A 268,140-nucleotide genomic window follows, 5' to 3' on the forward strand; every position below is an offset into this window, starting at 1 on the left:
TTTGATATGCAAATCACATAGTGTTTCACCTATATTTCCTTCTATGTATTTTATGGTTTCAGGTCTTATGTCTAGTTCTTTAATCCATTTTGAGTTGATTTTTGTGTATGGTGTGAGGTAGTGGTCAAGCTTCATTCTTTTGCATGTAGCAACCCAGTTTTCCCAGCACCATTTATTGAACAAACTTTCTTTGCTCCAATGCATAGTCTTTGCTCCTTTGTCAAAGATTAGTTGACCATAAATCTGTGGGTTTATTTCTGGATTTTCTATTCGATTCCATTGGTCTGTATGTCTGTTCTTGTTCCAATACCATGCAGTTTCATCAGTAACATTTTTAAAGACTCATCAACCAAAGCAAAGAAAGTGAAGGAAAAGATAAACAACTGGGATTACATCAAACTGAAAACCTTCTGTACAGCAAAAGAGACATTAACCAAAACCATAAAGCCTAAAGTTCATTCCCACTGATTGGGAAAAAATCTTGCACTCCATTCAACTGATTAGGGACTCATCACAAAGAATACAAAGAACTCACAAGACTCAACAAAAACAAAGTAAACAATCCAGTCAAGAAATGGGCAGAAGAACCTAAAAGACACTTCTCCAGGGCCTCCCCTGGTGGTGCAGTGGTTGAGCGCTGGGCTGTGAAGCTGCCCGCAGCTTCTGCAGCGCTGGTTCGATCCCCGGCCGCAGGGCAAGGGTCCCACATGGCGCGCAGACCTCTCCTGCTGCCCGCTGCTCCCCTCAGCAGTGTACTTTGTTAGTCTGCCTGTTCTGCTTCCTTCTCTAGCTCTGGTGAATTCTCTCACCCTCCCGTGCTTCTGACTGTACCCAGTGCTTGTATTAAAAAAAAAAAAAAAAAAAAAGACACTTCTCCAAAGAGGAAATGCAAATGGGCAACAGGTATATGAAAAAATGTTCGGCCTCTCCTTTAAATGGTTGACAGAAAGGATCTCCTTAACTCACACAGCCCACCTCCGAAATCAACCACTTCCCAAGTGTTGGCAGCAGAGTCCACATGTTTTTGGACCTTGTGGCACCTAACCTTTCTTCCCTCCCTGCTTCTACTCTGTTACCCAGGCCTGGGGATTTCTTTTCTCTTAAGTTCATGCAGCCCTGAGCCCACCCACCTCCAACAGTTCCTTCACCAACCTCCTCATTTCTGATTCCTTCTATTTTACCTTATACCTAGAAATAAAAATCCCATTTCCTCAGTATGTTTTCACTGTGCTACTCCCTGCCCCACCATCCACAAAATGAAATAAAACCAATGGTGTGTTATAGAGCTTTTTATTATGCACTCCTTTTCCCCATCATCAAACAACTTTCATCTCCAATTACAAAGGGCAGCTCCCACCTTCCTTCCCATCCTTATTAATCACCATCCTGCCAGCAGGCCGTTAAGTGCACAGTGAATGAAAGGCAACAATGCCTCTGGCTGTTTCTGAGCCGCAGGGAGTGTTGTGGTGGCACAGAGGAAAGTCTACTTTCAACTCAGACTCCATACAAAGTTGGTTAAAACAACTGTACAGAGTAAATGAATTGGTCAAAAAGATTCTCATTGCCTAAAGAGAATCAAGCCTACAAAGAGAACCCAAACCCAATTTAACCTACATAAAAAGACAGAGCAATGCAACATCAAGGTCAAAAGAGCCTCTCCAGCATTTGTAGAACACATTGGGAAAAGCAAAATCTTCCCTAAAAAAATCGATAAAGATTCATCACTTAGAGACTGTCCTGGGAATAGCGACATCAGCAAAGACTAGTTACTTTCTGTGCTAAGTTACTGGACTTTGAAGAAAAGAAGTCACAGCACATCTGGTGCAGAAACAAAGCCCAGGGCCTGGAAAAAGATTCAGATAAGAATCTGGTTAATGCTATCATAGGTTCATGAGTGAAGAAGAACTGAAGATTGTTATCACAACTGACTCCATGTTTCTTCTAGTTTGGGGAGAGGCCGTAACAGTCTGTAGTTGATTGCATATAGCACCCACATCAGAGAATGAGGTCAGTCATTCTCAATAAATCCTCTCATTGCACTTGTAAGATGTCTGTGCCCCTCCTAAAAGGGCTGGGGTGATCCTCCCTATTATCAGTGACTCCTTCTAGAGGGTCTGGTTATTCAACTAGCACAGTAAGATCACAGAAATCCCTCTGAGTCCACCTTAGTTATTTTTATCTTTGTATATAGAAAGAGCGCTTGTTATGTATGTCTGCATATTTCTTATGTTTAAGATTATTGTTTATTTGCCCCCCCCCATTCAGGTAAAAGACTATACCAGAGACTGTGGGGACACAAAACAAAGGGGTGTGTGTGTATACATATACATGAATATATACATGTATATGTATGTGTCTCTATATATAACATTCTTGTGCTCAAAGAGTTAGTAATACAACAAGAAAAAAGCAAGCAGTCATGAATTAAATAATAACCAAGTAATTAATTGCTTGGTACTGATAACTGCTAGGGGAAACAGAGTAAGAAACTTCAGAGGAACTAGGTATTTATCTGCAGTTTCTTCCCTACATGCAGGAAGTGGTATTGACTTTTCTTTTCTTTTTTTTTGGCATTGATTTTTCTTACTCATCTTGCTGGATGTTTTGGGCCTAGCCTCTTCACCTTCCCAAAAAAGTAGAAGGGATGCTGGGTCTTAGTCGTGATGTTCTATCCCAGCAACCTGGGAAGGGTGTTGTGAAAAGAGCCACTTGACTTTAGAAGCCCAAGAAGAGGCATCTGTGACAGAATTTAAATGAGAGACAGTTGAAAATCCAATCCGGAATTCAATCCAAAGAGGCTAGGAATAAAGAAAGAAGTGGGAGAGAAAATATAAAGGTGCCAAGGAAGCTCGAGAAGCCAAGGAAACCAGGGTAAGTAAAAAGATTGAACCAGGGAGTAAGCTCAGTCTGGGAACATTCCTCAAGTCAAAGGAAATGTTTGCAATTGCTCTTATTAAAGGAACACTAAAAATGGACCTACCATATGACCCAGCGGTTCTACTCCTAGGAACCTATCCAAAGGATACAAAAACTGTAAGTTGAAAGGAAATCTGCACTCCTATGTTTATTGGAAGACTATTGACAATAGCCAAGCTATGGAAACAGCCTACATGCCCCCAAATACAGATGAATGATCCAAGAAGGTGTGGTATACCTACACAATGGAATACTACTCAGGGATCAGAAAAGATAAACTCATGTCATTTGTGGCAACACAGAGCTGAAAGTGATAGGGGTGAAGGATGTCCTGAGCAAACTCCATACAGGCTTTGTGTTCTCCACCCCCACAACACTGCGAACTACAAATCCCATGATCACCAAAGGGAAGGTTGCAAGGACCTGAGGGTGGAGTTAAGCAACGAGGCTCTCGGTTTGGGTATTTAACTGGCCATGTGGCCAGGGGTTGCTGGCTTGGCCATGAGGCGTGCTAGGTTTTTGCCAGCTTGGCAGGTCATTGGGATTCCAGGTCAGCAGAATGGGTAGGATGCATTTACGAACTTATCTCCCTCTTTTTCTCCCTGAGTTACTCATTTCTCATTTCCCCTTCCCTTGCAAATAAACCTTTTATCAACCTCTTGTGTATGTCTGCAGTTTAGCATTAATAAGTCCCCTTTAAACGTGCAGGTGAGGACCCACAGAAAGGCAACCCCATTTTATATTGGGGTTTGCCCTGTAACAAAAGGATTATGCTAACTCAGAAAGAAAAAGACATTGAATGTTTTCATTTCTAAGTGGAGTATAAATATATATTGAACAAAGGCTCAGGAAAATTTCAAGCTGACCCTATGTAGATCTGAGGCATCCAGCAGGGGAGGGGAAAGAGCACAAAGGTGGGGTTGGGAGGGAATATGGATCGTAGGTACTACAGAGGTGGGAGAATGACAGGAACTACACCTGAGGGCAGAAATACTGCCCCAAAATTAACAATGTAAGAAAACAACTTTAAAAATAAATTTGACATTGAGTATAAAAAAGAATTGCACCCTTGGGTTTTAGTGGAATGAATTTAGACACCACCTCCCATCTGGTTGGACTCGTTCACACAAAAGAGGAAAGGGTGACATCTCCCCAAGTCTAACCAGAGTAGACCCCAATGTCTCAAGAACATGTCTGAGGTTGGAGAATAGTTTCCTTACTTAGCTCTCTGACCCTGACCCTTCCCAGTACTAACAAATGCCATTGGACACCCAGAGCCTCTTCTAACACATACTTAGGGGTTTGAGGTGGGGTAGGAAATCATGAGTCCTGGTGATCTAGAAGAGCACTGATCGAATGCATGAATTTAAAGACCTTGGCAACAGCATCTCTTGTTACTTGCTTCCTGATATCATGTACCTTCAGCCCAAGTTACCTGCTGCAAGATCACAACTTCTGTGATCTTACAGTTGTGATCGCCATGATCACAACTTCTGTGATCTTACAGCAGGTAACTTGGGCTGAAGGTACTTGATGTCAGGAAGCAAGTCCAGACTCACAAATATCTTCTCACCTCCTCCACCCTGGGCCCAGCACTAGTTATTGAACTCCTTATATGTATATGGAGACAGTTTTCTTAACGCTGACCAGCTGTTAGGGTAACAGTGGTGCCAGGGATGGCAGGGGACCAGCAGGCAAGGAAAAAATGTTATGAACGGGAATGTGCCGGCCAGTGAGCTATGGTGAGTCATTACAACTGAATCCTGTTGTGAAGATACAGAGCACGTGTCTTTTTAAGCAAGTGGGGTACTCTGGCATTCTCACTTGAGTGTCAATTGATACAATTCATATGGCTGAGAGACGGTATACCCGAGGGTAATGGGCCAATGAAACCAGCCTTGGGATTTCTAGAACAGTCAGGTTGGCACGACAACACAATTCTCTGTAAAGTTAAAGCTGAAGATCATTGGGTCTCATCCTAGATCTACTGATTGAGGATATTCAGGAGTATAACTCTGGCCCGTGTGCATTTTTATAACTCAGAATAAAGATTCTGAAGCCTGGTCAAGGTGGTTAATTACTATTCTCGAACAAAGACCTACAAAACTGGGATACAAAATGAGGACTGTATTCTGATAGTATGTGGTCAGTTAAACTATGGAGCTATATGGAGTTAGGTAATCTGTGGAGTCAGAAGACCTTTTTAACAATCAACGGCACTAAATTTAGTGGGAAATACATGTACTTTTATGGGCTAATTAGTGATTACTTCAATCTATTTGAGATTATTTTACATTAGGAAGTACAAAGGAAAAGAACACATTTTAGTCTGTGCTCAAGTAATTCCCAAAGAATATTTTGATTTTCTTTCTTGGAAAGAGATGTGGAAGTCACAGTGGCCATGTTTACAGTTATGGATTGATAATGTCTTACACGTTTTCTAACATATAATCAGCCAGCAATAACCTTGTTCTGGGCAACTTGATCTACCCAGATACATCACTTATGCCTACGTAATTAATTCACTAAAGTAAATAAGGTTGCAGCAATAGGATGAATCACTGTTCTTCTGACTGATAAACAGGTCTCTATCAGAACAAGAAGAGTAACCAGTGAACAAGACTCAATTCTGACAGAAAGAGAAGAGAACACAAAAATGTGGTAGCTTCTACAAGGAAACAGAGCCCTTTGAGAAGTGGGGCCACTGCAGGAAACATGTTGATTAGGAAAGTTAACTTCTGGAGGACATCCCAGAAGAGAAACATGGAAAAAAATGTTACCGCACTAGCAGTCAAACCAGTTAACATCAGCCATCCCCTTTGCCAGCCACACACATTTCCACCTATGAACATATCATTCTTGGCAGCTTGAGTAAAAGAATAGCTGGTAGAAATTTATTATTGCCACCACTTCTTTCTTTGATAAGTAGGTTACATTTCATTTTGAAGTTCCTGGTTATTTAGTGCTGAATTAATCAGGAGGAAAATGGGTTCCAATGGTAAAAATTCTAACTAAATCTATCGATCAGACCTCAGGAATACCCACTAGCTGGCAACACAGTGTAATGTCAGGGTAAGGAAGAGATCACAAAAGCCCTGTTAGAAAACATTTCATGTTTTGGATGGATTCAGACTCCCTTGGTTGCTACTTAGAGCCCCCCTCGCTGCTATCCTCTCTTCTGCACCTTTCAATCGCCATGACTCTTTACCCCAGAGTTTTGGGACCAAAGGACTTTGCAAGTGTATGTGTGTGGGCCGATATCTGCTGATTGAGAATATTAGTTTTCCAGAGAGAAACAGAATCTAGGGTGTGTGTCTCCATCTGTCTCTGTGTCTGTCTCTCCCTCCCTTTCTGTGTCTGGTGTGTGTGCCTGTGTGTAAATATGATAGAGATTTTAAAGAACAGACTCACTACATGCATGCTGACAAGATTGAAATCTTCAGAATGGCTTGGCAGGCTGAAAACCCAGGGAAGAGCCAGTGTGGCCATTCAAGTCCAAAGGCAGTCAGAAAGATGGAGAAAGACCAGCAGTGTCATTTGAAGAAAGTCCTTTTTCACAGTGTATGTTAGCACAGGGTCCTGAGTGATAGACAGGTGTGTTATGGACCAAAATATAGGCTGCATTATGAAGGGAAGTCTATACAATTCAAACCACAATCTGCTTGGATATTTGCTTTTAGATGCTTCAAAGTCTGTGTCCCAGTCTTTTGCTTACAATTTGTTTTCCCAGATATCTACTCTATCTCTGGAAAAATCCTTAGTAATAACATGGATCACATCTACCTTTATGAGTTTCACAGGCGTACACACAAATGGGAACTGACCACCTTGTAGGAGAATTTGGCAAGAGAACACTCTGACTCAACTCAGACTAGTAAGGTCACCATTCTGTTGAAAAGCAAACCACACGTAGCCAGTAAAACCACAGTGGCCAAGGAGCCTTGTCACAGCCACTGGCCTGTACCCTGGTTCTTGAGTGAGCCACTGTGAGAGTCCTGGTTGCCCCTGGGTGGCTCTGAAGTTAGGAGTTCCGAGTGGGTTCCGCCTGAACAAACCAAATCAGCTGTTCATGGGACTTGTACGTGGAAGGAAATTAGAGCAGGCCTTAGAGAAATGAGGTAAGAAATAATGTGATACAACCCCTTCTGCTCTCTCTCCAAAAGATTACAGACTCCTGAGGGCAGGGGCTTTGTCTTGCACCCAAACATGTTCTCGGCTGTTTCCCTGGAATCTGGCCTACATCAATCCATGCTCGGTGAACACTTGTTCACTCACTGACTGGTTGCTTAACAAAGTCCAAAGCAATCTATGTCAAAGTCTTGGCACATCATCATACTGGTCATAAAGGAATGGGGAATTTTGGATAGGAAGACAGAAATGTCCTCAGATTAATTTTTGAAACAGATTCACTTATAAAATAGCCCTCCTCACTGCATGTCTGTTTAGGCCTCTGTAACATGAGACTGGCAATGACTGATTTACTTACCCTCTTATTATAGAGGGTGACATATTCGATAGGTAAATATGCAGAGTGCTTAGCACCCGAACTTCATTCACATCTCTTTCCTTCTGGTGAAGGACAGAAGATCTGGAAGTTTCCACCATGCTGCTTCATCTGACTGGATTTTAACTGCTTGAGAGCAGAATCTGTAAATTATCCCCTAGTATCCAGAGTATTGCAGGACTTGCATAAAATGTACTCAGGTAATGGTTACCTGAGGCTTATGTTCTTGGCTTTCTTGCCAGCAAGGAGACTGAGGTGTGGGGGGACTTAAGGAGAAGTATAACAGAAAACTGGTAAATTGAACAATTATTACAAGGAGGGCCTCCCTGGAGGTGCAGGCGGTGAGTGCTGCACTGTGAGGCTGTTTGCAGCCTCTGCAGCTGGGTTCAATTCCTGCCGGCCTGTGAGAATCCCACATGACGAAGCTGCTCCTGTCTCTCCCGCTGCTCCCCTCAACAGCGTATTTCGTCAGTTTGCCTGTTCTGTTCCCTACTCTGTCTCCAGTGAATCCTCTCACCCTCCTGTGCATCTGGCTTGTACCCCAATTCTTGCATAAAAATAAATAAATCTTTTAAAAAAATGATTATTATAAGGGAATGTCAAATTTAGAGTAGCAGTGGAAATAGACAAAAAGAACAATACCTGAAGAAATTAGCATATCAAGTAGGTGGAAGCAGTAAGAAGACAAAGAGGAGAAGGGATAACTAGACCACCAGTGAGAACTTACCTTCCTAGGAGGTAGAACAGATTATGATACATAGAAAATGGAGAGCAAGAAATGGGTTCATTAGGGGGGTTGATTAGGGAGGTTCAGCAAACATGAAAATCAGATTAAATGTCATAGATTAAAACCCCCACAATTATATTTAAATTTCTTGTCATCTTAAAACAGGAATTGAAGTAATTAGTACTTTCAAAAGAGTATGCCTAATGTTACTGTTTTGGAGATTGCTGAAAAATCCCCAGTCCTTCTCAAGAGCTGTGCAATTCATTGTAAGTGAATGGACCCCACAATTAAGGTCTATATTCTCATTCTTTATTGGGCAGCTGATTTGGGGGACACAATCCTTTGAGGAGCTGCTATGGTTCTGTCCCAAGAAAAAAGTTTATATAATTTACTTTATTTCATTATCAGTGAGATTTGCCCACATGGACAAAATATACTAAAGACATGGTACTCATATATTTCATGGAGAAAGTAATGTGTGCTTTCTGAAGTAAAATGGAACTAAATTAAAAACTACAAATAATGAAAAATAAAATTTTAACTTGGCCTACATGTTAATAAGGTCAAATTGCATTTGCCTTGAATAGGAAGATGAAATTCTTATTCAAATTCTTTGTATTAATGAGGTCTATGTCAGGGTCATGTTTGACATCTGTTTAATTTTGGGTTTATCATCTTTCTTATTAACACAGTGCTGAAAATTCCAATACCCAAAACATGGAGGTAGTCAATAAAATAAGTTCTAGAGGTCATTATCTCAGAAAAGCCCAGTCTTGTGCCAAGATTCACTGGAACCCCCCAATGCTTTGAACTGAACTAGAATATTGAGTTTTGTCTATGTCTTCGTCACTTTGTCTACAAAGTGACCTCACGCAAACTCTGCATCCTCAATATTGTCCTTGAACATGAGAATTCTTTGAAAGGAGATGACTCACAAGCAGAGACTTACACTTATGCTATTAGAAGCCACCAACTTTTTCTTTCTTTTCCTTTTATTAATTTTTAAACTTTTTTACACAGTTGTTCATATTTTTACAGTATTTGATTTATGGTGTAGTCCCCATAAATCTCCCACCATCACATCACCTATGAACCATCACCTTGTGCTTTTCCCACCCCTGTTTTGATCCCTTTTCTTTCCTCTCTCCTGCTTTAAGCCTCCGATCTATAGTTGCCTCCAAGTTTTGTCTTTTTTTTTCCAAAATTGTGTTTGGTTTTCCTATATTCCTCCTATAAATGATTTCATCCTATATTTTTTTTTCTTTTGACTTATTTCATTGAGCATAATCCCTTCCAGTTCTACCCATGTTTCTGTGAATAGAAGCCAAATTTCTTTTTCACATTTTAATAGGACAGGTTTATTAGAAAAGGGAGGGGGGAAAAAAAAGAGGCACCTGCATAGTCACAGGTGGGCAGGATAGCAGCGTCTTACCAGTGAAGAAATTGTACTGATCCCCCACAAACTTTCTCATCCCTTGGCTCAAGAATGCTCTCCTCCCCTCTCTCATATCTTCTCTGTCCTATTCCCTTACATCCTGGGTATCTATTAGCCATCAACAACAGTCTCCATATGATTCTTCTGTCCCTGAGAAAGGACCAAGGAGGACCCCAATCCCATTGCAGCCAGGGAAGAAAGCAACCCAAGTGCAAAGAAATCTAAGCCTTATGTCCATTGAAGCATCATTAACATTGAGGTTGGGTTTTGTGGCACATGGTTCTATTATGAGGCCATCATGAGCAAACCAGGTGGCTTGGCCTTTTGACAATCACATTTGTTCCCATCAAAAAGCATGTTCCAAGTCCCATACAACCTGTGAAAACTGGCTTTTGGAGCACAGTCTGTTCAGAATCCAGACACTGCTTGGACTAGACATGAGTTTTACCCTCATTAGTTTTAATAGAATTGAACTGAGATCCAGATACACTTTATTCTTATGAGAATAAATATGACTTACACTTATCCACATCCCAATTGTCAGATAGAGTAGTTATATTAAATTTAAGAAATAAAAACATAAGGTAAAAACTTCTAGCCACTTCTGTTTTTTACTACTGCCAGACAGACCTCTATTTTCCTAATATTTTTATCTAAAAACAGTGGGAAGTTGCCATTTTCACTATTTTCCTCTATAGAACCATCCTGGGGTAATAAAGCTAATAGGAAAATGGAAGAGCGAACGGGTTGTCTCAGCTTAGAGAGCTAACCTCTCCCTGGACTGTATCTTCCCAATTTGGGAAAAGTTGAGTCTTACTGTGCTGTACCTCAACAGATTCTTGATTAGCTTTGGCCTTGGGTCTTCAGAGGTTAAGATCTCCATGGAACATTAAATTGGACATGCAAGAAATGTCCTTGGAGAGAAAGCAACTTCCCATGCATTTTAAAGTCCTGCTCACATCACTATTACCTCCATCCCTAGTTACTAGTTATTGAAAATAAAGCTGTGTTTTTTAAAATAATGGGTAATGCCTGATAAATTGAGCACATACAGGCTAATGTCTTGCCTCTCACATTATTATAACCTAGTGGTGTCTTATGATCCCATTAAAATTTAGCACACATCTTCACTTACAGCAAATTCTCTGTGTTTGCGATGGCAAGCCTCCAAAACAGTGTTGTTTGGCAAAAACCGGAGTGTTTTTAGCAACAAAATCCAAGACAATTGAACTCTACAATTGGAAACCAGCATATCATGGCCCTATTAACTAAGCATCTGTTACATCTGGCCCTAAGCTATTAACTTACAACTTATTATCTTCATGTGTGAAACAAAGGCATCAACTGAGCTGGGTAAATTTATTTTACTTTACCTTATTTTTTTCCCCAAACAAATCAGAGAGCTAAATTTGTTTGTAAATTTCCTCTGGATGTTTAAAGCCCTCTGGAAAGTTTAGGTTTTTTGGTGTTTTTTTCAAAGTTTTTTTGTGAAATTTATTTTGGACAAACATACTTCGTTAAGATTTAAATGCCTATAATATAAAAAATTATTTGTATCAGGTGGCATGATTTGGGATGCAAGGAGAAGGAAGTCCAACTCAAAGCGACTTAAACAATAAAGAATATGTATGACTCACGTCATTAAAGAGTCCAGACACAAGGCAGACGTCAGGCGTGGTTGGCTTCATTTCCCTGCTTCAATCAGTAGTTCCTCCATCAGAGTCGCCATCAGAAACTAGAGTTTTAGAGTTCGGTACCTTCTCTTTTCTACTTGTGAGGAAAGCGCACCTCGCTGCTAAACCTCCTGTATGTGGACTTGAACCAATCATGATCACTATTAGAATGCCAGGTACTGATTGGTTTATACCTGGTGGCACTAACCTCATCTATGCCAATCAGGTGGCCAGAAAGATGGCACAGGTTCTTTGAATTATGGCAGTAAAGCCTACCCAGAGGTGAGTAAGTGGAGTAAGCCTATTCATCCCAGCTGAACCACCTGGATACTCTGCAACCGCAGGAGGAAATAGGGGGAGGGGAAGTTTACCGTAGGAAAAAAAGGTGCGATGGACACTACAAAAGCAACTATTGAATGCCAACTGCACCATTTTTTTCCTTCCCAAATGAACAATTCTATCAATATTATAATGGTTATGATGGAGAAGAGAATAGAAACCCTAAAGGAGGCCTCTGAGACTAAAAGCTGACACACAAGGAGGCTGAGGTTAGGGTAGAAGGGATTAATGTGTCCATTAACCCAGCTGTGGAAATCAAGATCCTTAGAGCCAGTGCCTTATCACAAGGCAGAAGACCCAAGCCGAATCAGACTGCTATAGGGGGTGTCCTGAGCACAGACCTGAGGGTAAAGATAAGGAGATTGGGACCATCCTGAAATCTCCTGTCCCTTTCTAGTTTTGCCAAGTTATCCAACATCAGCAACAAACAGAAGGCTCACAAGGAGTGAGCCCCTCCCAAAGAGAAAAGGACTATTCTCTGCACTGGCCCAGGGCAGCACTCCCACTGCCCACCTGTGCCTATGCTGGTGCCTCTTTTTACCAACTCTCTCCCTCTGCGGGGCAGCAGCTTTCTGGCTGCCCATGATCTGAACCATGCTGGGACTTTGCCTCACGGACCACCCTCAGTGGAGGCCACTCTCCACAAAGCTGCCCGCCTGCAAACATGCTGGCGTCTCTTAGCAAACATGTCCCTTCTGGGGCAGCTCTCCCTGCCCGCTTGTGTCTATGCAAGTGTCCTTTACTCTTCTGTCCTTTCACTAATAAACCTGCTCTTTAAATATAACTAAAATCTCTGTCTTGTGGAGAAATTCGCCTGGGAAACTCACTGCGTGTTGCTGAAAGGGCAGCTCTGGTGAAACCTTTCCCAGAGTGAACCCAAGGACCCTGCATTAACACCAAAATCCTCATGAGTTAGAATCCAAGTGTTCTAGAATATGAGTCATTGGATTTTTCTTTAAGATTTATTTATTTTTATAGAAGAATTGGGGTAAAGGCCAGAGATGCGGGGGATGAGAGGATTCACCAGAGACAGAGTGGGGAACAGAACAGGCAGACGAACGGACTGAAGTACACTGCTGAGGGGAGCAGCGGGCGAGACAGGAGAGGTCTTTCCCGCCATGTGGGTTTCTCCCTGGCCGGCCGGGAGAACCGAACTCGTGCTGCAGTGGCTGCAGACTGCTTCATAGGTTACGTCTCAACCCCTGTACCACCAGGTAGGTCCAAGTAATTGAATTTAAATTATATGTAAATTATAGCTCCATTACTAGCTGCATGACCATGGGTCAGCCAGTTAGCATCTCTGGATCTCAGTAAATGAGAACAATCGTGCCAACATCATCAGGACTAAATGAAATCACACTTGCAAATAATCTTGTAACAATAATGAGTGCAGCATAGTTGTTACCCTTGCATTAGAAAGTGGCTGCTATGGGACCTCCCTGGTGGCTCAGTGGGTTGAGCACAGGGAACTTGTCTGCCTTTTCCACTGCTGTAAACTCAGTGCCTTGCATATAGCAGATGCTTGACAAACACTTGTGAGCAGAACTCTCAAAATGGGAGTAAAGAGGAGGAAAGGGTTAAATAAGAAAGTTAGAGGCCAGCACAGCTGAAGCAAGTTCTTGGTTGAAGGCCAGCACTAAAATCCGGGAGGAATGGGCTTTGGAGCCACAGGGCTACTCGAGTGCTATTGGAACAGTGCAGCTGACAGGGCTTGGAAGAGGTAGAAGTGTTTGTTCAATCCCACACCATGCGCAGTTTTTTTTTTTCTTTTTGAGCAAAGGATGTAGCTGGATCATCTGGTTCAGTAGCAAATCTTAAAATAAAATGAAAAAATCTGGGAGTTTCTCTGTGGGAAAAGAACCAGAGGATTCAAAGGAAAAAGACAATAGAGGATTTAATTCAAAACATCTAAAAAAAATTATTGTTTTCTTATATTTTCAGAGATTCTCCACAAAAGGAGAAAGAAATTGATGACTAAAGGAGACAGGGATAAAATTGTGGAGATGCTTTAAATATACCTCTGAAAAGAAAACCTACAGGAGTTCCTCATACAAACAATTAATGGGCTCAACTTAGAGCTGGCCCTCCCTGCACCCAAGCCTGCCTTACCTCTGGTCATGTAAGAAAATTGCCCAGGGGCCTCCCTGGTGGTGCAGGCGGTTGACCGTGCACTGTGAAGCTGCAGCTCAGGTTTGATCCTGGCCAGCGAGAATCCCACATGGTGAGCAGACCTCTCCTGTCTCTCCCGCTGCTCCTCTCAGCAGTGTATTTCGTCAGTCTGCCTGTTCTGTTTCCCGCTCTGTCTCTGGTGAATCCTCTCACCCTCCTGCGCATCTGGCCTGTACCCCAGTTCTTATATAAATAAATAAATCTTAAAAAAATTGCCCAGTAGTAAATACCTTAAATTTAGGGCTGAAATGCCAACATGTATGTTTTAAGGATGAATTAGAAATAAATTTGCCCTTCTTGGGACTGAAGCTCAGGTTCAAGTCATCTCAAACACTGAAAATTTATTAAAGTGAATTAGTAATATTATTGATAGTGATGGGGTTTTGTGAAGTTTCAGGGTCCTTGGGTTCACTCTGGGAAAGGTTTCACCAGAGCTCCTATTTCAGTGGCATGCGGCAAGATTCCCTGGGGAGTTTCTCCATGAGAGGGACGTTAGTCATATTTAAAGAGCAGGTTTGTTAGGGAAAGGGAAAGGGACAGGTTTTGCTAAGAGAGGCGGGCATGGTTGCAGGCGGGCAGCCTTGAGGAGAACGGCCTCCGTTGAGGAAGTTCAGTGAAGAGAAGTCCCGGCATGGGACAGATCACGGGCAGGCAGGATGGCTGCTGCCCTGCAGGGGGAAGAGAGTTGGTGAGAAGAGGCACCTGCATAGTCACAGGTGGGCAGTGGCAGTGCTGCCCCAGCCTGTGCAGAGACTGCATTGATATAGTCCCCTTCTGCTTGGGAGGGGTCACTCCTCCGTGGAGTGGTCTGTTAGTTGCTGATTTGGGATAACTAGGCAAAACCAGGACCAGAGATTCCAGGGTGGGCCCAATCTCCTTATTTTTACCCTCAGATCTGTGCTCCACTCCCTATAGCAGTCTGATCCTGCTTGGGCCTTATGCCTTGTAATAAGGCACTGGTGCCTAAGGGTCACGACCTCTACAGCTGGGTTAATGGTCATGTTATTCCCCTCGACCCCACCTCCTTATATGAGTCAGGTTTTAGTCTTGTGAGGTCTCCATTCCAGTTTTTCTATTCTTATCCTCCATCAGTAGTAGAAATCTGTCAGAAACAAGTATAAACTTGATCTGAATAAAGATAGCATTACTCTCGGTCTTAAATTTCTTGTGCAATTTTTCATACGTGAGATCTAACATTTAAATTTTTATATGTTCTTATATAAAAGACAAGATGATAAGATCAAAACACAAGACAAACAACAGATAATATAAACAGGCTCATTTCCCACAATTTATATAATAGAGTTAATAGTCACAAAGTTAAAAATCACTCTGAAAACATTCAGTGATGTAAAAAACATGAAGAAAAAATTTGACAATGAACTGAAAACTATAAAAATAAAAAAAAAACCTGTAGCAATTCTGTAACTTAAAGGTATACTAACCAAAATTTAAAACTCGATTGATTGATTTAGCAGCAGATTAATCACAATTATAGATACTCAATGAACTGAAAGATAAATTGGAAGAAAATATCAACATAAAACATGTAGAGCTACTACTGAAAAAAAAAGAAGGAAATGGAGGCATCACACTCCCAGACTTCAAACTATACTACAAAGCCATAATCATCAAAACTGCATGGTATTGGAACAAGAACAGACATACAGACCAATGGAATCGAATAGAAAATCCAGAAATAAACCCACAGATTTATGGTCAACTAATCTTTGACAAAGGAGCAAAGACTATGCATTGGAGCAAAGAAAGTTTGTTCAATAAATGGTGCTGGGAAAACTGGGTCGCTACATGCAAAAGAATGAAGCTTGACCACTACCTCACACCATACACAAAAATCAACTCAAAATAGATTAAAGAACTAGACATAAGACCTGAAACCATAAAATACATAGAAGGAAATATAGGCGAAACACTACGGGATTTGCACATCAAAGACATCTTTACAGACACATCACCCAAAGCAGTGATAGTGAAGACAAAGATAAACAGCTGGGACTACATCAAATTAAAGAGCTTCTGCACAGCAAAAGAGACAATAACAAAAACAAAGAGAAACCCCACCAACTGGGAGAACATTTTTGCACCCAACACTAATGATAAAGGACTGATCACAAAAATCTGCAAAGAGCTGATGAGACTCAGCAACAACAAAGAAAATAATCCAGTCAAAAAATGGGCAGAAGAGCTAAAAAGAAACTTCTCTGAAGAAGAAATGCAAATGGCCAACAGGCATATGAAAAAATGTTCAACATCACTTGTCATCAGGGAAATGCAAATCAAAACTACCATGAGATACCATCTCACACCAGTGAGAATGGCACATATTAAAAAAACTAGCAACAACAAATGTTGGCGAGGGTGTGGAGAAAAAGGAACTCTTCTGCACTGTTGGTGGGAGTGCAAACTGGTCCAACCACTATGGAGAGCTGTGTGGAGATTTCTGGACCTACTAAACATAGAGTTTCCATATGATCCAGCAATTCCACTCCTAGGTATTTACCCAAAGGACACAGAAACATCAATTCCAAAGAGCACCTGCACCCCTATGTTTATAGCAGCACTGTTTACAATAGCTAAGCTTTGGAAACAACCCAAATGCCCAAAAATAGATGACTGGATCAAGAAGATGTGGTACATATATACCATGGAATGTTACTCAGCATTCAAAAAAGATAAACACATGCAATTTGCAGCAACATGGATGGCGCTGGAAGGGATCATGCTCAGCGAAATAAGCCAAAAAGAAAAAGAAAAATACCGGATGGTCTCACTCATAGCAGGAATCTAGAGAACTTAAATAAGGGACCAGGAAAATGAATATAAGTAAGTGAAAATCAAAATCAACAGAAAACTATGAACCAGAGACACTTTTTGGGGGGTGGGGGGGCGGGAGGGGAAGGATTGGGGTCAGAATGGGGCGTTTGCAATTGTATGGGGGAATATAAAAATAAAATTTATTATTTAAAAAAGAATAAATAAAACATGTAGAGCTAAACCAATAAAAAATGCAAAACCAATAAAAAATGAAATAAGTTATACTGTGAGCTCATATACATATTTATTAGTGTCTTAAAAGGAGATAAGAGACACATGGGAGCTAAAAAATACTTGAAGAGATAGTAGCTGAAATATTTTTTGAACATGAAAGATATTAACCCACAGATTCAAGAAATTCTGTAACTCAAGAATAAATAAAATGACAATCACAATTATACACATCATGTTAAAAGTACTAAAAACAACTTTTAGTTGTCTATCCCCCACTGCATTGCCCCATCCTAATTTTGACCTTAATTTTTGCAAATGTGGATTAATAAATTATATATGAAGTATTCTTCTATTTCTTCCTTAGTTGTATTATTTAGATTAATATTCATAGATTCATTAATATTCATAAATTAATATTCCTAATGAATGATGATTCATTATCCCAAAATACTCAAAATTATTTTGAAACTTCTCTATAACCTGCTATAGTCCAAAGGACTATTACGATAATTCAAGCAAGATAGCAGTGCTGAAAAGGCTAATTTTCAGGCTAGGTTCTGGTACATAGTGAGTACCTGAGGTCCCTGGTAAAGAATAAGCACATGTGTGTGGTGAAAGGAAAAAATAGTGTTATTTCATTAGTAATCTGTAACATATTAGAAGTGTTAGTAATAATACATATCACCTTTCATATAGATTCATAAGTTTATGGATTTTAACTCATTTAGTCCTTTAACTAATTTAACTCATTTAGTCCTTTCTCCTTACGGAGAAACTGAGGCATACAGGTGGTAACTACCCCAGTATCATACAGGTAAGTGGCAAAGCAGGCTCCAGAATCCACGATCTGAACCTCTACTCTATACTGCCTCTCCACCTTTGTAAGCAACACTGGTTTCCAGACAGAAAGATAGCAGATGTGTTCAGAACTATCTGGTCAGAACAGATCATTCTTATAAGAACTACGACTGAACTGATAGCAGGGATTATAGTTCAAAAGAGAAATGTTACCTATATTTGGGACTAATCCTACACCCCCCAAGAATGAGATGCAAGTAAGTGAGTTCATGGTAACTTGGGGCTAGACAACAATCCCAAAATTACTATGAAAAGAATTATAACTTTAGACCCCTTTTCGCCCTGGGATTGTTTTCCTGATTTGATGTTAAGAAGTGGTGGCAAGAGTTTTTCAGGGATTTCATAGGAAGTTACTCTAACATCTACTTTGAACAAGCCCTCCTTGCAATCAAGTTGAAAGACGAACAAAGCTTAATTGATTTGGTTTAGTTTCCTCCTTCCAGTAATGCTACGCTGAGTCTTTTTCCTTTATGAGAGCATTTTAACTTTCATGTTCTGGTTTTAATTTAACTTGTCATATTTCCTTTTTTTTTATGTGCCTAGAGGCCTTTGGGAAAAGGACACATTTTTTAATAAGTCAAAACAATAAAAACCAGAGAGGTGAACTTAAGCCAATTAGTCACGTTTTAAGTACAATTCACTTCCAACCTTTAAGTTGTTCTCTCCAAGACTGCTATCCCTGGAAAAAGGTGAGGTCATTCCTGTACAAAGAGACTCAAAGTGGCCACGGTCATGGGCACAGACAACATAGGCAGACATTGTCACGAGATACTATCATGATAACTAGGAGGACTTTTCATGTAAGTTACACAGATGACAAAATACACTCATACTATAGAAGGCACACCGCATTTTATGGGGGCACTACTGTCTTCACTTCATTCATTGTGCACACATGAATCCTGCAAAGATTGAACTTTTCCAAGTCAGTGGACACAGGCAACCCATAGAATCCACATTTGCCAGATCTGGGTGAGCATGGTTTTTATTTTTAAAGTTGGGCATGAATAATCCATTTCATTCTTTGTCTTATCAAGTAACAGTATTGCTGCCTGAGGAAAACTAACTCATAAAAACTTCCCTCACTCCTGACGCCCCCATATTCCTGAACACACCCTGTTAGTTATGCCCCTGGCACTTGGTTGTTTTATTGTATTCTAGTCAGTTTGCTGGCATGTCTGTCACCTCCTCCTCACTAGATCACAAGCTTCATGAAGGGAGGAACTCTATCTCTTCAGCTCACAACAGCATCTCTTGTGCTGACACAGAACCTAAGAAATACTTGGTGGTCATATTTGTTGACTGGAAAAGAAAGAAGGAATGGATCAATGAATCCCAAAATCAGGTAGGCAGATGAGGTTGAGTCCTTTCATGGATGAATGGAGATCTGACTTGAATTTTGCTGTTAGTTGGGAAAATGACTTACTTTTATGGGCAAATTTCTCCTTTTTATCTCTTCCTTTCTCCCTTTCTCTTTATTTCTCTCTCTTTTTTATCTGACTTGCAAAACTATAACAAGGAAGTAAATATGATAATAAATATGGGAGAGATCAATTCAATAGTTGGAAATTTCTTAATGAAAAAGATATTTAAATTGTTGTGAATTCTTGTTTTCATAAGAAAATCCCACACACTTTAGTGAGCTCACACACCCTAGACAGAAGTCCTGGACACCCTCTAGTGTCTAACACTGATGTTCTTATCTTTACCGCCTCCTGTAACTGAAGGACCCCCCCCCATTTGAAGGATATTTGGGGTATCCCACTTGAGTCCCTCAGTCTCCCCTAAGTCTTCAATGAAGGTGTGTTTGTCACTTCAGATGGCCCCAACTGCCAGCTCCTACAGGAAACCACAGCCAAGGCTGTTCCCCTTGTCCTGGCTCATCAGAGGTGCTGGCCACTCTGTTCACAGAAACCTCTGCTTCTTAATCCCAGTGCGATGGACTGAAAGTCTGTGTCCTCCAAAATGTTTATGCTGAAATTAACCCTCTAATATGATAGTATTAAGAGGAGGGCTTTTAGGGAGGTAACTAAGTCTTGAAAGTGGAGATCTTATGAATGGGATTAGAACCCTTGTAAATGGGTCCCAGAGAACTTCCTCACCTCGAAGCCTGCAGTCTGGAAGAGGCCCTTGTAGGAGCCCAAATATGCTGGCATCTTGCTTTTGGACTTCTAGCCTCTGGAATGGTGAGAAATAAATGTTTTTTATAAAACACCCTGTGTCTGGTATTTTGAATGGCAGCTTGAATGGACTAAGATACCTGGTATGTGGGAGATACCTGGACACTTCTCCTAGAGACCAGAGTGGTGCTGTCCTGAATGTTAACATCTTACTGAAAATAACAATAATTTAAATCTCCTCAAATATATTCCCAGAGCCTTCTTTGGCAATGAACTCAAACATAAATTCTTGAGAAACTGGACTCACCAATTGCCAGACTCCAAATTTAAGATGAAAGTTGTTACCCACCCCCCGACCCCGAAATTTACTATAGTCATTGGTCAACAGTGACCTAAAGGCCCATCCCACCAACCCGTCAGATCTATGTAGCATTTTTAGGATTCCGGAGTGAACTGACCTTAATTGAAATCTGTAATTCATTCAGGATTTTAGGTTTAAGTTCAACTGCTCAAGGGCCTTTATCTCTCAAAAAAATTTAACCCCTAATGTCAAAGTTTTGGAAGAACATCATATTGTACTTTTTGGTTACCTTCCCTTTAGAGGAAGAATTGTTTCATTTATTTTTATTTTTGTGTTTAAAGCAGAACTGTACTTAAAAGGCTCATTCTAAAAAGAGATCGCCTCAGAGTCTGGTTTTGACTAGTGGGAATTTTCCTTCAGCTAAACCAACTGTTAGCTGGGCTTGAACGTCTGCCAATACGGGGGCCACCGCTGCAGCACTTTTAACTTAAAAGTGGCTAATAAAGTCATGAAGGGAAACCATAAAAGAGAATTACAAACCAAATCATCAAAAAGGAAAAAAAATTATTTTACTATGATGAGCTTCACCCTCCAGGGACCAGAATAGAAAATTTGCAGACGTAAGCTTAAATTAGCACTTAAGGAATTTAAAAGTTGTTTCCCTTTAGTAAGCGTAACTGACAAGTCTCTCCTAATCAGTTGTTTCTAATATTGCAGAAAAACTAAGTAGAGTTGGGTAAAAGAAAAATCCAAGATCACCTCAATTACTTAAAATACAAGAAGAATTTGAAAAATTACCTTCCATTTCTGGTGTATTAATTTTGAAAGCTGTTGGGACTTCTTTTTTTTTTAATGTATTTTTTATTTTATTTTATTTTTAGATTTATTTATTTATTTATACAAGCACTGGGTACAGTTAGAAGCCCGGGAGGGTGAGAGAATTCACCAGAGCAGGGAGCAGAGCAGGCAGAAGGACCGAAGCACACTGATGAGGGGAGCAGCGGGCAGCAGGAGAGGTCTGCGCGCCATGTGAGACCCTCCTCCGGTGGCCGGGGAGGAGCTGGGGATCGAACTGGCACTGCAGAGGCTGCGGGCAGCTTCGCAACACAGTGCTCAACCGCTGCGCCACGGGGGAGGCCCTGTTGGGACTTTTGAGGTCACATTGCTTTCACATTGCTTTATTTTGTAAATGGACTAATTAACATATTGAAAATGTGGTTGTGTGGGTGTGTAATCTTAGCAGGTGTGTAAATCTCTTGATTTGAAGGCAAGAATCACTTTATCTCACAAAGAAAGAGATTTTAAAACAGAACTAAAATTGGTTATGAAATTATGAATGTATTTGGTCTTCTGTTGAAAAGTATGTACTAATGGTTAAATGTTACAGCATCTCTATTTTTAAATACTTTGTACATGGCTACAATCCAGAGATCATTTTTTTTCCCCTGTGGTACTCTTTACTTATTTATTTTTGGAAAGTTTGGTCAAATCTGTTCCATCTTTGACCTTTTGATTCTTTTCTTTTCTTTTTAGGGAAATAACTATGTATACCTTTCCCAGTATTAAACATATACAAGTACTCACATGCGTGATAAACAATTTCCAGACTTGCTTTTCCGACAAATAAATCAGTGCTAGTAGATCTTTAAAATGTCAAACTTCTCACTCAGCATGAGATCTGTCATTGTCCATGTGTTTCTTGACGGTAGCACAGATCTTACTGATTGGCATGGTTCCCAAGTGTCAGAATAGTGAAATATACAAGATACCTATTTAGACCTATCCTGTCCCTGCAATTATTGCAGCTTTTTTTTTTTTTTTTCATCCTTTGACTTCTTGGAAGATTTACTCCCAGGCTTTTGGCCTCCCAGGGAGGTCAAAGAACCTAGTATGAGTTTTCTTTTCCTCCACACTTTGAATATCAAGGTACCACCAAACCCATTTGCAAGAGCTCTTGGAAAAAAGCAGGCAGCTGCTTTATGCTATCACTACTCATGGGCAAGTTCAAAGGGTCAATCCAGAATAATTTTTTTAAAGATTTATTTATTTATGCATACAAGAACTGGGGTATAGGCCAGAGATGCGGGGGGGTGAGAAGATTCACCAGAGACAGAGTGGGGAACAGAGCAGGCATACTGACTGAAAATACACTGCTGAGGGGAGCAGCGGGCAACACAGGAGAGGCCTGCTGCACCATGTGGGTCACCTCTGGGATCGAACTGGGATGGATCTTGTATTGCAGAGGCTGCAGATACCTTCACAGTGCTGTGCTTAACACCTTGCGCCACCAGGGAGCCCCCCAGAATAGATTATTACTTCTAAAAACGTGACTTCTTATTACAATGATAACTTTTCAAAATATTCCTTACAGACTAATAGCATGAGGAACTAGTTTTAACATCTGAAGTACTGGGATTCAAATCACTCCACTCACTTGTTCTATAAATGTGGCATAAGTGTGTACCTCTTCAAACCTTAATGTTTTCATCTATAAAGTAGGCAGTGATATTCTATAGACTCATGTAACTCATAGAACAAATGTGTTTTAGAAGAAAGGATCAAGTATAAGTAATCAATTTTGTGGCAATAAGTAGTTTTCTCCTACTACTCTATTATGAATAAAAAGGTAAGGAATATGCTGGCAATTTCATAAAGCATTGGAACACCAACAGCGATGTGTTGCCTGGCAATGTGCTGTCTGTCCTACACAAATCACTCAAAACACTGTATAAATAGCCCTGCCCAGTGAGTGGGTCCATGGGCCAAGGACACATCTAGCATTTCTATTTGGCAGTTCCATTTCAATCTAAGTCTTGCCTACAATTAATGAATTTCCAAACTTCAGCATGCCAGTGTCAGGAAGTGATCTAGTTGTTTAGTCCTTAGCCTCCATGAATTTGACAGTTCTGTATATGCCCGTGTATATGTTGCATGTGAATTACTCATTGACATTTACCATGTGGAACATCATGCTTATTAAGAATAGTAACTTGGCCAGAGCAGCAGACACCACATCCAACACACATGGACTCTGAAACTGAGAGGAAAAAACCCTCTTCTACCATCAACTCTTAAGTCCTTATCTGGAACAGGAGGGCCCAGGTAGGAAATTATTCAGATGTGATGACCACCCAGGTAGTTTTCTGGTAGCCTATTTATTTATAGAATTTTTACAGCAACAGAGATAAAGAAATAAAATTTTAAGCAATCTGCCAAGTAGGTTCTCACGGAAGAGATGAGATAGTCCAGCTTTTCAGCAGGCTCAGAGATTCCCTGCGGGTAGACTCCCATCTCTCCACTGCCAGCCTGACCACTGGTCCACACTGCAGCTCACGCTTCCAGCATCTCTGAGGCTCACCGGCTAGAACTCAGATTCAACCAGTCCAGCAACTGGCTCACTGTTTACCTTCCATCCTGCTCTCCTAGCCCCATTTCTGCTGCTTGTCATTGTCTTCTAAAGTGATTACCTTCAGATTCACCTTGGCCTCTTCACTTCCTTTCTGCCATCAATCCACGGACGTGTTTCCTTGTCATTAGCATTTGCTGTGCCTTCCATTCGCTTCCTTTCTGTTCATCAGCCCAGGTCCCCACATCCAATACATTCGGACAATAGTTGCTTTGCACTTTTCTCCAACAAGAGCCCCCTCTCCCTCCCAAACATCCTTGCCACTAAACTTTTTGACTCCCTGAGGGCATGGGATGACTTTCTTCTCCAGAACTGGCTCTTTTAATCTTAAAAAATGTTCTCATTAAGATCCCCTGTCTCGGAAGATCCATCAAGCCCCATTTTCCACCCTTCCCAAGCCCACTCTTTCATTCAAGTCTCTTGAGAAACCATTTTATCTCAGCCTTTGTGTCTTCAATAATTTCCCTCAACTTCCCGGTCTCAAATGCCCAGATCTAAGCCTCTTACTCAAATTCCTGCCGATCTCATTAAGATATTTTGGAAACGACTTACCTCTTCTGTCTCTACCATTCATTTCTACTTAACCCCAGCGCCACCCAGTTTAATGCTTAATTTCTCTGCTTCAGTCAGTCACCCGTTTCCCTGATCCACCGAGTATTATGAAAGGGCATTTGGTTCTCTGCGGCTCCCTTTTCTACGCATTCTCTCCTCCCTCCTACGAACAGAGGACATAGAAAAGATAATACCCATGAATTGGAACTGAAATTTGAATTCCTGCAGATTTCAATCTTCACCATCTACTGCTGCTGAAAGCAAACGATAAATGCCAACATTCCTAATTTTGCCAGTCTTCATCACAATTACACAAACTCACGATGATTTAGTACCAGGTCATTTATCGTGCCCAAAGTCCCTTTGAGAAAGACTTAAATAAAATTTCGAGTTGCTCTTTGCAGGTGGGTTGGAGTTGGGAGAGGGGAGGATTTTTGGATTTGAACTTTAACGCTCCATCACTTCAAAATGCATAGAACCTGAGGGGGTTTTCGGGGTGCAGAGGTGATGCTCAATGACTTTATCTCGCCAGGTGGTGGGGTACTCTTTCACATTCTTGCCTTTGGGAGAAACTGGAGCAAACTGGTCGACCCCTGCGCGGGCGGGGGTAGGGTTGGGCATGGCTTCTGAAAGCCCTGGCTTGAATTGGCATGGCGAAACCCAGATCGTCCTTGAGATTCGACTGCAACTGCAAGCCCTGGAGTTCCTTAGGCGCCTGGCGCCGACGGCCTGCGGGGGCGCGGACGCGAGAGGGGTGCAGCCTCCCGCTCGCAGCCCGCGGTCCCGCCGCTAGGAGGCATCGCGAGCGCGCCAGGTCCCCGCCCGCTGCCAGAAGAGGATCCCCTCGGCCAGCCCCTGAGCTGGCCGGGGGTGCAAGCCGGGAGAAGACCGCAGGAGACGCGCGGCGGAGCGCCCAGGGCTGTCACCGCGCACTCGCCGAGCGCACCGACCCGGGACGCGGCATCTGGGGACCGCCAGCGCTCACCCGCAATTTCCCCTGTCGGGGTCCTCAGCTCGCGCTGCCCAGTGAGCACCCGCCGGGGAGGTAGGCGATGTCCGCCGCGGTCCGTCGCGGTCCTCCGAGCGGCCGGGCTCAGCGGCTCGCGGGGCCCCTCTGGTGCTTGGCGGCGCTGGGGATGCTGTGGTCCCCCGCTTCTCGGGCTTTCAACTTGGACGTGGACAAGCTCACGGTGTACAGCGGCCCAGAGGGCAGCTACTTCGGCTACGCAGTGGACTTCCACATACCTGCAGCTCGCACGTAAGTCGCCCAAATCGCGTGCGCGGGCGAACCCCGCCGCAAGTGGGGTCCCTGCCTCTCTGCAGGGAGACCCACGCCTGTCCAGGCAGCCTGAGGAAGGCGATTCCTGAGAATCCCGCCCGCCTTCCACTTGGGGTTCCATCTCGCCCCAGCTCCCCACCAGCAACCTCTTCTCTCCCTTTCCATGGTAGATGTGGATGTGCCTTATGAACTCTGAGCTGGAGAACTTGCGCAGAACTCAACAAGTCCTGGGGAGAGCCCAGCGCGAAGACTCCAGCATCATACAAAAGGGGGGGACAGGACCCGGACAGACCCACACCAGTTAAAGCAACGGGCACAACACTCTCTGTTTAGACATAGCCTGTAACAATTAAGTGTCTGGCGCAAGGGCTGGCTGCTACAAGCAGCTGGGCTCTGTCCTTTACTATTTTCACCCCCCTCTCTGCCCATGTCACACTGTCTACATAGCTCCACCTAGAGAAAACTCAGGAGTATTTGCTTCCAGGTTTCAGACACCCGTAGGTCTCCAAGAGGAAATCAGGTTTGACAGTCGGTCTCCATCATAAAGACGTTTCTGCAGGGATCCCCACTCTATAGTCTCAGTTGGGTACACTGCAGAGGCTGCATCGCGTGCGCACACTTGTAGAATTTCCAGGGAGTGATTTTGTCCAACCCTTTTGCAGAGCGAGTGTCTTGGTGGGGGCGCCCAAAGCCAATACCAGCCAGCCAGACATCGTGGAAGGGGGAGCCGTGTATTACTGTCCTTGGCCCGCCGAGGGGTCTGCGCAGTGCAAGCAGATACCGTTTGACACCACCAGTAAGTGATATTTGTCATTGTGAACTGTGGGCCTTGGTTTCAAAGAGCCACAGCCATCCCGGAGTCAACATCACACTTTCCTTGTAGTCAGTTGGCCTGTCTGATGGGTCTGTGTTGTGGGCTGTGTAGCTCCTTAGAGAAATCAGTCTGTTTTAAGCCTGAGTGAAGGCGAGGAAAATGCTGCGTAAATCCCAATAGAGGGAATATTTGACCTTGAATATTTGGATGCATCCTGGTAACTTCTGTTTCCTTATTGTTCCAAGATGAGCATTTTCAGGGTGAAAGGATATTTCGGAGAGATACAAATGGAGAGAAGTTGGTGGCTTCCCAAGGCCAGATCTGGGGAAAGACAAATCCTTAGCTTTTCCAGTGCCCAGACTCAGGAGGCAAGACTGAGCTGCCAGAGACCCCGAAATGGCTCCATGTTGCTCTTTAATTCCTTACAGAAAGAAAGAATTTTCTTTCAAAATATTGGACATTGGATGCAAACTAGTGCAGGCAGAGTGTGGATGGATTACATTCATTTCCAAAATCCCTAGACAGATGTTTCTTATTTAATTAAAGGGAAAATACATTTTAAACAATTCAGGCTGGTTATGTTTCCTCTGGTGTTTTCTCTTCAGGCCTCAGAAAATAATTTAAACGTAATGCTTTGAAAACATTAACACTGGAAGTTTTAATTTGTACCGCCAAAATTTTATGGATTCAAAAGGTATATAATATCAGAAAGCAACTATCTCTTTTAAGAAATTGTGAACATGTCTAATCAGATGATGTTCTTTGATGAACAATCATTCAAAACACCTTTTGCACTATGCAACTATTTTATGACATTCTCCATTATGTTACAATAGTATGCATTCAGAATTTATATAGAAAATCCATTTTCACAGAAATTTGATGAAATTGAATGGGTGATATTTCCTGTTATTTGTACTGAATTGTATTTTTTTTTTAATTTTAAAGGAGAGAAAAAAAGAACATTATGTGTATGGAAATCATTTCAAAGAAAAAAAAATCCCATGCAAGCATTACCTTGAATTATGATCAAATTAGGAAGCATTTTATAAAAACATTTTAAAATTATGTTTTTCACATTTTAAAATTATGTTTATCATACAGTCACAATAACTTACCAATATATTAAATAAATCAATTATTTCATGCAAATTTTATCAGCTTTTACTTTTAACAACTAGAAACTGGAAAAAATATACCTCTTAATGTTAAGTTGTAAAATAAACCTCTCAATTAGTTGTTTAATCAGAACTTTTTAAAATCAAATTTTATTCATTTGCCATTTGTTTGCATAACCATATAATTTGAGGAGTCCAACTTCACACCTCAAAATTGGGCACATGCTTCCCTCCCTCTCCCCCAAAACCCCAGTGCCAGCACACACCACGTGACCCCCCAGTCCCGCCTTCCCTTGGTAACTACTGTATCTTTCACAGACTCTCAGTTAGTTTTAAGTGTTGCCAATGTGTTTTCTCTGGTTATTAATATTCCACAAATAAGTGAAAGTAGCCTGTGATTGTCTTTAACTTTCTGACTTACTTAGCATAACCATCTAAAGAGCCATCCATTTTGTCCCAAAAGGCACTTGTAATCTTTCTTGATAGCTCAATAGTCATTCCATTGAGTATATTTCTACAGTTTCTTTATTGAGTCGTCTGTCAATGGGCATTTAGGTTGATTCCCTGTTTTGGCTATTGAGAATAGTGCTGCTATGAACACAGGGGTACATAAATCTTTCTGTATTAGTGTTTTCATATTCTTTGGGTAAATACCTAGTGGTATTGCTGGTTACTTTTTCCCATTTTTAGTTTCTTAAGGAATCTCTAAATCCTTTTCACCAATTTACATTCCCATCAACAGTGAACGAGTGTTCCCTCTCTACATCCTCACCAGCCAACATTTGTTGTTTTCATTTTTTGATATGGGCCATTCTCACAGGGGTGAGAGTTAGTATCTCATTGTGATTTCTATTTGCATTTCTTTTTTAAAAAGATTTGTTTATTTATACATACAAGAACTGGGGTACAGGTCAGAGGCATGGGGGGTGTGAGGGGATCCACCAGAGAGATTTGGGAGCACAACAGGCAGATCTACTGGAATACACTGCTGAGGGGAGCAGTGGGCAAGACTGGAGAGGTCTGCTGTGCTATGTGGGCTGCTTCCTGGCCAGTGGCTGGCAGCAGCCCAAAAGCACTGTCTTTAACCCCTGCACCACCAGGGAGGCCCTATTTGCATTTCTTTTACAATAAGTTAATCAAGATGTTAGATGCCTTCTTATTACTGACCTTTAGTAGAGAATAAACTTCCTAAACTGGAATAATTATGAATTCAAGCATAAAGTTAATGACATTTTAGCAAATGTATTTTTAAAAGCATGTTAAACTTAAATATTAATACATATAGACATAAATCACTGGTATTTGAATTTAAGATAAGGGAATAAGCATTCATATGTTGAGGCATATTTGATGTATTTTTACCAAGGAGCAATCCATAGTCATGAAAATGAATTTAATAACCGTCTAGAACATTCTTATAGCCTATCAAAGCAGGGTCTAGTTAGTGTGTTTTTCCTTGATGAAGAAAGCATCAAAGTCTGTCCAGATAAATCTGAATACTCTTCTGAGGACTAATCCCAGTAGTAATTGTGATTCAGTAGAACCAGAAAATCCAGACATCAATATGAATTTTTAAAAACTGACCACCCTTCCACCAAAAATTCCCAACATTTAATTATAATAGGTAATATTTTCCAAAAGCTCATTTAGAGCAACTGTTTGGATTCACTTTCCCATGGAGGACTAATGCTTTAGCTTCCAGAATAGCCCACAGGAATGCATTTAACCCTTACTGTAGCTATATTATATTGCAATGAAACAGTAGGGGACAAACTAGTTCAATTTGGGTAATTAAATAAAAATTAAGCAAATAAGAAAATAAGACTGTTGACAAAAGATCAATATTACCAGGAAAAGGGGGGGGCAGGAGGGAGATGGCATCTTCTGTGTAGGTTCTAAGGACAGCAGCCGGCTATCTCAAAAGTATTAGATTAATACTACTGGTTTTACACTCTTTCTTATTTACCTCTAAATGAATGGGACTTTTTCTTGATAGACAGAGGTACTCATCCTGCTATTCTACTTAGCAGCCATAATCACAGTAATTTGAAGATTCATAAATAGAAAAACTGAGGGAAGGGAGCACAGAGGGAGGTACATAATCCTAAAACAATTGAACAAAAAATGAAAAAAAAAAAAAAAAGCAAGCAAGGTAGAGGGCCACACAAAGCTTGTTCGGAATGATCAGAAATGGGATGAACAAAGAAAGCAGTGACCTGGGAACGCCCTGGAGAGTTTCAGAGACAGAAGAATGGTTGAAAAAAGTAAGTTCCCATGTTTGCCATCAGGGGGTACTGTGGGCCCAGGAACCTTGGTCTCCTCTGGGAATGGTCCTAGAAAGGGGGCGCGGGATTAGAGAAGAAGGAAATGAGAGGTTCGAGGCTCAGGTGTTTGCTCTGAGTGGAGGCCAGCGCTCTGCGTCTCATCCCCACTAATGCCCTCCTCCAGGACGATGGGACTGCTGGTGGCTGCCTCTGGATGCAAAGCTGTAAAAGAGAAGCAGGTCACGGGAACAGGTGTGGCTGTCTGAGCACTGGGTCTGTGGCCCAGTGTGGCTCCCGGTGTTGTCAGAGTTGCCAGAGACCTCACCTACCATGTGCAAAGTCACTTCTAAACATTTTTTCTAATCCGTAAAACAGTCACATAAAACTGATTTTATGACTAGGGAAACTGACATCAAAGGTGTTAAGAACAATACACCTAAGACCACACAATGGTAAGCAGTAGAGAGGCAGGGTTGGGAAGGAAGGAGGGCTACCTCTTGCACATCTTTGCCCTGCCTTCCTTCCAGGAATGGGGAGAAGTCTGGTCCTAAAGGGGAGCAAAATCAGAGCCAGAGCTTATGAAACCTAACTCCCTCCCTTCCCACGCCATTCCATGCTAGCTCTCAAATCCCAGCTAAAAGAAGCCTCCAGAGAAGATCTGAAAGGGAAAAGCAGTTTTGAGAGAAAGGTTGTGGAAATCCTAGAAGCAGCCTTTGACAGTGAGGGAATGATTGGGAGTGAGGGGGTATGCCCCCCGAGGCTGCTGCTCCTCACGGAACCCCCTCAGGGTCCCCAGTCAGTGTCTCCTGTCTTACTCTCTGTAGGGTTCCCCCATAAACGGGTAGAAAATTTTTCTGCTTAACAAAGGTAGTGATGCTGAGTGCTGGATGCCCACAAACTGATGTTCGTAAAATAGAGTGATGTGGAAGGTATAAATTTATGTTATATTACAAATATTCCTCTGCAAAGATAACCCTGACTTTGCCTGTCTTTCTCTGTGCCTGCTTTTACTATTACATCCAAATTTAAGACATTCTAAGTAAATTTGACGTTTTAATGACGTCGTTTCAACTTGTTCAAGCCCCTGGGGTGAACAATTTAATGTTCTCGCCAACAACCTCCTAAACTCTCAGCCTGGACATGGAAGGAGACCCGCCTGTAATTTAGTCACTGAATGTGGTTGTGATCTTGAACCTCAGTTTATTTGAGGTCAACTGGTTTTTTTAAAAAAACTGCCTCTTTGTGTGATTTTTTTTTCATTAAATCATCATTTATTTTATATTCTCCTTATCATACAACTTGGAAATTTTATTACTTCTCATCATAAATGCAAAAACAGAGGAAGCTGGGACTGATGCAGCACATCAAATGCATGAATGCTGTTAAAATCGGTGGGCCTTTCAAGTGTGGAGAAAGGAAATTTTAGGGAAGCATGTGGAAGTGGGGGAGGGGCAAAGTGCAAAGAGTAGATAATTTCCCTGCTCTGCACAAAATCAAACAGTTCCAAAGCACTTCCACCCCTCCCTTCAGCTCTTCCCCTTACTTCACTAGAGTAAAATGCTCATCACAAAATTGATTTCCTTTACTTCTGTCTCAGCAGCCCCTAACCTAGACCCCATGTCTTAGACAACTACAAACAGCCTATCTGCCCAATTCATACCTCTAATGTGTAAATCAAATCTCATTCCAAGGCTCATTTTTTCCCCCTACATTTCCCAAACCGATGTGTAGAATTAGTAAGAATTGCTAGATGATGGCCCTTTGGCTGAAAGCAGGCTGAGTGGAACAGAATGAACCAGACACCTCATCACTGGAATAATGAAGGGACAAATTGCAACAATACTAGCAAAAGCATCTATTTGATTCTACACAAATATTTGGTTGTTTCAAATGCTAAAATGAAACATTTTGGGGAGGAAGATAATGTCATGTGCTAATTAATGATGATAATTATCATAGCATAATAATAACTGAGAGGCAGCACAGTTGGCATCCATGCACTAGGATCCTAGTGAGCAGGAAGAGGTGGGAGGTGCGGTGGAGAACAGGATGTCATCTGAGAAAGACTACTAGGACTTGCCTGGCCTTAATTTAGTATTTTTGTGTTTAAAAATAAAATCTCAAAATGGAAGACAATTTGGTTAGGCTATTTCAAAGCTCTGGAATGGCAAGATTTTCGTCAGAATCATGTTTTAACCGGAGCCCAGAAGCCTTTGTTTTTGGGGGGTCTGTTTTATTTTGTGTTGAGAGAGCCCACAATAAGCAGCAGCTCCAAGCATCTGGCACTGTGATTGGTACAGGGTTGTTTTTTGATAGCATTGGGTGTGCCCTTTTTTTCATGTGAGGGTTGAGAAACATATTGGTCGCATAAGTCTTGCTTTTCTAACTTCCTCAAAAAGAAATCAGTTTTTGTTCAGGAACAAAGAAAAGAATATAGGTCAGAGTTACTCATGTACATGACAGAAGAATAACACAGATGTGACAGAATCTGGGGAGAGCAAAAATCTGGATTTCAGGAAGTTCAATGGAAAGAGAGCGAGGACAGCCCAACATTAACCTGCTGCTCCTTTTAAGAATTAAAAATGCCAGGGCTTCCCTGGTGGCACAGAGGGTTAAGACGCAATCTATGAAGCTATCCGCAGCCACTGCAGCACGAGTTCGATCCCTGGCCAGGGAGGTGACCCACATGGTACAGCAGACCTCTCCTCGCCTGCTGCTCCCCTCAGCAGTGTATTTCGTCAGTCTGCCTGTTCTGTTCCTCGCTCTGTCTCTGGTGAATCCTCTCACCCCCACACCTCTGGCCTGTACCCCAATTCTTATATGCATAAATAAATCTTTAGAAAGAAGAATTAAAAATGCCAAGATCAGAGCAAGTTTTGCTACTTAGAAAAAAAAATGTATGTACATATATTAGGAAAGAACACTTACTCTGCTGAGTGCTGAATTACTGAGTCCTGGGGTGGCTTAGCTGGATGGCTTGCCTATTCTAGCAGTGACACTGAGGGCTACCATGCCTGATGTGCTAGCATGACAGATGCAACCGTCACCCCTTATCTTCTCCTGATTGGCTCAGACTTCAGCGACAGAATGCAACCGAGTCCTGATATGAAAAGGGAGGAGGTGGTGGTCCTGATAACATAGAGCAACCGAGGAAGCAATTAGAAAAAGGAAGTCCTTGAAACTCCAGCTAGAAATGGGAACCAGATCTGCTCTTCAACTAGTTGAGTAGTGTGAGCCTTAGACGCCTGTTGCTTAATCTGCAAATTTCTTTTAAGAAGCTGGACATCTGTGTGATGGAACATGCTTCCAGGCTCCTGGCAGGAACAATACATGCAGCCGTTGCAGCAGTCTGGAAGAAATGTAGGAAATTGTCTTGAAATTTTTCTGAAAGTAGGAAAACACATTTTCCTACTTTGAAATTCTGTCACATCTGTGTTATTCCTCTGTCATGTACATGAGTAACTTTGACATTCCAGCTGACTGGTTGAGGTATGCATATTCAAATTTTACCTGCCGTGTATAAAGGCTCCTGTATCTGTGAACTGTGTGAATGAAGAGTTGCCAACCTATGTAGTGAAATCCTAAAATAAAAATAATTTCAATTCTGGGTTATGTCCTATGTTACTTAAGGCAGATAAGCAAATATTATCTGCATCCAAGCAATGCATCCATAAATTCTCAATCTCTAGGGACTTCAGCCAGGTAAATCCCAAGCCAATTTGGAAGGACCAGGATTCCACCTCAGCTGACTGACTCCTGGATCTCTGATAGAGCCAGATAGTGGTTTAAGAAACTTTTCTAGATCTACAAACATTGATGAAAATGTTCATTTGTCCTTTAAATCGTTTTAGCAAAAAGAGGACAGAGATTTAAAAAACAGGTTGTTGTAGAAATGGTTGTCAGGTCTTAGGAAAGACCTGATAAATGGTTGTCAGTGGGAAAGAAGGGTTGATTCTAAAGGGAAAAACAAGAGAGTTTTGGGTTTGGGGCATCTGTGTCTTGATTATGATGGTGGATACATGCCTGTGTGTTCTGGTTAAAATCCACTGAACTGTGCATCACCAAAAATGAATTTTACTGCATGTCAATGGGGGAAAAAATTGTAACAGCGTGGTCCCCAGGAAAGGGGGAGGTTCCCCTCTCCCTGTCCTATAACAAAATGAGAAAAGACATAATGGAGAATATTGGAGAGTTATATATTTGATAAGATGATTAAATTTGGTTTTGTGACCACTGCTATCTGCATGTGGGCGTTAAATTCCTAAATTGTAGAAAGTTCTAATATAATAACAAAAACTGGAAGTACATTCAGGGTCACATAATATCCCTGAAGACTTAGGTTATTACCCCTAACTAAGGGTGAACAATTAGTTAGATCATGTGGGAACTTCTTTATCATTCTTTGAATAATATGTTCAGAATGTGTTTGGCAAGAGAGTTGTGAATGAAAACATGTTGAGTAAAAATAAATCTTTGCAACCAAGTCTCATACTTTGTAATTCTCGTATCGTTACTGAAATTCAGATATGGGAACCTTCATTGATAGTCACTAAACTACCAATCATTAAGGAGACCTCACTTCCAACACATTATTGTAGTATCAAAATTAGTATAAATGCACCACTTAACTATCACCAGGTCAGTTTTATCCTTTAGCTCTATAATTCCACATTTGGACACAGATTTGTGCAAGATATTACAAGCACCTCTGTTTTAATCTGTCTTATTCCTAGGACATGTAGAGATTAGAGGGAATCATTACTGCTAAGAATCAGCATTGCTAAGGAATACACTTAAGAAAGGGCCTACATAGCCCACATTATGTCAACAATCTCAACCCAAGTGCAATGAGTAAAAGGCCAGCTCCGCCTAGCCAGGTTGTGCCTCCATTTCAGATTCATCTCAGTTGTCCTATCCAGATGCTTCCAGCCTACGCCACCCACCTTCCCACATCCTTTACACAGTTTATCTCTTTGTCACCATACAGTGTGGCACAGTTATCTTTCCAACCTCATACACATGTATCCACTCACCCTGGACCCACGTTCTGGTGCCTCTCTCTTAACTACTTAGAACATCTTACCTTCCAGTAATGATTTTCTGGAACTTTTGGCTTTACTTTTCCTACAAGTCCAGTAGAAAATATGTCTTAGAAATTAATTCTAATGTTGCTGCAAATCCTTTTTTAGAAGAAAGGGGGCATAACACTAAAAGAAAATGTTTTCCAAATCTAAAATATGGATAGTCATGTACATCATATTACAAATCACACAATTAAGTATCAGAAAAATGACAAAAAAATAAAGCCTACCGGGCCTCTTATGGTGGCACAGCGGTTGAGTGCTGGGCTGTGAGGCTGCTCGCAGCCTCTGCAGCACGGTTCGATCCCCGGCCACCGGCAAGAGTCCCACCAAAAAATAAATAAATAAATAAATAAATAAATAAAGCCTGCCAAGAATCAGTGTTAATATGGGAAAATACTTTTGTTTTAATGTTGTTAAAAATATAAAATTCTAAATTATATCTACAACCTGCAGAAGAATACAATACAGGATATGCAATGAGAGGCTATGAGAAATGCAATCAAAACTGGATTTTTTTCATTTTCTAAGGCATTTTTCTCTTATTTTCAAAATCACAAACAGGTATTTATCTGTGATCAAGCATAAATAATGGGAAAAAAAAACTTGCACACATTTTTAAATGACACATTGTGAGGATTAGGAATAGAAGACCATGGTTTAGACTACATTAGTTGATGTCAATCTCAATTGCTCCCTCCAAAGTCTTGAATGTAAATGGTAGAGCAGTTTAGAAATATATTTATTTACATAAAAGTGTGTATGTTTCAAGATACTGAAGAACATAACAATTAGATGTGCAAAAGTATGGAGATGTAGTTATCACCTGTTTTCATTCTAGATTATTTCTAAATCAGCAGAACTACAGACTTAATGGTTGACATTCAGTTTCTAGGGCCTTTTAGAATAAGAGAGCTATTTTGAGCATGCCTGGAGAGCAGGCCAGAAGAAATGAATTCAGTCTGTTTTTACTATAGTTATTTAAGAGGTCACTTCTTAAAAGAGGCCACTGGCAAAAGTTAAGAGTGACCACAGGTGTATATAACCCCCTGAACCTTAGAATACCAAAGGCATTTGGTAGAGTCAAAACACCCAGGAAATCTCATGAAGCCATATAAAATTTCACAACATAAATGCTTAGTCCTTGATCTGTAATGAGCAATAATTAGATTTTCCCCTCCCTTAAAATAGTACACGTGTGCCAGAGATGAGCTATAATTTCTATGCAGCATATTTCTTCTGGAGTATGTTGTTGTAGGCATTGCCAAGTAAGTTTGTAAATACTGTGCAGAGCAAAGATATATGTGTTTACACAATTAAGAGTCGGGCAATATACTTGTCAGAAATATTGGTTGAGCAGGAAAGAGTGAGATGTTGCTAGGGGAATATGAAAGGACTGAGAAAGTGAAGATTATAGCAACATTTCCCAAATTCTCGTTAATAATAAGCATGAAGAAAACATTTACCTGTCAAATACGCTTTGAAATGACTGAATTCACTTTTCTTTTGTATTAGTCCAGTTTCTCTAGAGAAACAGAACCTATAGGATATATTTAGAGAGATTTATTGTAGGGATTGGTTCTTGTTATTATGCAGGCTAAGAAGTCCCAGGATCTGCAATTTGCTTGCGGGAAATTGCAGGAAAGCTATGCTGTCATTGAGTCTGAGTTTGAAGGCCTGGGAATAGGACAAGAGCAGGAAAAGATCAATGTCCCAGCTCAAGTAACCAAAAGGAAGGGCCAAATCCTTCTTTCTACTAATGGTTTGCTCTATTCAGGCACTCAACAGATTGGGTGATGCCATTCAGATTGGATGAGCAGGGAAGAGGACATTACTGAATCCATCAATTCAAATGCTAATTTCATCTGCAAACATCCTCACAGACATATAGAGAAATAATGATTACTCAGATATCTGCACACTCCTTGATTTAGTAAAGTTGACACATAAAATTGATCATCACATCTTCTACTAGAATGCATATTCTCCCAGAAAAGGCACTGAGAATTAATGAACTATAAAATCCCATAGGGTTCACAGGATAGGACATTTATTCACAGCTGTTTGTTCTCACATTTCTTAGATGAAAACTTGTCTAGGTACATATACACAATGGAATATTACTCAGCAATCAAAAAAGATAAACACATGCAGTTTGCAGTAACATGGGTAGAGCTAGAAGGGATCGTGCTCAGCGAAATAAGTCAGAAAGAAAAAGAAAAATACCGGATGGTCTCACTCATAGCAGGAATTTAGAAAACTTAAATAAGAGACTAGGAAAAAGACTAATCAATACAAAGTAAAAATCAAAATCAACAAGCAACTATAAACCAGAGACACACTATGGGGGGGGCAGGAAGAGGAAGGACTAGAGTCAAAATAAGGGGGGGGGATGGAATTGTATGGGGAATGTAACCATAATGAAAATGCATACATTGTGCAAAGATGAAAAATGATGTAAGAATTATATAAAATAAAATATTAAAAAATAAATAAAAATAAAGCTAGCATACACTCTCAAATTAACACAGAAAAAAAAAACTTGTCTAGGTATTGCTATAGGAACAAATTACCTCAATATCTGGCTTAAAACAATCACATTTGATTACTTGTGCACACTCTTTGTTTAATAGGAGTTGGTGGGGAGTCTTTGCAAATTTAAGAATCCCAAGGACCCAGGCTAACAGTTTTAGGAAACCTGGAAGAACATAGATCTTTGGGGGGGCTAGAGTCTCAGTCCTCACACTATAATAGGGAGCAGACTTGGGGCAAGAAATTGAATGTGTTTCTATCAACAGTTGTGAAGATGAGTGAGACTGTTATGCCAACAATCAGTCCTCAACCTCCACCACAAGTCTCCATTCTTTACCACAAGTATTATCTGGGAAGACAGAATGCCTTTCAGTCCTTTAGTCTGGCAGTCAGACTGCTGGCAACATGTTATTAAGTCATGTCTTTTCACCCTCAAGACAGGATCTAGTTAATTTTAACTCATTTTTACCTATAAGATTGTTATCTAAAGAGAATAATGGAGCTGAAAATAAAGCTTAGTAAAATTAAATTTCAGTGACTAGATGAGTAATAGTGACTTTCTGCAGAAAAACACTGTTCAAGACACTAGAAAAATGGCATGAACAAAGCCCAGGGGCTTACCCTTGTGGGGTTTGCAGTGAATAACCAATGATATGTTGAAAAAGAAAAGGTAATGTCAAGGGGACAGTGTGTGTGTGTGTGTGTGTGTGTGTACATGCGCACATACAGTACATACAAGGATTTATTTTGGACTGAGTAGGGTACTAGTTTCCTGTTGCTGTTGTAACAAGTTACCACACATGGTGACTTTAAACAACACAAATTGATTATCTCACAGTTCTGGCAGTCAGAAGCCAATGTCAAAAAAGGCCTTACTGGGCTCAAATCAAGGTGTTGGCAGGGTTGTGTTCCCTTTGGAGCCTTCTTCCCTTGCTTTTTCCAGCTGATAGAGGCTGCCCACAATCCTTGATTCGTGGCCCGCTTCCATGTCAGACTGAGCCCTCATATTGCCGTGTCTCTTGTTCTCCTGTTCTGCCTCCAGCTTCCACTTTAAAGTATCCTTGTTACTACACTGTGCCTGCCTGGATCATCCAGGATAATCTCCCTAATTTAAGGGCAGTTGATTAGGAACCTTAATTTAATTTGCAACCTTGACACCCCCTTGCTAAGTAACCTAACATGTTCGCAAATTTTTTTTAAAGATTTATTTATTTATTTATACAAGCACTGAGTACATTCAGAAGCATGGGAGGGTGAGAGAATTCGCCAGAGCAAGAGCGGGGAACAGGACAGACTGATGAAGTACACTGCTGAGGGGAGCAGCAGGCACGGCAGGAGGGGTCTGCACCCCATGTGGGGCCCTCGCTGGCAGCCGCGGATCGAACCGGCACTGCAGAGGCTGCGGGCAGCTTCACAGCCCAGCGCTCAACTGCTGTGCCACCGGGGAGGCCCCATGTTCGCAAATTTTGAGGATCTTGTAAGATGTAAACATCTTGGGCACTACTAATTTTGTCAAAGAAGGTTTTATCAAGGAGGTGATACCAGAGCAAGAGTCTAAATTGAGGGAAAGAGGCATGCAATATGGGGGAGTGGGTGTCCTAAGGAAAGTCACTATTGAAATCTGGAGATGACCATGTTCTTGGAGAATGAAAAAGGCCACTGGGTTTGGGAGAAGTAGAGAAGGAGTGATTTAAATGAGGCCAAAGAGTCAGGTATATATAGTACCTTAAAGGCCCGATTAGGGCTTTGGATTTTATTCTAAGAGTGATGGGAAACCAATGGTATTATAAGTGGACAAGTAATATAATTTCAACTATATTTTTAGTTTAATCATCTGTAGGCAAGCAAAAGCAGAATCAAGGATACTCCTTCCATTTTCCAGTGAAAGAGAAGTATGTTTTGGGTTGGATGAGAGCAGTAAGGGTTGAGAAGTGGTTGGATTTGGGGTTTATTTGAAAATGCGGTTGGGTTTTATTATACATCAGATAAGGATTCACAAGAAAAGGAACATTTTGACCTGAGGCACTCAAGGAATGGGACTGTGGCAAGGAGCAGTGAGGAAGGAGTGACTTTGGAGAAAGAATCAAGAGTTGAATCAAGTCATGTGAAATTTGAGATGTTTGCTAGTGATGTCAGTTAGGCAGTTGGATAAATAAACTCAGAGCTCAGGCAAGTGGTTTGTAGATTTAACTTTGGAAGTCATAAGTATGTAGCTGATATTTAAGACCATGAATTAGGGAGTGAGTATGAATGAAGAGAAGTGATACAAAGAGAAAAGAGAAGGGGCTGGGAGGCTGTGTCAGGGTGGGAGGAGATTAAGTTGAGATTAAGTCCTGAAACACACTGACATTTAGGGAAATATTGGAGAACAGAAGAAGGTGTATCATAACACTAAGGAGGAGTGGCCGGGTAGGAAAAAGAAGTCATGTAGCCAGTGAAGAAAGTCTCGTGGATTGTAGTGAAATGAGGACCTCAACTACAATATTGGTTTGGCAATGGAAAGTTACTTACCAATGGCTAAAAAAGTAGTTGCAATATGTCCAGAGAGAATGGGAGAAGACCAACAGAGACAGAGAGCAAATCTGGGTAGTAAATTTTTTTCACATCTTGTTCTAAATAGGACCACAGAAATGTAATAATCAAGGAGAAATGATAGCATGCTTCCAGTCTAATTCTTGAGCAGCCAACAATGGTGACTGAAAAAGCAGGGGTTTATGCAGGGCCAACTCCCTGTGAAGGCAAGATGGGATGGAGAGGTTGAACTCAGAGGCACACAAAGGAAGTTCATCCTTAAAACCCAGAGGAGGTAGCGTCACAGTACAACTGAGAGTGAGTCGGTGGGTTTGACGATAGGAGAAAGAAAATGATCTTTTTTTCATTTCTTGGCATTTTTTCAATAAAATAAGAAGCATGGTTATCAGCTAAGAGTGAGGGGAGACAAGGGGAGTCTTGGCAGGGGGACATGTAAATAATAACAGTGGCAGAATGAATTGACTAGTGAATAATTGTGCACAGGTAGCGCACAGAGATCATGTACATTTATAAATGTGAATTTATTTGTGGAAGGTAATACACTTTGCCTCTGCTCAATGTATTTGTTTGGGGTGGGATTTAAGATGTCCTGAAGAACAATTCCATCTTGGGTGTTCATCTTCCATAAGGATGCAATTGCAGAGGCAGAAGGTTTAATTCTGAAGTGCCTATTTTGTGTAACACTGGGAGCAGTGATTCTTTTTCTTCTTTTGTAACAACAAATGAACCATTGTGTTAGATGACAGTTGGGATCGTTTTTGCCACATCTTCTAGGATCAGGGATGAGATCCTGAGGAAAATACAACCATATATCAGGAGCAGTAGAAATACATTTTCAACAGCCATTAGGAGACAAGTTTATATAATCTTCATCCTGAAACCCAATCATATCCTGTATTTGAAAGCACTGCTTTGAGGTCATATTGAAGAGATTTATGTCTCTTAGTTTGCTTCCTGAGATTTCCATGCTGAGAGGTTTTCATTACTTCTTCTAACAAATTACTGGGCTCTAAACAGAAGCAAGCTTATCACCTGACAGTCAGAAGGTGATACATAAGCCACATTGAGAGCTCTCATTTCCCCAACTGTATCTCTGACCAAACTACTTGATCCCAGGTGATTATTCCAAGTGTCATGAAATCTAGAGAAGAGAGGAAGTATGAATTAAAAATCACTATGCTTGGGAACGATGAAATGATACTGGCAAATTAAGAGTGGCAGAAGACGGGTTTAAGAATCTTTACATTTTAGAAAGAATTCTGGTTTCGGGGTAGAGAATGAAGATGATAAACCTGGAGGAAGAGAGACCAGTTACGAGGCATGTGAGTGTCTTTCTCAGGAGTGGGAGAGATGAAAGAAAACACTATTTCCAGCCAGTGTAGATGAGGTAAAGTGAGTTGTAACAGATGAGCTTAGAGCTGATATCTCACTCTACATGATCCCCCTTTAACCTGCTCTATCCTTCAGATTTGTGTGTTATACTAACGGCGCAGAGTGTTTTGCTCTGTTTTTAATCTAATCAGCTAAGAATGGCTCATCCTTTCCCTTTGGAGAGCGAATTCTTTCATTTTTTAATATTTCCTCCTCTAGCAAATGGTGGTTAGCTCTGGAGGAAGAGTGGAGGGTTAATGCAACTGGGCACAGGAATGCTAATGTAAAAAAATGTAGCAATTATCAGTTCTATTTGGTGGGAAGACAAGTATTATATGAAGCCCTTAAACATACTTTTTGGTATTTTTTTAAAGCCTCAGAAAAACAAAAAAAAAATATTTTGTAGACATTATTTATCAATACTTACAAATTTATTCTAAATTTTCAACAGTTGAATAGTAGTCTATTTTATAGATAACAGAAATTTCTTTTTGAATCCTCATTTATGAATAGTTAAGCTTCTGGGCTTTGCTATCACAAATGGTACAGTAGATATCTTCGTATTATAACTTAAAGCATTTGTGCAACTATTTTCATTGGACAAAATCCTAGAATTTCTTAGTCAAAAATATGTACATTTAAAATGTTGATATATGTTGCCAAATGACTTTTCCAGAACGCTATATTGAGTTATTCTCAAAACAGAGTGAATATTGTAATTTTTGGCCAAGCTAGCAGGTGGCAAGTGTTAAGTCATTATTAATTTGAGGCTCAGGAGTTCTCCATGAATTTACAAGCTATTTGATTTCTTCTTTCCAAAAAACCTGTTTAGGTCCTTTGGATTTTTTCTATTGCATTTTAGTCTTCAAAAAAATTGATCTTGGAGCTCTTTTATATACTAAATATACTGAAGCTTTTCTTGAAAAAAATTTTCACTTAGATTTTCATTTGTTTATTAACTTTGTTAATAGTCTGATAGATTTCAGTCATTTAGAAAACTTTAAATCACACACTGTTGCTATTAAACCTTTTCTTAACTTATGGCTTTGCCTCCCTATTGTTTCTTACATGCCTGGGAGAGACTTGCTTCGGTAACTAGTGATCTCACCATCTCCCAGAACCCCTGGCCCTTTCAAGAGTTTTTTGGTTTAATGACATATTTGGGGGGTAACCAGTACCTCCCTTTTGCTCCAGAAGGGCATGTGATCCCACACTAGGTGCATTGCTTCATGTCATCAGTGCATTAGTGGCAGCTTGATCAGGAAAACTGAATCTACTTTGAGTATTACAGCTAGGAAGAATTTCATACAACAGCAAGAGGTTTACATGGCCATTGGAAATACTAGGCGTGCAAAGATCAGGAAAGTCACTGCCTGCAGATCAAGAAATCTGGAAGTTCAAAACTTGCTCTCAGCTGCCCAAAGCCCCAAAGGTGTAACTGTTCAGATGATATGAGAGAGATGCAGGAAGGATACCACATCTGTCACCACCGGTGCCTACATGCATGCTGGTAGCTACCACAAAAAACGTGGCCTCCCCATCTTCTTTCCAAATCTCTCAAGAGCCTCTTTGGCCAAAATCCTGCTTGTTAAAGGGCTTGGGAAATGCATATTCAGGTTTCTAGACCTTTGCCATACACAGGAGAATTTAGAGGAATTTAGCAGAAATTGTGTTGATCATTACAGATATTACCTGAAAGTTGATTCAAGATCAGATCAAATCAAATCAAAAATGTTCTCCAGGCATCAAAAGTATATTGAGCACAAGTGTGAGGAAGATAGTACTATTTTCTGCATTGGGTTATTTGGCATGAAAAACCCTTGTTTCGAAAAGGAAGGGGGGAAATTGAGAAAAATCACTTTCACAATCAATGGAAAAATAATAACTCATTTGGAATTTTATGAAATCACAATATTAGATTTCAAGCCAGAGAACTTATAAAAGTAATACAGCAGAATATCAAAAAGGTTATTTGGCTACCTCAAAGATCAATGAAAAGATGACACACCTGGATCAAACTCAGTAAAAAGAGACCTGGGACAGTGGAATTCTTCTCTATTGTAATCCTGGGATTGGGTATGGAATTAGTGAAGTTCATTCACTTGTATTCTTGGACTGCAAGAAATGTGTTACTAGATAATGACCCACAGCTTACATTTTTAATCAATTAAACACTTTTAACTTTATAATACCAGAAAAGATGCCTTGGAAATCATAAAAGTAAACTAACATAAATTTCCCCAGCAAAGCCAAGCCAAGTTGGTTACCAGCTTCTGTCTTTCCCCATAATCCATTTCCTTCCTCACTGCAGCCTGCTTTTCTCAAGTACTTTTGGGATCTCCTTTAAGTATATTTGACTTTCTGAGGTTCTGATCTTCTTTTATGGCTCTTTAGCAGTTTAGAAATTTCAAAGCCACTATAGAACTTTCTCCCTTTACTTAATCAAAGCCACATTGACGATCTTGTGAGGTGTCACTAATTTTATTGCTGAGTGCCACAAATCACTAATAATAACATGTAATCCGTGTGTGTCTGTGAGGTCCTTCCCAATTCTTGGACTTAGGTTGAATTCCCAGATTTCTAATTCAGAGATTCTTTTTAGAGTTATAGACTTTCAGTGGGACTGCTGTGAGATTTCTGTAGTATGCAACTTAGCTTCAAAACCACTTTCCCATTTATTTGTCTAAGGTGATCTTTATGAGCTGAAGTGTTATCAGCTTCATTTTACAGAAGAAATCAAAACTTCTAAAGAGTAAATGAATTGCCCAAAATCACCTACTAATGGCACTAAGATCCTTTGTCTGTAAGTTCTACAATCTTCCAAAGTGCAAATAGAAATGTTTATATTTTCAATTTTAAACTGTAATTTGTAAGACACTAATTTTTTGCAAGCTCTGTGTCTTTGGATAGGGGCTTACAGCACTTTTTTTTCTTTTTAAGTGCAGAAACATCAAAAGTGTTTTTTATTATTATTGAGGTAACATTGATTTACAACACTGCATATGATTCAGAGGTATAAGATAACACGTTTTAGGTGTATGTTACCACACCACACCAACAAGGCCCCCAGAGTCTCCACCACAGTCCATTGTGCCCCCTCCATACCCTGCTTTCTTCCCTCTTCCCTTCTGGTAGCCTCAATTCTACAGTCAGATTTTTAGGATTTGCTATTGATTTGGGTTTCTGACCATTTGTTTTGAGTCTCTATATTCCATATTTAAGTGAAACCATCCAGTATTTGTCTTTCTCCTTCTGACTTATTTTGCAAAAGCATAAGAGTTTTAAGAAGGAAACTTATTATTTTTTTACTAATATGTCAAAATGTAAATTTTAAGTTAAGATTGAATATACATAATTTATCCTTTTTTAAAAAAAGTCTGTAATCATATGCAAACTCAATTTAAAGTTAATTACATATATATTTTGGCCACACTTAATAGGATTTATAAGGTCATTTTGTAATGCATCTATTACAGTCAAGGAGGAAAAATAAAATGCATACCAAAGGAAACATACAAATAAGATGCCCTAGTACAAATGTCTTTCAAAATTCATTGACTATTACTGATGAAGCTCCAGTTAGAACCATGTGGTTAGAACCACATGGGAAATATGTTGACTGGGAATCCAGAGTGAAAGAAAAAAAAATCTGCTTTTTATTAAGACCTAAAGTGTGTTATAATTGGGTTGAGTTTCAACCCAGATGGCCCCCCTCATACTGACATCTGCAAAGTGTATATAAAACTGTGTTGAGGTGTTATTTTCTATGGCTGCGTGGACACATGTTACTCAGTTAAAACCAAGGCCGTAGAGTCCTTCATGCTGTTTCCTGTAACCCATGCTGAGAAAGTTGTTCTTCCCTGACCAGGGAGATTTCCTTGGGTTTCTCTTCTAGAAAACATTCAGAATTCTTTAGACAGTTGCAAATGATTGGTCTTCAGTCTGCTACAGATCAATGACAAAAGTATGGTTTTGAGATGATCAGAATCCACATCAAATTTATAGTACAGTTGGCTCTGAAAATGTAAAATATAAAATTTGCTTCTTTTAAGTTAAGCTGTGAAATATCATGCTAAAATACATATTTTCACTTAATTGGCATTTTTCTAAATGAAAATTTGAACTCGATCTAGCTTAGACTGAAGCAGAGAGAAATTTCCCCGTGTGTCAAAATTGGTTTTCAAGTCTTTTTAATGGGCGCATTCATTAGTACATATTTTAATTGACTGCCACGTTTTACAAATTACTAACAATTCATTTCCTCCTATCAGACAACCGAAAAATCAGAGTTAATGGAACCAAGGAACCTATAGAATTTAAATCAAATCAGTGGTTTGGAGCAACGGTGAAAGCTCACAAGGGGAAAGTCGTGGTGAGTAGGAATTGTGTGCTTGGGAATAATGCGTACTCTGAAGTGTTTCAAAACTCACATTTACTAAAAACCTTTCCATGAAAGAACATGTCAGACATTCAAAGAAAATCTTAACAGCATCCTAAAAAAAAAACAAAACTCAGTGATAAATTGAAAGCATCTATTTGATGTTGAAAGTTATAGGGAAATGACCTATTTCTGGATCAGTTAGCTATTTTCAAATATTTCAAAAACAACTAAAGAAGAGAGAAAACTAAAATCTACACATTAAGTAGGTGAACATTTTCTTGCTTAGTATCGACTTAAAGCACTAATTAAAATTTGACCTGAAAAAAAATGGCACTATTACTGTTAGTAAACTTAAAATGTTACTCTGTTGTGGTATCATTTATCCTTTTTAAAACTAAAGGAAAAATTTTCTTTTAAAATATATGTATTTATTAATTTCATGGTTCTCTGAAAACATTAAAGCTTTTTAAAGTGGAAAAAAACTTACTCCCAAATATCAATAGAACTTTAAAGTATTATGACTTTATCATTCTCTTCTCTTGTTCTGAGCAATGATATGAGTTTAAGTTATTGAGAAATAAATGACTGTGCTAGCTCATCTGGAAATTTATTTTGTTGGGGGAATTTTTTAAACTGTTGCTTTTAATTTCCTTACAACAATAAAGAAATAGCTTTGGCTTTTAGGATTTGTTTAAAGCTATTTGAATTATGATTTAATAAGAATAAGTATCTAGAGGAAATACCTAGCTTTATTTGGTCTGTGGCAAACGCCCCCAAAGAGATTTTGACATAAAACAGGTGATCTATAAAGTATAGATAGGCTCTCTAGTTATAAATCCAACATTTACAATATACTCTCTGTAGAATTATATTGCATTAATATAGTTCCACATTTCAGGATTGGGTTAAAACTTTTTTTATCTTGTAGTGGTGTATGAATTATGTGAATTTCTATTGAAAAGCTAATCCCACCTAATAACTTGTGTTAAAAAAAATCTTTTTGGTATTATATTAATTTTTTAACTTGAACATTTATCTGTGACATAATTATTGTGGATTTAGTTCATATTTGCAGAAACCCTTAAACCTATTGAAAATAAAATAATATAGTAGTTTCATAATAAAAATATTTACTTTGGAGGCATGCTTATATTTTCAAAATTATGTGATACGAAATGGGATAATATAAACTATACTTTCTTTGAGCACTGAAACATAGTAGAAGAAAGAGCTAAATACTGTCTTATCTGACATAATTCTTATAACTACAGAGTGATGCAAACAGAAATATCATTTTGAATATCCAGTGTATATATATTCAGTTTGGACCCAAGCTCCCCGAAATCACATCATTATGAAACTAGCAGATGTTAAGAGGATAACTTTTTAGAGTTGACAGTAGGTAACCACTGGAAAGAATTTTTGTGCACTTAATTGCTCTATGGCGAGACAGAAGGTCAAGCCAATTGGCATGTTAAGTCATACAGGTAAATGTGTTCACCTCCCTAACTCCTCCTACTTTCCACCATTCACATATCACAATGAATGCATTAATCCCATAAATTGTCAGTTCACTAAGAGGGCTTTAAGACAAGGGAAATTCAGGGAGTTAGAGTGAGTTTAGTTACTGGCCACGATCCTACAGTATAGAGAGAGGTAAAACCGAGAAGCTCAAATTGTTGAAGGTGATTTAACTTGAGAATATGAGTTATCTTTACTGGAAGTAGTTGCATATGGAGGTGATTACCAAAAACACACTTGAAATTATGATAAGACATTAAAATCTGGATCTGTCTTCACTGCTCTGGCACTGGTTTAAGTGTGATGCCATCAAATAAAAATATATACCAGTGGTTTCATTTTCTAGGATTCTGTAATTTTGTGTCCTTAGAAAATGAGTGCTTAAAGAATCAGCTGAAACATACTTATGGAAGATTGAGCTATCAAAACAGAAGTCAAGAAGGTGCCTATGTAGCACCTGTAATGAATCCAATGATATCTTTGCCTTCTGATGTAAGGTACAGAATAGGATTAGGATTGCTTTAGAGGTATTTGTGTCAAAAACATACAAACTGAGGGCCTCCCCGGTGGCACAGCGGCTGAGCGCTGGGCTGTGAAGCTGCCCGCAGCCTCTGCAGCGCTGGTTCGATCCCCGGCTGCCGGCCAGGGTCCCACATGGTGCGCAGACCTCTCCTGCTGCACCTGCTGTTCCCCTCAGCAGTGTACTTCGTTCCTTCTGCCTGTTCTGCTCCCTGCTCTGGCTCTGGTGAATTCTCACCCTCCCGCGCTTCTGACTGTACCCAGTGCTTGTATAAATAAATAAACAAATCTTTAAAAAAACAAAACAAAATATACAAACTGAGTTCAATCACAAGGAAAATAACAGTAAAATCGGAGGGCATCCTATAAAATCCTAGCCTGACATCTTCAAAACTGACATTGTTAGGAAAGACAAAGACACTAAGAAAGACTTAGACAAGAACGACAAAGATTAGAAGCAAGAAGATTCTACATTAAAGATAAAAGAAACATGAAGCTAACTAAATGCAGTGAGTGATCATAATTGGCACCACTTCAGTCATAAAAAAAAAAAAAGACCATAAATAGAGACAATTAGAGAAATTTGAATAGGGTCCTTTGGATTAGATAAAAATTACATTGACTCAATATAATTTCTTGGTTGTGATCTTTGTGCTATGAATGTGTAAGTGAAATCTCTTCCTCTTTGAAGTATACTCTGAGGTGTTAAGGGATGTGTATGCAGCCTGCTCCCCAGTGGTTCTTAAAACACATGCAGGTGTCTAAAATACACAGAGGAAAGGAACATGAGGGGGCACACGTGAATCCTGTAAACAATTAATGAATCTAGGTGAGCAGCATACAGGAGCTTTTTATATTATTCTGGTAACTTTTCTGAAGTTATATCAAAATAACCAATTTCTTAAAATAAAATTATACTCCCAACTAATAAAAAAGATGAGTCCATTTTTAAAATACCAGTATTTTCTACATATTTGTCTCTCCCATTCTAGTAAAATTAGTATTAATTTACTTAAAGAGGCTTTCCTATCCACTCTATCAAATATGTTTTTGTTAGAATCTAAGCTGCTAAAAAAGCAACCAGAGTGTTTCTCACTCACATTCCATATCTCTTACTGATGCTAAAATTAATTTTTGCTGGTAAAATTTCTGGTAGTTGGCAAACTAATTTAGAACCAGGTCTCTCTTTTGACATTAATTCATTCCCAGAAATTATATCAGAAGGTACCATGAAGCATGTCTTACATCCTCCAGAGGAATATCCCAAAAAGTAGATGTGTGGGTGAGACAACATATAATTTCTGATATGACAAAGTGCATCTCATAAAAGCAATAATTCATAATAGTTTGATATAGTAGTGTTCTATGTTAATGTTCACCCAGTAGACAATCATTTAATTTAATTCAATACACATTCATTGAACTCTATGTTAAGTGTTGCAGGCACTTAAGCACATTTTTAAAGAGACTCCAGGGTATGGCATGAGACTGTGCATTATGCAGCTTTATTTAATTTACCACCCTATATGTTACTTGGAAATAAGCATGGAACAGTTCATTCCTAACCCTTTGGCATTTTACCTTTGTAAAATGGAGAAGGATCATTCACTTCTTTCAAACAATTTGTGTGAGTTCCTTGGAGTTTCAGTAAATTTCTCCATAGGAGAAAGAGTCTTGAGTTACCTGACAATCAGAGTTCAATACCTTGGAAATGCATGTGGGTCATTTTCATGACTTTCTGACCCTCTCTTACAAAAATCACTAAAACAAGCATCAGATGCTGACTTTCACCTTCAGCTCTGCCACCCGCATAGAACAGTAAGTGCAACCAAGCACGCCACAATGAGCGGCAGCATGTCCACTTGAAGGCCACTGTATAAGTGTCCTAAGATACAACTTCAGTGATAAACAGGCGTACAAGAACAGAGGTTACAAAATTTTCTATGTGCTTCAATTTGAAAGTAGTTCCTTTAAAGCGACAAAGAGAAGAGCCAATTCTTTTTTAAGATATCACATTGAGTCACTGTCTGCAACAATTACTTGCTTTTATGTAGGTTCAGTTGTTTAAAAAGAAAATATGAATTCTTTGCTTCTAGGAAATATTTACTTTTTCCAGGTTACTTTATTTGAAAAGTCTGTCTGTGGGAGAGGGAGAATTATTTCTTTGGCTATGTTTAATTTACTCCAATTCTACCATGTACTGAAGTTAAAAAATTGGCTTTGGAAGTTTCATCGACTCTGACGACCAAGGTAATTATTAGCACATCAGAGGCCACTTAATTGACTAATAATTGAACATAGTTTTGTCACAAATATAGGGACATTAATTAATAAGACAAATAAAATGCAATATGTAGAGTTTACATCAAAAAATATGTATTTATTGTCTTTAATGTTTCACAGGCCTGTGCCCCTTTATATCACTGGAGAACTCTTAAGGCTACATCAGAAAAGGATCCAGTTGGCACTTGCTATGTGGCAATTCAGAATTTCAGTGCTTATGCAGAGTACTCTCCTTGTCGGAACAGTAAGTTATTTTTATTCCTTGAAAATGAAATTTAGCTCAAGAGCTTTTCTATTGTAGACAGTGCAGGTAAATTGACATACTATAGCCTTCTAAGGAAAAGGAAGTGGGGAAAGATGGTTGAAAGCACTGGAGGATGCCTTGCTGTGACATGAAGGCCAAGACATCTAATTCTGCTGAAAATTTCTTTGCTTTAGAAAATTTCTGTGTCTAGATAGATTCTTATTTTTGGCCTTAAACTCATAGCTGGTGTTCAGAATTCACACTGTGGTCTAGAGAATGCTGACTGCCCACCTTACTTGTTACTTGAGGATGTGGTCTTAGTATGTTCGGACATGGGGTCACATTCAATGAGAGTTTCTGTGCAGCCTGCCCCCTCCACATGCTGTGTCCTTGGGAACCTGCATGCTAACACTTTTCTCCTTATCTGTATTTAATCCCCATCTTTCAAAAAGACTGTGCTCTGATCCAAGTCTCACCTAGAAAATCTAGGAATCGTCCAGCAAAGCATCTTTTAAAGCCAGCCTGTGAATGCCATCTTTAGGGCACTGCTATGGGATCACTTCATCTTGGACTCGGATGGCATCAGTGAGGGATTGATCAGTCATTTGTGAACTCTACCAGGTTTCGACATGTCACATCCATCATTGGGATTTGTCAGGAAGCAACCAATGGATTCTTTTTCTCATCCTTGATCATTCACAAGACCACATATGGGAAAGAAATAGCATTAGAAAGTTGATTCTAGCGATTGATTTCATAATACTGACTTTTTACAACTCAATTCTTTTTTAGAAAAATCTTACAAAGTAAGATTTCCGAAACCAGAAGTACAATGTCTCCTTTTTGTGTGAATATCTTGAAAATTTGATATCAACTTAGACAAAATGAGCAAACATCAGAAATAAAGCAATGAAGATAAAGAATGAATCAGTGATATCAGAGGGTTAGCAAGGATGTCACGGAGATTTAGAGATCTACAGGACTGGGAGACGAACAATTAACTCTGATAGGTTTAGGTCAGGAGAAGACTATAACTTTCTGTGAAAAATACTGAAATAAATCAGCTATTTCCTCATATGCTGACAGCTGAATCAATAGTCTGTGATATTAGGAATTTATTTTAACTTGCTTTAAAACAGGGATTCCTTATAAATTATGAAGCTCAATTATGTATTTGTTGCATGCATATTTATAGAGCACTCATTAATCTATGTTTAGGGAATAAAACATGGAACAAGAGAAAGTAAACCTTACAATTTTATGGGGAGATAGACAACAAATATTTAATAAGTAAGTTCCTAATTAATGTCAGGTAGTGAATATGCTACTGGGAAAAACACAATAGGCATAAGAAAGTTGTGAAATGACCTGGGTGAAGGAAAAGAGCTTGTCAGATAGAACATTGGAAAGGGCTTCTCTTAGCAAATGACTCTTGGAGGAGGGCTGGGGTGGGAGCTTCCCCAGCATGGACAACAGCCAACAAGAGGCATATCCTTGGGTCATGTTGCTTCGGAAGTTCAATGAGTGGTCAGTATAATATCTTAATGTCAAAAGTTAGGTAGAGCTACATTAAATCCATTGGGAAATTAATGGTAGAGCTGAGATTCAATACAGAACTTGTTTCATCAGTCCTATCAATATTACATTACTCATGATTTGCTAAAGATACTTTAGCAAACAATGGTAGCTAAAATGGGAAACAATGGTAGCTAAAATGACACGTCCGTCTTTCACATGCCTCTTGCTTTGATGATATATACTTCCAACTAACATTCAGTTTGATCATTTATAAAACTTGTCACTGCTTCTTGTTTGGTGTTTGGCCTGACTGCCTAGGTGATAGGAGAGATCTGATTTAAAAACAGCACTTTAAGAACACCTGTACCCCTATGTTCATTGCAGCACTATTTACAATAGATAAAATCTGGAAACAACCCATATGCCCCAAAATAGATGACTGGATCAAGAAGATGTGACATATATACACAATGGAATATTACTCAGCGATCAAAAAAGATTAACTCAAGCTATTTGCAGCAATGTGGATGGAGCTAGAAGGAATTATGCTCAGCGAAATAAACTAGAAGGAAAAAGAAAAATATCGGATGGTTTCACTTATAGCAGGAATATAGGGGAACCAAATAAGACATCAATGTAAAAAAATTAAACAGTACAAAATACAACAAAGCAAAACAGACAATTATAAATCAGAGGCATCCTTCAGGGAAGGAGGAGGGAGAGGGATAAGAGGGAGAGAGGGAGGAGCACAGGGGACTGAGGTGATGGTGCACGGGTGCATTGCTGAAGGAAACTCTATGGAGACTACACCTGAGGGGGTGGGGAAGCAAATATTGTTTAAAAATGAACAATGACATAAAAAATTTAAAAAAGAAAAAAATTTAAAAAAAAATTAAAACAGCGCTTGGGGTCTGGACTTGTGGGGTAAAAGTCACAGCATGATCTTGAACCATTATCATAAAATACAAATTACAGCACACTCATATCTTGAGTTACAGGGGCACATTAATGCCAATTTATGTACTGTTTATTTTCCTAAATAAAAGAAAAGCTCAGCAAAGGTAGAGTGGAATTTGAGTTGCAGAATAGCTAAGGAAGTTGCCAAGAATTCTTTCAACCCTAGGACACATCCATAGTCTCACATCCTCATGCTCTCTCTCCTACTATGAATACTTCATCCTCCTCAAATCCATCCAAGAAGCAGACTTCCTGCCTTCCCTAAGGAGTTCACAGTTCATTAACACAAAGCCAGCTTGTTCATGAGCATATGGTCAATATCACAGAACAGGAACATCAGCAATATTATTTTCAAAAGAGAATTAAAGAAGCCTCTCATGTTATTTCCACAGCACAGACCCAGCATTGATATTCAGAGCAACATGGGAGCTAATCTGCTCATTCATATGAATGAATGCCTATAGCTCCGTTGGTCATTCATAATTCAGGTGGTGACGGTTTACACACATCTTTCCATTTTGCTTTGGAGCCAACAAATAGTAGTGAATGATCAGTATGATTCCCTAGATTCATGAGATCTCTCTGAGACATAATTGTAAAGTTTACAGATGCTCTGTACTTCTGGGAAGAGCGCTTCCTTCAACTCTCATAAACTATAACTCTGATAGAAATAGTTACTTAGCAAAGGAAAGAAGCTCACATTCTACTATAATCACATTTAAAATAAACATTTGAAGTTGGTTATTTTCTCAATGATTTTTATGAAAAAAAAATTTTTCTTAATTTTTTTTGTTTCCTGTTTTGAAATACAATGATTTCAAAGAATGCTGATATTTCTTCCTTTTGAATAATTTATGATATTAAAAATAAAATCAGAGTTGGTTTTTTAAAAGGTGTGTACATTTTAAAAAATACATTTCTTAAATATATTAAGAAATGGAAAAATGTAGTATTTTAAAAAATAAAGTAGTTTAAAATATAGTATTTTAAAAAATAAGGGGAGATTCTGGAAAAATGGATGATGGCAATGCTAAAATTAGCTAGATACAAGCCAAAAGAAAGAAAATGCAAAAGATTCTGGGAAATGCTAGAAAGGCCAGATTCATTTCACAAAGCTTCCTGCTTGTGAATCCTTCCAGTGATGATATGCATTTCCTGTCCTGCCTGCACTTCAGTTTCCATTCAGGAATTTCCTTAATAAGAGAGGAGTCATTATTCGCTTGTCCACACCTAACTATAAAACAACTGAGATTCCCCATATTCAGCTACATTTTGGGTTGAATCTAAGCACTTTAGAAGCTGTAGAAACTTTTCAAGTACAAGTGACAAGTAATAAATTTCTGATCCTAATGTCCTAGAGACTTCATAGAACAGTATCCTGGGAATCCATGTGTTAGCCTGTGTGAAAGGTCCTACTGGACTTTCAGTTAGTAAATTATACTGGAGAGAGTACGAAGTAAGACATATTTTCTCTTTTGTGAATGCTGGCATTGCAATGTTTCTATGAGATTCACTGGGCTTGCAGATGCAATTTCCAAGTTTACCAACTAATGGTAATAGAAGAATTAAAAATGGATTACCTATTAGAGATCATTAAAGAGATCTGGGTGTCCCCTTTCTGAAGACATTGCTTTTAGGAATCTGCCTCTACTCAGATTACCCTGTCAACACAAAATACCTTACTGCCACATGGAGAATATGGAATATACTTGAGAGATGGGGATTTTATTTCTTCAACAAACATGGGTTGTAAAATCCAGTATCATAATTCCAGCCTTACTTTAGGATTATTACAAAGATAGGAAATGATAGGAAGAGGCTTAATAAATTACTTGGGATAATTTTTTAAATTTTTAAACATATCAATCATTATAAATCTAGAAGTCTATAGAGAAAACAACAGGGTATCCTGAATTGGTTATAAAATATAGCTTGGGGGCCTCCCTGGTGGCACAAGGGGTTAAGATGCAACCTATGAAACAATCTGCAGCCACTGCAGCATGAGTTCCATCCCCAGTCAGGGAGCTACCCACATGGTGCAGCAGACCTCTCCTGACTCGCCTACTGCTCCCCTCAGTAGTGTATTCCAGTCAGTCTGCCTGTTCTGTTCCCCACTCTGTCTTTGGTGGATTCTCTCACCTCCCACACCTCTGGCCTGTACCCCAGTTCTTTTATGCATAAATAAATCTTTTAAAAAATAAAATATAGCTTGGAAATAATGTAACATTGATATATTTTGATCATTCTAGGCAATGCTGATCCTGAAGGCCAGGGTTATTGCCAAGCAGGATTTAGTCTGGATTTTTATAAGGTGAATTCTTTTGGTCTTATAGCTGCTAATATTTATTTTATGTGTCTCATTTTCTTCTTACCCTCAGATTTTCACCACCTCCCCTCCCCCACCAACAAAGGAAGCTCTAGGTATATAGCTAACCTCTAGATTTGACATCTTCATAAATCTCTTTTGTTTGGTCTTTATTAATCTGTACAGAAATGTATATGATGAAAATCAAATCTTTCTTCCCACCCTTTGTCCCTTTGTGATAATAATCATTTTTAACTTAAACATCTCAAAAACACATTAAAGAAATGTACTTCTGAAAAGATCACAAGAATCTATAAAGTTTTATTGCTTAATGATAATTGACTAGTTAAAATTTATATAATATTAAAATTTGCATATCCTTTCATAAAGTTAAAAACATCTAAGTTTTACTTTTTATCATTGTCTTTGTTTTCCCACTGATAGTTAAGGATGCAGGGTATGTAAACCAGGGTTGTAAATAGAAGAGAAAGTTTGCAATTGTTAGTCTGGAGTTTTTGCTCCTATGGGAAGGGGATGGGTTTGCAGATATATGGAAAAAATGGGCATTATTGTGGCCTTGAGATAAACAGGAACTGAATTTTCTTTTTATTGTCAAGGCTCGAAAAACCATGTCTGCTAAATTGTACAGCATTAAACATGTAGCTATTCTGCTTACCTGACAAGGTGCCAAAAACCCAAATTTATATATTCTCAGGGGAGAAAATTAAGTCACATTAAAATTTTTCAATATTTTACACTAAATAATTGAAATCAAAGAGGAAAAAAAAGACCTGTATGACTCAGATATAAGAGCCTTTTTCAAAAACTTCATTTTTCTGTACAACTAATTTTATGTAAAACTAATTGTTCAAATAAAACTTATTAACAATGATTTATCCCCTTTTAAGAAACCTGTTTTTCTTTTTCCAATTGTTGTTGCTGTTTCTATTTTATAGAATGGAGACCTTATTGTGGGAGGACCTGGAAGTTTTTATTGGCAAGGTATGTTCTATTAGAAAAGAAATGCCCATTTGCTGTTACAAACAAGATGGTGGTACAAGGAGTGCAGTGATATGGGTACGGAGGGTGGCAGGGTGGCTAGGGAGTGTCCCCACTGACCAGGCAGGGTATGCGGGTCGAGGTAGCAGTTTTGCCTTTAACCTAAAAATAATGACAGCCCTGTGGTTGATTGTAGCCATATAAATGGGTGACCTTGGCTAAAGCAAGAGTATATTGTCTATCTTGAGAATAATGGGAAACACTGGAGAACTTAAGCATAGGGTTTTCTGATCACATTTACGTTTTGGAAAGATTATTCTGGCTGCAATACAGAAAATGGATTGAAGATGGACCAAAAGGAAGCACCAGCAAACTGACTGTAAGGTTGTATGTGAGTTATAAGTTTCTAAGGTTAACCAGTTACAGGGTTCAGATGAAGATGGTTGCCTCTTAGGAGGGTGATGGTACAGAAAGGAAAAGAAGAGAAAATTGAGAGTCTGGAGACAAAATAGGTAATGGGTTGGACATATGGGGGTGAGGGAGGAGAGCATATCAAGGACATGTTTCTGACTTTTGCAATAGAGTGACTATAGGTGGGTCACACTTACTAAGATGGAGAACACTGGAAGACACAAGTTTGGATTGGGCTAGAGAAGAAAGATTATGAATTTGCTTTAGGTTATGTTGAGTATGAATATGTTTGAGATTTCCAAAAATTTTCACATCAGTATTTAAATTTATGGGCATAAGCCCAGAAAAGCTAGTTTAGGCTGAAATAAAAACTTGTATCATTGGTGATAATGGGAGCTCTGGTGTGGATGGGACGCCTTAAAAGAGATTACAAAGAACATAGACTGAATTTTGGTTGTTAAGTTTAGGATAAAAACAGAGAGAATAGTTGAGAGAATAGTTGAGTGAAGTTTATTCTCTAAAGGGAAACGATCTGATTATGATTAAAAGTCAACAGGAAAGATCCAGGAGATATGGATTGATGATAAAATTTTACATTAAATTGCTGTTAATTTCACATACAACTATGTATATGGACTATGTAATTACATACACAGCTATGAACAGTGAGTAGTTAACATTTCAGTCTTTAAAGATTATTTTTCAAACTGAAAAACTGTATTTTATCCAGCAGATGGATATGAAATAAAAATGATGTGTATTTCAAAAGACTATCTTCTAATTCATTTGATTTATTTTACAGAATTCTTTCTTTTCCTTAAATTGAAAAATGTCTGATACAAATGTTTTCCTGCAAATTAACCATGTCAATAGGATATAGAAACATTTCTCTGATAGCGATAACTTAAAATGTTATTCAGGCTTAAGACTGTAATGTTTATAGAAGTAGTTAAGGGAAACAGCAAAAAGGCAGGGTGTGTGTGGGAAGAGAAAAGGGGACATTTAGCTTTAACCTACAGAAAATTGGCAAATTCTATAGACATTTTTCAAAAATTAATGTGTAAATATCATCTTAACATCAGAACAGTCATTTCATGCAGTCATTTGGAAATATTTATGACCTGACTTGACAATTTTACTCTTTTTGAACTTCAAACAGGAAAACTGAATTATCTGTGACTTCCCCAGGAATAACTTAGGTTTAAAATTAATATTAAATGTTAGTCTTTTAAAAGCACCTCTCCAGTTTTCTCCCAAAGAGTATAAGATCACACTTTTCCATTAGGTGCCCATAATAAATAAGGGAATGTCTAGATATTATAGATGAAAATTACTGGTATTATTTGGATATTTGTCCTCCCAATATAATCACACTTGAAAGCTTCTGACAGTGACTTTATTTGTCAGAAATTATCCCAAGTTCTTATATCAATGTTGGTGGCTATGGATTTTTCTCTTTTTTTGGCCAAAATCCTGGGTCTCATTAGACATTGCTGCTTGTTATAATTTTATGCTCTATGTATGCATTTTAGTATAAAAAGTAAATGGCTCAAATTTTATTTAATTCTTTCCTTTAACTTAGCTGATGTGTTTCACAGTTTACTCAGTCAGTGATTTAGATGTAATACATCTGTACTTTGGAAGAACACAAAAAGTTTTAGAATGCCAAAGCATTCATTGTAACACCAACTAGCTTATTAGCAAAACCATATTACCTGATAGTGCACTCATTGTCTAAGGATCTGTAAGAAGCTATATTTTGGCTAGATGATCTCAAAGTTGCCTTTTATCTAGAACACTCTAGAATAAAAGTTTAATCACATAAATGTTGCCTGCATGTGTTTTCTTACTAAGATATTGCTATCATTTGGAGGTAGAAGAAGTCCATATGGCATAGGCAGCAGGAAGACAGATAAAACTATGTACCTCATCTACTAGCAGTTCTTGTGGCAAGTGGGAGAATTCATCTTTGAAATGCAAGCAAAACCACAGTCATTTTCAAGGGAAAGTGTGTTGTTCAGCTGTTCCGTGTCTGCCAAGGAAGGCTCTGTCTCTTGCACACATTCAGTTAATGTATTAATTTGTTTAAACACAGGTCAAGTGATCACTGCCAGTGTTGCAGATATCATTGCAAATTACTCATTCAAGGATATTCTAAGGAAGTTGACACGAGAAAAACAGACAGAAGTGGCTCCGGCTTCCTATGATGACAGTTACCTTGGTGAGATCCATTGCTCGACCTCTGTGATTTCTCAAAAAACAAGCATATTGAATGTAGATGCAAATTTTATTTCTGGCCTAATCTGATATTATTTGACATCTTATGCAAATTATCTTATTAGCTTGATGAATTCTTAACTATTTTTTATTTCCGTTATCATATATTAACCTACTTGAGTTAACATATATTAACCTACTTGGGTAAATAGCTATTTTATAGGTTTCATAACAGTCTCTTGAACATAAAATGTTTTTCTAGTAGTAGATACTGTGTATTCGAGGAACCACCCAGTGCTACGGGGACTACATGATATCGACCCTTTCAAGTTTCTAGAGCAACGAGAGATATTCCAGTTGTTAGAAAGTTCTCAAAGTTTATTATGAGCAAACCACACAATACTATTTTGCCAATATTTTCCCACCTTTGTTATCCTCAGGGCATTTTGATTATTTGATGAATTTTTTAAAAATATTTTTATTTATTTATGCTTACAAGATCTGGGGCGCAGACAGAGATATGGGGGGGTGAGAGGATTCACCAGAGACAGAGTGGGGAACAGGCAGACTGACTCAAATACACTGCTGAGGGGAGCAGTGGGCGAGACAGGAGAGGTCTGCTGCGCTATATGGGTAGCTCCCTGGCTGGACAGGGATCGAACTCGTGCTGCAGAGGCTGCGGATTGCTTGATAGTGCAGTGCTTAACCCCTTGCGCCACCAGGGAGGCCTTTGATGAATTTTTTTAAAAAAATTATAGTTGTCTTTTGTCACCTCATCTCACTACAGAGCTAAGTAAAATTTGTGGAAAACAATGGTGAAAGGAATTAGGAAGTAGGACTTGGTGATCATCAAAACTAACAAAGCCTGAGAAAAAGGATACTTTTTAGAAGATCTTGTCTGATCGTGATGAATTAGCAATTCTTAAAACCACCATTTATACTTTAGGATGGATTGTGAAGCATGCCTGATTTTAAAAGTGACTTGAGAATCTGACTGTTGTCACATTCAGAAGTAGCACATTTATTAAGCTTCCATGACTTAGTATAAATGTGTTTGTATTGGTTTGATTAATTCTTCCTTTTACAAAACCCTAGACTTTTACATTCAAATTTCTGCACAAAGCAGTTTGATGATAATTCTTTCATTTTCTAGATAAAGCTCATTTGCAAAACCTTCAAATATGTGATTAACTCTTCTTTCTTTTTTTCTTTAAAACAGGATACTCAGTTGCTGCTGGGGAATTTACTGGAGACTCTCAGCAAGGTGAGAGAATTTATTGAATCTGAGTTATTTATAAAACACAGGGGAAGGATAAAATGACCTATAAAGTCCTTTTAAAACTTTCATTTTCTTTGCTACACAGAAATATATAAAAGGAATCCCCAGAATGTATGGTAATATTTTGTAGAAATACAGATAAAATAAATGCTTTGGCAGAGCTTTTTAGATCCTAAAACTTTCATAAGACTGAATATCAATCCTTATAAAATCAAGTTAAGCAATAAAGAGTCTAGCAGTCCCATGTTATGAATGAAGGAAATACAGATGATCACTTTAAGCCATGCTGTTAGTGACAGATCCAATTTCAGAAATCCTTCTTCTTTACGGAAGTCTCTGAAACCTCATATTGGACATGTCCAAACTAAACTCCCCACTGACTCCAACCGACCATCTCCACATCATTTCCTCTTTCCCCTTGGACTCTCACAAACCTCAAATAACAGAACAAAATAACCCTATTCTCATACCTGCTCCCCAGCATTTGTCCTTTGACTTTGTTTTGACTGCCTTCTATGTTTTCAGTCCTCTGATTATCTTTCTACCCTCATGTGCCAGTGATCAGAAGCTATTATTTATTATTTTATGTGTGGCCAATTTCAATTGTCATCTCTTCCAAAATCTTCTAGCTTCCTTCCATCATCTCATTTATTAGCTCTGTGATCTGGTTGCTTAATAGCTCCATAATTTTATTTCACCCTTCTAAAAGAGGGATAATGATGATAATACCATTTACATCATAGGATACTTATGAGGATTAAATCAGTTAATCTTATATATTCATAAAACAGTACAATGCCTGATATATAATAAGTACATTTAAACATTACCTGTAAAAGGAAAGAACCCTTGGATTAAGAGCCATTAGAGATAGAATTGAATAACTAGTACTCTTAAAATGTCAAATCTTACAATCACTCACCTAACAGTTTAGCAAAGTAAACTAAAATTTGCGATATAAGTTTTAAGCATAACATTAGGAAACTCCTCAGAAAAGCAGTTTGTTCTGACCCAAGGAAATTAATGATGGTTCATGACATGTATCATAGGGAAAAATGGTAGATCATTGAGGTTTTCTATTGAATCTCAGAAATATCTAGAAAATGGATCCAAGTTTTAAGTGATTTGTGGGTACCCAAATAAAGGCTCTATCAAAGGACATTGCATTCTATTCATCAGACTACTTTGAGTACAAGGCTGACCATGTTTACTTTCTACTTAATCAGACAATGACTCAAAAATGTTGTATAATCCTACATTCTCACTGTAGAGTCAGATATGGTGAACCCAAGAAAGTGTTCTGATGCTAAGCAATCCGAGGGAAGTCATTTGATATGATAGAGTGTTGGATTTGCCATCAATCCTTGAATTCTCTACTCACCAACTATGTACGATGACTCAACCTTTCTAAGCCTCAGTTTCCCCATAAGTAAAAAAGGGATATGAATGCCTAATTTTGGGAGATTAAATGAGGGAGATATGGCCTTCACTGGGCTTGAGTTTCAGCACTATCTTCACTAGTTTCAGCACTACCTTCACTAGGGGTTGAGTTTCAGCACTATCACCACTATGGCCTGAGTTTGATCCCTGGCCAAGGAGCTGACCGAAACGGTGCAGCAGACCTTTCCTGTCTCGCCCGCTGTTCCCCTTAGCAGTGTGTTTTGATGGATCCACCTGTTCTGCTCCCCACTCTGTCTTGGTGAGTCCTCTCTCACACACACACTCCCATACACCTCGGATTTGCACCCCAGTTCTTCTATGCAAAAATAAAAAAAATAATTAAAAACTGAGGGCTATTTTAAAGCACATGGCACATTGTCTAGTGGGTAGAAGACATTTAGTAAACTCTAGCCTCCTTTTCACTTCTCCCTACTGGGGCTGAGTCAAGTATTTCGAGGTCAGGGATCTAAATTTTTTCCTGAGTGTATTGTTGGTATTAAGAGACCTTGGAAAGTTTTGCCAAAGTTATTGGAATGGATCTAAGAAAAGTCTCCTTTTTTCCCCTCCCGAGGGAATATTTTTGTAGATGACTGACAGTTCTCCTAATTTGCCTTAGACTCCAACCAATTTAACTGTCTTGATAGTTTTAAAATTATTTTGAATATCTTTAATCAACATTACATTTCATAACTCCTTAGTGTTGTGATCATAGGTTGCAGACTACAAAGTTACTGGGTATGATGATTGTTGTTTTTTTCTTTAAACAAAGTTCTGAATATTTGTGCGGTATAAGAAGTAGAGATTGACATGTATCTCAAATGCTATAATTCCCCCTCAATCTTTACTGGTTTGCATGCTTGATACTGAAATTAGTTAACAACATTATATATTTTTAAAGATTTGTTTATGCATACAAGAACTGGGGTATAGGCCAGAGGTGTGGGGAGTGAGAGGATTCACCAGAGACAGAGCAGGGAACAGAACAGGCAGATCAAGTGAAACACACTGCTGGGGGGAGCAGCAAGCAAGTCAGGAGAGGTCTGCTACGCCATGTGAGTTGCTCCCTGGCCGGGGATTGAACTCGTGCTGCAGTGGCTGCAAATAGCTTCACAGGTTGTGTCTTAACCCCTTGTGCCACCAGGGAGGCCCAACATCATTATATTTGATTATGGTTTGCTTTTAGGTGCCAGGAGAATTTAATTCATACCAAATAAAGTTTATTGAAATGTAAGCAGTGTTCAGTTTGACAGCTCTCCTGGCAATGTATCCAGACAACTTAGATTTTCTGAATCCCATTTTATTTTTCATGAACATGCTTCACCTTCCCTGCCCATGCTATCATTGAACTATTCATACTTCCATATAAAGTTAACCCTTCCCTTTGCACAGGATTCCATTCCCTCTCAGGTCACAGGGAGGGGACTCTAGCAATTCTTGATTCTTTAATTCATCGTGATCAATATTTCCCTTGCTACTGGATCATTCCTACTAACATACTAGCATACTGTTACTTCTCCCATCTTAAGAAAATGTCTCTTATTCCACTTCCTTATGAGCTACTACTGATATTGCTCTGCTTCAAAAGAACTTCTCTGCTTGCATTTGTCCATCAGTTCCTGGTCACCCCTTCCCTTAAATTCACTCCTGCTCTACTGCAATTGCTCCTGTCACTCAAACCAGTGTCCTCCATGCAACTCATTGTCCTTGACTATTAGGAATATTTGACAGAGTTAATCACTACCTTCTCGTTTCTTTCCATGGCTTCCAGATACCAGCAGCCCCATCTCCACCTCTTTTACTGGTTTGCCTTCAATTTTACATTAAAGTTTCCCAGAGTTAAATACTTGGATTCTTTCTTCTTTGAGCTCTTAGTAATCCCATCCAGTCTTGTATATTTCTTCGGTTTATACATGGACACATTTTCTAATATCTAGAAACACTACTCAACACACAATATCTTTTTAATAACTACCCCAAACGTAATGTGCTTATAACTGAACTCTTTACTTTCCCACCAGAACTTACTTCTACAGTCTCCATCCTAGTAAATAGCAATGCTGTATTTCCAGTTGCTCAGGCTTTAAACCTTGGAAGTCCACCAAGGACTGTGCTCTTTCTGTCGGTACACCTCTTCCACATCCAATCCATGAACAAATCCTGCTAACTAATCTCTCAAAATGCATACAGAATCTGACCATTTCTCACTCTATAGTTTCTCTTCTGAGCTAAGTCCCCCACCTATGTTACTGCAATCGCTTCCTAACTGATCTCTCTGCTCTCATCCCTGTCTTTTCATAATCTACCTGAAATCCATTGACCAAAGTGGTCGTGTGATAGTAACTGTTACTTTTTACACTAGTACAAAAGATGTCACCCCAGTGAAAGCTGGATAAATCAGAGTTGGAAGTTTAGCCTGCCAATCCCATGCAGACCTGGGAAGTCAGATTTATGTGCTAGAGGCAGAAACACATATAGACTGGTAAAATAAGACTTTTACTCTGATTTCTATTGTCTATAGCAGATGCAAAGGTAAATGCAATATCATGACTTCCAACTTCCAACTGTATAGAGGATGGTTACTCATTTAAAAAGCACTGCCTAGGTATTTACCCAAAGAACACAAAAATATCCATTCCAAAGAGCACCTGCACCCCTATGTTTATAGCAGCACTGTTTACAATATCTAAGCTTTGGAAACAACCCAAATGCCCAAAAATAGATGACTGGATCAAGAAGATGTGGTACATATACACCATGGAATATTACTCAGCATTCAAAAAAGATAAACACATGCAATTTGCAGCAACATGGATGGCGCTGGAAGGGATCATGCTCAGCGAAATAAGCCAGAAAGAAAAAGAAAAATACCGGATGGTCTCACTCATAGCAGGAATCTAGAAAACTTAAATAAGGGACCAGGAAAATGAATAACTATAAGAAAGTGAAAATCAAAATCAACAAAAAACTATGAACCAGAGACACTCTATGGGGGTGGGGGGTGGGGAGGGGAGGGATTGGGGTCAATATAAGGGGGTTGCAATTGTATGGGGAATATAAAAATAAATTTTATTTAAAAACAATAAAAAGCACTGCTTTTAACTGATTTGTTGTATAAAGTATAGGTGAAATTTACCTTCTAAAGGACTATTTTTATTCCCAGAATTGATTGCTGGAGTTCCAAGAGGAGCACAGAACTTTGGCTATGTGAGTACTAAGAGTGCATTGTAGGGCTTTTCCTTTCATGAGCAAAGGCTTGTGTTGATCCTTACAACTTTTAAATCTTTTGAAATACCCTTTAATAGCAATCCATGCTTATTTGCTTATTTAAAAGAAGAAAAAGAAATGAAGCTAAATGCCCCCACCCCATTCTATGTGAGGGATCAGCTATATAATTTTGTGGGATCTAGAGCAAAATGAAAATATAAGGGCCCTTGCTCAAAATTATTAAAAATTTCAGGTCAATAATAGCTGGGCATTAAACCAACTGTAGAGCCCCTCTAAGCCTGGGACCTATGTGATTATACAGTCCCACATCCATGAAGCCAGCCCTAGCCTTGTCCATTATCTTGGAATAATTACAGAAGTTACCAATGTTGATATGATCAGCATTTTAATTTGTCTCACATGGTGAAAATAAAAAAAAATAGTTATTTCATCTGTGTATTAGTTTTCTGGAACTACAGACTAAGTGGCTTAAAACAACTTAAATTTATTCTCTCACAATTCAAGAGGGCAGAAGTCTGATATCAAGACTTCGGCAGGGTCACGCTCCCTCCAATGCATGTAGGAGTGGATTTGTCTTCAAGCTTCTAGTGACCCTTACTTTTCCTGGGCATGTTCCAGCATAACTTCAGTCTGTGCCTCTGTCTGCATATGGCATTCTGCCATCTAAATCTATGTGTGTTCTCTCCTTTCTCATAAGGACACCAGTCATTGGGGATAGGGCCCACCCTAAATCCATGATGATTTCATCCCAAGTCCAAAGACTTTATTTCCAAACCAAGTTACCTCCTGAAGTTTTGGGTAGTTATGAATTTTGAAGACATGCTATTCACACCTATTATAACTAGTTCCCACAAAATAGGAAAAGAAAAGCCACAGACCTTATGAAAAGAAAAACATATTTTAAATCATGTTTTCAAGTCTTCAGATAAATAAGCATGCATTATTCTTGAAAGGATCCCAGATTGAACCACAAACAAAAATTTTCATGGGATTAAAAAAATCATTCATATGGGCTTTTTTGTTTGATATGTAGTTAATCTTTTATCACACTTCACAACAATTTCAAAAGGAGTTATGTTGCAATTTTATTTTCTAATTCTATGTCAAATGATATAATCTATCCAATTTCTATGATTTCAGGTTTCGATTATAAACTCAACAGATATGACCTTTATTCAGAATTTCACTGGTGAACAGGTAAAGATATTTTAATATTAAATAGTTAATGTCATTCTGTACTAATAGTATATTGTGATATTCACATTATCTATTCATTGATAAAACAAATATTAACTGAGCCCTACTAGGTACTGGAAGCTGTTCTAGGCATTGGGAATACAGCTCTCATCAGATAGACAAGAGTCCATCCTTCTTGCAGTAGTGTGAGGAGGGGAAAGGATTTATTAACAAACGTAAATGCTCACAATTTCACATAGTGATAAGTGATATGAAGAAAATATGACAGGGTAATATACTAGGAGAGTTGTTGGCAAGAGAGCTCTTGGGTAGGGTCATACAAGAGCCCTCTCAGGTAACATCTGAGCTGAGTTGAGGTGTGAATGACAGACAGAGCCAACTATGTCATCTTGTGTAGAATGTTCCAGGTAAGGGAGATAGCTAATATCAAGGCTTTGATCAAGAACCAGCTGGGTGTGACTAAGGAGCAAAAAGAAGGTCACAGGGACCATGAATAAGTGAGAGAGGAGTAGGTTTTGGGGACAGAGGGGTCAGAGGCTATTCATGCAAGCCTTTGGGGTTGCATGTGTGAGCCATATTTAGGAGTGTGGAACTGACTGGAAGTGCAGTGGTAAGCTGTTTTTTATTGGCACGAACCTTGCAGTAGTCTAGAAATCCATGAATTATGTCATTTAAGATGTGAGGAAGGGCCATTGTAGAAAGGGCCTGGACTTCAGAAGTGGACACATGAGGACCCCAGTTTTCATAGTGCCAGCTGTGAATTGTGTCACAACAATCACCTGCCTTCTGTGAGCCCTATTTGCAAAAACAAGAATGAAACCTCTACCTTCGAAACTCCCTTTGAAAATGAAATGAATCAAGGATTTTAGATTATTGTGTTCCTAGTATATTCCTATGTTCCTAGTACTCCCCAAGAAAAGAACATCCCCTACTTCCCCCCTTTCTTTCCTTTTCTTTTTGATTAAACAAACCTTAATTCTTTAAGTCTTCTATAATCCAACATGTATGTAAATTTATGAACTTTCAATGATCATAAACTATTGCTTATTTATGTAAGTAATATACAGACCCCTGGTTTCCTGGTTTAACTATACAAAACATCTAAAGTCAATGCACAACTTGTGTTTCTAACTTTCATAAGACTACTTGAGACTTATTCAGAAACAGAATGACAAATTTAATTAAAAATGATATACAAAAAAACCGGGGAAGCAATACATCTAAAATCAGTCCCATTCATTGAATTTGAACAGATGACATTGCTTTGTGGCAACACAGGGTGCCCACAGAGTGATGAGAGTACAGACTGCACTGGGCTGTCAGCTGGATGCTGCCCCCCTCCAAAGTGTGCCTCACAGAAGATGGGGACTTTGTTTCCTCTTCTACCTGCAGTGCCTGCACCACAGCCCAAAGTCAGTGCAAGGTGCTGGATATTCTCTGCTTAGGGAATAACTGCATGGAATGAATCTCTGACTTCTCCCAATTCTGTTCTCAAATTCACACATATAGTCACATTCCTATTTCTGGTGTGGTAGCATGTGGCCTTGACTCAGAGGAAATACATCATGCCTCTGTTCTTTTGGCCAAGTCCAAGAAAAAGTCATATGGATGCCAATCAGATGGTAAAACACAAACACAACCCTGAAGGCATTGAACGTGAGATGGTATCCATATGCTTCAGAACACGTTTATCAGCTCTTCAAGGTTACCATCAAAATGGAAATACTACATTAGCAATAATAAACCAATCCTTATAGGGAATGGACTGTCACTGGAGAATATTTGTTTCTTAGAATCCTGAGAGTCTAAAGATACAAGTTTGAGAACCACAGACTTATTCAAATGAAAGGGCACAATAACATAAATACTTTTAAAAATATTTGGAATGTTTATTCTGTTTTCATTCAAAAGTGGTTGTATCTGATTTTTTTTCTTAGTAATTCCCTGCTTTCAAGTTATTTTTAATAACTTTACATTCAAATTTAAGAACATGTTCAAACCTGACATAGTAGCCAACACTGAGCTCCTCTCTGCCAAAGCACACTGTTTATTCCCTCTTTATCATGCATCTGCCTTGAGATAGCAGGGGTTGGGGTGGGGGGAATTCTGAGTTCTAGTTAGAAGGAGCTCTTGACCACTATATGCTGCATTTAAAAATAAGTTAACAGAAGTCATTAGTAGTATGGGGTAGGTTCTTATGAAGTGACTAAATAATTACTAGTGACAAGTAGTAACCCTGGTGCAGCTGGCACAGCAAGTTGTGATGGAAGAAGCTGAGAACAATGAAGAATTGTTCACAATGGTGATGCCAGCTACCTACAGATTCTCACCAGGTGGGAGACAGAGCATTCTGCTGAGTGTGTGTGTTTGTGTTTGTGTGTGTGCATGTGCACGCACACACACACAGGGTGGGGGCAACTGAAACACATCTTCAAGAGCAACGAAATTAAGAGCAAGAAACCAAACTATAGATAAATGCAGGCAGGGTTTACTCCAGGCACAGACTAAGGACTATCAGCATGCTTGGACTTTCAGAAGGCCTGCTACTCACTGAGTTTATGCTAACCAACTCCTTAGAAAGCAAAATGCTACTAACTGCTGGGATGGGACAGACATCTGCTATGTTGCAGCCCATGTGTAGTGTGCCTGGTGGTGAGCTCTGGATGCCTGCTCTCCCTCTGAGATGTTACAATCTACTAATAGACCCTCCTGTATTGGTCAGAGCCAACAGGCTGGACCCTGCCCTTCCTCGCTGTGACTAGAGCCCTTCCCTGACCCCAACATCATCTGGAAGTTGACTAGCTGTCTGTTCTGTTCTAGTCTTTTCTCCCAATAGCTACATCTTTTTTTTTCCCTTAAGATTTATATATTTATTTATACAAGCACTGGGTACAGTCAGAAGAGCAGGAGGGTGAGAAAATTCACCAGAGCCAGAGTGGGGAACAGAACAGGCAGACCAACGAAATACACTGCTGAGGGGAGCAGCGGGCGGCAGGAGAGGTCTGTGTGCCCCAAGAGCTACATCTTATGCCTGCTCCTTACCTATTGCCACTTGCTGGGGCCTTATGAAATTATGAATGGGCCACTTACCTGAAAACAGGCTGCACTAGTCATCCTCCAGATCTAACATGGCCTGAGTCACATTTCATCTACCTCTCATGACTTGTTGAAATTTGCCTCATTACTCTAAATAATGAGTATGTTATTGTCATATAAGGGACTCCATCACGAGCTGGATTTGTTTCTCTACATAACCAATTTTTTTCCCTAACCACCAACCCCTGGTTGGTCCATCCAGGTTACAATAAGAAAAATACCATAGACTGACTGGCTAAAACTGCAAATATTGAATTTTCACAGTTCTGAAGGCTGAACGTCCAAGACCAAGGGATGGGCAGATTAGGTATCTGGTGAGACCTGGTTCACAAAAATCTTTTTTGCTGTGCCCTCACCTGGTAGAGGGAGGGCTAGAGAACTCTCCAGAGTCTCTTTTACAAGGGTACCATCTCCATTCATGAGTTTCCACCTTCATGGCCTCATCTTCTAATACAATCATCCTAATCTCCGACACTTACCTCCTAATACTATCACATTGGGGACTGGGTTTCTACATAAGAATTTCAGGGGGAGGCAAACATTCAGTCTATAGCAACTGTGTGTGTTTAGAAGAAAAGAAAATGAAAGAACTGAATAACTGTTCTAATACTTTCTCTGTTCATCATGTGCTCATTCCCTCTGCAGAGTAATGGGAACCCAGCACCTACATTGGGCTAAACATAACCCAGGCTGTGCAAATAGAAAAGTGAACAACACAGGCCAGTCTCTGTGCAGCACACTTTCTAGTGGATTGTAGACTGATTAAATTAGGAGGTGACTGGAGTCTAAGACAGTTAAAACATTGAGTAACAGCATATGAAACAAAAAATCTTGGCATGTGGAATGAGCCAAACTGGGTCAAATCAAGATTATACATCTTGAAAATACAGTTTAAAAAACTTAAGAGATAGAGTGTGCAGAGACTATTGTACTAGCTACACTTAGGAAAGATATAGGAATTTTGACAATAAGCTCAATATGAATTGATATTGAGACATGGTTTCTCCCAAAATTACAACCCTTTTTATGCTTCAGTAATATAAAGAGTTCAAAGTAGAGTGTAAGTCTACCTTCTAACTCTTCTGTCAGTGTGCTCATGGGGTATCATCTTTTTTTTTTGCTATCAAATGTGGTATCTCCAAGACAGAAGGGCCAAGATAGTGAACCAGCTGGAACTATTTTTATTTATTTATTTATTTATTTATACAAGCACTGGGTACAGTCAGAAGCATGGGAGGGTAAGAGAATTCACCAGAGTCAGAGCGGAGAGCAGAGCAGGCAGACTGATGAAGTACACTGCTGAGGGGAGCAGCGGGCAGCAGGAGAGGTCAGCGCGCCATGTGGGACCCTCGCCTAGTGGCTAGGGATCGAACCCGCGCTGCAGAGGCTGCCGGGAGCTTCGCAACCCAGCGCTCAACTGCTGAGCCACCGGGGAGGCCCCTGGAACTATTTTTGTATGAGAATTCACATAGAAGTGAAATTAGATTTATTCTGTGAGGCTCAAGATTGTAGAACTAGATGGGATTAAGGATAAGAAGTTACAGTTGGGCCAATGTTAGCAAGGAATATTCTAATAATTGTGCCTACAAATTGGATGGGCTTATTTTTTTTTAAAGATTTATTTTATTTACTTATTATATAAGCACTGGGTACAGTCAGAAGCGCGGGAGGGTGAGAGAATTCACCAGAGCCAGAGCGGGGAGCAGAGCAGGCAGAAGGACCGAAGTACACTGCTGAGGGGAGCAGTGGGCGGCAGGAGAGGTCTGCACGCCATGCGGGACCCTCCTCCGGTGGCCGGGGAGCAGCCGGGGATCGAACCGGCACCGCAGAGGCCGCGGGCAGCCTCGCAACCCAGCGCTCAACCGCTGCGCCACCGGGGAGGCCCTGGATGGGCTTATTGTTGAACATCTCCAAAGGATGTCCCAGCAGATGTTGAGGTATTGCAGGGCAAATTTTGCATTGGGTCAGGGGTTAGACTAAATGGCCTGAAGACTCTGTCTATGTCTAAGAGTCTATGGTTTTAAATGCAAATGTCTACTGCAGTGAGATTAATCTTTCAGGGATAATGGAGAAATGGCTATAAAATTATTTTTTAACATGAAATATTTTATGGTTTTACTTTGCAGATGGCGTCTTATTTTGGATACACAGTTGCAGTATCAGATGTGAACAATGATGGGTAAGTTTTCTAAGAACTTCTTCAGTCATCATATATTATATTCATCCATAAAGATGTTGGATTTTTCCCTTCATGAAATACATCCTTCTAAACTTCCTCAACAAAATAAAGGCTCTCTTGTTTTAACATTTTTGGGGGGGTTCAGAGCAAGAGAAATCATTAACTAAAGAATTCTCTGTCATCCTATTTTATGACTTTATTGAGATTTTCCACATCTGCCACTTTTAGAAATGGAGTACTTTACTTAGTCTTATCTTTAATTTTATGAATTGAATAGTCATTGGCCATTCAAAATCCACAGTCATTGAAGAAGATTTGTTCATCTGTTCCTCCTTACTCCTCTTCATCCACTAGCATGTGGTATATTCATAAAACATTTACACATAGATTTTTTTTCCTGACATCACTTTAAGCATTATACTGTAACACAGAGAACTTGAAATAATAATTTTTTTTTTCAGATTATGGCAGTAAATTACAATTGAGCTTGGACCAAAGTGATAACTTATGGTTGTACTAATGTATTATTTCAAAAATGAATTGGTTTTAAATATCTCTTTGATTCACTAAAAATACCTTGCCAACAGATAAATGATAAAGTAAAGAAGCCAGTAAATTTAGATGTACTGATTATCCATCTAACTAATATTCTTAGAATACCTTTACTACATGCCAGGCATTGTCTCAGTATCCAGAATATAGCAGACAATGCAGCAGAATAGAGCTCTGCTGTGATGGAGCTCACATTTTTAGAGAAAGAAAATATTATCAGTGATGGCAGTATCATTTGAAGTATATTTCATTCTTGTGTGAGTAACGATAAGTTTAGTAACATTGGTACCTTTGGATATCTTTTTACTATGATTTCATCAGCATACCTCTTGAGTAACTTCTATACACTAACACTGTTCTATGTGCTAGAATGTAACAGAGAACAAAGTGGAGCATATAGGATATAACAGAGAACAAACCCCTACCCTAAAAAGCATAAACAAGTATAGTAAAGAGTATAGTAGATAATGATGAGCACTATGTGGGGGGAAGGAAGGACTGAAAGAAACCAAGATGTTCTGTGGGTAGCAGATACTGCGGTATATCTAGACAATGGCATTTTATTCAGCACTAAAAAGAAATGAACTATCAAGCCATGAACAGATGGGGAGAAACTTTTACTGCATGATACTTAGTGAAAGAAATCTGAAAAGGCTACCAGCAGTGTGATTCCAACTACATGACATTCTGGAAAAGGCAAAATATGGAGAGTCAAAAGATTAGCAGTTGCCAGGGGTTTGTGGGGAGAGAGGCAGGGCATAGAGGACTTTCAAGGTCCGTGAAACTATTCTATATGATACTGTACTGGTGGATACACTTCATTAGACATTTGTCCAAACACATGTAACATACAACACTGACAGTGAGCCCTGATGTAAACTGTGGACTCTGGGTGGGTGACAATGTGTGCATGTAGTTTCAGAGATCATAACAAATGCACCACTCACTCTTGTGGGAATGCTGATAATGAGGAGGCTGTACATAGAGGGGCAAAGAAGGGGTGATGTGGGAACTCGTACTTAAGCTACAATTTTGCTTTGAACCTAAAACTACTCTAAGAATAAAGCCTATTAATTAAACTTTTAAAAAGCAGAAACAGAAGGGATGTAGGAAATGTTGGGAGGGATGCACTTTTAAATTAGCTAGCCAGGAAAGGCGACAGTGGTTAAGTTACAGTGGAGGAGAGACCCAAAGAGGTGAGGGAGCAGGCAGAGGGTGTATGAGGAAGAGTGTTCCTCCAGCAGGACGGGCAAATTCCCAGAGCCGCTGGCTCACTTAGGGACTGTGAGAAGCAGGGAGATAACAATGGGCAGCCACTGCCCCTCCTCCAAAGTGCTGTACGCAGAGGCACACAGAGTCTGCCAGGAACTCAATGAGTCTGGTTCCAAAAATGAAACATTGTCTTGTGAGCCACTAGAGGATTCTAAGCTAGGGTGTGGCCTGCTCCAAACTGAGGGAGCCCATTGCCATATGGCACTTGAGGCAGTCAGTGGCTCAGGCCGGAGCAATAGCAGTGGCAGGAGGGAGAAATGGCTGCATTCTAGATATAATTTGACGATAATTTTGAATGCCATGTGTATCCTAGAAGCAGGTCATTGAACATTAAATTGCTTTCTTCAGCTGAGTTATGAAAGGGAAGTCACAAATAGGAGCACCACGCAAAACCTCCAACCTGCATGGACTGTGTGGTCATCAGAGACTTTTCATCCTGTAGAAAGCAAATGGCCAGGGAACTTGAGTCCCAAACATGGCATGTTGTGCAGATTTAGGAAGCCCATTCTTCGTGACAACAGAAAGTCTCACGGTGGTCTTTGGGATATGTGTGGACACATTTCGCTCAACACATGGTAAAACAAGCACGAGGGCTTCTCTGGAAGACACCCAGCAATTTATAGGCAGATTAACTCAATGTGTCCCCTTCCATAGTTCCCTCTGGCTTGAATCCTTTCAACTTTACCCCAGTTTCACAATATGCCCTGCAGGCCACTGTCTCCTTCCTGAAAAGTCATTTGAGTCTATAGCAAAGTTTTGTGACAACATTTATAGTACATTTATTTTTTTTGCCATGTTAAGAAGAGAAAAAGAAAACTTGTGCGAAAACAACCTCTTTGGTTTCCTGCTGATCAAAACAGTATGGTAGTGACAAATACAGGAATTTTCCAGTGATAATTTGTTCTTTTTTCATGTTCTTAAAAATTGCTGTGCACAGCACAGCAATATTAGGCAGTATAAACTAAATCCTTTGCATTGAAACCTACATCCATTATCTTAACATTGCCATTCTGCTCTTTAACACAGCCATGCATGATTGTAACTTTCAGGCCCATTGTTTCCCTAAAATCCACTTATTTTTGTGTTTTTTCATTGTTGATATAATACCTTTTATATTTCTCCCCACCACCATCTCTTATTTCCCCTTGTCCATTTCTCCCTTTCTCTCTCTCTCAGCTACAGAGCCCTCAGAGTGTTTATCAATATCCACAAGTTTTCATAAGTATTTTACTTTGTCTAGTTGTCTGCTATGTAAATGTCTAGTATTTGTCCTTGTCATTAAGACTTACTGCTTTACACATAATTCTCTTGAACTCCCTCTGTTTTGCTGTGTATGGCTGCATTTCCTCTTCCCTTATCAAGGGTGGTGGTTCATAGTGTGGATATACCGCATCTTGATCTAGCAATCTATGGATGGACATTCAGGCTGCAGCCATATCCTAGCTATTGTACACAGTGCACAATAAGCATTGTAGAAAAGACAGTTTTTTGCGTTGATGGTTTTTTTGCTCTTCGGATAAATGCCCAAGAGTGGGATTACTGGGTTGTGTGGTATTTCTATTTTTAGTTTTTAAGATAAATCCAGATTGCTTTCCATAATGGCCATAGCAATTTACATTATCACCAACAGTGTAATATGTGTAAATTCTTGGTCTTACTTTGAATGAGTACACTATGAAGCCATAGAGATTGGTCAAAGAAAGATACTACCCTCGGGCCTCCCTGGTGGCACAAGGGGTTAAGATGCAACCTATGAAGCTATCCACAGCCACTGCAGAATGAGTTCAATCCCCGGGCAGGGAGCTACCCACATGGCGCAGCAGACCTCTCCTGACTCTCCCACTGCTCCCCTCAGCAATGTATTTCAGTCAGTCTGCCTGTTCTGTTTCCCATCTGTCCCTGGTGAATCCTCTCACCCACTGCTCTCTGGCCTGTACCCCAGTTCTTGATGTATAAATAAATAAATCTTTTTAAAAAAAGAAATATACTACCCTTTATCCCAGATAAAGATAGATAATACATGAGAGTCTGAGGTGACAATTAGTTTATCATAATTCACTACTTTCTTTGTGCCTTCTATTTTTCTAGAACAATCACTCAATATCGTTGGCTTTCAAATAAAAACAAATAGGGAAAACAGAATTTTGTGATTCTTTGTTTAGACTTGATCCCAAGACAAAGTCTTGAAGTCTCTAATAACAGTGACAGCCTGTGTCCTAACTCCCTGGAAGGACATTCATCCAAGGGAAGGAACAAAACCAGCCATCAGGGCAGAGAAATAAAGAAGAAAAGAAAGGAAACAAGTCATGTGTGTGTCAGTGACCCTTCCTAACCCCTGTGATGACGCCATGCTCTAAGAGTACATTTGCCATTCTCAATTTCTGACAAGGTTTCTAGCAGAGATCCTAAGGCTGCATGGGATTTTGCAGCAAACATGAATGCCTATCTCAAAATTCTTCCTGGATATTTTATACTTGGTCTTTTAGTTCATGAGCAGTTTCAAATCTCTATTTTCCCAAGACTACTGTAGAAACTCATGAGCCATTAAGCGCAGGATATTGTGAGGCTGCATGGCAGACAGTGCAATTTTCCTTTCAGAATATCCTCGTACTTACATCCAGTAACATGGGCCAATCCACATTCTAATCTAGCGAAGTTCTCTAAAATTCACCTGAGGGGAAACTGAGGCACAAAACTTAAGTAAATTGTCTAAAATCATACACTAATTAGGGAAAGTTTTCCCAACCATCTGCTGACTTACCCAACCATTTTTTTCACTATACACAGAGAATTTTTTACTACATTCTATAAAACACTTAGTAGGAAAAAATATATAATTTCTGTCTTCAAGGGTTATAATTTATAAGTATTAGGAATTTTAAACTTAAGTGAGTATAATGACTGCCATGCCTCTTACTTTTAAAAGCTGGGAAATAGGATAAATTAGTATATTTGTCACTAAAGAAATCCAATCATCATTTTAATTTTATAAATAAAAATTGTATATATTTTATTGGACAACATATCTTGATATACATATATAGTGAAATAATTACTAAATTCATGCTAATTAACACATCTGTTTATTATATGTGCATTTATATCCATGCAACTATACTATCCATCCATCATATAGTTACTATATGTATGTGTGTGTGTGTGTGTTAGAACATCTCATATTCCTTAGCTTATTTCCAAGGTATAATGCTACACTATTAAATATAATCACTATGATATATATTAGAGCTCTAGGATTTACACAATCTACATAACTGCAATTTTGTACTCTTTGGCAAATATCTTCCTATTTCCCCTACCTCCCCACTGCTGATAAGTATGATCTGAAAAGTTAAATTCAGAGAAAACAGGGAGTAGAATGCAGATCTACCACATGGATCTATCTATAGATAAAGGTATTCTTATACATATGGAGTGTATATTACCTTAAATAAGGGTTGTGGTACAAGAATGTACACAATTTAAGTATGTACACATATATATTTAAGTGTTTTATTTATTTTGGCAATGTATATCCTATATTTATATTAAGGTTAAGTGTGACTTTAATTAATTTCCATTATTTTTATAAGCAAGGTCTTACTTTCACTTATAAAAATATAAAATCATCATTTTAAAGTTATTTTCACCCAAACAACTTTAGGATTGTCTTTAATGATGCTAAAGACAATGGATTGATGAAATAAAATTCAGTTACAATTTCTAGATTCATGGCATTTAAAAGAAACCTGCTTAATTATATTAAAAACAGCCATGCTGATGTGCATTTTACTGATTTATTAGTCAAACTCTGTCACTGTAAACTCTTTTAGGGATTTCTGGACAAAGTGAACAAGAAATGAAGATAGCATTTTTTTTATCTTGAGCCTAAGAAAGCATATCTGTTTTTTTTCTTATGACTTTTGGACCGTATATTATTTATACTATTTCAGAAATTCACAGGATCACAATTTAATCTATTGGATTGTTTCTAGCCTCTGCAGGACCAAAAGGAGAAAAATTTAAAGAAATTCTTAGCAGTTAGATAACTAAGACAGCATTTTAGAGAAAACTCATTTGAAAGGAAGCAGCTTTGGGAAACTGTATTTCATGCTAGATTTATTCCAAATATATTTGCTCATATAAGCTATATCATTATGACTAAATTAAGCAGAATAACTACAAAACCAAAATATAAAGAGGTTGTAAACAAAATTGATTTCTGTAATGTAATTGATCAGTTTTATTAATTTTTGCCTATCATAAAACAATTAAAAGTAAATAAACTAACAACTCCAGGACAGAGTCTCCTGATCTGCATTCTTTTATATATTATGTATTCTCAGACAGCAGCACCCAACCTTTTAAACAACTACTTATCAGAAGGTCAATAAGAACAATCTTTACTGACAAATATTTCTGAACTTTAAACTTGAATTAGGTATCTTCAAAAGAAAGGATGTGACAAATAAATCTTGAAATAGCCTAATAAAGCACACAGCCTACTGCAGTGATTTTCTTATGATTTAATTTTTTCCCACAGTCCATACATTGACATTGTAACCCAGTACAAACACGAACAACTAAAACAAAGTTTAATGAGACAATATTTACCTTACTATACATGACACATTCACTCCGCTACTTCTATTGTATTCTATTTTGTCAAAAAAAAATGGATTGTCAAAACCCATTAAATTGATTTCACAGCCCATTAACAGGCTGCAAGTCAAGATTCAGAAACACCAACCCAAACAATGATTTTATATTGTGACTCTCCAGTGGGATTGCTAATATAAAATAATATTGACATTAACTGTAAAATATTATACAAGGCACATTGTACCAATTGAACCCAAGACAGCTACTGTCTCTCAATATTATGAGAACACAATTATAAATTAAGAACAAATGTCTCCCTCTGTTTTTTGGCATTTTAGAACATTTTAGAAGACATGCTTAAATCTCTAGGGGAATGTGTTTCTAAGAAAATAAATCAATGCTGTCATAATACTCCAAGAATCCAAAACTTCCATGATGTGCTATCTTTCACAACGATAGGTCAAATCATTCCCCCATTTATAAAAGTCAGTGTTGGCAGTGAGAAATGTATGAGCCAACTGTAGCAGCCCCACTTCATGTTCATGTCCGCAGGGACCAATCATAAGGCTGTGCTCTTTATAGAATAAAAAAAAAAAGTCTCTGCAACAGAGAACTAGTGACTTTAGACATTTTTGAACTACAAAGCAACAGCTCATGCAATTCCATGTTTAATAAATGCCTCTTCACATTGACTATAATAACAGAAAGGCAACTAGGTTCCTGGGAAGAAAGGGAAGGGCTAGAATTTGCTCTGAGCCCTGCTCTCCAAGTCAGCCTGAAGCACAATCAGGACCAATTAAATTACTTTCACAGTTCCCTAATGGCTTGCAAACAAGATTCAAAAAAGCCAACCTAAACAACACACACACACACACACACACACACACACACGATAACAAGCTATGTCAATTTCTTTTTTTTTTTTTTTTAGTAAGTGTATTTGGAACATTGTTAAGAAATTGTTTTACCTGAGTATAGCTATCCACCTTAAGTTTTAGAACCTGAAAGTAAAATAATAGCTGTTCTCAAGGTTCGTCTTTCTCCCAGTTTTCAGTTTGTTTGCATCATGCAGCTTTTCCCCACTCTTCATGTTTATATGAGTGGTGATTTACCCTCACTTGTAAATTAATTCAAAAGAGTTGACCTAATAGTCCTTTAAATCACTTTCCACAGTAAAGTGAAAGTAGTTGGAACACAGGATATCTCCTGAATCATACTGAGAAGTATAGTAGATGAATATCACAGGGTTGGTGAGAAATTGGAGAGGGGTAGGTTGAAGTGATGTTGGAGTGTCTTACATTTTGCTCACATCTTAAAGGCTTTTTGCTCTCAGAAACTGTTTCCACCTCATCCCTGCCTTTTAGAATAATGATACTATTTTAGCAATTAGCTTATTTGGCAAACTTCAGCACAGGCACAATAGTCAAATACAGATTTGTATTTTTGCCTGAGGTCATTCTTCAAATTATTACATCTCCTAGGGCAACGGTGTCTTCAGACAGATTTTCATAGAGGTTATTAGTAAAGACCAAATAACAGTCTTTACTAATGCACATTTTAAAAACTGTCACATGAATTAGAAGGTTCTGTTCTGTTATTCTTCATGCCTACCTGTCTATCTAAAGGAAACACCTCTAACCACTTCTGTCTTTGGTCTCTTGGAGGTTGGAGTCTAGCTCTAAATAATTAGCTTAGGTGTCCATGTCTTGAAATTTACTTTCCTTCTATAATACATACATTAAAATAATTATGATCACTTCTCATCTGGGATGAAATTTTTGTTTTCTGATTGTCTAGCCAGTACTAAAACATCTGGCTTCTGTTTAATTTAAATTGATATAACAAGAGGAAAGAGTGGGGAATGAAATTTATTTTAAATCTTCTGACTACAAGAAAACCTTATAATTAAAACATATAGTTGCATAAGTTGTGGACAAACGAATCCATTTTTAGACAAATCTGCTTCAGTCTTTTTGCTTTACTTGTGTGACTATAGTTTCTGGAAATGCACGCAAGCTGAAAAGAGTAAAATAGCTGTGGTTTTCTTAAAGAAGTTATTTTTGACATAGCTAAAAAAATGCAATGTGATAATTTAACAACTCCCATTTTCTTACAGCATTCTATTCCATAGACATAACAAAGCCATAAAAGAAATATGATGATTGTAAAATGCCCCTTGCAAAAGTGAAAATACGAATGGAACTGTACAATCTGCTGGATTAAAAACGTACTAAGAGAATCTCATGTCTGCCAGAGCACTGATCTCTCTCTTTGTTCCTCACAGAATGGATGACATACTGATTGGAGCCCCCCTCTTTATGGAACGTGAATTTGAGAGTAACCCTAGAGAAGTAGGGCAAGTTTACCTGTACCTGCAAGTGAGCGCTCTCATCTTCAGAGACCCGCAGGTCCTCACAGGTAGCGAGGTGTTCGGGAGATTTGGCAGTGCTGTGGCACACCTAGGGGACCTGAACCAAGATGGATACAATGGTAATTTATACCAATGTTTGGAAAGCATTTATGTGTTCATGTTACTGTTGCACAAAGGAAACAATGAACATTTAAAAGTACTGGAAAAAATGTGTGTAACGCAGCTGGTATCATTGGTTTTTATTAAACTATCAAAATTCTCAAGGCGATTGAAAGCTTGTATGTTTCAACTAATGCACGTTCACTGCTCAAGCAGCTGTTGCTTCTATAGTCTCTGCTCAAAACCAATGCTGAAGGAAAGCTCTTTGCTTTTCACCCTTGTCATAAAAATGGAAATTTTCTCTGTGTTGCTGTTAGTGAAAACAAGTACTAATGCAGATCTTTCATAAGAATGAAATGGCGGAACATGAACTTAGAAAAAGTAGGGGACACTTGTGTTTATGTTTATTGTTTAGAACAGTCCTAATATACACATTCTATGGGGGGGTCATTTTCATTCAATGCCGTATTAAAGTGGGGGTCAGGCAATAGGCTTCTCTCTAGGTTTCCCAGCGGCCTCAACTATAAAATGGATTTTGCCAATCTCCTAGGATGTTGTTACCATTAAATGACATAATCTTTGTGAAAGAGCTTGTTTTTTCTTCTATTAAGAAACTTTCATGTGCCGTTAAAGGTGTCTCTCTAGTCCACCCAGTGTGGTGATCTGACCCTGCTCCCCATTACTCACTAAGTTCCCTATAGACCATCCTTGTCTGCTCTCCCAATGGGTCAAGCTGCTTTCACCTCTAGGCCTTTGCACAGTCATTTCTTCTGCCTGGAGTCCTCTTCCCTCTGATTTCACATGTTCCTTTCCTTCTTGTCTCTAGATTCCAGTTAAAATTTCAGCCTTAGAGACACCAAGTCTGACCCAGTAATCTAAAATAACAATCCAATGACTCTCTGTCATATCGATATTTATGATTTACTAAATAGTATATGTCACTTTCCAACTTTTCTCTATCATCTCACGGTCCAAACTATCTATTACCTGCGTTAAAATATAAATTCTCTAAAGGCAACATCTAGTTCACTCCTGTTCCCACTACATTCAACACATAGTAGTTACTCATGAGATAAAAGACAACAAATCATTTACTGTAGCCCTGCAAAATTTTCATGGGAAACAAAATACACCCTTTGGACTTCATGCTACTTTTCTTTGATCGTACATGGTTTGATTTTTAAAACATTCTTCCTCTTAAACATGTGTTTACATGTCTCTGTTTGCAGACATTGCCATTGGGGTGCCTTTTGCAGGCAAGGATCAAAGAGGCAAAGTGCTCATTTATAATGGGAACAAGGATGGCTTAAACACCAAGCCTTCCCAAACTCTGCAAGGAGTGTGGGCCTCACAGACTGTCCCTTCTGGATTTGGCTTTACTTTAAGAGGAGATTCAGACATAGACAAGAATGAATACCCAGGTAAGGTTTTCTTTGTTTTCCCAGGGGAGATCCACTTCCTAGAAAGAGTCCATTTTCTGGAAAATGCATCATGCATAAGTTGTTCTCTCATAAAGGCAAAGGCCAAGCTTACCCATGACACAGGTTTTTTTGTGTGTGATTCCAGAGTGACTTTCAGAAGAAACTGAAGGCAGACAGAATAAATACTCCCTTTCCTGACAAGAGCCATACTAGAAAGGCAAAATCACTTTCAAAAACTGCATTGTACATGAAATTTGTCAAATTTGCAAATGTTTTCATTTGAAACCCCTCAGTAATTTGGATTGACAAAGACAGCTTGCATCAGATACCTTTTTAGAGCAATTTATTTTAATCCTGTAATTCCTTTTTGAGCTCATAGTTCCTATTAATTAACTTATGAACTCAATGATCCTGTCAGAAAGCTTACATTTTCAGAGCATAAATATTTTCCACCCATATTTTGGGAGTTTTCCAAAGATTGAATATTTTAAAGTGAAGCAAAAAGAACTGGCTCTTGATAGGAATCAGAAACTATATTGATTGCCTAATTCATATTATGGGCTCATAAAAATCCATAAAGCACAGAGAGATAATTCATGTTTTGTGCATGATGTACAAAAATATGGATTTGTTTTAAAGAATTGTTTCAGTAATCAAGGAATTTAACGGAGAATATTAGACTTGGTTTTATGTTTCAGTTTTTTAGTTTTATGTTGGTTACTTTAGGATGCTTCCAATAAATATTTAGAAATGACTAATAGTTAACTGACAGCTTCCACTGTTTAGTAAGAACATGTCTCTTTCCACCGTATCTCCCCTAATTGGGTATTTTCCATAGGTAGGGATTTGTCTGGTTTGGTGCTGCATTCCAATAGACTCATTGACTAAATACATATCACTAATTTCAATCCTTTGGCTTTTTTTGCCTCCTCTGGGATTAGGCAAAAATGAGACCACAACATACTATTATAAATTTGCTGGAAATCTTTCATGGCAGTAACACAGACTCTGTAGTGGGCACAAAGCATATCTAGTATTACTGGTTTTCCCCATTATCCAAAAGTAGTGCTACTAATGAAGCCATTGGCGAGTTGAGATGGTAAAAAGAGAAAAAGCAATTAGGATTAATTTATATGGAAAGGAGTTTTGAGCATTCCTAGATCCCCAAAATAACCTACCAAGTCACATCAACCTACCAAATAGCACATAAAATCTAAAATAGTACTATATAGTACAGTAAAAGCAGAAATGATTGAATAAATCCACAACCTGTATAAAGCAGCTCCCATGGAGAAGAATAGCAGGGCCAGACTATTTTTATTTTAAGCGTTAAGTCTTTTATTTTAAGAAGAACTCACAAATTTCTGGGTATTTTTGTTTTATATATATTTTTAAATTAATAGGCATTATTTTTAGAGCAGTTTATGCTCACAGGAAAAAAAATGAGTGGAAGTGGAAACTTGCTGCTTAGGATACCTCTGCTTCTAGAATAACTGCTACAAAGAAAATGTTGAATGCATTTTCTTGGGTTTATGTTTGCCTTTTATTGTTAAAGTAAAAGTCCTTTTCAGATTTCTTTTGGTTAGCAAAAACAGGTACCAATTTGGGTCTTCTGCCAAATGCTAACTTTTGAAAATTGGGGGACACCTGTATATTGTATCAAGTGCTTCCTATCTGTGGAAATTTCAAGAACATCTGGTTAAATTTATTTTCTTAGATTATATAATGTTGGTCAAATAAACAATGGTTAATATTCCAATTTTAAATAATCAAAAATCTAGGTCTCTTAGATTCTTTCCCAAAATATGTCAGGGTGATTCATTAAATTCATTTAGGTTTCTGAGATTACCCTTAGATTGATCCACCTACATTAGTCCTTTAACCATTGCTAATTTCCACCTACACACCTTATTACTCCAGCACCTATTAAGGTTCAGTTTTCGTGGGTTGTGATTTCAGATAAACCATTATTTTAAAAAGCTATTGCTATTAATTCTATTTATTATGCTTATCAGAGTCTTTGCATACCAGGGAACTTGAAAGACAGAATGTGCCTTCTACAAGGTAAAAGAAATAAAGGATGTATGAATCATAAAGCCTTTGAAGTCTCCTAAATAAGGACCAAGAAGGAGAGAAACATGGAACAACTTTTCTATTGAGGATGGGCAAAAAAAGGGACATGGTGGGGGGGGTCAAGGTTGGGGGGTAAGGTAGGAGAAAGAGAGACTAAAGAACAATCTTGCACATAAAAGAGAACATTTCTGAACCTATCTAAACTTCAATTCTTTCTCTACAAAATTAGATGATAATACATTGGGCATGAAGGTGAAATGAAGTTGTTTATATAAAATGATATATTTAAATTGAAATATTATCTAGAGCATAGGTTAATAAATGGCAACTCTTCCATCAAGTTTTCAAATAAGACTATATTTCAGAGGTATTTTTTTCTTATACAAACTAGTTTTTATTCTTTTCTTTTTCTCGTTCAATCTCCATGGTCCCCAAGCTTACTTCACAGGATGACTTCGCTTTCCCTACCCCAGAAAAATAAAAATACGAGGGTAAGGCCATGGTTCTTGAAGCTGTGCTGGTTTTGAGAACTACTCGTAAAATCCTCTTGCTGGTCCCTCACTAGAAATTTTCCCTTATGTCAGAGGCCTTGCTATGATGTAATTCCACCTCTGCCTCCGTCCTGCTTTCCACTCCTAAGGAAATGAGGCAAAAGGGACTTCTCCCATTTCTCACAACTGTGATTTACTGGGCACCAGGAATGGAAAATTCTCTTCCTGATTAACCCCTTTGCCATTTAAAGGTATTTATTTCATGTAAATTAGGCCCAACGAGGGTGACGGCAATGGCAATCACAAAAAAGGAATTGACAAACTAATGTAAATGAAAAATAGACAAAATTTGGTAATGACTGACTGATGGAAGTTAGAGGAGGTGGGGGGTGAGTACAGAAGAGGTGATGTTTTAATATGACTGGATTTTTGAGCTAGTGTACCAGAGTATAATGGGGAGATGTTATAGAAATATATATTCTTTCATAGACATAATGTTTGGAGTAATTTTCCTAACATCTAGTTTAACTACTCAGTATTTTTTTAGGCTTCTTAAGAATAAATATTGTCATTGGCACACATACATAAATAGGAATCATAAATATTTTTGTTTCTGGCACCAAAATTCTTTCTTTTATTCAAAATATAGATGTGTTCAGGTTTCTATCTTGGTACTCATTGGAAAACCAGGATTGACCGGAGTGCATTGTATACATTATTTGAGTGAAAGCATTTCAGAGAAGAAACAGCTGTGATAGTCAGGAATCCCTAAAATTCAATGATGGAGACTAATCCCTTTAGCATGATTGTATAACAAGGCCATCTGCTAAATGCGCTGCCCAGGATTGGGAGGGTGGGGGAGGGGAAGTGTATGTTTTATTAAGGAGCAGAAATCTTACAGGCAATAAAAACTAGAAGAAAACATGGGCTGAATGCCAAGATTATCACTGTCTTGTTCAGGGCCCTGTTATATGATGATTATATCATGAAGCCATCTCAGACAGTTATATCAAATGAAATAAAATGACCCATCATTTGTTTGAATGAGTGTGTGTGTGTGTGTGTGTGTGCGCGCACGCGCGCACGCTCACGTGCACAAGCAAACAACTGAGCAAGGAGAATAAATCAAAGGGTAGCTTTGGGAATAATATCAAGGGAATATGCATTTTAATCAAGCCTTGCATTTCTTGAAATTGACTTGAAGTTTAGTTCAATGAAGTTCAAATCTTATAGTCAAAATTTATTTTTACTTCTCGAATTGCAACTCAAGTTTTTATGAAATGCAAAACATGTTCTTAATGAGCAAGATTTCCATAATTTCATTACAAACACATTAGCAATTAGAATATTAACTTTCTTATAAAAATATCTTTTCAATTTAGGCTAAATTGAATTAAGTCGATTGGAAGAGTTGCTGGACTTGAATCCAGTAGTGTCTTAAAGTAGAATTTAAAATGGAGAGATGAAAGACTAGTTCTAGAACCTGTTCTCCAAAGCCATTGTGATTAGTAATTCCACTTCTCCTCACCTAAAAATGATATGCTATTGAATACTCTTGAAGGGTCTTTCTAGGTTCTAAACCACTGATTATATAATCTAAGATCTAGACTTACTGCCTCCCAGATATGTCTGTAATATGGGATAAATTGTTAAGGCTCTATCTTAAAAAATATTAGTGAAATTATATGACTTTTTTGAAAATAATTTTAAACTGGCAGAAAAGTCTCAAAAATAGTAAAGACTGCTCCATAAACCCTTCACCCAGCTTCCACTAATATTAAGATCTTATATATCCATAGTATAATGAGCTATTAATTAATTTATGGACCTATTAGAAATTCAAATAGAATTTTGCCATTTGTCACTTTAGGTTCTTTTTCTAGTTCAGGATTCAATCCAGAATCCCAGTGGCATCTAGTTGTCACATCTCTCTGGTCTCCTCCAATATGTGACAGGTTCTTGATCATTGCTGTCACAACTTTGTCATTTTTGAAGAGAACTGACTAGACATTCTGAATAAGTTGTCTGATGCTTATTCATGATTAGACTGAGGTTAGATATTTTTGGTAAGAAAACCACACGAGTGATGCTGTGTCCTCCCCATGCAATTTTGTTCCAAATTGATGGAACCACACATAACAGAATCAATGAAAAGCAAATTTGGAACAAAAATAAAAGGACTTGGATGGCATATCAAATAATTGGTACTATAGTAGAAAAATAATGGAAAAGATATATTTCATATTTCAAAATGATGCTTTAACTATTCTGTCTTTAGCAATGAAATATAAAGAAAATGAATCTTGAGGTCAAAGGCCATGAAAGAATCCTAGTCAATAGTCTTGCACTGAATCAGGTGAATAGAAGGAGTAAAGCCAGGGCATTTGCCAGCTGTTCTGACCACAGCTGACCATAGTAACTGAAGCCTTGAGTATATAAAAAATGTTTTTTTCCCCTCCCCTTGCAAAAAAACCCAAGAGGACATCTCTCTAGTAGAGAACCTGGTGGTGACACTGCACATAAAACTCACAAAAGTGTCCCCCACTCACCCTGGTGACTGAGCCCCCCCTAGAATTGTTAATTTTCAGGGTTGTCCACACTGAGCCTCCAGAAATCCACTTATTCCAGTTTAGGATTTCTACACGCACTGGCTGGCATTAAGTTCCGAGCCTCTCCCTGTCAGTCTCTCCATTTTGGGGGAAGCATTTGCCCTATGACCTTACTTCATTTATGGATCCCAAAGCCTTGTTGGTTTTTCAGATCATTTGGCTTTTTATTTGTTAGGATGGAGTAGCAATTCTAAGCTTCTTAAGTGCCATACCAGAAACTAGAAGTTTGTTGGTTCTAGTTTGAATTAACACACCACCACAGGAACTGGCTTCTTTCTGAAACCCAAGGCACCAGTAAATATGACAGGATATCATTTATGCTTGATCTGACTTATATAGTTAATGTAAATAAAGATAGTTAATACTTGCTGCTCTGTGGTATTCGCTTTTATGTGGGGGGGGACATGGGGAGGAGGAGATGAGGGATGTGGAATAGTGGGGGTGTACTTAGAACCTCCACATTTCTGACCTCCCACTGCATGTTCTTTCTGTGAATCATTCCATATAATCATTAAATTAATTAATACGCAATTTAAAAGTCATAATTTAGTGTTATTCCCTTGAAGCAGCCCTTCTGCCTCTATTCACCCTGAATGTTTTCCCATAAATTCATTTCCCACTTAGGAACTCAGCTCACAGTTCACTTCCTCAGGAAGCCTTCCCTGACTATTGTCTTTTTTTTCTAAAAACATTTATTTCAGATTGAAATTACACATGTATGTGATTATTTGATAAATGTCTTAGACTGGACACTTTACTAGGTGAGGGCAAGCACAGGATTTTGTTTTGCTCACTGTGGAATCCTTAGAGCCCAGAGCACTGGCTGGTGCTAAAGGCACCTAATAAAAAATATTTGTGAGCACAGGGACTGTGGTGATGGTGCACAGGTGCATTGGTGAAGGAAATTCTATGGGGACTACACCTGGGGGGGAAGCAAATATTGTTTAAAAATGAACAATGTTGTGTAAAAAAAAAACCAAACACATAGAACAAAAATAAATAAATAAATATTTATGAATGAATGAATGAACAAAGTTCCCTGCAGTCACACACACTGGCATATAAACTGCTGCTCTCCTCTTTTTTTCACCTGCTTTCTAACTTTCTTAAATGAAACCTACTAAACTATGTTATTCTTGTGCAGAATGAGAATAGAAACATAAGAAGAAATGATGATACCCCTTAAAAAAAACTTTGGTGTTCTTCTACTGAGATCACAGGAGGGTCCACTCAAAGGGGCACACTTATTTCTGACATGGGGAAACTTTGGCCCTAGCTCTGTATTTACTGGGCATTTAAATGCCAATTGCTTCTTAAACTGTTAGCCCTTGAGAACCAGAAGCAGCAGCCAGAGTAAGAGAAGCAATGCCAGAGCAGGAGTCTGGGGCCCTATTCTTTCTTCACTTACTATCCTCAGCTCTGAAGCCTTGAACTTCTTTGAAACCTTGGACATCTTTCAATGAACGTTAGGTCTTCCAGCTACAAAAGGAAGTCATCAGGTCAGTCCCCCATCCCTCGGGGTTATTGTGAAGGCAATTTGCAAACTACAAAGAACTCTACAAGTGAATTGTTATTTCTCAGCACCATCCACCAAATGAAAATGGAAGGGATGGGAAATAAATTCTAATACTGAGGTCCCGGCACTTTGTGGCAGACCTAGACCCCGGCACTTTGTGGCAGACCTAGACCTATGTCTTAATGTAATTACTCTAGTAATTTCTGCCTAAAGTCTCCTATGAGTTGAGGATCTGAGAGATTTACAAGGCAACTAAAAGCAGCAAAGTCCTTTTGAGGACTTTCTGTTTGAGGACACTGCTCATGTGATGCTCTTCTTTCTACATGACATTTTCTATTTTCTTATTGACATTTTTCTGTAATCACATTATTATAAGCTGGTTTTCCAAAAAAGTACCAGAAATTCATGAAAGTATGAGTGTACAACAGGAAACTTGGGGTCTGGCCAGTCCTCAGCCTTAATTGCAAAGCAAATGAAGTTCCCTCGGGGGAGTGCAGCCTCTCACCCCTGGCATCCTTTCCTCTCTGTTCCTCATGGCTTCTCCATACCAGATACAGAAACTTACACTAATTCCTTTCCTAATGTGTAGTGGAACAGGACCCAGTATCTTTATTCTCTTCAATACAATGTAATATTGGAGACCTGGGGACTTATTCAGTGGGTGCTAGTTTGCATTTTTAACAAGACACATGAAATATTGACTGATAAACTGTGTCTTGAGGGCAGGATATGTGTCTGCTTGCTCAGTGCTGAGTCCTCGGCAGCCAGCCAGGACTCGGCACATGCTATTCAGTAAAGAGTTGTTGAATAAGGATGCTTGGTAGAGGGAACCTCTGAAATAAGTGTTCTTTCTTCATCCCCTACCTCCTCATCTCTATAAATTTGTGTGTGTGTGCATCCATTCAGTACAACTCTCTTAACAAACTGCCACACACTGGGTGACTCAAACAGCAAGAAATACTGGTTCAGTAATCTACAAAGCCAAGATCAGATGTGGGCAGGGTCGTTTAATTAATGTTTAATTAATGATTTCTCACCTTTGGTTTGCATATGGCTGACTTCTCCCTGTGTCCTCATTGTCTCTTTCTGTGTCTAAGTCCAAATTTCGTCTTTTTCCAGTCAGATTAAATTGGGGCCAACCCTTATGACCTCTAACCTAATTACCTTTTTAAAAGACCTCTCTCCAAATACATATAGTTAGCAAACTTACAATGTCCCAAAAGGTTTCAATCATAGGATTTTTTTTCTAGCAGATTGGATATGGGGAAGTGGCTTGGGAGATACCCGTCTCTTCTGGAAATTGTGAAATCATTCCCAATAGGTAGCTACTTATAAACAAGACTGGTTCTAAAGAAACAGTTTCTCCTCCATTACTTCTAGCAATTGACTGGCTAGCACACATATTTTGTGACCTCAACAAGGACAAAGAAATACCTTTGATACAATGACACAGAAGGCAACCAGGGATGCATGAAGCAATAGCAAAGGGAGAGGAGTGATTTTTGCAGCCAAGGGTAATAATAATGTATAAAGAACTATTCTCATAAGGCAGACTCATTGTTTGTTACTTCACTCTTATTTTTTTGTGTGTGGGATTTTTTTTTAAAGAAAAATAAACCCTTGGTAAATTAGAATGTTGCAACTTAATACCACGTTCCAACTTGTAAATGTTTTTCTTCAAAGTTCATTTGGAAGCATTTCAGACAGATTGCTCGGATTACTACTTTCTGGGATAAAATCATACACTTTTTTCAAACATTTCTTCCTCAACTCATAACCTTCCTCTCAGTAATATTTTGCATGTTGCATAAAGAAGCAAGGAAGAAAGGCTGCCTCTGTCTATTTTTAGATTAACACATTTGCCAAACTCAAGAAGACTTATCTAAATGCCTGCTTCCCACAGACATGAGCCACTTTCCCAGTGCCAAACACTTAAGCCAATTTCATAACCACTTACAAGTCAACATTGCCATATTTACACTGTCTTTAACCCCATCACTTTACACATTATCTTAAATCTTGTCATTTCTCTTAATGCTATCCTTGTATGAAGTGAGTAGACCTTTAGTAAATTTAGGTAAACAACTTTAAATGACCATCCTCATTCATCTTTAAAAAACACACATGCCCTGGGAAGGCACTAAGCAGAAAGGGAGCCTGAAGTGATGAGAAATGCCTGGAAGAGATGCTATAAGCTGTGAGCACAGCAATGCCAAGATAGGAGTCATGTCTGTGAATGATGCGCTCGGCAACCGAGTCATGAGGTTAGTGGGTCTGCTGTCCAGGTGTGGTTCAGCCAGGGAGAATGCTGGGAACTGGCTGTTTCGCAATGAAGGCAAGAAAGATCCAAATCCTCCAGTACAAATCTGACTAAAGAGGCAAAAGAGAGTTCTGGATTATAGATCAGAGCAGAGAAAGCACAGTTGTGTGACCCCAACCAATTTGACAGAGCTGTTGGCTTTCTCATCTGGAGAACCTTGAAGACTTCACCACAAATTTGCCAATGAATAATGATTTGTCCAGAGCCATTAGGAAAACAGTGCAAAATGAACTGGAATTTATGATTGCTAATATATTACCATTCATTCAATCATTTTCCACTTGAAATAAAACATTGCATTTATTATTTGGTAATGAATTAAAAAAATCTGATTATGAAACTGAGGCAACCAGAGAGGAAGAATAATGGGGTGTCTTTTTATTCTAGTGAAAGTTTCTTTCACTATGTGGAAGCTTATTAATTTGATATAGTCCCATTTGTTTATTTTTGCTTTTGTTTCACATGCTGTTGGCATGCAGTCCCCAAAGACATTGATAAAGTCAATGTAATGGAGAGTATTGTCTGTTTTCTTATATGTATTTGATGGCTTAGTTCTTACATCCAAGTTTTTAGTCCATTTTGAGTTAACCTTTGTATATGGTGTGAGACAGTTGTCAAGTTTCATTCTTTTACATGTGTCTATCCAGTTTTTTAACACTATTTGTTGCAGATATTTCTTTTCTCCAGTGTATTGACTTGATTGTGTCATAGATTAACTGCCCATATCAAGTGTAGTTTTATTTCTGGATTCCCAATTCTAGTCCATTGGTCTGTGGAGTCATTTTTTATTTTAGTGCCATACTGTTTTGATTACTGTAGCTTTGTAGTATAGTTTTAAGTCTGGCAGTGTGATACTTCATTCTTTCTCTTTTTGCCAGGATTGCTTTGGCTATTTGGGGTCTTTTGTGGTACCATATAAATTTCAATAATGCTTATCTAATCTTTAATAGGAATTGCATTGAATCTGTGTATAGCTTTGCTGTATATGGCCATTTTAACAATGTTAATTCTTCCAGTTCATTAACAAGAAATAACTTTCCATTTCTTTGTGTTTCCTTCTATTTCTTTTAACAGAATCTTACAGTTTCCTTTTTATAGGTCCATCACCTCTTTGTTAAATTTTTCCCTAGGTATTTAATACTTTTTATGCAATAATAAGTGGTATTTTTTTAAATTTCTTTCTATTCTAGTTTGTTGTTTGCACAGGTCGTGAGATTGAGTTTTGTAAATTAATTTTGTAAACTTCACCCACTTTACTGTACTTATTTATTGCTTCCAATAGTTTTTTCTTTTTTTAGTGAAGTCTATAGAGTTTACTATATATATTATCATGTATGTGATCTTCAGATAGTTATAGTTTTAATTCTTCTTTCCCAATTTGGATTCATCACACAGCTTTCTCTTACCTAATTGCTCTAGCTTGCAGTCTTCTCAAGTGCCTATGGAACATTCTCAAGGATAAACCATGTGTTGGGTGACAAAACAAGTGTCAATAAATTAATTAAAATATAGTCACATCAAACCTCTTCTCTGATCACAATAAATATCAATCACAAGAAGAAATTTAGAAAACCTCTAACAGTGGAGACTGGAAAACACAATGCTGAATCGCTACTGGGTTAATGGAGAAGTTAAAAATTATCTAGAGATATTTTAGGAGGTCAACTTCATTCTGATACCAAACACAGACAAAGACATAACAAAACATAGAGAAATACTACAGATCAATATCTCTTATTAACATTGATACAAAAATCCTCGACAAAATCTTAGCAAACCAAGTAGAATAATATAATAAAAGGGTCCTATGACATGATCAAGTGGGATTTAGTCCAGGGACAAAAGGATGGCTCAACATCTGAAAATTTATCAATGTAATTCACCACATCAACAAAAGAAAAGATAAAAATCATATGGTTATATCAATAGATGTAGAGAAAGCATTTGATAAGATTCAACATCCATTTCTGATAAAAACTCTCAAAAACTGGGGATAGATGGAACATACCTAAACATAATAATGACCATATATGACAAAGCCACAGCTACCATCATGCTAAATGGTAAGAAACCAAAAGTTTTTCCTCTAAAATTAGGTACAAGACAAAGCTGCCCACTTTTACCAATTTCTAGCCTCTTTCTAGCCTAGAAAACATTGCATTTAAAAGACAGCTTCAAAGATGCTAAGGAGTTTCACCAAGAGACAATTTGCAAATCAAAAGTGGACTGCAGATAGAGAAAAACCTGTCTGGATCTTTGTAGTGACTTTCTAAACACTGGAAACAACGCAAGTGTCTCTTAGCCACCTATGGAAAAACAGACTATGGGCCATCCACGAGTGAAATACAGCTTGGCATAAAAAGGAATGAACTTCTAATACACACAACACCATGGACGACTCTCAGATACACTAAGTTGAACAAAAAGAAACCAGATCTAAAAGGTGACATGCTAAATGCTTCCATTTACGTGATATTTGGAAAACAGATTTGCAGATTCAGGGTCTAGGGGTAGGAGAGGACTTGACTACAAAATGGCATGGGAAACATTTGGGATGACAGAACTGTTCTAAATTTTTGTTGTAGTGACAGTTACATGCCGAATGTATTTATGACAACTCTTAAAGCAGGACACCAAAAGGATGAAAATTGACTGTATGTAAAATACATCTTGTTTTAATTTTTAAAGAGAGAAAAAATAGTCTATACATATGCTCTGTAAAGGTAGTTAAATAAAAATAGTTGAGTGTGGGATCCTCAGCCAGAAAATCTGGGTTCAAACTTGGATCCTGCCACTTACCGTATTTAGTTTCTCATTTTCTTCATTTGAAAATGGAGAAAATTAAGGTGCTTACCTCTTGAAATTGTTGAAACAAAGGAACTAGTGTATTTTAAATGTTTAGAAAGTTAGCTTTTGTTTGATGCATCTTTGCACAACTGCCCAACATAACCTCAGGATTTATTCCTCAAATTGCAATTGCTGGGTCAAAGGTTTGCATTGTTCATACATATCAGCAAAATCCCTTACAAGAAAATTGTGCCAATGTACACTCCCTCTAACAAGAGGGTATGAGCTCTGGGTTTTTGGTTCTCTACTCAACATGCCTGTATTAATCTTTTTCATCTTTTCCAGTTTGAAAGGTCAGATGATATCTCACTGTTGCTTTCATTTGTATTTCTTTGATGACTAGAGAATTTGAATATCTTTTCATATCTTTGTCGTCATTTGTTTTTACATGAACTGTCCGTAATCTTTTAATTAAAGTGCTTATACTTCGTTATTAATTTGTATGAATTTATTACAAATTAGATTCAATAATAATAACATTTTTTTTACTAGGATCCAGACATTCTTGTAAGCATTGGAAAATATTCACATTTGATCAGGCATATAAATTATAAACATTCCTTGCCACCACCACCCCCATTTCTTTCACTTCTCTTTCAATCTTGCTCTGAATTTTTTGCAAAAGAAGTTTAAATTTAAAATTCCTTTTGATTTCTGCATTTTTTGTTCGTGTTTATGGAGGTCTCCCCTTTGAGTAATCATAATTTTTTCATACAACTGTTAATTTTACTTTGCCATGTTCCTCGCTTACTTAGAAGTCCTTTATGGCAGTTCTCATTGTCTGGAATGATCTTAAAATAATAAATACTTTTAAATTCAAGATTAAAAAAAAAGAGGTGTCTGATGGCACTCATACTCAGACTTCAGCATTCTCTTGTATTTGTCATTATGATGAGGGAGTATAAAGTGGTAAAGTAATGATAGCAAAGCTAAGTTTATGAAATGTGCAGGTAGGATGGCCACATAGATAGAAACAATTCTGGGTGACTCTTTAATCTAAGACTGTCACCTCTCCTCCTATTGTCTTCTCCCCCATCTGTCTCCTTCCTTCTAAAATATCCACTGTCTCTCTCCCTGCCTCTGCCTACCTAGGCCCAAACTTAAAATCCACACTCAAAACAAAGCTGATGTTTTCACATAAACTTCCTGCAACTCTAGATTTTCCTTCATAGATTAATGAAATCAGGCCCCATATACCAAGTACACTTTAAAAGCTTGGCTCTTTTCTTCTTGTTGTTTAAAAATAATAATTTTGAAGAAATAAAATACAAAACAGAAGTATAATACATTCCTATGACCTCACATTTTTAGGGTTATTTTCTCTTGCCAACTAATCCTGCATTCATGCTAATGTCTCCCTTTTGTATCCTTAAAAGTACTCAGTTGTTCCATTAAAAGTCAAAAGTAAAATAAACTATGTTTCTCAGGCAGTGTGAGTTGATAACAAAGGACTCCAGCATTTTGAGAACAGTTTTTGACTAAATGGAAAGAATCAACTTTAGTTGCTGGCTAAAGTGTTTATATATAAAGAAAGGCAACAGTTTTCTTTGTTTTCTGACTGCCTTTAAGAAGTTTTTACAAGAAAGGAAAGTAAACATTAGACAATGATATAAGATCTGTTATCTCAAAGTGAGGGAGAAAATCTGCAGAGTTAGGAATCCAAATATTAGCACCAAAATTTCTTTGTCTTCTGATTATCATTTAAATTCCTGTGCATAATGGAATATGCAAGATTTTTAGAAAATATTTTGTGCATATATGTCTATGTGTATATCCATATACACCTACATGAGTCTATCCACATACACAAACATATATATGGAATATGTATATAACATTTTATACACACACACAGAACTACATAGTAATTATCAAAACAAATCACATATTTTAGAAGGACAAATTGGTTAGAAATATAAAACAGCAAATCAATTCTCTTCCCCTCGAGAGATCTGATCATTTCAAGGTTTTGTGCATAAATGCTTCTGGCCTTTTCCAGCAGGCATGATACCAAGGTGGTGTCTCAAAAGACAAACATACTTTTGTGGTAGATAACTGTTTTCTTGGCCTCTGAATAACCGTGGCCACATTCTCATGAAGAAAATTGTGGTCTGTTTTGCCAGTTGTTTAATTTTTCCAGAGTAGGAAAATTCCCACCAGAAGGCACAGGATGTAAAGTTCCTAAATGCAAAGCCTCTTGCATATTATCACCAGAAGGGTCTCTCAACTTCTCATCTATAGTGACAATCTATGTGGAACTGTGACTATTGGGAGGGGTTGGGCGAAGCAAGGAGAGAACAATGTGGGGAGGGCATGCACTATGGGTATGAACTGTGGGTGCTTTGGCAGTGGGTGTGATATAGTAACAGCACCTGAAAGGGGAGATCTTATACCTCTAAAACCGCAAATAACCATGTAAAACAACATTAACTCAATAAAAAATAAAATTAAAAACATATATGGCAACAAATCTAGTCATGATGCAGTCTGTATATTATTTTCTAGAATCTGGAACTTGTTTGTGTGTGTATTTCTCTCCCAACACCCTCAAGTGTGTCTGCAAAAGTCAGCAGAATTTCACTGTGGTTTACATTAGTCTGTCTTAATGGTGGTATTTGCTCCATCTCTCTCCCCTTCAGTCTATTACCTCATTGACACTTCTCTCCTTAGTTCACAGTACTGTCTTACAAAGATTATTACTGTGGATACAAAGATCCTTTATTTCTTCATTTATTTCAATTCACACCACTGGATAAAGTGGAGATATGCAAATGTGATATGCAAACCTGAAGAAAGATTATCCCTGCCCTGGAAGAGCTTACAGTCTTCTCTCTGCCATTTCCAGAGAATTAATTCTTAAAATTCACTTGTTATTACTAAAATGTCTAATCTTGATAAATACTTCACCTTATTTGGAGTTAAGTACAAAGCGCTTAATTCCTCCTTATCAGTGTTCATAACAGAACTCTCCTAGCTGGTGTCATGTCAACAGATGCGGGTCTGGCCTGCGGCCACGTGTGTTACACTTGTCTAAATATTGGAGTCTGTGATTACACAGTAAGAAGCAAGTTCGTGTTTCTTCAAATCAGTAGCTCTTTTTTCCTGACCTAGCAAAAATGCACTGATATGCTGCAAGAGGTGAAAGTAACAGGAAAAATAAATATGAAAGCAGTTGAAATTCTGATGTAAATTTTTGTTTTAATTTTTAAAATTGGAAACTTAGAAACTTTGGCTTCTAATTTCAAAGATCTGAACCCTTAGAAAGCAATCTTTTAATTCCATGAAGCTTAGACTGAGTTTAACTTTTCTTAACTTGCTCTTTAATCTCACAAATACAAAACTCATTCAATGCCTTTCATTTGACTTGTTTGAACATTAACATAGACATCTTTTCAAATATGGAGCTTTGGAGTTCAATCCTGACTCTATTATCTGAATTTGATTCTAGAAATCATGAGACACTTTGTCATCTTACCCCTGAAGTATACAATTCTTTAAAAAAAAAAAAAAACACTTTAATAAGAATTACTGTGTCTTAGGTTGGATTCTTCCGGAAAAGATATTAAGGCAAGGACTAGAAACAAACAGTTTATTTGGGAAATAATCCCAAAAAAAGCATCACTAAACCAAAGAGACATGGAAAGAAAAGAGGCAATAAAAGATTAGAATTGAACAGGTTGACATTATGGGCAATGAGGACTCTACCTTCGTGGGAAAATCTAGGAAACAGCATGCTTCAGAAGTATCTCATGTGAGGGGTAAAAGGAAGCTGTGCTAGCTGTGGGCCCTATTCTGGTCCAGTTCCCCTATCCATCATTGGCTGAGGGTTATGGCAGGGGCACTTCCATCCTGCCCTGGCCCAGCCAAGAGAAACCTCCAGAGAAGCATCTTATTTGCTTGCAGTCTGTATTTTCCTCTGTACTAGAAAGGTGACTGCCAAGGGAATGAGGCTACAAATCATTTTCCTGTGCAAACGCCATTAAACTAATTTAATTCCCTGATTCATTTTCCATATGGAGTGGCCCAATAACTCCCCCCACTCTTTCTCCATTTCCCCTTCTTTTCTACTAGAATTAACCAGTTTAGTTTCAATTGTTATGAGTTTTCCTCTGTGGCCATTATTTCGACCAAATCCAGTTTTCTTAGATCTACATCTTACTTTTACTTCTGCAGATTTAGTCACTGTTGTTTATACTTCTGTTTGCATCCACTAAGAATGGCCATTATACATTAGATTTTGAAAAACAGATAGTTTTACCAATATATTAGCGAATCACGGAGATAATTGTGAATATCATCCCTCAACCAGGCAATGACTGCTCTATAGCTAACACTGCTAGTGTCTGACTCCACCTCTTCTAACCTGTGTACACTTTAGTGAATTTGTAGGTTACACTCAAGCCTCAATTCACTAAATCTGCAAAATTGCACTAATAATGGGACTTCCTACCTCTTGTTAAAAATCAATCAAGGTCAATCATGTAAAGAATCCCTGGCCTAGAGTAAGTAGCAATATTGCTATTTATTGTTATCGTTGTTGTTATTTAAGGGCATTATGACATCAATTACTCATATATAAGTGATCACTTTGACAAAAGTGTACTCACCATGCATATTATCCATGAAAAGCAAGAAAATGGTTGCATCAAAATTACACTCAAAATGTCCTATTTTATGGTTAATACTACTGGTGGATAGGGGGATAATGAAACAAAATGTCTAAGGAGACTTGTACACAGTAGATTCCACACCTACGTGTCTTCCCTTTGCTTTCCATAAGATGTGCACATTGAGTCTGGAAGAGGAGAGGAAAAATAGTCATGATGAATTTCTTAAGCATTCCTAGAAAGTTGACTTTCCCTACTTCAGAAGGATTTGAGATCTGCTGGTGTAGGTGTCATTTGAATTCGTTATAGTGGTTTCAGTATCCTATCCAAAATGTCATAAAGGCATGATTTCTATTTTTATGATTCTTTTTCCACAATCAGCACGTAGATGCTTCATGTGCTGTTTATGATCATGAGGTTAAATTTTATAACAGCTGTGCATGTGTTTTATATTATTGTCTTTTTAGATTTAATTGTGGGTGCATTCGGAACAGGAAAAGTAGCTGTTTACAGGTATGTGGTTGGTGGTGTGCAATTTTTTTTAAAGATATAACTGACAGATAACATTATATTAGTTTCAGGTGAAAAGCTTGATTCAGTATTTGTATATTTTGTGAAATAACCACCTCAATATGTCTAGGTAATATCCATCAGCGCACATAGTTACAAACATTTTTTTCTTTTGATAAGAACTTCTAGTATCAGCTCTCTAAGCAACTTTCAAATATACAGCACAGTATTGTTAATTTAGTCACAATGCTGTCCATTGCCCTGACTTATTTATTTTATAACTAGAAGTTGGTACATTTTCATCCACTTCATCCATTTTACCTCCTATCCCCACCCCCATGCCTCTGGCAACTGCCAGTCTGTTCACTGTATTTGTGAGTTCAGGTTCCTTTTATGGAGGGAGAGGGCAGTTAGTTTTCACATAGAAGTGATATCATGAAGTACTGGACAGACCAGGTGGATGGGGTCTATAGTGCTCACTTAGCTCAACTCTCAGAGTTTCCAGTTAGGTTTCCTCATACAGGTAAGATTTTCCTTTTTATCAGTCCCAAGACATACTCAGGGGACTGATGTATACCAGTGACTCCCCACTTGAGGTTTTAGAAAATCAGATGTTTGAAACTCTCAAAGCACCTGAAAAAAGGGTTATGCCTGTGGTGGCCACAATGATGTACCACTCAAAGCTGACAGAGGGAGACAGACTCATGGCCCAACAGCTATGCTGAGTCCACCACAAAGTATTTCCCATGAGCTGTTCAGAGGCAATTACTGAATATCAGAGATACAAATTCAGGCCCAATTCTATGAGACAAGACTCCCCAGCAGCCCAACTGGAATGTTCTTCCCTCTCCCCTTCACAGGAATCATACCTGCATCCCAGTCTATCTAATCCTGTCGTACTGTTTTTCCAAGGACTGGAGCTAGCACAAAATTAAAAACAAAATTATGTAAAAAAAAAAAAAAGCACAGAAAAATAATGTAACAAGTTTAGGAAAATTCACAGGGGGCCCGACCGTGGTAATCATAAAACTGTTTAAAGTAGTGCCATCAACAACCTATAGCCCCAAGGCACAGTCCTTCCTCCTGTCAGAGGAAACCTTGGCCAACCATTTTACTTTGTCATCTGGACACCTGGCTCCTCAGCTATCATAGCTTAGAACCAAGCTTTAAAAATTGCCGCATTCCTTTCCCCTATGATTTATGATTTATTTTCTTGTCTGGTTATTCTCACCTGGGTGGTTAGAATTGAGTTTACTCTAGATTAGTCTCTCCTCAAACTTGGCCATATTTGAATCACCTGGAAGTTTTGTTTCACATTCCTTTGCATGGCCCTTACCCCCAGAGGTCCTGATTCCATTCATCTGTGGTGGGGCCTGGGTGTGGTGTCTAAGGTTCCTTATATTGTACAGTGAGGACTGAGAATCACTGCTCTGCATGAAGTACTCTACCTTCATGTGTTTTGTGAAATCCACAAAGCATGACCAGAAAATTATCAATCACCAATAAAGGCAAGAAAATTTGCAAAACTCAGCACTGACAAACAGGAATGATAGTAAATATAAGCTAGCAGATGCCAAAGCAGTATTTCACAGCTATATTGCCAAAACACCCCAAGCCCACTCCATCAACAAAGCGGCTTTGGGAACATGGCCTCACTTGACAGGCCCATAGCACCCTTTATTTGTATTCATGAGCTACCATATGTCTGGAGTAATAAGTTGAGTCTGGTGTCCACCTGTTCACACGGTGATGCAAATTCTTGACACAGAGGCTGGGAATGTTGGCAGTAGCTTCTGGAAGCAGATGGGCTTCTGCCTGTCACTCATGTGGCTCACTAAAACCCTGTGTTTTCTCCTTGCAGAGCAAGGCCAGTGGTGACTGTGGATGCCCAGCTTCTGCTGCACCCAATGATTATCAATCTTGAAAATAAAACTTGCCAGATTCCAGGATCTCTGACACCTGTGGCCTGGTGAGTACATGCTTCTCGCACAAGATTACCTGGGGCTCTAGTGAAAGCTCAGCTTCTGGACCTGTAAGTCTGGGGTGGGGCCTGAGACTCTACTTTTATAAAAATGCTCCCAAAATGTGCAGATGCTATGGGTCTGTGCATCCAAATTAAGTGGCAAGTGTTTTGCTTCTCAAAGGAAAAAGGGGGGGTCTACGATATCATGCTCATGTGAAGTAATCTTCACATGAAGTAATGAAGTAATGAAGTAATCTTCACATGAAGGTTACTTCTCCAATGTCCAGGTTCCAAGAAACATAAGAAACATAAAAACTTTAAGGGAAATGTCAAGTGAAACATCTTGGAGCTCTCTTTTTAGCCACTAAAATAAACATTAACCAAAGTGAAAAATATAATAAAAATACCTCTACTCTTATATTTGCATATGCTTATGAATGCCACTTTTCAAATATAGATACATATACATACACACACACACACACACACAATGCTCTTTCTCTTTTAAAATTTTTGCAAAGATTTTATAGCCACATGCAACATTAAGTGAAATAAATTTTTCAGGACACACTATTGCATTTATACTTTCATCACAACTGTGTCACACACAATCTACACACAGAAAAAGAGCCTTAAAAAATACTAAAATGTTTAGAGTAGATCTTTATAGTTGGAGTCATAGGTGCTTTTTCTCTATTTACATATATTTATTTTTCCAAATGTCTACATCAAACATACATTATTTTATAATGGATAAATTAACCCATATAAATCCTTTCTCGATTTTTTTTTTAAAGTAGGCTAATTCTTTATTTTTGATATACATCATTTTCCACAGTCCTCCTGTAATTGAAATGCCTTACTTTGGATAGTCTTGAAAGCAATTTTTCTCTCTTTTTTAATTGTCAAGCTTGGGTTAAATTACTTGGTTTCCTATGCTGAAAACAGATGTCAGTTTTGTAACTTAGCATATGCAATTAGACAGATGTAAACATTATAAAAATAGAGATTTCTGTGACCTAAACTGTATTTTTGTGGCCATGATTTCATTATCAGGAATAGTGATAGAATCATAGTTCCTTTGCCCAGACCTTAAGAGAACATGGAGTATACAGCTCCTGACAGTGTTCTGGAGCCTCGTCATCATCTGAAAGGACTGCAGAATGAACCCTGATTATAACAAGCTGGAGAAAATGTCACTTTGTTTCTCAATCTGTAGATCCTCAAGGGCCACCGGACTGTCCTATTGGATAATGTCAGCTGGTATCTCCTTTGAAAAGTCAGCAAATATTTGGAGGGTTTGAAAATTGCCCTCATTTTCTAGAAGATGTAGTCTAACTCGATATGTTTTGTTCCTGAGAATATCAGAATGCAGAACAAACCAGTCTTGACCTAAAGACATTATTTCTAGCCAATTTCAGTGTGTTTTTTGACAGCCTCTTGACAGGAGTTCATAGCAGAGTCAAAGCCTGGGGGGTGGGGGGGCATAAGGAGAACCCTGAGGAATCCTTTGAAAAACATCCTTCGCTGGGAGCTCCCAATTTGGGGAGACTTCCTTTACCAGCTTTTGAAAGTAGCTGGGAAATGCCCTGAGCACATTTTAAAATGATTTAAAGCCATAAAATATTATAATGAAAACCTGATCTGAGAAAATATGTGAAAGAGCCAGCATCTATTCTAAACCGTGGCATGATTAAATAAACATGAAATGAACTGTGAGAGCTACTTGCGCACAAGTATTAAAGCTTCAGTATTTGCCCAATAGTCCAGTATTCATGCATTCATAATCTAATGGGCTTGGGGACCAGGTTCTTTTTGTGTGTGCAGCATGTTCTTATATATAAAAATGTTCATTTGACTATATCATTTCTTTCTAAAAAATCTAAGGATTTCTAGTCCTTTGAGTATTTTCATAAAATTTAAGTGGTTTTAGCAGATTATGAGATGTTTGGTTTTATGGAAAAAATTATTTTTAACATTATAATTATATACATAACCATTTATACAATTACAACATTACATTTAATATTATTTTTGATTCATTTCTTGTTGCATTAAATCACATTAATTTAAAATGCAACTTGTTATATGGGCAAATATATAACGTTTACCTTTGTAATTACTTATTTGACTCTTCTGCACACATTTTCTGAAAGATATTACATATTCTGAAAGATATTTATTTTCACATGCAAAATATTGAATGACTCAATATTAAAAGATGAAAAATTAGCAGCTGGTCCATTCTAGAATGTGTTTCTTTGATACTTTTTAAAGTTATTCTAGGAATTTAGCTCAGTTTTTCCAAAGTGATTGAAAGGCATTTGTTGATTTTCTTTGCTGTAATTTTTGTCTGTATTTGATATAACCTCATATTGTACATCTGAAAACTATTAAGTAAACTCTAACTGGGAAACAGTTTTTCACTTCCATCAATGTAAATTTCTGTGTCTTTCAAACAGCTGTGCACTTTTATAAAGATTCTCCTACTGGCTTTCCTAAATTAGAAAAAAAAATAAAGCCCACTCAAAAGAATTAATATAACTGGTATTTACCAGTTAGAAAAATAAAGCTAGTGAAAACTTTTCACTTTAGAAATGTAAAAATCTATAGTTTTCCATTTTTCTAACTTGAAAAAGACTTTTCAGATGTGCCTAACCTTATGTAAAATCCGATACTATCATTGAATTGGTCGAAAAAATTGGTTGCAGTTTTAGATTTAGTTTCTCATTTACCTTGTTCTTTCTCCATCATTCATGGCTATGGATGATACATAGTATACATACATGATATACCATTGTATCACAGAAGAGTTATTTCAATCACAGTTGAATTGCTTTAGGAGAAGTGTTAGAGGATTTTAGTGTGTTGTCCTGATTTCTGACATAGCAGAATTACTATAAACAAACAATTTCATTTAGAATTTATGTTATGAGGGATCTGGGTTGATTTAATGTCCAATCAGACCTATTCCTTTTGACTATTTTAGTTTGAAAGTTTAACTAGTTTAGAATTCTAGTTTGACATTTCAGTACTAATTTAATAATAGTTCACAGCTTTCCCTGACAACTGAAGTGTACTGTATAATTAGGTATAGACCTGTGAGTAAGCCTAACACTCTGATATAGAAAACACATAATGTAGATATGTGTGTGTTTACATATAACATAACAGTATAACATATGTTTTTCTAAATTCAGAATGAATATTTACTACTATAAAATCTTGCAGTTTTCTTTTTAGATCAGAATAGGTTGTTTGGAAACATACATAATATAATTATGTTTTTCTAAATTCAGAATGAATATTTACTACTATAAAATCTTGCAGTTTTCTTTTTAGATCAGAATAGGTTGTTTGGAAACATACATAATATAATTATGTTTTTCTAAATTCAGAATGAATATTTACTATTATAAAATCTTGCCATTTTCTTTTTAGATCAGAATAGGTTGTTTGGAAACTTATCACTTGACAATTCTGTTCTGCTAAAAGATGTATAAACTGGCAGGTTTAAGTCAGAGTACTATTACTAAATAATTCAGCATGTTGTAGCAGTTATATTAAATTTGTATGAAAACGGTTTATCATCCACTTAATTATTTTAAGGTTACAGAAAGGGAGGATGAGGAAGAAATAGACTAACACTGACATATAATTCATAAATCAGGAGTAACTTTTCAACTGATTCTATCATTTTCAATCAAATATCTTCTCACAAACAGTAAATAATGTCGCAGTCATAGCTTTAATCTAGTTCTTTTCCAAAAACATTGCTCTTGAATTGTCTCTGTTAAACCACACACTGTATCTAAAATTATTTTAATTTATATATGTTGATAATATAAATAGCAATTATGTTATTTGAAAAAGATCATCATCTTTGTCTACTATTTTAACACATAGCCAAATATTTCCAAAAAAAAGTTGGATACAAGAAAAAATTCCAATTTTGAACACCAGGCCTTGCTGCTAAATTTAAAAATGTGATTACTCGTCTTTCTTGAATAATTCTAATTGAAGTAGAAGTGGGCTGGAATTTGTGATTCCTGTGAGGAAGTGGTACAAATGCTTGCAATAGCAGAGACATCCCAGGGAACTTTTGGCTTAATGGCATGTGGCAAATTATTTACCCTAAAGGGAGACATTGACTGAGGTCACGGTAGATAGATGAATCCCAGATGTGACACATTTTCATTATATTTGACACAGGAAGCTGACACATAATTAAAGTATGATTAGGGATTATTCACTTCTTTTGGATTCTGTAGAAATAGTCAAGTCATACTGTAGTATTTTACTCAGAAATATGTTAAAACTGTCATTAAATCATACTTAAGTATTTTCTCGTATTTTTACTTTCTTAAAATACGAAAAAGCCCCATCTCAAATGCAGGCTGGAAGGGCTTGACATTTTTTAGAAGGGAGATGAGCATCTTCAAAAGTCAGAGACAACCATCTATTTCTATTTCTCATTCCCTCAATGACCACAGTTCTAAATATGGTCAAGTATAATCCCTGGCAGACACTTCCCTGGATTGAGTTTAGTGCATGTTCAAGGCAAAACTATGAAGTCTCTCCTACACAGCTCCCCTCTTTTATTGTCTTTATGGACCATATTATTGTGCCCAATTATCTTGAGAGAGTCCCTCCAAACTTCTCATGTTCTCCCTCCCCAACTCCCTGCAAATTAGCCTTAAATTCTGTTCTCCTTCCAAACAGAGTGGGGATATAGGTTAATCATGTCTTGGTAGTCCATGCCTCTTAGGATTAAATCCAAATTCTTTAACATGACTTTCGGAACCCTGTTCCTTACCAATCTACCCAGTCAGCCTGGCCTCCTCCAGCTTCCCCATCTTGCTCTGTGCTCCAACCTTACCAAGTTTCTTCACGTTCTTCAAAGGAAGAGCATGTTACTACTCATCTTCAGGCTTTATTGCTAGCAGTTCCCCTACTAGCCATCTTGCCTAATTCTTCACTCCCTGGTTCATGGGATATATTCATTAAGTCTTTATTAAATAAAGGTAGCACATAATCCATTGATTAAATCAGGTAATTTCCAGTAATATTGTAAAGTATTACCTACATTTGTGATGTCCCCTGTCTTAATTGTACTAGTATTGCATCAACATGGTGGGATGGAGGCTATATAGTTGTTTACTTATTTGTGTGTATTTGTAATTAGAGTAGTAAGAGAAAAGAGGTAAAGATTTTACTTCAGAGTCAAAACTCTATTAACCAAAAAATTATTGATTATTGTTTTCCATAGCTTTTCTTTAAAAGTATGTGCATCAGTAGCAGGCCAGAGCATTTCAAACACAATTGGTAAGTGTGTTTTCCTTTTCACTCTAAGAAATTACTGCATAAGAAATTCCAAAATAAGCATTTTTCTGCACATATCATAACAAACATTTAAAGAATATTAATACCAAGATTTCAGTTGAGTATATGGCATCTTCTACACAAATATTACTTTTATTATATTATCTGTAAAAATTAACATGGGGGAATGGCTGTGTAAAATTGTTACCAAACCAAATTTTTAGCATGGTAGTATTTTAGAAAACTTTTTTTCAGCTCAGGTATTGTTTTTGATTCCAACTATAAAAAACAAATGTTTCCCAAATAAGCAAGTTAAAATTAGAATGTGTCTCTCAGATAGACATTGCACTCAAAAGAACAGTTTTCCTCTCCTGGTTGTATTTACTGATTTCTGTCCTTTAGGTCTGACCGCTGAGGTGCAATTAGATACCCTGAAACAAAAGGGAGCCATTAAACGTACCCTCTTCCTTGACAATCATCAATCACATCTGGTCTTCTCTCTCCTGATAAAGAGGCAGAAATCCCACCAATGCCGGGACTTTATTGTTTACCTGCGAGTAAGTGTTCAGAATCACTTTCCTGAGCTCTGTGCTCAGAGCACATTGCAACCACTTTTCTCCATTGAACCATCACAGTCGTCCCTGTAGATCCACAACTATTTTCATTAATTGGAGGAAACTTTCTTGTAAGACTGTACACTCCCCACTTGAGCCTCCCTTCAGCCAACCTAATAATGTGTTCTATTCGGTCCTAAAGCTTTCTTTTTATTCTGACCACAATCTTGATAATAGGACTAACTCAAGTGGTTTTCATTTCTAACTGCCTCCCCCCAAAAAGCATGAAAGTTGAAAACAATTTATTTGAATTTTTGTCCTATGTGAGGATGTTTGGCCAAGTACATTTCATAGCCAGTTTAGGAAAATGTTTAGGCATTCAAAACCTTTATTAAAAGTAATGTATGATTATATTTTAAAGCAGTGTTTTACCCAGTAACTCCAAAACCAACCATGAAATAAAAAAGCAAAATATTTACAGCACACTTATCTATCTCCTGTTTAGTTGAGATTATTTACTTTTTCTCATTTCCCATCCTCTGAGAAAGGACTTAGAGTTGGAGACCTGGGCAAGGCCAGAGGTTCACAACACACTCTGGAACGAGAAGCTGGGTTTACCACCTGAGCTTATTATGACCCTGACTCCACACAGCTGAAAGGTAGCATGGCCCCCTACACAGTTTAGGGAGCTCCTGTGTGCACAGGGCTTGCTGTTGGGCTACCCCCTCACTCCCAGGGGAGTTCTGTTTGTTTTTGTGAGGGAACTTCAAATGTGCTGAAGGTTCATTGACATTCCTGCAAGAGAGGGTTTAGCTTGAAAAGATAATGAGAGAGTAAGAGAATCAAGATGCTCTCTTTCTCTGAGCCTATGAGGACTCATAAATTTGGCCAAACTCATGAAAATTAAAATCCCAATTAATGACATTTATTGTATATATAATTTTTACTTTGCAACTGGAACATGATGAGTTGTTGAAGATCTGAAGGATCTGAAGATTCCCTCTAGAAGCATATATTTCTATAAAGCCACAGCTCTAAAGGATTTCATCTCTCAACATATATTAATTAAGTCGAATCCTACATCCCACATCAGTCAGTGTTATTCTATGGTGCTGCAGTGATAATTACTTCATCATTCATTTCCATTGACTATAGTCAAATGTTGTCTGCCTTTCACAGACTAACATCTTACAGGTATTTCACAGAACCTTTCTTGAGCTTGTGATTATTTTCTCCAGGATGAAACTGAATTCCGAGATAAATTGTCTCCAATCAACATTAGTTTGAATTACAGTCTGGATGACTCCACCTTTAAAGAAGGTCTGGAAGTAAAACCAATACTGAACTACTACAGGGACAACAGTGTTAGTGAACAGGTAGGTCGCTGAAATTCTTTGATGGTATGCTCTCAGTCAGGACCTGGGCATTGCTCCTGTGACCTTAAGATGAAATCCAGCTCCTTTTGTTTTCATTCCTGCACACAAGCTTGCAACATTTGGGAGTTTCTCCTAACATGTTTCCAAAACACTGCATCATTGTGTTTTCGGAAGCCCCGTCCCCTTGTGCAACCAAGATTTAATTTGTTCAAAATGTGGCTGTAATGGAAGCAATACAGCCTATAATCCTCAAAACATTGCCAGAGTAGCATTCTTTACAGGATCTCAGAATGAATTAGAAATGGGCTAATATGTAAACTAGCCTAGATCGGGAGGTCACTGCCTAACATTGGGTTTCTAGCTAGGCAGAGGCATCGTGAAAATGAAAGCTTTGGTTTAATTTGTAAGATCAAAGAAAATGGATGTGACTTAGGTTTTCCAAGATTATTCCTCACATGTATTTGCACAATGCAGGCTCACATCCTGGTGGACTGTGGAGAAGACAATATGTGCATTCCTGATTTGAAGCTGTCAGCTAGACCGTAAGTTTAAATAAATAAACTTGTGCATTTTATCTAATGGAATACAGGTGTTTGTTTAAAACTTCTCTGGAGAAAGTATACACTTTCAACTACTATTAAGAAACACACTGCATGAAATTTTTTAGCTTGACTACACTTTGGGTTAGCCTGTGGTTTGGGTCACTCCTTTGTCATTGGTGTCAAGTGACGCACCCTTAGATTTTGCCTGAGCTGTTTCATCTTTCAGCAAAAGTGGAAAAAAGGGTTTTTGTTCAGAGTAAACTCATCTGTGGGGTGGTTCAGGTCATGTTTACTTGTCTCAGTCATGTGAGCAAAGGATTCAGACAGGCTTGTTCTAACTATACCTTAGCAAAACCGGCTTTTGCAGCATCCCTTGATTCAAAGGCATGTTTAAAATTGTGGAAGTAAAATCAATTTTAATTTTCTGGAAAAAAATGTAATGGGTAATGGCACCCTATGGAGTAAATTAGAAGGTATCCCAAAGTCAATAAGAATCAAAGGGCTTCCTAGTTGTTCATAAGGGAGAGTCTCTGTCCCATCACTGTTAATTGCGCTGCATTATGTGATAGAAAGAAATGGGACTAAGATGTAAAACATCCTGTGGAGGAAAGAGCAAATTTGTGCTCCCTTCCTTCCCAGCAACTATCTCACTGCCAGTGTTTGGAATCTGCTTGGCAACCTCTATCCAAACTTCACAATTTAGCCAGTGTCCAAAACAATAGCTTCAAGTAAGGACTAAAGGTAGGATAGGCACTAACAAATGTTGGTTCAATGTGAAGTTTGGGGTGAGTTAAATTTCCTTAAACTACCTAAAAATCCTCACTCTGCTACACGAGATCTTTCATCTGCCTATTTTCTTCCCTTCTATGGTCCACTTTGTATTACATGTCTCCCCCTCACTTTCTACACCATCTCGCTCCCTGTGCCTCACTACTCGTCTTCTTCCTTTTGGATGGTTTCAGTGATAGTCTGGAGTTGCCTCATTCTGGCTTGGGATCAAATGTTAAATTTTCAGGAATTTTCTTGGCAGTTTGCTACATATCTTGGTCGACTGAAATTGCCCGTAGTGGCAGGACTTACATCACTGGACTCAGCAAATGCTACAAATCAGTGCTTTTTTTTTTCTTTGAGAACTGGTTGTTAGACATTTGCCAGCACACCACTGGATGTTTTCCTGTCCTTCCCATCCAGATGGAGTTCTCTTGATTCTTCCCAACGCCCTTTCACAATGCACCCTCTTCCTTTTGTCCCTGTCTTGCATTTCCACATCTTCCTTCTTCTCTCCTGGAAAACTCCTTAAATAAAACTTCCGTGAATCCAGAGTAGTACCTAATAACTCTTTTAAAACTGCATTTTTAGAGATAAGCATCAGGTAATCATTGGAGATGAAAATCACCTTATGCTCATGATCAATGCAAGAAATGAAGGAGAAGGAGCTTATGAAGCTGAAGTCTTTGTGCTAATACCAGAAGAGGCAGATTATGTTGGGATTGAACGCAGCAACAAGGTAATGCCTGCAATTTATCTGAAGTACTAAAGAGCTAGATATCTTTTCGAGCCAAATCAATATACATCCCTATTAGCTGGCAGTGTCTTCCTAAATCAAAGAGAATAAAATGGCACCTTACTCTGTTAACAATAATAGCAATGAGCCAGGAAGAGGGATTCTTATCTTTCTTGGCCACAGAGCAAAGATAAGCTGGCCAAGTTTGAGACCTGAAGCAAAGAAGAAAATACAACTGGCTGAAAGAAGCAGCTTACTGAAGTGATGTATCAGCTAACTTCCCAGTTAACTCCCACTCTCGCTGACTTTCAAGTCTTTGTTTTCAGTGCAGGTCCCAGGAGGTCTGGTTTTTATTATTGCTTATGGAAGAAGGTCTGACCAATCCCAGCTGAGTACTGATAACAGCCGAGGCAGGCAGTGGAAAGGAAACACATTCGTTTGTCTTTCTTCTTGGTACATCTTTTTGGGGATTGGAACCAAGAGAAGCCAGGTTTTCATCATGAGCCTGTCATACAGTGCCACTGTTTATTAAAGTGATGTGGAAGTCTGTCCTTATCAGAACAGGGATCTTCCCACTCAGAGTATCTGCATGTTCTGCTGTGTTTTCAATCACTTGGTTTGGAAAATCATTATCAATAGTTGGTTTGGAAAATCATTATCAATCATTATCAATGTTTTTACAACTATTATGTAAAAATAGAGAGAGGACCTTGGTTTCAGAAATACACAGATTTCACAATTAAGGGCGGGACCAGGTTTCTCATTCTCTCATTCTGCCCTCCACACAAAACTAGGCACAGTGTGTCTTCCTGAAATTCTTGCTGATGGATTGCTCATCTGTGAAAATTTATCAAATGTCTTCTGTTTGCCGAAAACCACATATTTTCAGGAGTGTGGATATTCATATAATTAAATAATTTAATAAAAAGTAATTCCTCTAAAGAGGTATCAAGAAACTGCTGTAATGTTGGCATTTCAAAATGCAGGGAATACAGAATTCTCTATTTACATCTCTGGTCTGGAAGTTTAAGTTTTCATTAGCTTATCTTCTCAGTAGAAAACTAATCCAGATTAGTAATAACCAAGTATCTTTGACATTTGTGAAATCATTAAGAATTTCTGCTGATAAAATATGTAGGAAAATATCACCTATAAATACTTACATGTAAAATAATACATAAACAAAGTTCAAGTATTTTTTTTAATGTTCTAGGGCTCCACTCATATTTTTCTTTCAGTTCCCTTCATGTCGCTCCACCGCAACTTTGCTAAACAAAGCATCTATTCTAACATGTTCTTTGAACAAAACACCCCGTTTACTATTCACTTTGTCGAACAGAAAACATGGGTGAGCATTTATCATTTCTATCTTTGGCTGTAAACGTAACACACATCATTCATAATCTCAAATGAGTCCTTAACTATTTTTCCTCCTTCCATTTCCCTTGGGCAGAGATTTAGCTCTGTCTTTGAATTTCACATGACTAAGCCACATCTAATTTCTACTGTGTTTTTAAACAGTTGAGGTCTGTGAACTGTTTCATTTAAACTCAGTTTCCAGGGTTTTTTTTTGTTTGTTTGTTTGTTTGTTTGTAACAATTTTCTCTCAAGGGGAAAAGTATTAGGGATTATCTTCTTGCCTCCTTTTGTTGTTGAAAACATTCATCTTTTTGAATGTAGGTGCTACTCATTTCTTTTTCTGGAAACCTTAATTAACTCAATTTTTGTAGGAATAAAGACAAATGTGCTTTACATTATTATCATCATCATTATTATTACTATTATTGTTATTATTATAAAATACATGTCACATAAGGTTTATCATTTTAAGCATTTTTAAGTATACAGTTCCATGGCATTCAATACATTCACATTAGTCCTCACCATCTAGCACAGAACTTTTTTTTATTATTTTTTTATTTTAACATTTATCATTTTTTACATTTTTTAGACAATATTTGCTTCCCCCACCCCCTCAGATTGAGTCCCCATAGAATTTCCTTCCCCAAGGCACCCATGCGCCATCACCACAGTCCCCTGTGGCACAGAACTTTTACATCGCCCAAACTGAAGCCCTGTACTCGTTAGATACTAACTCCCCAGCCCATTCCCCAGATCCTTGTAAGCCCTGTTCTGCTTTCCATTTCTATGGCTACGGCTATTCTAGAGACCTCATATATACTTCACTTCTCCATCTCATACCCCCTCCAGTTCGGCATGTCCAGAACTAGACTGTTCATCCCCCTGCTCACAAGCTCCTCTGTTCCATTTCCTGTGTCAGAGAATGGCACCAGTATCCATCTAGTTTCTAAAGCCTAAATTAATGCTGAATTTCTCAAGTCCATATCCCCTCTTCATCTAACTGCCCCAAAACTGCATTCATCCAGGTTGCCCTGACCTTTTTCTGAGATTAGTTCACAGTCTCCTCACTCACCCCTCCTACCCCCTTCACTTCCCACCCCTCCGCTAGTCTCTTCCCAGCAAAGGAAATTTCTTTCTAAAATGCCATCTGACCTTGTCACTCTCTTGATTAAAATCCTCCTAGCTCCCTACTGGTTTTAGGATAAAGTTCAGATCCCTGAGGTGGTTCATGAGGTCCTTAATTCTATCACCGCTACTTATCTCTGCAGCCCTAGCACTAGTCCAAGATTCCTTCTTTTACCCCCACATCCAAAATTCTAGTGGGACTGAATTTCTTTTCAGTTTCTGTAATACCTGTGCTCTCTAGCCCCAGAGAGCTTGCAACCACCCCCTATGCCATCTTTCTGAAACATGAGCTCTCCTCTCTCATCCTCTTTAACTTACTTTTTTTCTACTTATTCTTCAAGCCTCAGCTTAGTAATTATTGAGACTGCTAATATTTATTAAGCAATTATTGTGTGCTGGGCACTGCTCTGAATTCTTGCAGATATTTAATTTACTTAATCTTCATAACAGGCTTATAGAGACATGCAAGATGATTATTATCCTCGTTTTATATATAAGGAAAAATTCTCAGGAATACCCAAAGTTAGACAGCTATTATATAGCAGAACTAAGATTGAAACTTCAGCTGTTAGGTACAGGTCCCTGCTCTTAACCACTGAGCTATACTGCCTCCCATCAGCTGAGATGTCATTTCCTTCAGGAAGCCCTCAGATTGCTTTAATCTATGTGCTTGTCCTCCTATCACTATCTATTACTTCTGTTTTAACACTTATGAAACTATATTGTGTATTTCTACTATTGGATATAATCACTTATCATTACTTATTACAATTTATATAAGAATTGGAAATTCTGTGAGGAGAAGGGATTTTTTTATATCATGCCTGGTAAATAATAGGTACATTGTGAGTATTTACTCTAAAAGCTATAAATGACTTCGAACAAGAGCATCCCTTGGAAAAGTTGAAAATTAATCTAGAAATATCTGGGAAAAACAATTCCTGTTTCTGTCACTCAGAGAGAGGAAATAAAGGTTAAAAAAAGAAAAGGGTGGAGGGGCTGGAGGAGGAAAGATCTTTGAGTGATTGAAAAAAGCTATTTCTAGAGAGCTGGAAAAAAGTGTACATATAACTTTTAACCTTAGATAAGATAAAACTATTTACTATAGAAACTAAATCCTTGAATCATTTTCAAGGGACACATGAGCATTTTTTAAAGTTTTAGTTGGGTTCTTATTTTCCCTGCTTTTAGGATTGAGTTAATAATCCCAGCATAAGACATCCCAAGATGATCAGGATTAGGCATGACTCCTTAAGAACTTGAATACATACAGGAGCTATCTTTGAGAAGAGAGATTATTATCAGCTTTTTGAAAATATGTTTCTTACCTACTGGAATGAAAATGTCTTTCAGGTTATTTGAAAAGAGCATGTATAAATGGTGCCTCCAACTATCAGTGATTCACTCCTTTCTCATTTGTCAAACAGTAAAATCGTTAACACCTTGTATGAAATTTCATAGAGCTGACAAGTGGAGAAATAGTCCTCATCTTGGAAACCCTCTTCCATGGATTTCTCATAGGGGCAGAAATTCACCAAAGCTTGCTCCTTTGTGAAAGTCCTCATGTTGCAAGCTTATCTCTGGGAATAAAGGTGACAGGTGAATATAGTAGTAGCACTTAACAACTTAGAATGGAATAATGGATGATCACATGTAGCTGTCACCAAAAGCAAAACAAAGCCATGGGGACATTAGGTCTTGAAGTATGGAAATGGGCTGAGAGTAGAAACCAAGGTGTGGATTTCCTGGCATCAGGAGAAGCATGAAAACTCCAGGTGGAACTGTGAGCAGAGGACAGCCATTCAAAGATAAATATTTTCTTCCATCTCTCATCTGGTATAATCTTGAGACCTTCTTCTGCATCTACTTCTAAATACCTCCTCAAACTTTATACCCTCTAATCAGAATAGAATATAGTGGGGGAGAAGGAGATAGGAAACTCTAGGGAAATATAAAGTGTTCTCAATCTTAAATATTTGGAAAGTTAAACTTAGATTGATTGCATAATCTCAAAACGGGACCATGAGGAGCAGAATTTGTGTTCAAGGCAATTCTTCTGCAATAGTTATGGAGTCATGCGTTATGTCTATGTATTACCATCATTTTAATATTGGAAGAATAATTTGTTTAGTCGCCTTTAATTATTTGTGATCTTCATACCCAATTTTAACATTAATAGTGAAAATAATTTCTAAAATAGTCACATAAATACTAAACATTTTCTTCCTCAATTAAATACAATGAAAATATGTTTACCAATGCAGCATTTTTCTTTCTAAAATTCAATTTTGGTCTCTTCTCTGATGGTCACAAATTAATTTGGGGCATAGTTACCCACACAGCTGTTTGAAATCAAAAGAAGCGTCCCTCACCCAAGGCATCACTTTTGTGACAGGATGTCATTTATTCTGGCCTTGGACCTCCATGCTGGTGTTCTTTTCCATTGCAGGGATTACGACCACTGAGCTGTGAGTACAGGATGGAAAATGTAACCAGAATGGTGGTGTGTGACCTTGGAAACCCGATGGCGGCTGGAACAAATGTAAGAGAAACCCAGAGGCTCTTACTGATTTCTGTCTAATTGAATCTTAAAGAGACCTAGTGGGAAGTGCCCAGTTAGCACTCAGCAACTTGGCACATAACCACTAAAATAGATTAGTCAGGAAATTACCAGGGAGATGGGATTCATCATTATAACTGACAGAGAGGATAATCTGAGGTTAAAAATATTTATATATGCCTGTCTTTTGACATTACTTTCTTGTCTGTTAAGTCACCAGAATCTATGAAGGCTATTTTTTTTAATCAGATTTTTTTTCTTTGCATTTCACCACCAATTTTATTTAAAAACATCAACAAAGTAAAGGACTTAAGAAATTATATAATTAAAATTTTAGCAAAGACGATAAAGCTTTTATTTTTGATATACCTGCCATGTGAAGATCATTCACAGTACTTCTATATTAAAATATTACCAAAGTCCACTTTTCATTGATAACATTGTTTTACAACACTGTGGCTGATTCAGAGGTACAGGTTCACACCTCTTCAGATGTATATTATCACACCACCACATTCACCACTAAGGCAGCAAAGTCCATAGTCCTCATCCCCACAATCAAGTTTTTGAATAAGCTTTACACACTAATATTTTCCATACATCTTACTTGAAGAATAATAAAGAAAATTGTAACAAGAAAAGGAAAGGATTAATAATGATCTATAGCATGCTTATGAAAGAATATGGAGTTGTTTTGCTCTCTTTTTAAAAATCTTTGTTTCTGGATTTAGGAACTTTCCATTTAGGATTACCCATGGATGATAAATTTATTTTAGGCAATTGCTCTTTAAGTATATGCATAGTAACTAATTATAATAAATACCACAGTGGAAATGATTATTTAACTAAGTCATAACCAGAAAATTCCTGAAATCTACAAATACTATATAAATGTTACATATGCTAAGCATATATATTCCCCTATTTTTAAATTAGGTGTTTATGATTATCAATGAAATGGGCTTTTTAAAAAAATTTCATGAAAACTTATACATAATTGCATAGGTTTGTCTCAGAACAGCTTCCTAAGTTAGTCCAGAGTGCTAAGACCTTGAGTTAAACCTTTCAAAGGAAGTTTTGTGTCATTGCTGAGTATCATCTTCTCCCTTGGAGATTCAGGTACATATGTGTATTTTTAAATGTACTAAGAAGTCCTGCAGTAAAATTATCTTTTTCTCTCCAGGGTTAAACACATTTACTTCAGCATTTGAAATGTTTAATCAAGTGATACCTATTCCCAGTTTATACTTTAAGATGTACTAGAATAATATTTTTGCATTTTACACTATAATTAACTATTCCCTCAATCTTCGGTATTAAAAATGTGCCAAGTAAGTCTAGTAAACACATTTCTTGTGTGAAAAAAAGTATTTAAATGAAAGATAAACTTTTGTAACAGATTATAATTAGCTAACATGTATTGACTGACCTCCATGTTATAAACCCAACTGGGCACTATTTTTATGTTATCATTTAATTTTCACACTAACCAACCTATGAGTGAGGAGTTTCTTCTACTTTATGGATGTGGAAGCTGAGACTTATGGAAGTCAAATGACTTGCCCAAAGTCACACAGGCAATGAAAAACAGAAGCAAGATTCAACCAGGTTTACACAAAAAGCCCATGATCTGTCCAGTCTGCCAAATTGTCAAAAGTACTTAGATAAAATCTAATGAATAACAGATGAGTTTTTAAAACAATGTCATGAAAGATAAAATGGGATGTCTAAGCTGAGATATTAGAACATTTTTCATTAGAATCCTTTTATCTAAAAGCTAATAAATCCTTCTGCTAGTTTTTAAGAAAAATCCAACCACCTAATTTGAAATGAAGAAGTCTACCCAAAGAAAAATGAAATGACATGATGGTAATGGTAACAGGATCTATAGGTGACTGGCCACTCAATCCTTTTTTTAGTATTAAAAGTGTTAAATCTAGGCCAGAGACCATCTAAAACCATTAATAATTAAGGATAATCATGGAACAAAAAGTGGCCACTAGTGTCATTGAACTTGGAGGGTAAAAATGGCAGTGTGGTCTTAACTATGAATGTATTTATGTGAAAGGATGTTAGTTCATTTTACCAACAAATAATCTTTAGAAGTCAAGGAAGTAAATTGTTTGTATTCGTTTTATCTCTGAGGTCTATAGCAGAGGAAACCTAATAGCTTTCTTATCTCACCCTTTAATGCCCTTAAACCATCCAATTTTATTGCATTCTGTTTTGTTATAAAACACTTTGATTTATTTACTTCTTCATTTTGCACTTTGAAAAGAAAATTCTCAGTGGATTGTAATAAAATTCCAAATGCAAAAACAGTCCTAAATATTAAAAGCATCATAAATCACTGGGAATATTCATCCAAGTCCCAATATTTTAAAAAAATAGTGATCAAGTGACTCATTATTTTAACTTAACAAAGCATTCAAAGTGGTATTCAGAAGCTTTACTGCTGAGTTGTAAGCAGTAATGTCATTTTCATAGAATAGGTTTAGTAATATAAAATATTTCTGCACCAACAAAATTCACTAAAACTTGCAAAATCTCTCAAGCAGGAAAATGAAAAAAAAATTCTGCTTCACAAAGCACTTTACAATCAATGCCCAGATATTTGGTCTTCAGTGTGGGTGTGTCTTACTAGTAAGAAATACTCACCTTCATTATATCTTCACCCATGCTGAATAGTGAAGAACAGCATAGGGCAGACTTCATCACAGTAAAGTAAGATACAGCACTATAAGTGTGTGTGTGCAATGGCACACTCTTTTTCATCATCCCTCAATCATTTTAATTGCATTCCTTCTGTGAGTCTGGTACTAAGCTAGTCTAACAATATCAAGATAAAAATAAATAACCTGAAGACATTTAAAATTAGTGATCTTTCATAGGTTGAGTGATGCAGAGTAGTAAAAAAGGAAACAGGGAATAAAAAGGAGGAAAATTTTAGCATTATCCAGTCTGTGGGATGAGAGGACATGTTTCAGGAAGTTTCTTGCCCTGAGCTTTGAGGATGAATAGGAGTTCTCCAAGTAGAAAACTTGGAAAAGACCTAAAAGTCTTCCAAAGAAGAAAGAAGAACATGCAAAAAGTCCCAGAGGTCTGATAGAAACTTGCACATTTGGAACATGGGTGAGCCTTTTGATGTACAGGCTTAATAATTAGACATACCTGGGTTTAAATTCCATTTGCCACTTATAAGCTGTGATACCTAGGCAAGTCAAATTGAAATGGAAGACTACCCTACTGGAATGTTTGGAGCAGTGCAATGATATGATGTATGGAAAGTCATTAGTGAAATACCTGGCTTGTAGCACATTGAATAAGAGGTAGTGAAATGATGATGATCTATGATAAAAAAGTCATTAAAGTCCATGAAACAAAAGTGCTGCATTTTTCTAAGTTACTATCCTGTCATATATTTAATTTGTTTTTAATTTAGCCCAGAAGGAAGGCGGCAGGAAGAGAGTCAATTTGTGGTTAAATGAAGAGAGGGACCTTGATGGATATAGAGGCTCTCATGAGCCTCTATGTTTGAGACATTAATATAAGCAGCTCATGATGGATAAAGAGGGATTCAAAATTTCTGGGCCCTGCCAGCTAAGTTGCATGGCTTTTGCTAAGCCACCTCAGATATATAAGTGAAAAGTGATCTAGGTTGGTGTTTTGCAGAGATGACTTTAAAGGAGTTTTAGACTGTCTGTAAGGTCCCTCCCATGTGATAACGTAATGTATTGTGTGCTTTTCCTATTTTTGTTTTTAGTATTCTCTGGGCCTTCGATTTGCAGTTCCACGTCTTGAGAAAACAAACATGAGCATTAACTTTGATCTACAAATCAGAAGGTTAGACCTTTAAATATTTAAATTATCATCAATATTTAATAAAGATTCAGAATACCAATGAATATCACTTATCAAGCTCCTTTGCCCTGAAAGTTCTTCTGAAATTAGAACCCAGACTTGCACAGCTTATTTTCTTCTGTTTTCCATTATTTTTATTTTCTCAGTATTTTTTATTTCAATAAAAGAGATTCTTTCTGGGGGCCAGGTTATGAGATTCAAGTGTTGCCTGGGCACTCTCCCACCCTTCTGCTCCTGTTTTTCCTCTTTCTAATGCATGTGTCTTCTCCCGTTCCCACAAACACCCTACCACCTCTCATACTCTCAATGGGGGGGGGGGTGTCAGCTAATCCCCAAGAGAAAATTCTGCCAAACAAACTTAGATTTTGCATTTGCAATCTTGAATTCTAACTTTTCAAGGATGAATGAATGATGAATTAATTTTGAGCATCTAAGCAAGATGCTGATGAGATTAGATAGTTGGATGGCAGGACATTCCCTGGCAACTACAGCTGAATCTTAGAGTTAGCTGCCTTCCTTTTCCTAGGTTGAGGCTGTTCAGGGATTCACATGAAACTTTACCCTTTCACCATCTACTCTGTTATTTAATGAGCAGACAGACAATGAGTAGTATGCATGAGAGCCAGGGATCCCCAATTATAGGCTTCAATTCATTAGCCAGTGATAGAATCAATTTAATGACTCCAGATCTATATTGAAAGAAAAAGAATAAAATGGAATATAATATATCAGACACCTTCTCATGAGATATTCCTTTCAGATAAAATGTAAATGTGTGACACACATGGGATGTATCATTATTTTGTGATGGATCATTGAGATGTATCATTATTTTGTGCTCTGCAATTTTAAAAGTTTGAGACATTAATATAAGCAGCTCGTGCATGCCTTCCAGTTATTTATACTTGCCAAGCATGTTGAACCCTGTTCTAACTGTAAAATGACTCTGAAGTCAGTGTCTCCAATTTGATTTTCAAAGGCAACTGTGCAAATAACTAACCTCTAAACTTTTATTCTGACTTGCAAAAAATATTTTTAGTGTGTAATGACTTGTAGAATAGTTTTATTTTGCACAGTGGATAACTTTTTAACAGGTACTTCAATTGGAAGTTTAGGGTTTGTTTTTTTAAAACTATATAGATCCTATAAGAATGTAGCAGCTTTTAAAATCTACTTTTAAATCAGTCTCAAACTTCATGCTGAATTTCTAGGGAGAAACTTTTTCTAGCTTATTTTTGGTGACCTTTTCTGATCTTAATTAGGTTTTTTTTAATTTAACTTAAGTATTTTTCCTGATGACTCTGAGCTTTTTTTTTAACTTTACTCAAACTAGTGATGGGATAGAGATGAAATGAGTTCTTCTGTCATACCCCTTCATTTTACCAAAAGCTTGTTAAATCACTTATTTAATACAATACATAAATGTATATTTTCCAAAAGTTTCAGATATTCCCAAAGATGATCACTTAGGAACTGTCCTGTTTATATTTTAAGTTTTCAGAATAAAAAAAGAAAGAAAAATTTCTCCATAATGAAGGGTCATCACCCCAGACAGTAGCCCAAAGTTCCTATTTCTCCATCATCACTGTCAATGGCACCAGTCCTGCAGGGGATGAAGTCTCGTGTCACTTGGGAAGAATGCATTGCTCATAAAATATGCAACTTACATTCAGAAAAAACATCTGGTACAAAGGTGCAAGGCAAATTCCTTGATGTTTCCTTCTTCCTCTTGATTGCACTTACAGACAACAAAATGGATGCAACTGTAGTTTGCTCAAGGAGCAAAGGACACTGAATAATGTTCTGGATACCTTTATGCCTTTCCCAGATCCATCCCGTAGATCATCATGTAAATAATGAATTCAGCAATGAAGTGCTGAATTTGATGGAAAATAGAAATAGTTACATTTTACATTCCACTATCTAAAAGAATGGGTCATGATTATAATCCCATTCTCATGGGCCACAGAACTCATGACTATTTTAACAGTATTATGAGAAATATAAAACTGTAGAAATGCAGAAAGAACTAGAGAGGCTACAGAAACATAAAATTCTAGAAATTCTAGAAATAAAGCATCAAATTCTAGAAATATACATTATAGGGATAAAAGTATTTGATAATACTTTAAACACTCGAATACAAGGTATTTGAGAAGTGGATGTTTATCCAGATGCTGTGCTAGCAGATTCCGAAGATGTACATTAGTATTTAATGGATAGTTTGCATTCAGCTTAAATATGTTTATCGTTTGTTTTTTTTTTTTGGTTTTTTTTTGTGGGACCCTCGCTGGTGGCTGGGGTTCGAAGTGGTGCTGCAGAGGCTGCAGGCAGCCTCGCAACCCAGTGCTCAACTGCCACACCACCAGGGGAGGCCCTTAAATATGTTTAAATCAAAATAATTTGAACCAAAGGCTCTGAAGTCTAAATTCTGAAACTGTTGATCATATTGAATACCACTGCCAACATTTAATGCCCTTTACCACAAATAGAACCCAAAAGAGAAATGGGCTTTATAAATTAATAAACTTAAAATATTTCATGTTACCAAATATTTGTATTAAATGGTAGCTCCATGTCCTGGCTCTATGTGACATGTAAACATTTTCCTCCCTGTGTTGAGTGGGTCTCAGATTGCACTTCCCACATACAAACAGGTCTTGGTGATCATTGTTGAAGTTGCTCTCTCAGTAATGGTGAAATGAATGTTGTATTGTCTTTGCTGACATTCCCAAGCCCACAGAAAGCATAAAGGGAGTGCAAGGAAATAGGAAATAGGAAACAATAAGGAAAAAAAGAAAATCAGAGTAATATGTGAAAAACTTGTTTATCCTTGGGTCATGACAGAGGGTGTAGCCCTGGGGAGGAAGTTCACCATTCCTTGCGTAGAGCTAGCACATTGGCAGTATAAATAGCTCAGCACCCACGACAGTGATGAACGGCTTGTTTGAATGTAGCAGAGGTATTAGTGAGGACGGTTTCCTTCCAGGAGAGAGGTCAAAGAAGCGTCTAAGTTATATATCATGTCTGGTGCCTTTCTGCCAGGAGATGTTGCTGACACCACTGGTTGCAGTACCAAATGTCATGGCAAACAGGACAATCTTGATTAGTCAGCCAGGAAGATCTTGCTCTGAGTCTGCTTTTTTTTTCTATATTTCAAAACAGCCCTCTGTCACCCTCATATTTGACTCCTGACCCAGGATGATTTTAATGCTTGCCACCTATTTACATTTCAGGGTGTTGTAAGTGATGAACTTGTGTTACTTAAACCACTTGCAAACAAAATGTAATAGAATTATGGATTAATTTACATGGAACTTTTTTTTTTAATAATTCTAATTTCCACTACTTTCAAAGCAGCAGTGAACTAGAAAATAGAACAAAGTCTGGGTAATCTGTGGAACAACTAGACTGAAATTTCCAAGCTAAAGAGTTCCCAGTAATACATTTGGAACCACAAAGTCTGGAACAAGTGGAATTAGTTAATGACTTCTTAGTGGTTAGTAATTCAAAATCCTGCCTTTAAAAAAAAAACAAAACCTTTTTAGTTGACTGATCCTCTCCAGATGTGATAATTATAAAGTGGCCTAGAAACTGGGGTTCAAACTTTGGTGAAAAAGTCCCTCTAGGCTCATCACAAGCTAAGCAGTGATACCCCATTACAGGAAATGAGCCTGACATTTGCCTGTTTATATCTTTTATGTGTGTTTGCAGTTTAAGTTGCCTTATCAGTATATACAATCAAACAGGACTTTTCAAAAGCATTGTGGGAACAATTCTGTCCCCTCCTTCTTTGCAAGCCGATTTTTATCATATCTTTTCCAACTCCCACATTTGGAAAGCTTCAAAACCTAGTCGAAACAGACCCTATTACCATCTTCTCCATTTTTCCATTGAATCAGCATGAGATTCAGTGATGAAAAAAAGGGAAACATTCTCTTCTTACTGAGACCTAAATATAAACACAGCCTGCAAGTGGTGGTGTGGCCACTGCTTAGTTTGCTAAAAACTGCTAATACTTTGGGATACTGAGGGGACTTCAATGACAACAGAGTAAAACTATCAATGTAAAGATAGACTGCACCCAAAGTTTAGCTACTTATTGAACCTCTTTAAGACATATTCTGTCTCCTTACAGTGGTGACTGATTAACACATGCATCTTTTAAAAGTCAAATTCTGTATCTAGTTACATCTGCTTAAGAAAAAAAGAAACTTAAAAATAATTTTGCCACTGTTCAAAGAAATATTAAATGTACACCTTTTATCTTGGGACACTCATTGCACTGGACAAATATCTATTAGCTTTCTTACTTGCCTTTATATGAACTCTCAACTTCCTTAGATCTTGCTGCTTCTCACCATTAGCCATGCTTTTAATTCATCCTCATGCCCACCCTGTTCAGCCAGTGAGCATGCAACGAATGTACACTTACTGTAATATTACTTAAGAAATAAGCCCAAAAGAAGATCAATTTGCTGCCAAGACAATGTATGGTATGATGCATTCCAGAGCCAAAAACAAATGCCTTTTCTATTATTTGTTGCTCATGGATTATTTGTGCCAGTTTACCTCTTTATTAGCATGGAAAATCAGGACTTGGCTGTGCTATCCTCTCCCATATGATGGCCGATAAACATGATGCACAGACACGTTAAGGAATTTGTTCAAGGTAGAAGCTGGAAAATGAACTCAACTCATTGCCTCTTTGGTTTAGCTATGGAAACAAAAGTATGTTAGCTTCTCTAAATATCTACAGTGTTCTCAGATAGGAGCTTTCCTCATAGAAAGGTATGACATTACTTTTGATGATAGAGGATGTTAGCAGTGCATTTACAAAGGTTATGATTTTGTAGATTGACTATGCATGCCATTGTTTTCTGAATGACTGGCTTAGACTTTGTGATATACAGAATGTTTTTATGATCATATATTATAGTAATGTCTAATAAAATGTATTTAAATCACTGTTTTAGTTCTAACAAGGACAACCCAAACAGCAATTTTGTGAGCCTGCAAATCAACGTCACTGCTGTAGCTCAAGTTGAAATAAGAGGGTAAGTAGTAAAGAAGGAATTTTAGTAGTTTTTCCATAAAAAATATATCTTTCTATATGTAATAGTTATGATAAAATGTTCAAAAACTAAATTTCCTAATACTTAGAAATCACAATTCACTTTGGTTATAAATTTTCATTCTTTCTACCCATCATTATTAGCCTTCTATTGGAAAGTAGAGTAAACCCTGTATGAAAATTAACACTAAGGATATCAATCAAAGCACTTTATAAAGAGATCACTTTATTCCCCAAACTGACAGTTGAGTAATCAAACTATAAAAACTAGTGATAAGAAGCAAGATAAAATAGACAACCTTGGGATTGCCTGAAAGTCTCACTTCATCAATAATTATGAAGGCATAATGAAAATCCAGCCTGCCCATACCACCTCTTGAGTTTAAGAAATGGCTGGCTTCCAGGTATGATAATTAGTGAGATCTACATTCTGTATCTTTTTCCTTCTGTCCTATTCTTTGATGAGGTACACAATAGAGAGACAGGAGGAGAGTAGTCAGGTAAAAGATTTAGAATAACTACTATCTGAAAATTCATGTGGGGGTGAAATGGTAGAAACTATAAATGGACTGCATGTATTTATTTTGCATAAGTGTGAACTTCATTGATCTTATAATTCGTGTTTCTTCAGAATAATTAAAGACTTGGCGAAAAATGTAAACTGGTATTGTGGACTGAAATGTCACTGAGATTCTAGAAATCTGGGTTTTATTTCCTTTCCCATAGATCCTGTGTGATTCATACCCCTCCAGGATAGCAACTGTAATGTTTGCACTCACATGTCACCAGGAGGGCTTTTCTTGCTGGCATCTGTTGCTCTCAAAAGGAGTTGGGGGAGGGATCTCCCTGCTGACCTGGCACCACTGAGGTGCCACCTAGTGGATTAAAGAATAATAATGCTGCCTAACATTTATCAATACTTCCTATGTGTTAACACATCTTAATACAGATGAGTACCTTACCTGTACAAGCAACAGAATTATAGCACAAGGAGTTGAAGTTTACACAACCGAGATGTGGAAAGCTAGAATGAAGCACTGCCAGCCTGCCTCAGGGGCACGTTCATATGTCCATGTTATACTGCCTATGAGGTAGACTTCTTTGAATCTTATTGACATATACTCTTAATTTATGTATGCATCTGTGATTTTTTTCATTCAAATAATATTTTCAACATCTACCCACTTTGGTACATGTGCCTATAGTTCACTCATCTTATTTGCAGAAGGGTATGACATTGTAAAGCTATACCTAATTTTCAAGAGTAGAATGGTTCTACTCTTGAAAATCTGTAGGTTACTCTTTTTTCCTTTACAAATTTTCTTGTACAAATATGCTGGTACATATGTAGAAGAAGTATCAGAGGGATATAGGTGTAGAACTAGAATTTCAGGATTGGAGAATGAACACTTTTTAATTTTACTCAATATTGATAATACCAAACCATTTTTCAAATTAGTTATTTCAAAGTACAGTCCCACAAAAATGGATATAAGCTTCCATTGTTCCACATGAATAGGCAGCTCTCATGTGGTCCAATTTTTAATTTTGAGTCAATATGATAGATAGGAAATACAACGCTAGCTGAAAATAGAATTTGTAGTTTCCTGATTCTTAAGTGAGTAGCTTTTTTGTGTGCTTGTTGACAATTCACATTCAGGGAAATTTCTGTTTTGTTTTGTGCACATATAACTGCTAAGAGGCTTGGCTTTTTCTTACTAGTTCATAGGGATTCTTTTTATATTATAGGTGGTAGACATTAATTCTTTATCAGTGACACGTACTGCAAATAACTTTTCACAGCCTATAGGATTTAGACCTTTTTTAAAAGTTAGGTTCATTGAGATATAAATTGCATAAAATAAAACCCACACTTTTTGGGGATGTCTAATGTGAAGAATTAATGACGTTGAGGAGATTCAACATAAAACAGTCCCATTACCCCCAAATAGTTCCTTCACCTCCTGTATAGTCAAACCCCCACCTATCCATAGGCTCTGGCAACCGTAATACATTTTCTGTCACTGTAGCTTTGTCTTTTTAAGAAAATCATGTAAATATACTCATACAGAATGTAGCCTTTGAGTCTGGCTTCTTTCACTTAGCATAGTGCATTTGAAAAACATCCATGATCTATGCTCTTGCATGTGTGAGTCATCTATTTTTCTCTCTTTCTTTATTCCTCCTTCCTCTCCACCTCCCTTCATTTCTTTCTTTTGCCAAGAAGTATTCCCTAATACAGATGTTTCGGGAATTGTACACCCATTCACACAAGTTGGTAAACATTTGGTTCCAGTTTGGTGCTATTATATTCAGTATATTATCATGTTATAAGCATTCACATGCAGGTCTTTGGACATTTGGTTTTACAAATGTTACTGAGCTGGATGGCAAAATAGATCTAACTTCATAAGAAATTGCTGTAGTGTTTTTCCAAAGTGTCTGTATCATCTCCATTTGGTATTACCACCAGCAACACACAAGAGTTTCAGTTGTGCCTCATCCCTGCCAGCATGAGCTCTGTGTTTGTCTGTTCTTTGTCATTCTAGTAATTGTGTAGAAAGAAGTACCTCTCTAAGGTTTTAATTAGTATTTTCCAATGACTAATGATACTGAACATCTTTTCACTCTTTATTTGCTCTAAGTATCTCCTTTTTTGGTAAAGTATCTCTTTAAAAATGTTTTTCATTTATTATTGGGTTGGTTGTCTTGCTGTTGAGTTAAAAAAGTACCTTATATATTCTGAATACAAAATTACTTATCAGATAAATGTCATGCAAATATTTTCTCCCAACTTATGGTTTGGCTTATTTTCTTAAACAGCTTTGTTCAAAGAGTAAAAGTTTTAAAATTTGATGAAATCCAACTTTTAAATGCTTTATGGTATGTGCTGTGTGTCCTCATTCAAGGTCATAAGATTTTCTCCTATAAATTTTATAGCTTTACATTTTGGCCTATGATTACTTTTTAAGTTAATTTTTGTATCTGGTGAGCAGTAGGGGAAGAAGTTCATTTTTACATATGAGTATCCAGTTGTTTCTGTGCCATTTGTTGAAAATATCATCCTTTTCTCATTGAATTACTTTGGCACCTTTGTTGAAATTTAGCTGACCATAACTGTGGGTCTGTTTCTGTAGTTTCTATTCACTATATTGATCTTCAGCTGTAAGTCTTGAAATGCAGTCATGTATCTGGAGATCTTGGTAAACTACAAGCTTTAGCTTTAATGTTAATTGATTTCTTAGAATTTTCCACAAAATTATTACGTTATCTGCAAATAAAGACAGCTTTATTTCTTCCTTCCTACTCTGTGTGTGCAAAAGTTTAGCCAACTATAAAGTTAGAGAAGACATTTCCCACAAAGAATTATTCTCACTTCTCCCATCAATGGCAGATTTGGTTAGATCCAAAATCCACCTTCAACTTTGATAATCTATTTAGAAAAACTCAAAAACTCATTAAAAACTATTATATCCATGTTAGTTTATTTCAAGGAAAAGATACAGGTTAAAATCAGCCAAAAGTAACACTATCCAAAAACTAACAAATGTGTAAGAAAATAAAGAAATATTCAAATAAAAAAAGATGCAGTATATATATTCTATATATATGTTCAGTATATTATGATATAAGCATTTGGTTTTACAACCATATATATATATATATATATATATACACACACACACACATATACACACACATAATATATATACACACACACATACACACACACATATACATGATGAAATACTATTCAGCTAAAAAAGAGAGGATTTTTTAAAAAAGGATGAAATCTTGCCATTTGCAGTAACATAGGTGGAACTGGAAAGGAGAAAGAGAAATAATCAAGAGAAAGACAAACACCAGATGATTTCATGCATATGTTGAACATAAAGAAACAAAACAAAGGTACTGAAACAACCAAATCAAAACAAACTCCAGAAATCCCAATGCAGAACTGAGGCTACCAGGAGGGGAGAGTGAAAGGTCTGGAGTAAATGGGGGAGGTGATGCAGGATGGAGGATTATGGGTGGTTTGGTGGTTGGTGTGATGTGGTGATGTACATCTGAAGAGGAGTGACCCTATACCCCTACATCAAATACAGTGTAAACCAGCATTATCTCAAACAAAAATAACAAGTTAAAAATAAATGAATAAATGAAAAATAAAAGTCAACCAAAGGAAAAAGTACATAAGTCGGAGTCTAGGGAGATCCCAAACCAGGGGATTCGGTTCTCTTCTGTAGCATCAGGACATGTTACTTTTCTGGTGTTGATATATAACATACATGGAATATCCCCAAGCTGGAAGACCCACATCTCTCAGTTCAGAGACTTTATTGGCACCCCATTATGTAAGCATGACTAACTGACTGGATGGCTGATTAATGCATCTGATCTCAGTCTCCAGGTAGACTGATATGAGAGGACCAAAGTTCCTATCCCAAATCATACAGTTGGTTTTTCTGATGCAATCAAACCCTCCCCCACCTCAAATCATAATGTTAGAACATCCATTGTGAGCCAAGGCCCCCAGGCACACTGAGAGGACTTCTTCCTGTCAGGAATAGAATTTCTGGACCTCAGAGGTTACCTCCCAGAACCTCAGGGCAAAGGCCAGACCTCCTCTTGGACAAAGTTAAATTGTTTACTACAAAACTATGCCTTTTATTTCTTTTTCTTCCCTTCCTGCACAGACTAGGACTGCCAGTGCAAGACTATATAGAAGTGGTTCCCTTAGTTCTTCTATGTAGAAATTATATCACTGATTTTAGACCACTCCGCTTTTTTTTTTTTACATACACACTTAATTAGTGCTGTAAATTTCCGTTTAACACTTGCTTCAGCAGCTACCAAAATGTCAGTATGTTGGGTTTTATTATAAGTCAGCTCAAAATATTTATTTCCTTTGAGATTTCTTCTTTAACTTATGAGTTGACTCATGGGAAATAACTTGTTGATTTACAGATATTTAGAGTTAATTTAGATGTTTTACTTTTGTGCACTTCTAATGTAATTCCCCTTGCCCTCTCTAGATGTGAGAAACACTATTTTTTAAAAATCAGAGAAGTAAGCACAGCATTATTTTTACTATCTTGCAACTGACAACTAGACATATGACATTTTGTCTCCTTTAAGCTGAGCTGAGCTTAGCTGGCCAAAAATAAATTGAAACTCTTTCTTAATTTAAAAACAAACTTTTAATTGGGAACCATTATTATTCTATAAGATACAACTCACTCCAACGCAGCTAAGGGCTTAGCATAACTAATCTATTCTCACAAGTCTATTTATGAGATTAATATTTTTAAATGTATTTCTGCTAATATTTATGACACCAGTGTTTCTATGTGAAAAAAAGGAAACTTCCTATTTGTTTTGCAAATAATCAAAACATGTCATTAAAATTGGATTTCTCATATGGTTGCAATTATTTTAATTGCTAGATTAATGTCCAAAATTTGGTCACAGTTTATTATTTCAGATAGTGTTAAGGTTTTGGGCGTTTTTTTTTTTTAAAGCCATTTTGCAAGATAAAACTCTTTGCTCCAAATACTCATCAAATATATTGGTTCCAATGATTCATTCGTCAAGGTAAAAATAGCTACTATGTTGAAAGTCTTTTTGGTCAGTCTTCAGGGAAATTTAATTTTCATTTTGCCAAAGTTGTTTATTCCAATGTATTTAATCATGTATAGTTCTTTTTTAAATTTACCATTGTTTTATAATTTAAAAAATTAAATCAAATGGACTTACTTCTTCAAATAAAAAAATACTGAAGATTGTTCATTTATTTCAAAGCCAGAAAATGTCAACACTGTTCTTAAACAAATTAAGATGTCATTTGTTGGTACAAATAATCAATTTACCATAGATCTAACAAACAAAATTGGCCACAATAGGCAACACCACATATTTTCATGAAGAATAATAAAATTGTGTCCTCTGTAAAATAATCAGGATTGAGTGGATTTGTATTAAGAGAGGCTACAATCATGAATAACCACAGATACTGTCTACAGTGGGCAGAGCCAAAATATTTCCATACAATAAATGATAGTCTTTGCTATTTGGGACTAATGGGATTTGAAAGCAGAGTTATGAAAAGTACTTGTACATCATCAGATTTGAACTTCCTGATAGCATATGGGTATGATCAAAACTTAATTCCTTCCTTCCCTTCAAGTCTCTCCTAATATCTAATAGTACCAATAAGTAGACTGATCTTATTATTATGTCAATCTCAGTGGAATAGTGCTCTACCTTCATCTTGGAAGGTGAGGGGAATTCAGTAAATCTTATTAGATAACTGCACCCACTGTTGACCCTAGGCTAATTAGTTGTTTGTATTCTCTCTTCCTTTCTTGCTTGTACCCTTCTTTTAAAAAAATAACTGAAAACAACAATGTTTCACTTATTTAGTTGTGATCTTTAGGAAGCCATTCTTTGACATGGTTTTCCCAGATTTGAAAAGATCCTTTAGAGAGATGATAGCTGAATTTTGTGTGCCATAATTTTTGAATGATTTTGTTATGCCCTGTGATAGATTATATATGTTTCTCTAGGGATATTTTATTTGATTATGTTACAGACATGGGCTAGGACATTTCATTAACTTGTGTTTACTAAAAATCAGTACAGTTTAGTAGCTCTTGTGGTACACTGTATGTTGGGAATAGAATTGACCATGCTTAGTAAACTTGAACTCTCATCTTCACCCACAGCTCATACTCTACTTTCCTAGATGTCAGTATAAAATGAGGGGTTTTGAGCACGTTGTCTCCCTAGCACCTGTCAAGGTGCAAAGATTTCTGATTCTGTGGTCCTAGAGGATTTATGACCTGTCCCACAGTATTAATGACATAAGAACAAAAATTGTCATTAAAAATGTGCTAAGCTCTTCTTCCCTACTTGTTTTCTAGGGGGGTGGGGGGAAGTCCCTAGAGCTGTATAATGGATTTGGAGAATGGAGCCATCTCTGTTGCCCACCTTAGAGCAAAGTCAAGTCTTGGGTGGTGAGGTTGTCAAGATGTACGGGATGGAAGCTCAAGCACACTGAGCTTCCCTCTGATGAAATCGGCCTGACATGTTCTCTACTCTTCTCACCAAGTCCCCTGTGTTTGAGCTGAACATGACTTAATCACACCAAGTAGGAAAAGGGAATATGGTATAACCTTGAGTCAATATAAGGGTAGAGAATTTTGAGATATCAGCATAGCAAAGCTGTACTTTGCACCTTTTAATTAACCTTTGAATATTAAGGATACATGCACAGGGCTTTATATTTTGCCACATTTCTATGGGCTGTCAGGTTTTAAAATGTATTTCTTTCACCCGTCTAGAAGACAATGTAGACCAATTAACTTTGACCAAAAGCATTTGAGATGTTTTCCAATCATTTGTGGTATTAGAACCCAATGAATTTATCATTATAATCCAGATGAGGAAATAGAAACACAGAAATTAAATTACTTGCCCTAAGGTCAGAATATAACAATAAATTTTGCTTTCTGTTTTTAGGAAGAGATTACCAAGAAGGAAGAAAAGATAATGTCAAATCTGTTAGTGACTGTGCTAATTACTGGACACCCTTAAAAGGGAGGCATTTAAGACCTCTGATTGCCAAAAGAAATGTTTTCTGTTGCACTTATTTTTAGCTGAAGGTCTAGGAATTCTTTTTTTTTTTTTTAATTGAGGTAACATTGGTTTATAACACTGTATTTGATTTAGAAATATAGGATCACATCACACTCTTCAGCAGTAAGTTACCACACTACACCCACCACCAAAGCACCCATAGTCTCCCATCATATATTAATTACTATGGCCCCTCCTCCCTTTCTCTCCTCCCCATGTCCTCCCCCACCCCCAGCCTCAATTTACAGTCAGATTTCTAGGGTTTGTTATTCGTTTGGTTTTATCTGTCCCTTTGTTTTAAAGATAACTTTTTCTTAAAAACTGCTAGAAGGCATCATTTTAATTAGAATGTTCCTTTTTAAGATTATATAAAAATAACTAATTTGGTGCATAGCCAGTTTTTAATATGGAATATGCCGTGAACTATATTTCATTCATCCAATATACACTTGCTCACCTTCTAGGTCTAAGTTGCAAGCAGGAATACCTCTCTATTAAGTAAATATCCTACTACCTACCTACCAAACGCTACAACTTCATTAGGCTTTGTTTTGCCTCTGGGCCATTTGAGAGGTATGGCTGAATTAGTAGGGAGCCAAAGATAAACAGGAAAGATGAATATACAAGTGGCACTTTTCCATTCTAAAGTATTTAACAAGAAATTACATTTCTTCCTAACTGAATATAGAGCACACTGCACAAAAGTCTACATTTTTTATTCATATGAGCATGTCTTGACATTGCTTAAAAGAGGCATTATATCTTTCTCACACACACAATCTACGGATAGATGTATACAGTTATGTAAGTGTCAATATATATTAAATTATCAACTTCAACTCAGGAATGCTCTCTGCTCTGCCCCTTAGTGCCCAAGACATAAGATTCTGTAAAATAATTATCTCCCGGCAAGAGACCAGTGATCACGAGCTGCTGTTATAGTACATACACATGCTGATACTGAATGACACATACCTGAAACTTCTTCAATGTTATAATGAAATATTACTGCAATAAAAGCAGAGCCTGTACTAGATATTTCATATCCTTTACTGTCTGTCCCCCTTCAGTCATTCTGCTGAAGCTACTTTTTTCCTTGTAGGCAATATTTATTCAAATATATTGAGAGTCACTTTTCTGCGCCTGTTAGTGTGCTGTACACTAGTGAAACATTCTTTACATGTGTCATTATCTACAATTAACTTAACATTCCATGTTTCAGCGTGTCGCACCCTCTGCAGATTGTTCTGCCCATTCACAACTGGAAACCGGAAGAGGAGCCCCGCCAAGAGGAGGAAGTTGGACCATTAGTGGAACATATTTATGAGGTAGCTGTTGGCTGTGTTAAAGTTGTGTTGGGGGGCGGGGGTGTCAGTCTTACGTTCTTTACTAATAAGCTCTCCATAGCATTTTAAAAGACACTAAGCCAAGATTGGGCTTTTAATACTGCCTGACTCTGCACTCTTGTGCCATCATAATGCACTGGGGGTGGGGGGGATCTGTTACATAGTGAGAAATATTTTGATCTTAAAACTGTTACTCTTTTCAAAATATTCTTCATTTCCTCTGTTTTTAATGTTTCAACAACCTAAACACTAAAATGACCTGCTCCCTTAAAATTCACCCTCCACTTAAACTAAAGATCACCAACCTGAAGGTACAAAACATTGAAAAAGTTATGGATTATTTGCTATTGTATAAAAATGCATATGTAAGATGGTTGGGTGGTTGACAGATAAGAATAATATTACTATTATTCTAAATAACCCAAAGGAGACATCAATAGCTATTTGAAATAGCCTGTTAATGAGTAAAATACTTTCCAGAGGCAAACAAACCCATGACACATGAAAAAGACCTGATGATCTTTTCCCCCTTCAAGTGTTAAAATATGAATAGGAAGAGCTTTATTGGCCCATCATCTAGAACATTTAAATTTTTTAAAGTTATAAACCAACATATACATACATTTAGTAGTTGCTTTTTTGTTAAAGTAAATTGGTGGAGAAGAGAAGTCATTCCTGCTCATTTTCAAGGGATTAGGGATGGAGTTTTGGTAAAAATGATGTTCAAGCAATTTTCTCTTTGGGTTTCCTTCTCAGTTAAATTTCTCTGTCCCTTTCCAATGTATAACTCTTGCTTCTGATGTATAATTCTGGGGATGACTCTCATCTCGAACTACAAGGGACATGACTAGCATTCCCTAAGGCTAACAATAAAGCATTTCAAAGCTGACGAGTTGTTTACATGTGTGAGAAAGAAGTATCAACGCCTGCTTAGTGTCAACATGAAAACCTCTGTCATCTGCCCAACCTGCAGCTCAGAATCAGAATTCCTGCACAAAGCCAGATCAAAGCTTTGCCTTAAGCTCTCTTGATAGCAAGACATTAACACAGTCCCCAAGCCCACTCCAACAAAGAATCTCACTGGGGAAAAATGCTGTCGATTATTAAACCTTGTATGCACCAGTTTCTGGTAAAGAATGGTGAAGCTTTAAGATTTGAAAATATATTCAAACTCGATAATGCTCATGCAGCCCTGCTCCCAATCTCAGCATAAACGGATCATAAAAATTTAGGGTACTAATCTATCAAAAGCAATCATGGAAAGTTTCTTACTTGCTAATGTCATGTCTCCAAATGTACTGTAGCAATGGATGCCATGTTGCTATGATAATGTGAATTAAAGGGGCCGCCTAATAAGCACCATCAACTATAAAGAATTTTATTGATCATTGTAATTGTCAGAACTCTTCATGGGAAAAAAAGACAAAAGGTCTCTGCTAACTTTAACGTGAATTTTTAAAATCTTAATAAATTTAAATACACTTAGTGTTTCTCGCAAGCTGTTTGATTCTGCTAGTACAAGGTCTGTGTGTTTACAGCGTTCATCTCTTTATGAGATGTAGCTTTCCTTTCTTTGCCATTTGCTGATTGAAACAGAAGGAACTCGACTTTGAAACGCGTACTTGAAGTGAACTGTGGTGAGCCTTTACTGTCTCTGACCCTTGATGGATAGCCATTTTTCTAGAAGGTGAAAGAGAGTGCATCCCATATGGTTGCAATTGACAAGTCAGTAGTCAGGAAAGAGGCAGATTTCAATGTAAGGAAAGAATAACTTGGTTTTGAAAGCATATAATTAAAATTGCATTTCTAATGCCATGATTAAATTGATATAAATTTAAGGTAAACATCACAATAATCATGTGGTCTTTGCTGGGGAAAATTGCTCTTAGCGCCTCACAGATTGAAGAGCCCCTCAGCACAAGCGCGTTTTGCTCTTAGGACTGCTCCTCCCCACACAGATGCTGTTCCCCCAGTTATTATTCTAGATGAGTTGAAACCAAAAATAAATGCTTCTTAGAGAGTTTGATTTTATCATCTTGCCGTGGGCTGTACTGTTACCTGACATGTTCTTTGCTTTTAGCTGCACAACATTGGACCAAGTGCCATCAGTGACACCCTACTGGAGGTGGGCTGGCCATTCTCTGCCAGGAATGAGTTTCTTCTCTATATTTTTCACATTCAAACTCTGGGACCTCTCCAATGCCAAACAAATCCTGATATCAACCCACAGGATATAAAGGTGGGTCTAACAGAAGCTTTATTTTTATTGTGATAATGAAAAAATAAAAGCAGTGGCTTTGTTCTTTTATATTAAGTGAAGTAATTATATGTTATTCAATGATAATTGAACAGAACTTTTCTTTTAGTTACATAGTTAAAATGGCAGGCCTAACTTTAAATATCACTTCTAGAAAACTTAACTGTCTTATTTTTATTGCTCATAGTAACCTGTCATTTAGCCTATGCCAATATGTACCTTTTATAGATAGCACAACCAAGAAAAATCACAAATAGACATGTCATGTTTGGGGGAATTTGTACAAAAATTTATTTTAAAAGCTTTTTTTTTTGGCATATTGCCAAAATATATGAGGATCTTTGTCAAAAAAAAAAAAGGGGGGGTTTTTCCAGATGTTGCCAGTGGCAAGTGCTGAAATGCAATAATTTACCAAAGGCCATCTCAGTGCCCTGAGAATCCCCAAACTAGAATTTTCAGGACCCCATTCTTTAGTGGAGCTTATAGAGAAGTCGTACATAGTGCCCCTCAGTCTCAAGCACATGTGGATCTCATGGTGTCTGTGAGGCTACAGATGTGGCTTGAAATTCTGCTTCTGCAAACACCTACCTGATAGTCACACCTTGACTAGGGAGGAGCTCAGGGTCCATGAAGCTGATGCCTCCAGATTAAGATCCAAGTATGGCTTTAGGTTCTTTCTGGGAAGGAAAGAAATTCATTAACATACACCCTTGGAAATGTCCCATTTGAATGAGAAAAAAACTTTAAAATCAGATGTTGTCCTCCAAAAGAACTTCATTTAAGAATGAGCCTCTGAACTGCAGACACAGTTCCCCTGCTAGAATGTTGCAAAGGGCATGCTTTATGAAATACTAACTCAGTCATCCAGGACAGTCTTAGCCTCTACTCCCAACCACATTATTTATTGTGAAAGACTTTCTTTTACCAAGCAAAGAGAGGAAAGGGGTTCAGTATTCAAGAATTTGTGAAGCAACAAGCGTCATTTTTATACAAAAATAATAAATAAGGCCACTTGTATTCCACAAAATTATTTCAAATACTTTCTCCCTGGAATTTTTTTAACTTCCTCTATCTTTGCTTCTCATTGAGATCATTTTAATGTCTTCAAGGATAATAACTTATTATTAAATAGCATCATCAAATGTTAATTTATAACAGCTAAGCAATGAGAACTTTCATATATCCTGTTCTGTAGTTAGCATATCCTGGAGTTTGATCAAAGATTCTTGGAGCACAGAATGATGAGCAAGGTTTCTAACTCTAGTTGAGTGTAATGTTTACTTTATTTCTGACACTGTTTATATATGTTTGTACATTTTATGTAACTTGTTTAATATGCACCATGTTGGTTGTGAGTTATTTTTTCTTGTTGCAATTTAACAATCATTTACAGTGACTGGAACAGTATTTATAGATGATTTGCCTTAAATGTTGACAGACTGGTGCAAACTCAGTGCAAGTATATACTAAGTAAGCACCTGCAGTTCCTGTAATTTTCACGGTATAGACTTTTTATTAAAAATCTGTCTGAGGCTATAAATTTTTAAATGCAATTTAATTATGCTCATTTGATAATATCCCCAATTGGTAGAAAATTAATATAAGATTTGATTATGATATAAAGTAGAAGTTCCCTAAAATAATTATGAAAATTCATGAAGTCTTAAAATTCTAAATTCAAAAAAAACATGAAATGTTATTACATTCAGGTTCTCAGAGTACTTTTACCTATATTTAATAAGTATGACCCAGACAATCTAAAAGATCTTTTATCAATAAAAGTTTTTAAATTTTAGTTTATTTTATCATTGTCTATGCATAGTTGAAAATACTTGATAATTATTTTTCTCTTAAAATAGTAAGTAATTTCTTGGTGAAGTCACTATTAATTTACTTGGCAATTATTTTCCCCTAGATAATGCAAAACTAAGCAGTATATTGTTTTAACATGAATTGGAAATTGCCAAAGAATAAATTGTTTACCCGATCTTGTTATCATCAACAGGATAGGTCAAGGAATTTTTTAAACTTAATATCAATGGCAAATTCTTGCATCAAAGTAATTTTTCTAACTTAATTCTTTAAGAAGTAGAGAGAGGGTAGGTTTAGTAAAAGGAACAGGGAGACAAATATATTCATATAGGCAAAAATGATCACTATTAAATATTAGCTACTGAGTGGACTAAGATAAAATTCCTTACAAATGGTTCTATCTTTTCTTCATAAATAGAGCAATCAGTAATAAATGCTCTTAAAACATCTGCATCTCTGAGCAGTTTTCCGCAAGTTCATCTGAGCATGCTCCAGTCCCCAATGGACTAACCTCCAAAATATCCCAGACCAACCACAGATGTGTCAGAAGGGAAATTATTGTCCAACTTTCTGAAGTTTCCTCCAAAGGATTTACAGTTTCCCGCCATAATTTCCTCTTCAACCATTCAGTTAATTTCCTTTTTGCAAATTGCCTTTCTCGTGGGTTCACATATACCTTTTTAAGCAATCCCCCCCATTCTTATTGTTGCCCACTTAACTACTAGAGTAGCTCCCTCCTTCACCGTCTCTTTCCAACTCTACACATGTCTAGGCACACTTGGTTATGAAAAACGAAACCCCATACAGATTTTCTAGCCTACTCACCGCAAGGAATGAGTGCCAGCAACTCTGAAGCCCTTGAAATTCCCCAGCTATCCCTTGCAGAAACTCCATGTTTCCACATAATTTCTACTTTCTCTCTAATTAAACCTAGCAGTGTTTAATATCATGCATTTAAAATAGTGATTCTTTCTATTTTTAAAAATTATTCATATAGCAGTAATCATAAGGGTCATTTGGTTGGTTGGTTGTTTTTGCAAATACATATTTTCATGCATCAAAGTCATAGTGTGGACTAAGTAGGTCTTTCTGTGGACTGATCTGAGTGCTAAACCAGCATTTAAAACATCATTTCTAAAGAGAAATGCATTCTGAATGCCAAGCAGCTAGCCTAAAACCTTCTGAAATGCAGTCTGCCTGTAAATTGCACATGCATTCCAAATGTACTGTCCTCACATAAGCCTCAAAGTCAGCCAAGGCCTGAATATGGTGTAATTTTCACAATCGTAACTGGCACAACTTGTTTATCCTCCCACATTACATACCCAGCACCCAAATGTGCCCAAGGTTTAAAGCGCAGACACCGACTGCCTTGGAGAACCACCACCATAATCACGCTACTCCAGGAGACAACAGCAAAAGGTCTCCCCCATCTACCTCACTTCTTGCCCAAACACAGAGCATCAGCAAGTGACTTAGGGCTGGGGTCAGCAAGGATACACTCAGATGCCCCTTGATCAGTTTTTTTTTTTTTTTAAAGATTTATTTATTTATTTATTTATTTATTTAAACAAGCACTGGGTACAGTCAGAAGCGCGGGAGGGTGAGAGAATTCACCAGAGCCAGAGCGGGGAGCAGAGCAGGCAGAAGGACTAAGGTACACTGCCTAGGGGAGCAGCGGGCGGCAGGAGAGGTCTGCGCATCATGCGGGACCCTCCTCCAGTGGCCCGGGAGCAGCTGGGGATCGAACCCGTGCTGCAGAGGCTGTGGGCAGCTTCGCAACCCAGCGCTCAACAGCTGCGTCATCGGGGAGGCCCCCCTTGATCAGTTTTTTCTTTAAATATCTGCCTCATCTCAGATAGGCAGATTCACTAAGTGAATCATGGGATTCACTTAGTCTGCTTTTCAACACTTATTCCAACATCAGAGGATGAGGATAGACAGAGGCCAAAGGAGCCACCCAGCACCTCATGGGACTCAAGCTAGTGTGAGGGTGGCAGTGTCTTGGGCACATTTCCCCTCCTGTTTCTAGTAGATGCACCAGAAGTTCTTTGCCACAGCTTTTTTCCTCATATGACTAATTGGCCAGATGGCAATTTTGCTATAAATGATGAAATAACTAGTTGATAGATGGGTATGACTGGTGGTTTCAACTGATGCAGTACCCATTTTTGTTTTATACAAATCTTAGTCTAAAAGAGTCTATATGGGCATATCATCCAGCGATTCCACTCTTAGCAATCTACCCCCCAAAATCACAAGAACACTAATTAGAAAGGAAACCTGCACTCCTATGTTTACTGCAGCACTATTTACAATAGCTAAGACGTGCAAACAATTCAGATGTCCCAAAACAGATGAATGGGTCAAGAAGATGTGGTATATATACACAATGGAATACTACTCAGTAATCAAAAAAGACAAATGCATGCCGTTTGTGGCAACATGGATGGAACTGGAAGGGATTCTGCTAAGCCAAATAAGTCAAAGGAGAAAGACAAATATTGGATTGTGTCATTTATATGAGGAATATAAAGAAACTGAACAGAGGATCAGGAAAAAGACAAAACTTGCAAGCTGACCATAGATCTGAGACATACAGCAGGGAGAAGGAGGGAGGGAGTTAAAAGAGGTGTGGAACGAGCTATAGTGGGAGGAGAATTATGGAGCATACACGTGAGGGGAGAAATCAAATATTGTACAAAAATGAACAATGATATAAGAAAACAAATTTAATAAAAATAACAAAAACTAGTCTCTACAGTGACAAAAAGATGTAAGAATCTTAAAGTAGTAGATGATAACAATTATGTATATTAGCTAAGACTTACTATAAAATACAGCCACAAAATTCACTGGAAGTGTAAAATCAGAGAGAAATGAGAGATGAGAGGAAATGAGAGAAAGTAAAGCCAGATTGCATACTATGCTGGAAATGGATAACATCAGATTGCAAACCCTTCCATAAGAAGTTATCTTCCAACCCATCAAAACCAGAAGTTCACCAAGCTATGAAAAATATAAAAGTGACAACTAATAAATCTCATTGGTCTTCAAGAATATTAATAATTAATTCCTTGGCTGCTTCAGATACAATAGCTTATTCTCATTCTCTGGTGCCATGTTTACCAAATTTATGACATGATATTAAAAGTTGAAGGCAAAAAAGAAGAATTAAGCTCCTCCTATCCTGTGTGTTTCTCCTATCCTATATGTTTCTTGAAATTGTGACCTTTTTTGCTATTTCATAGTAAAGAATTTTTCATGTTTCATTATGTCCCTTTTATTTTGTGATTTTTATCTTTTTTATGGCAAAATTACCTTATGCCCAACTAGATATGCAGTGAAAATGCGTACAGAAAAAAACTTAGAACAAAACTACCTAGAACCCACTCACTCTTACTTTCACATTTGCCTGAAGGGGAGGTTGCCTGAATGAAAAGGTTGCTGTTTTTGGTTTTCTCTCCCTTCCAAGATGGTTTTACTTTATCAAGTTCATTTTTCTGTCTTCTATCAACATGCGGGTGTAAGCTGTTTGCTATGAAGTCTTCATGATGGTTCAGGTCAGATAGAGGATTTTAATGTGGCAATTTCTTCACATTCTACCATCTAAAACATTCTGAAACATTCAACCATCTGCAGCATTCAGACTGATCCATTAAATCTAATTTGTTCCAGATCCTTCCTGGAATAAAATTTTACAGTTGAGTAAAGTATTTCTCAACTGTTCTAAGGACAGTAAAATAATAATTTCAAACTATCAATTTTCTTAATTTGGTGGGCTCTATCCTGGGGTTTGGAGTCCTTCAAACAGGCTAAGTCAGTATGATTAAAGAACCAAAGTTGCATAAAGTTTTTTTTTTAATTGGCAAGATTTTGTAATAAATAGCCAAGTAGTGTGAGACATTGGGGCAAAGGGCTGAAGAATATAGGGCCGTGCCCAGGGGAGTAATATACTCCAATTAAACCTGCATTAAGATCACAGTAGAACAACATTCTGGGCATCTATTCAAGAAAGAAGTATCCTGAGGTAAAAATGATCTGCTAGAAACTAGACTAGGATGACCATAACAAGAGAAAAAGTCAATGTTGTGTAACAAACTGTCTTCAGAGCCACAGGAAGCAGGAGGTTACAACTGGAACTAGTCTCAAACAAGACCATTCCCACAGGAAGTCCAAATTACAACCAGATAGTACAAACATGGAAAGCAGAAACAGAAACCGTTTGTCAGGGATTACAGCCCAGCAAATAGTTGATTTTTTTAAAATCAATGGTCCTGCCGACAGTGACTTGGCTTCACAAATTTGCATGATTTTGTCTTATCCTTCAGAGTGTTCTTGCTTCATAACTGCTTCCATTTACTTACTGTTTCTCATTAATTCAGGATGCGGAGACACTTGCTAGTTCCTAGAAGAACAGCCAGCTCCTCACCTCTCCTCTCTCTCTCTCTCTCTCTCTCTCTCTCTCTCTCTCTCTCTCTCTCTCTCTCTCTCTCTCTCTCTCACACACACACGCACCTCTTATAAATCAGGACACAAACGGAAGAAGACCATTTAGTAAAACTTTACTGTTAACTGCTGATCTCTTTCTGTTCTCTTCGGAATCATTTTGAGAGTCTTGAAGATAAGGAGCCATGATTTATTTCATACCTGAGGCATTATCTGATTGCCGGTTACTTGGCCCTTAATGCTGAGACTTCATTATGAACTCTCCTTCAGGGGAAAAACCTAGCTGCTCATTAACAATACCTAATCAGGAGAGCAACAGCTAATTTTAATTTTTTCCTCTCTGATGATGGTGCTTTGGGAACCACTGCTGCTTGCTCTTGAGTTTGTCTTCTTCCATGTTTCTCTCTGCTCCTCTCTCCATCACTCACCACTTCCCCACTCCCCCTTCCCCTCCCCACCTCTCCTCTGCGCCCCCTCTCCTCTCTCCTCACCTCCCCTCTCAGGAATGTTCCCCTCTGATAGAGGAAATGCATTCATCTTTTCCTTTTAACTGTACCAGTAGGTCCAATTTTCAGCCGCCAAATAAAATGTTTTCTTCAGAATCAATGTCTCTTTAAGTGGAGCTTCAGATTTTCATATTTTATTTTTTAAAGATTTATTTATTTATTTATACAAGCACTGGGTACAGTCAGAAGCGCGGGAGGGTGAGAGAATTCACCAGAGCCAGAGCGGGGAGCAGAATAGGCAGACTGACAAAATACACTGCTGAGGAGAGCAGCGGGCGGCAGGAGAGGTCTGCGCACCATGTAGGACCCTCCTCCAGTGGCCGGGGAGCAGCCGGGGATCAAACCAGCACTGCAGAGGCTGCAGGCAGCTTCGCAACCCAGTGTTCAACCGCTGCGCCACCGGGGAGGCCCGATTTTCATATTTTAAAACGTAAAAGTACATGTCCACCAACTAAGTAGAGCCTCAAAATCACCAATGAAGTGAATTGATTCTTTTAGCTACGGATTGCATGAACTTTCATGTTTTAAAAAAAATGAGGTGTTGGGTTTTTCTTTGTCTCCCAACAAATCCTTAACATTTATGTCTTAAGGAAAATTATACTGTAGACAGATACCCTGGGATTGTCTCTACTTCAATGTAATTATAAAGAAAGATTACATGAGAGAAGTCCATCATCTCTTGTGCAATAGGAGTACGTGAAATCCAAACAAATTGCAAACAAATCACAAACAACAAGAAAACCAGTATGTGTTGGATTTGTTTGGGTTCAATCTTATTTTAATCCTATGTTACCCAATCCTTTTCTTCAGAAGCTGCATTTCCAATTTTGTTGTACATTCCAGCTACACTGTATCCCTTTAATCCATAAATTCAAACCTATACCAGAATAGAGAGTTTGATGAAGTTATGAAAATAGAAAACTCCTGTTGAGGTCAAAATGTGAGTAGCAGCTGGGGAAAGATCCACACTTACTAACAATTGTTTCCTTACTGCAGAAAGGAACAATTTTCCTATTTGTTCTGAAGAAGATCCTGACGTGTCTTCTACTTTACTTCTTCACCACTTTACTTCTACTTTAGTGTCACCAACTTCTCACAGCACTTAGCGAAGCGGACACTGAACTGAGTGGCTGCTTTAATGGCAGCTGAGGCTCCCTCGCCTCTGTGGCTTCCGACTAAAGAAAGCCACAACCTTGGGTTCATGATCAGTGGTGAAAGAGGTTTGAAACATTCATTGAGAAAATAGGCTTTAACCGTTTCCACTGTTGTTTCCATTTCCTGGATAATTTCTTCCTTGTTTTTGGTTTTCTTCTGATTCTCTCTTTTCGTTTAAAATTATTTCTGTCATTCCACTTGAGAACAAAGGTCCTGCAAACCTTTTGAAGACTTTCAGACTGCAGCGTGGCAGTGGCATCCCTGTTTTGTTAAACAGCATTACTAAAAGTCATTGATCATCCCTTGCCATGTGAGTCCTTCATTCTCGCCTTCAGAGTTAAGTCCAGTGTTTTACTAAAAGACCACTTACAAATAATTGTGAATGATGATATACCAGGGGCCACCACAGGGGGATGTGTTCTTTATTTATATACTAACTGTGTCCAGTGAAACCATAAAAGAAAGTTGAAGCATTTTCTTCTCTTCGGGCGACTGTTTTTTCTCCTCCCCCTCTACCCTCTCCACCTCCTCCTCCTGTAACTTGGGATAAACTCATTCCTTCCAACATGTCCTCTCTATAGTTTGGGTACCTAGAGTTAACTCTGTAACTTATCTCCCAGTGATCTATAAACAAAATTATGCATGATATATGTAAAAAAAAATGAGAGAGAATATGAAAGAAAATATATTAGGGAATCTTAGAGATTTGCACATTTTTTTCATCTAAACTCAAGTTTTTTTCCATTTTTTTATTTAATATATATATTTTTTAATCATTTTTCATTTTTGCACAATGTATGCATTATCATATTGGTTATAGTCCCCATACAATTTCCACCCCCCTTGTTTTGATCCTACTCCCTTCTCCCCCCACCCCTGTCGTGTGTCTCTGGTTTATATAGTTGCTTGTTGATTTTGATTTTTACTTTATTATAATTAGGCTTTTTTCCTGGTCCCTTATTTAGGTTTTCTAAATTCCTGCTATGAGTGAGCCCATTTGGTATTTTTCTTTTTCTTTCTGACTTATTTCACTGAGCGTGATCCCTTCCAGCTCCATCCATTTGCTGCAAATTGCATGAGTTTATCTTTTTTGATTGCTGAGTAATATTCCATTGTTTATATGTACCACATTTTCTTGATCCAGTCGTCTATTTTTGGGCATTTGGGTTTAAGCTCAAGTTTTAATCTCTTGCTTTCATGCCTTTTCTAGTATATTCTCCATCACTTAGTATCCTTGAGCAACTCTTCAGCTTGCAGTGCTTCTCACTGTGCCAGGCCCTGGCATAAGTATATTACACACACCTTTTAATCATCTCTCCCTCAATCTCAGCTCTTTTCCAGCACTTTCAGAAAAAGGAGAGTTCTTCCTCCAGTTCCAAATTTAACTTTCTACATCAAGTACCTCCCCCCCATTTCCTTATATTATATAGGAAACTTCTTTCCCACTATTTCCTTTCTTAGATCCTATCAACTTATTTAAATTTCCTCTATATTTAAAATAATAATTTAATAATTTGGCTCTGCATCCTCCTCCACTGAATGGTTTCTTTCCCCTTCCATTTTCAGCCAAGCTGTACTTGCTATTTGTACTTTTTATTCCTCTTTTACTCTGATTATGATTATAAAATACCAGGGTTGGGTTTTGTATTTTAAAATGTTAAATATCCATCATGAGAATATATCAGGAAATGTGTAAAAATAGAAAGAAGAAAAATTTAAATTTCTATTAATATCACCACCCATTTTTACTGTCACATTTTCTATTTATGCATTCACATTTTATATATATAAATATTTCATTGTGTATTACCAGTAATTAAGCATACTCTTTAAAAATCCATGTCATTATCATATCTAAAAAGAAACTATCAAAATTCCTTAATATCATTAAATCTCCTTCACTGTAACTCTTAGATCACTATTTCTCTAGAATTTTTTTTCTGTTTCTAGCTATACAAGGGAAGGATAAATCCATTTTTATTCAAAAAAATCTTATTATATATTTTACTTAGTTCCCTGTCCTTTTCCCTTACTAAGATCTTGAATCTTTTGAAATTACTCTGCAGCTCTACATCATCATTTTAAAAAACTGTACAGGAGTCTTTGTATAAATGCCATTAATTTATTTTATCTATAACCTGTATGTGCCCATAAAGTTTTATATTAATACCCTTTGTCTATTGTAAATGACTACTTTAAAATTCGTGTTTTATTTTGTTTTGGTTTTGGAGCTTTTTTACTTTGCGTGGGATGAGGCTACATCTCATCCCTGAGCCCCTGGGAATTAGTCTATCTGAGACTAAAATTAGGATTTAATTTCATACTTTTTCAAACAATTATCCATTTATCCAAACCTATTCACTCTTTAGCATCCACAGTTCAATTTTCACCTGTACAAATCCTCTGCTCAGAAAAGGACACCTATAAACTCTTAAGTGACACATTCAGCTCTTGTTTACTTTTCTGCAGGTTTTTGACTTATTTTTTACTCCCTTATTTTGCATGGTTTCCCCCCCATCTTAGTTATACTTGTTGGATCTTCTTCCTCTCCCTGTTTTGATATTTCCTGGGGTGTTACATGTGACTGTGCCTTTTATTTTGCATCTTCTTTTTGGACAACTCAGACCAGTGAACAGGCAATAGAGCTGGTTAGGCACTGATGGGGAGAAGAGCTATAATGTGATACCCCCCCCCCCCCCGGAGACCCAGGGAACCAGCCTGGAGCATGAAACAGGGGACAGCAGTTCTGCACACAGGAAAACAGGATTCCAGGGGTCCTGGTGAGAAATGAGCCTGGAGAAGCAAGCTGAAGCCAGCACCCACAGGGCTTGCATGTCAGTCGTGCTAAGGAGGCTGGATTCTGTCTTTCTCTTTGTTTGGTACATTTTTTCCAGGTTCTTAGCACATTCTGAGCTCTATCATTTCATCTTCTGAGGTACACACTAATCTGCAGTATAAGAATATCTTTTCTTCATTCTACAGAGACAAGATACTGTTATTGTCCCTCTGACTACAAAGAGAAGCTAGAAAAGAAGATGTGCTGGGGGTGGAGAGGGTTTGCGGACAGTTAGGCTTCTCTCTTCAGTTCATCTAAAATAAAGAATGTTCATGGGATAATATGTGTGTTTTCTTGGAACTTTCAAAATATTTATTTAGTCATCAGATATACCCAGCCTGGGGCCTGAGATAAAATTGTAAGTTCTAGAACATTTACAAGGCAAACTCAGACCTGAAAACAAGGTCCACCACAGCAGGGTTGAAGCAGTGGGCTTTGGAAATGTCATTTTCACTAGAACAAGATTTTCTCCTGAGGGTGCTTCTTACAGCTGCAGGGGTGTGGGGCTCAGACCCTGATGTCTGATGTCAGCTCTTCGATCTCACCAAACTGTTTGCCCACCATCAGCACCTCGCTTTTTGCCACCTCCAATCCATCTCCCCCCACACAGAATGCTTCTCCTTTAATGAGTTTAACCAATTACAAGGTAAAATGTGAGAGGAAGGTAACAAGTAGTCACCCCCATGCCTTCTATCCTGATGGGGACGCTCTTCTGCTTTAAATCTTATCCTTACAAGATAAACTTTCCAGGAATGCATTCCTCATCCTTCATGAAGTCCTATATTTGGGGAATAAAAAGACTCGTTCCTGGTCAGTGCAGTGAATTTTGCTGTTGAACATGCTGCTGATATATGACAACATGTCTGTAGTCTCATGTAGATCAAATTCAGTGGCAGGAAAAATACTGCCTGGAGTTCAAGGCTAAGGAAAAGGTATCAAGAGTTAGTATAATTGTATGTGATATCTCTCGTTTTCTGTTTGCAGCCTGCCGCTCCCCCAGAGGACACCCCTGAGCTCAGTGCCTTTTTGCGAAACTCGACCATCCCTCATCTTATCAGGAAGAGAGATGTCCCTATGCCGGAGCCCCAAAGACAGAGCCCCACAAAAATTCTGGTGCGTTATCTCAGTGTGCATCTAGCTAAGGGGAAGAATTGGATTGGACAGAATTCCCAAATACACATGTTTTTAACTTCAAGTGTTGTTTTACAGTCTTCTCCAATGCGCAGATATGCCTGATGTTTTTTGGCAGGACATATTGTGAGAAAGGAAAGCAGTGTTTCTGTGGGCACAAAGGAACAATCGCAATATAACATTTTCATTCTTCTAAAGCTGCCATGCAGGCCACATTAGAGAAATAATGATGAAAACAGAAAGTGTGACCTTTAGTTCATTTCAAGAATGTAAAGATTCCATCAGCTCATCTGCAGACTCAGCGGTAAGAGTTTGCAATGGGCCTGGACAAGCACTGCCCAAGCCGTGGGGCCTTGTACAGGTGGCATTGCCCTGGTTCTCAGAGTCCTCGGTCTGTCGGCAAGAACAAGAATGGTGTGTTCAGGTTCTGAGGTAGATCTAGGCTGAGCTGAGTCAGCCTTTAACAAAACTATAAACACCAGTCAGGAGTCAGAATTTTTAATTCAAATTTCACTTGTTCCAGTGTGAATGCTAACTTTAAAAAAAATGGTTTTCAAAAAACAGGTCTTAAACGTTCTCTGACATTCATTTTTGACTGAGGCTGCCAATATAAAAATTTTCAAAGATGGAGATGGACAGAAAAGTAAAAGGAGCAAGTCTAATTTAATTGGTCAAAATTAAATCAAGAGAGGAATGTTTATGATCAAGCAGTTGAAATTACATGGCAAAAGGCTGTGTCAGTTGGCAAATTGTGGTTGAAGTCCCTATAAATTTTTATGACCCTGTAATATTTTTTTAATGTAAGAGTAGGGAAGTAACATGCTATTCACTTTAGAATAAATTAACAATTCCACATATTGTTTCTAAAATGCTTCTAATAAGAACAAGAGAAAACAATGATTGACATCTATAGAATTCTAATATGCAGGACCAATGGGAACCCCTCTGGAAAACCAATTATCCAAATTTATGGAGGATTAACAATTTGGAAAATCAAGGTTAAAATATGTTTTTCTGTGTCCACTTCAGCATATGTCTCAAGAGTCCACGGAGGTAGTAGAGATTAATAACTAAAACTCTTTTGAAAATTATCTGCTCTTGTGCTGTAAAGTTTTTTTCCCTCTACTTTTTTCTCATTAAGGATTTTTTAAAGGCAGTTCATTTTTAACTTCTGAGTATCATTGAAATTTATTACTTGCAGATGAGAGCAAGGCAATCCTGATTTCCATATCTGATTTTGTTAACTCATATTTTATTCTCTTTCTTATTGGTTCAAAATTGCAAATCCTACACCTCCCCATGTCCTCAAGTCAAAACAATTCTGGAGAGAAAGTGATTATGCAAAGTTTATTCTAAAATCAAAAGCTAAATAAGACCTCCTACAGATTTTGTTTAGTTAAAAACAACTTACTGAATCACATTACTGATTAGGAATTTTAAAGAGCAAAATGCCAACATCCTGTGTTGGGATCATAATTTCTAATTTGCATAGAAAAAAATGTCTATCTGTAACACTGAAATATAATTTCTCCTCTGCCTAAAACTTTCCTTGCTTTTCTCATCTTGGGCCCCTGCTGCTTTGGTAGTTATCACCCCACCTCCTCAGTGCTCAGCTTACAGAAACCTTATCTTTCTAACCCTCTTTAACATTTGATACTATTGGCTACTTCCTGAAACAATAGCATTCCTCAGCTTCCCTGAAAACATTCTCTCCTGGTTGTCTTCCTAACTTTTGGCCTGCCCCTCAGCATTTTTTGTGGATTTGTCTTCTGCGCATCCTTACATGCTCCTGAACCTCAGGATTTATCCTTGGCCCACCTCTTCTCTCTATTGTTTTTTGCTCTTTCATGGAAGTTTTTTGCATGATCCAGTCATTCTGAGGTGTGCCTCCTGGCATCTTAGCCCTTGAAAGTCTCACTGTGTTTGCTGAGCGGATGTATTTGTTGATCTGGATGTACAATAATCATCTCCGTTCCAACATGCCTAATACTGTGTTTCCATGACTTCCAAAACCTTCTGCTCTAGAATTTCCCATCTCAGTAATGCCAGTACCCATCCGCCAGTTTCCCAAGTCAAAGAGTACTCTATACCCATGCTCTTCTTCACCCCTACCTCCCATTAGTCACCAAGTGTCTATTCCACTTCCTAAACTACTCTCAAATTCATCTTCGTCTTCCATTTCCAAGACCTGGATTCAGGGCTTTCTCATTTATTGCTTGGACTTTTGAAATAGACTCTTAACACCCTCCTTGCCTCCCAATCTCCTCTTTCTTTTCCTTCCTCACATTCATCCTGTGCCTTAAAATATAAGCCCGATCATATCCCTGGTTTAAAATGCTTCAGAGGCTCCCAGGACCTTTTGAATAAAATCTAAACTCCCTAGCACAAACAGGAAGATTCTTTACCACCTAGATTTTCTCTTTTTCACATCTCACTTCCCTCTTCCACATTATACCCAGATACACTTTTCTCTCTTTTTCTGAACATGCATTGGTCTTATATAAGGGAACCATGTCTCCACCATCCCATACATTAGGTAATTCTCATTCTTTATGATTCTTTCCAAAAGTCACCTTCCTCAAGATTCTCCAACAAGTCTAGCTAACTGGATTACCATTCCACGGAGTTTACAAGAATTACCTCCTCTGATTCTTTTGCCTCTAGAGGATAGGACATGAAGAGTATATCGATAATGGCATTACATAAACATGAGAACCTCAAAGGTGACGAACTGCAGAACTTTAAGGGCTCCTGCTCCTACTATAGACACAAAACTCCAAATAAGTCAGTACCCAATTCTAGTAGAATCAGCCAGCCCAACCACTGTCCTTGGGAACATAATGTCAAACTCTGGCCATACTGGAATTTATCACATATACATTCCAAATTGTTTTGTTTTTAGAGAATTCCACAGTTCCTTAAAAAGGTTTTCCTGATAACACATTCATCAGATTCTGTGGTTTAGCAATTTCATTAAATTGAATTGCCTCACTTAATTACTTCACATAACATTGAGTAAACTGATCTTTACTGAGCAACTATAGGCCAGTGTCCAGTGCTTGAGATATGAAAAATGAATAAAGCATAGCCCAGATGCTAAATTCAAATCAGTGGAGTACAATTCCAGAAGTACCATTCTACACATGGCACAGTGAAAATGAATTGTGAGGTGTCCTTTTACTTCCATTCTAAGATCCAATCAGAAAATACAATTTGATAGGTAGAACGTCATGATAATGAGCACTTTTCAAGAACATGCACCTCATATTTTAAAAAGCTACCCATTATAAGTTGGCAACTCTAGAAACTGGTTAATAAAAAAACCTGCTTAATAAATGGAACTCACAGCAGCAGAGCCTGTTTATCACCCTAACACTCACTGTTTGTCAAAGGCTTATTAATATGGCATCTTGCAGATAATACAGACTCAGGGACCTTGATCTGAAGCCTTTTTAGGACCTGCTTAGTCCAAGTTCTTGTGTTATGAATGCCTTAAGAAATACCTTCCTGGAGTTCTGAGAAAATGAAACAGAACAATGCAATTGAGACTGCAGGAAGGTTGTTCAAAGTCCTTAGAAAAGAGCTTTGATTTTATGTTGTTTTATGTTCCATTTTCGCTCTACAACCATTGAAGTTGATGCATTATTACCACTGAGCTGTACTTTTTTTCTTGGCTTTTTCCATGTACTTATTCTTTATTCAAATTAATATTTTATGGATGAGGTGGTGACAACTGAGGAAACAAAATATCAATAAAAAGTTTGGTTCTCTATCATGATTTAAATATACAATTTGCTACTACAGCTGGTTTTTTTTTTTTTTTCAGAACTGTACAAATATTGAGTGCTTGCAGATCTCCTGTGTGGTGGGACGACTAGAAGGAGGAGAAAGTGCAGTCCTGAAAGTCCAGTCCCGGCTATGGGCTAAGACATTTCTCCAGGTAATAAAAATATTGGTGTACATACATACCTCTCCAGGGAACCTTTACTCAAAAGCTCAGAGAAAAAAATTTTTAAGGGTTCTAAAATGTTTTAATTTTTTATTGTTAAAAGAGGCTTTAATTTGCAATTTTTTCATTTAAAAAATTTTTAAATTTTAAATTGAACTAAAATTTTAACATTTTTTAATCTAAATATCTTTTAAATTTTAAAAAGAAATTTCTGTGGAGGAGTTGAGCCAAGATCCAATGGTCATCTTTCTTACCAGGTGACAATAATTTCTTTCCAATTTTATTGAGATATTATTAACATATAACATGTAATTTTAAAATACACAGTGTGATGATTAGACAAATGTATATATTGAGAAATCATTATACAATTAGGTTAAATAACTTCATCCTCTCACATAGTTACCTTTTTTTGTGTGTGCTAATAACTTTTAATATCTATTCTCTTAACTTTCAAGTTTATAGTACAGTATTGTTAATCATACTCACTATGCTATACATTAGATCCCCAAAACTTATTGATCTTATAGCTGGAAGTTTATGCCCTTTGACCAACATCTCCCCTAGCCCCCTCTAACTCGCCCAGCCTCTGGTAACAATCGTTCTATTTTCTATTCCTCAGTTTGGCTTTTTGAGATTCCACATATAAGTAAGATCACGCAACATTTGTCTTTCTTTATCTGACTGATTTCGTTTAGCATAGTGCTCTCAATTTCCAGCCACATTTCCTTCTTTCTTATGATTGGATAATATTGCATTATACTTGGGCTATTTTTATTGTCCTTACCAAAGTCTATATCATATATTATATATAATGTTACAAATAATTAATTGTATTTATATAACATAAGTAAATGCATTAATATAATTGCATATTATATCATCATATATAATACTATACATATGAGGCAATTTAAATATCCTAAGTCTAAATGTATATATATATATGTATGTATATTTAAGGAAGACAATTTAAATAAAATGAATATCTATGACCTTCATATGTTAACTTAGATTCAAACAATGCTGTTTAGCTCTCTGCTTTTTTTATACCCAGCACCTAGCAGTTCCTCAGCAAACATTAGTCAATGAAGTGTGGGTGAGTACAGGAACACAATTCAAGCCATATGCCCAATAAAGTAAAAATAGAAGTCAATTTATAAGGGGAAATGGAGATTGCCTTAGAAAGTTCCACTGGCTTAGTGATCCCACAGCTTGGACTCTAGCCAGGAGAGCATCTCAATAAAGTTCCTGATACGTGTGCTTAGTACATTCCTCACTGCTCTGTTTTATCTGCATCATGGAATCCCATAGATAACTCCATTGACTGTGCATTTCAAAGGTTTAAAATTTCTTTTATACTAAGGAGATGAAATTTTCCCTTTAGAAAGCACTCTTTAAATTATACTACTGTGCTGTGACCTTACTGTTTTATTTTTTATTTTTTTTATTTTATTTTTATATTCCCCTTACAATTGCAACCCCCCCATTCTGACCCCAATCCCTCCCCTCCTGTCCCCGACCTTATTGTTTTAGAAAGATTTGGTAGGGAAGCCAAATTAAACCCCTACCAAGATATACATTCTTGCTCATCTGGTTCAGTGTACCAAAGAAAATCAAATGGTAAAATTTTCTTGAGCTCTGCTAATAAATATAGAATTTTATAGCTCTAGATTTTCATGTTTGCTACCATTCAAAATATGCTCACAAATCTTATTTTTGTTTCTCAAATAAGCAGTAGGGAAATTAAAGTTGTTTTTTAAGAGATGGTTGTGAAGCCCCCTTTTATTTTTTTAATCTGAGGTAGAATTCTTCTACCTTAGCACTATTACTATTTTGGACCATCTAGCTCTTTGGTGTGGGGGTTGTCCTGTGCACTGTAGAATATTTAGCAGCATCCCTGGCCTCCACCCACTAGATACCAGTGGCAACTGACACCCCAGTGTGACAACCAAAAATGTCTCCAATATTGTCAGTGTCTCCAGGTGACAGAATACCCCTGGTTTTGGACAAGTGACTTATGGAAAACTGCAGTGCACAATTTATTTGATTCTTGTTCTCTTTTAGTTCAATCATTATTTATTCATTTACTCAGTGAATGTTTGTGGAGTATCAACTCTGCACCAGGCACTACCTCCAGTACCATTTGCATTTCATCAATCTGCTCAGAATCACTCTGCTGTGGGGCTGTTACACCTTATCTAAGACTTTAGTTAGCCCACACAGGCCAAAAGAGAACCTACATTCCTCCTATGGGCAGACATCACACGCTACTGAAATGAAAAGGGTGTTCCAATGAAGCAGGACCTCAATCATGATGACAAGGGACATCAAGGGGAAAATGGTTACTTTAGACGTCATGTCTCATTATTTGTATGATGCTCTATTCCAGCAGACTGAAAATGGCATCTTCATTTTCCTGTTAAGAAGATCCAATGAGACTGGAAGAAGTCAATAGCAATAATGGACTTTCCAAACAATAAATATTTAGTACCAGTAGAGTCAGACCATGACAATCTGCATGGACATCCTATCAGAGCGAAGTGCCATTTCCAAAGATAAGGGACAGAGTCTCACATCATTGCATATCTACACACACCCACATCCCAAATCTCTGCACTTCAAACATAGTTCCTGCTCATTCCAGTCTATAGCTATAGATAGATATAGATAGATAAGGTCTTTAATAGATTCTTCATGAAACCTGTAAAGTGGTAAACAATTTTTTCCATCCTAATCCAGGATAAAAGTTTCCAAACCTTGGCTGACATGATTTGCTACACTGTGTTTGTTTCTGTCCACATGGTGAACATGCACCCTGTTCAGGAAAAAGATTTTATTGAGGTTAATCCTAAACAATTCCCTGTTCTGTGAGCTCTACTTCCAACAAAAACCTTCTTTTCAGCTTCGAGTTTTACCAGTAATTGCTCAGGTTTTATCTTCTCACAAGTGTTTGTTTCTGGTAAATGTTGAGTATTTAAACATGGACTAGATAAGATGGATATGTGGTTAAAAATAGTTTTGATGAGGAATGAAGCAGTGGGACGGTGGGAGTGGTAGACTTTATGATGCCACCAACCACACTAGGTATGAAACCAGCCCAGAAGCCTCACTCTTTTCTCTATTTGCTACCAACCCTGTAACTTTTATTAGCATCTCAATCATAAGCAAATTATTGTGGAAAGTACATAACGGAGCCTGCAAAGCACAGTTTAAGCAAGTCATCACTGACAGAGGAAAGAGTATTTTCTGAGATTTAATAACTACCTTCCTCAAGTTGAAGCTCCAAGACATTGTCAAGGGATAGTAACTCCAGCTGCTTTTTCTACCCTAAATCACCAACAATAAGACAGTGATTACTATTACACGAATAGGTTGCTATGAGGAAGAGGAGACTTTTTAATCTAAGAATAATATAGTTGTGATATAAAACATATGAAGCACTCAATTTTGAACTTGCAATCAATAATATGACTCTGCAAAAAATTGTTTACATGCATTAAATTCTTGCCAGTGCCATATCTTTGACCTATAATAACAGTACTGGTGTATTTGTGGCATTGACTCAGGCTACCATACTCTTAATAGATCACAATTCCCATTCCTTGGCTGTCTAGATCATCTGCGAAAAAAAGATTTAAAAAATTGCATTTTCCAACTGAAAGACTAGAAGACCCTTCTTTTTCTTTTTCTTTTCTTTAGAGGCAACAGTTTACAGCACTGTGTATGTTTTGGGAGTACAGGTTCACACCTTTTCAAATGAATGTTGCCACACCACATCCACCACCAAAATACAAATAATCCTCCACCACAGTTCATTGGATACCATCCATCCTTTGCTCTTTCCTCCCATAACCTCAGTTCTACTGTCAGAGTCCATGGGTTTGTTTTGTTTTGGTTTGGTTTGATTGTTCCTTTGATTTGTTTTTCACATTCCACATATCAGTGAAATCATCTGGTATTTCTTTGTCTAACTTATTTTGCTTAGCATAATCCCTTCCTATGCCATCCATGTTGCCACACATGGCACAATTTCATCTTTCTTTATAGCTGAGTAGTATTTCCTTGTATGTATATACTGCATCTTCTTTATCCACTCATGTGTTGTTATGGAAACACTTGTTTCCATAGCTTGGCTATTGTAAATAATGACTCAATGAACATAGGAATGCATATATACCTTCGAATTAAGAGTTTTTGCTTTAAATGCCTAGGAGAGGGATTGCTGGATCATATGGTAGACCTATTTTTAATGCTTTCAGAACCCTCCATACTGGAACTTTCAGAAACTTCCATAGAGTTTGGACCAGTAAACATTTCTACCAATAGTGTACTGTTTCTTTTTTCTCCAAACCCTTGCCAACACTTGTTTCTGATCTTTTTTATATGGGACATTATCACAAGTAGGTGGTGGTATCTCACTGTGTTTTTTGATTTGTATTTCCCTGATGAGTATTTTTTTCATGTGCCTATTGCCATCTGTATATCTTATTTGGAGGATGGATTGTTGGATGAATGGATGGATGGGTAAATGATGGGGTAAAAATAAAAGAAAGGGAAAAAGAAATTTTATTTTGAAAATGGAAAACACTGAAAACAATTGTGTGACTGCCAGTATAAATTTTTTTCCAGCATAATTTTTAAAAGATTTACATGGAGTATATAAATAACTGTTTTTACTTTCAGAGAAAAAATGATCCCTATTCTCTTGCATCCCTGGTATCCTTTCAAGTTAAGAAGATGCCTTATAGAGATCAGCCAGCAAAACTCCCAGAAGGAAACATAGCAGTGAGTATCTTTTAAACATATATATAGGCACAAAAATTTCACTGAAATTGTAATTTTCTAACCATTGTTCAGCTTGAGGTAGATTTAAGTGATTGCATTGATTTGAGAAAAGTTTCCATCTTCAGATCCCTATTTTCTTATTCCAGGCTAGAAATCTCTTAGTGTCATTGGATCAAATTTGTAAAAGTTCAATATAAATTTATACCCAAAAAATTGTAGGGCATGACCAATACCTCTTTGTAATTATATCATTTTTGGCCTCCCCCCCAGACCAGCTGAGTCAAAGAATCTGCATTTTATCAAAATCATCTGGGCAGCACATGCACAACAAAAGTTGAGAAGCTCTGCTTTGGGCGGTATATAAGCCTCTGCTATTGTGATTTCTCATCACAATATTTAATATAATTATTTAATATAATTAAATATTACAAGTATAAATGTAATATATAATCTGTCTAGCTTAATCTACTTTTAGTAGATTCAGTTAATCCATTGATTAGCAATTTTCAGCCCCAAGTGTGCAAAAGGATCATCTTTGCAGATGATTTTACAGACACACATGTGCTAAGACCTCACTCAAGTTGCTAGGTGGAGTAGGCCCAGGATGGGGCCCTGGCATTGTGCTTTATAAGCACTAGAAGTGAGGACTCAGCATTGGAACCATTCCTGAGAACTCCAGCGCAGAGGCAGGGTAGAGGAAAATCCACAACTTTTAATATAGGTCTTCCTGGCTGCACCCCACTCTCATTAGGGGACCTGCAGAAAGTCATTCAACTTCACTGAGACACTTACCATATTCCCCATATTCACCTGTTAAGAAAGTTAATAAAATTATGTCTCGAAAGCCTTAGCATTGTACCTGGCACAAGGTAAGCCTCCAGTCCGAGTAAATGTTTATAACCTTCCCCAAATGTAGGCCGAAACTGGCCAATAGATTTGCACAAACTATGTCTATAAACTTTGGTGGCATTTTAAAGCAAGGACTGCCACATCTTTCCTCATTTACCTCCTGAGCTCTCTTTCTCTCACAAGATGTCTGCTATAGTTTGGATTTATGTTCAACCTAAAAAACAGAGGCTTTGGCAAAGGTTTTTAATATAGAGTGTTCATCCAAAGAGGTTCAAAGGCTTGTAGCTCTAAGGGAGATAAATCTGGGCTCTTTTGTTTTCTCTCAGCATATGTTCCCTAACAGAAACACATGTCACAGTCCATTCCATCGGCACTGCTGCATCTTTCTGTGCTGGCCACAGGTGACAGCCTGCTGTTCTCAACTCATCTCAAAAGAGGCACAAAGTGATCAAATGCACGCCTCTCCACCCCCACCACCGTCGTTCCTGCATTTTTTAAAGTCTTGTTATCTGATGGAGGTGATTTACCACATGATTTATGTAAAGGTTATTAGAAAAACATTTAGAAATGGTGGTGTTTCTAGGTCTCCCCATAATCCTTGATTAATCTTGCCAGGAGAAAGTTGTTTCTGGAAAACAATTTTTCGGTGGCTTCGTGTGAAGGAACTTCGTGTGCTTGCAGTTGGCAGAATTTTTTTCAATAGCAAGATCTTCTCAAAAATCTTGTCCTTCTTATCTCGAAAAGAGTTCAGCAGAAGGGAATTACTTGAAAGTGGTAAAATAGTTGGAATAGGTAGTTTGAGAATCATCAAAATTCCAATCTATACTCTGACATTAGGAAATTGTCCATTCCTTCTTTTGTAAAGAAACTCAATAATGTTTGCTTGTTTTCCTAGGCCCCTGTGTGGGATGATTAGTCTGTTGGGGCTCCCTTTTCACCATGGTTGTAAATCAGTCATTTCTTGAGGTCTATATAAACTTCACATAGTAAAGAAAATAGAAATCCCATTCTGCTCCTTGCGGAGTGTCTGTGTTTACAAAAAATAAGCTCCTCATGTGACAAGACACTTGTCATGTCCAGAGGTGAGGAAATGGTTACAACACCGAATCATTACAACATGGTAGAAAAGAAATTATTCAGCTATTTAAGCATTTTTTTTTTTTGGTTACCAATGAACTTGGCATCCCCTTAATGCCAAGTCGAATTCCCTAATTTACATTTAGAAAAGATTGCTATCTATTATGACCCCAAAGGTAGTTATCATAAATACTACATGAAAATTCTAATTTAAGAACCCCATCCGTAAGCTGTGAATCCGTTTGGTGTTCAGAATTATTAGGAGAACTTAGGGCTTTAAAGCAGAATTTTTATATTAAACAATTGGAGCCCAAACTTGAGAAGGACTACTTGATAAGGACCCTGATAAGGGGTTATTTAAATGCTTTTAAGATGTGTGTTCAACTGGTTAACTTTGTGTTGTTATTTTGTTCTAAATGGCATTATAGGTAGGGTGTCTTGGTACATTTATTTAAAACATTCTTGTGACCCCACTGAAGTATGTTTATACAAGATTTTGCAATACATAAATACAGATGTCAACATTAATTACACTTTGCAATTACAAGGGGGCTTTTCCCTTCTACCTTGGTATTTTGTCAAAATATACAAAACCATATCATAAATGTCAATATTAAGATGTAGGCATATTAAAATTTATTTATGGTCTTTCTACCTTAATAAAAAACAAGAAGATTTATAACACGGTGAAGGTAAGATTAAATGTTCTCTACTTAACATCACTTTAAGAACATCTAAACCACTTAAAATTTATGGATCCCACTTCCTAAAATTGCAGATAGTTTTAACAACAAGTGAATTGTTAAGATCTTACACTATTCCTTCAAAAGAGCTATGGAAGTAAAACAGTTTGTGGATTAATTGGCATACAATTAAATTTTTCTTCCTAAATTTTAAGGGCAACAGTTATTCAATGTTACCCTTCTTTTTTAAAGTACTATTTATAGAAGGAATTTTTCATTTATTTCAAATAATATTTATTGAACACCCCATGAAATTACAAGCCCCTATCTTAAAGTAAACCTTTAGTTTAAATATATCCCAAGGGACTACAACAATGTAAGAAAAAAATTTAATTAATTAAAAAAAAAGTAAGTATACCCCATCTTCAGCTTTGGAACTACTTCTTAATGAAAGACTCTTATGAAGCTGGGCTTGGGTAATGCAGCAAACCACACCTTATATGAGAATATACAAAATAATCTGAAGCTTCTCAATCAAATATGGTAACTACATGTAGTTAGTGAGTGAAATGTGGCTTCTATGCCCGAAGAACTGAACTAGTGTTTTATTTTATTTTAACTTATTTAAATATAACCTTAAAACTTCGATCAGTTTATGACCCTATTTCAACTTGTTTAGGTTTTATTTTTTACTTACAAAACTAGGACTGTTTTCTGTGTTTAACATGAAGTGGAAGAGGTGCCTTAAGATATTAATTAGGTAAATCAGGAGAAGGGAAGACTGAGATGTATGGTTACCTACCTTACTGTAAACCACCTGTTAGTGAATTTGGCAATTCTGAACACTTGCATAGGATATGGAACGTAATTATGGGATGATTCTGATTATTATATGGATCCTATAGGAACTGTCCCCAATATTATTTTGGTAATTACTGCTTTATTTCATCCAGTAGTTTCCAAATTGGAGCTCATTTGCTTCATTTTCTATTTCAGATCAAGACATCAGTTATTTGGGCAACCCCAAATGTTTCCTTCTCAATCCCATTATGGGTAATAATATTAGCAATACTTCTTGGATTACTGGTTCTGGCCATTTTGACCTTAGCTTTATGGAAGGTAAGTTTATTTACTTTCTTTTCTTTTTTGAGTAGAAAGGCCACAGAGGGGCGTATACCCAGAAATTTAAAAAGACAACACTAGAGGCACCATTTGAGAACTTTTAACAATGTAAAAGAACATTGAATTTTGTTTGCTTTGGCAAACTTAGTATATTTATGTAGCTGACACTTAAGAAGACTGAGGGAGTTTAACGTTATTTTTATTTAGAGATTTCTTGTAAATAAATATATAGATATTTAGCCATTATTAACTAAGACCTGTGGTCTTTCCTTGTGCTTGGAGTGACAATGTTACTGTGGATACTTATTTTTTTTTATTGATGTGGTTCTATCATCAATCCTTTGAGAGTTTTCTTTATAAAATTATATAAATGCAATTAACATATATCAATTCTGATTTTTTTAAATGTCGACTCTATTTAAGCCAAATAGATCATTTTGTTATAATATCCTTGGAATTTTTTTTTTAACCTTGCCAATTTAGACTATTTCCATCAGGAAGCCTTCGCTTACTCTTTCATGTGTTTTGCTAACATTTGTTCTAGAAGGCTACGATAGGAATTAGTTTCTGGCTCCAAACCAACACAACTGCCAAGTTTTACAAAGCTTTCAGTTGCAAAATAGAAACAATGTCACAATTACATGACTATAAAAGTAATTAATCAAGTCACATCTTAGTTAACCACTATTATTGTGGTTCTGCAAAATCAGAGCTTATTTTTAGCTTAACATAATATGTGGTATGCTTAATAAATTGAGAAAACTGACTTGTGGGTTAAATAATGACTTTCTCAATCATTATCAGCTATTTTGTGCCCTCTTAAGCTTACATAGTGTACTATGAAATCATAGAAATAGACTTTTATGTTATTTAGAAATGAATGTCTGTTATTGTTAGTTATAGTAACTCTGTTTCTGTAAATGATAGCAGTATGTGCCAATCGACAGAATATAGTCCCAGTCCTATCAACAAAAGCTGGACTCAATAACTGTAAGCCAGCCCAGTGAATTAGGCTTCCAACATCAGCTGCAATAAAGAAGACTCTCCCTGCAATAGCCAAGTGGCAAAGTTTCTAGGAAAAGATACATTCTCCTATACCAAATATCAACTTGAAATTCAAGAGAAGAGATTCCAGAATCAACCTACTTGAGTTGCTGGCTAATCTGGATATTCAACAAGGTGTTCTGAGATTGAAATAAATGAGAAATCTAGGTTTCTCCTCTCTATATACTACATGTTCCATCAAGGGCAGAGGAATATGCAACCATCTCTTCTCATCCTACTCTAACCATTCCTAAGGGTGCCTCCAGTACACAGAGAACCCGCTTCCCTGGTCAACAGTTAGCATGCCTACTGCTACAGAAAACAGGCAGGAAAGCAAAAAGGGACTCCTTGGGCCATTCGTGTATTCTCAGGACACTATACAAAGTCAAGTAGTCTGTAAAAAACGGGCATTCTCCCACTATCACAACATTCCTATGCTATGAATTCCTCTCTGCAGGTAAAGAACACACTGTTTTCACCTCTGAATATAGAGAATTCTATAGTTTCTATTCACAGAGCTCCAAGTTCTTTAGAAAATATATAAAGCAAAAAATTTTAGTATGAGGATGACTTGATTTATAACCTGTTCTCTTTTTCCATAGTGTGGATTCTTTGACAGAGCAAGACCCCCTAAAGATGATATGACTGACACGGAACAACTGACAAATGAGAAAACCCCCGAGGCATGAAAAGGAAAACCAAAAACCTAAAAACTCAAACCCTGGTCCAGTTCAAAGAAAAGAAAGGACAGTAGGATTAAAGAAAGATCTTCCTGGCCCTTTCCTGTGACCTAGGAAATACAAGAGCCCTGGAAAATAGGACCTCATCTACACCATGCTTTGGAAAAGTTGCCATGGGCCCAGAGGCCCATTTGAAAAAGGAAATGTCCTCCACGCTCTAAGAACCATCAGCAGTTGTGGCAGATTTCTCTCGCTTTTGTCATCCTGTGTTTGGCAGACACTTTGAAATGGGTCTGGAAACTGAGCTTGCTTTCCAGGTAAATGCAACTTAAGCCAGAAAGACAAAATGTCTGAATTACTACAGAACTTAGGGGGTGAACTAGGACCAAACCTTCCAACACTACTGTACCCAAAGGAATATTTGACACCTCCCTATGGGAAAGAAACATTTCTAACTGATGCTATGGCTCAGGGAGACAAACATATGTTGGTAGTACTTAATGTGAAAGTACTTTTGAAATGACAAAGATAATCTTGTGAGGATAGCAATTTATTTATTTATATTCCATTTCTCTAGGCTGATATTCTGGTCATCTAGAAGATTTGGAAGTTAAGTTTTGCTTAGCTAGTTTTCAAATCATTCACTAAATTTTTCTACTAAGATAAGCAATTTGTGCAGATAAATCAACACATGGGTTAAGGAACAGCAAATCGGTATTAGGATACAGTTTCACTTAATACCTTGCTGTCTTCTTCCTAAAATTAATTCTACTTTCCAAAGACTCTCATTTGCTTAATTTAGCTTTACACAAAGTTGCATTTAAATTTCCCTTTATTAAAAACATAATCTTTCCATTGACTTAATTGACAAAGCATAAATATACAGATACTCTCCACCTGGTATTGTGTTTCAAAGTAATGGTAAAATTTCTGAGGTCTGTTAGTAAAAAAAAAGCAATGTAACACATCAGTAAACACAGTATTTTTAGTATCTTTAAAAAGCAACACCAATATTTAGTTTGGGATCAAATATCTATTTTCTCTACTGTATCTCAAACTTGCAAACACAGATAAAACATGTTAAACATAAATAGGAAGGGAATATAATGTTATGCAAATGTGCGATGAACCTAGAAAGTGGATTTTCTTTAGAATTGCCTGCTCCAACTTTACTATTCATTTTTACTGTTAATCTTTATATTACATAACTTTGGAAAGTAATCTTTATTTAAGCTATCTTCCCACCATCTTGAATTTAACCATCTTGATATTTAAAACTCTTGTAAATAATCATAATCATGTAATAATGTTATTTTTGAAGTAAAATTGACCAGCCAAATTCAGTTAGTCTGCACAATTTTGTATCCTTTTATAATGATGAAAAATTGCTATGAAGAAATGCTGAACAAATTTTTATATTTATGTGCAATATTTTATAGACCTATGTATCTAAAGCATGTTTACACTGGCATTAGTTATTTTTTAATTAATATCCCAAATATTAAGTATGATAGAACAAAAGGACCAAAATCCTTAGAGTTTATAAAGCAGTTGGAAAATTTGTATCCCAGTTTCAACAATCACACTTGATTTGAAAGATGAGTCAAATCCACAGACACAGAATTTTCTCACGCCTTAACCTGGAAACAAGCCATCTGGCTCCGACTGCAGAACTTCATTGGAAACCAAATGAAAGGCACATGGAAAGACACACGGATGCACATTCTTCCTGCTTGTGAATTAAATCCTGTCATGGTAGCAGTTTCAAGTCTGTCAGGAATCAAAATCTGGCTCTCAGAGTGTGTTCCTGATTTTAGGGAGAATCATATGGGCTTCAAAGAAGGTCCCAAAACAGCCTCTGGGGGTCTTGAGTGTTAGCCCTCTAGGCAGAATAGGTTTTACAGAAAGGTCAACTATCATGATGAGAAGGGTGTCTGAGAGAGGTCTCTGCGTCTACCCTTCCCCACCAGTAATGCCTGTACTCCTGTCAAAGTGCCTGACTTTTGACCAATAGAGATTAGATACTCAGAATTTTTTTTAAAGCTCTTTGAGAGAATATCCCCCTTGCTTGTTAACTTTGGTGAAAGAACCCAGGACTCTCAGGGCTAGGTCAGTGTAGGATGCTGTAAGGGGTGGTACAGACACCTGGAGGACACTACACCAGCTGTGAGGAAACCTAGGACCCAGGACAGAACAAAGTATGAGCTTCAGTGACAAGCTCTCTCCTCCTCACAGTCCCATCCAGCACTGGTCCTGTTCTAGAGGAATGGCCCTTGCTACCCACAGGCGTTTCATATACCACGCATGCAGTGGCCCTCTCTGCCACTTGAGATGTGGAAACCAGAAAGGTGACAGCTGAGGTCCAGGAATTCCACCCCTTCATCAGTACTTGAGCATCCCTTCCTCATGGAAAACGCTCTCCAGTGCACCTGTGTGTCTGCTTCTCATCCTGGCATCACCAATTGCCCCCATAATTCATAATGCGCCGTGCTTCTGTTAGAGTCTATTATAGCTTAGGTATTCCTTTTAAAATTCTTGCGGTTGGCTTTTGAAGTGTGGAAACAATGGGCCAATCGAGTTTTATAAACCTGGAGCTTTTTATACAGTAAATGAATGACATGTCCTTAGCTGCCACTGAAACCCCTCTTTGAACACAACTTTTTCTCATTTATTTAAAAATGTATGTAGATATTTGTGAAGATTTTCATGTATGTATTTACCTTGTCACGAATAAACTTAAAATTAAAAGACACGATGATGTGCTTGTGATGTGTTTTACGAGCAATGTAAAACTTTTTCTCACAACAGCAGACATCAAAGGTTTCTGTCTTTACACCTTGCTTCTTTATTAAAAAACAAACAAACATTAAATATTGGAAGAAATTTGAAAAAGCAAAAGTGCAACCCTTCTCTGGGATGATGAAATATTCTAAGCTTAGATTGTGGTGATGTTTATACAACTTCATGAATGTACTAAAAAATACTGAATTGTATAAATTGGGTAAGTTTTAAGGTATATTATTAAATTTCAAGAAGTTTTTTAATTTTTTACTAAGGTAACATTGGTTAACAACACTGTATGTGATGCAGCGAAATACGTTCACACCTCCCTGGATGCCTGTCACGACACCACCCTCACCACCAAGGCACCTTCACCATATACCACTGGCCTGTCCCCCTTTTAGTCCCATCACCCTCTTCTAGTAGTTTTGATTCTGCTATCATATTTTTAGGGTTTGTTTTGGTTTATTTTGTCAATTCCTTTGTTTCCCTATATTCCACATACGAATGAAATTATGTGGTGTTTTTCTTTCTCCTTCTGGATTATTTGGCTTAAAATAACCCCTTCCACTTCCATTTTGTCACAAATGACAAGATTTCACCTTTTTTACCTTTTTTTAAACTTAATTTTTAAAAATATTTATTTATTTATTTACTTATTTATTTATTTATACAAGCACTGGGTACAGTCAGATGTGCAGGAGGGTGAAAGAACTCACCAGAGCCAGAGTGAGGAATAGAACAGGTAGACTGACGAAATACACTGCTGAGGGGAGCAGCAGGCGCAGCAGGACAGGCTTGTCACACCATGTGGAACCCTTGCCAGTGGTTGGGGACAGAACCGGCGCTGCAGGCAGCCTCGCAGCCCAACGCTCAAACGCTGCACCACCAGGGGAGGCCCAGGATTTCACCTTTTTATAGCTGAGTAGTATTCCATTGTGAATATAGAGGTTTTTAAAAGTTTAAGCCATTTATAACACTTTTACCATTGTACAACTGATTCCCCCCCCCATGCCTTTTCAATTTTGTCTCTATATAGCTTTAGTTCCTCTATGAAGTCTTCCCTTATGTCTCCAGCCAACTCGTAGGCTCCTACTATCCATCAATGACAATTCATAAATTACTGTAATTTTTCATTCGTCATGTCACTATTTTCTAGCAGGATAGATCCTCATTGAGGGCAGGAACCATAGCTTTCCATTTTTGGGTCTCCCATACCTAGCACCCACATCTGTTATATGTAATCAGTGTTTGAAAACATTTATAAAATGAGCCAATGGATATTCAGTGTACTAACCATGGAGAACATGTACTTTCGTAATCTGCTTCAATTGCAAAGCCCCAGGGTACACACATGTTGACATGTTCCTATTTATAGTGTTCATAAAATATTGTTATAATAGTTACCCAAAGTTCAATTCAATTAATGGACCTTCATTTGTTTAACCATCCTGTTCATACTGGGACTAATCCACATATTCATATATTAAAACATTAAATTGAATACTTTTATAAAAGAGACATGAGGCTTCTTATGGGTTATTTCAACGAATGAACTTTATGAGTTAGATTACTTGATCAAAGCAATGAAGATTTTTATAGTTCTTGATAACATATTGCTTCTTAAGAGCACTAGATCAATCTACCATCAGTTAACTATACCATTCCCTTAATAATTCTGTCAGAGTTTTAAAATATTTTGGTAATTGTTTCAAATATTACTTTAATTTGCATTTCACTAGAATTCTGTAAGTGTAATGTACAAATTTAATTTTGAGTTCTAATACTTGTTAACCATTGAATAGCAACTAATTTATTGGTCAGATCCCATAAGATATTTATTTAAATACCTGCCACTTCTCTGGCTGGCATTCATGAATCCTACTGAAAGGAGCCCAGTGCCTGGGTGCTTTCCCTGTAGCCTAAAGTAAGCGATGGGATGAATCCTTCATTTCATATTGTATATCATTCACACTCCAAAGCCTAGACATAACTAAAGGCTTATGTTGTTCCAGAGGTGCCTATGTGTCCCTGATGAACAAATGAAAAACCAAATCTAAGATTTAGTAATATTGATGCTAAAGGTCAAAGTGCCATTCCAGTATAAACTGAGTAGGCAAAACCTCCCTGCAGAACACGCAGAAGAATCTATTCTGGGTCATTTCCCCTGGCTAAAATCCACACGTGCTTATAGAGAGGGATAATGGTACTTTTACCATGTAAGTAGTGAAATCCTTTGTAAGCTGGATAGATGCAATTGATATCTTTATCATATCCAGCCATTGTGTATGTAGACACTTAACTATGTCAATAATTTCTAAACACTGAGTTGAAATTTTGTCCCTACAATGTGCAAACTTGAGATCAGGAGGCAGAGTTGCAGAGTTGCTTGGGAAATTTAAAACATTGCAACTTTAGATTCATTTGGGAACTGAATAAAACCATAACTCCAGGGATGTTTAAGTTGATGGCGAGTTCAGAGTAGCCAGCACGCATCAGGCACAATTCTGTTTCCATGTTAAACTCCCCCCACAAAAACCATCTGCCCGACACACGGCCTTTTGGAATTGTTTATGAGCAAGTTCTGTTATTTATGATTGTTGGCCAAAATCCATATGAAAATGTATCCTGATACTAGTGCTTCTTGACAATAAAAAGTCTTGATTTTAACTTCTATTGGCGCCATGATATGACACAGTAGGGATGTTCTTAATATAACCGTGCTGTTGCTTATTTTGATTTTGCGGTGTGTTGTAGAAACAATTAAGTCACCAGATAATTACCCACTGTCCAAGCTTTAAGTGGAACTTTTTTTAAAAAGCCATATCAGGTTTAATATTCTAGATTTCAATTTTAATTCACTTAGTTAACTGTTAGGGGTCAAAGCATACTTAATGATTTTTATTTCTATGAGAAATCTCAGCTTTTAAAAACTCCATTTTTCTCCCCTGTATTAATTTCCTAGGGCTGCCATAACAAAAAAGCCATATACTGGGGGACTTAAATAAACAGAAATGTATTGTCACACAGTTCTCAGGGCCAGAAGTCAAAAATCTAGGGACCAGCAGGGCCATGGTGCCACTGAAGGTCCTAAGGGAAGGAATTGCTTCCATGCATCTCTGTAGCTTCTGAGAGTCTCAGGTATCCTTGGCTCAGGTATCCTGAGCATTTTATAAGTTTGAATGGGTACGTCTAGTAGGCATCTATGGATAGCACTATAAATACAGTAACTAATCTGCTAGCAATCCTTCACAGCTTTTGAGGTGTTGTCACCTTCAAAGGAGACTTCTTTCAAAACTATTACCATAATGATGATATTGCTAAAAGTATTAAATTGCCTAACGAATTGTGAAAAATTCCTCCATTGGAATTAAGACCTTCCTCCAGTTGATTAAGCATCTACACTTATATGATCTATACCACAGACACATGACATTTTGCATTTTGTTTCCACCCCTCCCAGCCGAGTATAAACACAGGTCAATAAATTAAAATAACATTCTCTTGGTCACACAGAGCCATGTTACTGCACCCTCCTACCCTAAGGTAAAATACAGACATCCAGCTATTTGGATTGTGCCCATGAGTTGTTCTCAATGTAAATTTAGAGTATATGTTGCCCTTGGTAATTTATAAATAAGAGGTTTTAAGAAGTAAAGCCTAATTCTACATGCCCATCAGTGGTGCCCACAGAACTTCTCAGGGGTGCAATCCTGGACCCTGCCCATTACAATACTGACCCTCACAGTCATTCACAACCCTTACACTGACCAAGGCACTGCGTGTCAGAGGAAAAGGAGCGTCACCTCATCATCATTTCCTCCCTCAGTCTCTGTATGCTTAACCGGGACCCTAGTCTTTGGTGTTATTTTGGATTTCTCTTCTTTCCACCCAATCAGTATGTTCTACTAAGGTTTTTATTTCTTGAAGTTGTCCTGTGATCGACACCTGAAGCAGTTCCTCATAAATTATCGCCTTACCCACATAACGAGGGTTCCTCTCTCCCCCTGCCGCTACCCTATCTCTCTCTTTCTCTCTCTCTCTCTCCTGCCTTCTGTGTCTCACACACACATATACATATTCTGACACAAGCATGCACAAAATCTCTCTCCATTCTTAATACTACTGTCTGTAAGACAATTACATTCAGTTGCCCTTATTTTAGAATCAAAATTGTTCTTTGATACATTATCATATATCTTTAATCTTGTCCTGTGACTCAACTTTAAGTTTTCTTTTGCTCCTCATAATACCACATTACCCTTATATGTCTATCCGAGGGCCAGGGGGAAAAAAAAAAACAGACTCTATGAAGTATGTATGACTGAAGTTACAATTCACTATCTCCTGCCTTTTGAATTCACATGAGAAAAGAAAAAGTCTCCTTCAGTTGTGTTTTACTCTAGACAAAAATTATGAGGAGGGAGAAACAGTGAAGGGTTACATCTGGAAAGAGTTAAGTTCTGTGGCTGGAGAAGCAGCTGGGACAATGTAATGTGGCAGCTTCCCTCGCGTAGCCATTTTGCTTTAGCTTGAAAATGCGTGGGTTTTCAAATGATGTGGATTTTATTTAGGGAGAAGGAATACAGAATGTTTTCCTAGAGGAAATTTAACAGCTTATTTGTGCTCTTAAACCACTTTTTGCCCTGAGTTTACTGACCAAGAAGATACTGTTAACTAAAATTGGAAGGTCTTGGGGAGAGCTCTAAATCTTGAATAGCAGTTCATTATTGGCCACGATTAGATCATTTGGTAAGACTGCATAGTGTCTCTTTTAAATGGTTCAAAAACTTAAGGTCTTTATTTATCTGTTCCTCTTTGATGCCTGCACTGTTCTTGCTTTACTTATTTTAGGACTGGCAGCCTGGTAATCCAAGGTGAAGTCATCAAGGGATGGTGACTAATGACCTTGACTATTGCCAGCAAGAATGTTCCCCAAGCACCCATGCCTTTGTTGGAATCATCTGAGACTTTGTTATCCCTTCCTTTCTTCTCTTATCTGTCTACCTGCACCATTTGATTAATGATAAAGTATAAATCTGGCACATAAAAATAATTTTGAAATGGAAAAGTTTCCATCTGAGAATAAAGCAGTATTTTATCTATGCTAAACATGACCTATTTCACAAATTGCCGCTGCAAGTTGCTTAAAGAAAAAAAATTGCCACACTGTTTTAAACATTTCTTTAGGCTTGTTAAGAGAATTATAAAGATCTTTTATTTGGAAGTAAGTTAGGTTCCAAGGGATGGTTCGTAAGTGAATTTGTTCATAAGTTCAAAGATGGCAATTCTGAGGCATTTCCTTCAAAAGAGAGAATCAGTTGACTTTTTGAATCCTAAAAACTGAACATAAATTTCTCCCACTAACTGAGACATATTCTCTCAGGAACCATCTCTCATTCCCTGCCTCTCCTCCACAATGTTACTCTCAACAGGACGGTCTACAGCTGCCGTCTCTACTCCCCCACTCTGCCTGGCTCCCAGTGATCTTGAGGTGAAATCCAAGGGCCACCTCTTCTTCATCACCACTCTTTCTCCCAGCTCTTTGTCATTTTTTGCACAGAGTAGTCTATTTTTCCCAACACCATTTATTGAAAAAACTCTGTTTTTTGTATACTCTTCACTCCTTTGTTCATATATATGTGTTTGAATTCCGTGCTCTCAATTTTGTTCCATTGATCTGTATGTCTGTTTTTAGTCCAATGCCATACTATTTAGATTACTATAGTTTTGTAGTATAGGTTGAAGTCAGAAAGCATGATACCTCCATTTTTGTTCTTCTTTCCCAGAATAGTTTTGGCCATTCAAAATCTTTTCTGATTCCATTCAATTTTTTTTTGGACTTTTTTGTTCTATTTCTGTGAAGAATGCCATTTTGATATTGATAGGGATTGTTTGAATCTCTATAATGCTTTAAATAAAATGGCCACTTTCACAATGTTAATTCTTCTGATAAGTGAGCACAAAATTTTTTTCCATTGCTTTGTGTCTTCTTCAATTTCTTTCATTTTTATAGGGCTTTCACTTCCTTGGTTAAGTTTATTCCTAGGTACTTTATTATTTTTGAAGTGATTATAAATGATACAGTTTTTTAAATTTCTCTTTTTGCAAATTCCTTGTTTGTATTTTAAGTTCTTCAACAAATTGCTATCCTTCTCCTGAAAAGTATTAGATAACAGATGTCAACTTTGTATGCTGAATCCCACAGCCACACAATTATATTTTTTTTCTATTTTGCCAACCACTCTTCTTGTTTATTTTAAAGATTGTCTATCATGAAGTTTTCATATGTTGGAGAATTCTTTTTCCTTCAGAGTCATGCCTACTGCCAAATAATTTATCTAATGTGTATGTACAACTGCTGCTCTTTTCTCATAATTTGCTTGTGTTTTGTGTTCTCCATTATCTCCCGTGATAATTGCATGCCTTCCCTTACCAGTCTTTTCAACTGTGTCATAGCTTTAGCACTTACTGCCCATGTCAGGGTCAACAATGTCCTCAAACACCTGAAAACGCAGTGAAAGCATAGTGAACACAACTAGACTAATGACCAAAGTGAGGGCAACGCCATCTGTTGACACAGAGGATGAGTCATTATATTCCAAAAGACACACTTGTGGCCTATGACCCATAATGCAGCCCATAGACATAACTTTGTTGCTTATTTGAGATTTATTTGGCCCATAAAGTATTTTTATTTGATTTTTATATGCAAAGCTTTATATTGCATATAAATATCCCAATTTATGGGCTCTTTTGAAAAAAGATCAACAGATGAGTCCATAGTCTGTAGCAACAAGCAGCTATCCTGAATGGCAGGACCCTTCAAACCAAACCTGGTTCTCTAGTCAATTACAATCCCCACCCAGCCTACTTCAATTAGGGTCCACTTATCCCTGGGAGGCACTTGCCGGTGGTTCCTGCCTATGTGAAGGAAGGGCAGTCTTTATATGCAAGAAGAAGACTCATAAGAGAGGCTTCCATATAGAAAGAAAGTCTTGCTCCTTGATGGCAAATAACCCATTGACAAATATGCCTCAAACTAATAAAGTTGCTGATATGTATAAAATCAAGTTGATGAGTTTTTAAGAAATATTTAAAACTTTTGATTACTTACGATTTTGAATGATGAAGAGAAGAATTTCATTATGCTAAGCAATACTATAATGTACAACACACAATGACAGAAGCAAGACCAATACTAACAAAATCCCATAAAAGGGCACCATCTTCCTGATAAATTGTTGCCACTCAGAGTCAGATAGTTGAGGCAGACTCCATGTCTACCCAGAGCTACAGCCAGTAGTTTTGGGAGTGGAGGTTCTTTAGCTCAGATCTTTATGAAGATGAAAAAAATGACTAATTGGGAATGGTTGAACACATACTCTATCATGAAAATATGTTTAATAAAATACATAGGGAGAGAAAGGATAGATGATGCACAGGTATGTGCGTACAGGTATGTGATGTATAGGTATGTGTGATTCCTGGATTCATACATGAATATCCTGGGGGATGGGCTATTATTTTGCTTACCACAAGGCCTAAAATAAATTCTCTTCCATAATCTCAAAGTGATCTAACTCTACCTGCTCAAGATTTCTTCATTCCTCAGAACTCTTTCTGCTAAGTTCTTGCTCATAAATTTATTCACTAATTCACTTGTAAAATAAGCACTGAGTAAATAGTATAGGCAAAACTGCATTTATAATAGTAAGCAAGATGTTCCCTTCCCTAATGGAGTTATAACAATGAATATTATAATGTACATATTATAATGTAAATAATGCACACATAACATAAACAATGCACACATAAACTAGCCTTAAGTAACAGTTAAATAATTTTTATCAATCTACTTCCTTGATGGCTTTCTTTTTCTCCAAATTGTTTTGAAAAACACTGCCTACATCTTGGAAATTTTACTGCTGTTTCTCTAACTGAGCTCTGTGTCTATACATTTTCATGATGATTAGGACACGAAAGAGAGATGACCTTGACTAAAACAGAGCGGATAGGAAGTGACACTTCCTGCCAAAACAGGTTTCCATGCACAGACACAGGGTGGTCGTGACTCTCCACTGAAGATCTTTAAATGACACCTCCCCCTTCTATGCTCCCCACCTCCACCAGAGCAGCCATTCGAGGGTATTATCACTTCATGTCTGATATCACGTTGGTTAAATTAGTAGGAAGTATGAAAGTATAAGAACAAACAAGAGGGAAGAAAGGAGTTGGTTTCCATGAATTGTGTGAGAGATAAAAAAGGAAATAATCCTGATTATATAGAATAGATTTCAGCTCTTGAAATATTATGTGCAAAATCATTATCTTATCAAATACAGAACTTTCAGGTTTTTAATTCGATTGTTCTGCTGCATCATGTTGACCATGTTTATGCCATAGTGTCCTTATTTGTAGGAAATCAGTAAAAATGTGGCAATCCTTCACACAGCTATGATGCTATTTTTAAAGGCGTTTAAAGCATGGGGGAAGTCTTTGTACATAGGTCAAAGGGTTTTGTATACAGTCACTAAAAATTCTTTCAATACTTCTGTAGCTCAAGTCACATTTTATCTTTGCTATCTCACAAAGAATCATAGGTCCCTTAAAAACATGACCTTGAAAAAATCCTTTTAATTATGTGTTGACAGCAGCACTATCTACTCCCTCCTTTTTTAGTTCACTTTCCTCCCCTAACAGAAATAACACAAATATTCACCCTGGAAGAAAAGTTTTTGTGCTAAAATACATGTCCACAGACTTAACTCTCTACTGAGTACTTCATATTGTTGAATTAGTTAACTGTCACCCAAAATGAGCAACTAATAAGAGTGGCCATCAACTGTAGACATTATTCAAAAGAGTTCCTTATAACCCACAGATTCTGGCTGCATTACGAACAAATTCTATCACATATGTCGACTTAGATGGCTTCCTCCTATCTCTAACTGCAGTTACGCATTTTCGTTCATTTCATTTCCACTGCTATGTTAGTGAATTTCCTCGCAGGGCACTTAGAGAAAATTGAAAGGATTGAACTGAAGAGCATTATAAGAATTATTTACAGAGGACAAACAAATCTGTGGCCAAACAGGGAAAAAATAAGAGGAATAAATACTCTGACCTCTCTTTTATCCCATCTCCTGATCTCCCACCACTATCTTTCATTGGCCAGCCTCAGGGGCCAGAGGGCAAGTCAGTGGGGCAGTGCCTGCCTTAGCAATCAGCCTTTGGGGGGCACACGGTGGACTGTGTGTGTGGGAAGATGGGCCATGTGATAGGGATGATCCATTTTATGTTCCTTAGACATGTGCCACTCCCTTCTGTCTCCTTATTTCCATAGTAACAGTAAAATTTTGGAAAGTACCTAAATTTGATTTGGAAGGAAGAAGCGATTACTTATTAAGGTTCCAAAAGCACAGCTTCTCTTGCCCAATAAAGCTAGTTCAAACCAGTAGTGGTATGGTCTATGAAACTCTACACAATACTTTAAAAGCAAGAGAGGCAGTACCACATGGTGAAATTTGTAGACACTGGATTTGGACCAATAAGTCTCATGTCCTAGTTGCACCACTTACTATGTGTGTGAACATCAAGCCCTGAATCTCTCTGTGCCCCAAGGTCTTCATCTGAAATTGGAATTTAACAACACAATTCTCCTTCATTGTGATGATTCAATAAGGCCATAAGTGTGAAGTTCTCAGAACAGCATCTGACATATACCAAGAAATGTTAGCTGTGTTTTAACTAACAGTGCAGAAAGCTGTCTTAGACACACAGTTTAAGAAACATACATACACATGCACTCATGCACACACACAATGTGACTGCAATGTTACATCTATGTATAAAACATGGTATGTATCTAGGTTTGCATAAATATCAACGAACGTAAACAATCACTTTAAAATGTTTTTTTTTTTCTTTAATCCTTATTGGAACAAGGGGAAGTTAAAAAAGTAAATTGTTTTTCAAACGTTATACAGAAAAAGGACTAGAAGAAAGTACATCAATATGTTCACAGTGATTGCTTTCTGGATAGAGAAATGATGAGTTCATTTCGTTTATTTTTTCTTTTCCAAATTTTCCTTCAGGCTTATATATTACCTTAATAACAAAATTTAAACAACCGTGGTTTAAAACAAACACATTGATAACATACATTAATAGAAACGGTGACATTTGAAAATAAAGACCCTTTTCTCAGCACTGATTATTTTCATGTTAACCGATGAACTTTGGCAGACTTTCTTCTCTGCCTTTTAAAAAAAGAGGCATGAGGGTCTGAAAAAAAGTAACAAAAATGACTCCTGGTAAAGAGGTCATGTGAATAAAGATGAAAGGATTTGGAATCATTTGATTTGGAAGGAAGAAGAGATTACTGATTAGGGTCCCAAACTCACAGCTTCTCTTGCCCAATATAGCCTTGAGATATATGTTCTGTTTGACAGTGGCGCTTAACACAGTTGTGAATATGGAAACCTTTATGTGGGCACACACACCCCATTTTCTCATGGGTCCCATTATTTCTAATTGTCTTAAATCCTTTTGCAGCTTTTATTTATGATCCCTGTATAGCCTCTAAAAGCATTTTAGCTTGCAAAGCTCAATTAAACCCATAGTATATTACCAAGAAGGAACTCAAAGTACTTCAAGAGACTTTGATTAAATACGAAGAAATAGTCCACAACTTTAAATCAAAGAGAGCTTTTGCAGACCCATTTCTGGTGAGTTTTAATAGTAGGATTTTTAACGATCTGTGTCCAATGATTTTTGCGTAAACTTACATCAAGATCAGGCATTAAAATACTGTTAAGAGTCCAAGAATAAAGTATTGAGAGTCCTAGAATAAAGAGAGTCCAGTGTATATGGGTAGCACCTGGAATGCTTACCAAAAATGCAGATTTCTGAAATCACCCCACTCCTCTCTATCGCTGAGGTTCTGGTTCATTAAGTGATACTAATCACAGAAGGCTTAGACCATGTTTCAAGAAACAATACTATTGTGGATACCATAAGGGGTGCCCATTAAGCCAACAGCTTCTTACCACACGAGGTGTGGGCCCATGGACCCGCACAGACTCTGATTAGAGGTCCTTCCCTCTGGACGTCACTTATGGGCATAGAAGAGGACATCAGCCTCAAGTTGGACCTGTAGAGTCTCCATTCTGAAGACTTGAACTTGGAATTCCGTGTTACCAATAATCTCTACTTTTTAAATAGAAATTTCATATGATTTAGTTATCCTACTTCTGAATATTTACCCAAAGAATATTAAAAAAACACTAATTTGAAGATTCATATGCACCCCATGTTCATGGCAGCATTATACACAATAGGCAAAAACTGGGCACAACCTACATTCCCATGGACAGATAATGATAAAGAAGATGGGGTATATACACAATGGATTACTGTTCAGCTACTAAAAAACCAAAAGATGAAATCCTGCCATTTGCAACAACATGAATGGACCTAGAGGGCAGTATCCTTAGTGAAGTAAGTTAGAAGGAGAAAGACAAACTCTGTATGATTTCATTCATATGTAATTTATAGGGAAACCAAACAAATGGATGAACTAAATAAAGCCAAAACAAACTTTTAGACTACGCGATCATATGAGTGGTTACCAGAAGGGAAGAAAGAAAGGAGATGGATATTAAGTTAGTCAATCTTATGAGGGATGAAATTGGATTTTTACTGGTGAATTTAATATAGTATAGTCACATGTTGATTTATAATACAACTCATATAATGTTATGACGCCATGCTCAATAAAAAATTATTTATTAAAAATTAAAAATTAAAAATCTACAAATTATCAAACTGGAAGGATGGACAGAACAAACACACATAGGCAGGGCTATCTTCTTCCTCATATATGCAAAGGCAAAGAAAGCTAACCTAAGGAAATGAAGCAGTAGTGCCGAGAAGAACTAACTTGAGAGATTCTGCTATCCTTCATTAGGCACCAATAACTGCTGTAACAAGCATCCCCAACTGTCAGTGACTGATAACAACAGAATTTTATTTCTTCTCATGTAGCTATCTGCCATGGCATTTCTTGGGAGAAGCCAGAACCAGGCTCCCTTCATCTAGTGGGTCTGCCTTCCCCTGTGTCCCTGGTATCATTTCCACCTAGCCAGAGGATGGGATAAAAAACATAAAGGAAGTCTTTATGGAACAGCCTGGGAGAAGATGTTCTTGACTGATCAGAAGTCAGCCACAAGGGTCTGCATAATTACAAGGAAATTCTGGGAATTATAATCCAGCTAAATTCCCAAAAGGAAATGGGAGATGGAGTTTGGTGAAAACTTAACAGCCTCTGCTACAGCTTCAAAGAGAGAAAAGTTAAAAAGAACAGTTTTATCAAAACCTATTAACCAAAAAAAGGGAAAATAAGCACTGATGAGTATGTGGAGAAATTGAAAGCTTTGTGCATTGCTGGTGAAAATGTAAAATGGTGGCAAACAGTATGGCAGTTCTTCAAAAAAATAACCATATGGGGGCCTCCCCTGGTGGCGCAGCAGTTGAGCGCTGGGTTGCAAGGCTGCCTGCAGCCTCTGCAACGCCAGTTCGACCCCCGGTCACCGGCGAGGGTCCCACCAAAATAAACAAATAAATAAATAACCATATGATCCAGAAAGATCATATCAAAAAGAACTGAAAGCAGAGAGTCAAATATATACTTGCACACCAATGTTCACAGCATTTTCACAATAACCAAACGGTGAAAAGAAATCAAATAGCCATCACTGGATGAATGAATAAACAAACGTGGCTTATATGTACAATGGGATCATGTTCATTCTGAGACATGCTACAACATCACAAAAGGATGAATATCGTATGATTCCACTAAAAGGACATATCTGGAACAGTCAAATTCACAGACATAGGAGGTGGAGTGGTTCAGAGGCTGGAGTGGTTCTAGGCCAGAATTCATTCCTGACTTAGAGACGTGAACATTGAAAAACTGCTTATCTTTAGACACTACACATTCAATTTGAACACATCATCCTGCCCTCACCAGAGCCCACTTTCCCCTGATCCTCCTCTCCAGCTTCCATTTCTGCCAAAAGTTCTGCTTTCAGTTGCCCAGAGATCCAAGGATTCCTCTCTCTATCTCCATCCCTGCTATCAAAAAGATCTGTTCCATCAGAAGCATCTTATTCATCCTTTGTGTCATTGTTCTAACCCAGGTTTGCTTTACTTTTCATATTCATTATTACAACAAGTTGCTTTCACTTCACTACCTTCATTGTCTTTTCATCACTTTTTCAACACTGCCCAAATTTTCATTCCAAAGTACCAATCTGATCACATGTCACCTGCCCTCCATCCCACCTCTGAGTTTCTGCATCACCCCCTGCTGGTGGCTTATGGAGCCCACAACTCCCATTTTCGCATCACCCATTTTCCTGCCACCCTCTCCTTTCCCACGCACACCCTGCTTTCTCACCATACCAGGTTAGCTACTCATCAGGCTTCCAAGAGCTTGCAAATGCCACTTCCTTGTTACACCTTTCTCATTCCCCTGTCTTGGCCAACTTTACTTCTCTGTTGAGAGTTAATTCAGACATCACCACCTTATGAAAGCCTTCTGTGTTTCCCACCCAATTAATTCAGGCTAATTAACCCGCTTATGTCTTCTCACAGCATCAAAGATAGGCATCCTATGTTCATTTCCCCATCTATCCAATCACCAGTCCTTCATCAGGACTGAACCTTGCCTCAGGGCCACGTGAATTCAGCTCTGTGTCTGGCACACACTCAACAGTGTCCTGTGGTCACCATTAAGGGGGCACTTATGATTTCCTGGGACATATAATGAAGATGAGATGCCAGTCAAAAAAACAAAACAAGCAAACAACATATATTGATACATTCATTGCATTTTCAATTCTTTTATTTTTTTTTATTTGAGAAGATCTGCTTTAGGGACTACTGAGTATCAAGAAGATACTTTTCTATGCTAAAAGAGTTACTCTGGAGTATCATTTTTTCCTGCCCTGAGGACTGCTTGTGTTCAAGAATGCAGAAACACAAAATAATAAAACTCAATTAAAAGCTAATGAAGTACTTATTTTTACTCGCCCTGGCCATGCTTCTTCATGGGAGTAATTCCATTTACATCTCTAAAAGGAAAATCTGGGTTTCATTTTGTAAACTCAGAGCAGAAATAAGGTGCCTGAAGACATCCTGACACTTGAGCAGCATTTTAGAGAAATTCCATGTAGCACACATTTCCTGATGACACCACCACTCAGAAATGGGTCATTTTCTAATGAAGGCAAAACTATACTCTGTCCGCAATCTGACCAGTCACCCTGGAAGCCGAATTTAGGCATGATTTGCTCCTAATTCCCAGGAGAACATATTCATGCAGTTTCTATTTATAGGTCAAATTCAGTCACCACAAAAATGCACAATAACAAAAGATTGTTACACCCCAAGGGGATAAACTACTTAAAGGAACACCATTGATCACTAAGAAAGAGCAGACCACAGAAGACTTAGCCCAAGTCTTGCCCCAGTGGAATGCGACCTGTGTGACCACGTGATAGCGCTACAGCAGCCTTCTCCACAGGTCTAATCCAAACCTTGCTTGCTGCTTTCCCTGAACCATTTGTTTCCGGCAGATGGTATGCTGGGGTACTGGATTGAGTTAAGACAGCTAGACAGTTTCAGCAGCTAGGAACATGAATGCATGAATGGAGGCATGGCAAAGCAAGTGTCCTCACTTCAGAATGTGACAGGAACAGTTCCCATATAAGGTACTGGGGTAAAATCCCTCTCCTCCTGGCCCTAAAAATAGTAAAAGAATTCCATGGTATAAATAAACAACACTTCATTCCTTCTTAGATGGACATTTCACACAGTGTTCCAGTCACCAATGTTCATGTTTGCAGTACATCATTTTCCACATTCTTACAATAAGACTCATGGATCAGTCTAGATATTGCAATTTTATGAATGTAGAGAGATCACATTGGTATTGAGTATAATAAATCAAATTGTTGTCCTCCCTCATCACTATTCTTGCCCTCAATGATCATCAGTCTCTAGACGGTACATAGAAAATTTCTACAACCTCCACTGTCACTGAAATACTCTGAACCGATACACAGGCACAGGTTCAGACCAGCCCAAACTCAGAGGTTCTGCAAACAACCTCAAATCTGAGGCCACCCCGGGTCTTGCAACCTTCTGAAAGAACACACAAATCCAGATCTACTCAGTTAGTAAGCATTCCAAGCATCTCCTAGAGCTGCTAATCGTTCTGATTTATTTCCTTATTCCTAGCAGACAGGTCAGGTCACAGAAAAATTATAGAAAATAAGACTATGTAGAAAATTTGCCAGATAGCAAAACATATTATCCTGCCACGTTTACTAAAATAGTATAGAGCTCATACAGGAATAGAAAGATAAACTGACAGAAAAGAATGAAATGTCCAGGGACTAGACACACACACACACACACACACACTTACATATGATGTAAATATTTTAAAATGATGATTCATGGAGAAAAGACTGTTATCCAATACTGTTGAAACAGTGGACTACTGGTCTGGGGAAGAAATGAAGATTGATCCTTATTTACATACAACATTTAAATAAATTCTAAATAGATTAAGGATCAAATGCAAAGAAAACAAGTCCCATCAAACTATTCTAAGAATATGGGGTAGAATATTTTTAAAAATCCAACCATGAGGGACGTCTATGTATGAACAAAAACAACCTGGAAACTGATGGATTTTAAACTTCCCTAGGGTTGAAAAAAACACATGATATATATTTGTAAGTAAATAACAAGTTAGGGGAAGTATTTCCACTGTATCTTCTTTAAAGATGAATACAGAAGGGCATTTACAAATCAATAAGAGAAAGAGGAATTCTCCACTAGGAAAAAAACAGGTAAGAAACAAAGAGTCAATTCACATTGGTAGAAATACAGATACCATGAAATGCTGTCAGTAGGAAAGAAAGTCCTATTTAGCAACAATGACATAGGTATCATATTTCACCCATCAGATTGGCAAAGACCAAAAAAAAGTTATTCTACTCAAGGTTAACCAGGCAGAGGGAAACAAGACCCTTTTATCCTGCTTATGGGAGTAGAAATTGATACCCCTTTCTAGAGCACTATCTGGCACTGAGCATCTAAATTCAAAATACACATATCATTTGACCAGCTATTCTACTTTTGGGAATCTCTCCTGGAGAGAGTCATTCAGGTATGGGAGGATGAAGGCACATGGCATTGTGGGGTGCATAGAGAATGGGGTGGGAGTGTTAGGGGGACAGACAAGAATGCACAATAGGCCCTGGGGACTAGAGAGGATTAGGGCAGATCTCCAAAGGAAGAGAGGCTGAGGCCAGACAGGTGGGAGGAGGCAGAGCGTTATTGTACATTGAGGGCCCCAGCAGTGCCTTGAAACTGAGGCAAGGGTGCCAATGGATGAAAAGAGGAGGTAAAGTGTAATAAGAATATGTATGACGGCTACTAAAGATACCTACTTTATGGATGGGCTAGGAAAGAGGAAGTAGGAGTGAAGCACAATTTGAGAAACACTCAGCATATAAAATGCACAGGACTTGGGAGCTTTTGGGTGAAAGGTGGTGGGAGGCAGAGGAGTTGTTGAGAAAGACTCCAGATTTCTAGCTGACATTACAGGTTGAATGAGTGACAATAGTACAACAGTTTCAATTGCCCATTGCTTCTTAACACACCTCAGGTACAAACCTTTATTTACTCTCTCTCCGCCTTCTTCATTAAACATCATCTCCAATTATCGTGTTGAAATCCCATCCTTCTTCAAAGCCTTTCTCCAATGAAACTCACTCATGAAGTTGTCACAGAAAGCTCTCCCTTCACTCCCCTTAGAGTGTGAGTCTGAGCATTTTGTTATCTCCTGTGTGCCTTTATCTGCCTGCTAGCTAATCACTTATGCAGATATCTTGCTTTCCTCTCCTGTCAGCCTCCTGATGGCAAGGCCCACATGGCCACGCCTACCTTTTCACATTTTTTTTTATAATGTGCAGCCACCTCTGTGTATGGTAGACATTTAAATAGTTGAAATAAAGAAAACAAATAGCTCTCCCTCTCTTTCCTCTGTTAGGCTTTTGCCTTCTCAGCTTTTAGCAAAGAAATAACTTAAACATTTCTTGCTCAGGGAGAAACCAAGAGAGTTGGGAGGAAGTTTTGGAAATGCCTGCAAGGGATTTTCTTAATCCTTAACTGGTTGATAACACTGCAGGAAACTATCTGAAGGAAAACACAGTGATGAAACAGTAGGGTCTTATTACTACTTCCTTACTATACTGAACAGAACATTTTTGAGAGTAATTTCCAGTGGAATGTCTTCCAAATGTATATAAATAGTCATGGTGAGCTTGGTGAAAGTGTGTTTCCAAGATGAACTGATAAACTAAGCAAGATAAAGGAGGTCAAGTGGATAAGATGGATTGTGTGAGACTTTCATAGACACAGTTTGTTCATTTTGCTGGAAAGCATGTATGTAAGTGCTCAGACATTCTATGGGTCACTCATTTTAGGGAACTCAATGTACACTTTACTCTCAAGAAATATATAAACAAATAAATAAATTGAGGATTGTTTACAGAACTAAAATATTCCAAATGTTACAGTAAGTCAGGCACAGATACTTACATAAGAAATTTAGGTGGGGGCCTCTCTGGTGGCACAAGGGGTTAAGACGTAGCACTATGAAGCTATCCGCAGTCACAGCAGCATGAGTTCAATCCCCGGCCAGGGAGGTGACCCACATGGTGCAGCAGACCTCTCCTATCTTGCCTGCTGCTCCCCTCAGCAGTGTATTTCAGTAGATCTGCCTGTTCTGCTCCCCACTCTATCTCTGGTGAATCCTCTCACCCCCGTACCTCTGGCCTGTGCCCCAGTTCTTGTATGCATAAATAAAAATATATTTAAAAAATAAAAGTGAGGGAAACCAGTAACGAAATATAAAGGGGATAAGATAAATGTATGAATATAGACATATAAGCATATTTGTGTGAGTCCAATAATCCATTCAGCCCCTACTGTAATTGAATATTGCTATATAATGGTCAAACATGTAATGTCTATCATTATAGGAAAAACTGCAGAAAATAAAATACATGTAAGACTCAATTCTACCTTCAAGAAACTTAAAACAATGAAGTGATAAACCTTAACCCTTCCACTGGCCTTAAACATGGAACTCGGAGATCTGTGATCTGTGAGTGTCCTCAATACTGTGTGGGTTCCCCGATTCCATCTCAGTTTGCTAATTAAGAACACAAATGTTTATTGCATGGAATGTTTCACACTAGCCCCCAGGCCAATAGCTTAGAGTGGAGTCATTTCCTGCACAAGGAGGGTTGCCCACAGAATACCTAACAGAGTTGGTGTGTTTCTGCTAATAAATACTGTTTCCGCACTAACCCAGCAGACCAAAGTACAAGGGACAAGCCTTAAAGGAAGCTGAGGAAGTAGGGGCGCGGAGCTGAACAGCCTCACTAGTATGTGTGGTATCAGCCGCATGGGGAACATCTGGATCCTGTCAGGGTTTCCCAGAGATCTCCCCTGTCTAACTACAGTGTGAGCAAATTAAGATTGATAAATTGTATGGCTCTTTCTGGCTTTAAAGATCCCAGATGCTCTGCTAAATTAATGGATGCTCTATCTCCACTCAATCTGACACCAAAACAGAACCTTGAAAAAATACCAGACCCCCCCACCCCCCAGTGATCTGAGCACACCCGGGACAGGACTGCCTCTTTGGGCCTGGACTCCAGTTCAATACTCATGCATTGAGTTGGTGCATGCATGCATGTGTGCACATGCACGTGTGTGTGTGTGTGTGTGTACAAGCATTCTCAGGCTAGAACGACTTCATTATAGGGCATGTGTGTACACACAGTCTTGATCAACAAATGTACATCTGGAAACACAAACTGCTCCACTCACCCAACATTGCTTAAAACCACAACTGTCCACTACAGAAGAATTCCAAGAAAGATGAGATCATTTGTGTCATTTGGAAACTATCATTTGACATTGCTAGTAATAATACCTAAGATTGTTCTGTTCTTAATCTCCATCACTTGGTTCCAGCATTGGAAACTATCATTTGATATTGCTAGTAATAATACCTGAGATTGTTCTGTTCTTAATCTTCAGCACTTGGTTCAAAAACCCAGTTCCCTACATGGTTGACAGGGTGCTTTGGTCGTTATCAGTGGAAAGCAAAAAACCAAATATGGCTTAAGGAAAAGTACTGGGGACACTTAGCTAAAGCTCTTCTGTTTCTGTCCTACTCTAGAGATCAAATACGATTGGAGAAAGGCGTATGGATACATTCATGTATGCAACTCCAAACTAAGTATCTCTTATAATGGCAATTCCTTTAGAAACTGAATTAGAAGTAACATCCCCAGGGCCTCCCTGGTGGTGCAAGGGGTTAAAATGCAACCTATGAAGCTATCTGCAGCCACTGCAGCATGAGTTAGATCCCTGGCCAGGGAGCTACCTACATGGCACAGCAGACCTCTCCTGACTCGCCTGCTGCTCCCCTCAGCAGTGAATTTTGGTCAATCTGCCTGTTTTGTTCCCCACTCTGTTTCTGGTGAATCCTCTCACCACCCCCGCCCCCCCCCCACCCCTGGCCTAAACTCTAGTTCTTTTATGCATGAATCAATAAATCCTTCCAAAAAGAAGTAATATCCCTAACAAAGGGAAAGCATCATAGAAAGATACTAAAGGCAGAAAGAAAAATGGTTCTAAAATTCAGACCCCTGGATCATTCAGTTAAAACCTTCTGTCTCCTTCTGTATTCTCTTTTTGATAAAGGCCTTAAAGGAATTAGTATCCTCCATAGCAGCATCCTCTAAAGCTTTAAATATTCGTAAGTATGCCCAAATTTGGTAAGAATGACTTTTAGAAATGATTTTGTGTGTCCCAGCTCTTAGTAAATCATTCCTGGCCCCAGGCCCAAAGTCAGAGGCCTCCAGCATGGGAACCAAATTGGTTTCTCAGCTGCTTGTTATTTGGTTTTCAAAGTTCTCCCATTTCCAGAGCCCATGCCCATGTCAGCAAGTCCGCTTCCCATTGTTCTTACATTCATATATTTAGCAGATACTTAGGGAACATATACATTCCACATGCTGGGGTGCACGGGCCAATGACAGACCTAGTGTTCTCTAAGTGAGATGCAGGGACTAGAAGCAGCATTATCACTTGGAATTCATTAGAAATGCAAAGTTGGGGTGCCACCTCAGCCCTCCTGAACCACCAACTCTAGGAGTGGGCCCCAGTAATCTGTTTTAAAACAAACCCTCCAGAGGATTCTGATACACAGTCATGTTGGAGAACCACTGGCAGGGTTAAGGCCCTCTCCATAGTGTACCTTCTGACGGAGGAGGTAAACAGTAAATAACCAACATGTGAAATCATGGCAGGAAATAATCAGTGTTATTTTTTGAAGCAAACCAAGAAATTAGAGAGAATCGTAGGCTGCTGTTGTATTTCAGACAGGGAGTGAGGGATGGGCCGTGAATTTGGAGCAGTGAATGTAGTGAGGATAAGGGACACGTGCATGGCTGGCTCAGGGTCCATTTCCCTTCAGCGTTTTCAGATAAATATCAGACCACACTGGAGAGGAGCTTGTTTTACCAACCATTCCAGAATGCCTATGGGAATTTGAATACTGGAGAAAACTATCCAGTACCTGCTCCAGATCTCTAATTTTTGAAATCAAAAGACACCATATTAGCTAAGAGCCTCGATGATTTCAGACACCATTTAAAATAGACATAAGGAAGAACTCTTGACAGCAAAGATTATGAAAATACAGAGTAGACAGCCAAATAAGACGGAGGAGTGCTTCCTTGAAGAAAGATTATTCTCTAGCATACATGGTTCAAGTATGATTCAGGTGGGAGGCAAACCTGAAACAGATGGCCCTTGGGGGTCACATTCATCCCTAAGATCATAAGCATCCTTGCTATCATTTTTTCCAAAGCTTTGTCTGAAAATCCTCGAACATAAGAACAGGATGATGATGACACAGAGATCTGCCACCCAGAATGCAGAATTGCTAGCATTTTACCATGTTTGTTTTACTCAAATAGCATATATAAAAAATAGAAAATAAGCAGATATCACAAGTCTCCCAAAAGTAAAGATATCCTGAGGCTTAACTCTTAAATACATAATCATGCATCTCCTGAAAAGATATTGTCTTGCATAATCAGTTTTATTATCACTGGTAAGAAAAATAACAATCGTTTTCTAATACCTAGTTCATGTCATACTTTCCCAAAAGTATATTTTAATACTTATGTTGGTGATAATTGCTTGCCTAGTCTGGGTAGAGATTTGAGTTCCACTTGTCTATAAGCATAGATATATATCAAAACATTGAAGTCGTATCACTACTAATACGGTAGTGATTATAATCCTAATAGCTATTATTAATAAACAATTCATGGAGACATGTGAGAGGAAAGTAAGGAACCTGGAAAACAGATTGAGACTGTTATGGATTGAAAGTTTGTTTTCCCCCAAAATTTCTACATTGAAATCTTAACCCCCAATATTATGGCATTAGGGAGTGAAATCTTTGGGAGGTAATTAGGTCATAAGAGTGGAGCCTTTTTTATATGATTAGTAGCTTTATAAGAAAAAAATGAAAGAATTTGCTTCCTTCTCGCTCTCTCCACCATGTGAAGATACAGCAAAAAAACTAGCTGTCTGTCAACCAGGAAGAGAGTCCTCACCAGACATAGATTTACTGGCAACTTGATCTTAGACTTTCAGCCTCCAGAATTGTGAGAAATAAATGTTTGTTGTTTAATCCACCCAGTCTATGGTAATTTGTTATAGCATCCTGATCTAAAACAGAACTCAATACATTCCTTTATTCACTCCATTCATTCATTCATTCATTCATTCATTCAACAAATAGGCTGCCACTGGAGAAGCAGTGACATGCCAGACAGATATCATCCCTATTTTCTGGGATCATCTCAGCCAGGGAAGAGTCAGAAACAAGGAGAAATGACTACCATGTAATGGAAATCCCTTCATTGGCTGGGGATGTCACCTATCTATTTTATCTTACTGCCACCTTTGAAAAATTATTCTTTTTACTTATAATATTGGATTTTAAATGTTTTGTGGATGCACTCATTGTTTACAGGTATTGTTTGCCTCAAGGAGGTAACCTGAGCTACTGGAATTAGAGTATTGTATGATCCTAGCTAGAGGGTAAATGCTTTTCAGGCTTTTCTGCCCTCCCACCATCAGCATTGCCTTGCCTGATGGGGTACTCGCAGTTGTTACACTGTTATAAGCTGTGTTGTTTACTTCTGTGGGCCATGGCTGCAATATTTGAGATAGTCACCAAGAGAAGCCGAAGCAGCAGAGAGAAAAGAGAAAGAAGCCCAGAGTGAAGGCTTGCTGGAGGCTTGGGGGCCTGCTGGCCTCCCGGCCCCCCAGCACGCCTGCCTGCCGTGTACCTGGTTGCTGCACTACATGTAAAAGCTCAATAAAAGTCTGAGAAACCCACCGGAGGCCCCAGGACTCTCCTTTACCTGGTCTGTTCGGATTATAGAAAACCTGCTCTGTGTTCATCCTGCCATTACACTAGTCAATAGACAAATATGAGGTGCTGGATGACCCATCAAGGTCATCTGAATAGGACAACAAATAGAAGAGTGGGGGAAACCAGGACAGTGCGAGTCAGGGCCATGATGAATGACGGGCTTTTTAGCATGTGTGTGCAGTGGGGAAGAAGGAACATTTCTCTTGCATTTCTTTTTTAAAGTTTTATTTATTTATACATACAAGAGCTGGGGTACAGGCCAGAGATGCGGGGGTTGGAGGAGGTGAAAGGATTCACCAGAGAGAGCGCAGGGTGCGGAACAGACAGACTGATGAAATACACTGCTGAGGGGAGCAGCTGGCGAGACAGGAGAGGTCTGCTACGCCATGTGGGTAGCTCCCCGGCCGGCCGGGATTGAACCCACGCTGCAGAGGCTGTGGACAGCTTCACAGCGCTGTGCCCAATGACCAGAGCCACTCGGGAGGCCCTCAACAAATACTAAGACATTAGATACTGGACTTGGACAATCTAATGCAGGTTCTGCTTTTCAGGAGGTTGCAGACCAAAAAGTATCAGCACACTTCCTGAGGACACAGAGCTACTGTAGTGGAAAAGCTACATTCAAAGCATAAGTTCCTAAATTTACCCTCCAAGTCTGTCTCTATCTACCAAACTGGCCTTGCTGAGATTTCATATTACCTGAGTTGTCTGTTAGTACTCTTGTGTGTTAGATTCAGGAGGGCAGAAGCATAGATTTGGTCCTTATTGCTTCCCCCACACACAGGGGTGAACACACATGTTTTATGTCTGGTACATAATCAGTGTGCAAAACAGATTTTAACTAAATGAACATGCACACCTGAGGTCATGCCTACACTACACTATCTCCACACATTTTGCACAAAACACTTTAACTTGGCATCTAACTTGATTTACCTCCCATACTTTACAAAGATGAAGAGCTAAGAGGGATGACAATGATCATTTAAATAGTTAAGAATACTTTATTTTTCTCAACTCTCCTATTACTTTTCCAGAAGTGACTTTATTCTAATTTTAGCCTTTAATAATGAAAACCACACAGGAAGAAGCTATTGGAGCCTACTTTGGGAGAAAAAAAATCAACACGATTGCAACACTATTGCAAGTTACTGGTACTACTGCTACACCAATCCACTGATCTTCTTCCCAATTTATTACATGAAAAAGAACAGCATTGTGGGTATTATGCTGACTGAAGTTAAGGCAGGCTCAGAGACAATACTGTGTGATTTCACTTACACGTGGAGTCTGAAAAAGCAGACTAAACTAAAATCATAGAGACAGAAAACAGATTAGTGGTTACAAAGGGGAGGAGGCTTGGGGCGTGGGTGAAATAAATGGGTGAAGGGGGATCAAGAGGTACAAATTTTCACTTAAAAAATAAGTCAAGAAGCTGTCTTGTATAGCATAGGGACTAAAAATAATATAATGTAAATTTTAAAGTTGCTAAGAAAAGGTGGGAAATAAACACTGTGATGATCATTTCAAAATGTATATACAAACATCCAATTATTACGTTGTACACCTGAAAAAAAATAATGTTGTATGTCACTTACACTTCAATTTTTCCAAAAGAAGAACCACATCATAGATTTTTCTATGGCTTGACAAGAAAACAAACTATGGATAACTTAGTTTGTGTATCACTTGGACAGTCAGCTAATAGACATTTAATCCAAAAGTAATATTCTCAACAGAAACTACAATTTATTTTTTATTTATTTTTTGATTGTCTATTCAGCATCACGTATATGTTTATATAAGCATACATTACATACCAATATATACAATATTTAAATTATATAAGTATATAAAATTTTTAATATAATTTTTTTTATTTTTATATTCCCCATACAATTGTGACCCCCTTATTTTGACCCCAATCCTTTCCCTCCCCACCCCCCACCCCCCAAAGAGTGTCTCTGGTTCATAGTTGTTTGTTGATAAATAACTAATCATTAGTTAATAATTATCAAGACTTTGAAATTCTTCACATTCATTGAAATAATTTTATAGTTAAATACACAGACAGACAGCACCATCAACTTTCTCCATACTTTAACAAGGTTTTCTCCTAAACCTGCTATTCGTTATTTTATTCCATTTGCAATTTCTCAAGCACTCTTTGGAGAAGCTATGGCTCTCTCTATGGAAGTGAAATATCTGCCGACAATAGCCAGATCTTATACCTGGTGTCTCTCAGACTCAGTTCAAAACTCCTGCTGGGCTTCTGCTCCTGCTGCTCAGGTAGCCATTTTATTAACTCACTTCAGGAAAAGGTAGAAGAACAAGGAGACTTTGTTCTTCTTTCTGCTGATAAAGGAATGATCCCTTGGCATTGATTTCACCAGGCTCATACTTCCCTCGGCCTCTTAACACATCACAAATAACACTTTCTATTGACTTTTGTGAGGAGCGTGAAAGGACTATGCAGTTTCAGTGAGAGCCCAGACTCTCCATCATTTGATAGGGTCAGCTACAGCCTGGTTTTCCTTCTTTTCTCTACCTGTGACCTGCAAATGTAAGTTACTGACTGTCCTTCCTGTCGCTGCACCAAAAATCCCACAGGTCTGGACTCAGAGATTCCAAGTTTTTAACATGGGGCAAACATCCCTTACACATGTAGATTCTGTTTGGAGGGATGATCTGAGCCCTAATAAATCCTCCCTTATCCTTTCCCAACCTGTAGCCCCAAATCTTTCTGTCCACAGACTAGGCCAAATTTTCAAAAAGCAATGGTGCCGAAAGCGGTCAGGAGACAGGAAGATATAGTCCTACAGAACAGAGAGAAACAGGTCCTACAGTGTCTGGTCTTCCCTGGGTTAATTTTTCAGAGAATTAGGTAGTGAACAGACTAGGAAATAACTTTCCCTCAGCCCATCAGTCACACTCGACAGATGTGTGCCAAGCTTGCTTCAATACTGGAACTGAGACTAGCATGGCCCTTGTGTAAGGGTGACATGCAAATGTGTGAAGCATGTTTCTAAATTATTTGCCATGTGAATTTTACCTCAAAATATATAAATACACAGATACATAAAGGAACCAATGTCTCCTTGACACTGGAAACTGAACTAGAAGTTGTCATATTAAGCAGTCATACAGCTACAAATCTGAGGAGGCACCATAACCAGCATTCAAGTGGACAGTGAACATCACCAAAACAATCTTCATGCTAGAGCTATTGTTCTAGAATAGAAAACTAAAAAGGGGGAAAAGAAGTTCCCAAAGTCAATACAACGGGACAAAGGGGATTGTTTCAGACATTAAATAGCTCAGAAAAATCATTTAGCATAATCAATGGGCCCTCTAATACCAAGGTGGGACTGATGGGACAGGACTACTCACTCTATCACCAGGTTCTCATAAATGCATTAGATTCCTATACACATTAAAAGAATGAGTTAGGGTACTGAATTGAGTTAAACTGGACTTTCCCGTATTACTTACCCTGGGAGACTGGTCTCCAAATCTGAGATTGCAGCAATTTTATTTTATACACAAAGATACAAAAACAACAAATGCTCCCCAGTGACAGAAGACAGTAATCACATCTCATAACGCAACACTGACATGTCGCAGCCTGAATATGCAGTGTGGAAGATTTCTGTTCATTGATAGTGATAACCTTATCTTGTTGGTTGATGATGTGCATATCTAGTGGGGATGAGAGCTGGTGTCACTAATGAGGAAACATCTGGGTTTACTGCATGAACAAGGTATGTATTCTGGTTCACCCATTAACAGACTAAAAATATAGAACATGAAAAGACTGAAAGTCTGAAATAATAATATTGGTCATTTTATTTTAGTACTCAACTGTACAAGATCAGTGTGAAATACTAGCCTTGCATAACATCCTTTGCTCTTTACACAAGTCAAGTGAAATAAAGCTTCTTATTTCCATTTCATAGATCACGAAATTGAAGATCACAGAAATTAAAAAAAAAAAAAAAGGTATCCACAGCTGCATTACCAGGCCCAACTTGAAAGTCATATTCAAATTTGCTTGTTTTCAAAGCTTGTGCTTTTAACCATTTTTCGCCATCTTCTCTTGAAATTCATAGATACTATGAAAGGGAGAAGACAAAGGAGTCTCTTGTACAAGTTCATTTATTTTTAAAACTACGAACCAGTTTTCAACTTCAAAAAAACTAAGAAAACAAAAACTCCAAAACATAAATAGGTAGGTACACAAAGAAGATATTTCAACAAGAACTGATAAGTGTCCTACCTATCAAAAAGGAGTATTCTGAAATTTAAAAAGCCTTATTTTTTTCTTTAAATGTCCAAGGAAGGATAATCCAAAGAACAGATTAGAAAGATTGCTGCAATTGAGGTTGAGACAATAAGTTTCACAACCTTTTCTTTCAAACTTTATACTTAACTTAAATGTCCTCAAATTTTCAGAAAGAGCATTAGGGTCAGGAGACCTGAATGCTGTAAGCAAAGGATCAGTACCACTACCCAGGGTTGCCCAAACTAAAAGTCATCCAGCTCCATGTAGCCAAGTCTCTTCATGGCCAGCAGAAGAGGGACAGAGCAGTAGGCTCCAAGGTCCTTTCCAATTCCAGAGAAGAATTGGCTCCAAGGTCCTTTCCTATTCCAAACATGCCACTAACTGGGGTGGCCATGAGAATTTGATGTGCAAACATCTAGCTACAGGAAGTACAGCTGATTGAGAGGTCCAGCTGCTCACATGCAATCCTTCATCACTTTTGTATCCAGATCATGTATCCCATGGGCTGCTCCTTGCACAGCTTGGCACACCCGGGAGATGCAGAACTCCTCTCATACATGGAACTGACCTTGGCTCAATGCCCCCCAAGGACCTTGCTGAGCCTTCCTTGAACTGCACAGCAATCTTGGACATTACCACCCAACCTTCCTTCTCTCTCTCCTTCACGCAGGCTCAGACTAGCTCTGTAGTCTGAGAGTTCTAGTCTTTCTGATGGTCACTCCAATTTCTCTCACACAAGTGTTTCCTTATTGAAATCTCTAATTTTATCTTGGCATCTTCTTCTTAGAGGACCCAGAATAATCAACATACTGATAGATCCACTAACTATACCTGTGGATAGAAAGGCCATGAAGAAGGCTTCCAGGGTGGCATAACTCCCCAAATGACTGCATACCTGGTTGGTTCTTTTTGTCTTGTTGCTATTTTTCTCTTCTGTTTTAAAACAAATGTCAAGTCTAATTCAAACAGGGTATTTTCTATTGCTTTTACACACACACAAAATTTTTTTTCAGTAAGCTTTTCCTGGATTTATTTTAAACTCGTTCTTGTCTCTTCCTCCATATCAGCCATATGCATCTCCTCAGCAACTTCTGACTCCTACTTCAGATCAGATAATAAAGTTCATTCTTCCTTTCTATCATCTACAACATTAGAGGAATCTTCCTCTGAGATTTAAAGTATAATTAATCTCTTTCATTCCAGTATGACCCCCTTCAGATGAAGAAAGGACCATTTCTTGCTAAAGTTCTCTATTTTTAATACAGTGGCTTCCACTTTTCATGGTTTTTTGTCAGTCTTTGTCCATCTTAATTACTCCTTTGAAAATGTCAGCAATTCAGCATTCCTGAACTCTTCTGCCCACCTCTTTCAGGTTGAGGATATTGGAACCCAGTGACCTTCCTGCTGTGCTATTTGGAATCTAACTCTTTTGCAGGTTAAAGGAAATCAGCATCACAAATTCAAATTCGGAATCTCCAAATCCACATTTCAGAAAAGACACCTTATGTTTTGGTAATTAGGAGGAAAGATAAACAACTCTGCAGGGAAGCAGAGTTCTTTCTTTGATGAGCCTCTAAGTAATTCTTTGATGGGTCGCTGAGTGATGTGGGGACTCCTAAGGAGGCAGCTCCTCCTCTGAGTGAGGGGCAAAGGTCCTAGGGAGGGTCACCATGGAGGATGAACCCTGTGCTCCCCACCCCCAGAGCAGTGGGTTCTATGGCTACAGGCCTTGTACAGGGCGTGTTTCATCTTCTTGGTGATGTCAGACTTGGCTCTGGTTCACGGATTCCTGTGGTGGTGGTTGTGCCTGTGCCAAGTACTTACAGAGCGATGCTTAGAGAGATTAGGAAGGAGAGAGGCCCTGCTTGTGCACAGGCAAGATGATGCCCTTGGGATAAAAGGTGCTTGGATTTTGACCCTTTCTCTCCTTTAGCCAAGGCTACAATGTTGTCTCCAAGCTCTAAGAGAGCCTCAGGTTGTCTCAGACAAGATGGATGGGACTGGTGATGCAGGACAGCCCTGCCAGCTTCCCTGGAGGAAAAGTTGGTCCAGTCTCATGGCCTGGGAGGTCTCGCCCCACCGGATACATGTGTCACTCCTGGGTCCCAGGACATGAAACCAGCACATGATCAAGCATCCCAATTCCCTTGTTTGACCAAAATGACTAAAATAGAAGACTTTATTCAATGAACAAATAACAGATTTACCCCACTTCTTGTTCCTGTTTCTATTTTATTGTCCTCGGGGAATGTAGAAAAAGCAAATATTATCTATAGCCATTTCCTCTTCTCAGAGGCCACATGCATGAGGCATTATGTCCCCAAAGAATTTGTAGCCTAATATCCTCTCTCTGGTTATTTATTGTGACATTTCCAAAACAAACAACTGGACAGCTTAGACACAGTCTGAGACAGAGACACTTAGGGACACAAGGTTATTGGTTTTAGGCAGCAGGCAGGACGGCTGCCTGGGGAGCCCAGGGGCGGTCCCTTCAGCCTGATGAACTCTGCTGGGTTTCTCCAGTCACCCGTGAACTTTTCAACAATGCATACCCCTCCCTCTCTCCTCCCTTCCAAAAGCAGACTGGTTTGCAACAGAGTAACTCCAATTTCTAAACATAAATCTCTTGTTAATGCCCACATTACTCACTCACCATTCAGACTAGATTTGGGGTTTTCTTAGAAAACCTAGACTGAAAATTCAACACTTGTTGTTAATCAAGTTTAATACCAGGTTACAAATAGCCTCACTAAGAAGTAAGGAATTCTATCCCGTTTGGTATGGGTATAATTCCATTTCTTCCAAATGGATTTTTTCTAAATCTAAATTCTATTGCAAATCTCTTAAAATGGAAGAAATCAAGTGGTAGGTGTTGGAGCAGGGGAAATTCTAGAATTGGTGATTTAAAAAAAAAAAGAAAAAAAAAACAAGGCTTTTGGAAAATGTCATGAGTTGAGCAAAAGAATGACAAAGGAGAAGGAGGACACTCAACCAGTTTGCAGGATTTTTGTATGACGCATGGTGCCCCCAAAAGAACTATCTCATATTCACCCCCAGGGAGTATCTTGGAAATGATTTGCTGCTTTCCAGGTGAACTAAAAGCAATACTCATCCCTGAGAAATCAGTGTTAAGCTAAATTCTTTAACTTAGATAATACAGTGAAATGGTAGAAGTTAGTGGGACATTATTGTGTCTGTAACTCAACCTTTTTTAAAAAATCTTAGCTGAACGTAACTGGAAATACATCATGTAATTTCCTGGAAATGGTGATATTTTAACAGTTAATGCACTTGAGGAATCTTTTAGAACTGACCATTGAACATCTTTGTGAATGTCCTGAGAGATAAACAGCAGGAAAAGTAAACAACATTTGAAGAAAATCCAGAAAGAAAATAAAGCATAATTAGAAGTCTGAAGTTTTACCTAGCAAAAATTCAACTTCCAGCAGAAATTTACCCATAATACAGACCTCTACAAGTATAAGACTTGAAGACAGTAAAGAAACGTATAGAGGACATGCGTGCTATGTGACTGAATTTGTGCTATGTAGAAAGGAAACCAAAAACCTGTGTTATTTAGGAATTAATGAAGCTTTTCCTCCTAAGAAAAGATGCTTTTCCTACTCCCTACAAATTGATTAATTTTCACCTCCAATTATATAAAATAGCATCAATTTCCATGACTTCGGGAAAATAGAAGTTTGGGCTATATTTAGCATAACAGATATTGGGGCCAAGGCTCTCACTTGACTTTGAGGTGATAACCCACCTGACACCAGAATACAGAAATTATGTTTCATTCATCATGTACATAAACACAGACATGGTTTGTTTGAACACTTGTCCAGTGACAAAAACCTAAGGAGACATTTTTTTCAAAACTCAATAAACTTTAAAAACACATTTAAAAAAAAAACACATTTGACTGCAATGGCAGTGGGGGAGAATGATGTGAGCAACACCATCACTCAGGTGGGAAGCCTTGCATGAGAGGTCAGTTAACTCCTATAAGGCAGGAGATAGCATAGGGGGTCACTTCTGTGGCATTTAGAGGGAACAAAAAAATCCTGATCGCAAAAGTGACCATATAATAATAATAATAATAAAAGATTTCCAGATGAATACCTTAAGCTACTTACCTTGTTCCTTTAATATTAAAACAGGCCCCTAAGGATGCTAAAAGTGTCTTAGAGTAACCATAACAAAGGGAACAAGAACTACGTTTTACTATCTTCAGTGCTAGAAAATACAGAATTACCTAAGCTAAAAGGATTTATTGAAAAGTATTATAGACCCAGGACTCTTGGGGTACTTTCTGCATGCAAAGAAGTATGTAATAGAATTGTCGTCATTGAAAAGCATGTTTTCTATTTTGAAAAACCAAATTGGAAACCACCCACGGTTAAAAGAAGCCAGTGCAAAACTGCACAGAATTTTTGCAATATTCATGAAGTCAAGATAAATTCACAGGAGAGGGAGGGCAGGAATGTTCATAGAAGCGTCTGGAAGATGGGATCCCAAAGTCTAAGGGAGATGTGACAAAGCAGGTGAGAAAACAGCACTCAAGTCTTCAGGGGAAAGACCCTGGACAGTGAGGACATTGGCCGGATCAGATCAGAGAGACTGTGATGAGGAGCACTGGCACAGAACATTCTTTGCAGGCTAGTGTGAGGTCAGATGAGGGCAGATATCAAAGCAACGTAGGGACACATACCCTTGCTTCATAAGAAAATAGGGAGCCACTCGGATTGTTCGGGAGTCAGACTGACTAGCTAGTAAGATGTGCTGAGATCCAAGCCTGGTTAATGAGAGTCTTGATTAAAAAGTAGTGGTTATCGCCACATAGAGAAGGGAAGGGAAGAGAAACATTCCAAAGAGAAGATGAGAAGGGCATTTCAAAGGCACAGTCTGGAGGAGTTGGTGACTATCTAGTCTAATCTCCCAGGTGGCAGCAACTCCTCCAACTGCCTGCCACCAGGAATTTGCTGAGATTGTCTGAGCTGGCCCTCATGTGTAATTCATTTTCCCAAAATACTCTTTGCAGGGGGTTCCATATAGAGAAGGATCTGTACTCGGTAGACTCAAAAGGCAACATCTGAGTATTTGGAATGAAGACCACAGTAAGTGTTGTAAAGAAGAAAACAACTGTGGGTTAGACCTGAAGGTAACATATTTTTAAAAAGATGAAATAAAGTGCAATGCAACGTGTTTTATGAACCAAACCCTCTGCCCTAAATGTGCACACTGAGGTCCTCCTGTCAGTAATGTGGCTGACTCCTAAGGAAAAAAGCAATGAAACAACTAGGTGAGAGGGTTCCCCCTTTATGGAAAAAAAAAAATCAAAATTGCATAGAGAAGAAGGATGGCTGGTAGTAGCCTCCTACCTGTAGGGTAAATGGTTTTCAGGCTTTTCTGCCCTCCCACCATTAGGATTGCCCTGCCAGAGGGGTCACCACCTGCAGTTGTTACATTGTTGTGTTATTTACTTCTGTGGGCCATGGGAGGGGTATTGAGATAGTCTCCTCCAAGAGAAGCAGAAGCAGGAGAGAGACAGGAGAGAGAAGGGGCAAAAGAGGGCCAGAGAAGCCCAGAGTAAAGATTTGTGGGGGGCCTGTAGGCCAACCAGCCCTCCTGGCCCCCAGCACCCCTGCTTGCTGTGTGCCTGTTTGCCACACTACATGTAAGTTCAATAAAAGCCTGTTAAAGCCATCGAGGGCTCCAGGACTCTCCTTTACCCAGTCTGCCAAATCATAAATAACCTGCCTTGTGCCCATCCTGCCCCTACACTATCCTTTCTCAACTCAGCCCCCACACCCAAACACACTGGAGTCTCAGGCTCAGGATGTACAATGGCAGCCCTGTACTATCTATACATTCCCAAGCTGCTCTATATGGAAGTTTCTTTTAGACTTCTAACTTTTCATCTCATGTTTTTACCCACTCACATAGTCAGCATAAGGATGAGGCTGTTAATAATCTCCTCTGCCTGTAACCAATAATAAAGCGGAGAGGGGAGGCTCGTTAGGATACCTCGCTGACTTAAGATTCCCCATTGTTTCTGCTTTTTTGGATTCCTGATTGTCTGTTCTACAACATTGAGCAGAAAGCAATAAATATTATTTTAACTACAGTCAGATGACTAACAGAAACAGAGCAGAAGCAATTACAGGGGGACAATAGCAGTGCGGAGCCTCCTACCATTCAGCCCTGCCTGAGGCCATTCTGGTTTCGCAATGACTCTGAGGTTTCGGAATATAATTCCTCATTTAATCCAAGCTCACCAGACTGCTTTGAACACACTTTCCTACACTCCTTATTTTTATTACTTATTTTAATAGTCATCTGTGTTGGTAAAATATCCTGGAAATGAATAAACATACAACAATTTCCTTAAGGCAAAAACAAAAACAGTGACATGTTGGAATGTTATATAAGTCATCTCCAAATGCGCACTTAAGAGAGATTTCATAACAAAATGTCCATGCAAGCAGAATTCACTTATCCCTGTGGCTTGTTCTACTATAATGTTGTGGACATTTTAACCTTGAGCTGACTTATTTCACATTCTAGCCTGTCTGAGATCCTCAGTCCCTCATGCTCAGTTGCTATGAGCTCATAGCTAACACAATTATTGGACTGAACTAAGCAAAGATAACTGTGAAGACCAATATTGAAAAGCTGTTTTATAGTAGATTGTTTCTTCCTTGCTACCTCTCTGTGCTACCTGCATTGTTTCCCCCTTTGCTGTCTACTTGTATAGCAAACTACTGCTTATCCTCTACAATTCATCCCAGGTTTGACTTCCTCAGAAATGCTTTTCTTCCTTCCAGCCCACTCCCCTTCCACCAAGAACTCTCTCCAGTGGGTCACTATCACATCATAGAATTTTTTTCCCCTCCACTTTAAAGAAATACTTTTTGTTATTATGCTATACATATATGTATATATATTTTTCACATCATTATTCCTTTTTGTACAATGCATGCTTTCTCCTCTCAGGTGTAGTCCCGTAAAATTCCCACCACCAAATCACTGGTGCACCATCACTCCAGTCCCTTGTGTTCTTCCTGCCCCTGTTTTGATCCCTCTCCCTCCCCCCTCCCCTGTAGAGTGTCTTTAACTAATAGTTGCCTATTAACTTTTATTTTTATTATAATTATTTTTTCCTACATTTTCCTACATTCGCACCTTGAATTTTCTGCTCTCTCACATGACAGCACCTTTTCCTGGGTCTCTCTCTGCCTTTGACTCCTTCATTCAGCAAATAGATAAGACTTTACCTTTTTCAAGGAATCTTGACAATTGTCTAAGTTGTCTAACTTTTAACTGTGCCCTTCAGGCTTTCTTTTAATTCTCTGGTTGTTCTAGCAATCATTCCAGTAGTGTCTCCACATCATTCCACCTGTCTCTGCAGCAAATCTCCAAGGGAAAGTGAGGTAGAAAAAAGACAATAATCAGCTTAGAAGAAAGTAGTTTTCCTACCATTTATGCAACAAATTTTTTTAAAGATTTATTTATTAACTGGTCCAACCACTGTGGAAAGCTGTGTGGAGATTTCTGGACCTACTAAACATAGAGCTACCATATGACCCAGCAATTCCACTCCTAGGTATTTACCCAAAGGACACAGAAACATCAATTCCAAAGAACACCTGCACCCCTATGTTTATAGCAGCACTGTTTACAATAGCTAAGCTTTGGAAACAACCCAAATGCCCAAAAATAGATGACTGGATCAAGAAGATGTGGTACATATATACCATGGAATATTACTCAGCATTCAAAAAAGATAAACACATGCAATTTGCTGCAACATGGATGGCGCTGGAAGGGATCATGCTCAGCGAAATAAGCCAAAAAGAAAAAGAAAAATACCGGATGGTCTCACTCATAGCAGGAATCTAGAAAACTTAAATAAGGGACCAGGAAAATGAATAACTATAAGAAAGTGAAAATCAAAATCAACAAAAAACTATGAACCAGAGACACTTTTAGGGGGGCGGGGGCGGGAGGGGAGGGATTGGGGTCAGAATGGGGGGCTGCAATTGTATGGGGAATATAACAATAAAATTTATAAAAAAAAAAAAAAAAAAGATTTATTTATTTATGCATATAAGAGCTGGGGTACAGGTCAGAGATGTGGGGCATGAGAGGATTCACCAGAGACAGAGTGGGGAACAGAACCAGCAGACCAAAATACACTGCTGAGGGGGGCAGCGGGCGAGACAGAAAAGGTCTGCCTCGCTATGTGGGTTTCTCTCTGGCCGGCTGGGGATCGAACTTGTGCTGCAGAGGCTGCAGATTGCTTCATAGTGTGGTGCTTAACCCTTTGCGCCACCAGGGAGGCCCTCTGCAACAAATATTATACCTAAAGATATTCAAGTGGATTGGTTGGCTGCTGCATTCAGTCATTAATGCAGTTTAAGTTCCCTGTCCCTGGATATACTTGCTATTGCCTCATGTTTAGGAAAAGGTTCCCATTGTTCAAGATATTGATGATTGCCATGAAAGTGTTTCATTTTAAGACCAACACTTGATGTTAATGTTTTCAAGCAAGAAAAAGAAAATGGACTTTCAGGTACTCATAAAGAAGAGAATATGTAGAGGACAAAGTTAAACTTCACTATCAACTCATATGTTCAACAAGACTACTGAGAGGTCCTGCAGTTGACCCTTGCACAAATCAAGGATTGGGATATCAATTCTTCACACAGTTAAAGATCTGTGTTAATGTTTGACTCCCCAAAAAACTTACCTACTAATATCCCACTGTTTACTAGAAGCCTTGGTGGCATAAACAATTGATTGTCACATATTTTGTATGCTATATATTTTATATAGTACCATATTATTACAATAAAGTGAGAGAAATAAAAATGTTATTAAGAAAATCATATGGCAGAGAAAACATATTTACAGGATGGTATTTATCAATATCATACATTTATGTCATTTGTTTATAAGAAAATCCACATGTAAATGGATCCATGTGGTTCAAGGGTCAGTTGTATTTGCTGGGAATTGTTCTGGGTATTGGAGATACAGCAATAAACATGACAAAATCTCTGCCCTTATGAAGCTTGAGGGAAAAGATAGTTTTAAAATCACTACTAGCATAGTATGCATGTTTTTATGAGAAAAATAAAATAGGACAAAGAAATAGAATCTAAAGAGATGGCAGGAAGCTATTTAGATAAGATGCTTAAGGAGGTCTTTCTGAGAAGGTGACATTTGAGTTGCTATTTGAATAGAGAAGGTGATGAAAACACTCAAGAAAAGCTGTGGGGAAAGAACATTCCTGGATTAAAATATAAAGGCCATGTGGGAAAATTCACTTATCCAACAAAGAACAAGAATTCCAGAGGTCCAGAGCACACTGACAATGGGCAGACTGGTAAAGTGAAGCCAGCCTTCCTGAGCAAGCAAGGCAACAAGTCCTTGCTCCAAAACATAACTGTAAGAATTGACAAACTTTCAAAAACAACTAATTTCAGCACTCTGAATTTAACCAAAGTCATACAATAAACCAAAAGTATTTATTTGTGAAATGTAAGGGTAGTTGATGTTATATATCATATTAACAAAAGGCAATATTCACACAATCATTTCAACAACTGCAGAAAGCACCGAAATGGCTATAACCAGACAATATCAAGTACTGGCGAGGATGTGGAGAAAATGGGGCCCTCGTACATTGCTTATGGGAATGTAAAGTAGCACAGTCACTTTGGAAATCAGTTTGGCAGTTGTTTTAAGCCAGTCATTAACTACCCAAAGAAGTATTCTAAGGAATGCACCCAAGAAAAATGAAAGCATGCATCTGCACAAAGTATGTGAATATTCATAGCAGCATGATTCATAATAGCCTAAAACTGTAAGCCATCCTTATGCCCATTAAGAGATTAATTAATAAAATGTGATATATCCATCCAACGAGATATTATTCAGCATTAAAAAGGAAGTAAGTTACAGCATGGGTGAATCTCAAAGACAAATGCTAAGTGAAAAAAAGTTAGATGAAAAAGATTGCAAGCTGCATGACTCCATTTTCAAAAAGTATCCAGAAAATGTAAATTTATAGAGATAGAAAACAGATCTGTGCTTACTGTGCTAGAGGAAAAAGAGATTAACAGCAAATGGTCTCATGATAATTTTCTGAGGCGATAAAAACATTCTAAAATTGGGTTATGGTGATGGTCACAAAGAAAAAGCCTTGATTAAAATCAAAACTTTTTTAAAAAAATCAACAAAATCAGAAGGAAAAGCAGGGACCAGATCAGGTAAGACCTGTAAGCCATTTGAATTTAAGTGGAGTAGAGCCATGAGACAGTTTTAAGAAAGGGAAGTGTTGCTTTCTTGTTATTGTTGTTTTTATCTTCTTGTGTTGCTATGCAGAGAATAGATTTTAGGGTGGGAACAGTAAAAACAGTGAGGCCAGTTATAAGGACTCTTGCTCAGTCTGGCAAGAAAGAATAATGGCTTGGATGAGGATGGAAGCAGTGGCGATGTCCCTGATGAACTTAAACTGAAAGACAGTGAAATCAACAATTTAGTTCTGATCAATGAACCAGGGGATCAGAAAACAAAAAGTATCAAATTTTCCCATGTTTGAACACACACAGAGAGTGGGTGGGAAGTCTCATAGATGACTCCCAGAAAAAAAGGCTAGAAGAGTAGATGGCTTACTCTTGAATTTCCAGGTTCGGTGGTTTCTGAGGAATGAACTTTGGGTAAACAAGAAAACAGAATGATTTCTAATCATGAGCAGCCAGGCTGGTATTCAAAATGTTTATTTACATTTTAAGAACATTTTTGTTCTACGAGCATCTCCTGTTTGTCCTAAAGAAATCAGCAGCAGCAGAAATCTGGGGGTCTGCCTGGCATTGTAGTTACATGTGGTGGTGGCACATGCATGCCCACTGGCTGTGTAGCCATCGGCTGTGTGTAGCCATCGGCTGTGTGTAGCCATGTTGGAGTCAGTAAAACTGGGGAACCAGAACTGAAGAGGCTAATGAGAGACGCCAGCTTTCTATTCCTGCACTGGTGCTCCAAAGTCTTGATATCTCTACGTGTACTTGAATCCCCTGCTTGTTTTAATTATGTTCTTCCAATTCTAAGTGATGCATGATATCAAGCATGACCAGGAATGGAAATATTTCTTTGTGGAATTTTTTAAATCTTGATTGCTGCAAGGAAACAACCTTTAAGAAAACACAGAATCTTTCCAAACACAGAAGAGATTCCTGTAACTAAGACCTTTCCCAAAAAGGAATAGTATTAATGTTGTGGTCTATTTTCTCCACTCCTATTAGTCCTGATGGCACTATCTCCCCAAAGAGACAGAAATCAGAGAGATTGTAAGAAAAGAGCACAACAAATAGGACCAGGAAAGCAATGAGTGGGACCCCAGAAGTGTTTTTCATGTCTTTGAGTTGTGAGAGAAAAGAGTTAGTTTATTCAAAATGCTGCTTCACGGGACAGGAAAACAAAGAGGAGAACACAGACATAGTGACCCCCACAAGTTGCTGGCTGTAGCTCGGCCTCCCAGGCTCCTCTGCAGGAAGCCAGCCCTCCAGACTCAAACTCCCAGTCCTATTCAGGAGGGGCGATGGGCAGGCCTCGAGTGAGAAAGTCATGAGAATGCTATTAGCTACATTCAAAGTTCAGCGCAACTGTTTCCTCCCACAGCGTCTGAGAGCAGCAGGCAGAAGCTCTGAGGCCAAGGGGCCAGGACTGCTGCCTCTTGGGTGGGGAGGCACAGAACTCTGCTTGTCTCCCCAGGGGAGTTTGATGACAGTGGGTGGTCAGCTTTGGCTCAGAGTCCTGGTCTATCTGGAAAACCTCATTTCTTCTGGGTCACTGTGTCTTGGAATCACTAATCATAAACCTTGTACAGTCCCTGAGTCCATCCTTCCACCCTCAAGTCAGACCATTTGACCAATAAGTAGGACCCCAGAAGTATTTAAATCTTGACCTTAGTATAGCATGACAGCTATGTTCCCCCCTGCTGACCAGTCAAAGCTAGGAAAATGGCTTTTACACACACACAAGCTGCCCCCACCTTGGTATGATGAAATGACGAATCACTATCAGCATATGTGTTTCACTAGATTTTCCTGTGATTGACAGTATTTTGCCCATATCCACTGGTGCTCTCTTTTAACACCCAAGATGACCTGCCCATGAAACCCAGCTGGGGTATAAGGTATAAATTGTACCTGGAGTGGACTTTTGAGATTTCACAACATGTGACTAACTTACTTTCAGGGAATTAATGTTGGTGAACACTGATGCCTTACATGGGAATTTGCAAATCACTTTTTTTTTTAATTTTTTTTAATAGAGGCATGTTTTTATTTATTTATTTGTTTGTTTGTTTGTTTGTTTTGTTTATACATGCACTGGGTACAGTCAGAAGCGCGGGAGGGTGAGAGAATTCACCAGAGCCAGAGCGGGGAGCAGAGCAGGCAGAAGGACCAAAGTACACTGCTGAGGGGAGCAGCAGGCGGCAGGAGAGGTCTGCGCGCCATGTGGGACCCTCCTCCGGTGGCCGGGGAGCAGCTGGGGATCGAACCGGTGCTGCAGAGGCTGCGGGCAGCTTCGCAACCCAGAGCTCAACCACTGCGCCACCGGGGAGGCCCTGCAAATCACTTTTTAAATAATCCTCTCTAAAATCTTAGCCAGAGATAATATAAAGATCACTGGATATTTGAGAATGCCGAATAGTTCCTAACACATACTTTAAAAACATCCTTTTCTTGAGAAGCCAAAATTTCCACCATGAGTCATTCCTTTGGTGTAATTTGGTATAAATTCTCTGGAAAGCAATCTGGAAATAAATGGCAAAAGTCTGCTGCATGCTATTATTGTATGTACCCACATCAGGATATAAAGATACATGCTTGAGTCAACCTTTCTAGGACTTGAAAAAATATTCTGGGGGGAAAAGATGCATAGCTTCAAAGGGTTTTGGGGTTTTTTTGAAAAATATTTGGATAGTATGAGCCAAATTGTTTATAACTTAATTCTGTTTAAAAAGAAACAATTATTACTTACAAATACATTATCTTTGAATAATGGAATAACTGTTTGCTTTTACTTTTTTTTTTAAAGATTTATTTTATTTATTTATATAAGCACTGGGTACAGTCAGAAGTGCCGGAGGGTGAGAAAATTCACCAGAGCCAGAGCAGGGAACAGAACAGGCAGAAGGACCAAGGTACACTGCTGAGGGGAGCAGCGGGCAGCAGAAAAGGTCTGCGCGCCATGTGGGACCCTCGCTGGTGGCCAGGGATCGAACCGGCGCTGCAGAGGCTACGGGCAGCTTCATAGCCCGGCGCTCAACCACTGCGCCACCAGGGGAGGCCCTGCTTTTACTTTTATATAATTTTCAATTTTATGATTCAAATAATCAGATTTTGTTATCTTCTTAGTGATTCCTTGAGATTACAGTGCTTTTGGATTATATACATACAGCTATTTCAAACTATAGAAATGATCCCTGGAAATATACCCTTACATAGACCTATTTCAAAGCAGACTGAAGTCCAATAGCACTTCCTGTTAAAAGTTACCTGAAAGAGCTAAAGGTCAAAAGTGTTTACTTCTGTGAAGTGATTTGGGGAGTAAAAGCCAGAGGTGGGGTCACAGCACCAATGTTTTGTTACAAGCCTGTTCTTTCCAAATGATGCAGGAATTATAGCTATGAGCAATTAATTTAATGTCAAGTTAAAATTATTTAAAAAATAAAATAGCAGGCTTTGTGGAAGTGATGTTTTAAAAATAAGGAAAGAAAGGAATAAGGGCTTTCCAAAGATACTGGCATTTTCACAAAGTAGCGACATGAAAAGTTAGAATTTCATTTAAGAAATAGGTTTCCACTCTTTATTGTATTATATTCCACCAAAATGTTCTTAGGTTGGGAATAGAGGCAAAGCTGGTCTGTGTCCTCTAGGATCTTACAAATAATCAGAGGGTAGGAGAATAAGCATATTCCCAACATTTTCAGAGCATCATTGACCACTGGTGAAACTGAAGGTAAAGGGGTTACCCTAAAGCATTGTATTTTAGAAAGATTAGTCTGGCAACCTGTACAAATGAAATAAAGAGGTAACATCAGAGACAAACTGGAAGAGATGAAGCATGAAGTGCAAAAGGGCTTGAACCTGCAAGGAGAAGGTGTCTCAGTCTGTGAGGGGAAGAAAGTCAGAAGAACCTGTGGATAGCATTCAAAAGTGCCCCCTATGTCTTTCTGTTTAGTTTCTCCTTCTACATCTTTGTCCTAGGATTTCTCTGTTCATTTCCTCCCCTATTCCTTGCTTCCAGAGCAGAGGATCCCCCTAACGTCCATAACCCAAACAAGCCATTGCATAATTCCACACATATTTTGCTCCTATAATAAGTCTAATAATAGATATGAGCCTTCTCTCATAAAGCTTAACTGAGTCCCTCAAATCTTTACAGAGATCTTCACTCAACAAGGAGGCAGTCTGAAAGGCAGGGTTTTGGCCAAACCATTGGGTGAAACGTTCAGACACAGCTCATTATTTGAATAGTTCACATTTTGAAAAATGTATTTTTGCAGAACAGGAAAATGGGTTCACATGACTCTGGTGAGAGTGTCATAAGAACTTCAAGTTTAAAAGTTACATTAAGTGACTTTTTTTTTAAGTTTATTTATTTAAACAAGCACTGGGTACAGTCAGAAGCGCAGGAGGGCTAGAGAATTCACCAGAGCCAGAGTGGGGAGCAGAACAGGCAGAAGGACCGAAGTACACTGCTGAGAGGAGCAGCGGGCTCGGGAGGAGAGGTCTGTCGCCCCATGTGCGACCCTCGTCGGTGGCCGGGGATCGAACCAGTGCTGCAGAGGCTGCAGGCAGCTTTGCAGCCCAGCGCTCAACCCCTGCGCCACCAGGGGAGGCCCACATTAAGTGACTTTTAGGGGAAAATAATCATAAAATTACACAAAGGGGGGCCTCCCTGGGGCGCAAGTGGTTAGGTCTCAGTACTATCAAACTATCGCCAGCCACTGCAGCCTGAGTTTGAACTCTGGCCAGGGAGGTGACACACATGGCACAGCAGACCTCTCCTGTCTTGCCCGCTGCTCCCCTCAGCAGTGTATTTCAGTCGATCTGCCTGTTCTGTTCCCCGCTCTGTCTCTGGTGAATCCTCTCACCCCCTGTACCTCTGGCCTACATCCCAGTTGCTGTATGCATAAACAAAAATAAATCTTTAAAAAAATATAAAAAAGGAATTGAATCTCTATGTAACTATCGTTTGACTGAGGAAATTACAGTATGGGAGGTTTCCTTCATAAAACACAGAATTATGAACTTCCTTCACTTTAACAAATGTAAATGAATGGCTTAATAGACTCCAAGCATAATCTATCATCTGATTTCATGAGACTCATTGCAGCTGACATTAGGACCCTTCACAAAATGAAGGATTGTTAAATGCAAACATGGAAAGTGACTTAAAAAGATGTGTGCTAAGAAATGATAAAGAAAATTCCTAGCAAAATTAATTCCAGGAAATGCTTTCATTTTTGAGGTCAGTCCCAAACTTTAGAATGCAATTTAGAAGTGACAAGTAGCTATCTCAAAATGGCCTTGCCGTCCTAACAGAGTGTGATTTTCCAGTAGCTCAGTGCAGGACCCGGGATTATGAGCCAACGAGAGGAATACTCCAAAGCATTGCTTTGCTATGAGACACCAAACCGACCCCCTATTAAGTAGAACTTTTCTCCCCTATTCTATGTGTTCCCAAATGGAGGGTTCTTTGTTAAAGGAACACTCCTGGCCCCTTCCCATCCTTTTTAATTCTTCTGCACAGTAAAAAAGAGGACCCAGGAAAAAGGATCCACATCAACTAAAAGACATTATGCATGGGCAGCAGCTCTCCTGCCTGCTTTTGACTATGCAGGTGTTTCTCATCACCAACCTTCTCCCTCTGCAAAGCAGCAGAGGCAGCTCTCCTCCCAAGGTAGCCCGCCTGTGACTGTGCAGGCCTCGCAGTCAACAATCCTGTCCCTTTCAGGGGCAGCTCTTCCTGCCTCCTTGTGTATGTGCAAGCATCTTTGAATCCCTTCCCTTTTTATAATAAACCTGCCCCTTAGAACAATAATAATAATAATAACGACAATAAACATGGAGGATTCTATTTTCTTCTACTTGCTCCTCCCTCGCTTCTCCCCTGGATGAAGTATCTGGTGAGTGAATTCAGAAGGAACCAAGCATTCCACTAGGCCTTCCTTTCCTATCTAGAGACTTGTGTTCTGATTTACTCTTTGCTAAAGGAAGTCGTCTACCTGTGTGGGAGGTCTATGGTTGCTGACTGATGCCAGGAGCTCTGTAAAAAGAGGACACCAAGTTCCAGGTGAGGTTTAGCAAACCTTTTTGTTTACAGATCCAAGCTACCTTTTCTCAACAACTTCCCCCACAACAAAGGGGTATTTTTTTATAGATACCCACCTTTCCATCTTCCAATAGGAGCAAAAATGCTTTAGAGGTAAATAGTGATCACAGTTGCATAACTTTGTGATTATTCTAAAACCTCATGGATTGTACACTTTGTGTATGTGGATTGTCTCACAAATTGAAAATTAATTTTTATGCTGTGAGGGAACAAAAGAAAGGGGAATTAGGTGGAATAAAATGAAAGCAGTTTTCCAACACCTACAGACCAAAAGCAAAAAACAGCATAAATTAAAAGCAAACATACTACAATATTTATGCTCAGATTCATAACTAGTCAAATCTTCGTATTTGGAGATTTATTTTGATATTAGCTGTTTTTCTTCTCAAAAGATCTTTTGTAAATTAGATAATTTTATAGGCTCAGGCATGTATTAATGCTTCTCCATCTACCTGTGCAAACAACTACATTTTAGGCAACCAAGAACATATGGTCTCATATTTTACAGAATACAGATTGTAAATGATACAATATAAGTCTTATTTGTTGGTATGTAGTGTGTGCTCTTACAGAATATCCTCATATGTGGTATCTATGTTCTTTCAATCATACTCTAGATAGTAATTTATACCCTCAGGTTTGCCTCATGCTTTATGCCTTACAAAGGACCTAACACACATCTTCTCACCGAGTTTTCACCATAACTTTGTGAGTTAGGCAGGACTGGTGCCAGCATGCCATTATGCAAATGAGGAAACTAAATCACAGGAAACGTGCCCTGTTTTGCCCATGCCACAGACAAAAATGCAGCCCTGACTACAAGTCCTCTACCTCTTAGACTGGTGATTTCAGCAAAACTCCCACTTCCAGTAAGATCACATTTCCTGGGAGGAGTTCTCAACAGAATCCATTTGGTCTGGCCATTTCCACACTGGCTCATGGAGAAAGCAGTCGTGCACACAGCCCAAGCTGGCCGCGCCACAGATAAGCAGAAGCTCTGCTTCAATCTGTACACACCTGAATTCCCTTTCAATGCCTTATACACAATCCAACTAGAAATGAAACATCCTTAAATGATCCAGCCAGCATGAGTGCTCAGGGATGAGTGAAGGGCCTGGGAAATGACTGCCTGGGTATCTCTGTTTCATAATCACAAAAATACCGTGACAATAAAATATCTTCAGAAAAACATGAAAAAAATATAAGAAGAAAGCAATTATGTCAACATAGTGACCATGCATTGGGAGAATATGAAAAATTCTATTTTTTTCCATTAAATGATTCAGATAAATTTCACAAATATCTGGATGTTTCTGTAAAGTTTATTTTCAAATCTAAATCTGGAGGGTAGAATTTTTACTTTTCACTCAGACAATTTAACTCCATGTAAAATAATTCAATATATAAAGTAAATTTTCCCAAATAAATTCTCAGATATATAGAGAAGTGTTCATTATATAGAATAGCTTCGTCAAATATTTCACTTTCTGCTCTTTTTAGAATAAAAGAGACAAAAAGGTGTTCTTTCCCTGCTGGGAAACACTTTAGAGAGGTAATAGCTCTGATAAGAGAATGACCTACAAAAAATTTGACTTAAGATCAAACTTAGAAGCTAGATACCGTATTGTCCATGAGAGTAGGAGAAACTAAGCAATGGCTGAGCTTTAAAAACACTTATCAGATTTAGTAGAGATTATTAGGGGTTGAAGAATAGCTTACATAAACCTTAAAGCGTTGTAAAAGAGTCAAGGAATAGAAGAATGCAGGTTAATAAGGTAACAGCAGTGGTGGAAGAAACCTTGGCACATGCACAGGTAGTTGATGGTAAGACAAATTAATTTTAATTAATATAGAATAAAGATCATTCAAAAGCACTACAGGACTATGAAAACTATAGGACACAAAATTTTTATGAAATATGGTCAAAATACTTATCTCTGGAATTAAGATTGTCACTGACATTCATTATTTTCTTACTATTTTTTTAACTTCTACAGTTCAATGTAAATACATGCTATTGCAATAAATACAAGGAGTTTACTTTATTAAAAAAATTGCTTTGTTGGTTCTTGCTATTTAATTGAACCCCACAGTCAATACACTTACAAAGCTATCTAAATGGCTTTTATTTGTGGAAACTATCAAACTTTCTAGTACTCGTAAGCAGTGAGTGTAAACTTTGAGTTCCCATCTAGATCTTTTACTCAAAGCAGAGAAATTGTTTACAGTGAGGACACAATGAGTACTGGGTTTGTGACACTTTTTCTTATGGCTACCAAGGATTGAGGAAGAGGGCCACCTAATCACTCCATCTAAATGTTATTTTTATTAAACTGAATATTATGTGTACTTCTCTATATATCCATCTATTTATCTCTACATATTACTGAAATAAAATGCAATTAGGATGATTTGAACTAGATGACAATAGGGACTATTTACAACTATTTAATAAATTGACAAAATTTCAACAATTATCCTCCAGAATCTCCTGAAGAAATTTCACTTATAGGAATCATTCACTTTCTAATTAAAGGACAGTTTCAACAGCAACTAAAGTCCACTGATTCTATTGCAGCTTCAGTGAAGTTTGTATCTTCTTCATTCAAAATGGAGACCCATGAGTGCAAACTAGTCCAACCACTATGGAGAGCTGTGTGGAGATTTCTGGACCTACTAAACATATGATCCAGCAATTCCACTCCTAGGTATTTACCCAAAGGACACAGAAACATCAATTCCAAAGAACACCTGCACCCCTATGTTAATAGCAGCACTATTTACAATAGCTAAGCTTTGGAAACAGCCCAAATGCCCAAAAATAGATGACTGGATCAAGAAGATGTGGTACATATACACCATGGAATATTACTCAGCATTCAAAAAAGATAAACACATGCAATTTGCAGCAACATGGATGGAGCTGGAAGGGATCATGCTCAGCGAAATAAGCCAGAAAGAAAAAGAAAAATACCGGATGGTCTCACTCATAGCAGGAATCTAGAAAACTTAAATAAGGGAACAGGAAAATGAATAACTATGAGAAAGTGAAAATCAAAATCAACAAAAAACTATGAACCAGAGACACTTTTTGGGGGGTGGAGGGTGGGAGGGGAAGGATTGGGGTCAGAATGGGGGGGTTGCAATTGTATGGGGAATATAAAAATAAAATTTATTATTTAAAAAAAAAATGGAGACCCATGGCTGGTGGTGGGGAATCATTTCCATTTTACTTGCAGTGTCAACTTGCTCAGACACAGCATAAGGATAACCCAGCCAAATTAGATCACAGCAGGGAACAGCATATACTTTCAAAGAATTTTTTTTTTGAAGGATTTCTAACTTTTAAATCGGTAGTATGTGAACGGATGCATAAAGCCTGCACAACATTGCAAGTATTTTTCCAGATAAAGATGTGCTTAACTAGACTCAGACATTTTTAGTTTGAGGACTGTGACAGAGAAAACAAACTTACAGACCTGACCTGTTTCAAAAGCACAATATCCACCTATCTGTGTACCCACAAGCAGGTAGTCTTACTCTCTACTGAACAGATGGCTTGATGAGGGCCAGGATCAGGGGCTCTTGGTGCACGTGCTTGAGCTCCATTTCATGAGGAGTTTACAGGGCTCCCCCTGGCTCCAGAAGACAGGCAGAGAGAATTTCCTGTTGATTTATATAAGGTTATGCTCTCAAAACAAGACACAAGGCAGCTGTTTGGGACAAAGCCCTATCAAAAGAGCATCCCCAAATCACAGTGTTGGTATTGGCACTGCAAGGAATAAAACATGAGTACAGTCCATTATCATAACAAGGAAAAAATCAGGGAGTGGAAACAAGGCCAGTGAGAAGAGCGAATCCTTTGATTTCTGTCCACACTTTCCAGAGCTGTGGCAAAATCTCATAAAAGTAACTCATCTTGGGTTGTATATTGTTTTTGATGGTATGTTCTGCTCCCTATGAATAATGATACTTTGGTATTTTCAAACTTTTCAAAAGTCTTTTTTTTCTTACACTTTACAAATTTCTGCTCTGCATTTCTCCATGGTATACCTGCTCATCTGAATGTTCTCCCTGCCCCTTTTCGTTCCTCTGAAATAGATATGACTTGCCCTGACGCTGTCCTGCTTCTTCCTTCCAGGATGTGGCTGGCTGCCATAAAGTCAAGGGTTGAGATCAAAAGGAGGTTGCTCCTACACAAGGGAAAACATAGACTGTCAGCTGCTGCTCCATGAGACGGTTGATTCAGAAGACAGCAGCAGTGAAGATGTGGGGACACGTCCCACTGCTTAATTATCTGAGTAAATGAGGCTGCTCTCAACAGACAGAAGGAAACCATTTTCCATACAGATTTATGACCAGAGTCTAGTGCAGCCTGTTGGAAAATTACTAACACACTGGGTGTGAATCTCTGCCCACAAGATTTCTCTATATCCTTTTGATAAATGAAAATTCAGAAATTCAGCCATACAGGATTCCATTTTTTATAGCAATACAAGAAGAACTAAAGCCACTTCAAAATAGTCTTTCCCAAAGCCACCGAGATTCCCAATCTTGTGTTTAGATAAAGTTTGCTTATGTATAGCAATTCCATTTGTTCAAGTTCCTCACCCTGAGATCACTTCTAAATCACAGTCTTAATTTTATTTTATTTTTTTTATAAATTTTATTGTTATATTCCCCATACAATTGCAGCCCCCCCATTCTGACCCCAATCCCTCCCCTCCCGCCCCGCCCCCCTAAAAGTGTCTCTGGTTTATAGTTTTTTGTTGATTTTGATTTTCACTTTCTTATAGTTATTCATTTTCCTGGTCCCTTATTTAAGTTTTCTAGATTCCTGCTATGAGTGAGACCATCCGGTATTTTTCTTTTTCTTTTTGGCTTATTTCGCTGAGCATGATCCCTTCCAGCGCCATCCATGTTGCTGCAAATTGCATGTGTTTATCTTTTTTGAATGCTGAGTAATATTCCATGGTATATATGTACCACATCTTCTTGATCCAGTCATCTATTTTTGGGCATTTGGGTTGTTTCCAAAGCTTAGCTATTGTAAACAGTGCTGCTATAAACATAGGGGTGCAGGTGTTCTTTGGAATTGATGTTTCTGTGTCCTTTGGGTAAATACCTAGGAGTGGAATTGCTGGATCATATGGAAGCTCTATGTTTAGTAGGTCCAGAAATCTCCACACAGCTCTCCACAGTGGTTGGACCAGTTTGCACTCCCACCAACAGTGCAGAAGAGTTCCTTTTTCTCCACACCCTCGCCAGCATTTGTTGTTGCTAGTTTTTTTAATATGTGCCATTCTCACTGGTGTAAGATGGTATCTCATGGTAGTTTTGATTTGCATTTCCCTGATGGCAAGTGATGTTGAACATTTTTTCATATGCCTGTTGGCCATTTGCATTTCACCCATTCATGATAAAAGCCCTTGAAATTCTTGGGATACAAGGAACATACCTCAACATCATAAAGGCCATCTATGACAAGCCAACAGCCAGTATAATTCTCAATGGTGAAAAGCTGAAAGCAATTCCATTAAGATCTGGAACAAGACAAGGATGTCCACTCTCACCACTGCTTTTCAATATAATACTGGAAGTCCTAGCCAGGGCAATAAGACAAGAGAAAGACATCCAAGGAATCCAAATAGGAAAAGAAGAAGTCAAACTATCACTATTTGCAGATGATATGATATTATACATAGAGAACCCCAAAAACTCCACAGAAAAGCTAATTCAACTCATCAATCAGTTCAGTAAAGTGGCAGGATACAAAATCAACATGCAAAAGTCAGTAGCCTTCCTATACACAAACAATAAATCTGAAGAAGAAGAAATCAAAAAATCCATCCCTTTTGTTATTGAAACAAAAAAAATCAAATATTTGGGAATAAATCTAACAAAAGAGGTAAAGGACCTATACAAAGAAAACTATAAAACACTGTTAAAAGAAATAGAAGAAGACACAAAGAAATGGAGAGACATCCCCTGCTCGTGGATTGGAAGAATAAACATTATTAAAATGGCCATCCTTCCAAAAGCAATATACAGATTCAATGCTATTCCAATCAAAATTTCAATGTCATTCTTCAAAGAAATAGAACAATTATTGATGAAATTCATATGGAATCACAAAAAACCCCGAATAGCCAAAGCTCTCCTGAAAAAAAAAGAAGGGAATGGAGGCATTACACTCCCAGACTTCAAACTATACTACAAAGCCATAATCATCAAAACTGCATGGTATTGGAACAAGAACCGACATACAGACCAATGGAATCAAATAGAAAATCCAGAAATAAACCCACAGATTTATGGTCAACTAATCTTTGACAAAGGAGCAAAGACTATGCATTGGAGCAAAGAAAGTTTGTTCAATAAATGGTGCTGGGAAAACTGGGTCGCTACATGCAAAAGAATGAAGCTTGACCACTACCTCACACCATACAGAAAAATCAACTCAAAATGGATTAAAGAACTAGACATAAGACCTGAAACCATAAAATATATAGAAGGAAATATAGGCGAAACACTACGTGATCTGCACATCAAAGACATCTTTACAGACACATCACCCAAAGCAGTGATAGTGAAGGCAAAGATAAACAGCTGGGACTACATCAAATTAAAGAGCTTCTGCACAGCAAAAGAGACAATAACAAAAACAAAGAGAAACCCCACCAACTGGGAGAACATTTTTGCACCCAACACTAATGATAAAGGACTGATCACAAAAATCTGCAAAGAGCTGATGAGACTCAACAAAAACAAAGAAAATAATCCAGTCAAAAAATGTGCAGAAGAGCTAAAAAGACACAGTCTTAATTTTAAAAGCTGGAAGACCAAGCCCATTACAGACAAATGTGTATTGGAATAGTTTTTTTCTGTCCTACATATAAGGCCTTAAAACATGTAGGGAGGTTTGGGAGGGTGGGGTAGGAGAGAGAAAATGAATTAATATATAAAGTTTGGACAAAAATGACTCATGTCCACTCAAAATTGACCCATATATAGGAAGCCACAGCACTGCCTGCTAAGATGTTAAAACCAAGTACATACTTGGAGAATACGAAATAAAACCCACACATTTCCAATTTTCTAAAAGTCTTGCCATCTCCTATTGATTTAGTCAAGTTTTTAATTGGGTCCCTAAATAAACACTTTGGGGAAATAAAACTATTGATCCTCATCAAAAATAAAAAAAAATAGTAACTGCTTCAAGTATACAATTCACCTCAGTTAGATGACTTAACGATAGCATAGTTTTCAATTGCTTAATTGGCAAGTGCAAACTCAGTATATGAGGGATATTGCTAATGCTGTTGCTGCGTTACATACACCTGAAGGGATAGCTAATCCTCAGCTAATCATCTCACATCATGTCTATGTTGGAAAATTATACTGAACTGAAATTGAAAACATATTTTTACCCTATCAGATTACATAAATATTGAAAACATTGACTCCCCACTTTCTCTAAAGTTTGAATGTATCAATCAAATTTTCACATTACTTCCAAGCAGAGTGAGGTATTTTACTATTAAGAGCTGATAAATCTTCCTACTTGTATAGGATTGACTTCTGTCCATGAAACAGGTTTATACTATAGATTTTAAATTTTCTTTTTTTTTTTTTTAAAGCAATTCATGGAGATTTTGTTTGGTTTAGTTTGGTTTCGGTACCATTTGTTTACAATATAGTATATGACTTAGAAGTATAGAATCACACCGTTCAGCTGTATGCTATCACACTACATACACCACCAAGGCACTAAAATTCTCCACCATAATCTATTGTGGCCCCTCCCTGCTTTGCTCTCCCCCTCTCTCTATACCTCTGGTAGCCTCAATTCTACAGTCAGATTTGATTTTATTTGACCCTTTGTTTGGTTTCTCTGTGTTCTACATATAAATGGCACCATCTGGTACTTGTCTTTCTCCTGACTTATCTCAATTAGCATAATCCCTCCAGCTCCATCCATTCTGTTGCAAATGGCAAGAGTTTATCTTTTTTAATAGCTGACTAGCATTCCACTGTGTACACACACACACACACACACACTTTAATCCACTCATCTGTCTTTGGACACATAGGTTGTTGCAATAGCATGGCTATTGAAGAGAGTGCTTCAATGAACTCAGAAGTGTACATGTCCCTTCAAATTAGCATTTTTGTATTCTTTAGTTAGATACCTAGGAATGGAATTGCTCACTAATATGGTATACAATTTTTTCAATATTTTGAGAAATCCCTATACCATTTTCAAAAGGGGCTGGACTAGTCTACATTCCCACCAACAGTAACAAGATTTCCTTTTTCTCTACATCCTTACCAGGCCCTTTGGCAAGGCTTTTCTTAAGCAACTCAAGGGCTTCATATTTTCAATGCCAATGTCTATCAATGTATATTTAGGGACCTAATAAATGTTTCATGACTGTTTCAAAAGGTAGCCTTTAGAACATAATAGACAATTGTAAAAACATTGTATATTTGTTCTTTTTAAATAATATTTCAGGGCCTCCCCTGGTGGTGCAGCAGTTGAACACTGGGCTAAGAACCTGCCTGCAGACTCTGCAGCACCGGTTCGATCCCTGGCCACCAGTGAGGGTCCCACATGGCGCGCAGACCTCTCCTGCCTCTCCTGCCATGCCCACTGCTCCCCTCAGCAGTGTATTTTGTCAGTCTGCCTGTTCTGTTCCCTGCTCTGGTGAATTCTCTCACCCTCCCATGCTTCTGACTGTATCCAGTACTTGTATAAATAATAAATAAATAAATAATATTTCAGTAAACATTTTCAATAATTAAAAATAATGAACAACCAACATGTTTTATAAAAAGCTACCAACTAATTCATCTTAAAAGTGGAAAAATCCAACAATTTTAAAACCAAAAATTTTTCAGCGACATAATGATTTTAGTTCATAAACAGGAATGACTATCACACTATGCTTACTTCATGTTCCTTTTTTCCCTTTATCTACTATGAACCAGGCACACCTTGTGCACACTATTTTATTAAACCCTACAGACTCCATGCATTATCTTTTTTTACTTATGTTAATCTTTACAGTATTAACATTTTATACTTACAAGGCTATTTATAGGTTTCAAAACACTTTACATCTATTTTGTTTTTCCTACCGCCAAAGCATCTGTGCCCATACCCCATCTGCCTCCCACCTCCACCTCCTCTACCCTTTCTGGTAATCATTATCTTCTTTTTTCTGAGTTCAAATTTTAATTCTTCTGTTGTTTGCATGTAATTGTTTTTTGAGAATTTATATTACACCAATGAGTGAAACCACATGAAATCTTTCTTTCGCTTGTGGAAGTCATTTCACTCACCTCAAGGTCCATCGATTTTGCCCCAATTGCCACTGTTTTACCTTTCTTCACAGCTGTATAATATTCCATTGAAGATATGCTCCACCATTTCTCTATGCTTTCATCTGTTGAAGGGCACTTGGGTTGTTTCCATGATTTGTGATTATAAACAGTGCAGCTATGTACATAGGTATAGGAACAGCTTTTCATATTAGATTTTTCATGTTATTTGGATAAATACCTAAATGCAATTTCCATTTTTATTTTCTTGAGAAATCTCCATATTGTTTTCTGCAGGAGCTGTACAAGCTTATGTTCCCATCAACAGTGGATAAGAATTCTCTTTTCGAGGAGAAATCACAACGGACACAGCAGAAATCAAAAGAATAATCAGAAACTACTATGAACAGTTATATGGAAACAAGTTTAACAATCTAGAGAAGATGGACAAATTCCTACAACTCTACAATCACCCAAAGCTAGATAAAGAAGAAATAGAACACCTAAACAGACCAATTACAAGAAGCAAAATTGAAATGGTAATCAAAAAACTCCCCAAAAACAAAAGCCCAGGACCTGATGGATTTACAAATGAATTCTACCAAACGTTCAGAAATGAATTAGTGCCTATCTTTCACAAACTCTTCCAAAAAATTGAGAAGGAAGAGATAATACCAAACACATTCTATGAAGCCAACATTACACTTATACCAAAACTGAACAAGGACAACACAAAAAAAAAGAAAACTATAGGCCAATCTCCCTAATGAACACTGATACAAAAATCCTCAATAAAATTTTAGCTATCAGAATCCAACAATGTCTCCATAAAATAATTCACCACGACCAAGTAGGATTCATTCCAGGGACACAAGGATTGTTCAACATCCGAAAATCAATCAACGGTATCCAACACATCAACAAAAAGAAATATAAAAACCATATGATAATATCAATAGATGCTGAGAAAGCTTTCGACAAAGTGCAACACCCATTCATGATAAAAGTCCTTGAAATTCTTGGGATACAAGGAACATACCTCAACATCATAAAGGCCATATATGACAAGCCAACAGCCAGTATCATTCTCAATGGTGAAAAGCTGAAAGCAGTCCCATTAAGATCTGGGACAAGACAAGGATGTCCACTCTCACCACTGCTTTTCAATATAATACTGGAAGTCCTAGCCAGAGCAATAAGACAAGAGAAAGACATCCAAGGAATCCAAATAGGAAAAGAAGAAGTCAAACTATCACTATTCACTGATGATATCATAATATACATAGAGAACCCCAAAAACTCCACAGAAAAAACTAATTCAACTCATCAATCAGTTCAGTAAAGTGGTAGGATACAAAATCAACATGCAAAAATCAGTAGCCTTCCTATACACTAACAATACATCTGAAGAAGAAATAAAAAAAAAATCCCTTTTATTATCGAAACAAAAAAAATCAAATACTTGGGAATAAATCTAACAAAAGAGGTAAAGGACCTATACAAAGAAAACTATAAAACACTGTTAAAATAAATAGAAGAAGACACAAAGAAATGGAAAGACATCCCCTGCTAATGGATTGGAAGAATAAACATTATTAAAATGGCCATCCTACCAAAAGCAATATACAGATTCAATGCTAATCCAATCAAAATTTCAATGTCATTCTTCAAAGAAATAGAACAATTATTGATGAAGTTCATATGGAACCACAAAAAACCCCGAATAGCCAATGCTTTCCTGAAAAAAAAAGAAGGGAATGGAGGCATCACACTCCCAGACTTCAAACTTTACTACAAAGCCATAATCATCAAAACTGCATGGTATTGGAACAAGAACAGACACACAGACCAATGGAATCAAATAGAAAATCCAGAAATAAACCCATAGATTTATGGTCAACTAATCTTTGACAAAGGAGCAAAGACTATGCATTGGAGCAAAGAAAGTTTGTTCAGTAAATGGTGCTGGGAAAACTGGGTCGCTACATGCAAAAGAATGAAGCTTGACTACTACCTAACACCATGCACAAAAACCAACTCAAAATGGATTAAAGAACTAGACATAAGACCTGAAACCATAAAATACATGGAAGGAAATATAGGCGAAACACTACATGATATGCACATCAAAGACATCTTTACAGACACATCACCCAAAGCAGTGATAGTGAAGGCAAAGATAAACAGCTGGGACTACATCAAATTAAAGAGCTTCTGCACAGCAAAAGAGATGATAACAAAAACAAAGAGAAACCCCACCAACTGAGAGAACATTTTTGCACACATCACTAATGATAAAGGACTGATCACAAAAATCTGCAAAGAGCTGATGAGACTCAACAAAAAAAAGAAAATAATCCAGTCAAAAAATGGGCAGAAGAGCTAAAAAGAAATTTCCCTGAAGAGGAAATGCAAATGGCCAACAGGCATATAAAAAAATGTTCAACATCACCTGTAATCAGGGAAATGCAAATCAAAACTACCATGAGATACCATCTCACACCAGTGAGAATGGCGCATATTAAAAAAACTAGCAACAACAAATGTTGGCGAGGGTGTGGAAAAAAAGGAACTCTTCTGCACTGTTGGTGGGAGTGCAAACTGGTCCAACCACTGTGGAGAGCTGTGTGGAGATTTCTGGACCTACTAAACATAGAGCTTCCATATGATCCAGCAATTCCACTCCTAGGTATTTACCCAAAGGACACAGAAACATCAATTCCAAAGAGCACCTGCACCCCTATGCTTATAGCAGCACTATTTACAGTAGCTAAGCTTTGGAAACAAGCCAAATGCCCAAAAATAGATGACTGGATCAAGATGTGGTACATATATACCATGGAATATTACTCAGCATTCAAAAAAGATAAACACATGCAATTTGCAGCAGCATGGATGGCGCTGGAAGGGATCATGCTCAGCGAAATAAGCCATAAAGAAAAAGAAAAATTCCAGATGGTCTCACTCATAGCAGGAATCTAGAAAACTTAAATAAGGGACCAGGAAAAAGAATAACTATAAGAAAGAAAATATAAAATCAACAAATAACTATGAACAAGAGACACTCTATGGGGGTGGGGGGGCTCTCTTTTCTCCACTGTGTGGTATATCTTGTGTTTCTTTAAAAAACAAAATTTGGTGCAATAAAATACATATAATGTAAAACTTGCATGTATCCATTTTAAGTACACAATTCAGTGACATTTAGTACAGTCACAATTTTGTACAACCATAGCACTCGTAGCAGGAATCTAGAAAACTTAAATAAGGGACCAGGAAAAAGAATAACCATAAGAAAGAAAATATAAAATCAACAAATAACTATGAACAAGAGACACTCTATGGGGGTGGGTGGGCGGGGAAAGGAGGAATTGGGGTAAAAATAAGGGGGTTGTAATTCTATGGGGAATATAAAAATAAAATTTAAATTAAAAAAAATAGAATTCTCTTTTCCACAAGCACACCAACATTTGTTAATGCTGTTCTTTTTTATATGAGTCATTTTCACAGGGATGAGGTGGTATCTCAGTGTGGTTTTGATATGCATTTGTCTTTTAATAATTGATTTTGAACATTTTTTCACATGTCTATTAGCCATCTGAATGTCTTCTTTAGAGAAATGTCTTTTGAAGTCCTTTGCCTATTTTTCAATTGGGTCATTGGTTTCTTTGTTGTTGGATTGTTTAAGTGTTTTGTAAATTTTGGAGATTACCCCTTGTCTGATGTATGGCATGCAAATATCTTTTCCCATTCTGTAGGCTGCCTTTTTGTTTCTGTGATGATTCCTTTTGAGGTACAAAAGCTTTTAAATTTGACATAATCCTACTTTTTATTTTTGCTATTGTTTTCCTTGCTGCTAGGGGGGTTGTATTCCCAATACATCTTTGTGGTAGATGTTTTGGTGTGTGTCCCCTGTATTTTCTTTCAAGCACTTTACAGTTTTAGTTCTTATGTCCAAATCTTTAAACTATTTTGAGTGAATTTTTATGTATGGTGTTAAATATAGGTCTTGCTTTATTTTCTTGCATGTGGCTATCCATGTTTCCCAGCACCATTTATTAAAAAGGCTCTCTTTTCTCCACTGTGTGGTATATCTTGTGTTTCTTTAAAAAACAAAATTTGGTGCAATAAAATACATATAATGTAAAATTTGCATGTATCCATTTTAAGTACACAATTCAGTGACATTTAGTACAGTCACAATTTTGTACAACCATCACCACTATCTAGTTCTAGAATATTTTATCACCCACTAGGCCCCGTTCTCATTAATAGTTAGTCTCCATCCCCACCCTACCTGGATCCCTGGCAAACACTAAACTGTTTTCTGTCTGTGTCGGCTTACCTATTCTGGGGGTTGCATATACACGGACTCATACAATTTTTTGTTTATGGCCTCTTTTTGCTTAGCATAATGTAGATATTTCAGTCTTGACAGGAAGCAACAACATCACTTTTGCCCTCACTTTGAAGCTCTGAATTTGATTTCCATTATGAAAGAGTCTTTCCCAGGAATCCTGATATTTAATCCAGAACTTAAGGATTTATCTCTTTGATAGGGCTTCAAATCAAGATTGATTTGCTCAAGTTTTCAAAGCAATATTATACTGATTTTATGCTTCTATCTGTTACAATGCTTTTCGGCTACAAGTTATAGAAAAATCAACTACCAGTACTTTAAATAATAAGGTATTTATTATCCCATATAATAAAAAATCCAAAGATAAAGTGGCTCCAGGGTAATCCGGCACTTCAGTGATTATCTTTATTTATTTATTTTTTAAATTTATACAAGAGTCGGGGTACAGGCCAGATGCACAGGAGGGTGAGAGGGTTCACCAGAGACAGAGCGGGGAACAGAACAGGGAGGCTGACGAAATACACGCTGAGGGGAGCAGGGGCGAGACAGGAGAGGTCTGCTTGCCATGTGGGTTGCTCTGAGGCCAGTAGGGATCAAACTGGCACTGCAGAGGCAGCGGACCGCTTCATAGTACTGCACTCAACCGTCTGCGCCACCAGGGAGGCCCCAGTGATTATCTTTAATCATAATGAGACAGACAGCTTAGGTAAAAGAAATTGTGAGCCCCTAGGGTAAGCGTTGCCCCATGTCCTATTTGAACAAGGGAATTAAGGGCTGAAATAGTCTGAGTTTAATAGATAGATAAAATGACAGACTTAGGGGTCTTATCCCAACATGTTTTCCATTTGGCCCACCAAACACACCAAAGTGTCATGCCAGGCAAAAAATCCCAACCCAGAACAAGTTGTGAAGCTACTCTCCTCCTCCTTGCCTCACGGATCCTTTAACTATCTACCCCTAATTCCTTTCTTAGAATCTGGCTAAATTCTCCTTTCCATCACTATTTCCCTACACGTGAGTCTCTGATAAAATTTTACCTGGTTCAACTATACCTACCATTCTGGTGAATTCTTTCTGTAGCTGGCAAAGGACCCACCCTTTTGGGTCAGCATCTGTAACAGTATGAGTTTCTTTTAACTTTCTGCTCTTCTCTTTAGCTTCTTGGATCTTCCACCCAACCCTCGCTCCCTCATTGAAGGTGGCAAGATAGCTCCACAGATTCTCAAAGTTCTGGATGCTCATCCAGAACCAGAAAAGGACAGTTATTCCTCTCATACCAATTTTTATTAGGAAAGAAGAATTTTCTCATGACTCATTGACTAAAATTATCTCACAATTCCAAACCAAACCTAAGCCTGAGTGGGCAAAGAAATTCAACGTTCCATGTCAATATTCACTCCTGAGACATGGGAAGGTCCACCAAATACATGCACATGCTGGGGTTCTGTTCATGAGAAAGGCTAGTGAAATAAATGATAAATTCATCAGCAACCTGCAGTGTCTGCGATGGAAGTTGTATTGGCTTCAATCAATTACTTTTCCAACCAAATAATCTGAATGATTCCTTAAAGTTGGATAGTCTAGGACATCAGACCTGAGTAACTTGGTTCACCAGGCATTCATTCAAAGGGGTTCTTATGACCGCAGTTTTAAAACATCTCACAGCTGGTTAACAGGATATCAGGCTAGTCAGGAATACAAGAACATTAATTTGATAGATACAAAACCAGAATTTCTATGTCAAAATGGTACATGATAAAGAAGGTATCAGTGCATCAAGAAGATATTTAGAAACTTTTCCAAACTTCCTGTCCATCACACTATAGTAACTCGTCCCCTTGGACCTTTACTCACACTTCAGGAGCTGCTCTGACAGTTTCTATCCCATTGATCAGTAATTGGATCAATTATTTTCTCTCTGAACTCACTACTTTTGAGACCAGACCAAACTCACCAGTTAGTGTCATGTGGATAGAGCCTTCATTGAACCAATAAATCTAGAGGCCCATCAATCGTGGTGAAGACTAAAGAGGGAGAAGGAAAAAATGAAACGCAACCCAGATTGGGAGTTGTCCTTTTCCTCCTCATCCTGTGGGAAGAGAAAACCCTTATGAAATCTGAGGAACTCTTTAACCAAGAGAACAACAAGGCATAAATCCTGCCGATAGGGAGAAGTCTTGCTCAGGAAGTTGGACCATCAACCAAGGGATCCTCTGGTGCTCGAAACAGTGATTAATGGTCTAAACATGACACTGCAATGTGCCTTGGAAAGGGTTTACACAGTTTGTTTTCACTCTTAGGGAAAGTGATTTGCAGAAACTGGAAACGATTTTGGTGACCCTCATCTCTGTTTTGTCAGTTTCCTTTGCACAGCAGCTAGCAGGAGGAAAAAGAAAAGTTGTTTATAACCTTTTCTCCCCACATGAGAACCTGAGACTGCTATCTGTGCATTTGGGGTATGCTGGCTTCCCTCTAAAACTAGAGGATGGGCTGTTAATGTTATAATTTATGGAGTGCTTACCAACAGACTTCAGCTTGCAGATGGCTCCAGGGAAAGAATTTCATTCTTATCGAGACAATTCCCTTTGCTGTCATTTGTTGGTCTTGGATATTAACATGGGTATATCACTATGGTCACACACTTGGACAGAGAATAACAAAAATCTTGCAGACTGCCCTTTGGAAACTGAGCTTCTGTCGCCTCTTTAGGTATCTGTCACGTATCTTTGTCACCAAGTTTTAAATCTCACATGGTTCTCAGAACCCAGGAGAATTAAACAGGAAGACCAGTAACTCTTCAGGACCCACAGAAGTTCCACTGAGGAAGGCTGGAATTTTATGTTAAGTCTAAACAGAGAAGTAAAGACATAAGAAGTAAACAACCAATTTCACTGGTTATTTAGTAACCAATGGGAGCACAACTAGATATGCAGTTTGGTTACTGGAAGAATTCTAGCCAGAACAGATGGTGTTACACAGTCATTAAACACATTTTCTGTATTTTGTTACTTTTTTTAAAGTAAGCATCTATAGGTCCATTGTGTCCCAATGATTCCTTTAAGATAATTATCAAAAAATCATACAATTATTCCAATGTTTATTAATCAAAACATTTTTGGAGCTCTGAGCCACTCGCATGTAAGAGAATTAATCTCAATACTTTGTATCTATATTTTATTTAAAAAATCAAATAAAAAGGACCCTCCCTGGTGAAGCAAGGGGTTGGGACGCAACCTATGAGGCAATTGGTAGCCTCTGCAGCGCAAGTTCAATTCTGGGAGCAACCCACATGGCACAGCAGACCTCTCCTGACTCGCCTGCTGCTCCTCTCAGCAGTGTATTTCACTCAATCTGCCTGTTCTGTTCCCCGCTTTGCCTCTGGTGAGTCCTTTCACCCCCCACGCCTCTGGCCTGTGCCCCATCTCTTGTATGCATGAATGGACAAATCTTTAAAAAAAAAAAAATCAAATAAAATTCTCTATTTCTGACTCATTTTACTCAATAGTCTTGTTTCTGAATGACTGATCCAAAGGGTACCTATAAAAGGCTAGTATTTGACCCATAAAGTACATTTGGTTAGCATAGTCTTTGAGGGATCTTTTCAAATGAGAATTCTAAAGGTGTTCTCATCAATAGAAGCAGCATAAGAATAAAGATACAATGCTAACTTGTGAATATATTTGTTTAGGAAAAAAATGCTAACAGCTATATTATTAAGTCATTTATAGTCTCTTTCTCACTGCTACCAACTATTCCTCACTGTCAGAAAAAATCCAAAGTCAAATATTTCTACATGTTGAAATACAGTCAAAACTTATATTGAAAAGTAAATCAATTTGAGTCATAGGAATAAAATACTATATCAGACTCACATGGAGTTTAGCACTATAATGTTAGTCCCATAGGTTTTTTTCTCGATATGCCCAGAGTAGACGTCTTTCAAAAAATGTCACCTTATATGAAGAACTGAAGGTCATTTGAGAAACTGTGAGATTCAGAAAACCTAGTACCATTACCTAAAGAATGCAGATTATTTTAAATTAAATGCAGTGAAATCTTTAGAGGTTGAGGAGATTTGTCCTTTGCTTAGTCCTTCTCTCTTTTCTCTTTCCTAATCAAAGAAAAGATCATCCTCTCAAGTTTTGTCCCATTACTGCTCTACTTGGGTATCACCCAGGAGTAGGTTAATCTGTATCTGACAATCTAATCTTTACTCTCAGAGTAAACATGAGGTCACCCCTTCTTGTCTATCATGTCACATCTCCCCCACTCTCTCTCTGACATCCCAGGTCCATAAACACAGGACTAATAGTCCCTTGTCCTCTTCATTTTTCATCAGAAATTAAAAAATATGTAAATCCGGGCCTCCCCTGGTGGCGCAGCAGTTGAGCGCTGGGCTGCGAGGCTGCCCGCAACCTTTGTGGCGCCGGTTCGTTCCCCGGCCTGGCGAGAGTCCCACAAAAAAAAAAAAAAAAGAAAGAAGGAAAAGAAAAGAAAAAAACAACAACAACAACAACAAAAAAACCATGTAAATCCTCCATATGTACACTATTAAATTGATCTTTCCTTTGTTAACCCTTTTGCTGCTGTTTTGATTACTCTTCCAGCCAGAGACGAATCAAGAGGAATTTTCTCCTGAGTCCTGATAGCACTCTTTCTGAACATTTTAACATATTTATGTTTTTCTAAAATTCCTTTGAAACTGTGATATCATTAACCCCAAACTACACCGAAACCACAGACACCCGGGAAAAACTCTCATGCATCTGGATATAACAAGGCTACACCTTGCCCTGGTCACTGTCCAATTTGCTGCCCGATCCACAGCTCATTTCAGGAGTTTGGAAATTGTTGGCCCTTTTGGCAAGAAGGGAGAGTTGTTGCTGAACGCTGAGTGCAGACCCTATTGCTGCTGTAGTGTCTGTGAGTGACTCCACATTTACTCGTCATCTATGCAGCAAATTCAGAACACTATCAAGACAGAATTCTGCACAATCAACATCAAACTGAAATGGACAAAAGGCTAAGGCAATTTGTTCTCTTCTTTCAATGGGGGGCAAAGCAGAAATATTTTCAATGATCTTTCTCTGTGCCAATCGCCTTTTAAAAAGGATTCAAATCTAAATAGCAGAGGTAGAGCTACTAATGACATAAGGGGGACAAAAGGTTGGGAGAGGGAGACAGAAGAGTCTTGGGGGGTATGTAACCTAATATACCAAAATGACTGCTTTTTCCAATAATTATTTAGATGGGTTGATTTCAAATATAAAAACACATTTCTAGGGAGGATTGACCCCACATTGACCTCCATTTTTCACACCTCCTATCAACACTTTGATCACCCAAGGAAATCCTGATCTCCCAGAGACTTCAATGAGGACTCCATGCATTCACGTTGAAATAATTACAGCAGAGGTAATAATAACATATCTTGGCATTACACCCCTGTAGTGCTGAGAAGAGGAAGAAGGAAAAGGTGTGACACCAACCTAAATGTTCACACTCAAATGGGGTATGGAAAATGCATAAAATCATCCTTAAATTCCAATTTAAAGTGCATTTTATTCTATTACATAATCCCCAGGGGAGGTGGGAGGTCTCATAATACCTTTTTATCCTTTCCTGCAAGCTTCCTCTCCCCCAGCTTTGTCACTGGTATGTGGGAGCGAAAGTGTGTACATGTGTGCACATGTATGCAAACAGACATGCATGCTCCCACATGTGAATGCAATGTGACGGGAGCAGAAGGTCTATCCTGCCTGTCAGAGAGAAACCTCTTTCTCCCTGCAATTCAAGTTTCTCCTCGCCCTGCCCCCACTCCCCTGGCCTTTTCCCCTGGCCTTTTCTGTTCCAACCACTTCCTCTTCTAGTCAAGTGGCTCTTTCAGCTCTATCAGCTCCCTGCTGGAGAGGTGTCAATCTGAGTCAGTAAAGGAGGACCCGGGAAAGGAGACTTCCCAGTGATCTGCCCTCAGGAAATGGCATCTGCCCAATAAGAAGCCTTTTCACAACCCCCAGAGTCACAATTCTGTGGGCAGCTCCTTTCAGCTATTGTGCTAAAAGAGTACCTGCACTATCATTGTTGCTGTTGCTGCTGTTATTACTACTATTGCTGCTACTACTGTCTTTATAATTCACTTTTATATTCTTTTCCTGTCACAAGTACCATACCTATATTTCTCCTTTCATTCTCACAAAGTCTTATAATTTGTTACTTCTGTTTTTCTCCTGTGTTACTCCTGTTATTCACATGCTGATATTAATGTTTGGAGAACTTAGCTAACTTGCATAAGGTCACACAACTATTAAGGAGCAGAGCTGGGATATGACAAGTCTGGGTGAGTCTAAAAACTTTGAGGCTTCCCAATACTTTGTGGGAAAAAGAAGCCCATTAGTGTTAGACTCTGCAGCTAAGATGTGTGTAATTGTTTTGTCATGGTTAGCTTTAAAGATGGCCAATTTCCCTCACTTAAAACTCTTGCTTGCCTCCTTATTGTCCTCTGATGATATCCAAACTCTTTCATCTCGCTTACAAAGGCTTTCATGATTGGACCCCTGCTTCCTTCTCCAGCCTCATCTCTCATCACTCTCTGTCTTGCCCTCTATGCTTTAGCTAAATCAGGGCAAAAGCTCCCTAGAAATCCATTCACTGAACACTCAGCCTTACAGTTGTGTGTATGTGTTCTGCATAACCTTCAGGCCTCCCAGCAAATAGATTGCAAGTTTGTAGGAAGCAAAAAAACAAGCTTGCAGTCATTAAGTTCTTACTCTGACTCCATGCAGGCTGCATGGGGATGAGGAACACTGAGTAAGGTACCCAGATGTCCTTGAGTGAACATCTCCCATGCTTAGAGGTAGAGACTGATCCCTGCTAAGGCAGCACCTAAAAAGGGTCCTAAGGCCAGACTTGGAAAAACCAGGAGGGCCTTCCTGAAGAAGGAATGAAAAGTTAGTTTGGTTGGGACTGAGGGGCAGGAGCGGTGCTCTAGGTTGAGAAAAAGCACGCAGGATAAGCAGAGGTCAAAAAGAGCTTGACTGGCTGCAGAAAATGAAAGAAGTTCCCTGCAACTGGAATGACCAGGGGCAACAGAGGAGTGTGGAGCACAGAAGCTATAAAGAGAAGAAGGAACAAAGCAAAAAAGTTCTCAAGCCAGAGTTTGCTCTTCATCCAGCAGGAAATGACAACTTTTACTATTAAAATGTCTTCAGCAGGGGCCTCCCTGGTGGCTCATGAGGTTAAGCAAATGTCTTCAGCAGAAGGGTCATATGACCAGATGACATATTTGAACAATCACTATGGTCTCTTTTCTTTTATATTTCCCTACATACTATTGTAAGCATATGACTGAGGAGCATCCAAGCACCCAAAACTGTCAGGATGTACATGCTCTGATAGGGATTTGGCTAGCCACACACAAAAAGGCAAAGGATGCAGTTTCTTAGTGTGAAATATATTTTTTTAAGATTTATTTATTTATACAAGCACTGGGTACAGTCAGAAGCGCCAGAGGGTGAGAGAATTCACCAGAGCCAGGGCAGAGAGCAGAGCAGGCAGAAGGACCAAAATACACTGCTGAGGGGAGCAGCGGGCAGCAGGAGAGGTCTGCGCGCCATGTGGGACCCTCCTCTAGTGTCCGGGGGGCAGCCGGGGATCGAACTGGCGCTGCAGAGGCTGCAGGTAGCTTCGCAACCCAGTGCTCAACCGCTGCGCCACCGGGGAGGCCCAATGTGAGAAATATTTTTAATAGAATTGGCACTCAGAGAGAGTAGAAAGGATTTCAAATAGTAGTTTCCCAATAAAAACTCCCCAAATTACCCCTTCCTTGTGGGCAAATGCCTCAGCAAACAGGATCAGCTCAAAGTGGGACTGCTGAAACCCAAAAGCTTGCCACAAGTCTAAGGCAACTACTGGCTGGTTTAAGCAGGGACACAAGGCAGGGGTTCAACAGGGACAGAGAAAGGGCTAGAACAGAAGGAAAGACTCAAAATTCAAAATATACCATATTATCCAATATGAAGTCATGATAATGGACTACCATTTTCTCTGCCAAAGTCCAAGAGTAGACTCCCCATGTATTTCTTCCAAGTATCTCTTCCAAATGTCTCTACATATCTCTCCTCTACGTGTCTCCTCCAAGTTACTCCCAGTTTCCTCCTTCATTCCACCTCCCTTTATATATATCTACTTTGCTTTCCCAATTGTCCTCCTCTTACGAAGTCCAGTTGATAACATACTAGAACTAATATAGTTCAAGGTGGCTGCATGTAGGTGGGGGAGGAAAATGGTTCCCGTTCCGTGCTCTGTAATGCCCCTCCCCTTTTCATGGAGATGCCTCTGTAACAGTGTCAAATACGATGCTCTGTATTTGGACTTAAAGACTCAGCTGCTTGGTGTAGCAAGATTTCTCAAGAAAATTAAATTCACGTATTTTCCCCTCATCTCTAGGTAGAAAGAGCCCAGAAAGTTGTATCCATCCCTATGGAAGAAATTCTAAGAGGAAAGTATCCATGGAAAAAGCTGCAGGAAATACCCATGGTGTCTGCCCTTAGGATACCATATGGTCCGGAAGGTGAAAACAATCAGCCCTTTTGTGTTTTGGTTCAATGAAGAAAGCTGCAGGGGCCATGGTGGGCCCTGAAAATATTGGCTTCACCGAGAAGAATAATGACTCTAGTGTAGGTGGTCTTAAATCAACCTTTTTGAGTAGGTTTAGGGAAGTGGGGAGAGTTCTGAGGCCCTAAAGTTCTTACTCTGACTCCATGCAGGCTGCATGGGGATGAGGAATAGTCAAGACTTACACAGAATTTATTATTAGCCAGGCACTGCCCCAACGACCTTACACATATCCTAGCTCAGTTAATCTAACAGTGACAGACCAACCATTATTAACCCAATTCTCCAGGTAAGGAAACAAATGCAGAGAGGTTACGAAAGTCAGCCAGATCACTCAGCTAATGAATGGCAGTGCTAGGATTCAAGTTCTATCCTTCCAGAAGCAACTATGCCCTGATACCCCAGGTCTGCACATAGCCTCAACAGTGGCTCCACAGAAATAGAGTCTCTGCCACCCCGTCACAGTCCTAACCACCGTTCTGACATTGGTCCCTCACTTGGCTGCAAGAGAAGACAACACTCTCCACAATCTGGTCTTTCTGTGATCCAGACATTCTTACATTCTGGGAAAGTATCATCCTGAGTGGGAAGAAAAGGAAAGCAACCCCCAGTTTTACTGATAAATCATTCACATGGATGTTCACCTCCTCATATCAGATTCTCTGCTCAAATGTTACCACCTCCTAGAAGTTTTCCCTGCTTCCCCACTTAATTAAAATACACACCCACCCAACACACACACACATACACACACACCCCTGCTTGTTTTATTCCTGACCCTGCTTCATTTTATTTCAGCCCCTATCACCAACTGAAATTATAAGATCCATTTATTTGGTTATTGGTGATTGCTCGTTTCCTTTCCTGGAAAATACACACATACCCTGGAACATGTTTTATATATGTAAAGGTTATATACTGATAAATATATTATCAATATATATAAATTACATACAAATAATTTATATCTAAAAGTAGATGTTTATACTTTCCACATATAATAGATATATGTATATAAATATAAATTTCTCCTCTAGTCCTAGTTCCTAGAATATTGTCTGGCAACAAAAGGGGTCAGCTAAGAAATATTTTTTAATTAAGTAACAAAAAGGCAACTACAATTGTTAACCGACTTCCCAGCCTGACCTCTACTAAGATGACTGTAGCCCCAAAAGCACAAGTCTTCTTACTTCTCTCCTCTTTTTTCTCCCACTTTCATGTCTACAAGTTCTTTTGTGAAAATAAAAACTTATTTGAAATTTCTCCTATTTAATGTTCCTCCTCAATTGTTTCTCTGAGTCTGTGCTGGCTTCTTCAGATGCACTTCTTTGCGTGTGGCAAGGAGAGCAGGTCTATTTTGGCAGGACAACTTCTGTGAAATCTGCATGCTGTGGTGGAATTGACTCCAAACACTGCACAGACTTCCCTCCCTCACAGGACTGAGCTCTGCCATCCCCCTGCACCATGGAGGGCGTGAACTCTTTCATCTGGAGTTCTAGCCAGCTCATGAGAGTTTTCTAATGCCAAGTGGGGAGATTTGGAGAGGACACAATTAAGTGTAAAACCCAAGGGGAAAGAATTCTTCTGACTTTGATGAGAACTAAAACAAACCTGTGTGGGATCTGCCTGCAGCGAGGGTCCATTTCCTGTGGTGACAGGCAAATTCCCTTAGCAAGGGAAGGAAACACTCCTGCCTCACCCTGCTGCCAACTTCTAATCTAACTCTGTCAACTGTCCTCTGAGTTCTTCATCCCAAACAGAATCACAGGAGGCAAAGTGGGGTAAAGAGAGGTTGGCCAGCTGGACTTTGGCCATGAAAGGAAACCCAGTGCAAAGTTCTAAAATAGGGAGGTATCCTTTCAGACTGTCGTTTGTCTCATTCGTGACTCCCCTACAACAAATTTTACTCACTTAATGTGGAAAAAAACAGTGAGGCATTAGCTTTGTGTAAATATCAGAACAGAAGAGATGCTTCCTAAGAGAGATGACTTCCAATGGAAGAATCTGACATGGAGTTGTTTCTTCAAAAATAGGCAACATAGGAGCATTCATAAATTAGTTAATAAAAATTTGCTACCAAGTCTGAATAATCATCTATGAAATATGCTTGCATCAAGTTTATATGAATCCCTGAACATTTTATGTAAATGAAATGTTAAGATAAATTTTTTTCCTTCTCAAATATTTTAAGCCAGAATTAATGGAATTGCTTGCTCAGATCGCCATTTCAAATTCTTACTATGTTCCAGAAATAAATGTTTTATTCAATTACCTCTATTTCCAAAAAAAGGTTCTTGAGTTATTTAAGACATTCATATGTGTTGCTTTACAATTTTAGTTTTCTTCTGCACAAAATTCTCTTTTTCTCTACAATAAACTTCTCATAGCCAACAATATTTACTAAGCACCTAAGTGCACAAAGCAGAGTACTAAGCACTTTCATCTTGGATGGCAACTATTCAGCTCAACAGCCTGGAAGATTCAAAATGCCATAAAAATCCCCATATGCATTGGGTTCTCCTTGTGTCTCAAAAAATTCTTTGGCATTCATTTTATCACACATTTCTGTAAAATTGGATTACAGAGCCATGTCTCCTCTCTGGAATTTTGTTTTCATTTCTGCAGCTTTTTTAAATAATGCAATAGAGACCCCATTAAGAAGCATTTAAATTGTCAACACCCTTTAAAAATTTATATCTTCAAAATAGAGTATTAAGTAATCACATTCATTCATTTCCAATATAAAATCCAAAACAATAATACAAATATAAAATATAAACGTCTTCTCTCTCATATTACATCTTTGAAAGATCAACATTTTATGAAAATAATTTTGCCCCAAGACCTTATATACCTAGGACTTATTTAGGTATAGCAATAGCTTTCACCTTTTCTACTAAGCTCATAGTAGTATAGCCACAGTTTCCATAACAAGACAAAGCAGAATCACCTAGTTCAATCCCAGATATTTTTTCACCCTGAACCTCATTTACCAGCAAGATATGAGATGGAAAAGGCTGCCAACTCAGACAAAACTTTCTGCAGGTTCCCATCTATGTTTGGTTTTGCAACCAGTGGGTGTAAATATTAGACATCCGATTCACCTGATCAATCTGATTCACACAAATTTCTGGCACATACTCTATACCACCTGTTCACTGCTGGCTTTGGTGATAAATTGGTGAGGTTTGTGCACTCACAGTTGAGAATGATATTTATAAATATTAAAGGCCGCTGAACCACATTTCAGATATGACCTTCTTATTTTATTTATTTTAAAGATTTATTTATTTATTTATACAAACACTGGGTACAGTCAGAAGCGCGGAAGGGTGAGAGAATTCACCACAGCCAGAGCGGGGAACAGAACAGGTAGACTGACAAAATACACTGCTGAGGGGAGCAGCAGACGTGGCAGGAGAGGTCTGTCGCACCATGTGGGACCCTCGCCAGCGGCTGGGGATTGAACCAGCGCTGCAGAGGCTGTGCTCAACAGCTGCACCACTGGGGAGGCCCTCTTATTTTATTTTTTTAATACTTATTTATCTATGCATACAAGGACTGGGGTAAAGGCCAGAGGTGTGGGGGGGTGAGAGGATTCACCAGAGACAGAGTGGAGAACAGAACAGGCAGATTGACTGAAGTACACTGCTGAGGGCATCAGTGGGTAAGTCAGGAGAGGTCTGCTGCACCATGTGGGTAGCTCCCTGGCCAGGGATCAAACTCGTGCTACAGTGGCTGTGGATTGCCTCATAGGCTGTGTCTTAACCCCTTGCGCCACCAGGGAGGCCCTAGATATGACCTTTTTAAAGCTTTACTCGGCAAAGTTTTTTAAACTATGATGATCATAGACCTGTTTTTTGAAAATAAAATTATTTCAAGCTTTGGAAGGAAGAGGGTATTTTAAACAAGGATAAAGAAAAACTAAGGAAAATGAAACAGGCAAAACAAGTTTTCACTTAAATTTTATCCTTGAATTGCTTTTTATCACGTGCATATGTTGTGAGGTTTTAAAAAAAGAACTACAGGCGCCTCCCTGGTGGCGCAGCTCGTTGAGCACAGCGCTATGAAGCTGTTCGCAGCCTCTGCAGCACAGGGTTCCATTCCCAGCCAGCCAGGGAGATACCTACCTGGCACAGCAGACCTCTCCTGCCTTGCCCGCTGTTCCCCTCAACAGTGTTTTCGGTCTGTCTGCCTGTTCTGCTCCCTGCTCTGTCTCTGATGAATCCTCTCACCCTCCAGCGCCTCTAGCCTGTACCCCAGCTCTTGTAGAAATAAATAAATCTTAAAAAAAAAAAAGAACTACAACCATTTTAATTGAGCATGTATCTTAATCGTTTAGCTCAAGGTTTAGAAAAACAGTGTCAAAAATGGTCAGTGAGGAGGTGCTACTCATGCAAAATGAGCCCAGCACTGCCCGGTTGTGAGATCCAAGAGTTTCATTGGAAACCTTCCTTGGGACACCTTAGCACCCTTCTGTTCTATACACACCCCCTCTCATATTCCTCAGTCTCTAGCCTGGATCTCCTTCTTGCTCTCAGTTGTGAATTAATTCCTGTTAAAATGTTCAGCTTTTAAAATATGTAGACAAATGTTTAAAGCCATGGTTAAGTCCAGGTCCCTTTTCAAATGATATAAGTGATGGGTTCTCTGGCCTTATGCTCTGTGACTCAGAGGCATGGTAAAGAGAGCCAATGAACTTACTCTCGTGTGTCAAAATAGAACAGGGATGATCAAAGTTCCTTCTCTAGTACTGACTACTCATTTAATCAGCCACAACATGCTATGTGTCAGGCTGAGTCAAAGCTGCCAAAAAAATTTTAGGTGAGGTAAGATCCCCATCCTTGAGAAGTTCATGTACTAGTGTGGAAGGTAGGCACATACACAAATCATTGCTGTTCTATGTGATAAATTACTAAATAGAGGTATGTTCAAAATGCCATGGAATCCCAGAAGGGATTATGACCTTGAAGGATTTTAAACAGCAAAGCTATGCAATCATAAATAGCTCTCTGGCAGCACCATGGAAGACCAGAAACTGGAAAGGATGCTCTGACACAGCCCAGACCCCAGCAGATGAAGGCAGGGAGGTAAGGCAGGGCAGTGGGAACTGGGAGAAAGGACCAATCATCTGACAGAGGAAGTCACCTCGGTAACATAGTAGATGATGTTCACGCTACAGGGAGAAAGAGAAAGTGCCTGTTACCCTCTGATGGCTGACCCCCAAAACAGAAGAATTCCTACTGTAACATGTATGTGAATTTGCGTATTGTTTACAGTCATTCTAAAAGATGGTCCTTCTCATGGTGCTGCTAATCATCAAGTGTGTAATTGAGAAATCATGGGAAAATGTTAATTTAATGCAGTGTTGTAGCTGTCGTCTGTGTCCTGGTCTGTGGCCGGGAGCAGAGTGTAGCTTTCATAGAGCACCACCGTTGTCCAGTCATAACAAACGGCTCCACATGCTGTCCTTAATGCTCCGTTGCCATCAGGATGTAGTGAAAAGTATCTCAGAGTCAGGATTTCTTTTTTTTCCCCCAAATGTCACAGCTCTTAAGACACAGAAGTTAATTTGTTGTTTTATCTCTTATAAAGCTGTACATTTAGTTATTTTAAAGTGATCCTCATGCTCTTGAAAATCCCTGGGCTTGGAAATGATCAATTTTTGCTTCCTTCTCTTGTATTCAAAGCATAAATCTCTGGAAAGGGCTGGTATACTGTGTTGTATGGACGATAAAGCTGAGCTTGGGAGCTCATTTCGCTTTTCTTGAAGTGACCTACTCATCCAAGTCATCTAATTTTTAAACTGAAAGAAAGGTCAATGCTTGCTAAGAACTAAGCTTATACCAGCAACAAGGGGCTGCTATTCTAGGCAGTACCTGCCTTAAGAGCCTTTGTTATTGGTGAGATTGATCTCAAAGCCTCTTCTCTGCAGGAATTATTGCTTTTACTTCCTTCTCCACCTCTAACAATGTATGAGGTGTTGGACTAGCCAGTTATACCCTCTACACCCCAGTTTTCCTGTCCATGAAATGATCCCAGGCTCCCTCCCAGTTCTAATGTGCTAAGTATCAGCCAATTAGCATTTTCCCCTTTGCCTGGTGGAAATGCTTCTATTCTCTAAGGGTTCCCTTGGTCTCCTGATCTCCCCACATCTTTCAACCGTGTGTAATGCATATTTCCACTATGATGCTCCAGGGTGGTTTATAACACTATCCAAAAAAAAAACTCAATTGTTTAGCTTTACTGCTTTAAAAAGCCCATCATTTAATCACAAAGTTAGTAAACATCCCCATCCTGCAAAACACTTTCTTAGTGTGTCCGAACCTACTCTTATCCATCTCAAAATAAAAACAGTTTAATCAAGAAACCTCCTAATTATTTACTGATCACTATTTAATTTTCATTTTTTAAAGGATATTTCACTGAACTGAATTTAAACCAGAACAGTAAAGACAATCAAAAATCTCAGTTTTTAAGACACATCACCCAAAGCAGTGATAGTGAAGGCAAAGATAAACAGCTGGGACTACATCAAATTAAAGAGCTTCTGCACAGCAAAAGAGACAATAACCAAAACAAAGAGAAACCCCACCGACTGGGAGAACATTTTTGCACACAACACTAACGATAAAGGACTGATCACAAAAATCTACAAAGATCTGATGAAACTCAACAAAAACAAAGAAAATAATCCTGTCAAAAAATGGGCAGAAGAGCTTAAAAGAAACTTCTCTGAAGAAGAAATGCAAATGGCCAACAAGCATATGAAAAAATGTTCAACCTCACTTGTAATCAGGGAAATGAAAATCAAAACTACCATGAGATACCATCTTACACCAGTGAGAATGGCACATATTAAAAAAAACTAGCAACAATAAATGTTGGCGAGGATGTGGAGAAAAAGGAACTCTCCTGCACTGCTGGTGGGAGTACAAACTGGTCCAATCACTATGGAGAGCTGTGTGGAGATTTCTTGACCTACTAAACATAGAGCTTCCATATGATCCAGCAATTCCACTCCTAGGTATTTACCCAAATGACACAGAAACAGTAATTCCAAAGGGCACCTGCACCCCTATGTTTATAGCAGCACTCTTTACAACAGCTAAGCTATGGAAACAACCCAAATGCCCAAAAATAGATGACTGGATCAAGAAGATGTGGTACATATACACCATGGAATATTACTCAGCAATCAAAAAAGATAAACACATGCAGTTTGCAGCAACATGGATGGCGCTGGAAGGGATCATGCTCAGTGAAATAAGTCAGAAAGAAAAAGAAAAATACCAATGGTCTCATTCATAGCAGGAATTTAGAAAACCCAAATAAGAGACCAGGAAAAAGACTAATCAATACAAAGTAAAAATGAAAATCAACAAGCAACTATAAACCAGAGACACACTACGGGAGGCTGTGAGGGGAGGGGAGGGGCGGGGAAAGAAAGGACTAGAGTCAAAAGAAGGGGGGGTGCCAATTGTATGGGGAATATAACCAAAATGAAAATGCATCCATTGTGCAAAGATGAAAAAAAGATGTAAGAATTATATAAAATAAAATATTTAAATAAAAAAATCTTCATAAGATTGCTTTCAGTCTTCAGAATTTATTTTGGTGAATAAATTCAAATTTTTGGATTAAAAAAATCTGTTTTTAGAAGATCATGACAAGCAATGACTCAAGTAATGCTCCCCATCATTCCTATCCCCAAATATATTTACATATAGGAAAACTTTCCATAACATTGTAAAGGCAAGAGGGATGCTGGTTTTCACATCTACCTCTGCTACTCGGCCACCCCCAGCCTTGTAAAAGGAATTCGTGACACATGTGCTTGAGTCCCCAAACCACAACTCAAGGTTTAGAAACATCATAGAGGTTTTCTTTTTTCTACTTAGGTTGCAGTGATAATTTGAAATTCCTTAGCTATTTAGACTCAGCACAAAAATGCCAGATTCCATTCCAGGTTTGTGATCTTTGCATCAAATTAAACCACAGCCTCCTCTTTGGACCTTGTTCCAGTTTTGGGTTTAGTTTTTCCATCCAGAATTTAAAGAGCAAAAAAAAAATAAGAAATTAATTTTCAACAATATTACAGATCCCAATTTTTCTGTCCTGCAATGTGTTATCCACCAAGTCTATGAATTTTAAAGAAAATGTCATCTTACTTTTCGCTGAGATTTTCTGTAGTGGTTAGTTTTCACACTATTTGTTTTGCCTTCTCCAAATTCAACCAAATAGCCTGGAAACATGGAAAGAAATCTTGTTTATTTTTTAGTAATGAATGGAACAGTAAGAGAAGTTTTCTGTTTTCTCTACTCTAATCCTAAGCGCTCTGGATGGATGAAAAATAAATTCATGTTACTAATTGGAGAATAGACCTGCAGGATCCAAATATCACAGGGAGTTATTTTTAGCTGAGAAATATTATTTTGATACAGAAAATATTTCAATCTGATAACTACCCTCCAAGATTGTCCTCAAATTTTGGTAAAGAGACAAGAGAAAAAAATCACAGGGAACATGTCCATAAATAACTAAGAATGTTGCCTCTCATCATTTAAAACATGATCGTAGTACTTGGAGGGAGGCTCCATTCCTGGACTGGGAACAGATCCTGCAAGAATGTGCCAGAGTGCTTTGCAAGCTATGGGACCCAACATTTTGAACATAATTCTAATCAAGGTCTGACACCAGTTTTCAGAAAAATTTGAAGAGAGGGAAGCATGCTCACCTGGGGAGAAATATCAGCAAAATCCAGATTAGGAAACTCTAACAGAGAAGTTTTTAAATAAGTAAACAAGGGAGAGAAAAAGGAACCCACAAATTAAAAGGGGTGTAAGTGGCATATCAGCAATCACAACTTATCATCTTAGTTTGGAGCATGGGTCAAACATACCATAACAATGTCATGGGACAAATGTGAAAAGCTGAAGCTTGACTAGTTAGCTTATGCTTTTAAAGAATGATTGTTGATCATCATCTGAAGTGCAGTCACAGCACTGCAGATGTTTTTGAAAGAATCCTCCTTCTCTTTGAGAGTAATATCCTGGAATGATAAGCCTTGCTTCGAATTATCTTAGGGAGAGTGTAGGCAAATGATTATATATGATTCAAGATGGGCCATCAATTAATAATTATTAAAATTCAATGATAAGGGCCTCCCTGGTGGCGCAGGGGTTAAAGACATAGCGCTATCGAGCTGTCTCCAGCCACTGCAGCAGGAGTTGGACATAAGGCAGGGGCACGGAAGAAAGGGTGCTGACCTACATGGCGCAGCAGACCTCTCCTGTCTCTCCTGCTGCTCCCCTCAACAGTTGTATTTCAATGGATCTCCCTGTTCTGCTCCCCACTCTCTCTCGTGAGTCCTCTCATCCCCCGCAGCTCTGACTTACATGCCAGTTCTTGTATGCATAAATAAATACTTAAAAAAAATTCAATGTTCGTTCCATAGTCTCAAATATATATATATATTTTTTATGTATACAATTTTCAATAAGGAAATATTAAAAAATAAAAAACTGAGAAGCTAGCGTTAGGAAGTGTGATGAACAATTGGAGTTCCCAGACACAGCTGGGTAGGATTTGTTGACTCTACTTTGAAGAGCTATTTGGCATTTTGCAGTGAAGTGGACTATGCACACCCCTACAGCTGCATTACCCTCTACGTGACTTTTTAACTCCCCGTTTGTTGACTTGTATGATTTTTATATCATTGACTCCTGTAAGAGATTACAAGCACTACATTTAATGCAGGAATTTGAAGCTAAATTGGTTACAATGGCTGTAGACATCATTTTTTATGTTTTGCTGTTATGAAATATTTAAGCTACATAAAATACATAGGTTTACAGGAATATCTTACACATAATCAAGAATGCGTGTTGTCTATAATAGTGGAAAACTGGAAGCGATATAAATATGCATCAATGGAAAAATGGTTTCAGCTAAAGTGTGGAGAATTCACTCAATGTGCAAATGTAAAAATAAATAAACTAGGTATCAGCTTGGATACTTTTCCAAAACATAATGTTTAATGAAAAAAAGCAAGTGGGAATAATACATAGGGTGCTCTAGTATACCCATAATCTTCTGCTTCTTAAGTTGAATGGTAGGCTCCTATATGCTTGTTATATATCTACTCTAATTTGTATCCATACACTACTTAGCAATAAAACAAAACAAAAAACTGAACAAGATGATACCTATTAGTCAGCTCCAATGAAGGTTTTGGGAGTGAAAAGAATGGATTCTTCCCCTAAGCAACTTGTCGCACATTCATTCATTTATCAAATAAAGTATATCTTCTTCTAGTGCTAGTGATTTTTTTTTTCAAATTAAAAGGTGGTTTTCTGAGAGTAAAAACTCAATTTGCAGAGTAATATGACATCTCTGGACTTTGTAGTTTTATGTATAATATTTATAAAATAAAGGATTTGTGGGAGGATTTAACTACCATTTAAATTGTAAAACCTGGAGAGAAATTATTGAGTTAAAATACCTTCAGATTCTCAGATCATAGACATAAAAGGTCAAATGCCCAAGGAATGAATGTTTTCACAGTAGCTCTGTTTACTCAGTGAACAACTTTTTAAAGGATTTGAAAAAACAATGAGGCTGAGAATCTTAGTTGTAACCTAACTAGAAGTAGGTCAAGCCATCTGGGTTTCCCTCCTAACCACTGTTCTGGGCTTATTACCAATTATCTGATTAGTGTCCCAGAAAACAACAATGCTGAAATCTGACCCAAAAGGCAGTGTGGCAGCGCCATCTACTGAGTCCTAGCTATTCTTACACAGAAATTTGGGAAATGTCAAGAAGAAACATGAACCACAGCATTTTTCTAACTTCCAAGGAAAGGTGATGGCAGTGTGTCTTAGAGACTAAAGGAAGAGTCTTGGAAAGTTGTCTGAAAGCTTGCAGGTGTGCAGCCACAGGTGAGTCCACCACCTATTTATCCATGTTATTCTTGATTATTTGGTTGTTTCCAGTTTGGGGTTATTAAAACTAATTTGCTGTGAACATTCTTTTATGTGGATCATGTCTATGCATTTGGAGCAGAATTTCCAAGTCACAAGTAGAGTGACCATATATTTTAGCCATCCTAACTGGGACATTTTTAGAGTACAGGATGATATAAAAATAATTAAAATGTATTTATTATCATGTTAGTTTTATACTTTTTTTTTATAAATTTTATTGTTATATTCCCCATACAATTGCAGCCCCCCCATTCTGACCCCAATCCCTCCCCTCCCGCCCCGCCCCCCTAAAAGTGTCTCTGGTTCATAGTTTTTTGTTGATTTTGATTTTCACTTTCTTATAGTTATTCATTTTCCTGGTCCCTTATTTAAGTTTTCTAGATTCCTGCTATGAGTGAGACCATCCGGTATTTTTCTTTTTCTTGTTGGCTTATTTCGCTGAGCATGATCCCTTCCAGCGCCATCCATGTTGCTGCAAATTGCATGTGTTTATCTTTTTTGAATGCTGAGTAATATTCCATGGTATATATGTACCACATCTTCTTCATCCAGTCATCTATTTTTGGGCATTTGGGTTGTTTCCAAAGCTTAGCTATTGTAAACAGTGCTGCTATAAACATAGGGGTGCAGGTGTTCTTTGGAATTGATGTTTCTGTGTCCTTTGGGTAAATACCTAGGAGTGGAATTGCTGGATCATATGGAAGCTCTATGTTTAGTAGGTCCAGAAATCTCCACACAGCTTTCCACAGTGGTTGGACCAGTTTGCACTCCCACCAACAGTGCAGAAGAGTTCCTTTTTCTCCACACCCTCGCCAACATTTGTTGTTGCTAGTTTTTTTAATATGTGCCATTCTCACTGGTGTAAGATGGTATCTCATGATAGTTTTGATTTGCATTTCCCTGATGACAAGTGATGTTGAACATTTTTTCATATGCCTGTTGGCCATTTGCATTTCCTCTTCAGAGAAGTTTCTTTTAAGCTCTTCTGCCCATTTTTTGACTGGATTATTTTCTTTGTTGTTGTTGAGTCTCATCAGCTCTTTGCAGATTTTTGTGATCAGTCCTTTATCATTAGTGTTGGGTGCAAAAATGTTCTCCCAGTTGGTGGGGTTTCTCTTTGTTTTTGTTATTGTCTCTTTTGCTGTGCAAAAGCTCTTTAATTTGATGTAGTCCCAGCTGTTTATCTTTGCCTTCACTATCACTGCTTTGGGTGATGTGTCTGTAAAGATGTCTTTGATGTGCAAATCACGTAGTGTTTCGCCTATATTTCCTTCTATATATTTTATGGTTTCAGGTCTTATGTCTAGTTCTTTAATCCATTTTGAGTTGATTTTTGTGTATGGTGTGAGGTGGTGGTCAAGCTTCATTCTTTTGCATATAGCGACCCAGTTTTCCCAGCACCATTTATTGAACAAACTTTCTTTGCTCCAATGCATATTCTTTGCTCCTTTGTCAAAGATTAGTTGACCATAAATCTGTGGGTTTATTTCTGGATTTTCTATTCGATTCCATTGGTCTGTATGTCTGTTCTTGTTCCAATACCATGCAGTTTTGATGATTATGGCTTTGTAGTATAGTTTGAAGTCTGGGAGTGTGATGCCTCCATTCCCTTCTTTTTTTTTCAGGAGAGCTTTGGCTATTCGGGGTTTTTTGTGATTCCATATGAATTTCATCAATAATTGTTCTATTTCTTTGAAGAATGACATTGAAATTTTGATTGGAATAGCATTGAATCTGTATATTGCTTTTGGAAGGATGGCCATTTTAATAATGTTTATTCTTCCAATCCATGAGCAGGGGATGTCTCTCCATTTCTTTGTGTCTTCTTCTATTTCTTTTAACAGTGTTTTATAGTTTTCTTTGTATAGGTCCTTTACCTCTTTTGTTAGATTTATTCCCAAATATTTGATTTTTTTTGTTTCAATAACAAAAGGGATGGTCTTTTTGATTTCTTCTTCTTCAGATTTATTGTTTGTGTATAGGAAGGCTACTGACTTTTGCGTGTTGATTTTGTATCCTGCCACTTTACTGAACTGATTGATGAGTTGAATAAGCTTTTCTGTGGAGTTTTTGGGGTTCTCTATGTATAATATCATATCGTCTGCAAATAGTGATAGTTTGACTTCTTCTTTTCCTATTTGGATTCCTTGGATGTCTTTCTCTTGTCTTATTGCCCTGGCTAGGACTTCCAGTATTATATTGAAAAGCAATGGTGAGAGTGGACATCCTTGTCTTGTTCCAGATCTTAATGGAATTGCTTTCAGCTTTTCACCATTGAGAATGATACTGGCTGTTGGCTTGTCATAGATGGCCTTTATGATGTTGAGGTATGTTCCTTGTATCCCAAGAATTTCAAGGGCTTTTATCATGAATGGGTGTTGCACTTTGTCGAAAGCTTTCTCAGCATCTATTGATATTATCATATGGTTTTTATATTTCTTTTTGTTGATGTGTTGGATAACGTTGATTGATTTTCGGATGTTAAACCATCCTTGTGCCCCTGGAATGAATCCAACTTGGTCGTGGTGAATTATCTTATGGCTACATTGTTGGATTCTGATAGCTAAAATTTTATTGAGGATTTTTGCATCAGTGTTCATTAGGGAGATTGGCCTGTAGTTTTCCTTTTTTGTGTTGTCCTTGTTCGGTTTTGGTATTAGTGTAATGTTGGCTTCATAAAACGTGTTTGGTATTGTCCCTTCCTTCTCAATTTTTTGGAAGAGTTTGTGAAGGATAGGCACTAATTCGTCTCTGAATGTTTGGTAGAATTCATTTGTAAATCCATCAGGTCCTGGGCTTTTGTTTTTGGGGAGGTTTTTTATTACCATTTCAATTTCGCTAATTGTAATTGGTCTGTTTAGGTGTTCTATTTCTTCTTTATCTAGCTTTGGGTGATTGTAGAGTTGTAGGAATTTGTCCATCTCCTCTAGATTGTTAAACTTGTTTCCATATAACTGTTCATAGTAGTTACTGATTATTCTTTTGATTTCTGCTGTGTCCGTTGTGATTTCTCCTCTTTCATTGATGATCCTGTTTATTTGTGCTTTCTCCCTTTTTTCCTTGTGAGCCTGGCTAGGGGTTTGTCTATTTTATTGATTTTTTCAAAGAACCAGCTCTTGGTTTCATTGATCTTTTGGATTGTTTTTTTAGTTTCAATTTCATTTATTTCTGCTTTGGTTTTTATTATTTCTTTTCTTCTACTGGTTTTGGGGTTTTTTTGTTGTTCTTTTTCTAGATCTTTGAGCTTCGAGATTAGGTTGTTTCTTTGCGTTCTTTCTTGTTTCTTGATGTGAGCTTCTATTGCTATATATTTTCCTCTTATTACTGCTTTTGCTGCATCCCATACATTTAGGATATTGGTGTCCTCCTTGTCGTTCAATTCAAAAAATTTTTTAATTTCTTCTTTGATCTCCTCATTAGTCCAATGGTCTTCCAGTAGTGTGGTTTTTAATCTCCATGAGGTAGGAAAGTTCCTTGCCTTCTTTTTATGGTTTATTTCTAGTTTGATGCCTTCATGGTCAGAAAAGATGGTTGATATGATTTCAATCTTGGTGTATCTGTTGATGTTTGTCTTGTGCCCCAGTATGTGATCGATCCTGGAGAATGATCCGTGTGCGCTTGAGAAAAATGTGTACTCCGTTTTTTTGGGCTTTAGTGTTCTATAGATGTCTGTTAAGCCCAATTGCTCTAGGTCCTTATTTAGAGCTTTGGTTTCTTTACTTATTTTTTGTCTTGTTGATCTATCCATTGTTGATAGTGGTGTGTTGAAGTCTCCCACTACGTATGTGTTTTCTCTGATGTCTGTTTTCAGAGAGGACAACAGTTGTCTGATATATTTTGGTGCTCCTTCGTTTGGTGAGTATATGTTAATGAGTGTTATTTCTTCTTGAAGTATTGTCCCCTTGATCATAATGTAGTGACCATTGGGGTCTCTTTTTATCTTTTTGAGTTTGAAATCTGTTTTATCTGATATAAGTATAGCTGTTCCTGCTTTCTTTTTTGGTCCGTTCGCTTGTAGGATTGTTTTCCATCCTTTAACTTTGAGCCTATTTTTATCTTTTGTAGCTAAATGTGTTTCCTGGAGACAGCAAAAGGTTGGGTTTTGTTTCTTAATCCAGGCTGCAACTCTGTGTCTTTTTATTGAAGAGTTTAGTCCATTTACATTTAGAGTTAATATTGATATGTTAACATCTGTATTTGCCATTGTGTTTGTCTTTCCTTTGATTTTTATTTATTTATTCTTTTAATAACTTTTTTTTTTTGGCCTTCTTTCATTGTTATTCGTCCCTCTGAGGTTCTGGCTTTAGGACTCCTTGTAGTATTTTTTGGAGTGGGGGTTTAGTTGCAATGAAATTCCGGAGTTTCTGTTTGTCTGGGAAGGTCCATATTCTTTCTTCAAAGAGGAAGGAGAGCTTTGCGGGATAGAGTATTCTTGGTTGGCATCTCTTTTCTTGGAGTCTGTTGACTATGTCCCTCCACTCTCTCCTTGCCCGTAGTGTTTCTTCGGAGAAGTCTGATGTCAGCCTGATTGGTTTTCCTTTGAATGTTATCTGTTTCTTCCCTCTTGCCAGCTTCATTATTTTTTCCTTGTCCTGGATTCTAGGGAGCTTTACTATTATGTGTCTTGCTGTATTTTTCCTTTCGTCGTGGAAGTTTGGTGTTCTTCTTGCTTCTTGTATATCAATTTTCAGCTCCTTCTTCACATTTGGGAAGTTCTCTTCAATTATCTCTTTGAATATTTTCTCTGTTTCTACATCTCTCTCCTCTCCTTCTGGTATTCCTATAACTCTTATATTTCCTTTCCTCATGGAGTCAGATAGTTCCCGAAGTCTTTCTTCGTTCTTTTTCCTTCGTACTTCTCTTTCCTTTTCTGTTTTGGTTCTTTTTATTTCTGTGTCTTAAAGATTACTTATTCGTTCTTCCATTTCATCTATTCTGCTTTCATTGCTTTTCCCAGAATTCTTTAGTTCTTCCATTAATTCTTTGATCTCCTGCATTTCTTTTACTTCCCTCTTTAGGGACTCAATTTCTTTCTTCTGACCATTGTTTTCCCTCTCTAGGGACTCAATTGCATTCTTCTGATCGTTGATTATTTTTCCCTTATCATTGTTTTCCTTTATGACTTCTGTCAGTTTTTTTTTTTTTTAATAGAGGCATGTTTTTCTTTATTTGTTTGCTTGCTTGTTTGTTTGTTTTGTTTATACAAGCACTGGGTACAGTCAGAAGCGCGGGAGGGTGAGAGAATTCACCAGAGCCAGAGTGGGGAACAGAGCAGGCAGAAGGACCGAAGTACACTGCTGAGGGGAGCAGCGGGCGGCAGGAGAGGTCTGCGCGCCATGTGGGACCCTCCACCGGTGGCCGGGGAGCAGCCGGGGATTGAACCGGCGCCGCAGAGGCTGCGGGTAGCTTCGCAACCCAGCGCTCTACCGCTGCGCCACCGGGGAGGCCCGACTTCTGTCAGTTTTTTAATCACGGCAATTTTAAATTCTCTTTCTGGAAGGCTCAGAAATTCTTCCAAGTTATTGTCTTTGCAATCTGGGGGCTGGCTTTCTTTTTGTGGTGTGCTTTTTCTCTGGAGAGTTGCTAGGTTGCGTGTGGTTCTTCTCCTCCCTACTGTCTGTTTTCTAATTTGCCGTATGCGTTGGGACACTGTGTTGTTGGGACTGGCCGGCATCTTGGGTGGGCTTCTCTGTTCCCCTCTGGTTCCTCCAGGAGTCATCTGTCAGTTTCAAGCAGTCTTTACTGGAGAAAGGTCCCTGTTCTAAAATGCCGATGTGGGGACACACTCCCCTGTGCGCCTGGTCTGCCCCGGCGGTGGGTTCCTGCTCCCCTCTGGGCTTGGACTGCAGGCCAGAGGGGGTCTGGCGTGGGCGAACTTCCCCCGCTCACCTCTGGCTCCTGAGGAAGCCTTCTGCAGGTAGTCTTTACTGAAGAAATGTCCCTGTTCTAAAATGGTGATGTGGGACACACTCCCTGCGCGTCTGGTCTCAGGCACACTCTTCTGCGCGCCTGGTCTGCCCCGGCTGTGGGTGCTCGCTCTCCCTGTGGGCTCAGACTACTTGTTCGGAAGGGGCCCGGTGTGGGCTAACTCCCCAGCTGGCCACTAGCTCCTTCAGGAGCCTCTGCTGGCTTCAAGTCACTAGGTGGCGCCAGAGATCTCTCCTAGAGCCCTTGGGGAGCTGATTTTCCACCCCGTGGGACAGGGAGCAGAGCGGGGATGGTAGGGTACACCTCAACGGCTTTGGGGTGCTGTGTCTGCCTTGTGCCCCACCGTCGTGGGGAACCCATGCCCCTAATTTCGTGCCCCGGGTCTCAGTTCCAAAGCCCTCAGTTCCAGGACGCGGGCTGTAGCCCAGATCAGTGGCGCGGGAATGGCGCCTTTTGAATCCCGCTCCCCTGCCCGGGCGCCTTGTTCCTGCTCACTCAGGGAGGGCCTCCGCCGTCTCCCCGCAAGCCTAGGTCGCAGGCGTGGGGACCTGGGCAGCTGCGATCGGGTCCGGATCCGCCGCTTTCCGCGCAATCTTACCGGGCGGCCGGGGCTGTGTGCTGGTGCTGGTCTCCTCCTGGGGGGCGGGGCTCTCTTTAATGGCGCCTGGAGCTCACCTCCGCTGCGGATCCTGCAGTGTTCGCCTCAGCTCCCGTTCACGGGGTGTGGTGGCTGAAATAGTTCCTTTCCACTCACAGTCCCGCTTGCTGAGTCCGTTTTTCTTGTTGGCCGTTTTGGTTTGTTGTTTCCCTCCTCTCTGCCGGTCGGAGAGTGCCGACTTTGTGGGCGGGGGAGGGGAGCGGGGTTCTGCGCCTCCCTCCCTTCTCGTCCTCTTTTATGGCAACTTTCTTCTTTGGGCAGTTTGCTGGAGTCGTCCGTTTATCTTCCGTGTCCCAGTTCTCACTGGGACCTGCCGCTTTTCCTCCCTATTAACTTTTTTTTAATGGGAGATCTTACTCGCAGCGTCTCCTCGCTGCCATGTTGGAACACAAATCCTCTTAGTTTTATAAATTAGTAGACCTATAAAAAGATTTGATGCAAAGTACATTTTAAAAATAAATTTGCTTCTAAAATATTAAAATGACATATTTCCATGGACATTAAAATTCTAAAAATATGTTAATATGAATATATTTTTTACAAAACAGAAAAATGATGCTTAGTACATATTCACATATGTGAATTAGAGATTTAGCCACATCTAGTAGTCTTTTCTGAAAAAAATTTATATAGTCTTATTTATATTTTTTATAACTGCTTACAATATTTCATCAAAGTTGAATTTTATGCTAAATAGATTTAGTGATTGACACTTTCAATGAACTCTTCTCCATAGGATATATTTTTAGCACAAATGCTGTTCTACAGGTGCTGAAGTAGAATGTAAACTCAGAGCACTGCTAAATGAAGGATAATCTCAAATCTAGTTTTGGCCATCTTGAACTATGTGAATAGAATATACCTAATATTTTCTACCAATATGATTATTTTTGTCTGTTCAGAATACTTGTCTTTAGCAACTTGTTTTATAAATAAAACTTATTGAATAAATTGATCATTTAAATTCTTCTTAATGTTTTGTTACATTTGTTTACAGCAAAATTATAGGTTTTCTCAATTCCCTTCATTTCTGGTTGGATAATATGTATATCCAATTAAAAGTTAAGGATTCTATCAAACATGTCAATTTTTTAAGTTACAATTCAAAATTAGATCCGGACAATGTTTTACATATATCTGACAAACATGGCTTCCATTGGTGGACAGAATAGCACATATTGCTTTATTTTATTGTTTCTTTCAGTCTGTGGATTGACTTTTTCACTGTTTTGATAGTGTCCTTTAATGCACACAAAAATAGCACATAATTTTGATACATTAGCAATTTAAAATGTGCACCTCAACCAATTCTAACTATATTTCTCTCCTTAGGTTTCTAAGATTAATAAAAATATTTTTTATTAACATTGGTTTACAACACCAGAGGTGATCCAAAGGCATAGTTTCACTGCTCAGATGTATGTTACCATTCCACACCCACACCATGTCACCCATAGTACTCCAATGTAGCCACTGGGTCCCCTCCCCACTTTGCTCTATTCATCCCCTTTTCCCTCCGGTGACTTCAATTTTACAGTCAGGTTTCTAGGATTTGTTTTTATCCGACCCTTTATTTTATTTCTTTATATCTTACATCTGAGTGAAACCATTTGGTATTTATGTTTCTCCTTCTGGCTTCTTTAATTTAGCATAATCCCCTCTAGTTCCATCCAAATGGCAAGACTTCATCTTTTTTTTTTTCTTTATAACTGAGTAGTATTCCAGTGGGTATATATACCACATCTATACACTCATCTGTTATGGCACACTTAAGTTGTTACCATAACTTGGCTATTGTGAATAGTCTGACAATGAATATAGGAGTGCATATATCCCTTCAAATTAGTGTGTTTGCATTCACGGGTAGATACCTAGCAGTGGAATTGATGGATATACTACTGGAACTCTTGGAAGTCAAGAACGTGCCTTTGGGGCCTCCCCTGGTGGCGCAGCAGTTGAGTGCTGGGCTAAGAAGCTGCCCGCAGCCACTGCAGCGCTGGTTCCATCCCCGGCAACGGTCCCACATGGCACAGCAGACCTCTCCTACCACGCCTACTGCTCCCCTCAGCAGTGTATTTCCTCAGTCTGCCTGTTCTGTTCCCCACTCTGGTGAATTCTCTCACCCTCCCGTGCTTCTGACTATACCCAGTGCTTGTATAAATAAATCTTTAAAAAAATAAAAAAAGACTATGCCTGTGTGTTGGTCTCATTACATTTAGATAACCAAGGGTTCTTTTAAAAGGTTCACAGACTTGTATATTTATTTTCTTTCTTAGATTTGGGAAGGTTTCCTCTATTATTTCTGTTAATAAGAAGTCTGTTTCTCTTACCCTTCTGGAATAACCATTATTCTTGTGCTGCCTTTCCTAATGGAGTTGGATAATTCTTGAAGTGTCTCTTCATTTTTTCCTCTTATTTCCCTTTCTTCTATGTGGTCCTTTGCACATTATCTTCCTTGAGGTCACTAACTTGATCTTCCATTTTGTCTATTCTGCTTTCATAGCCTTGTCCAGAATTTTTTATCTCCTCTATTCAACTTTTTTTTTAAAGATTTATGCATACAAGAGCTGGGTACAGGCCAGATATGTAGGGGGGTGGGGGTTGAGAGGATCCACCAGAGACAGAGTGGGGAACAAAACAGGCAGACTGAGTGAAATACACTGCTGAGGGGAGCAGCAGGTGAGACAGGAGAGGCTGGCCAGGGATCGAACTCGTGCTACAGAGCCTGTGGATTGCTTCACAGTGCGGTGCTTAACCCATTGCGCCACCAGGAAGGCCCTCCTCTATTGAACTTTTAACATCCTACAACTCTGTTATTTTCTTCTCAAATCATTTGTTTTGTTTTTTTTTTCAATTGAGGTAACATTGATTTACAACACTGTATGTGACTCAAAGGCATAAGATCACATCTCCTCAGATGCATCTCACCACACCATACCATCAAGGTACCTTCAGCTCGGCATCATAGTCAGCTGTGCTCTCTCCCTTGTTTGCCCTCCAGCCACTCCCCATCTTGTAACATCAATTCCACATTCAGTTTTCTAAGGTTTGTTTTTGGTTTGGTTTTGTCTGATGCTTTGTTTTGTTTCTCTATATTCCACATATAAGTGAAACCATCTGGCATTTGTCTTTCTCCTTCTGACTTTTTTCACTGAACATTATGTTAATTGTAATTGTAAGTGTTCATCTTTTCTTTATGGCTGAGTGATTGCATTGTGTATGTACACCACATTTTTCTAATCCACTTCTCTGCTATTGGGCACTTAGGTTGTTTCCATGACATGGATATTGTAAACAAGGCTGCAATGAACATAGGAATGCATATATCCCTTAGAATTAGTATTTTTGCATTCTTCAGTAGATACCTAGGAGTGGAATTGTTGGATCATATGGTAGATCTATATTAGAAATCTAGAGCAGACACCTTCATAATGTTTCCCAAAAGGGCTGGATCAGTCTACATTCCTGCCAATCGCATAGGAGGGCTCCTTTGTCTCCACACTCTCATAAACACGTGTTGTTTCTTACCTTTTGATCTGAGTCATTCTCACAGGTGTAAGGTGATATTTTATGTTGCTTCATGTTATTTTGATTTGCATTTCCCTGATAAGTGATGACGAGCATTTCTCCATGTGCCTGTTGACAATCTGTATGTCTTCATGGGAGAAGTGTTCACTTCAGTCTTTTGCCCATTTTTTGATTGGGTTATTTGTTTTCTTTTTGTTGAGTTGCATGAGTTTTTTCTATGTCTGGGAAATCAGTCCTTTGTCAGATGTAGGATGTATAAATGCTTTCTTCTATTCAGATAGGTGTCTTTTCACACTTTTATTTCACTGTGCAGTATCTTAGTTTTTTTATTGCTCTTGCTTCCCTGGCATTATAGACAAATTCACAAAGACATCACGTAAGCCAATGATGTGAAATATTTTGCCTATATTTTCTTCGATGTATTGTAAGGTTTTGGGTCTTATAGTTAATATTTTAAGAATCAAGTTACAGTATTAACATGTCTTTTATTTTAAATGTGTGCACCTATGAGAGAGATGACCTTTTCCTAAAAAGAAAGAAGCCAAGATTAACAGGCAGCATGCCTTCTTCTGGTTCCTTTATATTTTTCCTGAAGATCAAAATTAAGAAAGAAATTGTAATTTTTGTTATATGTTATGATTTTGTAATCTTAGATTAGCAGGTTTGTACTTTTCTTTGTTTTTTTTTCCCCCTTTTCCTTTTGAAGAGTAGATGTATCCTCTGTTTACTATTACAAACAGATTGAGGATAGTGATTTGTGATTCAGTAGCATCTATACCTGCAAAGGTCCTGACAGGGAAGCATGTGAGGGGCTTTATGGGACCCATCAGTGACAAAGATGGACACTTGGATACAGCCCCTTTGTCTACTGTGGAGAGCTTCAGCTTAATGAAGTGGAATGAGAGGATGAGAAGTAGCTAAGCCAATGGTCTGCTCTGTAAACACATTCTAGGTGGGAGCCGCCAGGGTCCAAGGGTTGACAGTAATTTTGTGAATTATAAAATGAAGGGCAGAATTTCAAGCACTAAATTTTAGGTATTTAGTTTATAAACATTCTTGCCTATCACAGGATTTTTAGGAAGAAACATTGTGGTGTTTTGTCTGACTACAAAAGAAAGTTCATTGTTGAAAAATTTAAAAACTCAGAAAAAGTATGAAGGGAAAAATTTGTGATCTCAGGTGCCCAGAATGGGACTGATTAATCTTTAGTTCCTTCATTGTTTCAGCATGTCCTGCTTTTATGTATTTTATTATTTTTAATAATGTAAAAATGTCTCATGAATACAGCACCATAGTAAGAGTTAGTACCTTGACCACTTCCTGGTCCACACAGCCTCCAAGGAGTAAGAGTCTCCGGATGACCAGCCCCAGCAAGAGCACAAGAGGAAGAGAGAGGCCCTCGTGTGCTGAGAGTATTTCCTAACCTGACACAGTTCCATCCCAACCTTCCTGGGGAAGGAGAGGGGCTTAGGGAGTCCTTTGTTACCTAGCGTTCATTAAGTACACTATGCCCAGCCAAATAAGAAAGACTGTGAAAAGGGTCTATTCAGGAAACATTTTGTTTTTAAGCATATGACAATCAAACCTATTCAGGAAGTAAAAATTTTATTTCCCCATTAATGTTGTCATTTCAGGAATTCATCCTATCATTATTAATGCTATCATTTCAGAAATTTTTCAGTGTAAATAGAAACAAAAAATTACCCATACTCACCACAAGAGGTAGCCATATGAACTTATTTTTATATTTCCCTCTATTCTTTTAAAAGTACTTTTCATTGTCAAAACGATCAGGACTTAGTCCTGAACAGCAGATATGAACCAATGCTAGCTGGAAAATTAGTCACGAAGAAATATTAATATTTTTGTTATATAATTGATTAAACTCTTCCTTCATGACTTCAAGTTTGATGACATCTGAGGAAAATCTAACCTCCCACTTTAACCCTACCTCCAGATTATAAACAAACCAACTAATTTTTTCTAGTATTTCTACAGTTTATTTTTAATATAACCTTCTTGTCCCTACAGAACAATGGGATCATTAGTGACCTATCCCACGGGGGGCCATGCAGAATAACATTAAATTTTTCAGCTAAGTCCAGCAATAAGTTATATGGATGAGCAAATATTCCACAGAGCTGAAAGTCAGTTCTATTTTTTAATAATCGTCCTTGAAAACTATCTCAAACATTGTATACTCCCTTAGAAAATAGAAATTGATCTTTTTTGGTATTAGGATCTATGTCTCATTCTCTCTCTTCTGCTCCCTATTGCATGTATATATACATACATACATACATTATACGTGCATAAAGACATTGTATCTAGATATACATCAATTGATTTACCATGCTAAAAGAGGGATTAATAAAGTTTGAAGACATTAAAATCTATCTCCAACAGGGGTCGAACATGCTATCTTTCTACTAAGAACTACTCTACTTCCTTCTAGCAGTTTTTACTAATTTTTATTTCTTTTTCTCCTGCTATCTCACAACTTTAACTTTTCCCTTCTATTAGTAGGTCTCCTTCACTTTTATTCTGTGTGTATTCTTTCTGGAACTGAACAATGCTGGAATGTGAAAACACTGCTTTCTTTTCTTACACAAACTAATAAGTTTTGTTTTCTTTTGTTTGTAACACAGAAGCATGCATGCTCTCAAGCAGTCATCTCTTCCAACCTTTTAAAAACATGTAGACTTAGTATTGGGGGCTGCAGACAACTAGAAATTACTGGCTAGGTGAGGTGGGTTATTATATTACAAAAGGGTGAATGGGTATACTGTGATTTGTCCTATTTGTGTTTGGATCACTTGCATGATTCTTCACTCACAGCAAAACTTCAATAAATATTATATGCATGGATGGATAAAAATATACAGAAACCTTTAACATGGCAAAAGAGAAATCATTTTCTCCCTTTCCAAACTTCCTGCTGGCCCATATAATGGGCAATTTTATCAAAACTCCCACCTTCCTTGGGAACAGTGGGGAGAAAGTTGCTGTTTGTGCCCCACTTGTCACTGGTTCTTCACTATGTTTGGTGCTGTGGTGGGAGACAGAAGTTATCATTGTCTTAGACCTGGTGAACCAAGTAGAGGTTGATACTCATAAAGCCACATCTCTTTTGACTCCTGGGTAGTGCTCCTCTGCAGCTGCATGTGCGCACCTTTCAGCCCTGATTCTGCCAATCTACCTGTGTAGATCCACAGCCTGTCATCATCCCATACCCTGTCTATGATCCAACCAGTTTGCTTGTTCAACTTAGGGAAGTAATGGCAAAAAGCTCACATGCTACATGTCCAAGCCCAGCAATAAAGTCATAGATTGAGCCCCCACTCCGATCCTCTTGTGTATATGCTAAATTTCAGAGCCCAGGAGACAGAATGGTGATATCAACTGGCTCTTCAACACCATTCATAGAAATAACTCACAATCATAAATGTCAAAGAACATATGAACAGAATGCTTGTATTGTGAATGTGGAGAAAGAAAAATGTTATGACTGCTGAAAAATTGTCAGTGTGTATTTTTTTAAAAGTCATGGAAATTGCATTGTTGCATTTTCTTATTATAAAATAATATGTTTCCATTATGAGAAAAACATAAAAAGGGAAAAGATTGCTAAAAACCCCACCACCGAAAGATAACTACTATTATGCATGTAGGGTTACAGGTATGCATCTGTGCATGTGTATACAGTTTTTCTATAGTTTTACTAAAATGGAATTATACAATTATTGGCTATTTTGTAAATAACATTTAGTTTTTCCCTAACTAAAATTTATCTTGCAACCAAGATAAATTACAGTATAATTTTAATGCCTGCATGATATTCTATGGCATGATTATATTATGATATATTTAACAAATCTCTATTCATAGAGCCTCATGTTACAACAATATTTGTAACAGCAAACATTGTACAGTAAACATTGCTGTGAACATCCTGGGTTTGTTTAATCATTATTTGAAGTTAAATTTCTAGGAGAACAGAAACTGCTTCAACTGTTTCTTTGAAGCAATCATCCATGTTGCCAAGTTCTATGTATCTTTTCACATCAATAGATTCCCATCATATTAATGCCTTCATAGTATTTTATAAGAATATCATAATTTATTTAATCAATACAAATATTTGAGTTATGGCCAAGTTTTTTCTGTGCTATTGTGAGCAGCACTGTAAAAAAACATCCTGGACTTGACTGATTATTTTCACAGAAAGAATTCCTGAGTAGACCAAGAGTAAACAATCAAAAAACAGCCACACAGCTTTTAATTTTCCTTGCAATGCTATTCCAAATTCCTACCTGTTAAAGGTAATTAACCATTTGCAAGTCACAACATTTCTAGCCTCATGGCCTGTCATGACTGTCTGTCTCTTACAGGATCAGGTTCTGGATCTATCTGAAAGACCCAACCCCTTTATGTCTGCTTTCCTGCACCTCATAGGAGACACAAAGGTTTCTTCCATGACCAATGCCCAAAGCCTCTGAGGTTTCTGGAGTTAGCAATGGGTATCAAGTTGGAAGCCCATAGCTCCTCTTTAGAAAGTCATTTTCGAACAATAAAGTCTGGGATGTTTTTGTAGCAATTTCCTAGTCTGCTGTTTCTTTGGTTTCTTTCATTTTCATTTGTAGCTTTGGACTTTCTAGGTTGAGAATCTGGTGTTCTACACCACCTATGGACACAGGAATGGGGATATTACTTCTAACCAAGTTCCTAATTCTTCCCTGAGTACTCACTTGAATATATTTGCTTCTGTAAAGCTTTTTTTGGTAGGGGGGAGGGGGGGAGTGTTAAGCATGTTTGCTTAACAGTGAAGCCACCATAGGTCAAGATATCCAGCATATGAGCCTCAGAGTCGTTACAAGATGATAATATTTTCCTATTATTGAGAAATGCGTGAAAAATCACTGCAAGTCATCATTCTGTTGCAGAAATCAATGCTGACTGATATTTATTTTCAGTTTCTAAATCTCTTTCCCTTCTATTTCCTCTGCCTCTCACCTGGAGCCAAACTGAGGGAAGAGAATGGAGCTGCTAAGCCTGGACCAGAGGTTTGAATGGTTAAGGGTGGGTTAGAGGAAACAGTTTGGAGGTAACTCCTGAGGGAGAATAAGTCAGGTACTCAGTAACAGTTCTGCCTCCAGGTCATCAGCCTAGTAGTCAAAAGAGTTACATCAATATTCATTGACCTCCAGACCTCATCTTCTATGCTCTCAAAATCTCTCTTCAGGTTATCTTATTAATGAATAGATATAGAGATCAAATGGGATACATGGGGGGGGGTGTCCCATAATATATTTTTAATCGTGGCAAAATACATATAACAAAATTTACTGTCTTAACTATTTTCTGATACATGGATCAGAGATGTCACTTACATTCACATGCTTGTGCTGTCTTCATCACATCCATCTACAGTACTCTCTCTACCTTGCAAAACTGAAACTCAGTAACTCCCCTTTCTCATTCCCTGGAACTAGAGAGATGATGGTGCCTCTCCTTTCTCCTGCACTTAACCACTGCTGCTCATCTTTTGATAACAAACCTTATGGCTTTTCCATGCTGTCTTTCAATGCTTACTCTAGCCTCATATTACAAATATTGTTAGTTGGGGTCAGTCATGGTGGTTTGCCTGTGGCAACCATGTAGAGACAACCCACTCTGATTAATTTCATTTCAGAATTTTCCTGATGCCTTTCCCAGGGTGCTAGTGTTTCTAGTTCCCCAATGCTCAAACTATCTAGGTTCATCTAAAGTTAGCACCTAATCCCTGACTTTACTCCAAAAACATGATGCACAGGGATGTGATAAAGTCAAAGGACAAAGGTAATGTGAAATATTAAAGAGTTTACATTAGCATTTGTTTAGAGCTTCCAGGTACACTATACTATTTTCATATAGTCACATTTCATTGCCCCAACAACACTGTAAGATAGTTATTATGACCATCCCATTTTTCAGAATGAGGAAACTGAAGCTGAAAGATTAAGTAACTTGGCAAAGGGTATGCAAATAATCAAGGTCTTTGTCTCCAATTTATCCAAGAAGGAAGAACTTAAAGTAAAAAAAAATACACCTACATGAGTAATATAATGACTTCCTTGAAAAATAATTCCCAGTGGTCTGACCTATTGACCTTTGACTTATATTTTAATTTGGGTGGGGAGATTTAAACCTAAATGCTTTGTCTCAATTTACGTGGTTATTTGAATTACAGAAACCTTAAAAACTTGCTTAAATATTCCCATTTCTTCTCATCTTGTTTTCACTCTCTTATAACTCATGATAGATCTTTATCTTCATTCCTAATCGTTAATTTAATTGCTCATTGGTCAATCACAGAAAACTGATGTTCTTTTTCCTCCCTAAATGGTCCTGGCACATAGCAGGTCATCTCCAATTTACTGGCATTGTTCTCATTTCCTGCACAGCAATAAATAAATGTACCACATTTTAACGTGGTAAAATCGCATTCTGTCCTCTTTCCCTTTCAAATGCCTTCCGGCACCCTTTACTTTGTAATCACCCCTTTCATCCCTCAAACTCAGTATAAATGCTTACTTTAGGGACAAGTCAAAATTACAGGGAAATTTTTGTTTTTATCACTCATCCTCCCTTAACTGTACTTTTGACCTTGACCAATTTCGTGTGAGTTTTTCTAGAGTTTACTCCTCATAAGCCAGACCTGGAGTCAGCTGTGGGGCTCTGTCTGCAGCAGCACTCAGCCAGGAGGCCTCCCTCTTCCCTCCCAAGCACAGATGGTGTGCTCAGTGGGGGAGGAGCCCAGCAGATGTGAGCCACAATCTTCAGGTTGTGGGGGAGGCAAAAGGCCTGTGCTCCAGGAAAGCAGAAAATGACCCATTTTCAAATCCTGGGCTCCTCGAATCTAGCAATGGGCAAGCTTGTTCTCAACGAGGACCCTATTTCAAATATAGTGCAATGTGCCGAATTCTAGAGGGATGTGGGGTTCCCTCCTTGCTTCATGCTCTACTCACCCATCATTAACTCTGAGGGTCTCTGTCTGAGGGAAACTTGGTAAAATCAAGTGGAAATTTTCTGTCCTCAAAACTCTATGATATGTATTGTCTTGTCACCAAAGAGTATTTTGGTATACACCTGTCTGCAAATCCTAGTGTAAAGAAACCACAAACTTGGCCATTTTACATCATAAACTGTATGGATAACTGATCTGCATAAATAGCTTTCTAATCCCCAGGCCCCCTCCCCACCACACCCCCTACACACAGGCGTGCACTGAAACCACACCAAGAATTAAATTTGTGATTTTGCTTTTCTTCAATGCCAAACACTTAGTCCTGGCTATGAGTTTCCCATTCTTCTCGTGTTCCCAGTTCTTTGCTGATTAGGCCTTCCTTCCCCTATAATATACGCTTTGGAGACGGGAAAAATAGTAGCTTCCTGTTCCGCCTGAACTGTTTATTATGTTTAATTAACTCCTTTATGGAGGTTTCTATTTTTATTGGCCAGGATAACATCTATATTTGAAAACTGAGTTTTCAGTGATGGTTGAATTCTAAACCATTTACCAAATAGGTCTGGTTTTTGTGATTTACCTCATGAAAAAGGACAGCCTCTACCTCCTCTTACCCAGAAGACAGCTCACAGGTGGTGGTGGATTGTGATACTTGAGCACAAAAGACATTTAAATTCACACTCTTAAGGTGAAAAAAGCAGATCTGTCACTGACAGTTTGTGATGTACATGTGACAAGGAGGAAGAGAAAACAGTAATAGGCAGGTTATGTTTCAAAACATAATAAAAAGTTAGGATCTAATACACAAAGAATTACCGTGCTTTTAATGACTTTCTTCATCTATTATGAAGCAGGATTTCAAGAAGTGGTTAGCCAATATGTCCAAAGTTCCTGGTTCTGCTGCTATGTGTCTTTCCTGAAATTAAGTCTGACTTAGACTAACACCTGCTCCCAGCTCTGAGCTGTGATTAGAGAGATCTTCATGTGGACTGGTCAGATGTGGATAGCATGTCCATCCCGGGAGTCAGCCCTAAGTCACCAGGACTGAGGACAGTAAATGTAGATCACTTAGGAAAGCATGGGTACCAAATGAATGGAGACTGCATATCACACAGGCAAGATGGTGAATGTGCTCTAAGCCCAAGTCACATCTGCAGCTGTCTCTGTGGAATAGAAGTTGAATGCTTTGCTCATAATGCAGCTTTATTCTAGAACTTCTGAGGCATATTTGAATTAAGATTTGTTCTTTCTCCTGTATTTCCTTTTCAATTTGCAAGCTACTTTGAATAATGCATTTTGCAAAAGAACCAATTGCAGAATACATTTCCTTCTTTGTGGCCTTGTTAAGAGAGAACTAATCCTCATATTTTGACAATTTAGTTCTTGTGAAAAAATGTAAACTGGTAAATTAACATTAAAGACTTGAGAATGTGGGATGATCATTTCTCTCTCTCCTAACTTTTTTGTTGCCCCTCCAGGCTGCATCTTACTAAAGAAAGCTTTTGCTATTCTCCTAACCCTGTTAGCCTGACCTGGGGCTCCCTCGACTGCAAGACTGCATGATAGGCCCAGGAGATAAGCTCAGATGCTCGGTTTCTGTCCTCTACAAGAAAGCATCACCATCCTTCTTTTCTGGTATCCAAGGGCCCATGCAGCATCCCCAACTCAGCAGGGGTTGTGACAAAAAAGATGCTAAGGCACACGAGCACCTATCATGGAAGGAACAGCATTAAAGCCATCTCCACTCTGTCTGAAGAGTCGAAGCCTGCAGCACAGGAGAGAGCCCTCAACAGCACCACACAAGGCAAAGGCAGTGCCTCCCAAGGGCCTCCTGATCTTCAGAACAAGCCTCCTGGTGCAGCAGAGTATTAACTACTAAACTTGCAGGCAGCTACTAATGAGCCTTTATCTCACTGAATCTACACAACCACTCTAGCAGAGAGATGCCAGCATTTTATCCCTATTGTACAAAGAAGCAAATGAAGGAAGATGAACTAACTTACCAAGGGTCACACAACTGGGATCCAAGTCCAGTCAGCCTAGAGTAAGTGCTCAGACATGTAACCACCATACTTCCTGGCATCTTATGTATTATGGACAGAAAGAAACTGCAGTGATTCCCAATAAGACTCTCAGCTGATGAATCATTTTAGCAAGGCATTGATCTTGGTGTTGGAGAAGGGAAAGACTGAGTAGTGGGGTATTTTGGTCTGTTTGTTTGGTACTTCTGTAAACCTGGGAATCTTACCTTTTATGCTCCTATTGGACACTTTTTCACAAGGATTTCTGAGAGCCAGCTGTCAGGATATGCAGAGTATGTCCCAGGTTCTTCCATGTGGGTTAGACCCCATTCCTGGCCCCATTCAAAAGGTTCTCCTGCCTGATAATTGAATTTCTCAAGTTCTTGTCTCCCATCACTCCTGGCCAGGACAAACCATCCTGCTCAGGAAAATTCAACCCAGGATGACCACTCATAGATCTTCTGCCCAAACCCTCACTTTAAGGAAGGGCAGATTCCTGGGGAGAAGGGTTGAGCAGATGGAGTGGGGGAGACAATGCCTAAGTTTTGCAGAGTGGTGACTCAAAAATATTTATTTGAGAAGAAAATATTTTTATTTAGATAAAAATGATGCTGTTATATAACAACTTGCTTTAAAAATAGTTGCAAGGATAATTTTTGTATAAGATCATATGTACACCAAAGCAGCCCATTCCATGTGACAATTGAGATTTCATCTGAATCCTTTCCAATCTATCAAATCTATTTATACCAACCAATATGTAAATCAATGGCATCATGTAAAGTCAGCTCTGAACAAGGCATCGTGGAGATCTTGAGGGAGTTACAAAGATGTAGAAGAGGCATTTCTTTCAAGAGCTTGCTAAGTTGGAAGACAAAATATAGCTGTGGAAAAGATATCACGCGCAGATTTTCAGATATACTATTTTAAGTTTATTTTAAATAACTGAAGGATGCCTGCTTTTGAGGAGACGATTCTAGAGAATTATTGCATGCATAAATCTTTTACCTTAAATTCTAATGTCAGAACTCATGAATAGTGTACTTTCAGAGGTCAAAAGTTTACACAAACATTCCCAGATAGCAGCTCCAGATGTTAGTGGTTTTGACTCTTAGAGACAGACTTCTTGCACTTCAGAATCTGGCTATACATCTTTTCTATACATAGTCTAACATACGCGTATAAAGACATTTCCAACAGGTGGTAACATAAAATCATCAGTTAGATAACTAACTCTACAGAGTAGTTAATGAATGGAATGTGCCTTACCTTCCAGAGAGCACTAAGGACTGTGGCGGTCATCGTGAGAGGTGGTTTGAACTTCACCTTAAAGGAAAAAAGGAATGGATGAATCAGCATAGGCTAATCAGTATTGGCAAGGCTCAAGTTCAGTCCAGGGAGTGCTGCCTGCCATCTGGAGTGGGATTTCTGAAGAAGAGTCATCAGAGGGAAGTTCTGGGAGGAGGCAGAAGGTCAGATTGGAAAAGATCTTAAGTTACCTCCTTAAGTTTTGGGTGCATGGCAAGGATGCTATAAATATTTGCTAATTCATAAATCAGTGTAGCAGAGATATATTTAGACTAACTGGAAAGAAATATTTCTTCAAAGTAATATACAATGTTTCACCTTGGACAACAATTTTAGAACCTATTTTGTCCCCATTTTTCTAGGTGCCAGGAATATGATAGTGAGCAAGACAAAAGCCCTGTTCTCATGGAAGCTGTATTTTAGTGAAAGTGGTGGTAACAGACATAAAAAGCTGAATAATTTAATATTAAGACCACCTCAGATCATGATAAGTATTAGGAAGATGGCTACTTTGGATAGGGTAGTCAGAAGGAGCTTTGAAGAAGTGACATGATGAAGCTAATGCTATGAAAGAACACTAAAGAGAATTATTTCTACAGACAGGTCTCCACAGGCTGCCTTCCCCATCTGTGAGTTTCTCCTGTGCAACCACACCTTCCACACTACACCTGGAGGTACCCTCCCCGGGCCAGAGTGAGGAGCACCTTCCTCATCTCCGCAGATAACCTGTCTTCCCAGCCTACTGGAAGACTTTTGACTAACTTATCATCCCACAATCATTTTCTTATTTTGTATTTGTGAAACAGAGGACAGACGAGTTCTCTCAAGTTTTTGTTTTGTTTTTTTAAAACAGAGTTAACTCAAACAGTGCCAAAGTTTGGGGCCAGGTCACTGTGTGTTCTCACCTGTGAGTTCACAATTTCCATGAGCTCAGAGTGACAAGACACCATTCAGGCTCAGGGAGCAGCAACAATGGGGCTGAATAACAAATGAAATTGGGGGGAAAGGAGTTTCTAGGACCACAGCGGCGACTGTCTTACCCCATGTAGGGGGCAGGAAGGCCCCGTTCTCAGTAGACAACTGGGGTTCCTCCTGCTTGAAGCTGGGCAGAGCAAGCACATCACGCAGGTAGCTGCTGGAGTTGTGCTGGGTGTAGTGCTGCGGCTGCGTGTGCCAGAACAGCATGGCTGGGGTGCTGGGGGGCCGGGAAGCTGGCAGGCCTGCCAGGCCCCCAGCAAGCCTTCACTCTTTCTGGCCTCTCCGGCCTTCTCTCGTGTTCTCTCTGCTCTCTGCTCTCGTGGTTCTTATGCTGGCGTCCCCGTGATGCCACCCTTATAAGCCCAGTCTCTCAGCACAGGTGTATCCACTAATGTATGCCCACACCCTACTCCAGGTGCCCACCATCAGGCATGCATTTGGGACCGCAGGGATCCATCATCAATCCTAATGGCAGGAGGGCAGAAAAGTCTGATGCGGTTTGAAGTGGAAATCAGACGCCAAGGTCTCTGAGGTTTACGAAAGTCTTTGACGTTCTCAAAGTTCTTTCCAGGAGGTCCAGAGAGCCTTTCCACCAGACTGCCTGTGAAGGTCTTCACAGGATAAAGTTCCAAGGAGGCCGAATCCAAAGGTCTGAATCCTAGCACACCAGAGCCTCAGCTTATATCCCCTTGCTCTAAACCTGACTGTTCCACTTGCAGAGCCAGCTGTCTGATTGGTGGTGGTCAAGCTCCAAGCAGTGGGGTCCATTTTCAGTTCCAGCATCTTACTTAACAGCGACTGATGGCCTGTCCAGATCCTACCCGTGCTGAGTTCAGGGCAGGCTCGCAGGCAGCGCACTCAGGGAAGCCGTGGCCGGGTGAACACTCGCCAGAGCAACCCTGAGCCAGGACATCGCCACTGTAGCCGCAGTGCGGGTGCTGCAGGGGAGGACGCAGACTGCAGTGCGGTGGGCCCTTAAGCCCATTCATACCCCGCGGTAGCAGCAGCGTGCAGCTCCTGTTTTGCTTTGTGTTCCAGCATGCCATTATTTCTACCATTGCATATTATTTTCAAAAATGCAGAAAAGATACAAGAACCACTATAAAGGAGCCACTGGACATTTTCGGTTATCCTTAAATCTACAACTGGGGAGAGGTCAGGATGGAGCTGCCTGCCACTAGATTCTAGGGCTCTGTGGGAATGTAATAAATTGGCCGTCAACATCATGCTGTTCTGGAATGCTGTCATCCACGTCAGAAGTTAGGTTTTTTTAAATGATATTTCCATATTTCCTCTCAGCCAGGCTTCTGGGTGAGAGTGAATTTCTGCTAATTACACACTCTTGGTAGAGATTTGGAAGGCGACGTTGAGACAGGGCTGTCCCTCTGCTCCTGCCAGCACTGACCTGAAAGTTCTGGACTGTTCTGCAATGGCAGCTTCCTTGTGTCGACCCAAGCAGAAGAACAGGGAGAAGCACCACATCCAGATCCGTGGACCCAGCATCAGTGTGGGGTCCTGAGTACAACCTTTACAGAGGGGTTCGCATCCCCTCTTTCCTGACCAGGGTCACACACACACACACCCTTTCCTGACCATGTTAAAGAGCTGTGATGCTCTGGAGATTCAGTCTAGAGCCCTCTCTGTCCACAAATTTCAAAGCTCTTAAATCCCTGTAGAGTACCTGCTTTAAAAATGAGCAAGATTTCTTTTTCCATCAACTGTGAGCTAACTGATAGAGCGTCTACCCTATGTTCTTTCAGACCATATCTCTGAAGTTCTTAATTTATTACACCTTTATTTCCAGATCAGTAGGAGACCGATAGTTCCTTAGTATATTAGTCAGAGTTCTGCAGAGTAATAGAACCAATAGAATAAATGTATATGATTTATTATGAGGAATTGGCTCACATAATAATGGAGAATTTCCAGAGTCTGCTCTCCACAAGCTACAAGGTACAGGAATTCCAGTGGTGTTACTCTGGTGGAGACTAAAGTGAACTGGGAAACTGAATATGTAAATACACCATAGCCTATTGTATTATCTGTCCATACAAATCCCTTTCTCACTCATGTCCATGTTTATGGGACATGTTGTGAAGGGCTCTGTTAGAGGGAGAGGCCCTTTGTTTAATTAAGAGGACTAGGGCCTTCAGATAAAGTGTCTGGTAGCAGGTAACTTTGGTTTAAAAACCTCACAGTTAAACACAGAGGGAATGAAGAAAAATAAAAGAGTAAGACAGTGATACCCAAAGAGTTAACCTGAAAACTAACCAGAGATTAGGGAAATTTGTAGCTTCTGGCATAGTGAAATTTCCTTCCCTGTTTCAGGTACAGAATGAACCAGTCAACAGAAGTTCAATGAATGCTACTTACACTCTCCATTCTTTTCCATTATCTTCCTGTCTTTTTATTTCTCATTCTACATTTTTTATGGGAGAAAAAAAAAAACAAACTTTTTTTTTTTTTTCTGCTTGGCTTGATGTCCCTGCCAATTCTCTGAAGGCAGATATCACAGATAGACACTTCTTCCAGGTGGAAAGTGGAAACTTAATTCCTCTCCTTGAACTCGCCTCATCTCAATGAGAGTAATTCAGTGGATCCGCGAAGGGTTATGCTGGAAGCTTCTCCTTGCTCTAATGGAGCAGACTCATTAAAAGGGAATACTGACTTAAACTGTATGGCTGAGGATTCTGGGATAGCCACTAGCCACTGAATATTCTTTCCAACAGTCAGGACCTACTGACATGTCCCAGCCTCCTTTCACTAAGGAGGTGACATTTGCTCTTTTAGGCTAATATACAACTTCTCACATGAAGCTAACATCAGACATTCATTCACAGAATAATTTCCTTAATAAACTGTCTCCTCTAGTTGAGAACTTGAATGAGAGAAAAGAGGTTGTAGAAATAGAAGAAGGTCTTTGAAGGCAATTTCTTTTCTTTTTTTAAAAGATTTATTTATTTATTTATACATGCACTGGGTACAGTCAGAAGCGTGGGAGGGTGAGAGAATTCACCAGAGCCAGAGCCAGGAGCAGAGCAGGCAGAAGGACCGAGGTACACTGCTGAGGGGAGCAGCGGGCGGCAGGAGAGGTCTGCGCGCCATGTGGGACCCTCCTCCAGTGGCTGGGGAGCAGCCGGGGATCGAACCAGTGCTGCAGAGGCTGCGGCAGCTTCGCAACCCAGCGCTCAACTGCTGCGCCACCGGGAAGGCCCCTGAAGGCAATTTCTTATTGAAAGTAATATGGATTGCCTTATGGGTGCCGGACCACACATAGAGGAGAAAAAGGAGTGTTAGGATAAATGGAACATGTCAATCCCTCTTCAATAATTTCTTCGTCTACTAATTTCTTTGCCTTTTTCAAATGAATGTAAAACGAGCTCTGAAAAAATTGCTGAGTCCTTGTAATTTCCACCTATGGCTACGATTTATTTATCTAATAGCTTCAGAAAACAGAAGTAGGAATGTCCATGACACATTTCCTGATCTGTACAAACCTCATAAAAATGTGTTGTTCACAGGCAGCTTCTCATTCAGGGGCGGATGAAGGGGGGCAGGAGGCAGGAGGAGAAAGAGATGAAGGAAAAACAATGCCTCTTGAAGTACATTGGGACAATTACAACTCCACCAAGTGGCACCGACAGCAGGAAAGATTTCAATAGAGTAAATAACCTTGGGTTAAGAAACTTGACACAGAGCCTCTGAAACCAAGGGCTCTGGAAATGCAGGCAGGAAAAGTTCTGCATGTGGCGCCTCTGCTTTTGGCAGAAGACTCGAAAATTGAAATCAAATGCTGCACAGTCAGGCAACTTCCAAGCAATTTCAAATAAGTACAGTCATAATTCATCTTTAGTTAAACAATGTGAGATTTTAATAAGAGCAACAGGAAAAGTTCTAGAAGGAAAGAACACTTCTGATTGCCATTGTTCTGCAAACACTACTTCTCTAGAAGTGATTTTCCCCCTCACAGTTACCAAGTAGGAGTCTGATTATTAGAACATGAGAAAAGGTAAACCATTTCTTTTATTCCAGTAGAGAAGACATATGATTACTTAATTTTTACATAATTCTGGGCAGATGATATGCAACTGACTTGCTGTGATTTAGCAGAATTTGCGCTTTCTTAGCCTCCCACTCATGCATTTGGAAAATATTCAGCTCCTGCTGATCACACACAAATCTCTTCTTGGCTTTAAGACTGGCTTGCAGGGTGCACCTGCACAGTGTTTAGCCTTTCTGTTTCACAATGGGCATCTGCAAAATGAGATGGGGGCAGTGGTTCTGAAACTATTTATAGAAGCCTCAGCTTGCTATAAATGTATATAAACTTCTCCTCAAGTGCTATGTCATCCTCAGAAACTTTGTTACACACACAATAGTAACAACCATTATTCCTGAGCATCTACAGTCAAAAACAGTGAGCCAAACTTGATCTGACTTATCTAGTGTTTTCTAAGACTCCTTAGGCTCTTAAAAGTTCTAGAACACTATACTGGGATCACAAGCACCAGTGTTTTGAGTGAACAACAAGACAGGAAGAAAAAAAAACCCACATACTATAGAACACGTTTTTCCTTTAAAAACTTGTTTTATTTTGAAATAATTATAGACTCAAAAAGTGACAAAAATAGTAGAGAGAGGTCCTTACACTCTTCACTCAGCTCCTGTCCCAATTGTAACATCTTACATAACTGTAGTGCGTTAACAAAACCAGGAAACGGACAGTCATGATATTATGTACCAGATACTATCAGTTGAATTTGGACCTTATTTGGAGCAGAACAGGCTTGGAAAACAATCTGAACACAGTAGGAGGTAACTGGAAGTATTGGCAAGAAATTTATTCTTGGTGGTAACATGGTAAAGGGAATTTGAGCGTTGGCTATTTTGGGCAAATTATTTCTCACTGCGTCTCAGTTTATCTATCCGCAAAATTGGACTAAGTTATTATGAGTAAATGTCTCCAGTTCAATGAGACTATGCATATAAGGAGCACCCTCCCTCACCCCCAATAATCATTTCCCTCTATTCCTTCATGAGACCCAACAATTCAGCTCCCAGGATTTTGTAGGAGTACTGGGTGACCTAATAATAACCTGGTTCTTGATGAATATGATGACAATGATGATGGTTATTGTTGTTCAGGCAAAAATAATCTCATAACCAACATTCCTGATGAAGGCACATCCTGGAAAGATATGAAGTGGGAAGGGCTTAATGCTATTTCTCAAAGCAAGCTCTTGTCCCAAGAAAGTGATCTGAAAACTGGAAAAGCTCTGTTCATGAAGTCATCTGCCCTCCAGCAATCTAGGTGGGTGCCCCGGGGGGCCTGGCTGCCCTGTCATCATCCCTTTTGCTTCTCTCCCCTGATTCTGAGGTGGACCCTGGAACGACACTAAGGTTATGCCACTGAAGTCAGGAAGAGGAGGGATCAGGCAGGCCTAATTGCGGGTTTTCTTTCTGCCTTCCTGACAACCTGCCACCCTGTGCAGGTGCACAATTTCCACTAATTGTAGCACTGGTCCTGAGGGTGATCATAAAGCCCATATGGGCTCCTCTACCTCCTGGCCTCTATTGTGTAGGACAATAATTTGTCTATTTATAAGCTAACTGGGCAAGTGCCATCATTTTTTCTTTGGTACAGTGCCTGCTATGCCTTAATGCTCAATTAATAAAATGATGGTAATAACCCTCCTCTGCCCAGTGTTCAGTCAGTCTGGGGTGGATTTCCTCAGAACCTGGATCCCAGCACAGGTCTCAGGGTCTCTGCAGTGCTACTTGAGAGATGGAGTGAAGAGAGTGGAAGGTGGTCCTGAGGGTTATATGGAGGAAGGCACACAGACAAGAACAAGTTGGGAGAAGGGGAAGCTGGGGTGGGGGGTGGGAGTTAGGGAAGTCTGGGATATTTGTGAAGAGCTTCAAACCTTAGGGCCAGACTGTTTTATTCCAAGCCTGGCTCTGGCACTGACCAGCTGTGTCAGCTTTGGGCAAATCTTAACCCTTCCTAGCCTCGATTTTCTCAAGTGTGAATGGAGTTAACACTTACTTCTTACATTGTGAAGATAAAAGAAAATGAAAAATAAATAAATAAATAAAAAGGTCCCAGGGCCCCATGACTGTAACACCTCTTCCCTATCCTCCCCACACCTAACATTCCCGCAATCTCCAAGCACAATTCCACCTGGAGATGCTCCCCTTAGGCTTTACGGACCATTGCAGTTTATACAAGCTTAGGGATTCTGCTCCTGCTGCCCTTTATCGCTGGCGGTCATACCTGCCCTGGGGGCACAGGTGGGTTGGGACGTGAATACCTGCAAGGTGGCGTTATCGTGGCGACACCCCGGGAGGTCGCCACCCCCCCCCCCCCGCCTCCAGACCCAGGCACCGCCCAAGGACCCTCCGTTAACCAGGTGCGAAGGCCCCTGACCCGAAGGGCAGGTGTATTTTCTCCAAAGCGGCGCGCGGGCGGCGCGGGGTGCGGGGAGCTCTCTGCGGCGGGAGCTGGCGCGCGCGCGGGGTGGCGAGGCGCGGCGTGGTGGCGCAGGCCCGAGCCCCGCTCTGGGGCGCACGGCCTCTCCAGCCGCGGCGCGGCGGCCACCAGGTGGCACCACGGCCCGGGGCCTGGGCGCCGCCCGCGGGCGGGGCGGGGGGCACGAAGGGGTTAAAGACTTGGCGGCGCGGCGGCCGCGGCTCTTCGGGGAAACCCAC

The 268,140-nt window shown here is 38.4% G+C and overlaps 1 protein-coding gene across 3 annotated transcripts; it reads left to right on the top strand.

Annotated features, from left to right (window-relative positions):
- Positions 1 to 24,905: 24,905 nt before the first annotated feature.
- On the top strand, positions 24,906 to 160,632 carry ITGA8 (integrin subunit alpha 8; the record flags this gene model as incomplete). 3 transcript variants are annotated; one of them, XM_084253882.1, is made up of 30 exons in its annotated part: positions 24,906 to 25,267; positions 25,951 to 26,084; positions 45,272 to 45,372; positions 49,825 to 49,948; positions 54,673 to 54,734; positions 55,685 to 55,730; positions 58,234 to 58,359; positions 59,575 to 59,619; positions 64,235 to 64,278; positions 65,440 to 65,496; positions 70,719 to 70,771; positions 79,479 to 79,684; positions 80,894 to 81,085; positions 98,016 to 98,061; positions 99,920 to 100,027; positions 105,291 to 105,346; positions 105,746 to 105,900; positions 107,136 to 107,273; positions 107,748 to 107,815; positions 109,175 to 109,322; positions 114,256 to 114,348; positions 118,130 to 118,209; positions 123,204 to 123,284; positions 132,162 to 132,267; positions 134,366 to 134,524; positions 146,285 to 146,413; positions 150,258 to 150,371; positions 155,067 to 155,168; positions 158,774 to 158,896; positions 160,546 to 160,632. In XM_084253882.1, exons 1-30 carry the CDS (start codon positions 25,062 to 25,064, stop codon positions 160,630 to 160,632), a joined length of 3,189 nt encoding a protein of 1,062 aa, XP_084110008.1. In that variant the 5' UTR covers positions 24,906 to 25,061. The 3 variants fall into 3 exon arrangements, with proteins under 3 accessions (XP_084110008.1, XP_084110006.1, XP_084110007.1); XM_084253880.1 differs by having other exon boundaries at positions 25,031 to 25,267; positions 150,258 to 150,449; XM_084253881.1 differs by lacking the exon at positions 59,575 to 59,619 and having other exon boundaries at positions 25,031 to 25,267.
- Between the last annotated feature and the right edge of the window lie 107,508 nt (positions 160,633 to 268,140).

Source organism: Talpa europaea, assembly GCF_964194135.1.
Source record: "Talpa europaea genome assembly, chromosome: 14".
In the NCBI taxonomy this organism is placed as follows: Eukaryota; Metazoa; Chordata; class Mammalia; order Eulipotyphla; family Talpidae; genus Talpa; species Talpa europaea.